General features: G+C 44.9%; 1 protein-coding gene across 1 annotated transcript; it reads left to right on the top strand.

Moving 5' to 3' along the window:
• Positions 1-85,232: 85,232 nt before the first annotated feature.
• LOC138491675 (mast cell carboxypeptidase A-like) lies at positions 85,233-250,430 on the top strand. Its single transcript, XM_069618317.1, has 11 exons — positions 85,233-85,322; positions 85,409-85,484; positions 121,073-121,197; positions 161,592-161,697; positions 161,813-161,914; positions 177,280-177,381; positions 186,156-186,266; positions 204,052-204,142; positions 222,969-223,171; positions 244,324-244,408; positions 250,137-250,430. The coding sequence occupies exons 1-11, from the start codon at positions 85,252-85,254 to the stop codon at positions 250,322-250,324; spliced, it is 1,260 nt and encodes a 419-aa protein (XP_069474418.1). The 5' UTR covers positions 85,233-85,251; the 3' UTR covers positions 250,325-250,430.
• The last annotated feature ends 37,928 nt before the right edge of the window (positions 250,431-288,358 follow it).

Raw genomic sequence — 288,358 nt, 5'->3', positions numbered from 1 at the left:
ATCTGTCTGCTCTCCCTGATATGGAGGAGGGTGTGGGTGACGTCGACATACATAAAAAAATATATACCGTGCACATCAAAGAGATAAGCAAGAGGGTTCATTAACAGGTTAACAAGCATGTCGAATAGTGGTGATCCAAGAGGCACTCCACAAGAGATTAAAATGGTGGCATACTGAAAAAGGAGCAGGGCTACTGTCTGCATCTGCCTGGTCAGAAAATATTTCAATCTGGTAAGGAACCCGGTCACTGACCCCGATGCAGGATGGTTCTCCCAAGAGAGCAAGGGGATTGACGCTGTCAAATATGGTATCAGTCGCTTTGCCGCCAGGTTTTTTTCGATGTCATTTTTTATTCAATGTCAATTTTTATGAAAGAATTTCATCGAAAAGAAACATCAAAAATTATAAGGTGATGAGTAAGATGATAAAAGGGGTAAAAAGGGGTTTGGGATAGGGATAAAATAATAGGCAAGAGGGGCTTTGCGGAAAAGATCGATGGGTTTTTTCGAAGTAATTTATTCACAAAAATTACACTGAAATAAAACCTGGTGGCAAAAGAACATAGAAACGTCAAATCCTATTGATAGGTCCTGGAGAATACTGTTGTTATCCACCACTATACTTGTGTCGTCATGAGATGCAACAAACACTGCCTCCCTGCCTTGTCCCAGGTGGGCCCAGTTGATTCCACCAGCTTTCCAGTGAAGGAAGCAGAAAGATGGGCCAACGTGTGGGATGGTAAGTAGGGCTTTCTGTCCCATCGGTGGTTGGGAGTGTCCATACAATTTTTGGTCCTCCTCTAGTTCCTCCAGTGGCTTCTGCCTTAATCTGGGGTCCATTCCTCTTTTTGATGCTATTCACTATCCTTGGGTGGACACTTAGGGTGTTTGTTATTGGTGACCTCTTTACAGGGGGCCTTGGACTCCACTACAGTGATGTGGTATCTATAAAGCGGCAACATTTTATCGCAATGCTGTTCTTAGATGGATGTTTCTACCACTACCTCCATGAAATGCTTCCTTTCACTCTTCGCACAGTCCTTACCCCCTCAGTTGCCTTTCGCGTCGACTCGATACCTGTGGTCTTGCTTCTCCCAATTAGTGGGACCAGCAATTGATCCTAGAGCTCGCTGTAAAGTGTCTGCTGGGTTTACAGCTCGTTTGTTTCCAAAATGTGCATAGTTCACATGCAGGTATGCGCATTTGCACTTTTTTCAGGCATGTCCACCAGATGCACCCGTTTTTCACAAGAATGCCCATCATTTCCTCGCATCTACACGGGTGAAAAAGTGTGTTCTTTTCACACAGCATATCTGCAATGACGCCGGGCGTGCACATTGTATGCCTGCCTACTAATGAGCCATGGCACAATGGTATCTAACACCCAAATCCAGCCCTGACACTTTCGGAAGCCACACCGTGCAAAGAGGTGCGTGACCATGCAAGTGCACCCTTGCGTCCTTGCGCATCTCTTGGCGACAACGACATCTTTGTGATTTGGTCGCTTTATCTTAGATGAGAAAGCAGGAGGCAGATACTGCTGTAGTCTGTGCTGACAAGGAAAGCTCTCCACGGAATCTGAAAGATAAGTTTTTGCCTGATTGCACAACGATGATTCTTTCGAGTTACACTTTGATACAACACATACACATTCCCACATTCCTTTCTTTGTTCCCATGTATTGAGTATTTACCAATCAAATACCGTTGACTGTAATTTTTTATTTTTTTATATTTGTTTTATTCTGCACTTAGTTAAATACAGAACTTTAGGCACATTTAAAAAAGAAAATACAAAAAGGAGCATTAATACAATAGATAGGTAATAAACCACTAGACAATACAATTCATCTAAAGAAAGAGCAAGATACAAAACCAATTTTACATCATAAATAAAAAAAAAACTATTCATATCAAGTCCAAACGACACAAATAAAAAATGTAGTTAATACTTTTAAGATTTCTTCTAGCTGACTGTAAATACTAGAACTCCTTTTCCTTGTATGGCACAACATGTGAACACTCTTTGTGGATTGGTGACAAATCATGTGCTACTCTAGGAAGAGCCCTGGGTGGTCTTTTAGCTTTTATACCGAATCAGGATAAGTATAATTCTGTTTATTCCGGTAGCATATTCAACGTGTCTGAAATAGCCAATCTTTAGGGCAAATGAGGAACGTGCAAACTGATAACCCTCCGACGGAAAATTGATTCTGGCGAATTTATATTTAAATGTAATGAGCAACAATTGACTCGAGATAAGATATCATCAAAAGTAACTGGGTTTTCGCATTCCCTTTTAGTTCCGAATATTTCCCAGCGCCTTCATGTGGGAAATTATTTGGCCGTGACAGTTGTTTACCAGTACGAGCTCTTAAGTAATCCTTGTGGTTCCCTGGTGCATTGTGGGTTTTGGAAGAACGCCTTGCTAATACCGAGGCATCCATGTTTTGTGATCAAACCATCCGAGCCTCTAGCACGGGTTCATTGTATAGGTCGCAGGAACCCAGCTGGAAATTGACCGCAACGCAGCCGGGACATCCATTTAACCCGGCTCCACTGCTGTGAGCTTTTCCTATCTCAGCACATCAGTTTAAACAAATACATCGTTCGACACTTTTAATTTAAAAAAGCTCTCCACTTGCTATTTTCTCAGCAGTGTTTTTTTTTAACACTTGAAGTTGCATTGGAAAGGCTCGCCATTATGACAATCTTCCATGACATTGGACTAAGTAAGAAATCTGTTTGATCTCAAAATTGCATTTTTCTTTTTCTTTATCGAAATACTCCTGTAAGATTCTTAGTTTGGTGAATATTTTAAGCGTGGCATATCCTTGTAAGAAACTCTCCCAAAAAATGTGCATCGGAAAACAGATGCCTGTTTCCATCCTATCGCAGCTGCACTGACTTTAAGGCTGACAGTCGGCATCACCACTGAACTGTATCCATAATCCCCACTGCACCCGTCTGCAGAGTTGTAGCTTGCCGGTCTGGAAACAACGGTGCCGGTAATGTTTTTTTTTAACACTTGAAGTTGCATTGGAAAGGCTCGCCATTATGACAATCTTCCATGACATTGGACTAAGTAAGAAATCTGTTTGATCTCAAAATTGCATTTTTCTTTTTCTTTATCGAAATACTCCTGTAAGATTCTTAGTTTGGTGAATATTTTAAGCGTGGCATATCCTTGTAAGAAACTCTCCCAAAAAATGTGCATCGGAAAACAGATGCCTGTTTCCATCCTATCGCAGCTGCACTGACTTTAAGGCTGACAGTCGGCATCACCACTGAACTGTATCCATAATCCCCACTGCACCCGTCTGCAGAGTTGTAGCTTGCCGGTCTGGAAACAACGGTGCCGGTAAGATTACCGGCACCGTTGTTTCCAGACCGGAAGGCTCTGAATGAGCCCCATAGAAAGTAAAACATTCTGGGACTCTGAATATTCAACACGCAGTTTCTCAACAAAATCACTAGAACATTACCCTCATACAAACCCCTCAGGGAAATATAAAACCTGCTAAACAGACACGATTTGGGGGTTGCGAGGAGGGCGAGTTAGTGTTAGATAAGTAAGCCATGTAGGGGATACTGGCAAGTGATTGACACGTGTGTGTTAATCAAGATCAAGGAGCCACAAAAGAGGCTTCAATCCAAAAGTAGACAAAACATAACATGTGCAGAAGCATGGTTTGGGTTGAACTAACAAGTAAAGCACTTTGTGTAGATATAGGCCGAGGCGCTAGGCAAGACAAAAGCCAGCTTACTTTATGGATAGCACCAAAAGTCAATAATGCCATTAAAGAGTTCAAGGTGGGCTAAGCAACTGATGATTGCTCTAACAAAACTGGAGATACATTTGAGATAGTTCCCCGTGAACACATGATGCTTTATAATGGAATATAGGCACTATATAAAACAGGCTCTGAGTCCCCTCCAACTATTCAGGGATGTCTCATGACTATACCAAGATGGAGTGTCTGTACATCCCTTCTCAGCTTGAGGTAAACAGGAATGGATCATAGGTAAGCAGGGGAATAAGACATGGAAAAGGCCATTCACATTTTCCCAGATCATTAACAACCCATTCACATTTTCCCAGATCATTAACAACATAAGGGGACTTTATGAAGGATACAGTTGTTATCCCATGAGAATTATGGGTACACATGCGTTTGTGAGTCATGGGAGGAGAGAGAAAAGAAACCAGCTGCACAATTTAACGTGTTCAGATGTGTAGTGCCTTATTCAAAAGCAATTTTAAATTATTTGCACATATCTTATTTATTCTGTGATTTAGGGAGCCAAAATGTTAGTATCCAGGTAGAGTCGAATGAAACAAAGGTTTAGGCTCCTGTACAACATACATAATGAGGAATTCCAGGATATGTCCAATGAAAACCAGAGTCCAGGTGGTGGAGAACAAAATAAAAGACGTTATGTAATATGGTGGTCAACAAAAGCATCATGTACACATAGCCAAGCTATTTAAACCCAACACCCTATAGCAATCATAGGATTGACCACAGTAATACATTCATATTTAATTTATTAAATATGCCCCCATAACCATTGCTTCATATTAACTCTCAAAATACATTTGGACAGTGGAAATAAATAAAATAAATTAGAGTCCAACACAACATTTAGTCCATTTGTTCGCTAGAACCATGCAGCAATCCTACTGTGTGTTATTCTAAAAGGGTTCCCAAGGTGAACAGTTGGTGTTTAGCTACAAGTATGGTCCATAGAAATTAGAGTAATCAAATACATATATCAGGGTATCATTTGGGGGTTGCCAGGGGTCGCACTTGCAACCCCTGAGGTCTCCCTTGCTAGCCCTGTGGTCTCCCTTGCCACCCCATAAACATATAATAAAAAATAAAAAACCTTTTTTTGAATTGATGTTCCTGGGCTCTGGTGAGTGGCATGTGCCTGCTTCTTTGTTTCTGGAGTGGCTGGCTTTCTTGTTCCAGCCTTTAAAAAAAAAGACGCGGTTCCACAAGTGTAACACTTTGAGCAGTGACCCTAAATAAGAAAGAATAGGAATAACAAATAATTTGGCTTTCTGGAATTTTATACAAAAATTGCTAGACCCATTAAAGGTTTATTTCAGGCACACTTCAGTTGGTGAGGCACTAATTTAATTTGTTCGTCAACACCTCAAATTCACAATGCAGACAAAACGTCCAAAAAGCATTTAGAGTAGAATAAACATTCATTTCGACCTGTGTATTTTGCTTTTCACAAGCTGCAGTTATAGCATGTTTTTTCTGCCGTTGTCGCTGTTATGATCATCACAAGACATTCCATCTCGGTGTCCACGGTCTCTTGACAAAATCCTTGTCCTTTAAAGCTTGTGAAGTAAAAATAAGGGCACCTGGCGGAGTCCTGATCTACCCAGGAGGGTACGTATATAACATATATTTATACAGTAGTGCACCCGGGACATAGGGTGGTCCAGGGCATCTTAGTTTCACACCAACCACCCAGCACTTATCCTTGGATGGTTCTGTACAGCATTACCACTGCTGCCACAGCAGCAGATAAAACGGACTACACCACATTTGGTGCTCATCCTGAAGAAGGCCAGCACCATCCAGGCAACTATTCTGCCTTCCTGGCCGAAACACACCTGTGTCGATCCCCAGTGACACAACTGCAAATACCCTTTTTCGTGTATGTCTTGTAGATTATGTTGTGTACACCCGTGTTTATGATGCCCTGGACCACCCTATGTCCCGGGTGCACTACTGTATAAATATATGTTCTTCTAACTGTTGTATACCACTGTGCCCTTGGGTGGAACTCTGTACCTCAACACAAAAGAGGTTAATACTCATTCTGTATTTCCACCAAACTCAATCACTCATGTCTGTTCCTTTTGAGCCTTTCGTGCTTATCGAAAGCTATGTAAACTAATTGAACAATAACACGTGTGGTTTTCTGAAATAACTCTTTTGTTCAGAACCGTAGCTTGCTTTTTGTAGGATCTCACAACCTGATTATTTTTGATTACTTTAAAGCTTGTGTACAGCATAGAAATGTTTGACCACAGCACATAAAGTGGCCCTTGATTTAATTTTGCCACCATTAATGCTTTGTTGTCATGTGTCTATCTTTCCTATCTCCATGGCCTGCGGTTCAGGATATTTGCATGTATGAGGTATCGAGTTCCCAGAGTATGTGATGCCGCGTGAGAGCGCTGCTTTCCTTGCCCTACTATAAATTCTTTAATACACAGTTATGGATCCTCCCAATGGTATGTATTTTGCCAACCTCTGAAGCCTGAAAAGGAGAAACATGCAGGCTTGATATGTGGTCAACTTTGCGCCAGAGCTGCAGATGAACTGACCTGCTGTTAAATCTCAGTTACCAGTTTAATGGTATCCACTACAGAGTGTAATTTGCTTTCTGACTTTGAGAACATTCATGCATGTAATTGCTCATTTTACTATGGCCGGTAAGATAGCTATAGCTGGTAAAATTTCTCAGTGGGTTTAGCGCATGCTGTTGTGATGTGTGTGTGATCTGCAGGTTGCAGGTTCAACTCAGCCTTTCATTCTTCTGAGGTTGATAAATGAGTACCAACACATTGGGGATATTGTATGTATATTTGTTCATTATAAAGCATTAAGTGTAAGTGCTATATAATAACACATCATTATCATTTGGCCTTGGACATCTGCATGCATTCACAGTAATTTGGTAATATGGGCCTATACACACTGAAAACAATGACCATGCTAAAGGTACAGTCTGCCTTGGATCTTCTTCCAGTGAAGGAAGGCCAGGACCTTCAAAGAGGGAAGCACAATCCCTTCCCTAAACATCTCCCAGGGAACAGAGGGAGATACCAAATCCAAAGGACCCACTAGCCGCTCCAGAACCGGTAGCCAGCCAGCACACAGCAGGCCCTGCTAGGCTCTGCAGCAACCTTTCTAGGTAGGAAGGTCTCTGAACCCGTAACCAAGGACAAGGCAGCTGCCTGCAACACACGCCACAGCTTTGGGCCGTCTGTCTTGAAGGATGACACAAGCCCAGTGAAGAAGCTCGGAGAAGTGCATCGACAAGCATCTACCGACGTCCACCTTGTAGGACATTTTCAAGCTAGATGAGTCCCTCGAGCTGTAATCCACTGAAACGCTGACTGTTGTAATGCTGCAGTCGCTTAAAGCCATCCAAGACATCTCGATCAGTGTTTCAGAACCACCAACCAGCATTGAGACAATGATTCCTGACCCAGGCCACCATGTAGGCCAGCCTGCAGCCCTTATGTCCAGCTGTGCTCAGCAAACTGTTTGCTGCCTGATACCCGCAGCTGTCTCCCATCTTGAACTCTGTCAAAGAAGCTGCAAAGTGCTCTGAAACAGACACAACACTGTCAAGCACCAAGAACACTTACAAGCACAAGGTACATTATGGTTCTGCCCCCCTTGTCCTTTTCCGAAGCCCAATAGAGACATTTTAATAATCATTGCTCCCATTGTGCTGAAACATGCATCCTTGAAATGTTGCAATTATTTACTATACCAACCACCCTCCTGTCATCATTCAGAGTGCATCCGTTTTCCTTCTTTGAAACTGTCTGTCCTCTGCATTCCAATACAGGTGGGTTGCATTTCGTAGTGTTGCTAGAACTGTTTGCTTTCATAATAATAAAGTAGAAATGTGTGTACAAACTTGACTGGACAGTCCCTTTTATCATTGGGTAATAATTGTATTTTCGCTTTGTTGCAACTAACGAACGATCCATGACCTTTCGAAGATAAGCCTGCCATTCTGTCCATGTTACCAAAATTGGACAAGGAGGTTTCTAATGTGCTTGTGTTTCCAATCTGTTCGGATCCCTTCTGGTGTACTAGAGGTGTGGGGCTAATTGATGGTTTAGAAACCAATGTTCATCCCGGGACCACTGGTGCCCCGGAGGCTGATTTGTCACACACTTCCTTCACTATCCCGTTCCTATAGCATGCTCTACTGTCTTTATCCCTGGTTCATGTTCCTGCATCATATGGTCTTATACCCACATGCTCTCACCCACTGTTAAAGACACTGGTCCTCTGCTCAAGAAATCAATGTTAACATGTTTAGTACGAATCTTTGTGCCAAAAATGTATTGTTTTCCATGTCGTTTTCATTAAATAAAGGAATTTAGTGTTCTTCTACAGCACCCTTCTGACAATAATGTTGGTCTCACTGCATATGGCTCTGTAAGAAAGGAGGGAAGGGTGTGCTAATCAGATAGCGGGAAGCTGATGCAGAAACCTTTGGTGTGGATAGATGCAGGTCGGATGTACCCGTTACCTGTGTTCTGATATGAAAATCTCTATGTTGTTTGTGGTTGGTACTGACCTGGCAGGTTAGCCTTATGTGCAGCTCCCAAATTGTGGAGTGCAAACATCTATTAGAAAGAGAACAGCACTACCCAAATATGTAAATCTGTTTCCATGTAAAAGGGCTTGCAATGTTTACTCCAGATTTAAGTTCAACCAGCTGCCCATACGTTTGGGCCTTAGAGCTGACGTATTGCGAGCAGACACAATATGGAGATTGTGTCGGAACTTAGATTGCCAAGAAACACTTACACAACTTATTCTTTACTGTAAAGAGACTGTAATAAGTAGGCACACACACTATAGATTCTTTGGTGACTACTGCTCTGAAAATGCAATTGAATTCTTTTGGGCCAAGCTGATGATAGAGGATAGTGTCATCTAGTTACTAAACCTTTATGCATTTTTTACTGAGGTCTTTAGTACATTGGGGGTTTCTCTTTGCATTGATATGAACCTGAGAGAAAATGGACATAAGTGATTCATTGAATTGGAATAGTGTTATTATTTGTAATGCACTTAATATGCAGCGTTGTATGTTTTAATATTTCAAAGATATGGTGTTTACATTATAAATAATAATAATAATGCTACTATATGTATTTTATTATTGTTTATGTGTAATATGGAGTGTATTAGTGTTTTAAGACTTATTGTATATGTCTTGATGTGAAAAGGTTTACATTTGTTGAAACCCAATCACATAATAAATAATACAAAAATACAAAATGGGCCGCATGGTTGTCCATAGAAGATGGATAGTGTCTGAAACCTTTAAGATTGATTTCGCACATATGGTAGTGCGAAGAGTTGTGCAATTGCTTTTTGTAAAGTAGCACAAGTTTCTGGTGCACTGTTTTTAGTCAGTTGATGTTAGTAGTTGGTTGAAAAGCCACATCTTGAGCTGTTGAACGCCAGGTGATTTTATTCCAGGTGGAGAGGTTTGGGTAGGTGGTCCACAGTTTTGTGGCTAAAACTGAAAAAAAGGATCTACCTTGCCATTTCTGTTGAAGTTGGGGACTAGTACTAGTACAGTATTGCTAGACATAAGTGTTCTGGAGGTCTGTAGTACTGAAACTTAGTTCTGAATGAGGGATGGACCCCCTCTGTTTGATGATGGATAAGCGATGCACAAGGTTTCAAAATGAACCCTTCCTTTGATGGATAGCAGTGGAGAATATGTGATATGTTCAAATCACTTCATTCTGAGAAGTAGTTTGCTGCTGCATTTTGAATTGTTCTCATTACATAATATAGGAGTCCAAGATAGAGGTTGTTTGCATAGTCTAGTTTGGGTAGTATTTGAGAAATGTGGGTAGGCGCTTGACGGTAAATGTTAAGTTAGGTAAAATGTGGCTTGGAGAAACAGATTCTGATGATGGCTCTGATTTGCAGATAAAAATGGAGGGTGTTGTTCATTGTGCTTTCAATATTCCTTATGGTGGTACATGGGAATGGGAATGGGCCAAGGGCTTGGGGTAGAGTTAGAACCTGTAGGATTACAGAGCATCTGCTATCTTTTGAAAGGGTTGAGTTTTAATCTGTCTGCTGTCATCCAGGCATCCACTTATGTAAGGTTGTTTTTAATGTCTGAGCATTTGGTGACATGTGGTTCACAAATGTGTAGATTATTTGTTTTTCATCCCTATATTTGTAGCATGATACACCAGATCAATTGATGAGGTCTTGTAGTATCATGTAGATGTTGAAAAGTAGAACTGAGAGTGTATATCCTTGGGGTACTCCACAGGTAAGTGGTTGAGACTGCGTGAGGCTACGAATTGTGGGTTCAAAGATTGTGGTTACTCGTCTACCTGTGAAAAAGGAGGTGATTCGGTGTAGAGCTATTTCTTTAATACCAAGAAGGATCTTGTGACTTATGGTGTCAAATGCAGCTGAAACATTTAGCAGGATGAGCACACTCACACTCATTGAGTTTTCATCCACAATGTTTTTAAGTATATCACAGCTGGAGCAAAGAGCCAATTGTATATAATTGAACATTATAACTACAGTGAAGGAAAATTAATAATAGGTTCACCAGCAGTAACCAATTTTGAAATCAATATTCTTATCACGTTCTGGTCATTAGAAGCTATTTGATGAGATAGATGAGTTGTGTAATATGGCGTCCACTTTGTCTTTCAGGCAACCTTACACTAGATTACTACTTTTGAACTCTTTGGGTTAAAACTGAGATGATATGAAAATTCCAAAAAATATTCCACATTCACCAATCATTTATTCTAGCAATTTAAATAAGATATGACAAACCCAAAATGTTAAAACATTAATGATACAAACATTTTATTGTTTAATTTTTATTTCATCTACATATTATATCAAATGTAATTGTATTTATCTGAATTGCAGGCCTTGAAGAGGGATGCGTGATGTACTATTATTCATCCACTATTTTGTGTAGATCTGACGGTCAAGCAACTTATCTAGATTAATTTACATTTTAACTTGAGATCTAAATGACCCCTCTACAATTTTTCTCAGAGACAAATGTATTGTTTTTCTTTCATTTCCGAGGGTAATAGATGTATTCCCAGCATCTTTTACGCAGTGCTGGAACTTTAGGTAAATACATTACATTTTTCTTTACGTGTTTAAATTTGGTGTTTTTCGAATCATGAAGACTCATTGACATGCTTGGTGCCGGCTTTATGCTTGTATGGGTGCTGACCTTATCAATATGTGGAATATTGGCTGCTACATACCGATCAACAACAGACTTCACTTTCATATTTAAGGTACCATCTGTCGCATGCTGAGTAGGTTGTGAGGTGTTGTTAATGCTGGGGGTGTGGTTGGTTCCCTAATCGATGCCCGTATCAATCCTATTCTTAGGTGTCAACCTATCGCTCAATATGGCAACTGCTTTGGAAGAGCTATTGCTCTGCACTGTTAAGCCCATTGGATTCATTATGAACATCTTTAGAGACTGAATAACTTCAATCACTCTGTCAACCTGTTTTTAAAGTAACCCTAGTTCACTTTTCAGATTCATGCACCTGTCACAATGGATGAGAAACGTGGTGTTAGAGGTGACTCCTTTTGTCAATTTTAATTGATTGATACTCTTTCCAATTACTGACTTTAATCTAGATCTATGCTTAGAAAACTGAGAGGCAATGTCTTTGCTCTTTTTAGATTTCCCCGTTATCAGTATTCTTTTTTGGTTTGCCTCCTACCTCTCAGGCAGACACCAGGCCATCCAGATGAACAAGTTGCATTCTAACCGACTTATACCAATTCTCGTGCAGAGTCTGACAAGGCTCCATCATCTCACCGATCCGACTTACCCTTTACATGGAGCCTCTGTGTAGACTCCTCAAAGACCCCGATATTGCAATCGATAAATATGTGGACGATACTCAGTTCTACATCAGAATAAAAAGCCTGAAAGACATCAGTCGTCTCTGCGATTACCTAGTTATCATCCAATACTGGATGTCAGCTGCCAACTTCAAAATTAACCAAGCCAAGACTGCATTGATACTCATTGGTCCCTCTGCTAAACAACATCTTGTCCAGCAATGGCTCAATGATATGTGCATGGAAGGATTTAATCTGCAACTCTCAGATTCAGCAAAATACTTTGGCTTCACCCTTGACAGCAGCCTGTGCTTCCAGAAACACATAGCAAGGAAGGCCCAAACAGCCTTGCTCCAAAATCGTATCCTTTGTAAAAGCAATCCTTGCATCCCACCACTGGACTTCCAGATTGTAGTGCAAGCCCTTGTGGTCTCACACATTGAGAGGGGAAATGCCCTCATGGCAGGGATCCCAGCCTCTCACTTGACTCCCCTGAAAACCGTCCACCACGCTGCAGCACATCTTATTACGGGTGTGTGGAAATGTTCCCAAGTTACTCATATTCTATGCAAACTACATTGGCATCCTCTCCAGACCAGAATACAGTTCAATACTGCACGTATCATTTACAAAGCAGCCACGAGTAGCACAGTGTACCTGGCAACAAGGCTCCACATGTCTGGTGGCATACGCTTCTTGCGCAGAAAATCGTCCAACCAATTCAATCACAACCAGTCCGCAAAGAGAGGAGCTGCATACAATCCTTCTATTGTGAATCACCCACCCTCTGGAATTCAATCCAAGTATTGACTCAGAATGCCCCCACAATTCTCCAATTTCTCAATTCTCTCAAAGCGTGGCATTTTCAACAGCACCTGGCCAAGGACAAATCCCAGTGGAAGCACATACTGATGCACAGACCTCAACTGAAAGTCCTGTGCCTCTGTTAAAAGATGCCAGCTCAAACATTGGCTACCCAAACCTTGTGCAGCGCTTTGTTGATCTTGAGCTAGGACCGTACTTTAAGTAATCAAATAAATAAATATACTTGCTCCCTCAGTGTGACTCAGATGTTATTCCATCATTAGGACGTTAATAATGTCAGAGCGATTTGTGATAATTATGTTGTCTGCTAGAAGATTGGCATCAGAATCGGACAGCACCTCCTTTCCAGTATCATCAGACACTGCCTGACACAAAGATTTGTCTTGCAGGGTGTGAACTTTAGCCTTGGAAAGAAGAAGAGACCTAGGCTGATTTTATCTTCGGCCTTCGGTGTAAGTTGCACACCCCATTGCCCACAAGGGGTTTGCTTAGAGTAGTCAAGAAGTGAATGAAATCTTTCAATAAGGTTATAAGCTCAAAAATAATTTTTCATAATTCAAGTTGATAATAGAGTTTTTATGTTTTTAATTCATATTGGTATAAATGCAGATGCGAGAAATTGTCAATGCATTTCAGACCTCTAGAGTCCTTCATCAAGTCCTGTTGCCTCGCCTAAGTTCGTCAATCATTGTTAGGGAGAATTCTCATTTCATGGCTAATTTCTCTTACCTAGTGAGTCCCTCAGCAGCTTTTCTGGATCTCTGGAGTTGTTTCTTTTCCACTTGGTAAGAGTGTGAGCTTTTCACCACTCTTACCTGTGTTTTGCTATGTGTTTTTACCTGTTTTTAAGATTGTGAGCTCTGGAGCACACCACTTCAGTAGCTCCCTTCTTGTGTGTGTCACACGGCACCTTCAGTGCAGTGACACAGGGTTGTCATTCAGACTTCCCACCGACTCCATTTCTGAGACCTACTACTGTCCCCTAGAAAAGGGTAAAGTTACCATTAACTTTACTTAGTCAAATTTAACCACAGATCCAGTACACTCCATCTTACATGGAGTGCTGGAAGGGTTAACTCTTAACTCTTTTTATCTGTGCCTCCCAGAGCATTGTTTTGCTCTTTTAACATTTAGACATGGCTGGTGGCAGTGGTATCTACCCTAAATTTCTACCGCGGTTATCTTATATAACTGTGGTAATATTGTAGGCTATTGTGTAAGCCTCAAACTTAAACCCGCTTGACCAAATCCTTTTTCGTTTGGCTCCGGTGCGGTTTATTCACCATTTCTTTTTGTTAAACTTCTTCTTGTGTTTTACTTTGCGCGGCAAAACAGGTTTGCCTTCTTTGTTCACTGTCTTTTGGCGGGCTTCTACCTAGAAGCCCTCCTCAAGGTGCCTGGGTGTCTAGGTGGGCTGAATATGAGGGAGGGGTGTAGTCACCCCCTGCACAGGGTATCCTAAGAAACCCAAGTCGCACTTTGTCATGATTGGACAAGGTGGTTGTCCGGGCTGGACAACCCCCCTGCTGGGTGATTGACAGCCAGGCTGTGTGAATGGGGGATTTTCGCATAAAAGGCAGGTCTCTTGGGCTGGAAGTCAGAGAGTCGCCACTGGAACTACAAGGAACTGACGAGAAGTGGAGGAGAGGTTGACTGCTGCAACTACCCCGTGCCGGTGAAGCCATGCTGCAGTCCTGAGCTATCTACTCTTCAACGACTAAGAGGAGATCCAGTCCGGAGTCTTCTTCCCTTGAGCCTGGTGGGGATAACCAGCTCATCTTCTTCAGTCAGAGATCATCTTCATGGTTGAAATCGCTGCACACTGCTGTAGTGGTCTGGATAGCCACCTGAAGACCCTCTCCTGTTTTAAGGAGAGCACCTTTTATTCATTGTCCCTGCTGCCGGCCTCATCCCTGTGTGGTGCCGAACCCCTCATCATCCTTCTTTGTGCTGAAGCTGCAGGAAAGCGTGGGTCTGCAGGAAACCAACAGGAATAACTGCTGTGGCACCAGCTTCGTTCTTTGAGAAAGGTACTGTGTCCTGTTGGAGGAATTTTGGGTGAAATCCCTATTTAAGGCTTGTCCTTACTTTTCCCTCCTTCTTATAACTTTTGCTTCCGAACATTGACAATATCAAAGTACTCTTGGCAACGTTGAATCTCAAACTTTCCGACTGTGTGATCCTCAACAACAGGCACCCGGTGTCACTTGACTTTGGCTCCGGCCCCTTGACTCTTGAATTCCTTTCTATGTGTGTTCTTCGATTCTGTCTGCCTAACCAACATATTGCCTGTGATTTTTGCCCCTAACTCGCTCTAGGTATCTCGGGTGCTAAGTGTATTTTTTGCCCCGGTAGAATTTCTTGCTGCGGATACGCTTTTATCTAGTAGACCAAACTGTCAAAAAGTGATCGCAATTGTATTCACGGTAACATGTTCTGTTTCGTAACACCCGTCCATTCAAACACAGGGTACTTACCTCAAATAGTACTGTAGAAAGTTAATTGGTTAGTTGTAGTATATTTTACGTGTGGTTTTTTAATTAATAGAAGTGTTGTGTTGATAACAAATGGTTTAAAAATAAATGCACTTATATTTTTTACCTGAAACCTTGAGTCAGTGTTTGCTTGAGTCACAGTAATTGTGGTCCCTTTGTGCAATCTCTGCTACTGTTCATATACTCTTGAGATAAGCCTGGCTGCTCCGCTACTGCTACCACTTAAACATAGTAGTACAGGCTTGTACCAAAGGTAAAACTTTTATTGCCAGCTGTAGTCTTAATTGTGTGTAGTGGTCCCTAAGGGCACTGCACAGGATTCTGCCTAGCAATCATCAACCCAAGTAATACCACGAAAATCATATAGGCAGTCAATGTTTTAAATATCAGCACATCAGAAAAATGACACATCATGAAGTCAGTAAGAAAAAGTTCAAATGATGGTCTATGATACGGATCATTAAAGGAAAAAAATGTACGTTATGCAGCATTATCACAAATGATTGTGCCGACAATACATTAAACAGTGTGTCATCATGTAATTCAATGGCCATGAAAAGGACGTAAACACATACAGAAACATTGAGAAACATTTAAGAGAACATAAATAAAATAAAGAAAAGGTACATGAAAATCTTAAATCGCTAGGTTATCTCTGTAATATTCATTCTCGTTACACCTTGTGACCCTTTTCATTCTCATTACACCTTCTGACCGTTTTCATTCGCATTGTAGTTCACAGCGCTAGCATACATTTTTCAATGCATGCTTCTACTGCATGCTTCTACTGCACCACGTGTCTTTAACAGCCAATACCTAGTGTTTGAGCTGCTGATATTTTAGTATCACCATGTGCTGGTAAATCAATGTCAGTTACTCTATGCGAAGGATGAAAATAATGCTTGGCATAAAAGTGACTAACCTGCTTCGTGTGGTCCTCGTGCGCAGCACTGCTTGCTCACTCTCACTTTGAAAGCATGTGTAAGATATTCTATGAGAGTGCTAAATATTACTATATCTTTAGGTCAATGCTATCTGTTCCTTGTGCATCTTACCTTAGTATCCTGTAAGGCAGCACGGCACCTATCCGCAGTGTGGTGGAAAGTAAACTATCCGATACGGCTCCTCTTAAGAGATATGTTACTACTCAGTTTCTATGGTAACCAGGGTCTGGCTTGCCTGACAAGATGGCCGCCTATATAGGACATCAACGGCCATCTTGCAAAGGGTTCCCAAAGCCACATTAGGCAATTGAGCTTGTGACTCTAGAAAATAGTGTGTGTACCAAATGTAAATTGAATGGAATTGATAGGAAGTGCTACATTGGAAGTAACTTCTGCAAAATAGGTCATGTGAAAATTTAAATTAACATACATAGTGCTAATAAAATGGTAAAGCATGGAAATTACAGTATTATTTGTATCTCATTCTTGTTGCAAATACATAATGCTAATAAAATGGTAGAGCATGGAAACAACGGTATTATTTGTATCTCATTCTTGTTGCAAATCACACGGGCCACTCACTTTAATCCTGCCTGTTCTCTGTGAGTTGTCACATAGTCCTAAATAAAAAACATAAGAGTAATAGCTTAGCTACCACTTTGCTGTTGAATGATATTCACACCCATTATTGATGACTCACTGCGTCATTGTTGTATTGTCACGATGGTGTAGGAAGGTGTTCAACTCATCACATTTTTCAAATTTTTCAGAACGGATTGATGATCCAGTCTTTGTTATGATGTCACAGAAAGCAGTTTGAGTCCCATTCTTCATTCATACCATTGGGTACCAGAGTATCTAATCAATCAATCCAATACGCTTCACGTTGTCCTCTTAGCTTCTGCATATCCTGTCTTGGATCACATTCTTCTATGACCTCTAGTATTTGAAATTTCAACTGTGCCACCCTGTGGTTTTATTCTGGGAAGTGTCTGGCAACAGCTGTTGCTGCATTCTTGTTCCTGATGTATGACTTATGTTCATTGATACGTATTCTGATCTTCCTTCCTATCTCTCCTACGTAGTAAATGGCGCACAGGCATTTAATGCAGTATATGGTATTTTCAGTGAGGCCTATAGCAAAGTGTCTTAATTTGATCTTTTCTCCTGTTCTCGAATGGGAGACTACTGCTCCTTTGATAATGTTGTTACAGCTTCCACAGTTCAAACAGGCCAAGGTGCCTTGCTGTTTTGCGCTCCTTTTGATCTTCCAGTCTCCTTTAGTGTTCACTAATACCTTCCTCAGGTTGTTGCCCCTTTGGTAAGCGAAGACTGGTTTGTCCGAAAACAACTCCTTGAAAAAAACTCAGTCTGTTGATTATTTCTGTCTGTTGTTTTCGTGAACAATGACGTTGAGAACTTCTGGTGCTGTACTTGTACCTTCACATCGAGATAGTGTATCCTGGATCACCTATCTCTGTTGTAAATGTAATTCTTCGGTCTATTGTGTTGATATATTCCCGTAATTCCTTGAGTTTCATTTTTTCTTGACCTTGATTGTGCAGTATGCTCTTGTATAGGCTACTGACATCAATGATGAACAGCATGTCTTCTTCCATCTATCCGATAGTATCCAGTATCTGTAGAAAATTTGTTTTTTTTAGAGTAATACACCACTGGATGTAATATGTCCTCCTCATCCTTTTGGGACAACACCGCCCCCAAAGCTTGATTGGACGCATCTGTTTCTTCCTGAAATGGTCTCTCTACCACTGGATGCCTCTACAGTAGGGCTTTGGTGAATGCCTTATTTAACTCTTGAAAACCTCTGCCTCCTTATCCCAAACAAACTATGCCGATTTCTTGAGCAACCGAGTTATGGGTGTTGCAATATAGGACAAGTTACTGATAAATCTTCAATAGAAATTTGCAAATCCTAAAAAGTATTATATCTCGTTTACACACTGGGGTGAAGGCAGGTCCACCACTGCTTGCACGTTTTGCTATCCATGACTATGTCAAATAGTGTTAGAATAAACCCCAAAAACTCCACCATCACGTATGAAATACACATTTCCTTAGTTTGGCACATAATTGGTATTCCTGCAACATCTGCAGCACTGCATTCACATGTCCCTCATGTTGTCCTTCAGATTCAGAGTAGATCAAAATGTCATTGATGTAAAGAATGACAAAAAATGTCATTATAATCCCCTAATACTTCCTGCATAAAATGCTGCAAGCCTGCGGGTGCATTGCACAAGCCAAATGGCATTACTAAATATTCAAAAAGTGCAAATTTTGGCCTGAGGGCTGTTTTACACTCATTCCCTGCCTTGACTCTAATTTAGTGGTAAACCCTGTGTAAATCCGAGTTGGTGTAAATTACCACTGATTTAACCTGATTGAGGAGTACAGCGTTCAGTGGTAATGAGAAACAATTTGTTATCGTAATATTGTTCAGGGCGCGATAATCAATGCAAGTTCTAAGCTTAACTTCCTTTTTAGGCACAAAAAACAGGGGAGAGGATACAGGGTATGTAGAATGTCAAATAAACTCTCTCTCCAATATGTCATCAAGATATTCGTTCAAAAGTTGTTTTTCTACCTCAGTAAGCGCATAAATCCTACTAAATGGTAACCGAGTGCCTGGTTCCAACTCATTACACAATCATGTGTTCAATGAGGAGGCAATTTCTCTTCCTTGCTCTTGTCAAATACTTCTGCATACCTTTTGTATTGTGTTGGAAGTGTTGCCTCTACCGCCCCTACCATTTGTGGTACCCGGGAACTCTCTGCCAAGAATGTGGATGGACCCATCATGCCTGAAGCCTGAGACTTACATCAGTGGGGATCAAAGAACACCTCTTGTTCTGCCCAGTTGATCACTGGATTCTGCTTAACCAACCATGGAATACCCAGATTGAGACCAAACTGAGGTGCAGCAATCAAGTCAGCAATCAAGAGTAATTTCCTCCTCATGCCCTGACAAACATACCATCCTCAATGGTTGTGTCTGTCAAGTTATTGGCCCTGAAATCAAGGGAGATTCATCAACTGATCGTACCTCCTTCGCTCTTTGTTTTTCCTGTAATGCGAGTCCCAATTTCTCTGCTATCATCATATCAATAAAGTACGAATGCAGTGGCTTATCCTACATGGTATTTGCCACTAAACTAGGTAACTTATACACATATTGGCCTGACAACCCTGTTCCAATTAGGGTTGAAGCAGTCATTTTCCTACCTCCATCTTGTTTTTGTCTGACCCCCAAACTTTCTGAGGGGTTTTGGGACAAGTTGTAATAAAATGTCACGACTGACCACAATACAAACACAGATTATTTGCCTTTCTTTTCACCTTCCCCTCTGTGGACAAAGGGCCTCTCACACTCCCAATCTGCATGGGTTCTACCTTTGAGGGTCGTTGCCCTCTGCCCTTGTCAAGGCATACAACAGGTTGTACTTCTGGCCTCTTCTTCTCCCCCTTTCATTCATTAATGCGATGATCCAGGCGTAAAGCCAGATCAATCATGGCAGTGCACGTAGTAGGCTGAGGTTCTACCTGTGCTATTGCATCCTTTAGTTCTTCTCGTAAGCCCTGGTAGAATAGCACCATCTGTTTAGCTTCAGGCCAATCAGTCTCAATTTCCAGTCAGCTAAACTGGGTTACATAAATAACCAAATCACATGCTCCCTGTGGCAGAGCCAACAGTTCCTTTTCTTGAACTAAAGATAATTCTCGCCCATCAAACAACCACCCAAATTCTTCCAAAAATACATCCCAATCGTACAACATGGGGTCATCTTTTTGCACTAATGGCCTAGCCTAAGCTGCTGCATCCCGCGTTAAATAGGAAATAACAAATGCAGTCCGCGCCTGCGTACTTTGAAAAGCTGCAGATTTACACAAAATATGCAGCTGACACTGTGTCAAGAATGTTAAATATTTCCGGGGGTCTCTGGCAAATCTCTCTGGAGGGGCTAATGGCACGTTACTTGGTTGCTGCACAATTACTGTGGGAGGTCGACCAGTTGCTCCTAATGAGGAAGCCAAACTTGCTCACTGTAAGGGGGTTCCTTATGCAACTAAACCGTGCACCTGAGCCTTCAAGGCTGTAGCCTCCTGCCTAGCATGCACTAATTCTACCTGAATCTCCTGCAAGGCCATCAATACCTCAGCTAAAGGGGGAGTTGTAATTTCCATTTGGCTTGGCTGGTGAAAAAATAACCTCTATGGGGCAGATTAGTATGTCAAAACCAGAAAAGGGGAGAGTATCGACACCCTCTCCGGAACTGCAGAAGCTGAATGGAATTGACCGCCCCACCATTGTTAGAACGCGTTCCTGGATTTTAGCAGTACAGGTAACCATGAAGGAGCCAGTGAGGTGAAGAGGGATTAGGGAGAGGCTGTGGCTAGGAAGGGAGAATGGGGAAAACGGAAAGAGGGTTAGGGTAATGAGATTGGATAGGTATGGAGAGTTTAGGAAAAAGAAACACAACTTAATACCTTGCGACATATATTCCTACTAGCTGACCTGACCTGCTCCTACCAATGAATACCTGCATAATTCTACAACACACCCGACCTCCTACACATGGAACATGGATCATAAACACACACCACTTTCAACGCTAAGTCTAAGGAGCATAAAAATGTTTGTTCTAAAGATGAACTACTTGACATTCACTCCCATCAGCAACACTTAGTGACTCCCTAGAACTATTAGTCATGTGAAACATATGGCAATGGATTTGAAGCAGAAAAAAATAAGAACATGATTGCATAATGAAACAAACAAACAGTGTTTTTACCCACATGAATTCACAGTATTCATGGCCTGTTTGCAAAACATGAAATGGGACACAAAAAAGGAACAAAACTCACACAGAGTTTCTCACACTGACCAGTGTTCCTACTGCTCTCTTGCAGTAGACATTCAGAACCTTTCCCAGATAGATTTGTGTTACCCAAAGTTGGGTTTTAAAGAGTTCACCTAACTGAGCACCCCACATGTGCATTGTAGTAATGAGCACACGTGCGTTTTGAACATTATTTCAGGCGTTCGTAGCTCCAAACATGCAACACATTACCCTGAGGAGATTCGTATTACGCAAGGTAGGGTTTTAAGGAGTTCAACTACTGAGTGCCACCATACATGTTAAGGGACACATGTGTGTTTTGATATGAACATTGTATAAATGTGGATGGTGTACTTATATTGGGTCTGGGAGCCCCGTGAGGCACCCCGGACAAAGCTGGATGGTATCAGGTATTAATATCCCCCACAAAAATATTGCCGTAAATATGGCCGTTTGGTTCGCCATAGGCGATATTTTTATTGGGGATATTATGTGGGAGCGGGGATTACGGGGGTGCCCCCCGCTCATTAAAAAATTAAGTGGGGGTTGCGGGGGTGTCCTCCGCAGGGTGCATTGTGAATTTTACCGGAAAAATATGGCGATATTTTTGTATCGCGATATTTTTGTGGCGGAATTATCACATGGAACCAGCTGGATGTAGCGTTGATCCGAACGCTGCATGCGGTAGTCACAGTGTCATGGCCCGTACTCTATTTGCCGTTCCTCTCAAGGAAACTGCATTGAGGAGTCCTTCCACTCCATGGCCACCGCGTCTGCCCATGCCGTGATCATCAATTTATTTATTTATTTATTTAATGTGCATTTGTAAGGCGCTTATACGTAAAGAAATTGTGTTTCAAAGCACCCACATGGCAAAGGGGAGGGAACATGGGAACAAAGGCAAATAGAAACTGATGAACAGGAAAGCGGCTGTCCTACTAGGCCTTGTGAGCATTCAGAATGTGCAAGTGCAATAATCAATAATCTGCACCTGGCACGGGCGGATGACGGCCTTAAGTGCACAGATGCGAGGCGGTGCATGCAACCTTCCATGCCCAGAGCCTCCTGGGAAATGTGGTCCGCAACCCCAGATTGGCACACCACCACCAGCTCCCCCCAAGCATGCCCCCACCATCTTTCTGACAGAAACAAATGGAGCTCGTACTGTAGAGATTTACATGGGGTGAGTTTGCTGTTCACTAAGCAATTAAAGCACAATTTCTTGGTGGAGTAGAAAGATGATGAAGACTGAATAGTATTTGTGAAAGTACACATTGAGGGAAATGACTATGTCATGGCCAACATTTATACCCGAACAGAAGGTCATTACAGGTTTGCCAGTCCGGGAACTACTGTACTGATAAGCTTGCCGGTACCGTAATTCCCAAACCGGCAAACTACAAGTTCTGCTTGGGAGTGCCATTACGGCCGCCAGGTCTGTCATGGCGGCCCTACTGGCACCTGTGAGAAGAACTTGACTGTAGCACCAGCACCGTTCTTAACGGTGCCGGTGCTACCATGCTCCCCATTCCCATTGAGCCCTATGGGGCTCAAATGGGAATGGGGACTGACAATTACCGGCACCCAGCAATGGGTAATTACCGGGTCCGACGGGGTCAGAATACCCCTGTAATTGCCCATTGCTGGGTGCCAGTAGTTCCACGAGTATTTCCACGAGCCGTGATCATCAATTTATTTATTTAATGTGCATTTGTAAGGCGCTTATACATCAAGAAATTGCGTTTCAAAGCGCCCACATGGCAAAGGGGAGGGAACATGGGAACAAATGCAAATAGAAACTCGTGAATAGGAAAGGGGCTGTCCTACTAGGCCTTGTGAGCATTCAGAAAGTGCAAGTGCAATAACCAATAATCTGCATCTGGCATTGGCGGAGGATGGCCTTAATTGCACAGATGCGAGGCGGTGCATGCAAGCTTCCTTGCCCATAGCCTCCTGGGAAATGTGGTCCTCAGACCCAGATTGCTACACCACCACCAGCTCACCCCAAGGATGCCCCCACCATCTTTCTGACAGAAACAAATGGAGCTCGTACTGTAGAAATTTACATGGGGTGAGTTTGCTGTTCACTAAGCAATTAAAGCACAATTTCTTGGAGGAGTATAAAGAAGATGAAGACTGAATAGTATTTGTGAAAGTACACATTGAGGGAACTGACTATGTCATGGCCAACATGTATACCCGAACAGAGGGTCATTACAAGTTTGCCGGTCCGGAAACTACGGTACTGATAAGCTTGCCAATACTGTAGTTCCCAGACCGGCAAACTCCTTGCGAGTGCCATTACGGCCGCCAGGTCTGTCCTGGCGGCCCTCCTGGCACCTGTGAGAAGAACTTGACCGTAGCATCGGCACTGTTATTAATGGTGCCAGTGCTACCGTGCTCCCCATTCCCATTGAGCCCTATGGGGCTCAATGGGAATGGGGACTGACAATTACCGGCACCCGACAATGGATAATTACCGGGTCCGACAGGGTTGGAATACCCCGGCAATTGCCCAGCACCAAACTCGTAATGAGGCCCAGAGATGAGGAGACCTTCTTTAACACCCTATTTTCGGTGATATTGGATATGTTGCAAACATCAACAATAATTGTCTTAAGTTTCTGTGATGGTTATTCAAAAGGAACTATTAGTTGCTTGCAAGACCAACAGACAGCATCCTATTTGTTAACTCATTCCCCAAGTAATCCGTCTAGCTTTCCAGATGCTCCACTTTTATCCTGTTCGGGGCACATGGTCAACCAACTCTATAGAACCACTTACCAGGACTCCTAGCACACTATCCCTGCCTCCCGCCTAATGCATTGTTTCCAAAGTACAGTCCCTAAGTGTTCCTGCCAAACAACATCATTTGACCAACTTTTTCTGTGTAAACATGGCCGATCAAATCTACTTCCGGTCTTGTCCTCCTCAGGCAACGGGCATGGACCTCCATCCCCAACCCGCCGACTGCTTACAGTGTAGGAGGGAAGCTTGAGAGGGTTTGATCCATTGGCTTCAGTTCAACAACCTTGTTTCAGTGCACTCAGTCAAGTTTGTAGTCAGTGGATTAGGCGCACATACACAGTCCAGTTCATAATAGCCAAGTGTTGCCGGGAGTCAAAAGGGGGCAAAGGGTGCCATAACCAAAAGTCTGCTGTGAGTTAAAAGAAAAATAAGAAACACAGGGATGATGAAACGGGATGTCATGATGGGTGCTTAAAATATTTCCTCTTATGACCTGCAAAGGAAAACCCTCTATCCCTTCCACTTCTATCATTGCTTTTCCTGTACCCCATTCAGTCTTTTATTTAGTTATCTATTGGCTTAGTTCTGCGTTCTTTCAGAGTCTCCCACCCCTTCTGTGCTTCTAGTACAACTATCAAAGAGGGCAGATCATTAGTTTTTTGTTTCTCGAACTTTACAGGTTGTGAGGATTGTAGGAACCGGGCCACCACTTTGAGTTTGAGGGTGACTATGCAGAATGGTGAGTTTTTAGTGTAGTTAATTAGTAGCAATACATTTCTTAACAGTCTATCTGAGCGAGACAAAATAATGTTCCGAACAATCGATCTAAGTTTGTTACATTTACTATTCCCAACAATCCATCTAAGTGCGGTGCATCTCGCACCCCCAACAATCCATCTAAGTGAGGTACATTTCCTACCCACAACAATCCATCTCAGTGCGGTACATTTCCTACCCCAACAATCCATCTAAGTGTGGTACATGTCCTAACACCAACAACCCATCTAAGTGCGGTACATTTCCTACCCCCAACAATCCATCTAAGTGCTGTAATTTACACAATGGGGCTAAATGCAATATAAGGCTAATATTTATAAGTAGACTAACTGCAAGTGGGTATAAGATATAACGTAATAAGAGTGGTGGGGTTGTACTGGAGTGTTGTAATGGCTGAACTTCCCACCCAGACCACACTTACCTTACAATGTGTGCAAAAGATGTGCAAAGTGGGCAGAAAGCATGCAACAATACCATATTAATTATCCAAGGGGTCAGAGACCACAGAAATTAAGCAGAACTGCCCCAAAATCCTGATTCACAAAACCTGGCCACTGGATTTTTTCCAAATAAAGCACTTCAACATTTGCTCCATTCTCAATGGCCACAGAGGGAGCAGAGTGCAACTGATTTTCCCAAACCAAGAAGCACAATGTGCCCCCCACTCAAAATCAACAACTAAGTGTAAATGCCTAGCACAAAGAGACAGCTGCACATTCTCAAAATGGCCAACCATGTAGACGTTATGCATCTGCATTGACTAATGAGGAGGAAAATTAAAGAAGTTCACCATATTTCAGCAGACTGATGAAGAGGGCACTGAGAGGTACAGCACCACTTTCCATGATATATCATACTGGAGATGGTGAGCCAGTGAGAGGGGGCCCTTAACATACCTATAATGCAAGCCCATGCCATATCACCACGGGTACTGTCAGCCCTGTATTTCTTTGCTAAAGTCTCCTTCTAGATCATCAGTGGCATCACAGTGGTGATATAATAATCCTCATAGTCATGGGTCCAATGCAACTCTTTAACATGATTCTTACCTCTACCAGGGTATGTAGGCATGCTCATGATACATTTAACAGGGCAGGATTACTGAGGGCATTGTACAACATAGCTGGGTAATGTGTGTTTATGTTGCCATTGATGTGGTCTTCATACCCACGTGGCCATCAAATATTTGTACAGGAATGAGAGGAAATTAGTAAATAGAACACTTTACATGTGGTTGTCAAACAAACATACTGCCAGTTTGAATGCCATCATATGAATTCAATGCATAATCCTAATCTACATCATCACAATCATAGGCATCGCTTTACAACATTCCAGAACGACATGGTAGAACTACCACCTGGGACATTTAAATGTTAAACACATACTTTCATGGGAAGTGATCCACCACACAGCTGACATTAAAAAAATATGAATTATTGTCTTATTCTTATTGTCATCTTCTCATGTGTCTTCTGCATACAAGGCAAAAAGAGAATGAACATTAAAAGAATTGTCTGAACTACTTTGCTTGTATTTTTTAGAAGAGATGCACTCATTGTTGGCACATCTGATGAGATGCACTTGTTTTTTGTGCTAAGTGATCCTCATCTCAGCATTTGCACATAAGAATGTGTGCATCTGACAGATGCGCCAGAAACATGCACGTTTCATCAGATGCACCAATAAATTCCCACTTATTTGCATCTCTTGTGCAACACTTTGCACACTCTTGAGCATTAGGAATGTTTTGGTGTTTTCTTTGTGAATTTGTCACCTCTAATTAGATGTGCAAAGGTGCATCTCATTGAGATGTGCATGCTTCTGCGAATCTGTCCCTTTAAATTATCAATGTTCCGATTTCTGAGAAGCATTTGGAGAGGGAAGGTTAAAGTCAACTAAGGGAATGAGGTGATGTTTAGTGGAAAGAGAATAAAGGACTTGCCCAAGTTCATGAAAGAGTTGTTCGGTGGGACCAGGAGGGCGATAGATGGAGATGATGTGAACTGAGTGAGACAGAGCAATGGTAGATATGCTAAATTCAAAAGAGGTAGGAGAGGATGTGGAATTGGAGATTTGTGAGGCACTGAGGCTTGAAGGGAGTAGGTGTCCGACACCTCCATCTCTGCCAGCCATATGAGGAGAGTGAATGAAGGATAGTTTGGAGTCATGTGGGACAACTAGTGTCAGATGGAGAAATCCAGGTCTCAGTGATAGCATGAAGGTCTAGGGGAGGAGAACTTGTGTGAACTGGTGTCAAAATAGTAAGTGATAAAGGACATTTTGTTGCATACAGACTGAGCATTCTAGAGTACAATGTTCAGTTGCTGCAGCAAGGAAGAGTAGAGAAGTTAGAAAAGTTGAGTCTCAGATGAAGAGAGGTGAGGTGGATAGGTTTTAGGGGAGGTATGGTTAGCCCGTCGGCTTTGTATGTTGGAAATATGAGCTGCAAGAGAAATAGAGCAGTGGAGTTTCAAGATGTGAGTTTCATGATAAGATAGGAAAGGAGGAAGTTGTAGCGTGATTGGAGAAAGCACAGAGAGAGGTGAGTAGGAAAAGCAGCAGGATCTGCAGGGGCGAATGCATTGGAGGGGAGTACTGTTGTGTGGAGAGAAACCACAGTGATTAGCAAGCTAGGAGTTCTCAAATGTGCAGTAGGGAAAGTCACAGCTGTCACATGAACGGCAATAAGCTGCTAGGTATGCTATTTGCCAATCTGGCAGTACTCAAAACTAAGGGTAGGACAAAGATGTACAATACAGGCCACCTGTCCCACCCTCATGTGAACAACATGCCTGGCCCCAGCCTGCCTCACAACTCCTTGCTCTGTATTTCAGCTTCGAAATCTTAGTTATAATTTCCATTTTATTTGTGAAAAAGAACGTAGCACAGACAATTTTTCACCCTAAAATTGTTGCTTGCTATGCTCACATTTTAATAAGGGTATTTATCATTTCATGTGGGTGAATGGAAAGCAACATGTTTTTTTGAAGTGTTTATAAAGTGTCTGCCCCCATATCTCCATTTAGTACATCATTTAACATTAGCGCACAATAACTCATAATGGTTCACTAACATTTAGACTTTAAATGACAAGGGGAGTCTCAACTCCTAAAAAATATGCTAAGGAGGGGCTTTGCATAAAAAAAGTTTTAAGACCACTGCATTCCATTGTTCTTTACTCCTGTCAGTAGAACAACATGTATATCTGTTGTAGGAACTGACACTGACTGTACACACTTATATTCACAATGAAACAAGAGTCTACCTGTCAGAGATATCCCAGTTGCCCTTCCACCTGAACAATTCATGTAAGCCACCAGTCCATCCTGGTTTTCACCTAGCTTATTAAGATGGGATGCCTTAAGGACAAGTTGATTTTATTCCTAACCATAAGTCTGAGGTTATTTCTGGGGAAGTTTTGAGATATCAAGCCATAATGCCTCTTGGTCACACTTCCTACACTTCTCAGTGCCCAGCCTAGTCCTCGTCCTACTCCATTAAGATGGCCGCAGCCATCGGTTCTGCGAACAACAGAGGCCCAGGCTCGGAATTTAGCCCGCCTCCACCCGACCCTGATTGGCCACCCGTCTGCTTTACAATATCAAGTAAAGGAGGCCGGCAGGCTTCGCTGGCCCCGATAAAAGGCCCACATGTTAGGCCTGTGAAACATCCTGTCTGTCCCTGTAATGCGACAGATGCACAGGAGTGCACTACTCACCTTTGCTGGCTACTCCAGCTAGAGGGGTGCAACAGGCTGGGAAGCCTTGCTGGGCTCCACAAGAAGGAACTACACTCCTCTGTTAAGATGGCTGCCACCGTGGCTTCTGCAAACAACAGAACCCCAGGCTTGGAATTTAGCCCACCCACACCCGACCCTTATTGGCCACCCGCCCGCTTTACAATAGGAAGTAAAGGAGGCCACCAGGCTTCACCAGCCCCCATCAAAGGCCCACATGTAAGGCCCATGAAATATCCTGTTTGGCCTTGTCCGGATCCTGGTCACATACTGCCATCCACACTAAAAATGATGAACTCTAATATCCATAAATTTCGTTTTTTCGACTCTTTGTCTCCCGATCTCTGCCCCCCATCACTCTATCCCTCCTAATTTTCTCCAAAACGACCTACCAACATGTCTGAAACCCACATTGGCTGGCTCCAAGCTATCTCCGGCTGCAGCTTCTGAAAGGCACCCACTGCTAACCCGGAATGCTCAGCTCGCAAGTCGCTTTGTCCGCACACCAGCTCTCTGTGTCATACCGCCTGTAATTGCAGACCTCAACTCCCGGATTGGCTCCAGGACTCAATCTAAAGGTAAGCGTCCCATGGCCTGTCACTCCGGTCAAAGTCATCCTGCATTGCACTCTAACGTGTGCAACAAACCACAAACCAAACCACGACTCTCACTCCCCCCACCGCCTTTCAACAACTCACTGCAATACTCCATTTCCCTCCATCCAACCCACCAAGACATGTTCATTCACCCTACACTACCTACATTGATACCCGAAACCTGTCCATGTATCCACACAAAGCCACCGGCAGGCACCTAACGCTTATACTCTTCCTTACCCTGTACCTACTACTACTTCTATGCACACCTCCACCTAACTGCCATGTCTAATTCACCATCTACTGATTGCCATGTTGCCTCACCTGATAATGCAGTTAATCCTAGTGCTCATGCACCATCTATTGATTGTCATGTTGTTTTTTGCTGATAACTCAAAAAATCCATTTGCACACACACCAACACCCAATAGCATCTCTGCCCCCAATGCCAGTACAAACACTTCCACAAATGCCATGCACAATTGTTATATTGCCATGTCTACTGATTGCATTGTCCCTGTTCCTGTTCCTAACACTGCTTCCACTACGCTGGATGGTTGCTTTCCTACTGTGCTTGATGATGACTCTGCCACTGATCCTGAGCCCAACACTGCCTCTATGCCCTGTAGCAGCACAACTGCTTCTTTGACCGTCTCCATGAACATCCCCACCAGGATAACACATAACCAACTCCACAGCTAATGACCTCAATCTAGCCCTCATTAACTCCCATTCCTGGCCTGATCATGCACTAGACATCCACAACCTCATCACCAAAAACAACCTGGATGCCCTAGCCATCACTGAAACTTGGCTAAACGCAGCGTCAAGCCCCATGTTAGCGCTTGCCCTCCCTATCGGCTACACCATCTACAGGAGTGATAGAGCCAACTGCAGAGGAGGTGGCATGGCCTTTATTGCAAAGGACCAGCACGCCATTAGACTATCACCAGCCACAATCTTAAGTAACTGCGACACTCTTACCATTAAATGAACCACCTCTACCACACATACTCCTAAAATACCACCCACCAGGCCCAGTATTATCCTTCGAAGAAGATTTACTTTTCATCCTAAGCAGTACCCTCAATCCCACCTCCAAAATGATCCTTCTGGGTGACTTAAACTTAGGCTTCAATGCCCCCAGGATCTACCAGCCACATCGCTGGCCACAGTTCTCGCCTCCCATGGGCTCTACTAATGTATCACCAATCCCACCCACAACAATAGTCGAACATTGGACTGGTTAGTAGACTTGAACTGCCACGTTACCGTTGAAAGCAACTGACTGTAACACTCACCTGGTATCCACGGGGACGTCACTCAGCCTGTTCTGACCTCTTACGACCTCGAAACCTTCCCTGGAGTCTACTTGACTGGAGACTGGGCCTGAAACACAGGATTGGTAGAGTTTAACTCCCTATTGTGTCTGTGTGCTTGAACCCCTTCTTCCCCAGGGTCCTTCCCTTTGATCCACAGCTCACCTTGTTTTCTTGGAAAGTGTGCTCTCCGTCCTGCTTTCAGCGCAGGGGCGCGTTCATTGATGCGGGCTCGTTGCTGCCTAGTTACTTCACTGGCAAGAGTCCGACAGGTAAGTATAATGAGTCTTTTGAACAGTTCTCTAACTTCATTCCTCTCCTTCCTTAGATGATGGCCGGCGACCGGGGATGGCGACGTACTGCTGAGATGAGTAGTGCTGAAGGTGAGTGAGAATGCGATGCGCGATGCAACCCTTTCGTATTTGTATTGAACTGAGTTCTTTTTCTGTGTCTTTTAGGTGCCGCGACGTTTTCAGCATGGATGCCGGTTATGAAGAAGAAATGCGGTGAATACGCGCGGTATGCAGCGCCTCTAGATGTTTCCACGCTAACCTGGAGTGTCTTTTCCCTCTTGCAGATGGATGAGAAGTTCCGGAGACAGAGTTCCCCCAGAGTGGCTGGGATTCAGGTAAGCATTTGAAGCTCGTACAGTCTTTAAAAATAAGCGAAGATTTGCTGAATGCTTACTAAAGCCTTTTTTCTGTTCTTTTCCCTTTTCCTTAGGAAGCAGCGTGCCGGGATGGGAATGACACCGCCGAAGATGCCCGCAGAACAGAAGAAGCGATGAATGATGGGCAGAAGCGCCGTAAGGTAAGGCTGTTCCTAACGGTGTTCTTGTTCTTGCAGGAGCTGAGCGCAGAAGAAAAATGCAGGCCTACTGGAGACCGATCAGAACACGGTGATTGTCACGCTGCAGGTGCAGAAAACACAAAGCATGTTTCTCAGCCTGGGCGTGGCTTAAATAGTCTCTGGGTATCCCAGGTGTCTCTGGGCTGAACCACACCCAAAAGACTAGACTGCACATGCAGTTCTGGGAACCGAAATATGTGGGGGCATCCATCCTGTCCCCATTAATGCACTACAAGTCCAATCCCCAATGGTATCCTATGTGAGTGAGTGAGTCTGGTGCCACAAGCGCCAAGTCCTACTCCAAGTGGGTCTTTGGAGGGATGGAGAGGCCCTTGAGGGCCATGTAGGTGATTGTGGCCTGGCTCCAGCCTGACACCTTGGAGGGCTGGGGAGATGAGGGGCAGGAATCATGACACTGACCCTGTCCGTGGTCTGACCACCATATCATTACCTTCTCTCTCCCCGCTGGCCCAATGCCGAACCCTTCATCAACTTTACTCAGTCTACTTCGGCCCGCAGTGCACACAAACTCACAAAGGAAACCTCATCCCAAGGGCCGGTCTTACACCAGATTGCACTGCAGGCAGGAAGCATCATTGGCGCCTCCTGCCCCCACCCCTGACCGCTTAGTAAATGGACTGGCTAATACCCCATCATTTCCCTCACCAGGTAGGCATTAGTGGACCATCTTTAGATTTTGGGCCATGGTAAGTCCGGCAAAGACTCAAAAGATGGCGTCCAGTCTACACGCCTAGAATTTGCACCACTTGAGCTTTTAACATCTTTGGCTTCTGTGTCGCCTAATGGCGTCATCATTGACTCTGATGGGAGCTCATGGCAGTGATGTCCTCACTTATACGGGCCACTGATTCCTTACCAAAACGCTGGGGCTCGGGGCATGGCCAGCACACACATACCTGCCACATGCCAACCAATCCCCACACCCAATCTCCTTTATTTTATAAACAATTTGGGCTTTTCCCTTTTACTCCCTTCAAGGGGAGCAGCTGCTCGTTGAATATTTCTTTAGGTAGATTTACCTTTCTCAATGTTTTTGAGAAATCCCCCTTGATCCAGTACATGCTGGCCCCAAACCTCCCTGACTGCCCTCATCTTTTGCCTATTTCAGCTCATTTTCCTTTCACCCCGCACCACCTTTCCATGGTTACAGCCCACGATCACCCACTCCCTTCTGCTAAAGTGAGACTGATAGGCAGAGATTTCCCCCAGGAATTGAGGGAAAACTCGGTACGGAGGTAGGGCTGGAATCATGCACCGGGCTCTCTGTGCTAAGAACCAAAAGAGGCCCTAGATTCCTTTTTTTGAAAGCGAAATTGCATCTTGATTGTGCTGCACACAGCAATGCAGCACATTCTGCATGCCTTCCGAAAAACGGCCCATGGTTCACAGACCAGCCCCACCCACTGTCCGCGGGAAATTACCAGACTTACCTGTAGGCCAGTCCGCCCCTCTTAGGGTACAGTGTGCAAGAACCCTGCCCTTGGGGACAGGGCGAGTGAGAGAGCACCCTGCACCCAAGACAGGAGTCACATAACACCCTGCACCCAAGAAAGGAGAAACAAGGGGGCACCCTGCACCCAAGACAGGAGACGAGAAGGAGCACACTGCACCCAAGATAGGACTCAGGCTGGGGCCTCAAAGGCCAGCTGAGCTGGTGCAGAGTCAGTCACACCTCTGGAACCTGAAATACCAGTGTGAAGCCAGGTGCACATCAGGCGGATGCCTGTGACTGCAGGTTGCAAGCGATTTACTGAGCTGAGCTATCGATCCTACCACATATGCCATGACTCGTCTGGTCGTGTGTTAATCAGTGCCTCTGCAAATTCGAAACTGAATCTGCGATTTGTTGATGTTTAGTACACTGCACCGGATTCCCAGGAAACACCACTGGACATTTCCACATGGCTACACAACCAGCCCGGTCCCCTGCATTTTCTTGGTGAAGGTCTGCCCTGAAGGCCAGGATCAAAGCTTGAGTGAGCAGCACTTGCAATCAACGGCCTGCACTTAAGCAATATCTGGAAACATTGAGCTGGTGGCATAACTCAGGCTTGTTATCTATGACTGACAGTTAACCGTCTCATTAGGTCTTAGCTCTGGGGTTTACTGTCAGTGGGAGGTCTATGCGCAAACCTCTCCATAAGGCAGAGGCACAGAGTGTGGTGAAAGCAAACTCGGTGGGCTCATGCGCCCACTCCTCTACAGCACTCCCTGTCTGGACAGTGTGGGAGAGGCAGTGTCTTGGCAAAGATGAGGGAGGGGGAATACAGTGGACTGTAACCCAATGAGCGTTTTGGCATTACAATGAGATAATTCTAGTGGTTGCTGAGGGGGAGGGGTTTTGTGGGTGCTGCACAGGTTTTCAGGGAAAGAACAAGAAGTGTGGGACATTTGGAAGTAATTCAGTTGTTATGCATGGGGCGTGTGTGTTGTGGAAGGGGTTTGAATATTGTGCAAGGGACGCAGAGACTGTCGGAGGTATGTCACAGGTGTTGTTGGGGATATAACAAATGAGCCCCAGACTGCCAACCAAATGAGCCCCAGGCTGCCAACCAAGGGTAGCATGGAGCCGTCAAAAAAAGCACAGTGGGGTGCCCCCTGCTGCAGCTAAAGGCGTGCTCCCCCTCTGAGAGCACAAAGGAGTTGGGGGCCCCTAGCAGTGCCTGTGGGGGCTGCAGGGCCCCCCATTATGCCAATACTGATGGGCTGCCCTGCACCACCCAAGCGAGCATGGCGAGATCCGATTCCAGGCCTGGCTGTCACAACCAAATAAAGGGAGGCTTTTTCGTTGGCTGTATCAGAAAAACATGTGCAATACTGCGTTGTTTCAGCCTACGATTTTACCGTAATGATGTACTCGACCTCTCAAATATAAGTGCACGGGCACCCTGCTGAGACTGGGAAGGGGCAGAGCAGGGCACAGGCCGCAGGAGACATGAGGGAACAGCATCCTGCACCGAGGGCAGGAGACGGAGGCAGAGACACTTACTTGCTGCTGCACACCCACTCGCTTTCCTTAATGTCGGGCCCGACACAACAACGCCAGCCCCCAATCAATCCTACTCAGTGCGCCAGCACCACCTGGGGCCCGGGGTCAGGGGGGAAAGTAATAGAGCAACAAAAGTTGCTAATTGCCATTGCCCTGTCCTGCCTGAGGGACGAGGCTGCAGCCTGCAGCAGTGTGCTAAGGTGTATTCTAGCACTGCTAGAATACACGTTTGTTTCGTTTCACAATTCGTATCATAAAATTATTAAAAATGAATGTTGCAGGCTGCTGGTGCAGCGTCCCTAGAGGCTGACTGATGTCAGGCAGCCACCTGAGCTGCCTGACACAAAGATCGGCCCTGCTCATCCCCTTCCGCAATGTCCTCAACCTGGACAACCTAGAAACCACAGACCCAGTGCTACTAGCGGGACACTACACTACCTCTCTTACTAGTGCCATCAACACTATTGCTCCCCTAACTACAAAAAAGCAAGACCTGCTGTACACATCAAGGCCTTGTACACTCAAGAGCTCTCCACTCTTAGAATTGAGGAAAGGCTTGACAAATCGAATTGGAAAAACTCTCACCCCAGTCAACCAAACAGGCCTGCTCCAGCCTCGCAAACCAATGCAAAAAGGCTATAGTACTGGCTAAGGCCTCCTCCCTCAGGACTATGATCGTTAACACCAGCTCTGACTCCAATGAACTATTCACCATACTCAATGAAATGGAAATACCAATTCCCCAAACCTCCTCGATCAACAAAAACTCTGACTGGTGCATAGAATTCTCTACTAACTAAAATTGACACATTCAAATTAAAAATCCAGGCAAAACAAGCAAACATCAAGCAACAATTCTTACTCAAACACTCACCAATGGACCACACACCAGATGTCCCACTGATCACCATACAGCAAACCACTAGCATCCTTCAAAGTCTAAAAGCCTCTAGATGCAAAGGGGATGTCTGTCCAGCTCCATTAGTTAATGTATGTGCCCTTGAACTGACCCCCTTCATTACAGCCTTCATCAATGCCTCGTTCAACACAGGCATAGTATCCCTGTGCCTCAAAGAAGCCTACGTGCTCCCCCTACTAAAAAAAACCTCACTTGACCCCACCATTGCTAACAACTACCGACCAATCACCACCGCCCCATTTCTCCTCAAAATCCTAGATAGAGCAGCCTATCTACAAATTCAGTGCCACCTAGAAACCAATCAAATACTCAGTACCCATCAATCTGGCTTCCGTCTGGGCCACGGTAAAGAGTCTGCTCTCCTGGACCTGAAGGTTCAGCTTGACGCCAACAGAGACAACCATAAATTGACCATGCTTCTACCAAGAAGCTGCCGCCTGGATCTCTTCCTTCCTCGAAGGAAGAGTGATGAAGGTCTTCTCCAACAACTCATGTGCACCCCATCCACCATCAGTTGCAGTATCCCATAGGGATCTTCCATCTCACCCATGCTCTGCAACATCTTCACAAAGCACCTCTTTGACCTCCCTGACTTGCTTGGCATAGCCTACACCAACTATGCCGATGACACGCACATTCTCCTCCCACTCACAGGCTGATACCGCAGAGACTACACTGCTCTCGTACTACCTATGCCACTATCCAAGCCTGGATGGCGACCCAGAGCCTCTGTTTCAATGACGAAAAGACTGAGCTCCTCATCGTCAGCCTGGCAGCTGCCTTGAAAACCCTTGACTCGCAATACTCCTCATTTAATATCAACGGATTGTTGATACCAGTCTCCCCCTCAGTAAAAACCTTAGGTGTCTACCTCAATGCCACTCTCTCCATGACCCGACAAGTAAATGCAATATCTTCTGCTGCGGCTTATTCAACCAAACTGCTCAATGCAGCTAGGCCCTTCCTCTCCAGGGACAACTGCCTAACTATCCCCCGGGTTGTGATTGGCTCGAGGGTCGACTACTGCAATGTCCTCTTCACAGGGACATTCACCTACAACCTAAAATGTCTCCTAACTATTCAGAACAAGGCCTTATTCGCTGCCCTCAACATTCCAGGTTCTGAACACATCTCAGCCTCCTGGATAACTGCACAGTAGCTAGTCATCAACGACCGGATTCTATTCAAGACCCTCTCTATTACCCACAAGTGCATCTCTAATACAGCCCCACTGTACCAAGTACATAACATTAACAAAGCACACTCACTAGACCCACCAGAACCCAACACCCCCACAAGCTAACCCAACTTAAGTTAAAAAAAACCAAAGCAGGAGGGTCCATTTTTCCAGTCTTGGCTGCCAAATACTGGAACTCACTTCTACCTGCCCTCAGTGCGGAAGAATCATACTGGATCTTCTGAAAACCCTCAAAACATGGTAATTCTCATAATCCTATAGTCCCCCACCGCAGCCTGCAGCCAGCAAGGTATAAGATACAGCTATTGCCCTGGCCTAATCTATGCACACGCCATGATCTAAAACTGTATTAACTTGCATGTAACTGCATCGTCTGTACCTTTGCCTATGCCTTAACCTATGACCTCCTAACTGTCTCACCACAACTGTAATGCTCAAAAAGTTATCGTCTGCACCTATGCCTTGCCCAACCTGGGCCCAGGCAACTGGTAAAAGCGCCCTGATGCCCCTGGGTTTGTGTGCGCTCTACAAATGTCAAATAAATATCCAGTGTACCAGGCATGATTCTGCTGGTGGGGGGCCAGGCGCCTTTCACCGGCCCCTTTGCTGTGAATATGCACTCTCGACGTCCACAGTTCCATCCGCTGTACTGCCAGAAGTTTCTCAAAGGGCCATACGGTTTCCGAATAATTTCCCGAGAATACTTGGCCAGCTGTTATGTTTCACATCTTCGTTGATGCTCAGGAGTTCAGTATTCAGGTTAATCGTGCACCTATTCACAAGCATTGTCCCATTGCAGCCTCTGTCCGGAGGACATGACTCTAAATATTAGTGCTAGTAGGGAATCTCTTGTGCGCTTGCTGAGAGTTCCAATGACAAGTAACTCCCTAATGTTTGCATTGGTGTTGGTGAGCTCAGCCCTATAGATAAGTCCTGCTGCTTGTTCTAAGCGTCCCAAACAACCAGCTTATGCCCCATGTTCACACCCAAAGCAGCAAGGGCAGTGTTAGCTACATCTCTGATTCCATCAGCTACTTCCCTTTTATTTCTTTATCTGCACAATTCCTCAGACTGCTTATGCAGGTGTATCGAGGCCCTTCGGTACAATATAGATTGCCCACGCTTACAGCTCAGGAAGTCTTCATTCTATTAAAGACAAGGAGGCGAGCATTATGCTATACTTTCTTTATTACTGCCACAACAGCTTTTCAAATCAAACTTTTAAAACTACAACATTTGTAATGTTTTTCTGTCCATTTTAGAAAAAGATGCAAATGTGGGTTTAAAAGTTCTGAAAACCAAGTAAGTTCTTAAAGTTCCAGTTCAAAACTATGACTCCCATGACCCTCCGGGTTTGGTAGTCCTGACCTCTCCCCCTGCACCTATCAGCATGCAGGTCAGTCCATAGGAACCCTCAACCACAGGTCCTTTCCTCTTTCTATTTCCTTTTTAAAACTTTTCTATGAACTCCAACAGTCTTATGGCCAAATAACAACGATCCTTCAACAAAACTGTAACTGTGCTTTCGAACTGCTGTAGCCTTGAATTCCATGGGCGACTGGTACGTGTGTTCGCATTAATCTCTTTGTTTCCGATCAGGCAGCTTTCTGGTCGTCTCCTACGAGAAACAGAGAATAATACATCAGGGTGGGTATCAGACAAAGTTGAACATTTAACACATGACACATTAGTTCAGCTTTTGTCAATCATCTGGGTGGGATATAATACTCGCCTCCTTGTCTTTAATAGAATGAAGACTTCCTGAGCTGTAAGCGTGGGCAATCTTTATTCTATGACAAGACAGGAGGCTCGCATTATGCTTGTTCAAAGCTCGCCACCACTCTATTTGTTATTTCAGACACAGGCTTGAAGTAAAATGTCTTAAAGGTCGACTCAGAGGACCAATCGGCTGATTTCATGATATCTTGAAGAACGCTCTAGAAGCCATCGCGCCCCTAGCAGAATGCGCGCCAAACTGGGCTAAGCCTACCCCTGCCCATTGCATCACCTCTCGCACCCATGGAGCAGTTGTCGCTGCTGCTGCTGCATGATAAGGCTTTCTACGCGCTATTAGCAATTGGGTTACTCCTCGAGGCCTTAGGTGCGCTGTCGCAGTCTCGTAGTCTTTAATACACTGAGCTACGCACAACTTTTTATTCTCGGCAACGTAAGGGTATGAAATAACTCTAGAATCAGTATTTGTTTGCTTAGCGATGGTGAAAACTATACCATCTGGGTAGAATATCTTTGTATCAATCTCCAGTGCCTTCACATCGGATACTCTTCGGCACGCTGTGAGACATAATAGCATTGCTAGTTTTCCTGATAGCTGAGAGTGAGAAAGCGGCTCGTTCTTAGGCCATGTAAGAAAAAGTGTGAAAACCTCTCTGACATCCCACAATACTGCGTATTTTGGTTCGGGGGCCTTCTTAGCTTCATTCCTCTCAGTAGTCGCAGTACTGTGGGGTGTTCGACAACAGTGGCATTCTCTACTCTGTTATGACCAGCTGATTGCTGATCTAAGCACTCCTATAGTCCTAAAGGCGTTACCTTCCTGACATTTCTCAGCTAAGAAGTTGAGTACTTGTACTACAGGGGCAGAAACGGGATCCAGACTATGCTCTGTGCACCACTGGGTCCAACTCTTCCATGCAGCGTTATAGCTCCTAACGGTGGAAGGCGCCCAGGAATGTTTGATGCAATCTGAAGCAAGCTGTGAAATGCCTGGCAACTCCCACTTTCTCCTGAAACCTTGCAGGCCATCAACCACAATGTGCCCGCTGTTATCAGCGGGTGCATCTGCCCGGATGGCCCGAGCAGAAGGTCCTGCTGATGAGGAACTGTCCTCGTAAAATCTGTAGAAAGTTCCATCGCTACTGGAAACCAGGGCTGAGATTTCCAGATGGGGACTATTATTACTAGCTCTGCTTGCTCCCTCCGAACATTCGCTAACCCTCTTGTGATCATGAGGAACGGAGGGAAGGTATAGTGGAGCGCTCCACTCCATGGTTGGAGGAACGCATCCATGCCAGCTGCACCCGCGTCCATCCTCCAGCTGAAATTTATCTGAGTTTGTGCGTTCAGTCTGGACGCAAACAGATCTATGTGTAAGGGAGCCCAGAGTTCTTGTAACTTTTCGAAAACTCATGGGTGCAGTCTGCAGTCGCTGGAATCCACCAGATATCATGAATTCCAGTCTGCTACCTCGTTGAGAGTGCCTAGTAGGTATTCTGCTGTGACTGCGATCTGATTCTGGAGGCAATAATGGCAGAAGTCTTTTGCTAGTTCTGCTAGCAATTTGGACTTTGTGCCACCTAATTTGTTGATATAACGCACTGCGGAGATATTGTCCATCTTGAGTAGCATGCAGCTTTTGACCCTGTCTTTCATAAAGGCGCGGACTGCGAATGACCCTGCTAACAACTCGAGACAGTTGATGTGGAGACGCAATTCTTGCTCTGACCATTTCCCTCCTGTCTCTATGTGATCGCACCGGGCCCCCCAGCCAGATCTGCTCGTATTTGACTCTATGATGAGGTCTGGGGAATCCCCGAAAATTGTTCGTCCATTCCAGGCCTCCATATTCTGCAGCCACCATTGTAGTTCGGTAATGGCGTCGATATCTAGGGTCACCAGTTGATGGTAGCCGAGCCCTCCTTGAAGGTGTCTGATTTTTAACCTCTGTAGTGCTCGTAGAGGAGGGGCTTTGGGAAAATCGCTTGAATAGAGGCTGCAAGTAGACCCACTACTCTGGCGAGGTTCTGCAGTGAAATTACCCTCTTTGCTATCACTAGCCTGAGTTCCTTCTTTATTGCTCTCACTTTGCGATGTGGAAGCTCGAGCGTCGCTTTGAGAGTATCTATGCTGAATCCTAGGAATTCTAGGCTCTGGACTGGTACCAATTGGGATTTGTCCAAGTTCACTAAGAATCCGAGAGACGACAGGAGCGAAAAAATCCACTGGATGCTCTTGGTGAGGGTCGTCTTGTCTGGGCCTAGCACGAGAATGTCGTCTAGGTAAATAATAATGCGAATCCCTCTCTCTCTTATGGCTGCTGCCACTGGTCTCATCAGTTTGGTAAACGCCCAGGGTGCTAACGCTAGGCCGAACGTTGGGCCCAGTTAGCAAGTACAGGAACGCCCACTGGGATCCCAGTGTCTTTTGCTTTCTCTGCTAGTACCATTATTTTGGCTAGTGGACCTGCAATATCGAGGAGCTTGTCTTGGCACCCTCGCCATGCATGGTTGACTCCTTTCCTTATGTCTTGTGGAGACTTAGTCACAAAAGTGACCATCTTGGGACCTAGATCCGGTGTATCTGCTAGTTTCCCCGGTCAGGCCTGGGACATTCTGATCTCATACGTGACTGTACATCTCGCTCTAGTGGCTTGCAAATGTGCTGTGCCATGTAAGCTGCCACTCTAGGTGACAGCACCCACTCCGAAGACTTCGGGAGCCCGATGGCCTCCGGATCAAACATGTCTGTGGTGTTATCTACCTCTTGAGGATCGACCTCCTCTTCGACATGTTGAAAGGTATCGTTCTCGCCCTCATCGTCAGGCATATATCCTTCGTCATTGTCCCCAGAATTATTCACCCCTGGGGTAGGGGGTCTGTCCTGGCATTCTTTTTTCTTTTCAGGAAGGCTATTTTCAGCCTAGCGACAGGGTCGCTTACTCCTTGGGGAGCAGTATCCCCCCTTTCTAAATTGTTCAGGTGGTTAAAGAGTTTTTGCTCTTCCAAGCTGCTTTACGCCCCTCAGATTCAACCCCTGTGGGGTGTCTATCTGATAGTCCCTCTCGGGGGGTTTCTGCCCTTCTCTTTCTGGCAAGGCGCTCTTGCTGTTCTGCTAAAATAGCCTCCAACATTTCCAACCTCTGTGCAATAGGCTGGACTCCTTGTGAGACTGCTTTTGTGAGCGAGTCTCCCAGCTCTTGTTTAAAACTTTGGGAGAGGTCTGTATCTTGATTGTAAGGCCCTTCCTCCCATTCTTCTTCTGACCACTCTGGTGAAGTGGATGGTGTCTGGCCAGGGCTTTTGCATTGAGCCATGTCTTGATGTTGGCAGTGCCAAATTCTGTATGTCAGCCAAGGGGTTTGGACAAGGTCTCAGCCTGTCTCTTGAGCTGTAAATCTGGCAAGCTATACTGTACAGGAATGTACTCTGGGAGTATTCTAAGCAGCTGTCCTCGATATAATATATGCCCCTTTTCCGTTTAAAAAAAAAAATGTAATGCAAATTCTCCAGTGCTATGAGGCTGTAGTATGTGTTCGCTTCTCGATTGCACTGTTCAATTGTGCGCGTGAGCGTTAGACTCGCAGGGGAAGCTGGGAGATTAATCCTCTTCCGCTCCCCTGGGTCCAAATGCCCGCCGGGTTCACCGGCGCTGCCTTGTAGTATGGAGGAGTGGGGCCGGCTGCCTGAGGCGAGCGCGTTCGCTCGTGGCGTCGGCCCTGCCTCTCTCCTGATAAGAAATGACGGATTTACTCACCTAAATCTCGTCACCTACACGTTTAAATATACGCATCTCCTCAGCCACACACGGCAGTGAAACTAACGCACACTAAAGTATGTATTTCAGCGTTACTTGCGCTCCTATGCGTACAATGAATAAGTATAATAGACATTAATTAAGTAAATATAGCATTAAGGTATGGCTTGGTAGGCCCAATTGGATAAGTAAATATAGCAGCTGGGTAAATGTGAGGTACTTATCTTCACTAGGCAACAAAAAAGAAAGAGGAAAGGACCTGTGGTTGAGGGTTCTTATGGACTGACCTGCATGCTGATAGGTGCAGGGGAGAGGTCAGGACTACCAAACCCCGGAGGGTCATGTGAGTCGTAGTTTTGAGCTGGAACTTTAAGAACTTACTTGGTTTTCAGAACTTTTAAACCCAAATATGCATCTTTATTTCTGAAATTGAGAGAAAAACATTACACATGTAGTTTTAAAAGTTTAATTTGAAAAGCTGTTGTGGCAGTAATAAAGAAAGTATAGCATAACACGAGCCTCCTGTCTTGTCATGGAATTGGGTAATTGTTTTGTTGCCTGAAATGCAGGAAAGGTTATAGTGAAAATCATAGTTGCTAAAGTGATGGTCAACATAATGTACTAAAACCCTAATCTATCCATCTCGCTCACTGTGTGTTCCACAGTGATTGACTATGCACCTGTGTGTCTTCCATAAGACTTGAAATGAAGTTGACACTGGATACAGGGTTGAAGTAGACGTCCTATTATCTAGCCCTGTAGTACAACTGCATAAAGCATGCACGCTGTCAGAGCACACCATTACCACCCCAGCGCTGTTTATGGAAGTCAAGGTAGTTATTAAAAAGCAATATAGTCCCATAGACTTGTGATAATCTTTCCCTAATACTACGCCCTGATTTTCTATGCTACACTGTCCCAGTACAGCCACACAATTAAATCCACTGAGTAAGGAGACTGGGCCTCATTACGAGTTTGGAGGTAGCCATGGTGCTACTAGCGCCATGTCTGCCTCCAAAATCGTGTCCGGGTCTGGGGTCTGTGAATGAGGAATTACCGGGTCATTCCAACCTTGGAGGACCCGGTAATTCCTCATTCACAAAACCATTCTCCATTCCCATTCGAATCCCCATAGGGCTTAATGGGAATGGGGATGGAGATAATAATGGGCCCGTTGATAACAGGCCCATTATTAGCCCTTTGGTCCCCTCGTGGTACCCCGAAAGGACGTCTGGTTTTACCAGATGTCTGCTCCGGGGACCGCGAGGGGACCACGTAATAGGGCGGAATGGGTTTACCGACACCGGCACCATTACCGGTGCCGGTAAACCCATTCCGCCAGCCTCGTAATGAGGCCCACTGTGTCAGTGTCTCTGCTCTCATTGGCATTTGGTACCCTTTCTCTCGCCACTACTGTTGTATTCATCACCGAGTGGTACCAATAAATTGGCTTCAGGATTTCTTTCCTTCCCAATATACATTACAAAATAGAGTAACAGTAGTATGCAAGATCTGAGATGTTGGACGGTTCGAGTATGTTTCGGGAGCTGGGATTGGTTTACTAACAGCAGTTATTTTCTTTTCTAGCGCATTTAATGTTATGGTCATTTTTGAGGAATGTGATGGAGTGTTAAAAGGACAAAAGTAGTCCTCTTCAGACAGTAAATTAGGGAGAGCATTGCATGGGTAAGGGGTAACATCCTGGGGACACATAGCTGGCCTTCGGAGGAAGCTAACCACATTTCTACACCACATTCCCAGCTACCATTGTGATCACAGGTTCCCCTTAACAAATGGACAATGCATATTCTTCTGTGCAATGGCCAAGACTCCACATCTGAGGTGGTTACCACATTGAAGAGTTTATAGTTTTGCATTAATTCAAAGGACAAAACATGAGAGGCATTACAAATCAGGAGGGAAAAACAACTTAACTGAGATGGACTAAATATAAATGGACCCACAAAGGGTGTCCCTCAACAGCAGGGTTTGAGAGCAACAGGACCTGATGGGGGCCTTTTCAGCTTGGTGCCAAAGTCGACTTCCTCTGGTGTATCCTCAACAGAACATCATTGTCTGGCTGAAGAGAGTGGCTTGCTATAAGTGGTTCGTTAATCAGGGTGGCCTGGACTTGGTTATAAACAAATCTGACGGAAAAAATGAAGGACTTCAGATGCCCCAATACATTGTTATCAGTCAAGTGCAGACTAACATGGACAGATTTTACAAGTGGAGATGAAGGGAGCCTCATGGGTCCCCATGCAGGATATCTTAAGGTCCGAGACATGTTTTCCTGCTAGGAGTGCTTAGCATACAGAATAATACAAGCGGAAGGACGTCAGCCCGCTATAACCCTGTTTCTTGGCACATCTTTTCGCGCTTATTTTGATGACTGGGGATGGTGTGGACAATATACGTTTTGTTGCACATTTAGAGATGTCAAGAGCATTTTCAGCACATTATTTTCAAATCGAAACCCTTGATCACAGGTAATAGTAACAGGTAGCCGCACCTGTGCACACAATCTCAAACTAAAATCTTAACCACTGTAACAGCATCTGCCCATCAGAAGGGCTACACCTACAACCCCCCAGAGAACACATCCAGAATCACAGGGAGATACTGCCAGTTATTGCATTGTGGAAGGAGGTGAAAGTCAATCTTGAGACCCATAGATGGGTAATAAGGGGGAGGATGTGCGCTCTAGGTCACAGCACCAGTTTCCCCATGTTTTCTGGCGCCAGATGATGCAACACCTACAATACACTTGAGTCATCTTGTGGAACTGGCGGAAAACCACACTTATTCATTGACCTAATCATCCCTCCATTTCCCATATGACCTGGGCCATGGTACAGGCTGACAAGATGTGCCAAAAATATTTTTGGTGCCACTATTTGATAATATCGCCACAGAGAATCTTCATATTATCGACAACCCCTTCTTGTCCAGGAATCCTTTTCACAGGAGTGGGCGTTTTCTTACATTTGTGACAAATATTCCAAGGTCTGAAAAGGGGAGTGATCTGAAATTAATTTAAAAGGGAGAATGCATCCATCCTCCTACTAAGATACCGCTGCCAGTTTCACTGCCCTGTCTGCAAAGTCCTTGTCGTCACCTAAAGACTGATGTGTGGTACAGTTCATTATGCCTATTCTTTCTGGAAGCATAATGGCACCTAAGAGCGGCTGCTCTTAATAGGGGACTCTTTCGATATCAAGAATCCCCTCAACTCATCTACATGCTCTATTGAGTGCTACCAGCTGCGCAACCTGCACAGAAGTGACCTGGGGTAGCCTTCCACTCGTCACCTCCTCCCAGTCTCAGATGGGTATTCCCCAGTCTCACATACACCATACCCTACAAGTTAATCCCATCTTAATCCAGGTCTGCCTCCGGGAATGGAAGATCAGTTAAGTCAGTTTGGAGTGTCAGTAAGAAATAAGAAATAGCAAAACCATTGCGGTGTTTAGAATCATGCGGTTCACCCTCCTGGGGGGTGGAAAGCAGAGATGCTTTGTTCTGCATCAGGCATCTGGTTAGGGTGACATTCGAGAAGTTAAAAAGTATCTACGACTTTGTGATCGAATCATATAACATGTGACATTGGCCCTCATTACGACCCTGGCGGAAATCGAAAAACGATGGCGGAAATGCAATACCGCCATCGAATAGCGCTCGGTGCGACTATGACCCGTCACCGTAAAGTACGATGCCATTAGCGACACCGTAGTGAACGCCAACGCTAACTGCACCAAGTACGCGCGCGCGCGCCATGCCAAACCGTAATTAGCACCATGGCGCAAGGGTATGCGAATTCCGACCCTAGCGGACATGTACTTAACGCCATCAAGCACGGCGGAAAGTACCATACCGCCATGGTGAGAAGTACGGCATCGCGAATCAACCGTAAACGGCCCCACTGAGTGCCTGTACACCGCTCCCTGGCCACATAGTACAACTCCCCGTAGGTGCAACGAAGTCACAATGCAACCAGTGAAATGTACAAGTCACCCATGCATGCCAACGAACAAAAGAATCACAAGAGGGGCCAATGGGAGCTGCAGGGCACAGATGGCACGAATACAGAAGCTATACCAATGGACATGACCTCAGTCTCCCACCAAGAAACGCACGCAAACACAGGCACCTGTGACCAGCAATATTCCGATAATCACATCATTCCACCAATCCACCTGGCTGACCGGCATCTGTTACACAAAACCTAATCCCCCGCCCCTGAGCATGACATCATTCAAACAGTCATATTGGCAGCCCTCACCCCTGACCTCACTGGGCTTCATAGGCAAACGCGCCCAGCACAGTACCACGCAACTATACTCCGAAGCTGGAACCCAATGCAGATCTCCTCACAATACATCGCTCCCCAAATAGGAATATGCCACATCACTTGCAAAGAAGAACGCTACACGGCCCATATCAGAATAGAAATTTAATGCACAACAAATTCACCAAGCCCATACAGCCATTAGGCCATGAACTCCAAAACACATTTCACCATTGTGGGCTGCATCCGCAATAAATGACCAGCTACTTCTTGTGTGACGCCCTGTTCCTTCATGGTACACAGGGGCTACATTCTCGTACGAAAAGGCAACATGGAAGCGCCTAGAACCGCAGGGCCGTCCCAATAGGGAGGCACTAGTCCAGCTGAAAGGCCGAAATGTTGCTCCGAGCCACTAGTACTGCGTAAGGGCATGTGGCCCATTGGCGATCGTCCCATAAGATCGTAATGCTGCTCCACTGATTAACACGAAGCAGCAGGTGTCGGGAGTAAAACCCATCTGCAGGAGTGGCATACAGATGGCAGTGGCAAAAGGGGAGGAGATACCTGTCAACCAAAAGAAAAGAAAAAGAATAGAATGGCCATCAGAACTACATTCGAACAACTCACTTCAATGATCACACTAAATCCACAGCCATATGCATGCTAGCCCACTCCAAAGGATCATCACCACCCCAAAACCACTTGCGACTCATAACTATCCATATCGAGGTGAAAACACCATCACAAACGAGTGTACCTGTGCATGCGTCTGTGAAAACAGAATCCATCAGATGGGATTGGTAACGTGCATGGACTCAAGTGTCTGAAGGCGCGTCGAGACAGGGAGGGCTCAACAAGGCCAGATAGACGATGGTCTCACTATGGCAGCCCTGCATCACATAGCGCAGGGGAGGCGGACAGATTCCAAGAAGCCCTGTACATGGCAAACACCGTATCAAATCATCTGTCCATGCATCCATTCATCATTCCCTCATCCCGTAATGATAACGCCTGTTTCCATACTCACATAACATGTGAGAATTCCATTGAGTCTGTGAGTTATGCAGCCTGCAAAATCCACTGTGCCCCAGCCCGTAATTCCAGTGTTGTGAAGTAACATGTATTTGGGAACGTCCGGCCTCATCATCCACTTCGCTATTGCGCATCCCAAACTATTCATATCAATCATTGCATCCTCCCCATGGCCCCTGTCCCAAGGACACTGAACAATAGAACGTTATATTTGCAGTCAGACCTGTGGGCATCTCCTCGCCGCTAGCTGAAGACCGAAAGCGCCGCCCTTCGAATTCCTCATTTGCAACATCACGTCGAAAAGGCATCTGTGGCCGCTTGAAATCACAAATTAATCCATCTAGTGCGGCTGTGTGTGAAAATGGCAACTGCCTTCACTCACAAATGGCACGCCCCGCCCGTCGTTGAACCTCGGTGCAGTGATGCATGAGGGTCCACCGTTACTCGAGTACTACGTTCCACTGACCCTTCACAAGTCTGTTCGCGACTGCAAAGAATGCATGTGAAACAATGGGACCATAGCCGAATGAACATATCAACCAATGTTACACGGCCATCGGGTACTAATACATGATTGTAATAGCAAGATGCCATTCCTCGAATTGCAGCGTTGTGTGCGGGACGTGCTCGCCCAAAGGGGAGAGCAGCTTGCACAGGTGGAATGAATCACCACAGGTGGAGGCCATACAGCCTGAAAACACATAAATTGCACACCCAGTCTCCTCCCACAACCACACCCACTCCGAAATGCTACCGGCAGGACTCGCAATGTTGGCCCTGGGGGACCTGATAGCACTGCAAGTACTCCAACTCCAAGAAGAAGACGAACACCAACTACAACCGGCCGCACGGAGGAGACGCAGGAGGAGGAGGAGGGCAAGGCAGGGCCAGCAAGGGCTGCCAGTACAGCCACTACCACCACGCAGGCAGCCCGCAATCCCACGCCTCCGAGCACATCCGTTCAACCTCACTGATGAGCAGATCCACACCCTCTACCGTTTGGACCGGGACACCATAGCCGCCATTGTGGACATGACACAGGCTGACCTTGTCAGCATGATAGATAGCCCAACCGCCATCCCACCCCTACTGAAGGTGGTGTCTGTACTCCACTTCCTGGCCACAGGCACCTACCAGCACACAGTCGGACAGTTGCATGGCATTTCTCAGCCACTGTTCTCACGGACACTATTGCAAGTGCTTGATGCCCTCCTGCAGCACGCAGACGACTACATCTCTCTACCACGCTCGGAGCAGGAAATTACCAACACAAAAGTGGGATTCCATGCACTTGTCGGCATACCGGGTTGCCTTGGTGCCATCGACTGCACCCATGTGGAATTGGTCGTCCCACATGCCATGGAGGCCCAGTACCGCAACCGAAAACAATTTCATTCTCTGAATGTACAAATGGTGTGTGACTCCAACAGGATCATTACACATTGTTGTGCCCGATTCCCTGGATCAACCCATGATTCTATGGTCTTGAGGAACTCAACAATACCACGCTACATTGAGCGACACGCAGGGAACAGATCCTGGCTACTCGGTGAGTCTCATTTCATGCATGATGATGTGGGGTATGTGATGCGGCAATGACCTGGCAGGAAGGGGGGGGGGTGCGTACGTAGCAATGGCATTCCACATAATTCGTTTATCGTCCACATACAGGTGATGCCGGATATCCACTGAAGAGATGGCTCCTCACACCAGTCCGGAACCCACGGGACCAGCATGAGGAGGACTACAACCATGCCCACTCACGTACCCGTGTAGTCATTGAACAGGCATTCGGCCTACTGAAGACCCGTTTCCGGTGCCTCAGCAGGTCTGGCGGGGCACTCCTGTACCGCCATGAGAAGGTTGCAAAGATGGTGATGGCATGTGTCATGCTACACAACATGTGCGTACGTAGAAATGTGCCCATGCCCCCTGACGCAGAACTGCAAGCACCTGAAGATGGTCATGATGAGGGTGGGGATGTGGCAGCACCTCAAGGAGTCTGCGAGGCACAGGAGGGCCGTGAAATTCGTCAGCATCTCATAGATGCATGCTTCTAGCACTCACGCCTGGTGGCTGATACATGGACACGGGACTCGTGGCACTGTGTGTGTCTGGTACATGCACAACATGGACTGTACGCCTATGATGGCCTAGTACACAAAGATCATTGTCCACACATCTCATTGGTTGATCGTGCATTGTTTATGGCATATGTGATATCATGTTGAACACCCTATCGACCCGCCACCCAAGTGAGCCCAACACACCCCCTCCACCCTCCTACCTCCCCCCCGAACACCAGTGTCCAAAGATGCTCATTGTCAGTGGGCAGTCGCTATTGCAAGCCCCCTCTGCGGGTATCAGGGGCACCCCTGCCTGTGGAGCGCAGGTTCCTCCCAGATCTACGTTGGGGGCTGCCCTGGACGGAACTTGCAACGGATGATGTCTCTGCCTGCTCACGTCCATGCATGTCCCTAAGGGTTTGTGAGAGCTCAGTGAGCACACGGCGCACTGCGGCAAGTTCGGCACATACGTCTTTGGACGTCGCATGCAGTTCCCCCCTGAGGCTCTCGGTGCTTCTCTCCATTTGGACTCTCAGGCTCTCGGTGCTACTCTCCATTTGGACTCTCAGGCTCTCGGTGCTACTCTCCATTTGGACTCTCAGGCTCTCGGTGCTACTCTCCATTTGGACTCTCAGGCTCTCGGTGCTACTCTCCATTTGTGCCCTAAGTGTCTCAGTTGATGTTTCTATGTCTGCCTTAGTGCCCCCACATCCATCGGCATGGTCCTTGAGGAGCGTGGCCAGTTGCTGCTGTTGCACGATTAACTGGTCGAGGGACTGTTGCCTGTGCTGTGTCATGGCCATTTGCGGTGGTGTCACAGAGGGGCTGTTCGCCTCATGTTGCCCTGCCACAGGGCTTGTGGGGGATGGCCAGTCGTCGTCTTGTGGGTGCCCCTGCGTGGTATCCTCATGGTGTACGGGATGGAACAGACAGGGGGATTGGGACAGGTCATGGATGGATCTGACTTCGACATCCCCGTCTTCTGTGTCGGAGCATGCTGCCATTAATGGGGTGTCACCTATGGTGCTGCTGCCACCAGAGGCAGTACCTTCTGTGGCATCCATTGGGGGGACCTGTGGTGGTGCTGTTGTGGGCATGCTGGCTGCTGGGGTGCCTGTTGATGTTCCCTCCTGTGTGCTGCCACTTGATATGTGCTGCTGCCGTGTCTTGATGCGTGCAGCTGAGGTGGAGGGTCTTTGGCCGTCGGTCTTGGCCCTCTTTGCAGGTGTGCTGGTAGGGGTGTCCTGGAGCTCGTCGTTTGGATCGGACCCTGTGGTGGAGTAAAGGAGGGCGAGCGTTATTAATGGGTCTGTGGGAATTGGAATGGCAATGTATCACATGCATTGGGGTGGTACCTGAGGGTGATTTAGGTCGGGGCCTTGGAGGTGCTTTCATTTGTGTGTGGGTTGAGGGTGCAGTTGTTTGGCAGCCTGCAGTTAGGGTGTGCCTGCTGCACGTGTAGTGGGTGTTTTTGGGGTTTTTACTTATTTATGTATTTATTGTGAGTTTTAAAGTGCGCTATCAGGCCAATGTGTGTGGACGTTCTCCTGGCCATGTGTTGCTGTTGCGCTATGTGGACACATGTGGATCACATGATTGGACATTGTGGATTTGGCATGGTTTTATTTGGGCCACCTACCTGATTCTCCGGATGTCTGCACTCCTTTCTCCATCCCTCCGACTCCCTCTATGCTCTCCATTCCAATGGTGGAGGCACAGATTTCTTCCCAGGGGGTCAACTTGATGGGTGATTCCGATCCTCCCCCGGTGGCTGTGGCAATGTTGCGGTTGGCAGAAAGTATGCTACGGACGCGTATCCGCAGGTCGTCCCACCGCTTCCTGCATTGCTGTGGGTTGCGGGGTGCGGTCCCCACCGCACTTACCCGCTGTGCCACCAGGGCCCATATGGCCTTCTTGTTCGCAAGTGCCGTCCTGGTCATTTGCGTGGAGAAGACGGCGGCGGCATTCTCCTGGAGGGTCTCTGTAAGCACGGTGAGTTCCTCACGGGAGAAGTGGACCTGCCGCTTGCGGTCGCACGCTTTCTTCGCTACTTTTCCCATTTTTCTTGGTTTCACTAGGGTGGATGACGGGTTGGGATGTGTCTCAGGGTGGTGTTTTTAGTGGTTGTGTGTATTTTGTGGTTTTATAGGTGTACGGCGTGTTGTTTCCCGTTCCGGGCCCATGTTTTTACTTCCGTTTCCGTATATTTACGGTCACCGTACTTTCCGGTTGGCGCTCACTGCGGTGTCCGCTATGATGGGTGGCGGTATTGCACCTAGGGCGCCGTACGGCGGCGGTGTGGGCCGTTTTGGGGTCATTTCCGCCATCGCGGACTTTGCACTTCCGCCATGCCGTGGTGCTCGTGCCCGATGGGTCGGAATGGGCCGCACTTTGCTCCATCGTGCAATGGCGGAAACGGTATTTACGCTGTGGCGGTCCGGTCAGTCACTTTCCGCCAGGGTCGTAATGAGGGCCATTGTGTCTTGGAACCCCTTTTGGTGCAAGAGCGGTAGTCCCTACCCTTGTGAATTCTTGATTAGGAAACCCATTGCCCCCTTCCTCACAGTAAAGATGAACACCTGGGTGACCTTTTACAGGCCTTTACTTTTTTCCCAGGAATGTTATCCGGCCACTTTTAATTACATTTGAAGTGCATACTGACATGGTAGGTATACATGGACCTAAACATTTGAACCTTATCTTCTTTGTCTGTCTCTCTTTCTGGCAACACAACTGACGAGGTGAAAAGACCAAATGATGTCCTTGCCACAGTATGAATATTAATATGTCACACTAAGGGAATTTAAATGATGAATATGCATTGAAAGTAGGGGTTGTGGTTGTGACGACGAGAATAATAGCTTTATCCAAAGATTCAAAACATGGGGAGCCATATTTACCCCATGACATTGATTTGCTCTTTCCTCTTGATTCTCTACATCCAGACTCTCTTATCATGAGATATTAGTTTTAAGGTGGGTAAAGTGAGGGTGCGCATCTTCTCTGGTTCATGTTCACTCTGGGGGGAATGATTATGGAAATGCTGTCTGTGGAACCCCTGGAATGTTAATGATTTGAAACATCTTGTTAATAGGAAGACATCCTTTTTGCATTTCAAGTAGTTAAAAGCACATGTTGGCAGAAAATAATATTGAACAAAGATGAAAATAACTATTTGGAGACCGACTGTGTTAGGATGGCATAACCTTTCTCCACAGTTCATGTGTATGGGATAGATGCATCCTGCTGCTTCTCTTTCTTACTTGGTGAACTAGTCATTGGGTATTTATATTGCACTTAATAGCCAGAGATTTCTAAGCGCGGATCCGGGAATCAAACCTTTGTTGCTTCAAGTCGTCTTGCTTCCAAGGCGAGCGTGTTCCCCCAGCGTGTTCCCCCTGAGCTAGCCCCCGGGCCAAATGATATGGGTGAGGGGTACACTCTACTACTAGAGCCGCAATGTTGCCTCTGTTGACAACCCAGAAATCTGAGGGTTGTCCCAGATGCAACCAGGCAGGCTGGAGTCTTCAATCAATCCCCAATGTGACGTTCATTGCTGCGAGAAACAGGTACAGGAGCCAAAAGAACAATCATGCTCATGAAGGGAAAAACAGAAAGGGGATAACTTTCCCCAAAATTCAAAACAAAGTTCTAAAGACAGGCTTAAAATATGTACTGCCAATCCTGGAATCCCTGCTCGTTCTTCAATTCCCTTCTCTCCATATCTCGATTCACCACATCCTTCTCAAAAGGAGGTGTATTCTCCGTCATGACATCCCAACTCTGGAACGATCACCCTTTCTTGATCCGATCCATCTTGGATCACCTTGTCTTTTGTAGAGACCCTACCATCTGGCCCTTTCTGCAGTAAAGGCCCATCCTCTGATCCTCTCATCTGGCCATCTTGGTGGTGAATATTTCTATATGGAGTAGTATTTATGCATCTTATTGTAGCCATGGTCTTGCCTTGTCGTTGTGTTGTTGTGTGCCCACTAATGAGGGTCTGCATATGAAAATATTGCATACAAAGATATCTTCTACCTTGCAAATCAACATTTCGAATTGTCTATCTTTTGCCTCTTTTAAGATAAATATGACCTATCTAGCCCCCGGTATCACATTCTGACCCCACCGCGTTTAACCCAAACTTTTACATTAACCTGAACTCCTTCATGAGTTAAGTATGACCTTTGGCTCCACACTGTTTTCACTGGGAAAGCCGCTTAAGCCTCAGGCTACCACTTTCCTCCCCTGCCATCAACCATGGGGTCAATCTCTAATCTCTCCTATCAACTGGCAAGCCAAGCTCCTGGCAAATAAAATAGATTCTTATTCAGTATGCATGTTTGTCGAAATGTGCATCTCTATATTTTAAAAGTCGTTATTTGTTCAATTCATATTTTCACTAGTAGCATAACGCAAAACTGTAGCTTGTTGCCAATTTATGAGCCTGAACTATAGCCCAGTGGCTGTCATACGATGAAGAAAATTAGCACCACTGTGTCTGATACGGCCATATCTTATCGTTGCTTTTCACACGGCTGCTTAATCTCAACTGTACAACGTTTATCTACCGTCTTCAGCCTTATGGCATGTATTTCTGGAACTGCCAATACTGTTTTTTGTAACTGTGAACTTAAGTGCTCTTGAATCTTTGCTAAATGTGAATCACAAACAGTGATTTTCGGAAAAGAAAGTTACATAACACTGAATAGTACCATGAAATGGTGGATTTTCTCTAAGAATCTTGATGTGTTGTGGTGTGAACGCAGTGCTGTGACCTTGCAGTCCAGGGTGACATCACAGATGGAATGAGTGCAGTGGGGTTCTATGGGAGGCAGTAGGGAGGCCCTTACATGTCGTGGACAAGTTTATTTATTTATTTTATTTCTATAGTGCAAAACAGAAGCACTGAGGCATAGAGGCACTCAGGGGAGTTGCTAGGTCTGGAAAAGACCCGGGGCTAAGCTGATGTCGCAACTGTTGGGACTGGGGGCTAGCTAGACTTTTGGCTGTAGCTCCTGAGATTCTATCCGGGGCTACAACCAAAAGATCAGGGGCTATAGCCCCCTTAGCCCCCCCCTAGCAACGCCCCTGGAGGCACTTAACAGAACAAACAACAATCAATAAGAAAAAAGGAGAGCATATGGATCAGGAATAGTACATCATGGAAACAGTGAGACAGGTCAGCTGAACAGCATAGCTTTCAGCCTCCATTTAACCCCAGATAGTGAAGAACTTGCTCGAAAATCAAGTGGAAGTGCATTCCAGAGTATGGATGCTGCATGTGGGAAGGACCCCCAATCCCACACAAGAGGGTTTGGCACGTGGAGTTACCAAGAGACAGGTGTTATTTGACCTCAATGTTCTGTGCGCTGGTAACCATGAATGCATTTAGCCAAGTACTCAGGCCCCTGTCCATAGAGGCAGCGATGGGTAATACAATGTACGACAATGGAACAATATACGCCTACTCACTGGGAGCCAATGTAAGGCTCTTCTCGCGGAGTAAACATGAGCAGTTCTATGCAGCCCTTCCACAATATGAACAGCATTGTTCTGAATGACATGGAGCCGGGACAGCTCCTGCTTGGTGTTGCCCATCAACAATAGTCCAATTTGGCTCAGATGATGGCATGCACAATCCTAGCACAATTGTAAGTATTCAGGAATGGTCGTAGCTGTGCCAGAAGTTTCAAATGGTATGAGGTGCCTGGAACCAGACTACTTACCTGTGCCTTCATGGCCAGATCTTGATCATGGTGACTCCCAGCATTTTAACCTTGGATAGAGTTTTGATGGAACAGCCAGCAATATTAAACAGGTAGCATTCTTGGCCTAGCTTCCGTAATTGAGGAGCAGTGCCTACCACGATAAGCTCTGTCATAGAGTCATTAAGTGCCAGCTTGTTTTCATGCATCCAAGTTTGAATCGAACTGTAGGTAATGTTCTTGACAGAGCAGTCTGCAGCATAGTCGAACGACAGAGGCACAAGGCACTGCGTGCCATTAGCATAATTTGCATAAATTATGCCAACTGCGTCCAATTAATTGAATAATGAGAGTGTAAAGAGGTTAAACATTGTTTGCGACACGCAGGAGCCCTGAGGCACGCCACATGTGACTAAGAACTCCTCTGCTGTTGACTCCTGATAGAAGATTCTGGCCCTCCTATCAGACAAAAATGAAAGGTCCCAGCCCGCCACCCCAGCCGAGAAGTGTGCTGTGCTTCAAAAGTCTGTCCACTAAAATGGAGTGATCCACAAGATCAAATGCTGCAGACAGATCCAGTAGCACTACCAAGGCTGTATTGCCCTCATTAAAGATGTTAAATATGTTAGATTTGAGGTCAAGAAGAGTTGATTCTGTACTGTAAGTACTTCGAAAACCAGATTGTTTTTGTCCCAGGATATTATGTCGAAGCAAGAATTCTTTGATTTGTAGCTGTGCTACTTTGTTTAATATCTTCAATAAATAAGGGACATTTGTAATTGGCCGATAATTTCCTGGCACGCTTGCATCTACGGTGGCTTTTTTCATTAACAGAGAAATCCAGGCTTGTTTAATTTTCGAGAGGACAGATCTTTCTCTAAACAAGGCATTTATGAATTTGGTAATTAGGGGAACAAGCTGCAGGCCATATTCCTTGATTTCTAAGGACGGGACAGACATCACCTTTGCAGGGTGGAGGTTTTAATTGCCTAAGGATGTTTGCTAGGTATTGCTCGCTGGTGGGATGAAAGTCAAATTAAGATGGTGATCTGTGGTATATGGGGGTGAGGAGGCTGCACTGGCTCCTTGTCCCGACTCTGGTTTGGAAGAGATGTCCTTTTGAATTTTCTTGAGTTTGTTTATCATAGTGTGTTGAATAGATACACACCAATTAGAGTCTTTTGGAACTTGTAGTGGAATTACACAGGGATCCTCCAGTTCTTTGAGTTGAGTTGTAGATTATAGCATTATGACCTGCGTCCCGGTAAATCAGGGACGTTGCTGGGAGGGAAATCGGGGGGTTATAGCCCTGGGTCTTTTGGTTGTAGCCCCGAATAGAAGCTCAGGGCCTACAACCAAAAGACTAGAAGGCCCTGAGTCCTGACAATCCCCACATTAGCGTAGCCCCAGATCTTTTCCGGACCTAGCAACACCACTGCGGTAAATAATCGCGCCTCTTTGTTAGCTTGATAGAATAACTTTGGTTTTGTGCTGCCTAAGCTAAGCAAAACAGTGCAACTGAGGACCCCATGTCAAGAGAATAACCTTTAGTGCTGGATCTCCATATGAACTGTAGGTGTGTGCACCATCTCCTGAAAAAAAGGGCTGCCGCTTTTATTTTGATTCGAATCTGGTGAGGAATGCGAGCAGCACACTAGATACCACAGTTCTTTGCATATAACTGTGAATACACATTGTGCTGTATGAGCTAATTTAGCACATCCCTGAGTCAGAAACCTCTGAAAGAGCAGGGAATAAAAAATAAAAACATGGTGATAAATGGATATTAAACACTACATTAAGTACCCACGAGCTGAAGATGCCTACTGCAAATGAACTTAGACCAGTGGTATTCAAACATTTTCATACCAAGCCCCCCCATGACCCCTTTGAGTACAATGTTGTTTCTGGGGCCCCCTACCTAGGGGTTGCCTGCACAGTGGACCCAAATGATGTCCAGGGCAGCCCACGGCTCTTTAAAATATCAACAGATGTTCTGATGCTTATATTTCCTATTAAACATAGTCGCCTTAATCCATTTTTATATTAAAGCAGTCATCTTAGTCCCTTTTCAAACACCCTGCCCCGCCAGACATCCTTCAGGCCACCCTAGGGGGGCAGCCCCCCAATTTGAATACCTCTGGCCTTGACTCTCGGGCTCGTTTTATGACAGAACCATTGTTTCTGTCATGATGGTCACTTTCACCATGGCCTGCTTTGCAAAGAAGAGTGCTCGTAGGTTGGGGCTCGCAGGCCCATACTTAATCCTACAAGTGCCAGAATGTAAAGAACAGTTGGGTAAAAGGCAGTTTGAATGTGAACCTCATAACATGATCATTTGTTAGATATATTTCAAATACACTATTTGGGAATTTCAATTTTTAAAGATGGGTGATTGCTCAGAAAAAAAGACTGAATTATGTTACAGTTGTTATTACTGCTTTTGGAGCAAAGTGAGGGGGAAAGTGCCTGGATGAAATCACACACCATGTTGAATGGAGAACGCCACTAGTACAAACTGTAGGCGATCATTTGGGTGATGAGCACTCTTGGAATTCATAAACTTCAGGGAGATACACGCTTTGGGGAGATTAAGTTCGCTAGCTGTACTTTCTCTAGCATAGTATATTCTGGAATAGCTCTATCTCCACCAATCTCTCTCGATTGATCTCTCCCGTGTCCCCCGCCCCACCCCCCACCCTGTGTCTCTTTCTCTCTCTCTGTATCTCTCTTAGCCTCACTCTTTAGGCCTCATTACGAGGCTGGAGGAAGCCTTGCCTGTTGATGCCATCATGTTCTACTCGCGGGGGCCGGAACGGCCACCTGGTCAGACCAGGTGGCTGCAAGGGCACCCGCGAGCAGAAGTCCTAGTATGGCGGTATGGTAGTAATGGTGCCGGTAGCGATACCGGTGCCATTGTTGCCTTACCGCAAGCCTCGTAATGAGGCCCATTGTCTTTGTCTCGTTGTCGGAGAATGAGAGCTGCAGTGTCAGGTATGCATCTGCTAGGTCTACCCCAGCCGGTGCTGACAGTTGTGGGACCAGATAAAAAAAACTGATAACGCGGTAAGAGATGTAGGTTTTTTTGTGCAAATGGAGCTAGTAAAAAAGTAAAAAAAATATTACACTTACATTGTAAACTGGCTCTGTTTTAAAAGAAATGTACAATGTTTATTTGTAATGATTACTTTCAGTACATATTGTCGTCATGAAAAGAATGCTAAATTTGTTTTACAGAGGAAATTACCCTAGATTATCATCTGACATTAAATTGGTTTCTGAGAGAAGGTAAACAGGCCTGAAGTAAAAAAAAAAAAAGGAAAATTAAAAAATCAAAATTCCTCAGCCCTTTTCACACGACATTCCATACAAATCATAATTACATATGGTTGTTATTGGTTGTTATCGAAGGGTAAATACAAGTGTGAAAACAGGAAAAAATGAAACACAAATGGTGGATAAAAGTGGTAAGCATGTGTAGCGGCAAAAAGGGGTATGGCGTGGAACCCTTATTAAGAAAAAATGTAAACGGTCACAAATAATTAAAGTCAGTAATTGTTCTTATGTTTTAGGGAGTCACTAAAGTAGGCAATTTGCACTTCTGTCATTCAACCAGATTATCATTCCATGAAGGAGAGATCATGTTGAAATCATATTGTGCTCTGTATCAATTCCCAAATGAGAAAAGGGAAGGGAACATTAAAGTGGTTCCATGTGGTCACAACGAATCAAATAATAACGAAAACCTTTTTAACTAATCATAACTAATCATAAATAACGAAGACATATTGAATTTCTTTCTCTGTTTAAATTTGGGGGGTTCACCTCCAAGCCACTGTTTCCCTAGCTTTATTAGACCACCCCAACCCCACTTCCCATTTAATTCCTTACCCTACCCCATATATACTTTTAACCAAATATTCAATATTTTTCCGTTATTTGTTATTCGTTATAAAAGTTATTTGTTATTTTCATTTCGTTGCCATCACTGTATACCCATTAAAGTGTGTAAAACATAACCCATATATACTCATTCAGCGAGCCTCCGTAGTTGGATGGGAGGATAAAATGGTTGTGACATCACTTGTTCCATTAGAGCGAGGGTGTCAGATGCTTCTTTTCTATGAGCCTTTGCATTTTAGAAGATGAGAGACTAAGATTAGTAGCTGAGTCTCACAGTAAACTGCCCCGCCCCCAATGCACGCACAGACATCTTTAGCAAAATGTTTGGCAAATTATACATAGGATAGACTGCTTTACAACTCCAAGTATGACTGAAGTTCAATTCAGTAGTGGTCTCAACTAGCTGGCAGTACACTAGACTTTCGAAGCTTTTTTCTATGGCAGAGGCTGGGTATTGTTCCTAACCTAGGCGACCAGGGTTCTCTCTGTCCTTCACTCAGATAGCAATTCTCAGATATTCGGACCTAGATCTCAGGAGTGGAGTTAGGTGGATCAAGGGCTCAGGAGATCTTGTAATGTTCATTTGCAATTATATTGGATCCTGCTAAAAAAATGAAGTATTTACAGTAAAACCACAGTGCCGGGATTGCTGAGGGACACAGAATATATCCAAGCACTGACTGGTTGTTCATTAGTGAGATGGTTCTGATACTGAGCAAGGCCACAATGGGCTTCTACAGTAAGGTATGAGGATATGTGCTTTGGCTGTCATGCCCTTTATTATACGTTTTCTCTCCCAGTCCAGTGCCTTTTGATTCCACAATGGGGATCAGTGCTCAGGAGAGGACAATGGGAAAAATCACGCTTGGACCAAATCGGAAAACAGTTACTGGGGCAGCCGCTTGCAGCCAGGATCCTTCATTTGTTTCCTGGTTCAAATTGTTAAATGTTTGTGTAGGTGCTTTGTGATCATGTGACTCCATCAGGTTTTGGCTTCAAGGTGTTAAAAACTTTCCCGTTAGATTCAGCAACTTACCAGGTTCTATGGAACTGACTCTGTGTAGGCTTCAAAGCCGCAGGTCTTGGTCAGCTGCCAGATGCTTCACTTGCTATAGATCCTGGGTTCTGCCCTTGATTGAGGCTGGTGAACAGGAGAGGTGAAAGCAGTACAAGGGGTACAAGCATTTGGTGTGAACGCATCCTGCACTGTACAAAGGCCTGCTCCCCATGGTACAAGATAGCACTTCACTTTCAGGAGGTCTCAGTAAGTCTTCTAACCTCTTTAGCAGGACTTCGGCACTATATCTGTGGGTAGTCAACACATTTCATACATCAATAAGCCATTTGAGTAGGCCTTCCACATTCTCTAGAGATTTGTCAGGGTGTTTGGGCTATAAGCCCCAATTGCTGGGCTGCGTCTATTCAAGTGCTTTTGTGTAAACCCAATCATTGGTGGTCACTATATTCAACTTGTGCAAGCTCCCTCCTAGGCAAAGGCTATGCACAATTTGGAGATGTGTGCGTTCACTCCAGGCATAGTTGCACTGGTCTTGGCTTACTGTGATGTATGGAAATCCCAGCCAAGAAATCCATGACCATATACGGGCACATCTGTATCCCACACACAAACATTTTGGGAGCAATGCTCAACTACAGAATCCTCATCTGGATTTCCAGAAGGGACGTGGACTGTAGATTCTCCATGCAGTGTAGCTATGCTGAGTTCTATGAATTTAATCAAGAGAGCTGCCACAATCCAGAGGGATCCCCCATCGGCCAGGCGTGGATATTGACCAGGGGAGTGCAGCAGTGGATTGGTGATCTCTGCCCTTCAGAAACTACTGTTTTCATGGGTGCATAATGCATAATCCTGAAGAAAAGACTTGTAAAATATTGATGTTCTGACTCACTCATACGATCAGTCATAGCTATTGCCTTTATAACATGGTCTCAGATGGGTCACCTACACATCAACGGTAGAGAGAGCATATTTAAAGAGCTGTAGGTCTCAAAGATAGCAATGGGAACGAAAGAGTGACATGCTTCTATATGTCCATTATGATAATGCAGATAACAGAATTCTTCTTCAATTTGCATTTGCCACAATTTGCATGCAGACAAAGTTGGACGAAGCACTAAAAAGGATGGTCTGTAACCAGGCCGCGATGCTTCACCTATCATTGTGATGGTAACAGTCAAGCAATCAAAATTGCTAACTACCTGTATTATTGTTAGAAATACAGGGAAACACCACTTACTTTTGGACCTGGATGTGCTTTGGTGGATATATCATCACTAACACAATATGGATATCAATATCAACTCTCTGTGTGACTGGATGTGGCACAACTAAACCACTGATGGCTTTCTGTAAGAAAAATAAGCACATAGACAAGTTTTGCAGATAACATTGTACATGCTCACACCAAGGTTAAGAGGATAGGGATTGGGTTGGTTTACAAGAACTTGTAAATACAATTATGCATGTGTTATCTCTGTGGGGAGGGGGTGTCGTGTGAGTGCATGTGTGCGTGCATTTGGGGTAGACAAGAGTATCCAGTCACATAGACAGAGGGTTCATTTAGCCACTTGTTGGTTTTGAGTATATTCATTTGCAAACGTTTGATCTTGAAATATTTTCGGGAAGCATCTGTTAAAAAAAAAACTTATATTGTTCGCATGTTCCATTTCTCAGAATGATGGATCGCCTCCTCTAGAGAGGCTTCAGGAATCAAAGGTTAAGACAAGCTCTGCCACCTATTTAGGGGGTATTGCATACCCCTCTATGTGATTTATTGTAATGCTTCAGCAAAATACATTCCATCCCTTTAATACATCCTCTGTGATGATACAATTACATATTTAAAGTGACAGTGCAAATTCAAGGTTAAAAAAGAATTCGTAACACAAAGGATAAACAAACAATTCAATTTGACATCACATACAACAATAACGCAAAAAAATGTACAGGGCATTTTCATATTCTGTAATGACAAAAATATGTGTTGAATTACTAAACTTCCCTTCACATGTAAATAATGAAAACATGATTTCTTTAATTTCCAAACACATACCTCATTACACTTCTGTTTTTATTATGTTCAATCAATACAATATTATCTAGATGCTTTCTGGGATCCCCCAAATGGTGTTTAATTCAATTCAATTCAATACTTTATTCCGGCCAGTAGTAGGTCATAAAAATAAAAAAAATACACAAAGAGACAATAAAACGCGTCGGTACGATGAAACCGTAAATACAACCATGACGAAGATAAAAACAATGCAGGTTAAACGGTGTTTGCCCCCCCCCCACCTCTCGTTGGCAACCAGTACTTACGTCATGGCAGCCAAGCTTCATTGAATCCCTTTGAAACACAAATAGTTTATTAGTTGTATTCCAAAGATAAAAACGTATTTTAGTAGATATCTGGGATGGTAGTGCTTCCCTCTTCAATGACTTCATGCATTAACATAATCTTCGAGCATTTGTGTTGGCAGTTCAGTGTGCACTGGGTCTACCGATTACTTGTTTTAGTAGCTTTCCTGGCGGAATGCCAGAGAACACTATTGCAGCCAAACACTAGAGTGGGACAGAGCAACGCTGCATATGATTTCTAATTGGCGCCATGTTTCGTATACCAACATTCAGCCATCTCTCGATGGAGGGGCAATACCAATTCTGAACCCGTCCCTTCAGGATGACGTCAGCTCCTCAAGTTTAACAAAAGCACTTTCCCAATTGGTCGGTCTTCTTCAAAGGGAAGGTATTCGTTTTCAACCTTATTTGGAATACTGGCTCATTCAGGCCAACTCCTGTCTCAAGATGGTTACAGACTCATAAAGGGGTCTCCTCTTCTAGAAGGGTTTGGCTGGTGGATAACTTACTGGAAAGCCTTCCTCCCGGTACAGCTGGCAGCTGTAGATTCTTGGTGTGCAGTTCAGTACAGAGGTGGAGAATGTGATCCTGTTGCCTCAAATGGTCCAGAAGTTCCAGGGACACCACCTGTATCTTTGCTGACAGGATGAGATACTGGTTTCCCATGACTTCAAGTTCAGGATGACTTGGCCTCTGGCATTTCTGTAGTATGGTGAGATAGGGCCGGGTTCCACAGTTTTCAGATTTCAGGGAACTAATGCCAATATCTCAAACTGCCATACATCCCCTTCACTGGTAGTTAGCGCTTATTAACCACTGGAGGGACATGGAACTGTTCCCTTCCTCTCACCTGATGGTCACAACAGATTCCAGTGCTTTTATTTGGGGGCACCTTTTGGTCACTATCCTACCCTTTTAGGTGACCCAGTGAGGACTCAGCAAGGTCTTCCAATTCGGATAAGCCATCCCAAAGGTCTTTCTTGTCTCTCTTACTTCCTTTCAGCCCTCAGCAGCCTCTGTCAGGTCGTAACACTTACTGGTACTATGGTATGTCAACAAACAGGGTGTACCAGTTTCCACTATGTGGCTCTGAGCAGATATTCAAGGTTGTGGAAGAGAACCTTTTCTCTTGATGTGCTTACCACATCCCGGTGGTGAAGGCAACTTGAGCAGGATTTTCGACTTATCTGTTAATTACTCAATCACTCAATCCTGTTTGAAAAACTCTTTCTCAGGTTTGGGGAATTTATGGACCATTTTGCCTGCAATCACAACCATCATCCCCCTTTCTGCTGTTCACCAGAGAGCATCACCCGGCCTTGGGGACTGATGATGTCTCTGTTTGTTAGCTTCTGTTGCTTTTATACACCTTTGTAGAGGAGCAGCTGCATGCCTCTGCAGGAAATCCCGCCCCCCTACGTACTATCTGTTGGAAGTCTGCGAATGTGCCATGTTTGACACCAGCAGTTGTGCAAATACTGCAGCGAGTATTCGAGAAAATGTATCCACTGAGAAAACCCTTTCGAATGCATCCCCGAAGAGACGACAATCTGAGGGAGGAACTCCCTGAAGGAATATGAAAAGAGCAAAAGAGAGTAGCTAGTGACATCACAAGAGACGAGCGTGGCACCCTGAGAATACTGACTGAAGAGAATGCATAGATCTTATTGAAACTGATGATGATGATGATAAGAATCGAGTAAACTTTCGTATGCTTAAAAGAAGATTGCATGTGAAGTGAAGTGCTGCAGAAAATCAACCGTTCAATTATTGTACAGACGCAGAAATGCAAGTAGTCCAAGTCATCATAGGAGCTGACTATATGTAGTGAATAGACTACAGGCGAAGCCAACTTTGTATGGGAGCTGGACATCGGTGTCATGAATTTAGTAAGCCCAGACCCATGGAGAGGAAAGGCTGAGAATTGTGTTGCAGAATGAATAAGCTGAGATCGTGGGAGCGCCTACCAAGGCTGACTGGCCTGGCATCAAAACTGAAGCAGCCAAGGTCGGTTATCTATTCTTGAAAGCAGTGAATGTGCGAAGGATGAATCATCCCTTAATAATGTGCAAAGAAAGAACACCAAGAGTGCCGGGTTTTATTCATTTAAGACATTCAAATGCTGCAGAATGGACCAAAATGGTGGTCTCCTGTCACGTGAGCCAAGGATGGAAATAGAGTTGAGCTTGGATTCCTAGAACAACAATAGTGAGTGCCTGTACTCTTATATTTTCCCACAGATGAGGATACTTTTCAAGGCCAAGTTCAAAAACAATCTGCATGGCAAAAGGCATGGGAGATGACAGATAATGGGCTAATTGGGTGGGGAGAAAAGTCAAGTTCACCTCCTGGCACCTGGGTATGAGCTTACATGCTGCTAATTGAACCAAATGTTTCAGACATGGCACGAGCATGCCAACCAACTGTAGAGGGCCGTATGACGAAGGGCCTTATAGTTTGAACACCAATGATAAACCATGTACTTAATAGTGTTGAAGATGACTTGTTTTAGATGTAGGCATACACTGTCCACCTGGTAGTGGGGAGACAATTACAATTATAGTCCCTAAAGAAGGTATACTTAGATGCTCCCCTTAAGCCAATCCCAACCCTTGATATGTTTGTCTCATTTGCCACGTAGTATGACATCACTTCAGATGTAATTTTAATATAAAGTCTATGTTTTATGAGAAATTCGTCGAAAGCTGAGTGAAAGTCAGTTGATGTCCACTGTTACCTCCCTGTTTCAGATAATTGGGAATAAAACAGCAAACTTTGCCATCTTCCTGATTTGGTTTGATTATTTGGACTCATAGTTATTCTGTGAACCCATCCATTGCATGCACATTACTAAAGAACCATAAGTTCACATTTTCTTCCTCCTCCTGACTAGTAAAGTTTCTCTGTGGGATCAGACAAGAGAGGGTTATGGTCATTCTTGTCATGTCAAATTGGAAGAGAAAGCCATGGTTTCAGCTTCTCCTCCAGCTCCCACTGTCATTGGAGATGGTTGTTCCACCTTCCCCATCCCCCATAAAGTTGCGGTCCTTTCCTCCCAGGTCCTGTGCAAACTTCAGCTAACTTTTGAAACTTAAAGGGAGAGATTCTCAAAGTAGGGGTCTTTTCGGGAAAGGTGAATCTGTCCCTTCAGAACCCTAGGTATACTTCCACTCTGTGGGCCTACTGCAGGCACTGGCCTTCCTTCACATAGCGGTTTTCTCAGAAAGCTCTGGTTCTCAACTCTAATCCTCTGAGGGTACTGCAGTTGCTTCAAGAGATATTCAATCTGGGCCTGTCATTATCCTCCCTTGGAGCACATCTGCATACTCTTTGCATGTTTTGGGAACCCTGGGTGAGTATTTCTCTGATATAGATTTATGCTATTCGAATTCCCAAGAGTTTTGCACTGTGTCTTCTTGGGATTGTACACTTGTGCTTAGTGCACTTTTGGGAGATCTCTGTGTAGTTATTATTATTATTATTATTATTATTATTATTATTATTATTATTATTATTATTATTATCATCATAATTGTTATTATTATTTATTATTATTTGTAAACTGCCCATATGCCTCAGAGTGCTAATTGTAAGGGGTTCTACTTGCTATCACGCCACCCTAGGTCCTCATTCTGCTGTCATTTTCTTTTGCCACAAGGGCTGGAGTGTGTAGAGCTGTTTTGTAGGTTTCCCACTGCAGGACTCTCTTTTCCTTAGGTCTGAAGCCCTCTTTGGATTTCATCTGAAGAAGAATATTGTTCTTCCCTTTTTTGAGATCCCAGATTGTTACATCGCTCCCACTTCTGCACTGGATGTTGGTCATGCAGTCAGCATCTACCTGTAAGACTCTTCTTCATTTTGACTTTCTGACTCCCTACTCGTGAACTTTGGCCCAGCCTCTGAGACTGGACAGTCATGCACCTCCACATTTAGACTGCCTGGAGACTTCGCCTTGGTGCGGTATAAATCAACATAACATAACATAACTTAGCAGATGGATTTGGATTGCCAAGTCCAGAGCCTCTCAGCCAGCCTGGATCCTGATCCTGGGGTGGCTTCTGCATGGGCATCAATGAGAGGGATACCCTTGAGTGTGTCTCCAGGGCTACCACCTGTGCATCACCTAATACTCTTAATTCCCCCAATAGTTTGGATGTGGAGGAAACGAGTGACTGCTGTAGTAAGTTCTGCATCTTTGTGAGACATGTCTACATTGAGTTTCCACTGGGTTTCATGATTGCTTGCCTAGTAGGATATTTATTGGACTGCATATCGTCCACTCTGCTTGGTATGTCCTCATATTGGGGACTGGGATATTGAGAATGGATGAAGTGTTGAAGTGGTAATTCCTTGATTATTGAGCAGGTATCCTCATTACACTCTTACGTGTGGCAGTCCTGGTGAGTAAGTGGGTTAAGGACATCTGTGCTCAGCTCTGTATTTGTACAGGCAGGAGCTGTGGGATGAGGTGAATTATTACCTCTACATAGGGCCAAGCCCTTGTTAAACCTCACTTGTAGGAGACTATGGGCACCTGCCCATAGCTGGACACCACTCATGTTGGAAACTGTGATGAGGAAGAGTACGACTCTGTGTACTGAAGGTTGCAGGAAAGTAATCAGGCATGTGAAAGTAAGACAATCAAAGTCTAAAAACTATGCAGGACAGCATATCAAACTATCACTCTCATATATTTACCAAAGCCCTAGTCATGTCCAAATGTGGGAAAATCTTGTAGTTTGACCATTTACCTATACTCTGTCAGAGCAAATACCTGTAATTAGAATCCAGACAAACCCAGATTTTATGTGCACAAGCACATAATACCAGTTAATACAACCTGCTGTATGAAAAGTAGAGAATGCCATCAATAGTAAGACATAGCAGTTGTTGGGAGTGCTCATATATTGTCCAATATTCCTCTTCATAAACATCTCCCATCTATGTATACTATCATGCCATAGGTTGGGCACACTAGGTATTTTAACATGTTCCTAATCAAACAGTAGAAAGCTTCCATATGTTCCATGGTTTGAATTTCTTTGAATTCCCAAGTCCCTGCTATGATTACCTTCCAGGTTATTAGCAAATCATTGATATTTGCCTTCAAATAACTCCCCCATTGTTTGCTGCCTTGCCTTAATTCAAAGTACCTCAATATTTTACCGGTTGTTCCTTCCTTGGCTGTTATAAGTAAGTTGAAGACAAAATGGTAACTCTCTATATGGGTTACAACCCTCATATCTTTGATGGTGGTTCATTGTCTTTCCATATTCAAAAGGTAATTCAGGATTCAAGGCTATTACTTTTTAAAGTACTTTTACTTGTTCTCTTATTTCATTGGTCAGCACTGACTTCCTTCCTTCATCTAGCTTTCGTCGCTCCTCCTCCGACGCACTCTTCTACCAACTGCTGATTCTTCTCTTCCAGACTAACATTGGCTGTCCGAATTCTTTCCTCCACTGCCTAATGGACATTTCCAATGTTGTTGCCCCAATGGTCTTTTGCCATGTTTTCTGTCAAATTACAGACTGGATGCACTAACTCTGCAGCCTTTGTTTTGGTATTATAAATGCTAACATTGTTTGCCTGTTTGACCATAGAATCTAGGCATTTTAAAATATTATTGCCCTAGTTGAATTGCTGGTGTGCAGTAGCATCTGGAGTGTTCCAAGTGCGAGATGGGTTTACCAATACATGATCTCAGGGCCAAATAACTAGACAGACTCAAATAATATGGCAAAATACAACTTCATTATCAGCTCAATAAAGTAGGGAAACCGGGTGAATAAACAGATTGTAGGTCACACACTCTCGAAGCATTTTAATTACTCAAAAGGCTTTATACCTCAATGTGCGTCAGCTATGACATCATACTATGAGGCAAACAGTAAAAACCTATCGAACAGAGGGATTGGTTAAGGGAATGTATATACCTATAGCTTATTTAAGTGTTAGTAACATCAATGGCTTTCTCTTATTAAGTAAGCACAACTTGAACTACCTCTAACTGCGTACAATACAGCTAATAGCAGCATAAGACCAGTGGATTGGCTTCTGCAACATTACATAGGCACTCGTAATTGGTTGGCATTCTCTCCCAACCTTGGACATTTGGCTCATTAGCAGCACTTAAGCAAAATGAAACCCGGTGCAGGGAACATTGTTAGACAACTTCCCACTTGGCAAATCAGCCTACCATCTCTCATCAGTTAGGTCCTAAGCCAAGGCTTCTTCTTTGTAGTTGACCTTGCTGACTGTTCTCTTCCTCTGAACTTTAAAGGGCGTGAAGGCACATTGCTATTTTCGTCAGGAGCCTTATGAATAGGTCTTGTTTCTTGGTCTTGCACCACGTGTGAGGAGACCAATTATAGTGGGTGCTATTACTCCTCTTGGCCTCTGGAGACATGGTTGCTCCGTCTTGCATAGGCTTTCTGCATCTTTGATTGTTCAATACTTGGCACTAACAAATGTTCACACCTTTGCATAATCTAAGCAAAATATGTCATGTGCATGTAGCTTATCCTCTTCGACTGCTTTTGTGCCTTTCAGTTACCTCTTGCTGCAGCATTCTTGATCCTAATCCAAGCAAATATTATTTGGTCTTGAATAGAGCTGTATTCCAGTGCTTGTCAGCTCTGCTGTCTTGGTCGCTCTCCTTCAGGCTTCTCACTTACTATTTATACAGAGTCAACATCCATTTTCTCATCATGGCTGTTTTACCCGTGCTATATTTTCTACTGCAGCAAGCTTCTATGCATCTCGTCTACCTTGAATTTCTTCATATATAAACATCTACTGCATCTCTTCTCACTTGTCTTCTTAGTGTACATGATTTCTTCTTACTCACATAAATGTTCAATTTGTTACCTCAGTTATATCTTAATTAATTAAGTATTCGTATGTCATTTCAGTGCGTCCTTGTGTCTTCTCTTTATGACGTTACTTTACATTTGTCAAATTTTACTTATAGCTCTTCAATGTTCAGCGGTGTCTGCAGACATCCTTCTACCATATCAGTTTGAGGTTGCATTCAATACCTTCTGAGCACATAATGTCTCTCATATCTTCGATGCGGTATTGGGATGATATCCGGTGTCATGCATAGTGTCTTCTTGTTCTTCCAATATGACAGAGGTGAGGGGGCAGGTGCTATAGATGGCGTGTACATCTGCCTCTCTATACTGCCATTCCTCATATTGTTTGAACTTCAAATCTAGGCAGGTTTAATACTGCTGGCCTTGTTGAATTGCTGCTATTACTAATATTGTGTTGAACTTCAAATCTAGGCATTTTTAAATACTGCTGCCCCTGTTGAAATGCTGCTATTCCTTATACTGTTTGAACTTCAAATTTAGGCATTTGTAAATATTGCTGCCTGTTTTATCTGCTGCATTTTCCCGTTTTTTAATAATTCCAAATTTGGGAGCTTTTACATTCTCCTAGGCCTGTTGCATTGTTAAAAGTAACTGCCTCATATGTCCTAATTAGCTGCTAGGCTACCTGGTGAGTTCCCTCTGTGCACTGTGCAGCGTTCCTTACTTCTCTCTCCACTGTGCATCCCCCCTCCACCATCCACATCATGTGGCTCTCCATCTCCCCTATCCATTCTAACTGCTACTCTATTTTCTATCATCCCTCTCTTTCGAGGTCTGGAAGGAAGAGGTTTAAGAAACGTGTCCTGGCCTCTTACCCAGGACTGCACATCGCAGATACCTAGGTTAATGCTTCCTCCAGGCAGACTATCACTGACATCCTCTTTATTGTCCCTTCTCCTGACCTATGGACCCCCATGTGGTCTCTGCCCTCTCGCCTTTCTCCTCCTCTCCCATTAATCGTGGAGCCATATGGGAAGTACTCTTGGCACACTTCACATCATCTAGGTGCACCATTAATGTCTACCTGAATGGCACTGTCATGGCCCAGGGCTCACAGCCCAATCTCTTCCTTCTGAATAGAAGTCTCCTGTCTCTCTATAACTTCCCTCTCTCTCCTTCCTCCCCCACCTCTGCCACTCCTATGGCCACCTTGCCCCCCCAAGAGTTGTGCCCCACCTCTGCACCCCTCCCTTGAAAACCTTTGAATGCGGCAACCAGCTTAATTTAAAGGTGCTACCCTTAACTCACGCTCTGCTGTCAAACACTCCTCTGACATCTGTCACCTCCTTTAAGACCTTGATGTCCTCTCCCTCACTGAGAGGAGGTTGAAGGCCACCTCTGTTACTGCTTTTGACACTCTTCTACCTGATGGCTACAAGATCCTCTTGAATCCCAAGCCAACCAAGCTGGGGATGGACTGGCCCTTATTGTCCCTGAGTGGGACGTTGCTATTATCATACCCACTCAATCATACTGTTCCTTTTAATGCTTTGTCTGTAGGCTTGGGATTTCTCCTTCCTTCTCCCTCACCCTCGCCACCATGTTTAGAGCCCCTGGATCCATCTCCCATTTCCTCTGAATGGGCCAACCTCTCCTCTTCTCTGCTATACACCTCCTCCAAGCGTCTCCTCACCTGAGATTTCAACATTAATCTTGATTCTCCTGATGGGCCCTACGTACTCTTCAACAACCTCGGTGACTCTCTTTCCTTCATAATTCTTCCCTCCGGTCCGACACTTTCAACCGGACACACCTTGGATGTGCTAATTTATGCAGACATCATTATCTCTAAGCCTCTTACCACACCCCCATCCTGGTCCAATCATGCTCTGCTCTCCTCCCACCTGGAGCTCTCGGACCCCCAGCTATGCCTCAGCCACCACTGCTAGCCTCCTTATGCATCATTCGACTGCATTTGACACCCCCTTCATTCCTCCTCATACACCCTCTTTTGACTGCCACACTGACTCAGCTCTTGCTAACCTTAATCTTTCCCTTTCCAATACTCTGGATATCGTTGCCCCTGTCATACAGATCCGCATGAAGCCTGCCTCCAAGTTCAATTCCTGGTATAACTCTGACCTGGCTGCTCTGGAAGGCAAGTGCAGAGTTGCTGAGCAGAAGTAGCAAGCCTCATGCACATCCTCTGACAAATCGGCCTGCCTCATGCTCCAAAGGTAATTCTTTACATTCACTCTAAGAAGAGGGCCCATGAGCACCAATAACACATCAGAACTTTTCAAAATCTGTTAGGAACTTGCCAATCCTACTGAAGTTTCCACCTCTCTTCCGCCCTCCCAGGCCCTCTGCACAGCATTAGCCTCCCATTCCACCACCAAAACTCAGGACACCCTGTCCTCTCTTCCCCCCAAACCTCCTGCCTCACATGCCTCCCTTGCCCATTCACTCGCCGTCCACTTTACTCTCTTCTTTTTCTCCCATAGCACCGGATGAAAGTCTCCTGAACTATCAAGGACAACATCTCCACCCTTGCCCCTGCTTTGGCTGATTTCTGTAATCACTCTATTGCCACAGGCTTTTTCCCCACTACCCCAGAAGCACTCCCATATGCACCCCCAACTAAAAAGCCCTCTGCCCGTTCCTGCCCAGCTAACGATCACCCTATCTCCATCACCCCTTTCCTGGGCAAACTCTTGGAGAAGTTGGTCATCCCCCAACTGATCCACCACACTGAATATGTTGGCTGTCCCCACGACCACCAATCTGGTTTCAGAGCATCCAGAGGCACAGAAACTTCTCTCCTGAACACCCGTGATGAGCTGCTCTCAAATTCTGACTTCAACTCCCCCCTCCATCTTCATCCTCCTCAATCGCTCCTCTGCTTTTGACATGGTTAATCATGCCACCCTCATAAAGCGTCTCTGTGATAAACTCGCCATCACGGACCGGGCACTGGCTTGGCTGACCTCTTTCCTATCTAACCGACCTTTCCAGGTGCAACTGGGCCCTTTCCTCTCCTCCACCTCTAACTCTACCTATGGCATCCCTCAGTGCTCGATCCTAACACTGCGGCTTTTCAACATCTACCCTGCCCCTTTGGCCCACTTGATCTCCACCTTCTCCCCTTCCAGTATTATGCTGATGACACACAGCTCTCCTTCGAGCTTCCCTCCTCTTCCACCCTTTCGTCCTCTCTCATACCTGACTGACTGCTATTCAGGCATGGTGCTCAGCCAATGATCTCTGCCTTAATGCCAGTAAGACCGAGATCCTTCTCATTGGGATTCCTGCTCCCTCTTTCCCTCCCACTCTTTGGCCGCCCTCCTTGAATCCCCCCATCCTCTTGTTAGGCAAAAAACCTTGGTATCATCTTTGACTTTTCTCTCTCCTTCTCCCCTCACATCACAGCCCTTGCCAAGAAGGCCAACTTTCAGCTCCACCTCCTCAGAGGAATTTGTCTTTTCCTCACCTTCCCCCAGAAGCTCAATGTCTCCATAGCTCTGGTCTGGACTACTGCAACAGCCTCTTCCTCAATCTGTCTCTTTCATCTCTTCGTCCCTTGAACTAATCCATAACAGGACTGCAAGACTTATCCTTCACCTCAAACCCAGGGACCGCATCTCTCCAGCCCTAATATCTCTCCACTGGCTCCCAGTGGCTGCAAGGATACAATTCATGACCTTCTGCATTATCCACAAGGCATTCTGGGACCTAGGACCCCACTACATCCAACTCTCTCTCCCTAAATACCTCCTGGCTAGAGCACTTTCGTCCTCTAGCTCCAACTTTGTGCAGATCCTTTGTTTCTTCAAGTAGAGAGTGGGGGATAGATCTCTCTCTTCAGCAGGAGCCTTCCCCTGGAACGGCCTCCGTGCCTCTCTTAGACTTGAGCCAGATCTCCTTCAGTTCCAGAAGTGGCTCAAGACCCTCCTCTTCTTTTCTTCCTTCCCTCCTACCTTCCCTTGCTAAATCACTCTCTCTCTGATGCGACTGGCGGCCTAGTCCCTTATGTGTCCCTTATGAGTCTTACAGGACACCAGGCCCCACTCGTCTACTTCAACACCTGCCCAACCTAGCACTGCCTCTCTGGGCCCCATTCATGACCAACCTGTTCGTTGGTACCTCCTTGAGTCTGCCCCACCCCCCTTCCCCACACCAGTCAGTGATCCCGTCCCCTGGCACTTGCCCTCCGGGCTCCCCACTGTACCTGCCCTCCTGGGCTCTCTGTTGCACTGGCCCCCTACGATCCCCAAAGCACTTGCATAACCCTGGGTCCTCCATCGCCTGCCTCTCCCCTTCACCTCCCCCGTCTCTGCACTTCTTATTGCTGCACTTGCACGATCCAAATGTCACAAGACCTAGTTATTGTTTTTATTCCCCTTGTTCCCCCCTTCACCTTCTGTCTTGTGGTGCCTGGAAACACATTGTGTATAGGCACAATCTAAATATGCAATAAATAAAAAATAAAATGTGCTGCTCCATTTTCAAAGAAATGCATGGAATGCCATCTCTTTCAAGTATATTCTATTATCCAGCTGAAAAGGAGTCAGTGTACCCTAGATATATCCTCATCTGTTTCAAAAATCCATCTGGTAGATCCTTACCCAATTTTAGATAAAGAAGTGCCAGTCGCAATAAATAAGTCAGTGGTACCAGACTTCTACAGTCTTTCTATTATTGTACTCTTTAGGGAATTGGGCACGCTCACTACAATCGGAGGAAGAATTATAAAATGTAATAAGAATCACTATGCTGTCTAGGCTTTTAAAAAAGTACCTAGAGATTAGTCAAGCCCACTGGTATTTTATGAATTGAGTAATTTGAGTTGATTGGAATGCAGATAAAAATACAGTATACCCAAATAATAAAGAGGATGGCAGGGCCAATGTTTTCTGTGATAATGCCACTTGATTTACATTTAGAAAATTAATGAGTTCCCTATTGTGTTGTTTATATTCCCCTATATTAAGTCAGTTTAACCGTGTAATTTGTTACTGGGGTTGCAGTCATTATATGATATGATATGATGGGTTATTTATAACGCGCTTAATACCCAGAGGTTTCTAAGCACGGACCCAGGGATAGAACCTGTGGTGCTCCGTATCGTCTTGCTTCCAAGGCGAGAACGTTGCCTACTGAGCTATCCTCCCCGAGACGAACTCTCAAGTAGTTAGGATCTTGAATCTGTTTACCATATCAAATTGTGTTTGTGATGCTAAACTGCAGAGATTCTCTAAGCTTCTAAGGAATTCTGGCCAAATAAGTGCACCTTTCTTTGCCAGCCACTGGGAATGTTTCAGAGAGGGAGAAGGTTGATGTTCTTTGCTGTCTGAGAGCTTTAGCTGTTTACTTTCGGCAGGTATTTACAACATTGATTTTCAGGGTGATTTTAGGTAAAACTGAAAACAATATCATTTTACTTCACAGTTTTGCAAACATATTTGAAAGTGCTTTCCGGTATGTGATATATTTAGTTGCAGATATATTTCACTTTGTCTGCCAGGGCCTTCACCAATTTGCTTGCATACCTTGAGCTGGTGTTGCTTGATTGAAGGGACAGTGACACATGAATTGGTTTAGCGCAGTAGATGCCACAAGCGCATGCGTTTCTTTAAAACATTAAGAGCACCCTTTGAGGGACGGGAACAGTGCTTGGGAAAGCATTCTTTGCAGCTTCTTGCTGATCACTCATGCAGAGGCATTGGTGGCAGGAGGGACGAGGAATTTGGGTTGGGTGGCTTGATTGAACATATGCTCGCACAGAACTTGGTTTCACAAAACAAAGTGGGTTCCCAAACTAAGAAATAAAGTATGGGCTTCCTACAAAAAACAAAGGTTCCACATAAAAAAAAAAAAAAAAAAAACACACACACACACACACACACACACACACACACACACACACACACACACACACACACACACACACACACACACACACACACACACACACACACACACACACACACACACACACACACACACACACACACACACACACACACACACACACACACACACACACACACACACACACACACACACACACACACACACACACACACACACACTCTCTCTCTCTCTCTCTCTCTCTCTCTCTCTCTCTCTCTCTCTCTCTCTCTCTCTCTCTCTCTCTCTCTCTCTCCTTCACTTGGTAAAACAACAAAATGCTGCTTGATCTTTCAAAGACTCTCCGACTCCTTTGGTGTGGATCAGCCCTGTCCCACCTTCCTACAGCCAAATCCAACCCACAAAGGAAACAGAAAGTTACAATCTTCTTACAGACGTCTATAGTCGCTTTCAACCTAAAAACTGCCACAAATCCTTGTGCGAGTACCAAATCATACAAGAAAATCAAGAGCTCAGCCAAATGCCCACGCAAGCTCCAAATCCTGGTAAAGGCTACCCAATCTGACCTGAATAGTTCAACCATCACGATTTGCCCGTGTGGTTCCAAGATAATCCCAATTCCAGTGATTGAACGACTGGTATTCACAGATGGGCTTTCAGGCGATTTGCCCGGCTCTTCTCCTGAGTCCTCAGACGTGACACGCTACGAATCAGAGCGTGAAAAGATAAAAAATATTCATGGAAGTGATGTTGTTCCCTGCTTGGCACCTGCAACTTAAGCTAAAGGTAGTCATTAAAAGAGTTGTGATCATCCAATTCACGCATCTTGCCTTCAAAATCTCACTCAGAGAAATATATTCAGCAGCAGCATGAGCATATTTGGTAGGTAAGATTTTCCTAAATGAGATAAATCTTCCTGACCTGTGTCTACCCCAGAACATTTTTCTGTACTTAGTGATTATTTTTCCTTGTTCCTAGGTGAGTGGGAATCTTTTCCCCCCTCTCACCATGTCTTTTACTCTTTTTATGGATGACCTTTTATGTCTCTAAATAGTGCATTTATGGACGTATAGGCCCTTTAACTTTTGGTCTGTATGTATTTTACTATGGCAGCATACGGCATCTTATGTGCAGTGTTGCTGGGTTGCCTTTGTGCTTCCCTTTTTAATTTCTCTTCATGTCTTGGGTGAACTACTTTTTCCAAGAGTAAAGTGGGATTTCCATCTCCTTTACATTGGGCCTCATTATGAGATTCACGGTAAAAACCAAACCTTACCGGCATGGAGGCAATACCGCGTCCGGGTAGCACTGACGCTGCTAACAGCGGCCGATTACGAGAATGCGTGCACGTGCATAGCGGCATGCCAGTATCGTCTGTACTGGCATGCCGTTAATGACCCTAAAGCCCCAGTTAGCGGCAGCATGCAAAGTGCTGTCACCTCCTCTGCCTTCGTCCACCCCTAAATAACGGGCACCAGCAATAACGAGCACTGGCAATAACAGGTCCGGCAATAGCGGAACCGGAAGTAACATCATCGTGCCGGAACGGGAAATGCAACGGCGGCCATCTTGAAAAACACAATCCATTGCAATCCTCCAGACACAGGACCTGGATCCACACACCACCAGCTACATCTCCAGCACAATGCATAAGGCCATCAAAAAAGGTGCATCCCTTCAGCAAAAGGTGTGCTTCTCGTAGGATGAGTTAAATATGCTGGCAGACACTCTGGCCCAGAATGGAGATGTGGTCTTCGTAGCAGAACTCAGGCGACCTGCCCAGATTAAAAAAAATAAATATGGGAGGAAGTGGCCCAAAAGGTCAGTGCGGTCGGCACCACCCCCGCACCATCAAAGACGTTTAAAAAAGGTGGGATGACCTCCGCCTCCATGTGCGCAATATTCTATCGGCCAATCCGAGCTAGGGTCTGGCCTCAGGCAGCGGGTCAAACTCCCCCATAAAGCTCACTCGATGGGAGGAAACATGTGCCAGTATGATTGGAATGGAGGACATTGAGGGAGCAGGAGACATGGAGCATTGAGTCCCGTTATTGGCAAATGGAGGTGAGTGTCCACACAAACCACTGGAATACAAAGCATGACGATGAGCCACAAATGTGACAGTGACATAAACCAGTGCATGGGCCATCTCACAACCATGGACGCATCCCTGCCTAGATGATGTCCCCAGAACTGTCACATCAACATGCATGCAGCATGCCAATGCCATACCTGAGACACACCCCACAAACAGCTAAACGGCATGTGTCACACTGCACGCAGTCCACAACACAAAGGCATGTCACACAGCATACACCACCTTACACATGTGTGAACCTGACGTATGCCTGAATAATCCCCCCATATAGCAAGCAACCTGTATGTCACAACTCCAAGACAACAAATCATCACATGCGTACAACTGCACTAATACCAATGTATGCTTGATGCATGTACAGCCATCACTGATGCCGTGCCTCTCTCGGTCCCCCACAGGCACAGATTCCGACAGTGATGCTGACGACACAGCTGCACAGGCCAGGACACCATCCAAAAAGGCCAGGGGGAGGGATGACGGCACCAGGCCACCCACATCTAAGGGCACAGGCAAGCAACAACAGCCACCCAAGGCAATGCGAACACAGGATGCCAAGGCAAAGGGGCGGCAAAGAACTGCAGCAAAACCAACAGAGGCTAAACTGAGGGAATCCACTGATCCTGAGGCAGTGGCGGATGGGCCCATGTCTGCTGCAAACAGCTCTGTATGGGCTACCACAGCGCCCAGAGTGTTGATGAAGGACAGTGCCAGGCTGAGGTATGTCTCCCTGAGGACGACAACCCGTCCATGGATGTGGTACGCACAACCAGACCTGGGCAAACACCCCAGCACACCCCACTGAGTACCCCCAATAGCCCCCCACTCAACCAGTCAGGTGGAGAGGCAATACAAGAGGCCTGGAGCCCCATAGAGGACACACCTGCATTGGGCCCCTCAGTAGGTGTCCCATCCACCTCAACAGGCATCCGGGACAGAGAGTGGCGTATGGCACAAATGGAGGGGCGGCAGCAGGACCTAACAGGGCTTGTGAAGCAGTATGTTTCTGATGGTGCCCTAACAATGCAGGAGGACTGTGAGAACACTGCGGCCATGACAGGGGCCATGGATCAAGCACCAGGTGCATTTGTGAGGAGCTGTCAGTGGTGAGGCAGGTCCTGGCCAGGATTGCCCAGGCCTTGGAGGCTCAGAGTCCTGCCTCGACAGTGGAGCATGCTGGCATGGCGTCATTGTCCAGCTTCACCCAAGCGAGCCCCCTGCGTAGGTCTTCACGCACCACACGGCGCTCTGACATGCAGCCCCCGGAGGCCGACAGAGGCCGCCAGTAGCAGGGGTAGCCTGCATGTGCAGACTAATTTAGACTCATGTTGCATACAATTGCACACCATGTGTGGGGTAGTTGTGGAGGGAGGTGGAGGGGGTGTGTGGGGGAGTTGTGGGGGAAGGGGTGTGTGGAGGAGTTGTGGGGGGAGTGGAAGGGGGAAGGGGTGTGGGGGGAGTTGAGGGGGAGCGGGTTGGGGGTGTGTGGGGGAGTTGTGGTGGGAGGTGGATGGGGAGGGGTGTGTGGGGGAGCGGGAGGACAGAGGGTGTGTGTGTGGGGGTGTGTGCGGGGTTAGAGAGGGGGTGTGTGGGTGTGTGTGGAGGGAGGGGATGGAGGAGGGGGTGCGTGGGGGTGCGTGGGGGTGTGTGGGGGAGTTGGAGGATAAATGCACTTTGTATATATCACATGTTTAATACACCTGTTGTTTACAAAAAATCACATGACGGGACATTGCTTATTGTGTATGTGTGCTTTATTGGTTAACAGTGCACAGTGCCCATGTACCCCCACACCCAGTGCCCAGAGTCCCACATCCATGGTACCCTCTACATCCACGTGTCTTAGAAATATTGACCTATCACAGACTGGCGCACAGCACGTCCCTCGTGTGCATCGCCACCTGGCTGATGTGCAACCCCTTCTTCTTCAAATCTTCATCCTCACCTGGTGGTTGCTGGTCAATGGCAGGGGGCAGAGGCACGTTCCGTCAGATGCACATGTTGTGCGGCATGGCAAATGCCATGAGGATCTTGGCCACCTTCTCAGCCCATACAGGAGTGCCCCACCCGAACTGCTGAGGCAGCAAAACCATGCCTTCAACAGGCTAAAGGTCTGCTCGATCACCACACGGGTGGGGTATGGGCCCGATTGTAGTCCTCGCTGGCATATTGGCATTCGTGTGCAACTTCCATCATTCCTATGACGTTTAGGTGTCATGTTCAGTTTGGGAAGTTTTGGGGCACAGTGTTTTGCAGTATGGGCTTTGTCCAGTCACCACCCCAATCTTACCCAGGTGGTGTGTGCATCTCCCCCCCACCCCATTACAGTGCCATGTGCCTTTCATGCAATTTACCAAGCAGCCAGGCACGTCATCCAGCATGTCGATCCATTTAGCGTGGTATCGTGGAGTTCCACAGGACCATTGAATCATGAGTTGATCCGGGATATCAGGCACAACAATGTGTGATGAACTTGCTGGAGTCACATACCATCTGCACATTGACGGAGTGGTATAGCTTACGATTGCGGTACTCCACATCCATGGCATGTGGGACCATCATTTCCACATGGGTGTAGTCGAGGGCACCGATACAATTTAGCCTGTCTGCCACTGCATGGAAGCCAATTTTAGTGTCAAAGATCTCCTGGGCAGTCAGTGGTAGGGATATGTAGTCGCTTGAGTGCTTGAGGATGGCATCCAGTACTTGGTTCAGCATGCGTGAAAAAAAGGTTGTGTCCTGGTAGGTGCCTGTGGCCAGGAAATGGAGCACAGACACTACCTTCAGTAGAGGGGGATGGCGGTGCAGATTTCAATCAGGCTGACAATGTCGTCGTGTATCATGTGCACAATGGTGGTGATGGTGTCCCGGTCCAGGTGGTACAGGGTGTGGATGTGCTCAGGAGTTAGGTTGAAAGGACTGGCTCTGATGCAAGGGATTGGAGGCTGCCTGCGTGGTACCAGTGGCTGCACTGGTGGGACTTGCTGGGCCTGTCTCACCCTCATTCTCCTCCTGCGTCTCCTCTGTAGTGCCTGTTGTAGCTGTTGCTCATGGAGTAGCAATGGAAGCATGTCCTCCAGCCCCAATATCACAACTGCAAGTGGGATCATTTTGGTGTGGGAAGGGGTCTGGTGTGTGGGTGTGTTCCTTTTGTGCTGGGCCAGACTCCATTGCCTCCACCTGTGCTGATTGTTTGCACCCGTGGCAGTTGGCAACACAGCACATTGCTATTATCGGGTGATCCGCGATGCCGGTGATGCCGGCATTGCGGTATCCATTATTACTGCCTTCGAGATGCTGGTAGGTGCATGTCCGCGTGACTTGTGATGTCCTCCTGTTAGCGGCATCCCAGTATGCCAGCCCGAAGGGCCGCGTGCCTGTGCGCATGCCGGTACGGAGGAGCATGGTCTCAGCGGCGGCACTGATACCTGGTTGTCGACTCATAATGGGCCGGAGTGGTATGCGGTGCCGGTATTCCCTTACCGGCATCGTTTTTCCATTACTGCGAATCGCGTAATGAGGCCTATCCTATATGTGAGACCAGCACACCCCACCATATGTGGAGTGCTCGGGAGATACACTGTAACCCTTTCTCACTGTCCTGGAAATAGCATACAATAGCAAGCTAATTTGAATGGATGGTGGCATTGGCAATACCTTAATTACTTTTTAGTCATGTGACTTGTAGGCTGACAAAACAGCCTCAGCAATGTACAGGAGGGTTGCCATTCGGCTAGAATGGTGGCTCCTTCTTCTATCGCCTTTTTAAGTATGCTTGTTGTTTCTTGGGTCCTACTCTGCCGTCCTAGTTGGAGGAGGTCCTGGTTGAAGTTTTGTCGTAGGCGGGAACCCTTTGTGTTTCCTGCTAAGGCTCCAGAGTGTACGTGAAAGCAGGAAGTCAGGGAGGAGTCCAAAGCTCTGCAGCCCTTTGTTTTCCAGTGTTCCTGAAAGGAACCAGTTCCTGCTGTGGAGCTAGTTGTCCTGATTGGACAGCCAGCTGCCCCTTTCCTTAAACTGCAGGGAGAGCTTTAGAAGTTGTGCTTGGGTTCCTGATAAATACTCTGATTCTGGAAGCTGCTGACAAGTCAACCACTGGAACCAAATGCAAAGAGGAAGATGAAGAAAAGACATCTGTAACTGATTCCAGTTACCGGAGAGCCTGCTGCATAACCATAGCCTGTTTTAATCCTTCCTTCCAATCGACCGGGGGGGGGTCTTCAAGACAATGACTCCTTACAAGAGGCTGGTACAACCCACTAGAATCAAGAAGATCTGCATTTTGAGCCATCTCTCAATGAGCTGCAAACTTGCTGGGCTGCAAACCACCAATACCCAGGGACCTCAAGCCAGTGTGCAGTACATGGTCTTCAAAGGTCCCATTCATGCTGAAACTTTGGTGGACTCCTGCTGGACCTCCAGAGACATGATTTAAATCCTTGACGTAACCTCATCAGAGTGGAGGACAAGACTAATGAAGAGAATCCGACCGACAATGTTCGTTCATCATTAGGTACTTGTAAAAGGGCGCCCAAATTGCTGAGCCATTAGAAGCCTTGAAGAATCCTTTTATTGTAAGTCTTTGCTGTTGACTGCTATTGCCAGTTCCCATCCAGTGTTGGTTTATTCAGTCACCAGAACAAGAATCCAAGCAGCGGGTCCTGTGCTGCTGCCTCAGGAAGACGACCATCTTCAAGCTCTTTTTCTTTGCTGAGGTACTGTGTTGGCTTGGGTAATAGTTACCTTAAGACTTGTGTCAATCCTGTTCGTCTGAGTGGGTGATTTGTGTATTTGGGAGTTCGCCCATACCCTTTGCCCAGGCCTAAAACAGGAAGCATTTAGGGAGCCTTATGTGATGTTATTGAACACTTTTCACTAACTCTGAACCTGATACCTACTTTTTTGATAAAATATTCTCTGGAACTCTGACATTCCTGCATTTGAACCCTTTCATGGCTTGCTTACTGCTGGCTCCTAGACCACCATGGTCCCTCTTCCGCTACTGAGAACACTTATGCCCTAGAATAGGGAAGGACTTTAAACGATAAGGCTTCAGTCTTGAAATTAGAACAAGTGTTGAAAGTACCTACCTGTAAATTGCTAGTGTGTAACTTTGAATCCTGAACAGAATAAGTTGCAAAGTGTCCTCAAGTTAATACTTACCTTTAAGTTGCTTGTTGCTCCTTTAAAAAATGTAGAAGTTATTTTACTAGCTTTGAATTGTGTTTCACTCTTCTAAGAAGTAATGGAGTTGGTAGTGTTTTATCATTTCTAAAGTGAATGAGTGTAAAAGCTTACTAATAGGGTCTTACTGACATTGAACAGCTGTGTGCTCTTCTAAAAGTGTATGATAGGATCTTGCTTCCCCTGATCTGCTATAGTGCATTTCTAAAATGGTCTAAAATGGTCTTTGAGCTCTTACGTGTCTTAGAGTTGAATTCAGCCTCTCTGAAAGGTATATAGGTCCTTACTTTCCTTGAACTGCTGATTGCCTTTCTTAAAAGTATGTTAGAGTTCTTACTTACCTTAGAATGGTATCCCACACCTCTAAAAGGTATCCTTGGTTAGACTGTCTGTTCCTTTATTAGCAATAGTGTAATAGTTTATACCAATATGTTATACTGACTTTAAATAGATGCTGCTCTTCTAAAACTGTAACATTTAGTTATGCATCCCCATGAATTGCTTTCAGATCTCAAATAATCTCACCAGCACCCTGGCGAGTCAATGAATAACATTGCGTGCCTCGCATACACATGTATGCCTCATCCGCAAACCAGCAACTGGCAACAAATACCTTAATGGGTCTCCTCAAACATGCCACTACAATCTGCCTTTCGGTTCACATCACGCCCCGGGGCACTTGCTAGACTAATTCCAGACACTTGCCCCTTCACAAGGGATATATGTGTGTACCTGATATGTTTCATAGCAATACAGCATACAATGGTCGCTGAGGGGCTTCATCAAAATCTTTTCTGGTATCCCACCGACTCAAGGTCGCTCACCCAACCAATGGATTACATAACGCAACAGGACCACTGCCATAATGGAATCTCCTCAATACCAATTCTATCTGATTGGTCTAATTAGATTCCTGACTGACAGATCCAACTGACTACCTACAGAAGTTGTGCTCTGCAACCACACTCACTGAGTAATACACTCTGCTTTTTAGATTTGTAAACTCAGTCTTTCATGTCCCCAGAGCTCATCATTGCACTTGGCATTGGGCCCAGATGGGTGATATATTTCACACTAACTAATCAATTATCCTCTCTTTCTTTCTTCTCGCCCCCATGTGTTCATTATAGTGTTTATACTCGATTCCATTAATTACTGATCGATTTTCAATGACTTGTTATGTTTGGATGATGCCAACAATTGTAATATCTCCCATACGATGTCCATATGCAAACTTGTATATTATGATCTTGGAGAATACTTGATACACTTTTCTTGGTTAATGGGTCTTTTTGTTCTGATCCTGGTGATCCGCCTTGATGGTCGTGCAGCTATAAACTACCTCCGTCCCCAAGTACCGCTCGAGCAGGTAAAGAATACTGCCCTTGCAATCTTTGAGGCCACAGGTGATGAGTGGCGTCGTCAATCGGATACCCGGAACACCGGAAGGACCCCTGAGTGCTGTAAGGCAAAGGTTAGGTTCAGGTATACTATGAACAATAATGGCAGTGCAAGCAAACAAGGAACAAAAATGGCACAGCTTACCCTGGGGATGATAGGACAGGTAGTAAGCCTGAACAGACAACGAGGGAAGACCGACAGCAGGCTGGGATGTACAGTACTTCCTCCAACTCACACCGATAGCCAGAGCGTGACCAGATAGCAAGTCCATCCAAGGTCCAGGTGGTGAACCCCAAATGACTCAGAAGACAAAACGTGATCGCCAGGAGCGTGGGTAGAAGTTCGCCAAAACAGAAGGGTAATCCAGAGCAATTCCAGGGCCAGAAAAAGGGTGGTCAAGAGTTCCAAGGGTCCAGAAGATGCGTCGAAACAAGAAGGGGAATCCAAGACAAGTCCAAGTAGCGGTCCGTGGTCGAGTTCCAAAGAGTTACAAGAAGAACGAGGGTAATGCCGAACAGGTCTCTGGTGGAAACAGCTGTGAAGCACTGAGTGTTTCCTCTCAGCTCTATTTGAATGAAAGGTAGATCACGTGACAGGGCACGTGACCGCACAGAGGCGTCACGTGATGGACGGACGCCATCAGTGATTGGTGTTCGTCCGATGTGGACGCCAGCGTCGGCTACAGGCGATCCCGTGACCAGTCACGTGATCGTCTGAGCGAGACGCGATCAGGTTCCCCCGTGCGTGGAAACTGGAGCCGCCGACGCCGGAGCCGTCGGGCATGTACGAGACGCCATGGCAAGCGCCAGCACGGAAATGGGCGGAAAGAGGAGGATCTGCCCCCTCGGACATCCCGCCTGCCGTGTCTTCCCCGTTGGTGTGGGTGGTGGGTATGGGAACGAATGGTGCCTGGTGAGTGACGGGAGGAGGGCAGGACCGGGGACGTGACACTTTTAAACTTTGGAAACACAGAATTCGGGTGAACAACTCTTTCACATATTATCTTCACCTTAGCCCTGATAATGACCCAGGAGGATCGAAACATGTGTCGGCTACAAGAATAAATATAGCTTGTGTAAAACCAACCAGATCCGTGTTTTGTTGTGATCACAGGCATCTTATTCTGAAATAGACACTTATCCAGCACCCATGTAGAATCGTTGTGGTACATACCTCAATAGATGTATGTCACTTCTGTGACTCACTGGTCTCCATTCTTCTCACCTCACCAGTAGCCCCTGTCCAATTGTGCATCCTGTGCACACTATTAATCTGGAGATGGCTAGATACAATGGGTCTATGTGATATTGTGCTGCATTCTGAAGGCCACACACCCAAAATACTGATTTAGTCCCCGTCACCTCCTACCATGCTGGTGTTTTTTTCAGAAATGGGGGGATTCACCCATAAACCCCCTTAACCTTCCCCGCTTTCTCACTTCCCCACCCCAGCATTCCACCCCAACCCCAGCCACAGACACACTGATTCAGACACACAAACACACTCACATTTACCCACTTCCTGCCCCCTCCCCCATCATGAACACTCCACCTCCACTCCCAGAGACAGAAATAGGGTGACACACACAAACAGAGGCTCACATATACACTCACACTCGCACTCACAATCACACACACATACACACATAAACCGAAAATACTTACCTTGGATGCTGGGAACTTCCCTCGTCCGGCTCCGCTGTATCTGTCAGACCCTGCGCGCACTCGTGTGCGTTTCGGGGCATAACTGTTTGATTTAGAAAGATTTCTATGAGCGGTCTCAGAGCGGTCTTTCTAAATCAATTTTTGTTATTGTCCCCTTTTCAAAAAAAGAAATGTTCACTCCATACCAATACAAGAGCGTGCCTTAATAGATAATATTACGGTGGCCATTGTTTTTAAGCTGTTTAAAGATGAGCTCTGTTTTTCGAAGGAATTGCTCTTGTGTCAGATAAGGGCTTAACCTCAGAGCGCTGCCTTCCTTGCAGATCAGCCCAACCCCAGGATTTCTAGTATAAATAGAGCCGATGAGTGGGGTTGCTATGTAGCAGAAGGCAGTTGCTGCTGAAAGCAGGACGATGGCGCGCCTTGTCCTCCTCTGCTTGACTTCCCTTGCTCTTGCTGCCTCTGCCACTAGACGCTTCGATGGGTAACACCGATCATGCATCGTTATATATATACATGGTTTGCATTCATCGCTAATACGAGTTACAGTATATGTTGATCTGTTTGCAGAGAGAAAGTGTTTCGTGTAAACGTGCAGACTGATAAGGACGCGGAAGTCTTAAGGAACTTGTCTAGTGTTGTAATGGTAAGCACATACTCCTTAACACACTACTACATGGCTCTCCTCGTTAACATGTTGCCACAACAGGAAGTACTTTCTGGGCAGTAACTGCACTTTTACAAATGATCCTATGATCATGTCCAATAATTATTTTGGACGGTTTTAGCTAATACGGTACTATTTTGGACATGTGTTTGTAGTTTCTGTTAACATTTTAGTTGTAACATGAATTGCTTTTTGAATTGTACAATTACTATTTCCATCATTATTATTGATCATATCATTGATATAGTGTAGATGTATTTTTTGTAAATTATACTGGGCAGGTGGAAGTTTTATAAACCAATAATTTTCTAAACCTTATAAACTTGGTAATGAAGGTGAACAATAATATTTTTATTTTACAGTTCTAATGTCCTCGCTTGATAACATAATTTTTTTTTGTTATGCGTTGTGTTCTTTTAACACAGAACGGGAAAGACAAAAAATAGCCTCCACTCCATATTGTGAATATGATTAAAGGATGGGATATATAGCATGGAGATGCGTGTAAGATAAGCAGGCCCCTTCTTTGATATATAAGGCTATTGCAAGTCACCAATGAGTTCATTTAACACAAAGGGGAACGTGGTCACAAGCTTCGGGATTACCACCAAACTCATTTACTATTACCGCCACTCTGTCCCATGCATTTACCGCAGGATTGCGAGAGGGGTGACAGCAGTGCAAGTCCCATTTTTCATGGAGAGTTCATCGGATTTACAGTGAGCAGTAATTCTACTGAAATCAATGCATTGATTTTTTTGGGAACAGAATTGGACATTTTTTTGGAAGGTGAATTCTCTACTTCATGCAAAAAAACAAGGGATGCATCAAAAGTGGCCACATTTCTGTTGCCACCAAAAGAAGTGTCATTGATGGATGGAATTAGCGCCACTTTTTTTAGAGCAGCATCGAACTTGTAACGAGGACTATTATGCTTTCTCTCTCTCTTCTTCTCAGAGCCTGCATATTAGCTATTTTGCCTGCCACTTCATTCTATTATGCTTTCTCTCTCTCTTCTTCTCAGAGCCTGCATATTAGCTCTTTTGCCTGCCACTTCATTCTATTATGCTTTCTCTCTCTCTTCTTCTCAGAGCCTGCATATTAGCTCTTTTGCCTGCCACTTCATTCTATTATGCTTTCTCTCTCTCTTCTTCTCAGAGCCTGCATATTAGCTCTTTTGCCTGCCACTTCATTCTATTATGCTTTCTCTCTCTCTTCTTCTCAGAGCCTGCATATTAGCTCTTTTGCCTGCCACTTCATTCTATTATGCTTTCTCTCTCTCTTCTTCTCAGAGCCTGCATATTAGCTCTTTTGCCTGCCACTTCATTCTATTATGCTTTCTCTCTCTCTTCTTCTCAGAGCCTGCATATTAGCTCTTTTGCCTGCCACTTCATTCTATTATGCTTTCTCTCTCTCTTCTTCTCAGAGCCTGCATATTAGCTCTTTTGCCTGCCACTTCATTCTATTATGCTTTCTCTCTCTCTTCTTCTCAGAGCCTGCATATTATCTCTTTTGCCTGCCACTTCATTCTATTATGCTTTCTCTCTCTCTTTTTCTCAGAGCCTGCATATTAGTTCTTTTGCCTGCCACTTCATTCTATTATGCTTTCTCTCTCTCTTCTTCGCACAGCCTGCATATTAGCTCTTTTGCCTGCCACTTCATTCTATTATGCTTTCTCTCTCTCTTCTTCTCAGAGCCTGCATATTAGCTCTTTTGCCTGCCACTTCATTCTATTATGCTTTCTCTCTCTCTTCTTCTCAGAGCCTGCATATTATCTCTTTTGCCTGCCACTTCATTCTATTATGCTTTCTCTCTCTCTTCTTCTCAGAGCCTGCATATTAGTTCTTTTGCCTGCCACTTCATTCTATTATGCTTTCTCTCTCTCTTCTTCGCACAGCCTGCATATTAGCTCTTTTGCCTGCCACTTCATTCTATTATGCTTTCTCTCTCTCTTCTTCTCAGAGCCTGCATATTAGCTCTTTTGCCTGCCACTTCATTCTATTATGCTTTCTCTCTCTCTTCTTCTCAGAGCCTGCATATTAGCTCTTTTGCCTGCCACTTCATTCTATTATGCTTTCTCTCTCTCTTCTTCTCAGAGCCTGCATATTAGCTCTTTTGCCTGCCACTTCATTCTATTATGCTTTCTCTCTCTCTTCTTCTCAGAGCCTGCATATTAGCTCTTTTGCCTGCCACTTCATTCTATTATGCTTTTTCTCTCTCTTCTTCTCAGAGCCTGCATATTAGCTCTTTTGCCTGCCACTTCATTCTATTATGCTTTCTCTCTCTCTTCTTCTCAGAGCCTGCATATTAGTTCTTTTGCCTGCCACTTCATTCTATTATGCTTTCTCTCTCTCTTCTTCTCAGAGCCTGCATATTAGCTCTTTTGCCTGCCACTTCATTCTATTATGCTTTCTCTCTCTCTTCTTCTCAGAGCCTGCATATTAGCTCTTTTGCCTGCCACTTCATTCTATTATGCTTTCTCTCTCTCTTCTTCTCAGAGCCTGCATATTAGCTCTTTTGCCTGCCACTTCATTCTATTATGCTTTCTCTCTCTCTTCTTCTCAGAGCCTGCATATTAGCTCTTTTGCCTGCCACTTCATTCTATTATGCTTTCTCTCTCTCTTCTTCTCAGAGCCTGCATATTAGCTCTTTTGCCTGCCACTTCATTCTATTATGCTTTCTCTCTCTCTTCTTCTCAGAGCCTGCATATTAGCTCTTTTGCCTGCCACTTCATTCTATTATGCTTTTTCTCTCTCTTCTTCTCAGAGCCTGCATATTAGCTCTTTTGCCTGCCACTTCATTCTATTATGCTTTCTCTCTCTCTTCTTCTCAGAGCCTGCATATTAGCTCTTTTGCCTGCCACTTCATTCTATTATGCTTTCTCTCTCTCTTCTTCTCAGAGCCTGCATATTAGCTCTTTTGCCTGCCACTTCATTCTATTATGCTTTCTCTCTCTCTTCTTCTCAGAGCCTGCATATTAGCTCTTTTGCCTGCCACTTCATTCTATTATGCTTTCTCTCTCTCTTCTTCTCAGAGCCTGCATATTAGCTCTTTTGCCTGCCACTTCATTCTATTATGCTTTCTCTCTCTCTTCTTCTCAGAGCCTGCATATTAGCTCTTTTGCCTGCCACTTCATTCTATTATGCTTTCTCTCTCTCTTCTTCTCAGAGCCTGCATATTAGCTCTTTTGCCTGCCACTTCATTCTATTATGCTTTCTCTCTCTCTTCTTCTCAGAGCCTGCATATTAGCTCTTTTGCCTGCCACTTCATTCTATTATGCTTTCTCTCTCTCTTCTTCTCAGAGCCTGCATATTAGCTCTTTTGCCTGCCACTTCATTCTTTTATGCTTTCTCTCTCTCCTTCTCAGAGCCTGCATATTAGCTCTTTTGCCTGCCACTTCATTCTATTATGCTTTAACTTATTCCCTTTTCCCACTTCTAGTTTCCTTTCTCTATCAAAACGTTGTGCGTCACAGACATTCGCGCTCCATTTCTGTTCCCCTCGTGTTTGCTTTCTCTACTTTAACCTGCATGTTATCTACCCCTTCATCATTTTCTTTCCTTTCATTTGTCTTTTTAGGCAAATGAAAGGAAAGAAGATGACATCTTTCACGTTCCTTTCATTTTCCTTGACCACTTTCCTCTCGCTTATTTCTACCTCTGTTCTTCTGTCCGCAGGCACCATTTCCCTAATCACTTTGGTCTCCCCCGTCTGTCTTCTGTTTGCAAAGCCCCTGCCCAGCCCCCGTAATAGCCTGCTCCTGGGCAAGCAAACAGCGCAAGGTCAAGCACTAGCGCGAACAAACGTTCCCGCCACAGCACCTCTACATGCAAGTAAATACGGACAATGAGAATCCTGTAGTATATCAATATTCTGAACATGTTCATCATGCAATAAACTCTCCTATATTCATTGTATGTGAGGGTCATCCCCCTCTTGCTGTCCCAATCCCTCCCCATAAGACTGTGTTAATGTATATGACCTTGCATATAATTTACTAGAGTAAGGCACCCAAGCCTGTATCTACCCAGTCAGCCAGACGTGGTTATGTATAGCACTTCTTGTCCAAATTCTTCTCTTGAGGCAAATTATATGCAAATACAGAGAGAGCATTCAGCTGTTTGCTGCCAGAGATCTGCTGAAAATGTTTGGGTAGTTAGTTTACCTTAGTAGGGTGCTAAGATGGCTAGTAGTGGGGTTTGACTAGTGCTTGTCAGAAGAGCTTATTGCACTGTAAACTCATTTTACTTTGCAATCACTTATGAAGATAAAGGAAGATTCATGGCTTTGAAACAGAAGTGTATTCTGAATTCCCTCAGTCTTGCTCTATCGCATCCATGGCTGAGAGTGCATTTTTCCTTGTCTAGTGACGTAGATATAAAGATCTGTAAGTACAATATGTCTGGGTAAAAGCAGCCCGGTTCTTGTGTTTTCAGAACGAGGAGTCGCGTGCCCAGGTGTGGAAAGAGGCTGAGTTCCTTTGCAAGGGCTCCCAATTCTCAAATGAGTTGCAATGTCCTTATAGCATATGGGGTTCGTTTTCCACAGGGTGTGGACTAAAATGAATGCGCAAAATGGATGGGTAAACATTGTACAGCGAATTTTTATAAACTGAGTAATTTGAAGGCAGGAACCTATTACTTTTACACTTGAACATAACCGGTTCCCCGGCGCCAAATTTCTGTCATTTGTACTGAGGGGTGCAAAAGGTGTCATTCAATCCTCTATGCTAACTTTTGACCTTCACATTTGCACTCCGCAGTGCAAAGCGAGTAAACACTGCCTGGGATGACAGACAGCGTTTACTTTTCATTGTGAGCGCCGCTTGCTATGCTTGCATGGAAAGCGGTTCTCACAATTTCAATTAAACCCTCTATTTCGGGCATATAGCCTTCTCCAAGGGCGATATGATCAATGTGATCAATGTAGGTTTTCTAAGACATAAGTGATATGCATCAACTAGAATCAATAATTCCAGTATATATATCTATATATCTATAGATATATATATATCATTGAGACAGCAAACACCCCTTCATTGTTATGGTTGAGTTTACTCTACCATAAGAAGTTCAGCGTATAACTTTGGTGCAATTTGATGAGAATGCATTAAACTATTTCGCCAAATAATATTTATTTGTAACTTTTCTGCCAATCCATCAACAGGGGCATAGTTGGAACAATCGGAAAGATGTATTCTCTCTTTCAGCTACATCACAAAATGTTGAACAGATTTGAACCAAACTTGCAGTTGAGGATAGAGTTTCTTCCAACTAAAAATCCATTTGATTTTGGTGAAAACCTATCCATATATAATCGACCAATCTGGAACAGAAGGTTTATAGGTATTTTAGCAATTGGTTCTGCAGACTCTGATCCTGGTCCACAGAGTCAGAAATTACATGTCTGTCAGGGAACCTTATTGGTTACTGCCAAGATCAAATGTTTGATTTTGGCAGCCAACTTGGGTTCGGAGATCCAAGCCTTGGGAATTTCATGACACCAGGGATGGGTAGGGCATACCCCAGAATAATGGAAAATGTCCCTTCAGTTAAAGGGTAACAAAAGGTGCCTCTGGGGTCTCTAGACCTCAGTGAAGGTCCCCATGCACCAGGGGTCATGAGTACTCATTCTCATCATATCAAACCTCTTAGAAAAATGCTCACCATCTCTATTGCTGCTAGATCCAAGTGCAGGACCTGAATAACAGGAGAGGGCAGCTGTGAGAGAGCGACCATCCACCATTTCACGCTACCAGTGTCTATGCGCCAGAACCAGGGACCTGCGCAAAGAGACAGAGGCAATGAGGAGCCTTAGTACCCTTCACAGCAAGTCAAGGAGGCCTTTGGCTATGAATGCTACTTAGATGTCATTACACCTAGTTATGCTTGGTCACTTCTTTATGATTTGAGAGGGGGACCCTGCAAGTGGCCTATTTTACGACAAACTGCAACAACACAAATCATACTGAATGTTTGGCCTGCAGGGCCCCATGCAAGACTGTCCTCCATATTGTGTAGTTCTGCCCGAGATACAGCGACTTCAGAGCCAAGTATTTAATACCAATTTTGGAAAGGTATTCAAAGAGCAACCTTCTATTTTAACTGGCCAAATACCTCTTAAGGGCGTGGCTGAGAAGGACGAGTGTGCTACGTAGCAGAGGGGAAACCTGTCCATGAGTGTATTACCAGCAGACTTGTAATGATTCTGTGTACAATTAACCTTGTGACCGAAGTGGTTTTGGTCTTTTAACTGTGTGTGATAATTATTTGGTTTTATGTTTATTTTATTATTTTATGAATATGCTTTGATGGCACTATTGGTGAGAATAAAGCTTATACAACAACAAAAGGAGAGAGAGGGAAGAGGAACCTTAGCCTGCACAGCTGTGAAAACTAGGTGCACAGCTTCCCAGCATTGGCAGTGGCAACCACAGGCCCACGGCTAACTCAGCGGCAGCTAGTGATTGTTTTTAATTGGAGGGGTGTGAATATATTTTCCACAAATATGCCAGAGTACCGAACCATAGAGAGGGAGGCTGAAACAACTATGGGTGATTCGGGTTGGTTCTTAACCCCAAGAACATTTTTTGAACAATGGGTTAAAATGTTGCATTATACAGCAAAATTTTTGTTAAAATAATTGGGTCAGTGGACAGGGGCCTTTCCCAATGTATTTTCATGATGCCTTTGACCACAAAATATGCCAGTATGAAAGCAGTTTTACGCTGGCTGTGTCCATACATTTCCATGCTGGCTGCACCAATATATGTTTCTGTTCCAATACAAGAACATAATCATATTTGTTTTGCATATAAAACCAGTAATAATACTATAAGAAAACATGTCCACGTAACTCTGCCAATATGACATTATCCACAGATAAGAACAAACTCCTGTTAGCTTTGCCATTTAAATGTCATGCCACAATAAGAAAATATGTCCAAACTGGCTGAACCAATTTCAGCCACTCTAGAAACGTAATGACATTCATCATATTTGCTTTTGCCTTGATGGCCAGTAACAAATGGCATGCTATAGTAAGAAAGTATTGCCATACTGGCTACACCAAAATGTGCTAGTCTAGCCACATAAAGATACTTATCATCCTTACTTTATCAGAGGTGCCCAGTGCAAAATGCCATGCCACAGTAAGAAATGACTAGACTGATTGCACCAAATGCCAGTCTAGCCACGTAATAACACTTATCATGCTTACTTTATTATAGATAACCATTAAAATGCCATGCCATGGTATCCACTCCCTTACCCCCACCACATTCAGTGCCAAAGCCCTGTAGCACTAACACAAGCGCACACCCACATACATTCACAACATTAATTTGCTCATTCACACACAGCATTCACTCACTGTTTCACACGCACTCTCTCACTACACGTGCACCCAAACTCATACATAATACATTAAAGTGAACCTTATCATGAACACCTGGTGTGGACACTAAGCTTCTCTGCCAGCACATCCCAAAAGCCCTCTGACTCGCAGGCAGCTTGAAGAGAAACCAGGAAGCAAACAGTACTTCCTGGCTCTTGCACATGCATGCACGTGCCAGAGCACTCCAGTGTCAACACCCCAGGCCGCCTGAATGTGCAAGGAGGTGCAATAGCACCACCAGTCAGAGGTGCAGTTCCACAGCCTGCATCCCCATTGGACCAAGCAAATTGGGAAAGCAAAACGCCCCCGGCCTTGCATAGTCCATTGGATATGCTTGCTGAGGAACAAACATTGTCAAAGGGAAGCTATGTTTCTTTTGACAGATCAAGCCAGTTCAGGCACGCTACTGCAGCTGATGCAAGCATCAGAGGAAGCACTCACTCTATCCACTGGACTGGCACAGATTCTCGATAATAGGCGACAGTACTGGCAAGTCAGGATCCGTCGCCCATTGTGTATTACCCAAAATGTCTAGAGACTGAAACCAGTGTCGCAGACCCACACCGAGACTGACTCACCTTGGGGAGCCAAGAGCAAGTTCCCCTAACATGAACATGGACATTGCACATCCTGTTCCACCATCAACTTTATGTGGCAGCTCTGCGCAAGCAAAGTGGGCATCGCTGAACTGGGTACTTACATACTTTTCTGCGTGGCACACCTCCCAGGAGAGGAAAACAGGGCCAGATTGGTTAGGGCCAGATGTCCAACCGAAAGAAAGGGTAAGGAAGCAGAACGTTGTGGTTTGTTTGGGAGAGGTCAGAAGAGGAGACAGACCAATAAACCAGCATGAGGAAGGAGGGAGAAGGAGAGTGTTGAGGTGATGATCAACTATTGGTTAGTGAGTGTAAGTGGTACTGTGAGGAATTCGGCCATCTTCAAGGAGGACGTGTGCTCGCCTGGTCTTTTTTGAAATGTTTAATTAAATGGAATGATGGTAGACCAACCAAAAGAAAATGTGTGGGGCTAATCCACATACATGTTCCTATTCTCCCACCATGACAAATGCATATTCCTGTGTACTCTGGGTGAACACAGCCTACAGGCACAGTCTGCCCTGTCATAATTATTTGGGCTGTGAAAGAAGGAGTACACTATGTCCTCCACAGGATGCCGGAGGGCCAAGGCCAGTCTGATTAACTAACAAAAGCTCCATGGATCCGCCCTGCTCTTTTGTTCAGCCCTGCAACTGGTGGCAATGATTATCATACAAATAGAATTTACTTCAAACAGGCCCACATGGGCTGCAGAGGTTAACAAAGGAGACAGGAAACCCCAAAAACCTTTCATATGGAACTGTGTTAAAATGGAGCCAGCTCCTCCCCTCAGTGTCACTGACAATGAGCTATCATGTCTGGGACTTCCTGTTTACAGTAAGCCTCCTTGGTAGTGGACCTCATTAATCAGGTAAGAGAATGTGGTTTGCAGGAGCCAGAGAGTTTGTTCTCACCGCAGCTTCAAGGGGGACCTGCCACTTTAAATAGGAACCACAGAGGGATACATTAACCAGAGAGACTCTTTGATCAACAAAAGACTGAAAGATGGCTGGACCTTCAGATGTTTTCACGCCTTTACCTTTCCTGCTGTAAAGCACTCTGCTTATGACCTCATGCATACAGGATATTGTTGGTAGGGACCCCAGAATTGGTTCATTAAGGTGGCCCTAGCCTACACCAATCACTGTGGCCCATTTGGCTTTAAAAGGGGGCTGAGCCCCTCTTTTGGCAGATCATATGAAGCCTTCATTAGAAGTAACAAATAAGAACTCAACCTTGGACCCTGGCTGAAGGTACAGTCTGCCTTAAATCTTCTGCCAGTGAAGGAAGGCCAGGATATCCAAAGAGGGATCCCTCCTCTAAACTTTTCCCAGGGAACAGATGGAGAAACAGAATTGACCCTTCTGCCACCCCAGAACCGGTACCCATCCAGCACGCATTGTGTCCTGCTAGGCTCTGCAGCAAGCTTCCTTGATAGAAAGTGCCAGAGGTCTCTGAGCCTACAACCAAGGACTAGGCAGCTGCCTGCAACACACTCCAAAGCTGTGGGCCGTCCATCTTAAAGGTCAAGACAAGCCCATTGAAGACGCTGGGACAAGTGTCTTGATAAGCATCTACAAACGTCAGCCTTAAAGGACATTTTCAAGCCAGTCAACTTCCTCGATCCACAACCGATGGCAACGCTGACCATTGTCAAGCCGCTGTCACTTAAAGACAGTGGGACATCTTGGCCGGTGCTTCAGAACCGACAGTCTGCACCGAGACATTGATTCCTCCCCCTGAGCCGCCATCAAGGCCAGCCTGCAGTCATTCATCCAGCTTCGCTCGAAGAACAGTCTTGCCGCCTGTTACCAGCACGGACTCCCATCTTGAATTCTGTCATAAAAGCCAGCAAAGTTCCCTGAAGCCGATTCAACCCTGTTGAGCACCAGGAACACCTACACCACATGGTACACTGTGGCTCTGTCCCCCTGGTCCTTCTCCGAAGGCCCCTAGAGACATTTTAGGACCCATTTCTCCCTTTGTGCTGAAGCCAAGTATTTTTAAACTGTTGTGGTTATTAACTATACCAACTACCCTCTTGTCAGTATCCAGAGTGCATCCCTTTTCCTTCTTTGAAACTGTTTGTTCTCTGCATTCCTTTACAGGGTGGGTTGTATTTCGTAGTGTTGCTAGAACTGTGTGTTGCGATATAAATAAAGTAGATATTTTTGCTACATCCATGACTGGACAGTCCCTTTTATCATTGGCTAAAAATTGTATTGTTGCCATGTTGCAACTAAGCAACAATTCACAACCTTTCAGAGATAAGACTGCTGTTCTGTCCGCGTTACCATAATTGGACTAGGAGGTTTATAATTTGCTTGTTATTCCAATCTGTTTGGATCCCTTCTGCTGTGTTAGAGGTGTGGGCTGATTGATGGTTTAGAAACAGATATTCAGGCCTGGACCACTAGCACCCCGGAAGTTGATTCATCACAGGTACTGTGTTGATCAGCGTGCATGAAAGGGTAACAAGTGTGGTTAGGAGATGAAGTGCAGAGAGTGAATGTGAAACGTTTGTGTGAGTGACAGGTGGGTGTCTGAGTAGGAAGTGGAGCAGTAGTAGTAGTGTGCAGAATGGAGTATTAGTGTCTTGGAGAAATCAGTAGTGTGGAAGAGGGTGTAGTGGTGTTGAGGTGGGAGTAGTGGTGTCATAGACAAAGTAGTAACATCAAAGGGTAAAGCTGAGGCCTAGGAGGAGCGAGAGAAGCCTGAGGGACAGAGGAGGGATACACAGGGGGTAGAACAAGTGAGAGGTGGGTGTAGTTGGAAGGAGACGGGTAGAGAGAGAAGAATATCACGTATTGAGAGGCAGAGGAATACTTAAGCATAACAAAACAGAAACCAAGTCAGTCAGAGTATCCCTTTAGATTAATAACTTCTGAATAGTGTTGGGACAGCCTAGGAAGTCCCTGAGGGAGTAATAGTAGAGAAGGCATCTTGCCTTTAGAGCTTTGCTTTCAGCATAAAACGGAACCTAGACAGTAAGGGTCCATAATATATATCTATTAACCTGAGGTTAGGGAGGCCTGAGTTAGGAATTAGGTGCTTTTCCAGGAGAGAGAGAGAGTGGGACTCCATAGGGCCTGTTGAAATCTTAATACAAACACTTGAGACTTAGAGTGCTTCTTGAGCCATCAATGAAATAATATAGCTCAGTGAGTTAAGCATTCACTCAACCTGCACATCACACAGGTTCACACCCTGGAAGACTGACCCAGCCCTTCATTCTTTCAAATTCTATACAATGAGTACCAGTAAATTGTGTGACAATAAAAGGCTATTGTTACAGTGCACAGTCATGAGAGGCTGCTGCACTACATGAACATTATACTGTTATATGTAATTTGTTCTATAATAATTGAAATATTATCACACAGATGTAGACATACTCCATGAGGTTCAGGGCTGCTCTAAACACTGTGAAGGCAGGCCCGCCTCCAGTAATTTTCATTTGTGTGTGCCAGGTTTGTGATCAGGGGGACCCAATTGACATTGTGTGTGAGCGTATGAGTACCCTAAACTAAGTGCTGGCATTTATCCAGATCTCCCAGATCCGTGATACAGAAAAAAAACATTCTTACCAGATCCGGACAAAAATACATTTGCACCACTCTATAAAAACAGTACATAGCAAAAGAGAAACAAGGAAAATAGTGTTGCAACATCAATCTACCTATCTTCCCTTGCCATCTGCTCTCCACTCTCTATTATATCCACTTCTACTTCACCTTCCATCAGCTCCCTCTGACCACCATTCCCATTTACCTCCACTGCAACCTATCCCAAAAACACCCACCATGTCTTTCTTGGCCTGGCTTGGGAGAATAAAGGGTGATGCTTCCTCCTCCTCTCCGAGGACTGAGCAGTGAGCGCCCCTGTCTTTGTTCCATCTCAGACGATGGCCACCCAACAATGCCACCCTGAACACTGTGGCTACTCAAAGCAGGCCCTGAAGGAGGTGCTTGTTGTCCCGCCATCTTCTTGTAAAAAAAAAAAAAACCTCCCCTTCAGAATACTGAAGCAAGGAATAGGGCATCTTGTTTCTTACAAAAAGACATTTCTAAGCACAGCAATTAATTTTTTTGTTGCATTTTTGAAGAAAAGCTTAATTGAGTTGGGTGCATGACGGAGCGCTAGTGTGCAGGAGAGAGCACCAGGATTGAGGGGGATTGGGATCTGGAGGCAGACAGTGTAGGTTGAGGGGTTTCCAGCTTCCTGGTATATATGCTGGTTGGGCTTGGCAGGGAGGAGAGGCCCTTGCCCCTGTACATCATTGCCTGGTACATACTGTTTACATGCTAGTTATAAAATATGTAATTGTCCATGATGGCTTTTTGTTTGATGTGTTTACTTTGATTTCCTATTGAATTTCACAATTTTGTTCAATACATGTGGCATGGTATTTTCAACGAAAGGTGTGTCTGTTCTTGGCAGGTCCTGACACATACGCTGCCCATCTATTAAACCACGAGTGAGGCTTTTTTAAAATTGCTTATACTGTGAACTGAATCACTTCTAGAGTCACCTAATATTGGCAGGTAAGGGACAGTGTGATTGAATTATTTGCCCAGGATCACACACATTTGTTAAGTTGTGAAGCCAGAATTTGAGATCGGCTTGAAATTTAGATACTTGACCACACATCCTCTAAGCTCAAGTTGGTACAAATATGTTTTGAAGTTTAGTTTTGTATTCAGTTTTATACAATTACTTTACAAAGTCACATAATAAACCAACCTGACAATGTCATCACTGTAGAAACGTGTTGATGAAAAAGAGTATGGGAGTCATTTCTATTTTGAATCCTAAATTGCACCACTCCTGTTTGCAGTTTTTTGCGAAAGGCCTCCATGCAATTGTAATTGTTTCCACCAAGTACTGGTAAAGTGAAGCATAAAACACTGGTAAATAGCACCTTTGATCTTCACTTTTCCACTATGTCCTGGAAAAGTGTAAATCCCTCCCACAATGAACAATTATAGGAGCCATCCACAATGGTTTCTTTTGGAATCTGCCTGCTTTTACCAGTATGTAAAAGTCAGGCAGATTCCATAGGAATCTATTAGCTTTGCACAAACATAAAAAACATGTTGGTTGAAAACCAATCGGATTCGGCAGGGGATCCTGTAAGAGCAGGCAAACATGTTAAGTCCGATCTGCTCTCCAACTTCGCGGGCCACATCAGACAAAATCCTGCAGTGCATAAAAAGTGGTGATAAATGATTTTAATGCCCCTTTTTCCACTCTGCTTGATTTGGAATATGACCCCCTATGATTGTAACTCTATTTTCCCCATCCTGAATGAAAGCCTACAAGCCCCAGCATAGAAATTAATGATCATTTAAAAGAAATTTGATAAGACACAAATGAAATGCATGACAAGGTCATTGTTTCACACAACTTGTTCTGCATCCCCTTAATTTCTAATCACCCAACAGTCACACATTCTCGAATTTTAAGAAAAAAATGCCACAGCAATGGTCACTGCCAGTTACCATTTCCCATCTCTGATCACTTCCCTTTGTAAATAATCTGCCACTGAGACACATTAAAAAGATAAGACCTTACTGGGAGGGCCTGTGTAGCCCTGACTGTTTTTGAGGGGAGAGAGACAGAAGATCAGGGGGACGGGGGCATGGGCATTTGTCCTTTGTCGAATTGTGAAATCCACCTCTGATTGCACTCTTTAGGACATATTTAAATACTGCTTTTTAGTTTTAAAAGATGTACACCTTTCATACTTTGTCCTGGGCAAGCAAACAAATCCTGGCCGGGCCTCCTGAAGTGCACCCTCTTAGAATGGCAATCTCTAAGAGGTTCCTGCTGCATGTTTAGAGCGAAATGCCCCCCCCGCCACACCAAACTCCCCCCCGCCCTTGGGCCCCACATTCAAGGCCTCCTTTCTAGGGGGGCCTGTGTGAAGGGGAGAGCCCTGAAACCTGTCATCAAGAATAAGATACATAAGCAGGTGATGGGTTGACATTTCAACCAAATAAGATTCTTGTCTATCCACTGGAAAAGTCGAAAGATAAACATCTACTAGAGAAACCACTTTCACTGATTGCAAACCACCTGCAGCTTAACATCCCAATATTTTTTGGTTGGTATAACAACATCCTGCTCCACAAAATTCTAGGCTGGTACCAAAAAGCATTTAGGTCCGTTTTAGATAAGCCCTTTTCAATGAGAGAATAATTATCCAACAACAAAACATTTTAGTGGGCCTGCCTAAATATTCCTGCCAGGGAGTTAACAAGGGGCCCCTCCCAAAAAGGCCAGTTTCAAACTAATGAAATCTGCTAGTTATTGAATATTCACCTAATTCTAAATACTATTCACATGAAATGTAATGCTCTTTTTATGTTCATGTTTGCACAGTCTGCGGTCTTCTGAAGGGCCTTTCACCCCACAGTGCTTCGGAGCACAATGGCAGGAGGCACTATACAAATCTTTATATATAAAGCGGAATGTATGTATGGGTGTATGTTTGTCCGGCTATACAAATCCACACCGTTGAACCCACGTCTACCAAATTGTGCATGGATTCCTCATTTGTCTGGGGCAAGATTGTAGTCTATGTTTGGATGCAAACAAATCACTCCGTAGACACCCTAATTTACTGATGCTCACCCCGATTCACTACAGTAGGTGCTAGAAGGAGGCAACATTTGGAAAAGTGTGTGAAGCAAAATGTTCGATGTTTTGGTTATTCCTCTGAAATCTATTATTACTGTATACAGTTCGAAAGTTTTTTTTAAAGCTTTTTTAAAGGGAATTAAAAAAATGTTATTTTTTTTTATCACACCACTCCAAATATGGGAAATGGCAAGGTTACAGTTTACTTGGGTTCATTCACAAGAAGAGAGCACAATCAATCAATCTTTCTTGGACACTTTCTCAAATGGGCTAAAGCCATTGAGTGACTGAAATATGCAGCACAAAAAACGAACATCACTGGGAAAAGCTCCATCTGATGCAAAGTGAAAACCAATATCAGGAGCTTCTGAACCACAACAACAAACAGTAGCACGACTTGCCGACTAAAGGACAAGAGCAACATCCTCAAGGGCACATGAGACACCAGAGCAAACTGAAGCAAGACTCGCCGACAAGAGGACACAAGCAACATCCTCCAGGGCACATTAGACACCACTCGATCAAGACACGGGCAATGCCAGGCACCCAAGCTAGTATCAAATAACATAGCATTTAAACAACTTGTTGTTGTTTAAAATAACTGATGCCATGCAGAGGGATTCCTGTTTTCCCACTTTAAACTGCATCAGTGCACAAAATAAACAAACTGCCATAAAAAGTTATCTATCAATTAAGTGTGACAGAAAGGTATTTAAGAAGAAAAAGGTCTAATAAGTTGGTCACGGCTTAATTAGGTTCTCCAGCAGTAGCTGCAATTCTGCTCTTTGCTGGTTTGAGGTCCTGTAAGATCGCAATCTCACTGTAATACGTTATTGCACTGGCAAGGCCATTTTCTATTACAGTTGAATAGTGATGTTGCAATCATCCTATACAAACAACATTATTTTCAGGCTTTGCGAAAGATATTCAGTGCTGCCATTTATTATATTGTTATATTTTAACTTGTAATCAGTGCTATAGCTAAAGGTTTGTGAGCGAAAGTGGAAATCATTCCGTATGTTTGTATGTCATTGACTTCCAAGAAATAAAAACGGAAACCAATTCTGGGTGAAAAAACATTTATTGACAGGCAGTCTCTGCTTGTGAAGAGGCCTGGTTTATGTGACATTTTTAACACTCCACCGCGTACAGTTTCCACCTTTCTAAAACTTATGCCCATGGCTCCGGCATATGTTGAGCCTTGGGAACAGTTGCGCTGTGAATGGGAGACGGATCTACAGAGTGAGGTTTCATCTGAGCATAGGGCGTTTGTGTTGATGGGTACAGAGCAAAATTGGATTTAAATTTGATGTTAATTCATCAGAAGATAGTAGGACGTTTGTACCGGACACCGGTGTTGCATATGTTGTGGAGATGTCTGAGGGTGCGTGATTACTGGACGGAAGTTTTAGATAGGCTAGATCTAATTATGGGAATATTGTTTCCTTGTTCACCACTACCGGCGGTACTGTTGTCAAAAACTGGCAGGTGTATTGTTGCTTGAATGAATAGTTGCTGGATAGATAAGTCATCATTGGTGGTGGCAGTTAAGCAAATTCTGAAAGTCTGGAAGACGTGGAAAAAACTGCAGGTAGAGGATTGGATTTTCAGACTGCAAGTTTTATCTAGTTTTGAGAAGGTGTTACTTGGTAGACTGGATAAGGCAGAAAGATATCTTGAGCTATGGACTTCATTTAATGCGTTGTACGGATAAATAGAGAGCCTGATTCTGTCAATGAGTGATTCTTTGAAGCTGAAGATTGCCGTTTCGCTGTGGTGTGTGTGTATGCCATTTTTTGATTAGGCTTTTGGGGGGATTTTCACTATGCTTATAGTTTGTTTGTTCACATATAGGATTATTTTGAAATATATGTACATACGGTTATGTTTTCTTTTAATGTTTATATATTCATGTTCTCTACTCTTGAGAATTGTTTGATGTATTTGTGAAGAATGAAATAAATGTATTAAAAAAACTAAAAAAACATATAAATCTCCTGGTTTCTGTTTTTCCAAGATGTACACCAAAATCGAAGAAAGAGTTACAATTGCATTTGTAAAAAGAATTGGAAAATCCTACAATTTACTGTTGTTTCTTGCATTTTACATTGATAGGTACATGTGTTCTTTTTATCCAGTATTCAAACCATATCTGAAAGTTAGTGTTTCCAGACAGGATAGGATTAGGCAAGTGATGTGTGCCTCAACCTGCTTGCTGTCCTTTTTACTACTTGGCCCGCGTCACTAGGAGTTCTCCTACCTCCCTGCCCCTGTCCATCAAAGCCATCTCTTCAGTGAAAATAAGGCTCAATTTCCACCTGCTCTAGTGTTCCTGATCAAACCCCCTCACACTCCTGTCAAAAATACCTGCCCAAAATACCTTGCAACGCACTGTGCTCTCAGGAGTACTTTATGTAATATTTATTTATGTAAATACGGGCCTCAGGCTTGCAATGTTAACAATGTTGTCATATGCTCTTGTCCATGGCTTATATCCCTATGATTACCCCTTCACAACCACGTATATCTCATTCAAAGGCAATTTTGCTCTTATGAAGGCAATTTAAAAAAGCACTGCCCCTGCTCTCTGTTATTGCCTCCTTTGTAAGTCATTTCTGTTTGAAATGGCATGCAGTTCTTAAATGAGGGATTGTTTTAAATAAAGACCAATACCAAAGGAAAGATTTCTGTTCACTGCTGTGTATAGAAGTATTTTTACTATGTGTATGCCAACACTAAATTGCAGACATGTTTGGAACATTTAAAGGAAGCATGTGGATATTAGGGGTTATCTAGTTTGGTGGTCGAGGTAGGAGCAGAGGAGGAAGGGTGAGGGAATTAGCTAACGTGGTAGGAAGTGGCATGGGTGAGCATGGTAGGCATGGGAGAGATAGGGTGAGTGGGGGTAGGCAGGGGTGAGCTCAGTTGGATTGGAGTGTATATAGGCAGCGGAGCAGTGGGGAAGGTGGGCTTAGGGTAGGTAGGGTGGGCCTAAGGTAGGCGGACATGGGTGAGGGGGGGGAGGTGGTAGTGTGGTCTGGGATACAGTGGGTGGGGGTGGGGTAAGTTAAAGGGGTTTGTGGGAGTAGAGAGAACATGGTATATAGGAGTGAATTATGTAGGGTAGACAGGTTGGTATAGAGGAGTGAGGTTTAGAGTGGTGGGGTAGAGTGCATTGGGGTTAGGGAGGGTAGCTGGGTGCTTTGTTGGGTGAGGTAGGGTAGAAAGATGGGGGTCTGTATTAGGGTGGGAGAAAGAGCAGAGTGAGGTTGGGTGGGTGGGAGTAAAGTGGCTTAGGCGTTGAGTTTGGTAGTAGAGATGGGTGGGTGTTGGCAGAGTCATGTGGAGTTAGGCATAGTGGGGATGAGAGTAGAGTGGGCATAGTTGTAGTCATTTATGGTAGAGTGAGGTGAAGTGGGTAGAGTGAGGTGGGTTGGTGTCAGAGGGATCCACTTGTTTTATGTAGAGTTTGTTGAGATAGTGTGGGGATACATGTATAGGTGGGGCAGGTGAGGGTAGAGTGGAGTAAGGTGGGAATAGAGTGATGGGATAGTGCAAGTTTGGGTAGAGTGAGCGCATGTAGGATGGTGGTAGCATGGGTGGGACTCGGTAAAGTTAGAGTGGGTTCGAATGAGTAGGGTAGGAGGAGACTAGTGTGAGACGTGTGTAGAATGGCTCTAAATAGAGTGGGATGGGCTAGAGTGGGGCTCAGGTGAGGGTAGAGAGGGATGGGGTCGGTGTGCAGTGCTAAAGGGTGGGGTGGAGTAGTGTTGTGAGGTTAGAGTTTGGTGTTTAGCATGGGATTGGGGCTAGAATGGGTTGGAGTTGGAGTGGAGTGTGTAGTGTTGTGAGGCTGGGTGGTGATAGAGAAGGATGGATGGTGTAGAGTGGGGTGAAGGAATGTATGGTAAAGGCAGAGTAGGTGAGATTGAATGTGTGTGGATAGATTGGGGTGGGAGTAAGGGCAGAAGTGTGGGGGTAGGGATGAACTGGGTAGTGGCAGAGTGAAGTGGGTAAAATGGGACGGGATATGGTCAAGTGGTATACAAGATACAGTGGTATGATAGGGATAGAATGGGGGTATTTAGTGTAAGGTGGGTGTGGTTAGCATGGGGTGAGGTAGGTGAGAGTCTGTGGGGTGGAAAAGTGGGTGGGGTAAAGAAATTGGGTCAGGTGTAATAGTGCTGTGGGGTACTAGGAATGGATAGATTGACAGGAACCTGTGGTAGAGTAATAGAATGAGGTAGATAAGTGGGGTATTTCTAGTAGGGAACACATTTGTTGCAGGTTAAGTAGGGTGAGGTGGGAGCAGATGAATGTACAGACCGGGCGAATGTACAGACCGGATGAGTGTATAGAGCGGATGAGCGTATAGAGTGGATGAGTGTATAGAGCGGATGAGTGTACAGAACGGATGAGTGTATAGACCGGATGAGTGTATAGACCGGATCAGTGTGTAGAGCAGATGAGTGTGTAGAGCAGATGAGTGTGTAGAGCGGATGAGTGTGTAGAGCGGATGAGTGAGTGGAGGGGATGAGTGCGTGGAGGAGATGAGTGCGTAGAGGGGATGAGTGCGTAGAGGGGGTGAGTGCGTAGAGGGGTGAATGCATAGTATGTGTGAGGGCATAAAACGGATGAGTGCCTCAAGCGAACGAGTGCCCAAAGTGAAGGGACGCGTTGCGTAGAGCGGACGAGTACGTAGAATGAACGAGCACAGATTGCATTCAGTATTGATGAGTGCGAAGAATAGATGAGTACGTAGAAGTGCTCAATGCGTAGAGCATGGGGCAGACAGGAGTCCATGCGTGGGCAGACAGGAGTTCATGTGTGGGGCAGACAAGAGTCCATGCGTAGGGCAGACAAGAGTGCATGCGTGGATCAGACATGAATGCATGCGTGGGCCAGACAAGAGTACATGCGTGGAGCAGACAAGAATGCATACATGGGGCAGACTCGAGTACCCAGGGCGGACTGGAGCGCACGGGGCGGACTGGAGCGCGCGGGGCGGGCTGAAATGCAGGAGTGTGTGGAGCAAACCGGAGTGTATGGAGCAGACTGGGGTGCATGGAGTGGATAGGAGTGCATGGAACGGACTGGAGAGCATAGAATTGCGTGACGCATATAGTATGGTTTGGAATGCAGAGAACGTTTGAAAGAGCATATAACCCATCATATCACACCACCACGCTTACTCTCAGCCTTACCTCACCACTCATCTAGAACACAGGGATACTATGACACCATTCGGTATAACTGTTCTCATACCAACATCCGCCGCTCTCTCCACATCATTCTAAGTAAACACCGATGGTTACACACCCCCCAGCCAGGCGTTCTCCTCAGGCCTAATTCAGCCACATCCGGTCTGGATAATTCCTGCCAGAAGGAACACATACTCCTGATCTCGCAGCCACCACACCTACCACTAAGAAGCAGCTATTACACGAATACCGCACAAGCTGCACACATACCCGGTGCTCACAAGCACCTTTTGACTCTCTCTACTCTCTCTACTGATCTGAACTTTCGGTTCCCAAGGGCGTTCAACCTACCAGCGCCTTCAGACCATACCAATGGTATGTACGACGCTATATAAATGCAAAATAACATAACATAACATAGAGTGAGTAGAGTCAATGGGATACAGTGAGGCAAGGTGGGGTAAGGTTGTGTAAGGTGGGGAAGAGTGGGTGGAACATGTTGTTGGAAATAAGTGGGCAGTATGGCAGAGCAGTGGGTTCTGATGGTGTGTGGGTAGAGTGGTCTGGGGAATGAGCTCAGTGGAATGGAGGTAGGATAAAGTGGGTGTGGTAGAGTAGCATGGGGTAGAGTGGGGTAGGTTAGAAACAGGGATGAGTGGGTTGCAGTGTGCAGAGTGGAATGGGTGGAGAGCTGGAGTGAGATAGAGTGGGTGTAGTAGAGTGGGGAGGCTAGAGTGATGGGAGGAGAGAGCAACGTTGTGGGTTGGAGTACATGTATGGGGTCAGGTAGAGTGGTGGGGTGGGTCACAGTAGGAAGGGTGGGATGGAGGACAGAAGGTAATGTAGAGCGGGTAGTGGATAATGACCTGGGATGCATGGTCTAGGTAAATGGGGGGGTGAGTGTTGTGGTTATGTAGAGTGTGGGGTATAGTCTAGTAGTGCAGTGGGTACCGTACGTAAGTGGTATGGAGTGGTTCTGTGATTAATCAAACTCTGGGTTAACAGTGGTCCAGGGATGAATATCGGTTTTTAAACCAGCAATCAGCCCTGCAGAATGGATCCAAACAGATTGAAATAAACAAGAGTACAACTAAAGTTATAAACTTCCTTTTCCAATTTTGGTAATGTGGACTATCTAGTCTAAAGGCCGTGGATCATTGGTTAGTTGCTACACAGAAAAATACAATTATTACTAATGATAATAGGAGTGTCCAGTCAAGTCTGTATAAAAATATTTACTTTATTATTATCACAACAGAGACTCTAGCAGCACTAAATAATATGAACCACCCTGCAAAGAAGTGCAGAGGATAGACAGTTTCAAAAAAGGAAAAGGGATGCACTCTGAATACTTACAGGGTGGTAGTCAGTATAGGTAATAACCACCACACTTTGTTAAGATTTATTGGCTTTAGCACAAAGGGGCAACTGGTCTTAAAATGCCTATATGGGCATTCTGGGAAGGACTAGAGGGACAGAAGCACAATGTACTTTCTGATGTAGGTGTTGTTGGTGTTCGACAGGGTCATGTCGGCTTCAGGGCACTTAGCAGGCTTCTGTGATAAAGTTTGAGATGGGAGTCAGCCTCAGTATCAGGCGGCCAGACGGTTTGGCGAGCAAAGCTTGACGAGTGGCTGCAGGCTGACTTAAACAGCACTCAGGGTCTGTAATAGTTGTCTGAGTGCTTTTCCGTGGTTTTGAAGCATTGGTCAACGTCTGCGAAGTCTTTAAGCGATTGCGGCTTGAGAATGGTCAGCGTTGCAGTCAGTTGCAGATTGAAGGGGCTCGACTGACTCGAAAATGTCCTTCAAGGTGAACGATGGTAGATGCTTGTCAAGACACTTCTCCCTGCTTCTTCAATGGGCTTGTGTCGTCCTTTAAGGCAGATGGCCCACAGATGTGGAATGCTTTGCAGGCAGCTGCCTAGTCCTTAGGTTCGAGTACAGGGACCTTCTTGCACTTCCTGTCCAGGGAGCCTGTTGCAGAACCTAGCAGGCACGCTGTGTGCTGGCTGGGTACCACTTCTGGAGTGTCTGGAGGGTCCTATGAATTCTTTCCCTCCCTCTTTTCACTAGGAGAAGTTTAGGGGAAGGATCTTGCTTCCCACTTTGGATATCCTGGCTTTCCTTCACTGGTGGAAGCTGTAAGGCAGACTGCACCTTTAGTGCTTGGTGTAGGCTAAGCCTACCTCAGTGAACCAATTTTGGGGTCTCTGACAGAAATCTTCTGTATGCGTGAGGTCATAAACAGAGTGCTTTGCAACAGCAAAGCTAAAGGGGTGAAAACAGAAACAAGGTGTGCCCCAGAACTAATATGGCTGGCACCTTCACTGAACAGAGAGCTCTGGGCTCACTCTCTTGTGCTAGTAAGTTCCACCCATCTTCCTGTCTGTTCTCTTCAAAGCGCCTCTCTGGTTAAAGGTCCTCCCTGTGTGGTTTCTGTTAAAGTGGAAGATCTCCCTTCGAAGATGCTGAGAAAACAAACTCTATGGCTCCTGCAAACCATATTTGCCTACCTTTTGAATGGGGTCCTCCTAGCAGGGGTGGCCTACTGCAACAGAAGACCCAGACATGAAAGTTCACTACCATAGATATTGAGATGGAGGAGCTGGCTTCTGGTTGACACAGTTACATTTGAAAGTTTGTTGTGTTTTTTTTCTCCTTTGTTATCCTCTGGAGCCAGGCCCGGTGTGGACCTGTTTGAAGTGCCACCTGTTGGTATGATCATCGCTGCCACCATTTGCAGGGCCTAACAAAAGAGCAGGGCAGTTCTATGGAGCCTTTGTCAGTTAATCAAGCTGACCATGGTCAAGGGACATTTGGTCTCCGCATTCCTGGGACCACATTGTGCACTCCTCGGCTGTCACATTCCAACTAAATATGATAGGGGCAGACTGTGCCTGTAGGTAGTGTCCAGCCCGTAGTACACAGGGCAATGCATTTGTTGTGGTGTGAGCATAGGACAATGTGTGTGGATTAGCCCCACACATTTTCCTTAGGTCAGTCTAACATCATTCTATTTAGTTACACATTTCAAAAAAGCCCATACGAGCCCATGCCTACCATGCAGATGGTTGAATTCCTCACAGATTAGGTGGGGTGGAGTAGTGTGGTGGATGTAGAGTTGGCTGGGTTAAGGTGGGATTAGGGTTGAGTGTTCTATGTGTGGGGTTAGAGTGGGAGATGTACATTGGATGAGTTTAGAGATAGTAGAATAGTGGGGGTAGTTTTGGATGTATGTGATTTCTTTGAAAATATTTCACCTACTGGAGATTTCATCAAATCCATTTCACTGAAAAACGAAATTTACTTTTTCTACTTTTTGTGTTCATTATAATGTGGGTGGAGACCCCTGCAGATACTCTACACTTCCCTCCTGATCTTATTCTCCTTCACCTTCCTCGACTTATCACCTGTCTCCAGTCACCTCCTAAAAATGCCTCTACCCCTCGTTTCTCCATGATCTTTTAACTCTCTTCATTTTGCTCCTTTCTATCTCTATCTCTCTCTTTCACACATCCAGAGATACAACAGAATTGGTACCAATCTTTCAATCCCAAAATCTTATTGTCAATGTCATCAAACATCCCAAACTATCCTCTCTGTCCTCCTGCTTCTGGTCTCTTGATCCTCCTTTATCTCCCCAAACCCCACCAGAATATCTTTCACTGCAGACTGAATCCCTGGGGTTTATATAGCTCTCCTCTTCCTGTCTAGAAACGTCCTTAAGCCTCTATTGGGACGTGTGCCAGCTATTTCCCTGGGTCAAACTCTATCTTGTCAGTTCCCAAATCCACCATCCCCTCCTCTTGTGGATTGGAATTCCTCCTGAGAGACTTTATAGGGGGCTTTTATTAGCAAACCCCCCTTTTCAGCCTTAATTTCCTTCCAGCCTGCCATGTCATCTCTGGCATTGTTTGTCTTATGTTCGTCTCCTTTATTCTGGATGTCACTCTCCACTGAGGTCTTGGGGGGCTTTCTCTGGTCTTGACCTGTGCTGGGCAGCTCCCTACTCGTTCCACCTCTGCCACCACTATTCTCACCTACTCCAGCCTTACTGTTATCCTGTAGCATGCCTGGGTACCCTGTGCTAGGTGATGGGTCTCCCATGTGCCTCCTGAATGGGGTAGGCTAGTCCATCTTCATTAGAATAGCCATTTCTTTCATTCTGGACCAGGCCAAGTTTTGTCCATTGAACCCAGTTAAATTGTGGTACTTGAATCCCTTGTTGTTAATCGTTGGGCGGTATTGTCTCTTGGGATCTCTTAGTCATTTCAGTAGTGTGAGACATGTAGTGCATGCTGGTAGCTTGAGTCTCTTGCATCAGGATGCCAGGTCGTTCTAATCACCATGCCTCAGTGGAATTCAAGGAAGCTAGGCAGAGGATTCACTTCCAACTCTCTACCACCACCTCTATGATAGAAATGGTTCTGGTAGTGTTAAGCCACCTACCCCAGCATGAAAGAGGCCCTCAGGCTCCACTCACCTTCACCACTGGAGTTTTTCCCATCCCTCTCATGCACTCTCTTGTGCCTCCTATGCTCAAAAAACCTGCTTCCGACCCCTCTATTCCAGAAAACTATTGCCTGATCTCTATTACTCCTTTCCTTGACAAACTCTTGTAGAAGTTGGCTATCTCTCAGCTCACCCTCCACACTGAATCTGTTGGTTGTCTCTATGACCATCAGTCTGGCTTTAGAGCACGGAAACTGCTCTTCTGAACTCCGATGAAGACCTGCTCTAAAATCTTGACTCCTTCTGTCCTCATTCTTCTTGACCTTTCTTCTATTTTCGATACTGTAAACCGCAACTCCTGATCTCCTGTCTCCATGATACCCTGGGTATCACAGATCAGGCCCTGGCGTGGCTTGCCTCCTTTCTGTCTGACCGCCCTTCCCAGGTGGAACTTGGGTCCTTTCTCACCTCTGTAACTTTTGCTACTTGTGGTGTCCCCCAGGGATCTAACCTATCCCCCTGGTTCTTCAATGTCTACATGGCCCCCTTGGCCCATTGGAGCTCTACCTTCACCTCTAATTGTCAGTATTATGCAGATGACATGCAGATCTCTTTCAGGCTACCCTCTGCCTCTTCCTCCTCCTCGCTCATACCTGACTGTCTGTCCGCAATTCAGTCTTGGTGTGCTGCTAATGATCTCTGCCTCAATGCCAGTAAGACAGAGATCATCCTCATCGGAACCCCGGCTCCTGCATTCCCACTTTCACTTTGGCCAGCCTCCCTTGGGCCTGTGCCCCCACCTGCTTGTGAGGCAAGAAATCTGGGGGTCATCTTCGACTCGACTCCCTCCTTCTCTTCTCACATCTCAGACATCTCTAAAAAGTTCCCCTACCAGCTGCACCTCCTCAGAGGTATTCTACCTTTTCTCACTTTCCCCCAAAGGCTCACCATCTCCGAAGCCCTGGTTCTCTCTAGGGTTGGCTACTGCAACAGCCTCTTTCTCAATCTTCCTACTTCAACTCTACAGCCTCTACAACTCATCCAGAACAGAACTGCAAGACTTATCTTTGGTCTGAAGTACAGGGACTGCATCTCTCCGGCACTGAAATCCCTCCACTGGCTCCTTGTGGCTGCAAGGATCCTTTGCATAGTCCACAGTACTTTCTGGGGCCGGGGCCCACACTATCTACAATGTTGTCTTCCTAAATACTTTCCTACTAGAGCCCTCCTCTCGTCCTCCGCCAACTCTCTGTGGGTGAGCCGGTTTTCCAAACAGAGATTTGAGCATAGATCTCTATCCTCTGCAGGTGCCTCCCTCTGGAACAACCTCTCTGCCTCTCTCCGTCTTGAGCCGGATCTCCTTAAATTCTGGAAACTCCTCAAGACCTTCCTCTTCTCTTCCTCTTTCTCTCTCCCTCTCCCTTGCTAACCTCCTTTCTCTTCTCACCTACTTCCCTCCTCCTTATCTTCCCTAAACACTGTTCAGTTCTGCTGACTGGTCACCTGGTGCACCTCCAGAGCCTCACAGGTCTCAGGCTCCCACACCCGTCTTTGCACTTGCCTCTGGGCCTCTGCACTCTGCTCAGCACCACTGCACTTCAGAATTCATTCCACAAGAAGGGCAACCTCTCTTCTCTTAACCCATGGCCCTGCTGGACTGGGCACACTTGTTCATCTCCCCCTCCCTTGCACTTCCTGTATGCGCACTTACATGACCTAAAGTACTAGGCCTAGTTCGCCAGGCCTAGTATGGTAGTTTTTTGTTCTGTATGTTTCCCCCACCATGCTTCCCCCTATCACCTCACGCTTTGTCAAGCACTTCCACTATGTGAAACGTCGTAGGCCTAGTACGGTATTTTATGGATTGTATGTTCTCCACCCCCGCTTCTCTCCTCCCTTCTTGTCCTGCCCTCGCACTAGTAGTAATGCCCTCAGGCCTAGATTGGGAGTCACTTTTTGTTAAATCATTTGGAAAATTCAAGGCCTTAGAATGTCTTCTGTATTCCCTTGTTCCCTTCCCGCCTTGAAGCGCTTTGAAGCACTTCACTTGTGTATAAGCGCGTTACAAATAAACAATTACAATTACAATATAACATACAATATACATGACCCTGTTGCAAGGGGTAGAGTGGTGGGTTGGTGTAGAGTGGTGCATTGCGGTGGGGTAGAGAGACAGAATGGGGGATAGTTTTGGGCTTAGAGTAGGCTGAGTAGGGTAGTCTGGGTGAGGTGGGGTAGAGTGTGTGCCGAAGGATGGTGGGGTGTGGTAGTGGGGTCGGGGAAGAATGAGATGGGCATAGAGTAAGGATGTTTGGGTGGGTTGGAGTATAGTCCGCTGAGTCAATGTAGTTTGGGGGTTGAGAAGGTGAGTAAAGGTGGTTGAGGGTAGAAGAGGTAAGTGGAACAAAATTACTTCTGCTTTGCTTGTGTACAATGATAAGTAGAGGCTAAACCACCAATTCAGCCACCACACCTCTACAAACCAACAGTGATCCCTTTCATAAAGATAAATCAGGTACAGCCTAGAGATATACCTTCATTGCCTTTTGTGGTGACAAGGGCCAAGGGAAGGCTACATTCTCAGAAGGGTTGTGAATGTGACCCAGCAGCAACCCAAATAGCAAAAAAACACAGTTCCAAAATAAAAGAATGTCCAATCAAAATCCTGTAAACATGTGTATATACTTCACCAAACAAATCAGTTCTACAAATAACGATTAGAAACACCATAAAAAAACAGTATTAAAAACACTGGGGCCCATCCCTGAAAAGGAAGCCAAAGACATACTGAACAAGATTGTAGATGCACTCTAGATACTTTGTTCAGGGGAAAGAAAGCAAGCAATGCCACAATGGTTCAGAAAGGCTATGTTTTTTAAGAAAAAGGTGCAATCACGGTGACTTATTAGACTCCAAGATCTCAACAGTGGACCAGGAGGACAGGGCTTCTCAAATGTACCTTATTCCAATGTTTGTTGGTTCTACAACAACAAACCAGGCTTCAAACTGTCCTGTGGTGCGGTCTGTACCAGGTTCTGGTGTGGTGAATCTTGCTGGGTCAAGTTGTGTGCTGTTTGGTTGAAGCAGGAGCTCGGTGTGGGTTGAGTGCAACATTTGGGTTGTGCATTTCGGATGGCTTACCAGGGTTGTTTTGTGTTTCATGTTAATTTGAACTTTGGTAATCACTGTTTCGGGGTCGATGAGTGACGTGATGATCCAGCGGTTCAAGTCAAGGTTTATCAGTTCCATGCAGTGACCTTGCTAATCTGATGCATGGCTGGAAGGGGCGACGGTTTGAGTTTTTCATCCCCAGCAAAACGGGTTATTTGAGCAGAACTGGCGACATCATTTTCGTGGCTCAATGCAGCACTGAGCCAATACGACTAATGCAAAATAGAGGTGGTTTGAAATTTGATCGAGTGCCAACACCAGAATCAGTGGTTGCCTCTGGTTCAGGTGTGGTGAGCATGGTTTGAAAGCAGTTCGACCGGTTCAAGAGGGGTAGAACAGGAATCTTGGTTGATCTGGTTCTCCAGTTGCTCTGAGACCCACTGCAGAGGCGCTTAGACAGGGAGAGTCATTTTAGGTTCTGCTCTTTCAGCCTAGGTTTGGTGAAGAGTGGCATGTCTGGTTCCTCGTCATGAGTTACTGTCAATCTGTTCTGGGAGTGCGTAGGGGGCAGAGCTTGCCTCTGTCTTGGGACACTTCTTCTGCACCTAAAGAGCTTTGGAATAATCAAACTCTTCCAAAAGAGGCCCAACTGAATTCTTCCTTATGTCCTTCATGGTCCCAAAGTGAATCAACAAATTCATGGGAGACTCCCTCTTTTATAGGTAAAGGGCATTAGGGGATTGGTGAAAAGCAAGCATTCTTTAAGGAGTCCAATCCCCATCCTTGAGACAAGTGTCCCTTGCCTTCTGAGGTCATACACGGTGCGCCATATTCCACAGGAAGGGGAGGTGATAGGATTGTGAAACAAACCCACAGAAATTAAGATGGAGGAACCCCTCACCCAAATGACCTGTATTTCTTTGCTGTCCTACCTCTGCCTCTTTCTCAGTCTTGTCCATGCTTCCCTTTGTCTTGGCTGGGTGCCAAGAGGGTATGTTCTTCCTTCCTAGAGAGTCAAGGGAGGTAGGCAACCTGCCCTATGTTCTCAATTATTGGACTTTAGACAGAGAATCCACACAGCCTTCCAGAGCTTACTGAGCTTACAAGGTTAATACTGGTATGCCATGAATCAGATTTGTCTTTAATAAGTATGCGAACCATCATCCACCAGACCCAGCTCATGTATTGCTTATGTTTATAGATAGAACTGCCACTAGGATGAGCGTTCATCATAATTATGTAGTTTTAGCACAAAGGTGCATATCTTCAATGCAGCTCCTGCATTGCAGTGACTGCAGTCACAGCAGCTGTCAGACTGGGCATCTGTGACCTTTGAACTTGCTCTATGCCGCTGGAGAGCATGTGCTGCAGATCAGGAGGCTTATGCAATAGAGTACATGTATCACAATGCTTTTGGCATGAGGTTGGTGAAAAGGGGTCCAAGCAGGCCACCCCTGCTCAGACAGAAATACCCACATGATTTTATTAATTAATTCAGATAAAAAAACAAGGCTTTTAGCAATCCTGCACCGTAGGGTACGGTGTGTTGGGGTAGAGTAGGGTGAGTTTGGGTGGCTGGGATTAGAGTGGGATGGAGGTAAGTATAGAGAAAGGGTGTCAGTGAAAGGTGTGTGTAAAGTGATGTGTGGGTGGGGGTAGAGACTGGTAGAGGTAGTGCAAGCTTGGTGAAGAGTTAAGTTGAGACTTCAAGGGTTAGAATGGGTGGAGTAGGGTGGGGTAGAGTAGAGTTCAGTGGAGATGGGCATTTAGTGGTGTGAGGGGGCAAAGTATAGAAAGTTGTGGTAGAGTGGGTTTGGTTAATGTGGGTGGGTATAGTGGGATGAGATGGGGTGAGTGGGTGTAGAGTGGCATGGGAGTGAGGGTAGAGTGGGTGAGGCAAGTCTAGATTAGTATGAGGAGGGGTACAGTCGGTGGTGGTACCGTTGGGTGTAGAGTGAGGCATGGGTAGCGTGGTAGAAGTACAGCAGATGGGTTGGGTGCGGTGGGATACAATATTTTGGTGAGGGGTGAGTTGATATGGGGTAGAGTATGATGGAGTTCATTGAGATGGTTGGCGGCAGAGTGGCATATGTGATGGTAGAGTGGGGTGGGTGGATGTAGAGTGAAGTGAAGTATGGTGGGGTGAGGATAGAGTGGGGTGAAGGTATGGTATTTGTATGTCTGTGAGGGGGTGGAGTTGGGTGGGAGTATGGTAGAGTGGGGTTGGGACAGGGGTAGAATGGGGTTGGGTACGACTATACTGGGGAGCAGTAGAGTAGAATGGGTTAGAGCAGAGAGCAATAGAGTATGGGTGGGCAAGAGTGTTATAGGGGTACAAAGGGTGCGGTGGGGTAGGGCAGATGGACATAGGATAGGGTCAGTTGGGGATCGATTGGGTTGTTCTGATGTTGAGTGGGTGGTGTATAGTGGGTCAGGTAAAGGAGTGGGCAGGAGTAGCATAGTCAGTGTTCGAGAGTGTTTAGGGTAGATGTAGTAGTGTGGTATCTAGTGTACAGCAGTGGGATGGGGTACTGGGGTAGAGTGATGGGGTAGACCATTGGAGTAGAGTAGTGGTTTAGGTATGTTGTGCTGGGATAAAGTGGTGGGCTAGACTAGTCGGGTGGGGTAGAGCGGTTGCGGCAAAGTGTGTGATGGAACAATGAAGTATGGTGGGGCAGAATGAGTATCTAAGTTGAGACTAAGTGGGTGCACTGGGTGTAGAGTGGGGTGGAGTGGCTGAGTTAAAATGGGTACGGTACAGTAGTGGGTTCAGATAGAGTGGTAGGGTGTGTTCTGAGTAGGTTGGGTAAGCGATGGAGACTAATGAGATAGAGGAATGTAATGGGCACTGGGGAGGTTTAGAGTAGCAGTGTTGGGTAGAGTGGTGAAGTGGGGAAGAACAGTAGCATTGGGTAGTGAGGTGGGTTGAGTAGGGTTGAGTTACATTATTGGATTAGGGTATAGAAGTGGTGTGGGAAGTGGGGTGGGGTAAAGGGGTGGGGTGGAGTTGTGGTTTGAGGTAGAGTAGTGGTGGTAGAAGAGTGAATATGTTAATTTGGGTGGAAGTGGGTAGAGCGGATGCAGTAGAATGGAGTGGAATAGGAGAGAGTGGATTATGGTTGGGTAGAGTCATTCTCATGAACTCAATGTCCTGCCAGGGTTCAACCCCCAAATATTTGGGGCAGAAAGACACCTTTGGTCTATTATCCTGCGCACCTCTGTGAGACTCCTGCTATTCTAAGATGGCCACCAGTGTTCAAAATGAAAATGGCACCAAGATGGCCACTGAATTAGCCACAATGTCCAGCACCAAGGAGCAATACAGTGTTTCCAGGACCCAGGGCTATAAAAACCCCATCCTTGGTCACGCCCGTGCCAGCCCTGCTGTGACAAGACCACACAGACCAAGAAGAATACAAACCCACCACTACATACTCAACCTGAGAAGATGGAGTAATGAGGCTCAAGCCTCGGTATCCAAAAACCACCATTGATGGATGCAACACAGCCATATCCTGAACAATAAGCTCCTGAATGCATAGTGCGCCCCAACGACAGAGCGCAACCAAGCAGGATCACTAGAGTAGCCTGCAAATATAACTCGGCAACAAGGGAACTTTGAATTAGCTTGTGAGCATAATGCAGCTATTAGAAAGCTTTAAATGCCTGTGAACGTAACGTGGCAAGCCATACAGAAATAATGAAATTACCTTCAACAGAGCCTCAAATGTTGCACCGCCATGCTGCTTCATTTTTCTGTTTAATCAAGCGTCCTGTGAGAAGAAGGAAACACAAATCAGTTAAACCTTTGAAGTTCATAATACATTCAAAGTTATTCTATTTGAGTTAAAGAGATATTAATGGACATTGGGAGGTACATTCAACACAGAGCTTCCTGCAAATTTATGAGATCGTAGCAGGTCTGGGTCTCTACCCAATGAAGGAACTGGAGAAATTACTGCATAAAGAATACAGCTGTTCTACCGGTGAAACTCTCCTTGTGAATGTAGTTACTGTCATTGGCATCTGGAATAGTGGTAGTGAAGGGGGGCTAGATATAGGTTGCAGATAGTTCTACACAGTAAAACCAACCCACTCTGTCTCCCACAGGGAATCACATGTTGGTGTCATTGCATAATCAGTATATCAAGTAGAAGCTACCCCTAGAACACCACCACAAACAACCACACTTTCTCCTTTGCTGTAAGTGTGTGCAAGTACCTCAGAGCACTGCACGTGCATGCTCTACGAAGAGGTGTGGGTATAGTCATCCCATTGCAAACAGAGTTACCGTCCGTCCCCGCAAAACACCAGGTAAGCGTTACAGAATGCAAAGCCCACGGTTTTGTCTTGCCTGGACGAGATGGAGACCTCAGAGGTAGGTCAATTGACTGCCATTCTAGGTGAGCTCAGGGCCAAGGTGCACAGGGCTTGTTCTGAAACAAATGCCCTCTGCTGGGTGACAGTGGTTAATAGAGACAAAATAGAGGAGCTGGCCAGATGTTTGACGCAAACACAAGCAGGACACGTCCCACTACCAGTCCCAGCAGTCCTTAACCTTCCTGCACCAGCCGCTATGTAAGTGGTTGCACCAATATCAGTTCCAGTAGCCCACTAGCCCCACCCGAACGCTTCTCCGGAGATCCACAGAAATATGCCATTTTTATGAATCAATGTAAATTACATTTCCTCAGTAGAGATGGGTCCTTTCCAAATCATCAAATTAAGGTTGCGTTTGTATTATCACATCTAGGGGGCCATGCAGCAAATTGCTCCATACTGCTTGTGGAAAGAGATGTCCCTATTCTCTGTGATTTCAAGGGGAGAGCTTGAGAAATGATTTGCCAGAAAAGCACAAGTACAGACCTTGGACAATGAACTACTCTCCTTACAAAGGGGGTTGCAGGACTTCTTGGCATACATTACCACCTTTAACAGGTTCATTGCGGTAACAAACTGGCCACAAGAAAAAAGGAATGTCCGTGTTCTATAGAGGACTTTGTGGAGTATTAAAGGAGGTATTGGGCCAAATAGTAAATCCAGATATCTCCTACCACTCACACTGGTTCTTTTGGATCGAGTCAGAGGAGCAGTTATATACACCAAATTATACCTGCTGGTTCCTACCATCTTGTATGTATTAAAGAAGCAGATGAATGGAAGATGGCCTTCTGCACCAAATATGGCCTCTTTGAATATCAAGTAATGCCATTCGGCTTATGCAATTCCTCAGAAGCGTTGTAGTATTTTATGAATTATGTCCTGCGTGAATTACTGGACAAATGCGCTATCGTTAACATTGATGACATCTTAGTGTGTTCAATAATACTGACAGACCATGCTACACATTTCAAGGTGGTGTTAGAACAACTCCGACAATATCGCCTTTTTGCAAAAGCTGAGAAATGCTCCTTCCACTTAACGGAAGTCGAGTGCGTAGGGTTCATTTTATCCCCACAAAACATATGCATGTACAACCGAAGGGTAGAAGCAATACTACAATGACCTTCTCCTACATCCTTGAAAACAGTTCAGAGTTTTATTGGATTAGAAAACTTCTATAGATGCTTCATTCACAAATTCTCAGTCATCGTTCAACCCATTACCTCGTTGTTACCAAGTCCACTGGACTACCGAGGCAGAACAAGCCTTGCAAAATCCGAAAAATAGATTTAAACAGCGCCAATCTTTGAACATCCTAACCCAGAAGTCCCATTCATAGTGGAAACAGAAGCATCAAACGTTGCAATGGGTGCTGTCCTATCTCAACCAGACCCAGGGTACGGGCGATTACATGCCATTGCTTTCTGGTCAAAATAATTCACACGATCAGAAAATAATTATGTAACTATGGGTAAAGAACTCATGGCAATAAAAGTGGCATTCAAGTAGTGTCGGTACTTCCTGCTAAGAGCCAAACATTAATTCAGTCTTTACTGATCACGAAAACCTTCAGTACCTAAAGTCTGTGCAGGGAAAATCAGCTCAACAGTTACTTTGGGTGCTTTTTCTTTGCCGAGTACAATTTTGTTATCTCATACAGACCAGGAGCCCAGAATGGAAAAGCGGATGCCTTGTCAAGATTAGGGTGTGAGAAAGATGAAGAAGACCAAGCTTTTGAATTCCCAGAACCCACTGCCATTATTCCACCTCAGAAAGTGGTTGGAACTCTCGATACAACCATTGAGCTTACACAATTGCAGGAAGAAGTGAAAGCTGGCTTAATTCCTGACATACTATAAGCTTGGGTTGAAGAACACGCAGAGCAGCAAAACAGAAAGGGCTCACCATACCATCTAGGACATCTGTTTATTCCAACTATGGCAGCTCATGGCGGATTAATGCAAAGTTAGCATGAAACATCGTTAGAAGACCATGTGGCATTTGTTCTCAGCAAAAGACATCGCAAAAGAAACCCCAAAGCCTATTACAACCCAGACCCTCACATTTCCGAAGTCTGTAAGAAGTCAAACTACCAACTGCACCTCCTCAGAGGTATTCTTCCTTTCCTCTCCTTCCCCCAGAAGCTCACTGTCCATAGAGCTTTGGTTCTCTCTAGGCTTGACTACTGTAACAGCCTCTATTTAAATCTGCACGCCTCCAGACTCCGTCCTCTGCAACTCATCCAGAACAGGACTGCGAGACTTGTCCTTGGCCTGAAGCCCAGGGATCGTATCTCTCCAGCACTGAAATCTCTCCATTGGCTCCCAGTGGCTGCAAGGATCAAGTTCAAGACTTTGCATTGTCCACAAGGCCTTCTGGGGCAAGGGACCAAAATATCTTCAGCTTTCTCCTCTGAAGTCTCTTCCTACTCAAGCTGTTCGCTCCTACACCTCCAACTACTTGAGGATCAGTCGCTTTTCCAAGCAACGAGTTGAGGGCAGATCTCTCTCTATGGCTGGCACCTCCCTCTGGAACAGCCTCCCTGCCTCTCTGAAACGTGAGTAGAACCATCTCCGGTTTCAGAAGCAGCTCAAGACTTTCCTCTTTGCTTCTCCCTTCTCTCCTCCTGTACCCTGCTGATCTCCTATCTGATACTGCACTGGTTACCTGGCTACCCTGTGAACCACGGGCCCAGGTCCCTGCCCTCCCAGTTGCACACCTGTACTGCCTTCTGGCAACCCTGCACTTGGGGCTGTATCTGCAACCATAGAGCCCTACCTGCACCTATCTAACACCTGTTGTCTGCACTTAACCCCTTCCCTCTCCCATGCACTTGCATGATCTCAATGTCACTTGGCCTAGTAAGATCACTGTCTTGTCCCCCCTTGTTCCCCTCCCCTGCCTCGTCGCGCCTTGAAACACTTGTGTATAGGCACGTTATTAATGTCATATCATATTGTTTTGGGAGATCCAACTCTGAAGTTCCAAGAGGAAAAACCCTTGTCTCTCAAGGGGGCTACTTTCGATACCACCCCTCACGGTTACCATGCTGCCCTTGGCTGAAGAGCAGACAATAAGAATGAGGCATAAACAGAGTGGAATATTCCAGTTAGAAGCGGAAAATAACCATCTTCCCTCCTTGCCGTCGTTCCCACTGCCCCTCATCACTGCACCTGCAGAGTGCTCCGACTCTAGCCCGTCCTTCGGCGGACAATACAATAACTATTCTCCCCAGCTCGGTCATCTGACGTAAATGTGACCTTGTCTCTGCAGCAGAAATACATGTTTGCTAGCTAAGCCCAGGAAAACATAGGCTTTCATTACTCTTTTCTTGCGGTAAATGGAAGTGAATATCCAAGATGGCTGCGCATCAGCGCCATGTTTTCTGGCTCATTTTGCTCACGCACTACACATATCATATCATATAATATCATAAGCAAGTAATAACCTATGGAAGCCTTTGTCTCCTTGGCTCCTATTTTGGAAGATTTGGGGCTTTTCTTTGAACCTAAAAGTGTCCAAAAAAAGACTTAACTGAAGCAGAAGATCATCGCCTACTGTCTGGAGACAGTTTCACAGTACCGTTCAGACGATGAAAAGTAAAGGAAATAAAATGCAAAGGCACTGCACTTCCTGTGATGTCAGATCATGTTATGTTACCTTATGTTGTGTGTATTCACATTATATACTGTACATCTAAAAATCCCCACTTTTACCAGAGAGAATTGTTTAAAACGCAAACGTGGTTGCATCATTTCAAAATACAGCAATGTTTGCTCTTGCAGCTGGATTTTTGGCGCCCGGATTCCGCTCACCACATTGTTCCCGAGATGGACGTGGATTTCCGAGTCAGCGCTGGGCAGCATGCAACGGTTCAGGATCTGCTGGAACAGAAAAACATGCAGTATAAGTAAATATGTGTTTCTTTTTTTACACGGTTTGAAGAGTAATGGATAAACGAAGATTGCTTGTCGTTAGTCAGTTACCAAAGACATACTTTAAGTTCACGTTGTAGCTCAATTTAAGTCACGATACTGCTGAAAAATTTGATATATAGTTAAGCCTGGTACAGGCTCTCTCCAGCCTTTCGCTGATATTATGTAGGTTTTAGAGAAGCCAATAATATTACCTTGTTGGATCTTTATTGCCCCCAAGTCCCTCTTCCCTGTCCGAGACCTAAGTTCTTTGAGTTGCTCCAACCTCAAAATAGGCATGTCACATTGCTTGCTCCCTGAATTTTAATTGTTGCTATATGATGGCACTGAAAGCGCTGCCTACAAGCCGAGGCTATTGCACTGCAAAGTGAATTCCGGAGTGGAATGCCGAGGGAAACGTGCCTACGGGTGTTATTTGGTTACTTACCCGCCCAATGGGCACCCATGGCAATGCTAGAACATATTGCCATTCCCAGCCTCCACCTGCCCCTCACCCGCATAAAACATATTCACCGGGATCTCTTTGAGCCTAGTTCTGTGCTTTCTGAGCAGTCTTCTGAACGGTAATGGCTCAACTGCAGTTATAACCCAGCTACACTAGCTCCAAGTGTAAATAAAAGTGCTCAACCAACTGTGCAGTCAGTTGCTTGATTTATAATCAGTATGTGCGCCCTTGCATCTTTTCCTTTTACCATTTCATCAAAGTCCTGTTCAACACGGAACATCCCCTGAGTCAGGGGAGTTGCTAGGTCTGAAAAAGACCCGGGGCTACGCTGATGTCGGAACTGTTGGGACTGGGGGCTAGCTAGTCTTTTGGCTGTAGCTCCTGAGATTCTATCCGGGGCTACAACCAAAAGATCAGGGGCTATAACCCCCTGAGCCCCCCTCTAACAACGCCCCTGCCCTGAGTTAGGTTGTGGGGCCCTCCAAAATCCTGAAAGGAAGCATAAAATAGGGAAGGGTTTATTGGGGATTGCAATGTCTACCAAATGAACAGATGTAAGAGATTGTACACACTTAGATGACTCCCTTAACCCCTCCAGTACCATATCCAAAGAATCTTATCAATCTCCCTTTTTGGTGGGCTAGGCGGGCATAAATACTGTGCCGCGGAATGGTTGTTTGTTACTAAATGACTTCTGCCCTTCAGGAGTACAAAGATGATTAATGGCCAAACTGCCTATTCAATCCTTACACTTCTACAAAACAAGAGTGATCGCAATTCTAAAGGTGAAACAAGCACTGTTAAGAGGTATACCTCCGTATGCCTTTTGTGGTAACGTGGGGGGCCGAGGGCAGGCTATACTCTCAAGACGGGAGTGAATATGAAACAGTAGCAACCCAAAATGCAACGTACACAGACAAAATAAAGGAATGCCCAATCACGGCTCTATAACAATATATATACTTTAAACGCACAATATAGAATAATAACTAAATTGAAAAATTCTACAAAAAAAAACACCCTAGCGGAAAGAACACAACATATGCAAATATAGAAAGATCCAGTAGCCTGGGTGATGACACAGAGGTGAAAGTCAATGAAAAACCACAATGCTCGTAAACTGACTTGTCTTTGCAAGCAAAGAGGATCAAAAGTGACCTATCCTGTCCAGGGCCCAGTGTTGGGCTAGGGGGTGGGGGGATAGTGGTCAATAATGCCTTCTCATTTTGCACTTGAGGGACCAGATGGTTCGATTGTGTCCAACAGTGCTTGCAAAACAGTTTGCCAATGTCAGGATCCTGGGGAATCTGGCTCTCAGGTTCCTGTGAGTCCCATTCCAGGGGTCCAGAGACAATATAGGTCCTTTTTCTCACCCTCCCAAATGTGGCAGAGGTTAGCAAACACCTGCAGGAATTCTTCATTTCCAGTGAGGTTCTGTGTACTGCTGTAGATGACAAAAAGGTTGGTCTTGCTCCAGGAGCAGGTCACCCCTTATGTGTCCTGCAGTGGTTAGCAAGCATGTCTGGGAACATCTGTCTTCACCTAATAACTGGATAACTTTGGAAAGGACTGATCTCCCAGCAGGGTCCAAATTAATTCTTTTTGATGTGTCCACAGGTGTAAAGTAAGCCTGCTCTAAGGGGTCCAATGCCTATCCTTGTGACAAGTGCCTTTTGCCGTCTTGCATCATATCCAAAGTTCTTTTTACTAAACAAAGTCAAAGAGACAGGAAGGAAGAAGTAAAGAGAGAAACAAAGGTGTGCAACCCTTTCCTACATGGTATGCACCACCTTGGTGTGAGGCTAGTCCATTTTTTAGGGTTTGCCCTCTGTTTCTTGTTTCTTAAGGTTGCCCCTGTTGGCAGGCTGTTCTGCTGAATAGAGGTGTTGCCAGACCTCGCAAAGTATTAAAGGAGAGGCACAGTCTTTTAGTCTGGACAAGTCCAGACTGTCTGGCCAGAATATACAACATCATTCCACAGCTAGCCTGGGCTCACAGCGTTGACACATCTATGATATAAATGAGATGTAGCTTCATATAGTTACATGAATTACTCCACCACACCCTAAACCAAGGTATGGCTTTAAACGTAAAGATTAAACTTCCACCTGAATAGTAATTCCTCATGACTATGTGCTTTTGGAACAGAGATGCAGATTTTAAATGCAGCTTCTGTGCTGAAGTGACCTGCCTGGCGCAGCAACTGTCAAAAGGGTACCTGTGACCTCTGAGCCTGCTCTGTGTCACTGGGGAGCGGGCACTAAAGATCAGGAGACTGATGCAGCAGGGCACATCTGTCATTATGCTTTTGGCATGACGTTTATGGAGGGTATTTGATTAGCAGATCACCCTTTCTGAGATTTAATTAACTGCAGCATTTCATTAATTAATACAAATCAGAAAAGCAAGGAATTCTACACCCTTACCACATGACAATTCCTCATAGTAGCATTAGGGGTTATGAAGATAACTGGCAAGCAATATATCCCTCATCCTTCTTCTTCATCCCAGTACTTACATATCGTAAACATACAAAGGACTACATAAATCTGACCACATCCATAACAGCCCAAAACAAGGGCCACCCACACCCAGTGATTACTTTTATTATACAGTCGAGAAAACATCAAGATGGATAGGCAGGCTGGAGAAGAGCATGGGAAAATGCCTCGTCTCCTCATCGCGTGGCCAATATGATGCCGACTGTGGTGCAGCATAAATGTGGATGGAGAAGCCCAAGTGGCCACCATGTTGATGTCTTTCAGATTGGCACCCCATTCTATTGGCCCACATTACTGCCATTCCATTTGTCGTGAGGCCCTTGAGTGCTGAGAATAATCCAGTGGGGTTGCTTCTTTTAGCCCCCTGCTGATGGAAAGGTAAAAGTCAGCCACCCAATAAGTCAGAAAAAGGTTATCTGATGACCAAAAAGGTGCAGTCCTTTTTTCTACGAAGGAATGACAATGTCCTGTGAGAAATTAATCATGCAGGCACATACTACCCAGGAAAAAGGGAGCCATCTGAAAATAGGAGACCAAGGTCGTTAGTAACTCTATTTACTCAATCCTCCTGGCAGTGGCGATTGTTTCTAGGAACACTGCCTTAAGGGTGAGTAATTTAAGGTTGGTGGTTTCCAGAGGTTAAGGACCAGCAACAGATCCCAGGGAGGCACGAGTGATCTTACACATAACCTAGGAAATGGCAAACGTTTCAACACTCTAGCCACCAGGGCCGCATTCTGCAGATTCTCAACACTGGGCTGTCTTACTGCTTTCATAGCTGCCCTCTAACCACTCAGGATAGAGCGAGCAACAGGAAAATCCACCCTGGCCAGCAGGAACTGGAAAACATTAGGTACGCCACAATCTAAAGGGAGGACCCCACTGCACCGGCTAAACACAGCTAAGTTTGCCCAGTGTCTGTTATGAGACCACCTAGTGGACTGCCAATAACCGTACTGGATAGAAGTGTGGACTACCCCTGGGCATTCCTGCAAATTTAAATCTGCCCTCTCAAGGACCATGCTGCCCAATGCCAATTTGTGCTACGCAGGCAGGTACTGGGAGGCCCTACAGGGGAGGGAACCCTCGGGAAGACAATGGGAGGATCCCTGAGTAAGATGACTAGGAGGGGTATCCATGTCCTCCTTGGCCACTGTGACATTATCAGCTTAACCCAGCATGCAGGTTCTTTGATTTTTCTACAAAACTCTAAGTATTAGGGAACTTAAGGAGAAGGGATACAGGAACTTGTTGGGCCTAGGCTTCAATCTCTCTGTTTGCTCAGTGGATGCACCCAATTTTGATAGAGAGGGATTACCACTTTTACTATTTGCTGATGATGCAGCTATAATTTCAAGAAGCTTTCATAATATTCTCAATTATTTGTGAAGAAAAGGTCCTCAACATTAACAATAATAACATGAAAATGATGCTGTGTCATAGGAGAAAATCGAAGGACAACTTCATGTATCTGGGTGTGCGGTTTAGCTGCATGGGCTTTTGGGGACATGAAATCGAAAAAAGCACGATTGTGTTAAATTGTCGGGTGGGGGTTACCCTAACCTTTTTCCAATGGTATGGGGACATGCCATACCTCCAAGCCGGGAGGTCTATAGGGCCTGGCAACTTCAGCAGTGCTATATGGAGCTATTATTTGGGGATTGTGGAAAATCAAGCCACATATCATTTAGGAAAAGGTGTTTTTTAAAAAAAAAAACCTACTTTAATCACTGAACTGCACTTAGAATCTACTTTTGTACGTGGAGCTTGGATACACAGGTATACAGTATATAGCAAAACTAAAACCAGTGATGCTATGATATGGTATGATCGTTTATTTATATAGCGCCTATACACAATGTGTTTCAAAGAGCTTCAAGGCCAGGGACGGAACAAGGGAAAATACAATGACATTCTTACAGGCCATGAACAGTAAGGATGTGTAATTAACTATCATACTCAGCCTGACGATATTTCAGATGGTACAAGAGCTAAGACATGGATAAGGACGGGAGGGGGAGAGTGGGAAGGAAATGGAAACAGACAGGCGACTACCGTACTAGGCCTGAAAACATTTCTGGTAGAGCCGGAGAAAAACAAAAGGTGAAGGAGAGGGGTGCAGAAAGGGAGGGGAGGAACAAAACAAGCGACTATCATACTGGGCCTGATGACATTTCAGATAGTGCTGGAGGGGGGGGACAAGTAAGGGGCGGGTGGAGGAGACAGGAAAGGTTGCTATAATACTAGGTCCAGGGACAATTCTGATAGAGTAAGGGAGAGGAGGAGAGAACAGAGAGTAAGCAGTCAAAAAGAGTGGAGAAGCAAGACGGGCGAGCGAATACAATTGCAGAAGTCAGTAGTAACACGTAATGTTGCAAGCCAGGATATATGATGAAGATGGGAACAGCATGATTCAGGGCCACCCTGTATACAAGATGCAAAGGAAGTCCAGCATGAGAGTTGAGAAAGGGTGACGCACCGTGAATCAATGAAGTCCATAAAAGTCAAATCCAGCATTGGCCACAAGACGGTGATGGCGAAACCAGAATGTATCAGGACAGACTCCTGCAGAAGTAGGCTGGAGGGGCGGAGGGGGCTTTGCACCCAGGCTTCACCTCAGTTGGTTGCATGTAAAAGAGCTAGGCTAGGGGTGTTACATGCTGCAAAATGCTCTGCATGGCCCTGGGGCAGACATGTCCATTCTATTTTATGCACAATAGGTTAGCACTACCTATGACATAACCCTGAGGTAACATATACAAAGGGTTTCATACCAGGAATGGGCTATGGAGGACATGCTCTCCAAAGGCTGTAGCCAATCACTGTTGGATGAATATATTCCAATGAAACACACATTTTGATTGGAACCTTACTTATCTTAACTGGACTCTTTCGCATAGATACAATTATATTTGAAGGTGCGCCTGGGTATTTTACCTGAGTTCTGACAAGGTTTTTGCTTTCTTTTTGGTCAATGGCTCTTTGTTTGAATTGTCCATTGAGTTGTTATTCTGTTTCCACTGATATGTTGTTTTGTGTTTCTGATGTCTTAGTATTATTTTTTGAGGATTTGCCTGTCTCATCCATTTACAATTTTCTATTAGAGTAGTCATTAGAGTTGTCTTGTCACATTCTTCATGTCTTGCCAAGTCACACAGTCTATTTTGCCACATTTGTGATGTTTCTGCCTCCAGGTCAAGTCTATTGTGAACTTTAGTTATGACATTTTCAAGAAAGGCCAATTTTTTGTGTGTCATGGCAAGTAGAGTTGCCTGATCTTTTACTGTGTCATTTAATGTCCCATATAATTTAGTAAATTTAGCTAGTGATATCGAAAGTGCTGTCGTGATTTTATTCTGTAATCGCATGATTGCTTCAGTGGATAGCTCTGATTTATGAGAAGTAGGTCACACATGAAGACTGAGTCGGGTTCATATTCATCCTCAGGTTGGTCATTTATACATCCCGTTGGCAATGCATTTATTTCATCCGGGTCCATGTCTTCATAACAGTTGGTACTTCGTATTGAATCCAAAGATGTGTGTCTGTTCCCACTGGTTCTTGTTTCTGTTTCTGTTTCTGTTGAGTGAATTAGTGCTAATACCCTAGTGCTAATACCATGCAACTTTGCCCTTGCACTGGTGCAAAGTTTCTGTAATCTGACCCCTGGTAGATTTTGTGCAATGTAGTCGGGGGGCGTGCTCTTCTGTGTTCTGTGTTATTCTAGTCCTGCGCATCAAGTGCTACCGTTAGGTGGTCAGTGTATGGTGTGTTAGAGTGATCGCTTTGTTCATCATGTAAATGAATGAAGTGTGATATGTTTGGAGTATCTTGTGGTGGGTTTGGAAGGTTATTCACATGAGAGTTTGTCTCAATTTCGGGGAACACAGCAGAAGTGTTCTCCTTGCCTGAATGTTTTGTATGTCACTTAAGAGGGGGCGCTGCACTCACCCCATCAACTCTGGCTGACATGTGGCTATGCATACTCAAGTCCTCGTCAAGTCAGCATGTTTTTTGTCATGTTGTCGGACCTTCTATAGACACCTGTGCATGATGTTGTCTGGATACCGGGCCTACCGAAGATCACAGAGGTCGCTTGTCGCCCCACGTCCTAATAAGAAGGCGGAGGTGTTAGGTCTCAAAGAGCCACCGGGAATACTGAGAACACTCTCCAGCACTCCAGAACGCTCCGCTAGGTAGCAGTGTTTTTAAAAGGTAGATACAGTCACTCTGCCTCCACAGCAATGGGCAGAAAAACACACTCTCCAACAAACAAAACATTGCAAGCAGGAAACACCGAAAACACTCCCCAGCACTCTGCAGCGCTCCGCTAGGGAGTAGTGTTTTTAAAAGGTTGATGCAGTCACTCTGCCTCCACAGCAATGGACAGAAAAAACAGACCCTCCAACAAACAAAAAATCTCTAGCAGGGAACACGAGAACACTCCCCAGCACTCTGCAGCACTCCGCTAGAGAGTAGTGTTTTTAAAAGGTAGATGCAGTCACTCTGCCTCCGCAGCAATGGCCAGAAAAAACAGACTCTCCAACAAACAAACAATGTTGAGCAGGGCACACTGAGAATATCTGGTTATTACTTATACTTTCATTACTGATTTATATGTCACCTTTATCAAAGTAGTCTTCTATTTCTTTAGGACCGCCAGGGGCGTTGCTAGGGGGGGTAAGGGGGCTGTAGCCCCTGATCTTTTGGTTGTAGCCCCGGATAGAATCTCAGGAGCTACAGCCAAAAGACTAGCTAGCCCCCAGTCCCAACAGTTCCGACATCAGCTTAGCCCGGGTCTTTTCCAGACCTAGCAACTCCCCTGAGGACCGCTCTATTAAATAATGCACTTGGTTGATGAAATAATATTTTCTGTCCTTTCCAAATTAAACTTGAATTTGACTGATACTATAGCACTGCAGAATCATTCTTGTGGGAATTAAGATTATTCGTGTTTAACAATCGTTATGCATTTGCAATTACTTATATGTCGAACTCTGAGGCATATCACTGAACACCTTTGCCAAAATTTAATTGTTGAATGTATGCTTTCTGTTATTTACAATAAATCTTACATTGTAGCATCATTCACGTATTGACTCGTAATCTGTGCTATGTCTTTTCTTAGCTAAAATACTGACATCCGTTCTCACTTATGGACATACTTCTGTTTGACTGAGGATTTTAACTGCAATGTCTACATGGCATATAGATACATTGCAAAGTAGTTACGAGCAAAAATCAACCAGATCGGTCAACAACATAAAAACATAGGTCGAATCCTCGGTAGGATAGCTCAGGGGCAACGCCCTCATTTTAGAAGCCAGATGATACAGAATTACACAGGTTCGGTTCCCCAGGTCTGCGCTTGGATGTTCTTAGAATTCTCTGGGTATATTAAGCGCATTATAAAGGACCAATTATAATTATAGCAACGAGGAGCCAACAACTTCATGACAGTGACCAGATAGAGGATGATTCAACCATGACACTCGTTTGTTACCTTTCCAAGCTTTAACTGTACAGTTATTGCAAAGCAAAATGTGGTATTGTACCAAAATGTCGCCCTCATTTGTGCGCCCCCGCAGTCACTGCGACTTTGGTGGTGCACAAAATGAGGGCGACATTTACTGCGCCCAAACAGAGCAGGCGTTGTGAGGGTGTACCATGCTTTACTTGGGCGCAGTAACATGAGTCCGGGGATGCGGGTGTAGTCCCTTGCTGACCATTTCCGAAGGCGGGGGACACGTAAGAAAGAAAAAAAGAAAAAAAAGAAAAGCACCCTGTCACGTCAGCTCCAACCCACGTTAGTGGGAGGAGCTCACGCTGCAGGGATCGCCGAGTGCGGGTGACACACGCAAAAGTGTGCCACCCTAAAGTTAAGTGGGGTGGGGGGTTGCCAGGGGTAATGCAGGGCGAGGGATGCAGTCACAATGATCGATATGATCACTGCGCTGAGCCGTAACTGGTGTCTGCGTTTTCTGCCGTCTCAGTTACGGGCGGCGCAGTGATCACATAAATCCCAAAATATTCTTGATTCTCCCTGTTTAAACTCAACTCAAAGCCATTATGCGAAGGACCAACTAGCCTTAGAAACGCCAGACGTTTCCCAATTCACCTCTCTTTCAGAAGAATCCCAAGACTTCACATTCTCATCAGGGATTACATACAATTCATTCAGCAGACGTATGAGAGAAACAATGTCTTCTACAGCCGAACATCCCAAATCCTTCACTAATTCACTCACCTCGGCCACGCAGTAGACTTCCCTTGACATCGAATGCCAATAACGTATTTCAAAGGGAACCCACACATACCGCTTATCACACCTTGGGCGGCATATCCGGCCAACAACAACCCCTTCCTCCCTGTCATGAACCTTGCATGGTTGAACCACTTGGCACTCAATTTTTACCTCTCGGAAAAAGAAACAATAAGCACTGCTGCCCACAATCACAATAATACCTATAGGGGTTCGAGCAGGACTGATATTGAAATTGCTGCATCAAATCTATTCCTTAGATCGAAACTTTGCACCAGTTCTCTACTTGATGCTAATGGAGCCACAGGGCTTTTTGATCACACGCTCACAAATGCTTATGCCTGTGTGGCTCTGCCGCAGTCACACAAGTACAATAGGAAAAGCGGCACATTTTGATGGTTCAGTGAGGACTTAATGAGACTCAAAATGGCGCACAAAGCAGCTGAACATAAATGGAAAAAGAAACAAAAAAAAACAAAACAAAACTATGCTACTTGCAAAATAAAAGAGTCTCCCCTGTAGCCATTAGAAGAGGTAGGTCTGAAATCAACATCAACATGCTTTCTACGGTCTCCGATCCTAGCAAAACCAATTTAAAACCATTAGTACATCCTGCAAAGCCACTTTGCCATCACATACTATTGTGGCATCACAATCTTTGTGTAACACTCTTTCAGACCATTTCTTCCTTTGCTGGGATACATTTGAAAAGGATGGGGGACTGGGTAAGGTAGGAAGGGGTACTATCAGATACCCAATTGTGCTTTAAGGTAGGATTGGGCACAGTACATTAGGGCCTACATTTATACCTCAACCTTGCAAAGTCTGATACGATTCTGAATGTGCCCGCCTATGCTACATTTATGGACTTACGTTTATCCTTTGAGTACGTTTTGAGGCAAATACTGTGGACCACCTTGCAAGAGATGTGCCCACCAGAACCAATGCTGCATATGGTGATTACCTTGCGCTTAAAGACCATAGTTTGTGCTTGCTGTAGTCCTGCTGGTGAGATTACTGATGAGATCGAGGTCGAGGGGAGTATGGAAGAGGTGTGTGCTGGCCCACTTCTTTCTTTTCAATCTTTGTATAATGTCTCTGGCGTATGCTTTAGGATCAGGTGTGGATGTGCCATGAATAGTGAGTAGGAGCATACCAGTTACGAGTGACAAAGATGTTGAGGGGCTCCTGGCAAAGACACTGAGGGGATTGCACTTAACCATAAGGAATACTCTTCCTTATAGTGGCAATGAGAATGAAGGTTAAGCCAGGGAAATGTTAATTGCTTCTTCCCTTCTAAGAAGAGTTTTCTACCAATAGTTACTGATGTTCCTAGGTTGCAAGTATTTGGCCGTTTTGAATATCTAGGTATTCATTTCAACTTTTGGCTGAGTTGGAACAATCACATTAATACACATTTGCCCAAGATAAGAGACAGGAAACAGGGGGAACACTTAGGTTTTTCCAATAAGGCATTTCTCTGTACAGCACATGTTATCGATCAACAGAGATAGGGATTTGGCCATAGGTTTATATGGGGCCTGATTTGGGGCTATACAAATGGTTCTCTGCTGCAGATTGCAGGCAACTCTTTTTTATTAATCGACTGTTGGTAGTTCCTCCTACAACATCTGTTCACCACACACAGTTTGAAACAGCATATTCATCAAAACATACTGTATTTAGAAATCATTCATTTCTTTTAAAGTCATACAATATTAAAATATTTTAGAGTAATACTAGATAAAATCCTTAAATAGTTCCATAAAATCATCAAGAAGATTCATAAAAACATAATTGAAATGTAATTAAGTGTAACCATATCGTCCCTTTAACAAGTTTTTTCACTGAATTTCATAGGTTTTTATTAGTGCAACTTAACCATAAAGTCCCTATAACAAAGTTTTTTCACTAAATTTCATAGGTTTTTTTTACCAGTGCACCCTAATTTGCTACAACTTCCTAATATCATACTCGCCCCCAATATAGCAGCATATTTCGCCAAGTTAGGAAGATTGAAGTGAATGCTGTGCCTTTCCCCACCTTCTAGCAACATTTGTAACACTTCCATCAATTTTCGTCAACTTTTTACACCTTTTTTTTGTTCGCCAATGTCCACGAACGTCTGGCGTCACTGCAGACTTTCCAGACAGTGTCATGTGCTCATGCACGCACCATAATGATGCGTTCGTGAACGGATTCGTGCTTCACAGACATTTAGAAACTGCATTCTCAACCAATCTAGGTAGTTTCAAGGTGAAAGTTTACCCTTGCACAGATCCTAGACCTGTTCTTAATCATGTTTCATCAGCAATCTAGGAGAGAGCACATGCTTGGAAGAGTATTAGCACACCTGCTATTTAACTTCAAAAATGGCACCAGCTATGGCCATCCCTCCTCCCCCGGAGCTACCACCACTAAAACCACCACCAGCTGGTGGGCCTGGACAAGGGAAAAGACACAATGATGCAGAGCAACATCAAGAGGACCAGGAAGATGAGATAGAGGAAATGGTTACCTCCAGCACCTAGAGAGAATCATGGGTGTGGCGGTTGTTTAAGACAATACTAGGCTTAGGATACCCATGTTGAATGCATTGAGTGTGGAATCATACTCAGTCACAGACAACAGGGGCAGTAATCTTTTGTTACTATGTTCATGTGCTACCACACACACTCAAACTATGCATGTGCTCTGAGAAAGGCTGCTCCTTTCTCAGGAAGTAGAAGGCTGTCTTCCTCTACCTCATCTTGCTCAACCACTACTGCCACCACACAGGTTACTCCCTTGCGGTCAAAGATCCCACCAGCTACCTTTCAAGCCATAAAAGGGGCTGTTGATCCATATCTTTCCAAGACAACAGTACTTTGTATAAACTGCAACACACCACTCTGCAGGGGGGAGAAGTTTCAATGTCCTTTCGAGGCTGTAATCAAAGAGCACAAGAAATACTGCCCCTTACCTTAGATCAAAAAACACCCTAAAAAAATGTTCCTTTTCAAGGCACCTTTCGCAGCTAAAAAATGGAACTAAAAAATTAATCTTATTGATTCCATCTGCTTTACATTTTTCAATAAAGTAGTTAGACTCAATAAGATTCTCCAACATTTCCATTAACATCTTGTACTATGCTAATGGAAGTAATTGATAATTGTATACTAGAGAAAAAGAAAAAAGGACAGAAACTATTTTGTGTCACAAATAATTTTACCTAGCATAAAATAAAGACCATGATCTATGGACCGTCATGACTATGCACGGTCTCCACAATCCCCTTTCCAGGCCAGGCATCATTAAAAGACCCTGATGGCATGTGCACACCATCGCACAGGACAGCCCTTCTACCCGTTTTACTTTTATGTTTGTAACACTCCCTCATTGCCTGCTTCCAAACAGTCACACACCCATCCACCAATAACTTCCAAAAACTCTACATGTAACCTATGTACATATTAAACTTCCACAGACCTTAACTTCCACAGACTTAACAGTGTCTGAGAAATCTTTTCTATCTGCATTTCCCTTACTTATACAAACAAATTATATACAGGGCTGCTATAAATGCACATATGCAATGTGCAGTGAGAGAAGTGCAAGAATGGGAGCGGGAGCAGGGATGGGCAGGTGCTGATGGGAGCCTGGGAGGGAAATGCCAAGTGATGCCATGGTGTGAGGCCACTGGCTAAATTCTGGGGCAGAGGAGTCCCAAGGGTGGGGTGCACAGCCGCCAGGTGGTAGGCCTGCAAGGGCAGTGCTGAACGAGGGAGGGCACTGGTGTCGACTAGGTATAGGATGTGGAACCTGTGAGGTTCATGAGGGACAAGGCCACCATTCTGGATGGCAGTGGTATAAGTTAGCAGGGAAAACACAGAGGGAAAGAGGAAGAGAAAAGCAGAGCTTTGAGAAATGTCCAGAAGTTATGGAAGTCCAGCTGAAGTCTGAGAGGAGAAGGGAGGCTGTTCCAAAGAGAGGGACAAGCCAAAGTGAGAGACCTGCCTCCCGCTCTCTGTTTGCAGAAGTGGTTGACAAGCAGTGAATTGGAGTTAGAGGCGTGGAGGGCTCTAGCAGGGGAGTATTTTGAGAGAGACATATTGATATAGCATAGTCCCAGGCCCCAGAAAGCCTTGTCGATGATACAGAGGGTATCAATTTCATCCAAAGGGGGAGGTTGAGAAAGATTCTGTTGCAGTAGTCCAGCCTAAATTACACAAGGGCACCTGGTTAGGCCCTGATTTACCCATGTGGGTATATACTTATAAACTTACACAATAATCAGGGTGGGAGATCAAACACACTTTCATTATTTATACCCCTACAGGGTGAAAAAAATCTCTAGATTTGTTCAGGGTCAGAAGGGTTTAATTAAGACCCCAAGGTTTATTAATATATGTTCGTTTGTCATAGTAAAAAAACACCCATAGATAAGGTAGAATGAGGAAAGGTAGAATGCTTGTCAGGACGTGAAGCTGAAATTCGCCTTCTTGACAAGGTCCAAGATGTAAGGAGTGAAGGGAGGGAGGAGTCAAAGATGACCCCAAGGTTTTTGTCCTCACAGGATGGTGAGGGTAGAGGAGAGCGGCCAAGGGGTAGAAGGGCAAGGGGTAGGAGGAAAATAGGGCACAGGTGTCCCAATAAGAAGGATCTCCATCTTTCAGAGATTGTTAGCTGCACACAATGCCTGAAAAATAGGGAGCAGAAAGTAGTACAGGAACCTTACAAGGAAAGATGTGTGTCATCAGCATACCACTGCAAATGAGGAGAGAAGAAGGATATCAGATGACCAAGAGGGATGAGATAGACATTGAAATCCAAGGCAATAGGATAGAACCCTGGGGGGACCCTCCAGGTAGAGAGTGAAGTGGTGGAGGAGAAACTGCCCCATTGCAGCTAGGAAGGGCGGTTAGTGAGGAAACAGGTCAGCCAGTCCAGTGCCCGATCCATGATGCTGAAGGTATCATGTAGCTGTTTAATGAGGATAGAATGGTTGATCTTGTCAAAAACGGAGGAGGGAATGAGGAGCACTATCCTCAATTGCAATATGATCATAAATACAATATACACTTAAATTATATCATTCCACCATATTACAAATATGGTATACTTCCCCTATAGTACCTATAATAACTATACACATATTCCTATAGTGTATGTGGCCAGTGGCTAGATTCTTGGGGCCACGGCCATGCCCCCAAGAATCTGGCAACTGGCCACAACCACCACAATAGAATGAAACCATATAGCAAGTATGTACAATACACCTTCAAATAGCAAGACTCACCCAGATACCCCACCATCCCCTAATCCCAATAACGTTTGTGGACAGAAAAATGAATTGCAGAAACGGCACAGCTTTTTTCACCTCTAAAAAGAGCTCTACATCAACTTTGTTCCACTCCCCCACCCTTTCCAAGCCTTCTTTCATCCACAAAATAACCCCAAATATATTTTCCTGACTTCTTTTCCTCACCACGCTACCCGCGGACAAAGGCTGTGGTTCGCCCATCCAATATGGCAACAGTTTCGAAAATTATGACATACCTCACTTTTTCTAACATGCAATCAGCATGCACCTCTCTACAAAGTTTGGCGAACGGCCCCAAAGTAATAAGCTGCCCAAAAATTATTCTTTCTATAAGTTAAGCAACTTAACCAATGACATTATTACCAATCATTATATAAACATTTCTCATAAGCAAATATCGCTATTTCTTATTTTGACAGAAATGGCAAACACACTTGAGTGGCTAGAAGAAAACTTTGACAGAGGAGAAATGAGTGAGGATGAAATCTCTAATGATAAACAATACATGTTTCAATATAAACAAATAATGTAATTTATGGAGAGCTCATTGAATTAATAATTTCTTCTTTTCTTGTAGTACATAGTTTACATGAAGAGATTACACCACAGAGTATTAATGCAGACTCCCAACAATCAGAAATACAATCCCAAAACCCAACTATAAAGAATAAAATAATTATCTTGTCTTCAAAATTGGATGAAATTAGCAATGACTTTAAAGAGCTTTTAAATTATGTTACAAATCACGTTATTAGATGTGTTGATTATCACTGTCCTACTTGTACCTGTCCCCCTTTGCCCAGCAATCACTCCAATCAAATTCACAAAACAAAAATCAAAGACGCTTTGATGAAACTTCTCTCCCTCATAGGATGACTTTATTGAAATTCCAAACTCTCCCATTTATGTTTCCCATTCTAATACCCAATCCCTTACATAAATATATTTTTTTCTACTGTAAATATCTTGTATATTATTGTGCAATACATTCTTATTTCTTCCTTTAAAACCTCAATTAATAGTCTGCAGACATCACAACTGTTCAGAGGGTTCATTTACACAATGGTGCATCTGCGGACATCGTACCCTCACATTACGCACTTTTAATTACTCTGTGGACAACTTTGCAGACATCCATGCGCATGCACCCTGCACCTCCCGCTCGATGGGGTCCATGGGCTCCCGCCGTCACAGGCTCCCCCGGACGTCATCATATGACTGCGCCCATGTAATGTGACAGTGTGGTCAATCTCAGGTGTTTCAAATTGAAAGTATACCCTTTTAGAGCTCCTACACCCATTCTTTGTTGATCTGTCAACTTTTTACAACTTTACAAGGCCCATTTTTTGGCATTGTAGTCCACGGACAGTTGCGCGGTCCACGGACAGTTCCTCTTTAGGGACCCACCCGTTACATTTGGTCTTTGTCAATCTGGCACAACGGGAGAGAGAATCTTTTGATAGCTACTTCCAGGAGACTTTCAGGAGTATATGAATGGAATCTGTCATGGCCAACCCACCTTCCAAGGGGCTATCACCATCACCACGTGGAGGGCCTGGACAGGGGAACAGGAGTGATGATGCGGAGGAGGATGAGGAGGAACAGGAACAGGAAGATGAAGATCCTACCTCCAGCACCCACATAGAGTCATGGGTGTGGCAGTTCTTTAAGACCATTAGGGGTGTACCAAAACCTCAGGCTGCCAAGGTTGAATGCATTGAGTGCAGGGTCATACTCATTCGTGAACAACCCAGGCACTACTCTTTTGGGACCACCTCCATGAGACGCCACGCTCGCTCCAACCACCCCAGTGCTCTGAGAAAGGCTTTTCCTTTCTCGACACACCGCTCTGCAGGGTGAGCAGTTTCAAAGTGCTTTTGAGGCCGCAGTCAAAGAGCACGAGAAACACTGCTACCAAACTAAAAACCGAGATTCAGTATAAACCTTTAATGAATGGATCCATGAATCGCCCACCATTTCCAGTTCCTCTTTTGGCCACAAATTAACCATAAATATGTTTTTCCAGATGTTTTGCTCATTGCACTGTCCACGGACTATGGTGACTGTCCATGGACACAACATAGCGACTGTTTCAAAAAAATCGGTCGCAGCACACGTTTCCTACCAACCACTCAGCGTGCACCTTTGATGTCCACCAACACCAAGCCACCCTCCAATTGGTCCCGAGGCGTATGCTGACACTGAATCAGTATGTGAGTCAGTGGACGAGACCCAGATATCACACATTTTTTTGTACCTACTTTTGGGCCATTTTTTACAAAATGACAAGATGGATTAACACCAAATTTGCAAAACCAAGCTTTTGGGACCAAGTTGCTGCTCCTCGTGCAAGTTTGGTTAATATCCGTTCAGCAGTTTGGGCTGTAGGAGCAATCAGATTTTGCTTTCCATTGTGTCTAAGAGGATTTAAAAAAAAAATGTCTGACCCCTTTATAACTTTGCCCCACTTGCACGTACCACACGAAACTTCACAGAATTATTCAGAGGGAACTGTATACTTTTTTGCCAAGTTTGGTGAGGAATCGCTCAGTGGAGCAAAGTTATAAGCTGTCCACAAAGTGCTCTTACTAGGAGTTTAGCAATTTAACCATATCTACTGGGCCGCTACCTTAGGGCCTGTAAAATGTATTAAAGAATTGTTGTCTATTTGTGATATGTGACTTTGATCGATTTTTTTTATCCTAATTACATGATGATGATAATTAAAAGCAACTTAGTGAAGATTCGGTTGCAGGATTAGGCTGTGGAATTCCTAAATCTTCAACATCAGCGTAGGGTTCACATATTTGACACTTTAGAAAAGAAATGACTTAATCGTACCTGAATTGATATTCACATAGCCCAGCAATTGCTAAGTCAATGGTTTAAGCGCTTAATTACACATACCAACTCCAACCATTTCTATGGTTACCAAGCAAATTAATTACTTGATTGCTCACTTTCAAAAGTGAACATGCAAATAAAGCATGTGAGGGGATATACATTGATTTTAAATATATTATCTAGGATCATAACATAAGAATTTCGAGTCTATGAGTTTGCTTTTGCTAAAAGACATACCAGAATTCATCCAGGTTTTCCCAATATATGTTTTGTATTGATTCTCCATTTTATAGAGGGACATCATAGTAAAAGTAATTACAACCGAATAAACTAGCACAGAAAACTCTTATAATAGGTGTTTCTTGATCCAAACCCTGAAAATAATGTCCGTAATCTTATTGGAATAGTGTTCATACATCTGTAGTCGAATTGTGCCTAGACATAGAAGTACATTCACCATGCCTCTGTAGAGGGTAACACTGAAAATCAGGGCTGTCAGCAAACTGCTGCTGTGGTTCCACCGGATGAGAAGTAAAACCATAGCAAGTAGCCAATGGGCATTACGATGATTTGGTGTCTGGTGTTTGCGATTCTATGTGAAATTCTTTTTTGTTAAAAGGTATATTAATGCAAATTTCGATTGACAAAAGTGGAATGTCAAATGGCAAAATGGTTTCTTTTTATTGTAAACCCAGAAAATACAAAAGATGAAACCAAATAGTTAAAAAAGTAAGTTGCTGTGTAATTATTGTTCTAACTTAAAATTGTTCTCTTAACCACTACCATGCAATACGTTGACACAATATGACATTCTTATTTTTTTTTTAAAACAGCTTGACCTTTTTACCATGAGCCAATCCCATAATACTAACTGTGGCTGATAACCATCCTCTTCCCAACATGGAACCTCAGGCTGTTTATTAGGAAATTACTGTGATGCTGGAAATGCATTGGAGGGACAGGGCCTCCCTGTCCTTGTTCTGTAGTCCTTTTTCATGTGTGTTCTGTATTGTTTTCTGCCCAGGAGTCCAGGGGGGACACCTGGGAGTGCAGGTCTTCCTATTTTTGGTTTGGGGTACAGACCCTTGGTATTCCCTTATGGCACCCATGGGAGGGGGTAAGACCCTGTGCCCATAGTGTAAGATTTTGGGCATCTGTGGGTGACCCACATAGCAGGGTGTTGGCTGGTGGCTGCCCTGTGCTGAATTGACAGGTGCCCTGAGCGTCCTCCATTTTGGGATGCCCAGGCCCTGTCATTGGAATCAGTGGATTCCTGATAGGAAACAAGATGGCCCCTGTGGCCTTTTGCTTTCTAACGCCTGTTACCTTACTTTTCCCGAAGTCCCGGGAAGCCCTGACTCTGTCTCTTCCCCCTGACTGACTGTCGGGTGGAAGTTCCATATATGGTGTTATATGATATGATATGATATGGCATTTATAACGCGCCCATACAGAAGTGTTTCGAGGTACGACGAGTCAAGGGAGGGGTAACAGAGGGAAGACAGACAACGATCTTACTAGGTCAGGAGTCATTCAGATCGAGCAAGTGCATGGGAAGGGGGAAGGGGAAAAGTGCGAGGGGGAAAGGAGAGGGGAAAGTGCAACACATGGGAGAGGGGAAAGTGCAGTACATGAGATAGAAGAATATTTAGATAAATAACGTCCGGAAGGTGGCAAGTGCAAGGTAAGAGCAGACATAAGTTCTGGTGGGGGACTGTAGGGATACAGAATACAGTCCCCAGGTGCGGGGGTTGCTAGGGAGGCAGTGCAGGTGTGCAAATGGCGGGGCCTGGGCCCAAAGTCACAGAGGGTGGCCAGATAGCCAGTGCAGTTTCAGCTAGGAATTCAGCAGGGGATAGGGGGAGAGAAAGCAGAAGCAAAGAGGAAGGTTTTGAGGTGCTTCCGGAACCGGATATGGTTCTCCTCAAGTTTCAGGGAGGCAGGAAGGCTGTTCCAGAGGGAGGCCCCTGCCGAGGAGAGAGATCTACCACCAACTCGTTCCTTGGAGAAGCGACGGACCTTGAGGTTGTTGGAGGCGGATGAGCGAAGAGCTCGAGAAGGAAGATATTTGGGAAGAGAGAGTTGAAGGTATTGCGGACCCAGGCCCCAGAAGGCCTTGTGGACAATGCAAAGTGTTTTGAACTTGCTCCTTGCAGCCACTGGGAGCCAGTGCAGAGATTTCAGTCCTGGAGAGGTACGATCCCTGGGCTTGAGGCCAAGGACACGTCTCGCAGTCCTGTTCTGGATAAGTTGCAGAGGGCGGAGAGTAGAGGCAGGCAGATTTAGATAGAGGCTGTTGCAATAGTCCAGCCTAGAGAGAACCATGGCTCTGGAGAATGTGAGCTTCTGGGTGAAGGAGAGGAAAAGAAGAATACCTCTGAGGAAGTGCAGCTGGTAGTGTGACTTCTTAGAGACATCAGAAATGTGAGGAGAGAAGGAGAGTGTGAAGTCGAAGATGACTCTGAGGTTTTTAGCCTTGCAGGTGGGAGCAGCAAGAGGTCCAAGAGATGCGGCCAGAGAGCTGCAGGCAAGGAGGGAGTGTGAGTGCCAATGAGTAAAATCTCAGTCTTACTGGCATTAAGGCATAGGTCATTAGCGGCACACCAATCCTGGATAGCAGACAGACAGTCAGAGATGAGGGAAGGAGAGGAGGAGGCCGAAAATGAGCTGAGTATCATCTGCATAGTACTGAAAGTTGGGGCATAGAGCGGCGATGCGGCCGGCAAGGAGTGCCAGATATTGGTTGAAAAGCCAGGTAGAGAGGTTAGATCCCTGGGGGACACCACAGGTAGAGAAAAAGATATCAGAGAGGAAGGACCCGAGTTGGACCTGGGAGGGTCAGTCGGAGAGGAAAGTGGTCGACCCCGCCAGAGCCTGACCAGTGATAACCAGGTTATCATGGAAACGGTTGAGCAGGATGGCATGGTTGACAGTGTCAAAGGCCGAAGAGAGATCAAGCAAGATGCGGAAACACAGGGAGTTGGAGTCGAGGTGGAAAGCAGGTCTTCACGGATGTTCAGGAGAGCAGTTTCCGTGCTTCTGGCAGCTCTGAAGCCAGACTGATGGTTATGAAGACAACCAACATATTCGGTGTGGAGATTAAGCTGGGAGATGGCCAGTTTCTCCAGATGCTTGCCCATGAAGGGAGTGATGGAGATTGGGCGATAGTTAGCCGAGCAGGAGGGGTCGGCAGAGGGTTTCTTAAGAAGAGGGTGCACAAGGGAGTGCTTCAGGGGGGATGGGAAGACTCCAGTGGCAAATGAGTGAATGCAGAAATCAACCAGGGCAGGAGCCAAGGAGTCGATATGGTCCTTGAAAGTTTTGGAGGAACAGGGTTGAACCTGTTTCGATGAGACTTTCATAGATCGGACTTGTCTAGAAACCTCGTCTGCAGAGAAGAGGGGAAAAGCAGAGAAGGAGGGGGGGTGACTGCAGAAGGGCCGGAGGAGGAGCAGGAATGGAAGGAGGGAGGTGGGAAGGAGGAGAGTGAGGACAGGATGTCCTGAGTTTTAGAAATGAAGTGAGAAGCCAGTGCCGTGCAGAGGGCCAGAGAAGGTACAGGAGAGGTAGAGACTGTGGCAGGATTGTCAAGTTCCTTACAGATTTTAAAAGAGTTCAGCCGAGTTGTTATATGCCGCAGAGATGCAGGCTTGGATAAGGGCTGTCTTCTTGGTGATGACGGAGAGCCAATAATTCCTTTGCAGCAGGCGGCAGACCAGTTTGTCAGAGGATGAACATGAAGCACGCCATTTTCTCTCAGCCACCCTGCACTTGCGTTTTAGGGTGACGACATCTGCGTCATACCAGGAGTTACACTTGGCTTTGGGCTTCATGCGGATTCTCATGACAGGGGCAAGGATATCAAGAGTATCAGATATAGAAGAGTGGAGCATGGAGAGGGCTATGTCAGGGTGAGAGTTAGCCAAAGGGGAGGGGGAGAGAAGGTGGTGGCAAAAGCCTCAACTGACACACGCTTCATGGGTCGGATGACCGAGAAGGTGGGTGGCAGTGATGGAGGTGGCTTGGCCTAAGGGGTAGGGAGGGTGAGAGGATAGGATAAAGTGATCACTCCAGGAGAGTGGAGTGGAGAGGGGGACAGAGAGGGGAGGTCAGAGGAGATAAGAACATCCAGAGTGCGCCCTGCAGAGTGAGTCGGGCCTGAGGGGAGGAATGTTGAGTGACAGAGAGTCGCAGAGGTCACAAAAGAGTCCGGAGGGAGCACAGGAGGCATCCAGGTGGATGTTGAAGTCTCCAAGAAGGAGGAGTTGAGTAGTCAAGGCCAGGAGTGAAGAGGAGAGGTCCGGCCACTCAGAGAGGAAGGAGGAGATCTGACCAGGTGGCCGATAGATAGTAGCCACAGTAAGGTAATGGCTAGGAGGGAGAGAGAGCCTGCAGACAAGGCATTCGAAAGAGGAGTAGGCCTGCGTGTGAATGACAGAGGCAGGAATCCACTCTGGGAAGATCAGAGCGAAAGCCCCTCTAGAGCGATTGTTAGAGCCTTCCCAATGACTGTATGTTGTAGGTACGCCTGTGGGGTGGGACCTCGGAATGGCCCGGTAATTCCTCACTCTGGGAACACGGTGCCGGACCCGATTTTGGCGGCAGCCATGCCGCCAATAACGGCATGACTACCACCAAAATCGTAATGAGGCCCTCTGTGTTGTGAGTGTCTGGATGGAGAAGAATGGCCTGAATGCACTGTGAGCCGATTGGCTGTCTGACTGCCTGAATGCCCTTCTGAGTGATTGGTTGCCTAAGTGTGACCCAGCAGAGTGAATGGGAGATCAACAGTATATCTGGGGGCCTCCCACTGCTAGAAATCGTTCAGAAGCTGAAGTTGAAACTGATGCTTAACTTTGAAGCCCACTATAAGAAGAAGATCCGCTGGTGCTGTCCTTCGCTAATCTGAAAGCTGCTGTGCCTTCAAGGAACTGATCCAAGAGAGGACCTGGCTAGGAGACCTCTCTCGAACTACAAGGAACCATTGTGCACCAGCTGATCTTTGTCAAAGCTCCCTGGTAGACAAACCTACGAAAGGCTGCTGACCGGAGACGAGGACCGCCGAGGAGAACGAAGAGAAGCACCAGACAGCTGTCCACCATCAACGACTGCTGTCGCCAACCAGAGCTGCAGTGCTCCCTTTGCCTAAGAACATTTTGAGCCAAGGACTCCCTTGTTCTTCAGCACCGTCGACTGCTTTCGTCCTGCCGGAGAAAGTCAAGGCCGCTGACGACCGAGGAGAATCCGCCGGTGGTTTTCCCACCACCCGAAGACCTCAGAGATGCTGACAAAGCTACTGAAGCCAGGCGTGGCACGTCCCGTTCACCAAAGCCAAACGCTGATGACCCGACGCCCTTGCTGGGCCAAAGTTCTTCATTGACTCTTTGCGGCAACGGACACTCGTCGTCGAGGTGCACTGCACGCCTCTGTTTGCAGGATGTTTTTGACCGATCATCAATGAGCACCGCAAGAACCGAAGCTGCTGCCGCAATGAAAGTGTTCACCCCTATTCCTCGTGGGATCTCCACGATCTGGGGCTCCTGCCTTAAAGAGAGCCGCTCCAGAAGGACCCATCGATTACCCAACGTCGAAATCTACTATTCCAGGTACATTGGGGTGGTAGAACTATTTAGAAAGAAATAAGACTCATATTGAACAATATATGGACTGGGCTTGTTTTGTATCTTCAATTACAGGTTTCCCAGGTAGGGGGATCCTCATACAGAACTGTGCCTAGCGGTAGGGGCCCAGTATTCTGCTAATTGCTCTAACCAACTGCTTTCCTCCTATGCCTATTGTTGTTTCTCTTTATTACTTGATTTGTGTGACAGTTAAACTAAATACAGTTGATGCACTTTAATGAAATCTCATGGTAAGTGTGGTGCCACGTAGAACAGTGTATATATTTGTCAATATAGATTAACTGAACAAAAAGTGTGTTATTATGCTTGTGTATGTAACCTTGAACCATAATTATATAAAGACTGTGTTTTCACTAATACAGTGTGTGGACATTCCTTTGTGGGTGCTTGGGGACTACACTGTACTTAAGAACCAGCATGCATCTCCTCCTGAGAGCTAGGCCTTGATTGCTCACCCACGTTTTACCAAATAGAGAATTTTGCCTGGGGTCCTCTGTGCCTCTCCTCTGTCATATAGAGAGCAGGAGTACAGATACCCCCCACCAGTCTTTACACTGGTGGCAGCAGTGGGATGCTTATGGTTTTAAGTATCAGTGTGAAACCTTGCCACTTACAAAATATCTACACTTTGTTAAATTGAGGTTTAGTTGTACAAGATAACTACATTACAAGTAATGGAGTCTATTGCAAATGGTAAATTTTCTAGGATGAGCATAGAGGCTCTCCATAGTGCTTGTGAATCCAGGGAATTAGACTTTGAGGAAAAGTCGAGGGCTGAGCTGATAGCTGCCTGGTGGACTACCAGAATGATTGTGAAGCTCTTGAAGGGGGGATGTAACCCATGAGTGTCCTACCCCTGGGGATGTTGTTGAATCTGATTCTGGGAATGCCACAATTCCTGCTGCCTCTGTTCTGAACCCCAGCACTGAAGATTGAACTTTTAAAATTTGAGCTACAATGGGAACCGTTAGCCTTTCAGTACAAAAAGTTGGAAACAGAAGCTTAACTGAAGAAGAGAAGTTGGCACAACAAGTGGCACTCAAAGATAGGGACACCGAGCACCAGAAAATTCAGCTGGAGAGAGCTAGAGTGGAGACTTCAGTGAAACCAGTTGAGAGTGTCAGGTCCCCAGCCACCAAGCTTCTGAAAGATCTGGTTGGTGTATATGCAGAGGGCTCTGATATCCTCCAATAGACTGATGTTGATAAGAAAGTGTTTGTTAAGCAGAGTGTCTCAAACTGGGTATGACTGTATTCTGAAACTGAGTGTGGGAGAAAGGGGTCAGTATAAGTGCATTAGGTCTGGCAAGACACCTACCCAATACTTTAAAAGGTTCAGGGGATTTAAGAAAAGAGAGAATGTGTCTTGGGTTGACCTGGTGAGTTTCTGCACATATGAACATGATGGGGTGGATTGGTGGATGCAAGGTGAAAACTTTTGTTGAATTGTCCCAACTTTTGTTTTTTGAGCATTTTTCTAAAGCCTGTTCACCAGAGCTGTCTCAGTGTGTTTCTGAGCAGAACATTTTAGATCCCTTTAAGCTGGCCAGGCTGGCTGACACGTGGGTTTCCCACCGCGTGTCCCCTAGGGACTCCAGTGGGAAAGACAAGGACAAAGAAAAGGGGACCTCTCAGAAGGCTGAGGAGTCCCAGAAGCAGTCACAGTCGAGTAAACCAAACCTTCCTCTCCTAAAACCCAAAAACTAGCGGAGATAAGTCCTATGTGGGTGGGAGTAAGTGTAGTAGTCCACCTGCTGCAAAGGAGGCTCCCAGTGGTTCCATTACCATACCCCACATTCTGGCACTTGTCATGACTGTGAAGCTCTGGATCACAAGAAGGGTGACCCCAAGTGTAAAGGTAAAGCACTTGGAGTCCAGGCTGTCAGCCTAACCTACCCTTACTCCATGCCTGAGGTGGAGGCCACTGTCCTCCCCTCCTCTACAGGAATCACATTCGGTGCTCCTGTAGAGATTTCCCTAGTGTCCCTTGGGGCCTGGACCAGTACGCAGAAGTACTGGCGACAATCCCACAGAACACCCGTAGGTTTTTTGAGAAGTGTCCTCTTGAATGGCCAGCCTTCTATTGGCTTCAGAGACACTGGGGTGAGCATGACAGTGGTGGACAGGACCCTGCTCAAGACAGAGGACTATGTAGGTGCTCCTCTGGGAAACACCAGGTTAGCTGGTGGGCCTCCCAAGTTATGGCCTGTAGCCTTAGTCAACATTACGATTGGAGACAAGACAGCAATGCTTCCTGTCCTGGTTCAGGACAATGTACCTGCTAACATTTTGTTAGGAAATTATTTGGTGGAAATGGGGATGATCAAGGATGGTCTACTCATGGCTGCTGCGGCAGTCACCCGATCACAGGTCACACCATGCCCCGCTGCGAGTCCGGTACCCTCGCCAACGGGGAAACCCAATGCACGACGAAGGAAGAGCAAGGAGGCCGCCTCTGCGAAAGGGACCACTTCTTTTCCTGCTGCTTCAGCAGCACCCACTGAGATTCATGCTACAGACGGACTGGATCCAGTGGTAAACCCAAACTCACCTCCTGAGGGAGAAGCGGCAGAAGACCCTCCTGTGGGAGAGGTGCTCAACCCGGAGGACCACCCTGACCTTCAATGCCTGCTGGCTGAAGGGGGACCCTGCCGGGCATACTTCTGTAAGGGTCAGAGAGAGTGCCACTCTCTCGAGGGTCTGAGGAAACATGCCTTGTCCCAGGCACAAGTAGAAGTGCATAGGACAGTCCGGATACATTGGGAGGGTGAGCTCCTTGTTAGTGAGCCCACTAAGCCTGAACCTGGTGCCCTCAAGAGGTTGGTGGTACCCCAGGTTTACAGGCCCTTCCTACTCCAGTTGGCGCATGAGGTGCCATTGGCTGGTCATCTTGGGACCAAGAGGACAAGGAAAAAGCTCTCTGCCCATTTCTACTGGCCCCGGATGGGAGTAGAAGTGGAGTCCCACTGCAAGACCTGCCCAACTTGTCAGTTGTTTGGCAAGACTGGAGGCAGTGTCATTGCCCCACTGCAGCCATTGTCAGTGGTTGGCACACCATTTGAGACGCTGGGCATCGACATTGTCGGTCCCCTTGACCCTCCCACTTCAGGTGGATATCGGTTCATCCTGGTCTTGGTTGATCATGCCACCAGGTACCCTGAGGCTATACCCCTTCAGACTGTGACTGCCAAGGTGGTTGTCAGGACTCTCCTGGGCATGTTCACCCATGTTGGATTCCCTAAGGAGGTTGTCTCTGACAGAGGATCCAACTTCATGTCGAGTTACATGAAAATCATGTGGAAAGAGTGTGGGGTAACCTACAATTTCTCCACCTCTTACCATTTCTAGACCAGTGGTCTGGTCGAGAGATTTAATAAAACTCTCATGGGCATGCTAGGCGCTTTGAAGATCCCCTAAGGAGGAAATGGGATCTCCTCCTGACATGCCTGCTGTTCGCTTACAGAGAGGTACCTCAAGAGGGTGTTAGTTTCAGCCCCTTTGAGTTACTCTTTGGCCAACCAGTGAGGGGGCCCCTTGCCTTGATCAAAGAAGGTTTGGAAGCCACCCCTCCAAGCAAGTGGGGGACTATGTGTTAGGCCTCAGACGGAGGATGACACAGATACTGGGGCAGGCGACAGCGAATCTTAAGGCCAGCCAGGAATTGAATAAGTACTGGCATGTCACAAGTCTAGTGGACCTCAGGACAGGAGATCCTTGTGATGGAGCCTACCAAGCCTAGAGCTTTGGCAGATAATTGGACTGGACCCTTCAGGATAATCTCCAAGATGGGTGAAGTCAACTATTCGGTTGACATGGCAGTCCCTGGGGTAACTCCTCAGGTCTTCAATGCTAACAGGCTCAAGCCTTTCCATAGCCGGGCGGAAGTCTCATGTCTCTTTCTGGCTTCAGAACAAGAAGAGGATGAGAGTGAGCCCCCTTCCTGACTTGCTGCATAGCAACCCTCAGGATGGCTCAGTGGAGGGAGTGCATCTCTATCCAGACCTGATGACAGAGCGGCAGAGGGCCTGCAGGGCTTTGCTCCAGCAGTATGCCTCTCTGTTCTCACTGACACCAGGCCTTACACCATGGGGTAGGCACGAAATTGACACTGGTGACAGTGGCCTGTCAAAAGCATGTGCTATCGTATGTCATGTACAGTTAAGAACCACATCCAGGCTGAGGTTGCCAAGATGTTGGATCTGAGTGTTATTGAACCCTCAACCAGTACCTGGCCCAGTCCAGTGGTCCTTATCCCCAAGGCAAGTTCCCAGGCAGGTACCAAAGACTGGCGGTTCTGTGTGGACTACAGAAGGGTCAATGCCATCACCAAAACTGATGCACACCCATTGCCCAGGGCTGATGAGCTCGTAGACGCCATAGGTGCTGCCAAATATGTGAGCACCTTTACCTTACTTCAGGCTATTGGCAAATAGCTCTGACGGAGAATGCCAAGGAAAACACTGCGTTTTCAACACCTGAGGGGCTCTACCAGTTTAGAGTCATGCCTTTTCGGTTGAAAAATGCACCTGCCACTTTCCAACGTTTAGTCAATCATGAATTCAGTGAGCTGGAGGACTTTTGTGTGGCCTACTTAGACGACATAGCCATCTACAGTTCCACTTGGGAGGAACATTTGACTTACTTGGATAAAGTGTTGCAGGCCTTGAAAAGGGCTAACCTCACTATCAAGGCCACCAAGTGCCAGATAGCTCAGGGGAAAGTCACATATCTTGGTCATGAGGTTGGAAGGGGTCAAATACAACCTCTCCCCAGTAAAGTACAGGATGTACATGACTGTGAGACTCTCGCTACTCAATCCCTGGTGAGAGTCTTTTTGGGCCTCACTGGGTATTATCTTATAACCTCATGACGGACTATGGAACCATAGCTGCCCCTCTGGCAGCTGTGACATTGCCCAAATAACCAAGGAAGGTTAATTGGACAGAAGACTGTCAGAGGGCCTTTGTTGGCTTAAAAGAAAGTCTGTGTGAGTCTGTCTAAGGCACCTGTGTTGTGTGCGCCTGATTACAGCAAACACTTTATCGTCCAGATGGATGCCTGCGACACTGGAATTGGAGCTGTCTTGTCCCAGTTAGATGACAAAGGGAGGGAACATCCGATCATCTTCATCAGTAGACAACTCAAGGGTAGAGAACTTAGGTGGGCTACTGTTGAAAAGGAATGTTTCAGTATAGTTTGGAGCCTTAGGCATTTTAGGCTCTACCTTACAGGGTCCACCTTCAAGGTCCAAACAGACCATAAGCCCCTGAAGTGGGTTATGCAGATGAAGGGTGAAAACCCAAAACTACTCAGGTGGTCCATCAGCCTGCAAGGACTAGACTTCACCATAGACCATAGACCAGGGAAGAGTCATGATAATGCAGATGGCCTTTCCAGAAGGTATGTTGACTGTCTGGATGAGAGCGTCAATCCTGTGGGAGATGATACGCCCTAGCCTCAGTCTGGGAGGGGGGGGTGACTGTGATGCTGTAAATGCATTGGCGGTACAGGGCCTCCCTGTCCTTGTTCAGTAGTCCTATTTCATGTGTATTCTGTCTTGCTTTCTGCCCAGGAGTCCATGTGGGACTCCTGGCAGTGCAGCTCTTCCTATTTTTGGTTTGGTGTACACACCCTTGGGATACCCTTATGGCACCCATGGGAGGGGGTACAACCCTTTGCCCAGAGCAGGGTATGGGCTGGTGGCATCTCCGTGCTGAATTGACAGGTGCCCTGAACGCCCTCCATTTTGGGATGACCAGGCCCTGTCATTGGAATCAGTGGATCCCTGATAGGACACAAGATGGCCCCTGTGGCCTCTTGCTTTCTATCGCCTGTTACCTTACTTTTCCCGAAGTCCCGGGAAGCCCTGACTCTGTCCCTTCCCCTGACTGGCTGTCGGGTGGAAATTCCTTATATGGTGTTGTTGTGAAGTCCAGGCCAGACTGGCTGCAGCCTTCCCAATGACTGTATGTTGTGTGTACGTCCGTGGGGTGGGACCTGGGTGAATGGAGTGTGTGACAAATACGCATTCTGTGTTATGGGTGTCTAGTATCTGGTGTTTGACACAATGACTGCGACAGCCCTGCCTGAAACCAGTGTGAATGCAGTGTGTAGTGCTGAATCGCAGAGTGCTTGTCCGAATCCACATTCTGTGTTGTGAGTGTCTGGATGGAGAAGAATGGCATGAATGCACTGTGAGCCGATTGGCTGCCTGACTGCCTGAATGCCCTTACGAGTGATTGGTTGCCTGAGTGTGACCCAGCAGAGTGAATGGGAGATCCACAGTATATCTGGGGACCTCTCACTGCAAGAAATCGTTCAGAAGCAGAAGTTGAAATGTATGCTTAACTTTGAAGCCCACCAGAAGAAGAAGAACCACTGCTGCTGTCCTTCGCTAATCTGAAAGCTCCTGTGCCTTCAAGGAACTGATCCAAGAGAGGACCTGGCTAGGAGACCTCACCCCGAGCTATGAGGGACCATCGTGCACCAGTTGATCTTTGCCAAAGCTCCCTGGTAGACAGACCTACGAAAGGCTGCCGACCGGAGACGGGGACCACTAAGGAGAACGAAGACAAGCACCGGACAGCCGTCCACCGTCGACGACTGCCGTCGCCGACCGGAGCAGCAGTGCTCCATTTGCCTAAGAACTTTTTGAGCCAAGGACTCCCTTGTTCATCACCGTCGACTGACTTCGTCCTGCTGGAGAAAGTCAAGGTCGCCGACGACCAAGGAGAATCTGCCGGTGGATTTCCTGCCACCCGAAGACCTCAGAGATGCCGACAAAGCTACTGAAGCCAACTGTGGCCACTTCCCGTTTGCCGACGCCAGATACTGATGACCCGACGCCCTTGCTGGGCCAAGGTTCTTAATTGACCCTTAGCGGCAACGAACACTCCTCGTTGAGGTGCACCGCACGCCTCCGTTTGTAGGATATTTTTGATCGATCGTCAATGAGCACCGCAAAAATCGAAGCTGCTGCTGCAACAACAGTGTTCACCCCTCTTCCTCATGGGATCTCGACGATCCGTGGTTCCTGCCTTAAAGGGAGCCACTCCAGAAGGATCTGTCGATGACCCAATGTCAAAATCTACTATTCCAGGTACATTGGGGTGGTATAACTATTTAGAAGGAAATAAGACTAATATTAAAAAATATATGGTCTGGGTTTGTTTTGTATCTTCAATTACGGGTCACCCAGGTGGGGGGATCCTCATACAGAACTCTGCCTAGCGGTAGGGGCCCAGTATTCCTCCAATTGCTCTAACCAACTGCTTTCCTCCTATGCCTATTGTTGGTTCTCTTTATTACTTGATCTGTGTGACAGTCGAACTAAGTACTGTTGATGCACTTTAATGAAATCTCATAGTACAGTACTTGTGGTACCACGTATAACTGTGTATATATTTTCCATTATAGATTAACTGAGCACAAAGTGGGTTATTGTGATTGTGTATATAACCTTGAACCTTAATTATATAAAGACTGTGTTTTCACTAATACAATGGCCCTCATTCCGGGTTTGGAGGCAGCCATGGGCTATTAGCGCCATGGCTGCCTCCAAAATCGGTCCGACTCCGGTCTGGTGAAGGGAGTAATTACCGGTCCAGTCCGAGGTCAGTGTGACCGGTAATTCCCCATTCACCAGAGCCATTCCCCATTCCCATTTGCGCCCCCATAGGGCTCAATGGGAAGGCGGCAATAACAGTACCGCAAATTGCAGTACCGTTTTTGACCCCGGTATCCCTTTGCGGGTCCCATACTTAACACCTGGTAAAACCAGGCGTTAAGGGAGGGACCCTCAAAGGGACCTCGGAATGGGGCACAGAGGGATTACCGGCACCGGTGCTTGGAGTCTACACTGTACTTAAGAACCAGCCTGCATCACCTCCTGAGAGTTAGGCCTTGATTGCTCGCCCATGTTTTACCAAATAGAGAATCCTGTCTTGTGTCCTCTGTGCCTCTCCTCTGCCATATAGGTAGCAGGAGTACAGATAGCCCCCTCAAGTCTTTACAATTACAGGATCTTGTATACTCTGCTTTTGACTTATGAGATTTCGAGTTTGAGATTGTCCCATTTCATTTTTAGCTATGATGTCGTTTTTCATTCTATATTTTTTATTTTATTTTTTTATTTTTTTATTTTGAGAAGTTATCATTGTATGAACTACAAGCAACACAGGCACATGTAATACATTACTCTAAGGTTAGTAGAAAGATGGTAGCTGCATACTAGGCCTAGCTGTGTTCCGTGCAAGGCTTTCCACAGTGAGCTCACACAAAAGATGGTTTGCATGCCTGACAATTTGCATGATCCCCTAACCCCCATTGTCCATTGCTGCTTCTTCTTCTTCTTCTTTTTCTTCTTCTTCTTCTTCTTCTTCTTCTTCTTCTTCTTCTTCTTCTTCTTCTTCTTCTTCTTCTTCTTCTTCTTCTTCTTCTTCTTCTTCTTCTATATATCAAATACAATAAAATATATGTTAAAACATACAGTGCATCATTATGAACATAAAAAAAAACAAAGACTACAGAATGATATGCAATCTATCTAATAAAGTGCATAAGTGTAAACTGTAAGAACTCATCATAGCATGGCAACTATTTATCTGCACAAGGTGTTCCACAACTCGCTAGGCTAGCCAACCTAATTGCCTCCATCCTTTATAGCCAAGCGCTATGGATACATTTGGAGACTAAATACATCACAAGTTTATCTCCTGTTGATTTACAAATAGTCAGTGCTTTGGATATTTCCATATGCTGTTGCGTCCTCGGAGTGGACACTGGACTGGCTGACCTCCTTCCTAACTCACCGTCCATCCTAGGTTATTCTGGGGACCTTCTCCTTGCCTACCTTCTTCTCCACCTGTGGGGTTCCCTAGGGCTCCAACCTCTCCCCTTGGCGCTTTAACACTTACCTTGCTCTACTGGCATGCATAATTTCTTTCTTCTCCCTCAACTTCCAGTGTTACGCAGATGACACTCAACTCTTCTTCAAACTTCCTGCTGACCCCCTTGCTTCTACCATCGTCCCAGACTGCCTATCTACTATCAAGTCCTGGTGCACTTACAATGATCTCTGCCACAATGCCAGCAAGACCTAGATCCTTCCTATTGGGACCCCAGCTCCCTCATTCCCTCGTTCTTCCCCCCACTCTGGCCATCCCCTATGGGCTCTCTCCCTTCTCCTCATATGTAGCCAAAAACCTTGAAGTCATCCTCGACTCCTCTCTCTCCTTCCTCCCTCACATTCAGGACATAGCCAAGAAGTCCAACTTTCAACTCTTCCTTCTCAAAGGAATTCTCCCTTTCCTCGCTTTCCGCCAGAAGCTCAATGTTACCAGAGCTCTGGTACTATTTAGGCGTGACTACTCTAATAGCCTACTCTTGATTCTATCCTCTTACTCTGTACGACCCTTCCAGCTAATCCAGAATTGGGCGGCAAGACTTATCCTTGGCCTTGAGCCCGAGGACTGAATCTCTTCTGCCATAAAAACTATTCACTGGCTCCCGGTTGCTGCATGGATTGAATTCAAATCCCTCTGCATTATCCACAAGGTTGTCTGGGGCCGGGGTCCACGCTATCTGTAACTTGCTATCACTAAATATTCTCCCTTAGACGTCTATGTTCCTCTGGTACCAACTCCCTGTGTGTGAAGCGTTTTGCTAAACAGAGGGCCGCAGGCCAATCTCTTGCTTCAGCAGGCTCCCTGTTGTGGAACAGCATCCCGCTTCCTTTTCGTCTTGAGCCGGTCCTCCTCAAATTCCAGAAGCTCCTTAATACTATCCTTTTCACTTCTTCCTTCTCTTCTTCCCTCCTCTGCTAACCTCACAGTCACTGTGATTGGTGACCAGGACCCTTATGTGTCCTTTAGGGCCCTGACCTCCCACACCCAATCACCTCAGCCTCTGCCTACACACAGCACTTGCCTCGGCACCAACTGGCCTGCCCCCCACTGTAGGCCTGCACACCCACTTATTGCAGCTCAATGCTACCTAGCACTTACTATACTTGCAACTTACATCTGCTGATCACCCACGAGCACGGACATTGCACCACTTAACCCCACTCCCTCCTTTCCTCTTCTCTCTTTGCACTTGAATGTTCTGACTACTCACAAGTACTAGTAGGTTCGTCTTTATTTCCCACAGTATATATTGTTTTCATCCCCATGTTCCCTCCCTGTTAACATGTGGGTTCTTTGAAACACCATTTACGTGTTGTATAAATGCCTAACAAATGCACAATAAATACATACATAAAAAAAAACATAGGTTTCAAACATTTTCAACGAAGTGCTGCATAAGCAGGGCAAAAGAAGTGAAATTGTGTGGCACTCTCCCCCATTCTCTCGCAACAAGGGCATATAGGATTCAGCACACTGTCAAAATGTTTCAAATTAGCTAAGGGGGGTGTATTGAGTCGAAATCTTATATACAATGAACAAGCAAAATGAGGAGAAACTAAATTAAGGTGCTCCTCATAACCTGGTTCACTGTAAACCTCACAGTATTCACTGTCTGAGGTTAGGCGCTCACATAGCACCGTTAATAATAATAAGGATAATATGGATGTATATAGCGCTACAAACCCTCAGGTATCTGAGCACTGCTTATTATTAACCACGGTGTGTAGTGCTCATATATCAACCTCAGAAGGGTGAACGGTTGAGTTTGGTGCTGCCAGGATTCGAACCTGCATCAACAGGCTCTGCAGGGATATCAAATGAAGCGATCTACTCCTGTGCAATCTGCCTGGCTTTGAACGGTGCAGTACAGGGATGTCATTTAGGGGTTGCCAGGGGTCTCCCTTGCTATCACTGTGGTCCCCCTTGATACCCCACAAAACATTTTTTTTTTATTTAAGCTCCTGGGCTGTGGCCAATACCATTTGGCTCTTTACTTCTGGAGTGGCTGGCTTTCTTGTTCATGCCTCCTAAAAAAAAGAAAATAAACAACAGGGGTGCCACAAGTCTAACACTTTCAGCATTGACCCTAAATAAGAAAGAACAGGAATACCAAATAATGTGTCTTTCTGGAATTCTATACAATAATTGCTAGAATCATTAAAGGTTTATATCAGGCACACTTCAGGGGGTGAGTCACTGATTTAGTCTGTTCTTAAACCCCCAACTCAGCCTTTCGTCCTTCTGAGGTCGATAAATGAGTTCCAACACCGGTTGGTTGATATTGAGTTTATATTTTTTCTATATAAAGCGCTTAAGCGTAAGTGCTATATAATAACACATCATTATCATTTGGCCATTGACGTCTGCTTGCATTCACAGTAATTTTGTAATATGGGTCTTTTACTCACTGTTCCTAACAATACATATTGCGATCCATTATTGTATGAAATGTAAATCACATTATAGTGATAACGTAACCATATTTTTCAGAGTGTACTTAGGAACAATGCTATGTGATGGCACTTCCTGTTTTGTCAAATGGTGAAAGGTTGTGTTCCATCGTTTACCGCTATATCACTTCGGGGTGGGGTCGTGTGATGTCACTTCCACTACCCCTGGCATTTTGGTGAAATAACGTCCCTGTGGTCTATGCCTCATTTAGATTACATCTTTGCTTTCAATTAATGCCATTTGGATTAAGCCATAACTGGGATAAGCCTAGTTTAGTCAACATATTCGCGATCCAGCGATGACGACCCGCACTGGAAGAACGGAGGACATGTGCTACCCATGTCATTTCTCTGTGATTTGCTGCACAGACGGTCACATCTTTGGCTCAATGGGCCTCATTACGAGTCCGGCGGTAACCGCGGGGGTAAAACCGCCTGGTTACCGCCGGACTCGTATTAACATTCCGCCTCCGTGATTCCCGGAATTACCTGGGCATTACAACCCCGGTTTTCCGGGAATCACGGAGGCGGAATGGTGTTATTCCCCATTCCCATTGAGTCCTATGGGACTCAATGGGAATGGGGATCATGGAAACACCAGCAGCATCTCATAATGCTGCCGGTGTTTCCTCGTCCGCCTGCAGGCGGGCGGTGTTAAACCCGCCAGGTCAAACCTGGCGGGAACATCACCTCCCGCCTGCAGGAGTCGGGATCAGGCGGTCCGGAAACAACGGTGGCGGCGGGTTTACCGCCACCGTTATTTCCGGACCGCCTGATTTGTAATGAGGCCCAATGTTAAGGGGAGCCATGAGGGTGGAAGCATGTGCTCAGTGCCCAATGCAGAACAACGTGATGCTCCTGCTGCCTGCCTCTCTTGACTTGCTTCCTCTAGGGGCTTGATTACATTATTTGGGGGTCCTCAGTAGCTTTAAGCTCAATGTGCTGTATCCACAAAGCAGAGGTGCAGATACAAGGCAATGTTGTGTTTTTGTTCCTTGCTCTGGAGGTTTATTAACCAAGCTCCACTCCCCCTTTCTTCCTTTCTGAAGAGTTGACTGCTGGGGCCTCTCAGTCACAGGGCTCTTGTGTACCTGTGTTGGTCCAGACACTCCACATAGTACAGTAAGATAGCTCAGTGTGTTGAGAGCTCACCGCTGTGATTTGCGTGGGATCTGCATGTCACAGGTTAGAATCCCGATTTAACAAGGGGGGTCCTGGGAGTCTCTCTGCCAGACATTAGTCCTGGTTACGAGAGACTTACCCAGAGTCTTTAGCTCACTATCTTTTCACACGTGAGACTCAGAGAGACTCCCAGGACCCCCCTTGTTAAATCTGCATATTTAAGTAACTTTGGGTCTCACCCTAAGTTACTAGGGGAATCCAGACGTGGACCCCTTGCTCACTATTCTTAGAGAGGCACAGATCCACCCTACTGATGAGGTCCAACCAGACCGAAACACGTGTCTGGGGTTTCTGTTGGTACTCTTGTTCAGAGGAGAATTGCCTCGCATTTCGGTGCTGGACTGCCCCAGGGCAGGACAAAGACTGATATGTTTGGGATATTTCTTCTCTGTGAAAAGATAGTGAGCTAAAGACTCTGGGTAAGTCTCTCGTAACCAGGACTAATGTCTGGCAGAGAGACTCCCAGGACCCCCCTTGTTAAATCTACAGGTTAGAATCCCGGCAAGGCCAAATCCGGCTTTCATCCTTCTGAGGTTGATAAAGAAGTACTAACTTCCAACTTCGGTTGGGTGATAATTATATGCAAATATGTTCTACGTGCTGCTTCTTTGGTGAAAGTGCTATATAAATACATAATCATTGAATTAAGGAGCTTTTTTTTATGAGGAATTGCCTAGGTCATTGTGGTATACAACTTGCAAATGAGTTTTTTCGGTGATGCTTCTGAATGATGCCTAAAGCTATGGTGGCCAAGGGTATCTGAAACCAAGATCAGGCCACAGGCACCAGATTATCTGGGCACTAGTTGATTACAAGCATAACATGTTCTAGAGAAGATGGATAGCAAAGCCAGGACATGCCCACATATTATTGAGCAGGCCTCTGATATTAGTGAGTCAGGAGTTTCCTGTGAGGCTCTGGACTCTCTCAAGACAGCAGATAATATTATCTTAAGTCCATGTTATAGTTCTGAAGCTACCCTATCTATCATAACAGGATGTGGGTGATGGTATGACAGGTAGGCCTACGAGACCCCAGCTTCTCGTTACCCTGTTGATGCACTTATCATAATACAGACTGGATTCTGGGAGATATTTCTTCTCAGATATCCTTGCAAACTCTAACGCATATGCACATCAAGAACGTCCCAGTGACCACAGCAGAGGAGACAGCAATTAGGGGGGGAGATGCAGGGAGGCTAGACTGCCAGGTGATGCACAAGCCTCAAGGAAAGACTTCCTGGCAGTGCTTCTTCCGCAAATTCAGGGATATGCAGGGTGTGTGCCCCTAAGGTAGGAACCTGTGTTGCCCCCCCAGAAAGTACTGAGCATTGAATCAGCTTTTCCTCTCAGCATGAGTTTAAATATCCACGTGAATTTTTAGAGGCTGCTCATTCTGCTCCATGTTGGCCAAAAGTTAGAAAGGCAAAGCAGAATAAAGGTCGGTGTTCTTCTCAGTGTTCTACCACTACATGGCAGAATATTTCGACAAAACCCATTACGTCGCATTTCTTTTAACACATTTCGCAGCAATGTAGTTGGGGGGTTGGGTTAGGGTATAAATTAAGTTGGGGTGGTGTGAGGAGCTTGCGGGGGTCTCCCCCCATTGCTTTTCAGTGAAAGTGTTAAAAAAATACATTCTATGAAATGGGCTCTGAGGGATAATTCTCAGAGAAACCACGCAGATCCCCATTCTCCAAGTACTCACAAAGCAGGACAGGACGTGTATGGCCAGGGGCGTTGCTAGGGGGGGCTAAGGGGGCTATAGCCCCTGATCTTTTGCTTGTAGCCCCGGATAGAATCTCAGGAGCTACAGCCAAAAGACTAGCTAGCCCCCAGTCCCGACAGTACCGACATCAGCTCAGCCCCGGGTCTTTTCCAGACCTAGCAACTCCCCTGTGTATGGCAATGCCTCCCCTAATACTAAAGAATGCGCCCAGGAGACAACAGGCCACTGAACTGAAATTTAAAGATATAAGTTCCTCGATAGAATTGAACGATTCAAATCTAAGAACTTACTGCCTGCACAAACCGCAGAATTTCTATAGGCACAATAATTTTCTTATCCTATGTATTCCGAAAAAGGCTGATTGCAAATCTAGCTGACACTACAGCAAAATATAAATTGGGACTACAAAAGCAAAGAAAATACTATGGGATTTAAGGAAGAGCGCAGAGTAAACATTAAAGGTTGCATGTGTTAATATTGCTGCAAAAATATATCCATACAAGAATGGCAGCTGTTTTTGCAGTGATATTAGCCCATAGAACCTGCGGGGGACACCCCTGCAACCCCCATATTTTTTTTAAAGGGAGCAGGCCCAACCCTACAACCCTTGCTCCCAATTATCCTCAATTATAATATCGCCCATGGCCATTCCCGAGGACCATATATTTGGTGATATTATTGGTCGGGATAATATTACCTGATAACACATTAAAGTGGTGAATGGCATTGGACACTCCAAATACTTTTGCAGAATGGTCGATCATGTGTGAAGAGTATTGGAGCTCATTTTGACACACGTTTCGTCAGTACCTTATTGCAGATGCTCATAAATGTCATTAGTACCCGGCGAGGGTCAACCAGAATGTAACAAACATTCTGATTGGCCCTCGCTGGGGATTACCCGAGTGGGAATCCCTTGGCCGGGATTCCTTGCCATTGTTCCCGGCAGGGGGTGGGGGGTGTGGCAGCCCCTCAACCAATGAAGAGGCTCAAAACAGGGCCAACCCCACTCGTGCCTCCACACAGCTGGGGCTGCCATCCTCCCCCACCGGGGATTCAGGTAAGTGTTTTTGTTTTTCCTCCCACCTCCCCTGCAAGCAATCCCCTCCCCACCCTCCCAACCCCACTTACCTTTCTCCTTTTTCGAGAGCAAACCCGATGGCAGCCATGGAAAGGGAAAACGGACTATGTTTTCCCTTCCCCAGCGGCCATTTTCTTTGACATTTTTATTTCTGTTCCGAAACGCCACAGATTTTCGGAACAGAAAAAATATTATCAGTACCCCAGTCTTGCGGGCCGGGGTACTAATAGCAATAAGCCTCGCGCCATGGGGGCATTAATGAGTGAGGTAATGCCTGGGGCCTTTGGGCCCCGGGGCATTACCTGACTCGGTAATGCCCCCACAGCTCGGGGCTTATTGCTTAATTACTGCCCCCTGCATTAGCATCTTTTTAGATGTGCTCCCCTCCTCCTGCCTATGTTATGCTCTTTTCCGGCAGGTCCATGTGTGCCAAGTCAGTCTTCTATCCCATGCAAGTTTCTTTTGAACTTTGCTCCTGCTGCAATCTGGTTGGTTTGTTATTGTATTGGTCCAGCTCACAGCCGACCTCACGTTAGTGTTATCCTCATGCTGCCCTTCCCACCTTGCTGTGCCTTCTCAGACAAAAAACATGAATTCCTTCTGCTTTGGCACCAGAACAAAATCATCAGGCTCACAGCATCTGAAGGCCAATGTCAAAATGGTTGACTGTACATAAAAAGACCAGGGAGTAGTGAGGTGCAGAGACACAGCTCTAGATAGCAGTGGTAAGTGACTGCCGAAACTTGATTAAAGTCCAAGGAAGTTTGCTTATTGATAGCACACCTTGAGCCTGAATATTCGCTATCTAAAGAACCAATGTGATGATTTTCAAGGGGGAGGATGTGCGGCGTCTACTAACCATTAGCACCATTCAGTGGTGTACCAGCCAATCAGGAGGCTTAGAATGCTGGCTGTACTGTATTGTACAAGCCAGCGTGTCGAGCTGCCTGGGTAGCTGGCGCCCACTTCCCTTCCCCGCTCTCCCTCCCACTTCTTCTCTCAGCACCCGCGTAGTTTCCTGCATGGGTGGTAAGAGTGGGGTTTTGAATGAAAAAATAAATTACCTTAGAAGTGCGGCCCAACGCTGTGCAGTCCTGTTGAACAGGAAGCCAATTTTCAATGTGGCGTTCAGCCCACGTTTCAAGTACTGAAACAGGGGTTAACGGCCCACAGCCCAAGTTAATGGGCCGAGCGAAGCGAGTGCCAATAACGCAGGCTCCAGGCCGTTACCCACGTTCCAGCACTTGAAACGGGGGCTTAAGGCCATTAACACCACAGGCTACCAAAGGGGAAACTGGGGTGCTAAAAAAATTGATGTTCCTTCTTTCAATGGGAGGCTGCGCATCCGGATGAACTCAGGAAAATACTTTATAAAGATGGCCTCCATGGCAGCCTGCAGGAGACAAGGGGAAGGAGCAGTTTCACCGGCGGCACTCACAGCCACTGAAATAAGATAAGTGTGGGGGAGATGTAAACCAAAAAAACGGGGATGGAGGATGGGGAAGATGGCAGCGGGGGAGCAGGCTGTCAGATGGCATGGAATGCAGGCTTTCACTGGCAGTTTAAGCCAGTGTTCGTTGCACCCACCAGGATGACGTCCAACATCAGCATAGAAAACAGACGTCCTGTTCAACAGGACTGCACAACGTTGAACCGCGCTTCTAAGGTAAGTTTCTTTTTTATTTTGAATAAACAGCATTAGCACCCGTGTAGGCAGCTACACGGGTACTAATGGCGATATGCCCTGAGGTGGCAGACCCTCCCTGTAAGTAACGGCCCGTCACTCTGGTTAAGGGACCCTCGCTGCTCCCGGACCCTTAACTTGGGTGGTAGGACATTACGTATAGGGTGGGCCCACCACCTCGGGGCATATCGCCTCAATAATGTTAAAAGGATCTGTCAAATCATTTCAATGAAAACCACATCTGTTAGTATTGCCTAGGATACTATGACAAACCTGTGCTGCTTCAAATGCACACACTAACATGATTGTGCATTAATGCTTTAAACATTCCTCTATCCAACAGGATTCTGTTTCATAACCTGCAAGAAGGGATCGAGAAACAGTTTTCCAAAAGAAGGCGTTTCCCTCTTAGCGCGCACAGCTACACCAGATACAATAATTGGAACCAGGTAGGAATGTGGATTCCATGCATTTTATCCTACACTCACAATTAGGCTTTCTCCGCTGCTGTCTCACTCTATTAAACTTTAAGTGAGTTTTAAAAATAAATTTCTTACTTTCAAGATTATTAGCTGGACTAAACGAATCGCGGAAAAGAATCCCAAACTGGTCTCCCGTGTTGAAATTGGAACTACTAGTGAAGGGGGTCCTATGTTCCTGCTAAAGGTATATTTCTTATAAGAATCAGTCACGGTTCGTGGAGCCAATCAAAAATATATACTGTTGTATCAAGTTAAAGTGGGGGGACTCATCAATAAACGCAATGGGATGTGATGTAACGTCGTCAGAAATGAGCATATCAGTGTGATATATGTACATTTAATTTAATTGGCTTTGCATAACCACCCAAATTGCATAGGAGGAATTGATTTTTCCTTTGATAAAAGCAAAACACACACAAAACCAAGAGAGGATATTTTTCGTCTAATGGTGTTTTTGAAAACGTTAAAAGGTGTGCATGTTTTAAACTCGAAGAATCAATACAAATGTTTTCCCTGGAACTTGCAATACTGAAATGGGACATTTCAACCTTAGTTGTTTGTTAGTTTTCATACGGATATATAGTTCAGTGGTGCAGTGTCCGGTCTGCAAACCTGACGACTGCAGTTCCATCCCTGAGGTTGGCTTTAATTCGTAAACTCAAAGAGGGCATTCAATGAATGTTTCTCATTTTAGCTGGGGGGGTCTCAGTCCACCCTCTGAAAAAAGTGGGTGGACTCCATCCACCCGCGTGTACCCTCCACTTGAGCCCTAATCATGCTGTAGATTTCTCTCACATGTCAGCCAAACCCCATGGTTTTATCCTTGCACCATTTATTTTTATCTGCCTGAATTCGAAGAGAACAATGATTTGCAGTCACTATGATAAAGAATTGTACCTGTATGGGAATCAACAGTGGGATTATTTCCATCAACATGCCGGAGTAAAAGAAGAAGTGGTGTTCTCCTCATGACCAAATTCTTTGGAAATATATCCTTAGTGTTACAGTAAATACTGTGTTTCTGCCACACACTTACTCTCTTAAGCATCTGAGTGCCTGCCCTTGCGATGGGTGGACGGGAGGGTTCCTCGAATTATTAGATGGTTTGTACACAGGACTTCCTCCCACCCCTCTCACAACAAACCCAGGAGATTTGGCAGGCGTAGAAAGTGATCACAATCTTAACTAAGAGCCTCCACCGTGGATGTCTCATTTTTCATCTGATTGTTGATCCCTGCTCTGGTATCATGTTTGCGCTCATAGGCTGTGCAATGGCGAGGAATACAAATTAAAGTTTCAGTCACTTCTCATAACTGCTGAATTTCCTGGGATTTGTTGCGACGAATCAAATTATCTTAAGGCTTAACTCTGTCGTAAGTAAAGTTTCTTCACTGGATTACAAGGGATTTGTAATGCTATGTCTTTGCCTGGGCCCCCTGGCCATGGCATTTGGCAGCAGTCACTCTCCATGTGGCACCAATTAGTACAAATTACTGTGTAGCATTCAGCATGGCCAATGACCCCCAGCCTGGCCCATATTCCCCCTCCTAGTAACAAATGCCCAGTGGCCAAGACCTTCAGTCATGTCCGCTGTCCATTTTTCAATCATTAGGTAAAAAGACTCGCCCACGGCCTCAGTCCCAGTGACCTTATGCCTCTCACTAATAAACAACCAGATCCCACTGTCCATTGCCATTTGCCATTTCAACTGTCAGCAATATACCAATTGGTCCAAAATACTGTCACAACTGGACTACAGCTTTGGCCCATATTCCCCAGACTAGTAAATAACCTGAACCCACTGTTCATGAGGCACCAATTAAAATAAAAGGCAATGGGCCTCATCACGAGTTGGGCAGTAACGCCGGTTCTATTAGCACCAGTGCTATTAGCCCTACTGTCAAACCCCCCAGCGCCATTTGCGCCGTATCACAGGTTTGGCGGAACGGTTAGTGCCCATTCCCCCTTGGGCCCATTCGGGAATTCCTCATTCCCCATTAGGCCCAATGGAGAAAATTTGCACTAATCCCGCCGGCGGATTTCCCGCCGTGGTAATAGCACCGAAAACCGGCTAATTTGCCACGGATTTCCCCCAGCTAAGAGCTGGGGGCAAATCCGACAAGGCCATGATCTGGCGGACCCTTAAATGCGGCGGAAATAGCACTACCGCCGCATTTCAGGGTTACCGCCAGACTTGTGATGAGGTCCAATGTGTAACCTTTCAGCCATGGCCAGTGGTCCATACCGCCTCATGTTTTCCATAAAATGCCCACTGAACATATTGTGGTCACCTCAGCCCCACCCTGTATTTCAGAAGTAATTGTTCCCGGCATATTGCGGCATTTGTCAATTACTGTGGTCGTGGGAAAATGCTTGAAAACGTAAAAGTCTTCTCATCCCCACTGCCACTCTCCATGTGACTTCTCCAACTTTCTCATGTCCACCACCCTCCCCAATGTGTAAAGCCTCCCTTCATTTATCCCCTCTTGCCTGCAGTCTTGTGTGATACCATCTTTTCCAAGTGCATCTTTCAACGTTCCTGCAGGAATGCAGTCAGTCCGTGGGATTCCGTTGGCAAAAGGATCTGCCTTACATAAACTCCCTAGCCCGCCTCAACCTCTCCACCTAGCCAGTTGGCCAATGTTCCCCCACTTTTCTTTTTTGTATTCCTGTGGAATTGCGGCAGGAATCACTAATATCAAGCACAACAAAAAATGAAAAGCCTCACGGCTGCAATTGACAAATTGGAGATTGTAAACACTTTTTTTGACTGGGGGCACTCCTTGCTTCATCAATTATTACTACTGGAAGGATTTAAACCAAACTAAAAAATTGTATATTTGCAACGATTTGTGCCCAACCTGTTTCTTATTTGGAGCAAATACGTTCCACAAAATGCATGGATGAAGACCAAAAACATTTTTTATTGCTTTCTTAATCATGTTTTAACCATTTAGCACATTTTCCCAAACATGTCTGGTCCGGAGGGTCCTTGGCCAGCCATTTTCATTCTCTGAAAAAAGTCAGCAATCTGTCCAGTGAGTTCAAAATGATTAGCAAGGAAACATTGATGCAATTTAATGTTATCCTAGCTATAGGGTGCAAGGTATTTATATATACATAAAAAGAGATATATTGTGGGACTGCACTAGTCACCCTATGCTTAAAGTGAAACCTATGATCCATTGCAAATGTGAACATTCTATGTCTAAAACCTTCTGACTAGCAGGACAGATCAGCATTAAATTGGCACAAAATCTTTATCCTCCGGCCCTCAAAACTGAAAAACTTCACTCATGTCCCCTTTACTGCTGAAAAGATATACTTGTAAAAAGGTGTGTTTTTACTTTTTGCATTGGTTTTCCGATTGGGAAAATGTGCAATTTTTGCTCACATGAACAGCCTGCACCACTGAACCGATTTCTGCCAAATCTGCTTCAAAAGTGCACAACGTGTGTGAAGGAAATACTTTATTGGTTTGGCATAAATCCTTGCAGTATTTTATTTTTAATTAGGTACAGAGCAGAGTGTTTAGTGTATTTCCCATGATTCATTGCTGGAGACAAAGATTTTCATTTCTGAAAAACCACTATATAGAAAACCTTAAACTGCAAGAGCAAAATATCAACATTATTTGATAAGAAATTCACATATAATATGTATATGAATGGGGGAAGGTAGGTTTGGTGCTAGGGAGCATGTTGTCAAGGTAAGTGAGCATTGGAGTAAATTTGAAGAAAATGTTGGGGGGGACTTCACATCTAAAGGAAACCGTGGTGTGCCATGAAAGATGCAGGGCCCTTGTCCCCCCTAGAATTATGCCCATGTAAGTGAGAAGGTTTGTGAATGTTTGGGGCCTGGGGATATTGAAGCTTTGTTTTCATTTGCAGCCATTTGACCAAAATCGAAATTTAAGGTCTTATTCCTGACCGAGCAGCAAAAGAAAAGAGTAAATACTTGGAGAATATTGAATGTATGATGTGTCATGTGCAGTAAATGCAACTTGAGAGATGAGACATAGTATCAGTGAATTTAGGAAGCAATCCCTGTTTTTTATTATAAAACAAAAATCCCGGGATAGGATCCTACATTTACTTTAAATGTTTATGAAGATGTAATTTGAGGGATGTGGTATTCTGGAAGGGGGGAGTAGGGAGAATTTCATTCATTTAATAATTTTTGGAAGGCATGAAGTGCCCAACAAAGGTATAAGTATTGCCAATGTATGATCAGCCTCCCTGATGAGTATTGCAGATACGAAAGCGTTTGGAGGAGTACAAAAGTGCAAGAAGGGAATCAACCCTGTGAACTATTGGGCAACAAATTGGGATTTAACCTTGTGAATTTCTTGGACACTTGGAGGAGCACAACAGTGCAAAAAGGGAATCAACCCATTGGTTGGGATTTAACCCTGTGATTGGTTTTGGACACTTGTTCAGGTAACATATTGGCCAGGAATTGGAGTGCGTGCCTCGCCCCTGCTGTTTTGAACATTTAACTTGTGGAAATGCGGACTCCAGAGGCTGCAGCACCAGGGTTATTTTGCCCTACACTGGAGAGCCGTAATCATGGTTTTTCCCCCTCCCCCTGCTAAGGGTATGATGTGTGTGTTGGAGCGGAGTCTTTCACTGGTCACCTGAACTGTTTAAATGGATTCACTACATTGACCATAATTCCTAGAGACTGCAATTGCATTTATATTGGTTTCACCTGATTTGAATGGCAACTCAGCCTCCCTGATGAGTATTGCAGATATGAAAGCCCTTGGAGGAGTACAAAAGTGCAAGAAGGGAATCAACCCTGTGAACTATTGGGCAACAAATTGGGATTTAACCCTGTGAATTATCTGGACACTTGGAGGAGCACAACAGTGCAAAAAGGGAATCAACCCTGTGATTGGGATCTAACCCTGTGATTGGGTTTGGATACTTGTTCAGGTAACATATTGGCCAGGAATTGGAGTGTGCGCCTCGCCCCTGCTGTTTTGAACATTTAATGGTAATGGAGTGCTGTGATGAGGAACAGTGAGTTGGTGGCAATGGGGGCAGTGAAGAAGTAAAGTGAGCTGGTGGTAGTGGGATACTGTGATGAGGAAGACTGATGTGGTGGTAGTGGGGACTGTCAAGAGGAAAGGTCAGGTGTATTGGTGGGGGGAGTGCTGTGATGAGGAAAAGTGAGTTGGTAGTAGTGGGTACTGCTATGAGGAAGACTGGCATGGTGGTAGTGGGGGACTGTGAAGAGGAAGAGTGAGTTGGTGGTATTGAGGTACTGTGACATGGAAGAGTGATGTGGTGGTAGGGAGCACTGTGATGAGAAAGAGTAAGGTGGTAGTAATGGGATACTGTGACAAGGAAGAGTGAGTTGGTGGTAGTGCGGTACTTTGATGAGGAAGACTGATGTGGTGGTAGTGGGGACTGGTAAGCGGAAGAGTCAGGTGGTAGTATTGGGGTACTGTGATGAGGGAGAGTGAGTTGGTGGTTGTATGGGACTGTGACAAGGAATAGTGAGGTGGTGGTAGTGGGGGCTGTGATGAGGAAGAGTGAGGTGGTGGTAGTGGGGTATTGTGACAAGGAAGAGTGAAGTGATGATAGTGGGGAACTCTGATGAGAGACTGACATGGTGGTAGTGGGGGACAAGGAATAGTGAGGTAGTGGAAGTGGGGGACTGTGATGTAGAAGAGTGAGGTGGTGGTAGTGGGGTATTGTGCAAGTAAGAGTGACATGCTGGTAGTGGGGGTCTGTGACCTGTAACAGTGACATGGTGGTAGTAGGGGTCTGTGATGAGGAAGAATGATGTGGTGGAAGTGGGTTACTGTGATGAAGAAGAGTGAGTTGGTGGTAGTGGGACACAGTGACGAGGAAGAGTGATGTGGTGGTAGTGGGGGACTGTTGAGGAAGGGAGAAGTGGTGTTAGTGGGATACTGTGACAAGGAAGAGTGAGTTGGTGCTAGTGGGGTACTATGATGAAGAAGAGTTAGTTGGTGGTAGAGGGGTACTGTGAAGAGGAAGAGTGATGTAGTGGTAGTTGGGACTGGTGGGGAAGAGTGATGTGGTGGTAGTATAGTACTCTGATGAAGAAGAGTGAGGTGATGGCAGTGTGTGACTGTGAATAGGGATAGTGATTTGATGGTAGTGGGATATTGTGATGAGGAAGAGTGACATGGTAGTAGTGGACCACTGTGACAAGGAAGAGTGGCATGGTAGGAATTGAGCACTGTGATGAGGAAGAGTGATGTGGTGGTAGTTGGGGTCTGTGATGAGGAAGAGGGATGTGGGAGCAAAGATAAAATTACGAATGTGTAGTGGGATGAGGAAGAGGGATGTGGAGGTGTGGTAGGATTACTAATTAGTTATTTTGACAAACAAGAGAGTGGGGAAATAATGTAGATATCTTCCTGCTGACGCCAGGAGTGAATCAAAATATTCACTGTTAAGTCACGTGAAAAGCTAGTCCAATCAACACAAATGATCAGTAAAGCAGCAATGGCTTCCTTTGGTCTTTCGTTGCACACTTTTTAAGTAATTATGCAATTATAAGCTTTTTGAACCGATTTAACACCCCAAAAACACTAAAAGCCCCCTCCTTATACCCATCTCCCACACATGTTCTCTTTTTAACACCTTTATTTGTTACGTTTTGAATTTTTTCTCAAGAGCATCACAGCTAACATAGTAAAACAGCGATCAAAGGAAGGGGAAATCAAGAGCGTAAAGCGAATATAACACAAAATAACATAATTCAGGGGGTTAAAGAAACCAGAGTGACTTTGCATGGCCATTTTAACATACCTACCAAATATTGGTACCTGTAAATGTGCATAGTTAGTGACTCTGCATCTCCTGATCCAAGTTTCCAACAGGGAAATGTTCCATAGGACTTGAGGCATATGAGGCATGTGGCCTTAGTCTCTTACACATTCAATGAATGGGAACAATGTTGTAAGATACTTGAGGTATGTGTTAGAGAGGGTTGCAGTAATATTATCCATCAAGATTATCTTCCAGATGTGTACCCACCAACTTGCAACAGTGGGCCCTTCTGGAGGTTTCTAAAATTGTGCTATGTTCTGTCGGGCAGCATTCAACCGCTGGGTGAGTGGGGATGATCTATGCCCTGCTACCGGGTAGTGGCCCTCTTCATCATTGCCTCCTAGGATGAGCAAGCATGGGACCAAGGGAAGCTTGGTCCCTTTGATTTCTCTTATTTTATCAATTATTTATTTCCAGTACAACTGGCAGACCGGGGAGTGTCACGACATATGGCTCATTTTGCCCACCCCACCAATCATAACGCTGATGAGTTTGGAAAGATGGCATGTAACTTATGCAGGGTTAGAAGCCACCAGTAACACATCTTGTACACACATTACTTCCCTGCCTGCATCTAGAACTTCATGTTTCAATCTGGATTGTGGTGCCCAACTCGGCCTCCCTGCTGGCCAAATAGGTGGGCTAGGTAGGAGGCTATTATTTCTACACCGTCAAATCATTTGTAACATTGGGAAATCTTTTTTCATGACACACCTACATACGCAAGGCTTTCAAAACCCCTGGGTGTCCTTGCATAGGCCTCCTTCACCTTCACATGTGATATCCAGTATCTCAAATGGATGTACTGAATGAAAAATGAAAAAGCCTGCGTGGGCTAAGGGTGCGTTGTTTTTGGACGCAGGACTGCAGGAGACGCGGGCCGATTGAACATAACATTTTGCACTACATCCACGCTGCATGTTCTTTAAGAAGAGAGGACCGGACCCTCAGTGGCAAAGCCAGCGCTGGCTAGGGGTGCGTTGTTGTGCGATGCAGGGCCGCAGGAGCCGCTGGCCGATCGAACATACCATGTTGTGCTATGCCCATGCTGTGTATCTTTCAAGAAGAGAGGACCAAACCATCTGCGGCAAAGGCCACATTGGCTAAGGGCGCGGTGTTGTGTGACACATGTGTTTGGCAATGAAGGGCTAGCGGCACAGATTGGGAGTACGCTGCACAGTCATCAACCATCAGATACTGAAGTGGTAGCAGCCACTACTGCTCTCTACTTAACTACTCTGCCTTTGAGCGTACTTCACCTTATTGTCTGACATAATGTTCTCTGTCCCTGCACAACCCTAGGATCTCCCCTCTAGCAGTTAGCATATGTGTGTTTTGTGTCCCTCTCTAGGTCCCTTCCTTCTGTGGTTACCGTTGTACTGTGAACTGTGTCCCATTAGGCTCTCTCCCACTCTAGGTGCCCTCAACTGTGGTTCCTTTGTTCCATGAACTGTGTCCCATTAAGCCCTCTCTCACTCTCTAGGTTCCCATCCACTGTGGTGTGCTGTGGTACTGTGAACTGGGTCCCTGTAGGCTCTCTCACCTCTCTAGGTTCCTATCCACTTTGGATATTATCGTACTGTGAACTGTGTCCCATTAGGCTCTCTCCCACTCTACAGGCCCTCTCAACCGTGGTTCTGTTGTTCTGTGAACTGTGTCCCATTAGTCTCTCTCACACTCTAGGATCCCATCCACTGTGGTTACTGTTGTACTGTGAACTGTTTTCCTATAAGCTTTCTTCCACTCTAAAGGTCTCCCCCCGCTGGAGGTACTATTGTACTGCTGTGTGTCACCTGTCTGCTCCTCCTGTTTGTGCCCTACTGTGGGACACCCCCTCTGTACATTCTGCAATGTGCAGCGTTGGGCTTTGCATCTCCCTTTCTCTCTTTCACCCCCCTCCTATTTCCCTTCATCGCACCCTCCATGAAGCTTTCCGTTTCCCCCATCTTCTATAGCTGTTACTCTCTCTCCTATCCTATCCCTCTCACTAAGTCTGCAAGGAAAAAGTTCAAGAGGGACATCCTGGTCTCCAACCCTGGCCTTCGCTGATACCAACATCAGTTCTTCCTCCAGAGAGACTCTCACTGACATCCTCTTTGTCGTTCCCTCTCCAGAACTATGGCTCCTCATATGGTCTTGGTTCTCTCTCCTATATCTTCCATTAATGGTGGCACTCAGTGGAAGGTCCTCTTGGTATCCTTCCACTCCTCCAAGACCATTATTAATGTATATCTGAATGGCACTGTCTTGGTCTAGGCCCCCCAGCCCAACCTCCTACTTTTCGATTGACGTCTCCTGCATTTTATCAACTTCCTCCCCTCTCCTACTACTCCTACTAGGACCACTCTGGCTCCTTTGCCACACCCTGCTGCCTCTGCTGCCTCTATGACACCTGCCTTCTCCTCTCTGGCTACAATGCCACCTCCGGCTACCACCTCTGCCCACTCTCTGGTCCCTCTACCACTTTCACTGGCCGTACCTTAAGCATGTACACCAACCCAGAAGTCTTTCAAATGTGGCAACCTGCTCCCCGTCGCTACTCTCAACTTTCGCTCTGCTGTCACACACTCCTCTGACATCTGCCACTTCCTCAAAGAACTTTGTCTGGATGTCCTCACTCTCACCAAGGTTCTGTCACAAGTTTTGACACTTTCCTCCCTGATGGCTACAAGATCCTCTCCGAACCCAAAAACAACCGACACGGTGGTGGAGTTGCTCTGATCTTCCAGAGTGCGTCCATGTTTCTGTTTTTCTTATGCAGACATACTCCTCCTTTGAATACCTGGTCTGCAGGCTCTCTATCTCTCCTGGTCTCTCTCTGACTGTGGTCACCATCTACATGCCACCTGGTCAGGTTGCCCTCTTCATCTCAGAGTGTGCTTACCTCTCCTCTTCTCCCCTTGCCTCTAATTCTCATCTTTTCCTCCTCAGAGACCTCAACATCCACATGGATGCTTGTAAACCTTCCTCTGAGCTCTCCCGCAACCTCTGCGACCACCTCCCTCTCTCCATTGTACCCTCTAGTCTGACAAACTCTGCCGGACAGACCATGGATGTTCTCAGATCCTCAGACATCCCCCTCTCTAACCCTCTCACCACTTCTCTCTTGGACTGACCACTTTCTGCTCTCCTCTCACCTGAAACTCTATGTTCCTCAGGGTAAGCCTACCCCCGCCCTGCCACCTATCATCTTGGCCATTCAACCCATGCAGCATGTGTCAGTGGATGCTTTTGCCTCTACTTTCTATGCTCTGCCTATGCCTGCGGCTGAATCACACTCTGGCACAGCCCTCTCTAACCTGCATCTTTCTATCTGTAACACTCTGGACGTCCTTGCCCCTGTCATGAGAATCAGTCTGAAGCCTACCTCCAAGTGCAATTCATGCTATGGCTCTGACCTCACTACCCTGATATGCAAGTGCAGGGTGGCTGAGAGGAAGTGGAGGTCTTCAGGCGCATCCTCTGACAAACTGGCCTGCCGCCTGCTCCAAAGGCAATACAGACTCTCTGTCCGGTCCAAGAAGAGAGTCCACATCCAAGCCCATGTCTCTGCGGCCTCTAACAACATGGCCAAACTCTTTAAAATCTGCAAGAGCTGGCCAATCCTTCTGCAGTCACCACCTCTCCTGTTCCCTCTCAGGTCCTCTGCACAGCTCTAGATTCTCACTTCACCACTAAAACGCAGGAAATCCTGTCCTCTCTCTTCACCCCCCTTCCTCTCTTGCCCCCCTTTGGCCGCCTCTCCCTCTCCTCCTCCTTTCTCCTCTTTCTTTCTCAAAACATCTGACAATGTTTCTAGACTTGACCGATCAATGAAAGCATCATCCAAACAGGTTCTCCCCTGCTCCTCCAGAACAATCAAGGAACAAATTGACACCATCGTTCCAGCATTGGCCGATTTCTGCAATCACTCTTTTCGCCACTGGATATTTCCCCTCTCCAAAAGCACTCTCTTTTGCACCCCCTCCTTAAAAGCCTTCTGTTGATCCTACCTGTCCATCGAACTATTGTACAATCTCTATCACTGCTTTCATGGGCAAACTCCTGGAAAAGCTGACCATCTCCCAGCTTAATCTCCACACTGAATCTGTTGGTTGTCTCCATGGCCATTAGTCTGGCTTCAGAGCAGCCAGAGGCATGAAACTGCTCTCCTGAACACCCGTGAAGATCTGCTCACTAATCTTGATTCCAGTCTGCCCTCTGTCCTCATCCTGCTTGACTTTTCCTTTGCATTTGACACAGTCAATCATGCCATCCTGATCAATCGACTCAGTGAGAACCTGGCCATCATGGATCAGGCCCTGGAGTGGTTGACCGCCTTTCTCCTGGACAGACGCTCCCAGGTCAAATTTGGATCCTTTCTCTCCACCACCTCTATCTCCACATGCGGTGTTCCCCAGGGCTCTATCCTCTCACCCTGGTTCTTCAATGTCTACTTGGCCCCTTTGGCCCACCTGATCTCTACCTTCTCCTCTAACTTTCAATGTTATGTGGATGACACTCAGCTCTCTTTCAGGTTCCCCACAGCCTCCTCTTCTCTCTCACTCATTCCTGACTGTCTATCCGCGATTCAGGATTGCTGTGCCTCCAATGATCTCTCACTTAATGCCAGCAAGAAGAAGATCCTTCTCATTGGGACCCCTGCTTCCACTTTCCCTCTCACTCTGCCGCCCTCCTTGGGCCTTCTTCCTTCTCCTTCCTCTGGGGTGAAAACCTTGGTGTCATCTTCGACTCCACTCTCTCCTTCTCATCTCACATCACAGACCTTGCCAAGAAGGCCCACTTCCAGCTGCACCTCCTCAAAGTTATTCTTCCTTTTCTCACTTTCTCCCAGAAGCTCACTATCTCCAGAGCCCTGGTTCTCTCTAGGCTAGACTATTGCAATAGCCTCTACCTTCCTCTAGTTCCCACCCTCTGCAACTAATCCAGGAGAGGATGGCAAGACTTGTCCTTGGCCTCAAGCCCAGGGATCGTATTTCTCCAACCCTGAAATCTCTCCACTGGCTCCCGGTGGCTGCAAGGATCAAGTCTAACACCATCTGCATCGTCCACAAGTCTTTCTGGGGCCAGGCCCACACTGCATCCAACTCTCTCTTTCGAAATACCTTCCTTCTTGATCCCTTCACTCAGTGTCCTCTAACTCTCTGAGGGTCAGACACTTGCTAAGGCCGACAGTGGGGCAGATCTCTCTCCTCTGCATTTGCCTCCCTCTGCAATGGCTTCCCTGTCCTCTCAAACCTGAGCTGGACCACCTTAAAATCTGGAAGCAGCTCAAGACCTTCCCTTTCTCCTCTGCTTTCTCTATCTCTCTCTCTCTCTCTCTCTCTCCCCTGCTGACATTCCTGTTTCTGCTGTGCTGACTGGTTGCTTGCTACCCTCAGAGTCTTATTGGGTACCAGGCTCCTCCCTGATCAGTTTCCCATGCACTGCCTATGGGCCTACCACGCACTTAGGGGCTGTAACTGTAACCCTTCAGCCCCCTGCCTCCGTGCACTTACCCAGAGCTGTGCTGCACTGGCTGCACTTACTCAGAGCCACTGCTGGCCGGACTGCACTTCCACCTTCTCCCTTCCCTCCTGCTCTTTGCGTTTCACACTTGCACAATCTGAGTAATACAAGACCTAGTAAGATCGCTTGTCTTGTCCTTCCTCTGTCTACCCTCCTTTGTCTTGTCGCACCTAGAAACACTTATGTAGAGGCGCGTTATAAATGACTTATCATATCATATCATATTATATCTTGTATCTAAAGTAGGTTCAACTTCCTAAAAGTGTAAGCGTTCTTTACATTGCACGAAAGTGAGAGGCTTGTCTTCACTGAATAGCTTCTCTACAGTTAGCGGTCCCTCCCTCTCCCAGCTAGCAAAAGCGTTCTTGTGAAGACCCGGGGTGAAATCCAGATTTTGAGTTATCGGAGAAAGGGGACCAGGCCAGGGTTATTATTTAGCTGCCTGCATTCCCTATGTTAACCAGCAGCATGTTGAGGTGAAGAGAATTCCCACCAGTGCTCTATACCGTACGGATAAGAGCGGTAGGTGTGATAAGGGACATGTGCACGCCTCTTGTTCTAGCTGCTTCCATTTGTTGTCTACTTGTTCCGCTGACCAGTCCAGGATGTTGTTGATCTTTTTGGCCATCAGGTACCGTTGAATGTTAGGCACCCCAGTACCCCTTATGTTGTCACCCTCATGAGAATCCTACAGGGAATTCTAGGGAGTTATTTGGCCCATATAAACTGGGAGATTGAGCTTTGTAATTGCTTGATCATTTTGGATGGGATTTGGATCAGAATTGCATGTTTATGTTCTGCTTCTCCCTGATCCACCATCTTTCCTGGGGCTTATTGCTGTTCTTTGGCTTTCATGAACGCAGCTATTTTGCAAATAACTCTCCCCTTATGCATGCATTTTGCTGCATCCCAAACTGATGCAGCCACTGTTTCACCATTGTAGTTCTCTTAAAAAAAAAAAAACACTGTTTGGTGTCATTGACGTGTAGCCTAATTGCTGCATCACGTAGGATATAGTTGTTGTAGCGCCATTGTTTGCGGGATGGCGCGAGCCAGATCCAGGACAACTGTGGTCAGACTGTAGTGTTTTCCCAATATCTATCCATCTGGTTTTTGGGATTATGGTCTATGATATCAGAACCATGTCTATTCCAGAGTACCCTCTGGTTTACAGACCCTCTGGTCTTACTGATGGAAGAGCTTTCATGTATCGATGAAAGAAAAATCGATAAGTATCTTGGCTACAGCCTGGAAGTTCCGACTGTCAGCCAGGGGGAGGCCTCACACACATTTTAAATTAATTTAGGAAGCAATCCTGTAATTTTTTTATATAAAAAAACGGATTGCTTCCTAAATTAACTTAAAATACCCATCTCTTCCTAATAAGCAATCATGGTGATTGCCACATCTCAATATATTATTGTTTTGAAGTATTTACCAATTTTTTGTTGCCACTGGAAACTAAGGGTGATCTCGGCAAAACGCTCAAAATTAAATCATTTGCACTATCCCCAAGCCCCGAACCTTCACCAATCATCTTTTATTACCCTGCCTACATGCACCCTGTCTTCAAAACGACCCCATTACCACCCCATATATACTTTTAGGGAAGTTTCCAACACCAAATCGAGAATCAAATCAAAATTTCCATATAGCAGATTTTCAGAAGTCAAAAACCTTGACACCAGCAATGCAACATCGGAGACAGAAATAACTTTTTTAGGTACGGGCACCCCGCTCTACCCCAAATTACAAAGAAACTACCAGACAGATTTACAGCAAGACAACAAAGGATTTGCTTTGAGCACTTTGCTGCAGTCTTGTTCCTTATTTGGCGCAAATCTGTCCAGCGGTTTGGGCTATGCGCATGAGTAATAATTGTAAAATGAATGGAAACGTGAAAAACAGGCCCTTTATATCTTTTGGAGAGTAACACGGATTTGCATGAAATCTTCCAGTTCTGGGGAGCCACGGCCCCAAATTAAAAATGTCAAATGTCGCTGTGATCTGTCCTACGGCTCAAAGGTTATTACCCATAGAATATTTGCATTTGCTCTGGATGATGGGTTTCCCCTTAACCATAAAGCGACTAGTGTTGCCCTATAATATACACACCGTTGCCTATTTTGGCACTACTATAGCATAACTATAGCATAACCTTTCCTCCCAGCCACAGTAGAGCTTAATGAAAAGCCAAATGAAAAATAGTTTTTCCTTGATTTGATACTTTCCATCAGCTGAACGTAAAACAACTGATGGTAGAATATGATATAAAGGTGAGGGGCACAGAGCAGGGACCATGAATCAAACGTCCTCTTTTTGGTAACCTTTTTGTGGTGTTGTTGGCTATAATGTCGTCGCTTTTAAGACCAACATTTAACTTTTCCTGTTATTAGTGATTATTGCCACACATTATGGGCAATGTTTCCTCTGTATTCTGATTGTACAATGGAAATACAATCATCATTAGCAACAACCTGATGGAGGGTACTTTTTTCCAGGTAGTTATTTTTTGCTTCTGTATTGGTCGTGTTTTCACGCAAAGCATTAATTTCCGAATACAGGGGACAGTATTCCTATAGTCCCATCCATTCCTCAATGTGTTTTTTTTTCCGAAGAGAAGGCGAACACAACTACACCTGTTGCACAGCGAGAAATGATATAACACATATAAATTAAACTCTTTCTTGTTTCATCTCATTCACATGCTGAGAGTGTTGGTTAGAAAGTGTGTTTCCAATCTTCAAGGAGGGATAACAAAACTATGTGGCCCCATTTACAAAAATAAAACCAATTATGAGTAAGTCTGAGGGACCATTGGCTTAAATCTGGAGAGGTTTATTTGATTCACAAGGAAGTTACCAGGAGTAACTCTGATTCACTTCTGACTTAATAAGTCAGGAGTAAATCAAGATTACTCACAGTAACCTCTTCGTGAATTGAATCAGCCTCGAGGATTGGGTCAATGCTAAATCAGAGCTGCTTCTGTGTGAATCAGCATCTTTGAAAACCAAAGGTTGCAACCTTGAGAACAATTGTGGTATATATCACTGATTAGCCACAGTCATCTGTAGCTGAACATCGAGAAAAAATGGATATTTGAAGAGTGTTTAGGAAAATGCAAGTGTGTATGTGACTGTTCCAGCTCCTTAAAATGTATGCACATTAGAAATATTTCACATTTTAAAAACAATGCAGCTGTCCTGTAATGTTTGTGTTTCATTGAAAAAAGGTTGGGAAACTAACTTCTGAGAAGAAAGCCATCTTTATGGACTGTGGGATACACGCCCGGGAATGGATATCCCCTGCATTCTGCCAATGGTTTCTGAAGGAGGTCAGTAATTTTTGGGGCACATGCACACAGTGAATGCAGTTTTCTACCATCTCCATATGTTAACATGTTATTGATATTGATATTAAGAAAACATCTTGCACATATTAGTAGAGCAGAGAAAAGCATTCAACTTCTCTTCCTTGCCCCTGCCCACAAGGAAGGTATGGGACAATTTATATCTCTGTGAGTTATCCATTGACAATAGTAATTAAAAAGTAAATAATAACAAAATATGCAGAGATAAAAATATGTTGACTGAATACAAATGCTGGTTGTATTTTTTTAGGGTAAAGAGGTGATGGCTGTTTGGTGGTATGGTGGATCTGCCTATTGCAAGATGCTGGGGTAAACGCAACCTAGGAGCAAGTGTCCTCCTGTTGGAGGGTTGAATACAAAGAACATGCAGTGATAATTCTGGTGGAAGGGACTTGGGTGAAAGGTGGTTGAAATATGAAAAGTTGTATGGTAAATTTTAGGACAATAAAGTACTATTTTGGTAATTTGAAATTCAAATTTTTGCAATAGATATGCTTCTAGTTGATTTAGAATTGTATTTCATTGGAATGTATATTTTAAACAATTTCTATTAAGTGCATATGCTTTTATCATAAGCCTTTACACTATTACAAACAGCCGTACAAATCATAACAATACACATCACAACCCAATAGATACAATTTCAAAATCACATCTTAACCTCATCCCTTTGTGCTCTAGGCTGGTACTGGTTGAATTCAAATTAACACGGTCTGTTTTAGCTGCTTTCAGGAGACTTTCTGTTTGTGTTTCCCGTGAACTCCCAGGACAGAGGAGGTGGGGAGGATGTTTTGGCCATCCTCTTCTATAGTCTGCCTGTGGAGGGCCCGGCAATAGGGTGAGGGCTATGAGTTACATTGTGTGTCTCATTTGGGTGATACTGCTCTCTTTGCTGATTTCCATTTTCAATAAACCTATCTACATATCTTGGCCCTGCTTGATTGCCATATACCACTGTAGCCGGGTTACACCTACTCTGGGCCCCCAATGCCTGGTAGGGTCCCTTAAGCAATTGACTTTGGGTGTTTTTAGGCCCTACCATATCATAGCGAAACCCCAACTTTGGACAACTACTAAGATACCAATGTGTAACCCCCTTCTGACCCATGCAGCGATTCCTCCTTCCACCTTTCTCCCACACTATGTATTCCCTTCATGTGTTTTCAAGCCCCACATCAAAACTAACATCCATTCCAATCCAGGTACTACCTCCCTGCTAAAATATGATTCACTCTTTACTACTATGCCCTGTCTGGGAGACTCCAGATGGGCATGATTGTCCTCACGCACCCATCAACCCTGGACCATCCAGGAGGGCCACGTAAAATGCCCCTCCATGCGAACATGTCTACAAATGCGTGCTAGGAAATCACAAGCCCCCTACACACAGAAAAACAGCTGCTCCCTGCCTTCACTGGCACCTGCTACTAACTACGCTGCCTTGAGGCGAAATTGTGGTGCCACCACCCATAGCACGTATCAAGTTGACACATACTCAATCATCCTGCAGCCAACCTGGACCAGACTGCCCACTTATCCCAGCCGACTCCTCGCCAGCACCCACCTTCCTGGAGTCCCTTCCAGCATGGTACAATATTCCACCTATGCTACCACCCACAGAGACACAACCTCTGAGAGCTTACCTCACTCCTGAGGCATCAGATTCACTTGGCAGCCCATCCTGTAATGCCCTCACCATCAGGCATACACCTAACACCTCAGAGGGAATTGAGCAGCTCTCCAATAACAGAGCCATGTCTAGTCCCAATGCTATAGACACACAACCTGACATACCTTGTTTTCAGTCAAGCAGTACCCCGACTATATGTCTCAACCCTCCTGATGACACCAATAGCACAGTGGAGAACAGCAAGCCTATCCAACAGAATCCTCACATGAAGACTAAATCTGGTAAACAATCCACCTCACCGTTGCCACCTCCCCTAAAAGCAGCATTAGTGAACGCTAGGTCTATCCTAGCCCATGTACTCGACATTCCAGACTTCATCACCAATAACAGCCTTGACATTTTAGCCATCTCTGAAACATGGCTCCATGCTGTGCTGGCCCCTCATTGTCGCTCGCCATCTCACCCAAATATGCCACCTATCGGGAAGACAGGACAGACTCCAGAAGCGGTGGGGTCGCATTCTTAGCCTCATTTACTGTCAGAAAAATATACCCCACTGCCTTCTCTACTGGGGAACTGCTGACATCTAAACTCAGCCTCCCTCATACCTCCACGATAACCATACATATAGTTTTCGTGCTACTGGTCCTCTCCTCTCATTCAAACAGGACATCTTGCACATCCTTGCCAATGTCACACCTACCTCCGAAACCCTACTTCTAGGGGATTTCAACCTGGGACGCAATGATGAGTCCGATCTTAACGTCTAGTCTCTAGCCAACTCCTGCAATGCACTAGGCTTTGGCCATTGTATCCTGATGGCCACCCATACCGTAGGGCGGACACTGGATTGGCTAGCTGACCTCAACTGTAACACAGCCGTCATATCCAATTACCCATGCCCCTGGACCAACCACAATTTCATCCTATTTAATATTCCAGTGTCTAATGACCCACCTCCAAAGGCCCCACTACTCCCGGCCACTGCCGCTAGAGGCAACAAAAATATAATCAAAACCCACATTCTGCCTCTTATGGATACACTGGTACACCCGCAGGCTCAACCTAATGACCGCGCAGCACTGATAGACCTTTATGACTTAATGTTCACTCAGGGTATCAACACTGTTGCACCACCTCCACTATGGAAAGCTAAAGCAGGCGCACTCTGCAGTGCCTGGTTTTCCCCTGAACTCAAAGCCCTCTGTCTACTAAAATGCAAGGCAGAAACACTATGGAGCAAAAACTCCACTAAGCCCAACAAAGCTTGCTTTATCTTGGCAGCAAAGGAATACACAAAAGCCATCATCTCTGCAAAGAGCTCCTCCTTTAATACTAGAATTGCTAATTCAAGCTCTAGTGCTAGAGAGCTCTTCCCTATACTATGCAAGTCCGTGTCCCCAGTGCCCACCCCTTCCACCAGCACTCAGGACAGCACCTGGTGTGTCAACTTTTAAAATGCCATGTTGCTCTAAATTGACAAACTCCAAAAATACAATTTCTAAAAGAAACACTATGGACAGCACCACTCTTATTAACCGTAATACTAGGCCCCACGCTTCAGTACAAAATGATCCCACCTTTGACTTCAAACCGGTCACTGAATTCGAAGCCAATCAGATCATTAAAGGGCTTAAACCTTCTCGAGGCCAGGGAAACATATGCCCTGCAACAGTCATCAAGGACTGCGCAGAATCATTTGCAACCTTTATGACTACCCTTATCAATACTTCCTTCTGCTCCTGCTACATGCCTAAGAGTCTTAAGGATGCATTGGTCCAACCACTTCTCAAAAAAACCTACCCTTGACCCAGACATTCCACTAACTACCGCCCCATCACCATGGTCCCCTTTATGCTTAAAATTCTGAATTGCGCAGCTTATCTACAGATCCAGACCTACCTGGAATCTAATAACCTCCTCGGTCTGCGCCCAAGGGGCTTCGAACCTCCGTTCGGAACAGAATTTTCCCTGCTAGACCTAAATAAATCAGCAGGATGAATTTAAAGACACTAGAAAAACAACCTTACTTCTCCTACTGGCCTAGTCGGCCCCTTTAGACTTGGTGGACCACCAAATCTTATGCCACCACCTGCCAACAGCAGCCCATTTCTCTCCTAGACTTATCTCATGGATTGCCTCATTCCTATCCGACAGGACCATGAGAGTGTTCTCCACTAACGCTGCAGCCTCACCAGTCCCAGTCAGGAGTGGTGTCCCGCAAGGATCACGTGTCTCCCCAACATTATACAATATATTTACCAAACCCTTATTTGACCTTCTTGATGATAAAGGAGTCTCATACACCAACTATGCAGACGACATGCAGATCCTTCTCCCCCTCACTGGCGACTACACCACCAACACTAACAATCTGCTTTCAGTCTATCACATGATACATGCTTATATGGCGTCCCACCTCTTGTGCCTCAATGACGATAAGATGGAACTCTTCCTGGTAGGTTCCCAAATGCCACTGAACAAACTTGATCCATCATACAAATCATTTACCATAGAGGTCAACACCATTCAAGTGTCCAGCAAAGTCAAAACAATGGGCATATACCTCAATGCCACCCTTTCCTTATCAAGGCAGGTCAATGCAATTGCCTAATCTGCGGCACACATATCTAAACTCATCAATTCATGCAGACCCTTGCGGTCTCCTGACAATTGCATCAACTTTGCAAGAACACTAATTGGCTTGAAACTGGATTATTGCAATGTGCTATTTGCAGGTACAACTACACAAAATATTAACAAATTGCAAATTATCCAAAACAATACCCTCAGAGTAGCACTCAATATCCCAAATCGAGAACACATTTCCGCAGCAAGAAGAAAGGTACGGGAGCCCATCACATTCTGTGCTCTAGCACCTTGAAGCATCTTTTGTGCTTGATGGAATTACAATATTGGATCTCAGACCAAATAGTCAGACAGACTCAAAGAATATGGCAAATAACTACTTTATTATCAATTGAATGAAGCAGGGTCAACTTGTAAACATTGGACTCATGCTTGCACACTCACAACCAAATTTGATTGCATGGAGGTCTTATACCCCAGTATGCGTCATCTATGACGTCATTCTATGTGCAAAAATACAAAACCTATCAAGGGAAGGGATTGGTGAAAGGAACATAACTACTTATAGAACATATAAGGATTAGTGCAAGCTGCTGTTACCCTTCTTGGCCTCTAGAGACTTGCTCGCTCTATCTCATATGAACTTTGTACACTTTTAATTGACCAATGGTTTGGCTCTCACGGATGTTTTCATCTTCTTGCATCTATGAATAATGTCCCACATTCAGATCCTATCCATGTACTTCCCTTTGTGCTCTGTGCTTATCCTTTGAAAATAGCTTTGTTAACTTGAGGCTAACCTTGACTCATCGTCGGCAAACACAACTGTTTTTATGTGTCTCCTGATTCTTACAACCTCGGCCTGTCTCTGAGGTAGCTTGATTAAATTAAATTCGAGCCTGCGTCCATTTTCCGAACACAGCCGTCCTTGCCGCGTTATATATATATTTCTTTATAGCAAGCTTCTATACGTTGGGCCTCATTAGGACCCAGGCGGTAAGGGGTTTACGGCGGCGTAAACAGCGCCGACCCTTACCGCCTGATTCCAAGGTCCCTTAGCGCCATGGAGGTTTTAACACCTGCTTTTAGCAGGTGTTAAAATCCATGGCACTAAGGGACCTTGTTGTTAATTACGCCACCGTAATTTACGGTGGCGTAATTAACGCCCTCCCCACTCCCATTATGCCCTATGGGGCAAAAATGGCAATGGGGAAGGGTAAATGGGGACTTACCGCCCCACTCACCTCGGAATGGGGCAGTAAGTCCGCCAACCACCATGGCGTAAACGTAGTTTACGCCATGGTGGTAAAGGTACGACCCAGGCGGTAACTTACCGCCTGGGTCGTAATGAGGCCTGTTGGCTTTCTACCTTGCATTACTGCGTATTTACAGTTGTTGGTCAGTGAGTTACTTTATTGTTTTTAGATCCATGATTCATTTAGCTTCAGGGAAAGTTACTCTAAGTGCTTCAGTCACATCGTTACTTGGCATTTTCATATCATTTCAACATAGTTTCATATATCTTCTTCATGGCATCACATTGCCCTTTTCAGATTTCATCTTAATGTATGTCCATGCCGTCCACAGGTCCGTTCTGACATCTTGGCAGGCGACAACTTCCATGTAGCATTCTTCCATGCGACAGCCTTCCACACTTTTCAGTGCAAGGATACATTCTGTATGGCTGTCTGAGTGCATAACGTCTCGCATACACTCAATGCGGTATAGGGGTGTCATCTATGGCTTTTCTACGACTGTTCCAATATGACAGTGGTGAGGGGGGGGGGAACTGGCAGGAAAGCATCTACCTGCTCCTCTACAATTCAAAATCTTAGCAATAAAGCACAAATGCAAAAACTTTCCAAAGCCTGGACCTCCAGACCCACATACTCCTCACACTCGCACCAACTCACCATCCCTGGCTGTAGATGTAAGAGAGCTGGAGGGTCCAGTTTCCCGGTCATAGCCTCCAAGGCCTGGAATTCCTTTGCCCTGACATTGTAATCCAAACAATTGTACTGGGTATTCTGGCAACAACTCTAAATCTCAATCTTCTCGCTGAACAGCCCTCTAGTATGACCGCCTTGATTCTGGTGATGTCTGTTCCACTTCTGTGACTGTATCTACCTGTATGTGATTCTGGTGATATCTGTTCCACTGCTCTGACTGTATCTATTACTTGGCTGTATGTGTTCTATGTCATTTCTGTCCTGTTGATGTAACCAGTGCATCAATGCCCCCAGGCTTAGTGCGCTTTATAAATGCAATAAATAAATAAAATACCTAGGACTAATGTAAGTGTCTCACTGGCTGGGATCTATAGATTAAAAGAAAGTAGCCTGAATGGTGCTTTTTTCTCTGCATGGCCACACCCTTCTGGTTCTGTGGTGTGTCGTTCTTCATTTGAGCAGTCTCTAATGGCATGCTTTTTCCTGACTTGATTTCTAACACCATAGGGGCAGATTCTTTCACTTTTTGCTGTTTTGACTCCTTAACCTTTCCTTCATGTGAAATGACCTCATACATCTTGTTTCCCTGTTAAGAATCCACTGCAAACATTTTTCTCTAGTGAATTCACGAGCTAACTGGGAGACCACTTCTTGTTGCAGGCCATAGAAACAAGTGGTCTTAAATTCTACTGAGTCTGTGTCACGGCTAGTGTTTCCAACAGGAGGTATATTTCTTAGCTGTGCCTCTTTTATCTTTAGGATTGGGATCACTGTTGGTATGTAGAAGTGTGCGGTCTGAGTAGCAAGTTTAGCCATTACTCATCCATGTACTCCTGGAGAGCATATTTCATTTTGTCCTAATTGCACACCAAGCTATACGTCTCAGATGATTTTCTCACACTCAGGAACTCTGTAGTGTTGGCAATCAAGGACTCAGAATGCATAACTTCATCCTTTTAGTCATTCTTCTCCAAATGCCTCCATCATCTACAGCCCCACAGTTTAAAACAGTGTGTAGCATTCCCTGAGGATTTCGCCCCAGCGGACTGCTCCTTAACATCCATATGCTGCCACTCATGCAGGTGCTTTGAGGTATTTGTACATGCCGCCTGCGCAGTACCAACACGTTGCGCTAGCCATGGTTCTGCAGCTATAGGAGCTAGAGCTTTCAGTGGCAGCTGTGCAGAAAGAGAATGGTCTCAGACCTAACAGTCCAAAAAGGATGTTCCTGGTTTTAGCGCACATGCTCCAACCCTCTTGCGTGGTTCTTCCTCCTTCTAAAGGCTTTCAGTGGGATATTAGCAGACTGTGAATTCATTATGATTTGAATAGGACAGCTGCAGAGACTGTGCTGACTAAATAAGCCTACTCTGTCTCGTCCGTGCTGCACAACTTCTGCTGGCTACTTCCCACTGTCAGAATTAGCTTTTAAACCTAATATCTGACCTACCTACGACAAGTCAGAAGAGCTACTACATTTTCGGACTCCAAAATCACACTATACCCTCCTAGATGCACCCATGCTATGTCACCCCCGTTTTCAACATATTGACTGCAAATTGTCTTGGAGACAATATGCAGTCAAAGGTGTCCTGAGAAAGGTACCATCTGTCCATCAGCATCAAGAACCTACCTTATAGAATTGGGATAGGAATGGTTTAACAATCTACGGTGGTGATTCACAGAGTAGCTACTATGTGAAAAACCCTTGTAGAGAACTATTTGATTCACAGAGAAGTTACTATGAGTAGCTCTACGTTACTGCAGATGGGGCTCATACCATAATATCGCCCTCATTTGTGCACCCCACAGTCACTGCGACTTTGGGTGCGCACAAATGACTGACTCCCATTACTGCACTCAAGCAGATCAGTGATTACGGGGGTGCGCCCCACTCTCCCTGGGGGCAGTAACGGGAGTCAGGAGTTGCGGGGGTGTCCCCCGCTTAACATTGTGGTAAGCGGGGGACAAGAAAGCTAAAAAAAATGAAAAAAAAAACCTGCCGCGTCAGCTCCGACCCATGCAAGAGGCAGGAACCGGCACCGCAGGTATAGCGGGGAGTCGGTGGCACAGACAAAAGTGTGCCACCGTGACTGTAAGTGAGGTGGGGGGTATATTTTAGGGGTATGCAGGGTGGGTGAGGTGGGTAAAGTGATCTGTTTGATCATTGCGCCGCGCCGTAATTGGTGTCGACGTTTTCATTGCTGCAGTTACGGGCGGCGCAGAGATCACATGGATTCCTGCAGTCACACTCTCAGCCTAATGGTGGAAAACCAGGAGTCAGACTGATACGTAGCAATTTCTTTCTGAACCGAATAGCCCTCTCAAGATATAAGTCAGAGTTACACATGTCAACTTTGTTGTGAATCAAACTCTTATGGTTTTCCCTAAGTTCATTTTCAGTGAGGCGCCTGTCCTTTGGGTTATTTTATTTAACGTAATGTTGACTGTGTACAGTAGAAGACCTCAACAGTTAGCTGAGATGTTACACATTCTACATCCTCGGCTATTAGAAGCGTGAACCACATGTCCCACATGTACTCAAACCCAATTGTTTATGATATTTTCAGGCCACCAACACCTATGGAAAGGATAAGACCATGACCAATCTTCTAAAAGAAATGACCTTCTATGTCCTTCCCGTGCTGAACGTTGATGGCTATGTTTTCACCTGGAAAAAGGTAAAATACACATCCTTTTACTTCCCTCATCCACCTATGGTTAATCTGTATTTTCTCTCTAACATGGCACTCGACTTTATTGAAAGTATTGCAGAGACCCTGACAAGATGGACCTCCAAGCCCCTTAACCAAAAATACATACAAAATCTACACGAGTAATAAGGGTTGCGTTTTATGAAGCTCTTTTGGTGGTACATTTAATGTTGAATTATTATAACCCAGACAAAATTGATATTCCTTTCATGGGAAAATATTTGTATTTATTTATTTATCAGTTTGTATCACGCTGGAGCCCGAAGGCATCAGAGCGCAGAATTAGCACCTATGAGCCAGCAGGCTGCACAGATGTGGCAGTTTTGACTTTTTTCCAAAAGAACCATGCCAGCAGCTGTATCTTGGAGAGAGGTCATAATCATCAAAGGACACCATTCCATATAATAAAGCTGCCTTTCATCGGGAAGATTCAAACCTGGGGCTGGATCAACAAATCCCAGCGCTGCTGCTGGCGCAGAGCACACATGATGCGCTGCATGCATCCTTGAGCTGTGCACCCCCTTACAAAATAAAAAGTCACTTTAGAGTGCACACACAGGTCTTGAGAGGGGTGCAACATGACTTAAATCCTTGTACACGGAAAAAAGAAGTACTGATTTGAATGGGGCCAGGACCCCCATGCGGGGTTTGAGGTTCATAACTGCACTGTCACATAGTGTGGAACCCCCTTCAAATCAGCACTCTTGAGTGTCTGCCATGCGTGATCCACCACCCAGGTGGAGCTTGCAGACCACTGCTTGATGGCACAAGAGCATATTTTGGTAGTACGAAGTAGTTATATATGGAGTCATATTCCCTCATTTGTAAGGGGCACACCCTCACCCAAATTAAGAAATGCCAACATTGAAATGAAATGCTTTCCGCAAAGCATGTATGCGAACCTGCCGGCAGGGTGTAATTTCAATTGGGAACACTGCTTACATGCACGCTTGGGTACGGCTTCATTTGAATTGTGAGCACCGCTAGGGCATGCAAGCATGGCATGCAGCGCTCACAAAAGTAAACGCTTCCTTGCATTCTTGCACGCCAGGCAGAGTTTACTCACTTTGCAGAGTGGAATGAAAAAGTGCATGACAAAAAGCAGTGTAGACACATGTAGGCCACATTTTGCCCTGCACTTATGCACTCCAGCATGTAGAAGATTTGGCATTTGGAGCCGCCTACGTGCATGTCGACATGTAATGCCTCCCCGCCGTCAAATTATAATTTTATAGAACATGACCGCCAGTGTGTCCAAGAAAACTGTGCTCTAATCACTGCTTTCCCACTCAACCACATGATCTAATTGTGGGGAAAGTAACTCACATATCTGTGTCTCAGTAACCATGACTCCCAAAATTGTGAGCATTTAGAAACTGACAGAATGGAACTAGTGGGTACTGCGTAAATAACTGTGTATTTACCTTTCAACACACATACCAAACCACAGACCACACGGTAAGAAAACATTTTTATTTCCAGAGATGAAACGTTAGGAATTGTACAGTAGAGAAACGAGTCTAAAGCAGCAAAAACACTCACGGACTCATCAGTAGACACGAGAAAGACACGATGACCGGTTGTGGTAGTCTGAATATTTTTGAAAAATGAAGCACGTTATTACGATCAGAATATATTACAAATGTAGCCCTGGAAACTGTACACCTGCAGGGGAAAAAATTGCTCATTTGATTTGGAGTTGACATCATGCCAGCTGATCACAGTGCACAGAACCAGGGGAGTTGCTAGGTCTGGAAAAGACCCGGGGCTACGCTGATGTCAGAACTGTTGGGACTGGGGGCTAGCTAGTCTTTTGGCTGTAGCTCCTGAGATTCTATCCGGGGCTACAACCAAAAGATCAGGGGCTACAGCCCCCTTAGCCCCCCCCTAGCAACGCCCCTGCACAGAACTCAGGCTTTATTTGCAGCTCCAAGCCCGCATTCCACCCTGCTGGCCAGTTCCCCCCTCCTGGGCCTCCCTGTTGCACACTGCACCAACCCGCTGCCCTCCCCAAATGCCCAGACACCTTTCCTCACCCCATCAATCCCCGAACAAACCCCGACTTCCCTCACCTTCTGCTGCACAATTTCCAAAGTTTCAAATTTTATGTTTACTGTGATTGTCATTCCTGACAATCAGAACGTCAAAACAGATCTAAAAACATCAGATAAAAAAACCAATAACAAAATGACATTTGTCAACAATATTTGATTGCACTGCAAATAATGTAAAACATTCAACAAGAAAACCAGGATTCATTTATAAAGATAAAGTACAATTATACATTTGTATGCGTATTTTGGTTAACATCAATCCCCATAAGGTTCAAGTAGATTCTACAACAAAACTGTAAAGTGTCCTTTAAGATGGAGGACCTCATTATGAATGTGCTGGTGCGATCATTTTATTTATTTATTTATTTTAATTTTTATAACGCACCACATGCCCATGGGCCTCGGAGCGCACATAAAAAGACAGTTGGGACAGACAAGGGTCAGGAGTCAGGGAATGTACAGGGCAGGGCCACACTTAACCTGGGTTGAGATTCAATAGGTACGTTTTGATGTGCTTCTTGAACAGCGCTTTAGCCAGGATTATTTGCCCGGGAAGAACGTTTCAATGTAAGGGGGCCTGGATGTCAAATGATGTCCCCCCAAAGCGTGCCAGTTTGTATCTAGGCTGTGCAAGGATGGGGTAGGCAGAGGACAGGAGTTGTCGCTCTGATGTGTGTGCCTTCACGTGATCCTTTAGGTATTTTGGGCAGGCATTGGCTGGCATTACAAAGACAGCGTATCTTGTGGGTGATCCAGTGTCGCACTGGTAGCCAGTGTAGTGTTCTCTGAGCATCAGATACGTGGGCGCATTTGGACATGCCGTAGATGGCCCGAATTGCGTCATTCTGTGCATCCTGTAGCCTGCCAGTAACCGCATACCGTATGGGACTCCATGGAATGGTGATTTACTTGCGTTTCTGCCAGCGGTAGACTGGTAAACATGTAATAAGGCCCGATTAATAAAGGAATCCAACTCAAAAGGTACAGTCTGATCCTCCCAAAAATAAAATAAAGCAGGTTGGATTTAAATCTGCATCCACGTTTTAAAACCGGTATTTATTTATTTATTTTTATTTTATTGTTTAAAGTGCGGACCTAGCATCAGAGCACTGTACAGGGTGTGGTAGCCAGTTTTTGGTCTGTCATCTTTTAACAGTAGCACAGTAGTGAGTTGCAGTTGATGCATTCATTGGGGTTAGTTCATGGTCAGGGATTATTGAAGAATCCACGTTTTGTGAATTGTGTAAAATTGGAGAATTGTGGGGGCATTCCAAGCTGCTAACAGGATTGAGGTCCAGAGGGTGGGTGTGTGACAAGAGAAGGATTGTTTGGGGGTCCCCTATTTGCGGACTAGTTGTGATTCAAGTCAGTTGGTTGATTTGATGCGCGAGGACAGTGTGCCACCAGATATGAGGTGGTTAGCCATCGGGTACACCTGTATGCTTCTTGTGACTGCTTTTTAGATCATACATGCAGTCTTTAACAATATCCCACCCTGAACAGGAAGTAAATGTAGTTTGCATAGGGGGAATGTCCAATTTCTGCGCACCCGTAGTAAGACGTGCTGCAGCGTGGTGATCTGTTTTTATGGGAGCCAAGTGAGCGGCTCAGAGCCCTGTCAGGAGGGCATTTCCCACAGCGATGTGCAAGAATACAACGGCCTGCAATATGGTTAGGAAGTTCTGCGGCGAGGTGAAGGGTTTGATTTTGCAATGGCTGAAGATTTGGTGCCTGGCCATTTGGGCTGTCTTGGCTCGGTGTTTCTGGAAGGACAGGCTGCTGTAAACGGTGAAACCTAAGGATTATGATGCATCGGAGTGTTGCTGATCAAATCCTCTGATCAAATCTCAGTGCATAACATTGAGCCATTGTTGGGTGAGTTGTTGTTTAGTGGGGGCACCGATGAGGATGATTTTGGTCCTGGATGGGGTAAGTATTACTGTGCCCAAGCAAATGCAGGCACAAGCTGGGAAAAAAAAAGAAAATGCAAAAACATTTCCAGTTCAGTTTCACAATAAGGGCAAGTATTCAACTCAATCCTAAACCCATTCCACACTCCCAATACTGCATTGAAGGTGACAAGATGCTTGATTACAAGTTTGATGGTGCAGTAAAAAAGTGGTGGCAATTCCATTACTGTTACTTTTTTTTGTCAGTCGCAGAAGTACTGTACTACACCACCGAATTCTGAGTTTGGAGGTAAATTAGAGGATTCACCTCCTGTAAAAAGCTGGCGGTAGATCCTTCCCTTTCACTCCAGAAATCAGCAGATATATAACGCAGTATTATGGCTCAGTGTAATTATGCCACGAAAAAACAAGTAGTCCTATGGACTCCAAAAATTGTAAATTTACACCGCCTTTCACCACCGGCAATCCTGTGGTAACGTCTTGGGACAGAGTGAAGGTCACGGTAAACACATGTGGTGCTAAATTGGCAGATTTACAACCGATTTAGCACCAGGCTTGCATTGAGGACCTTAATCTTAAATATATTAAATTCACACATTGATGAGAAAATCGGCAATGACTACAGGCATGAAATTAATGAATGCGCTTTGTAAGAAGATTTCTAGAGCTCTTCACTTGTTCTCCTTGCTGACAACAACTAAACTACCAAATGAGGATTCACAATCCCAATGGCTTGCATTTATTGAGTTGAGTGTTTTTAAATATAATTAAACATCTAATGTTAGTGGCTCGAGCATGTAACAGAACCTCTGTATTTATTTTCCTTGATAAACTGGCCTTTGGGTTTGCCTGAACAGCAAGCCACTGATAAACTGGTGCTTTGAGACACTGGCCTTTAAAATACCACAATTCTAATTCCATGGGCATAAAGCACAATTGCACATGCCTTAGCTTTTTAGACCTTTACCATTGTTGTGATGTGTTGGATTCTAACATGGTTTGGGAAGAGGAAAATTCCCACAATAGCTTGCGTCATCTTAGTGGCTTTCTGTCAATTATGTGCTCTTTCCTGGCCACATGGAGAAAAATGTACTCCTAGATAATCAAAGTAATCTTCTCTCTTTGGCAGGGGAGGGGGCATTCATCATAAGTACCCTGGATACACTTTGTGACGATTGATGATATGCTCAATTTCCTAGCGACATGAAACCTGCTTAACCACCCAGAAGTTTCGAGAGGGCTCTTGGCGTCCTTGTAAGGAGTTCTATGTCATCGGCCAACAAGGGTAGCTTTTCCCCACATGACATCAGGGGTTGTCTGTTCAAATGTTTTTGCAGGGCATCTGTATATACATTAAATATGATAGGCACCAGAACAAACGCCTGACGTGACCCCTTAAATGTCCCAAATAGAGCTGTACAAATACTCCTGGATTATATCTCACCACACACTTTATACCCGTATCTAACATGATTATAGTTTTAACAATCCCTCAGAAATACCTAAATCTAAAAGGATTGTCCATAGCTACCCTCTGTCTAGCAAATCAAAAGCTGTGGATAAATAGATACATGCTGGATAAAGGGACTATTATTTAACAGTTGTGTTCTTAGAGGCTAGCAACATAAAATATAGTGTCTGGTGAAATGTTTCCTAATTTTCTCTAAATGCAAGTTGTGTATCCGAAAGAATATTGGTTGGTGTAAGCCAATCCACTAATTGTTCACACAACAGGATCCCCAACAATTTTGAGGAGCGATCCAGGAATGAGATTAGTCTGTAAGATTTAGGTATCGATTTAATGCCCTTTAAAATAATTGTGCAATGTCATGTTTAAGGAATTATATTACTCTTTGCAATTGAGCATTAATAGGTCTGTACCAGAGTTATCTAAATCAGATGACATGAACCATGGTCAGGGGAACTTGTTTGACTTTTGAGCTTGTATTGCCTTAATACCATTGACATATGATGAGATATCAGGAGACTCACCAGCCAACCCAGTCATCTCCTAAACCCAACACGGGCAACCCTAGTCCTTATCATGCTTGGACAATGCTACTTAAATGGGTTCCCCATTCTAATGCTTGAACATGGGTCTCTCTTTTGTACTAGTTCCGGTTTCCTTATAGTACACATCATTTTATATTATTTCTTTTTTCTACAACCAACATACCATTCCTTGGCCACATCCTAAGAGCATTCCAAAGCTGTTTCCTCACTTCTTTACATTTTTGGTTATGCAGTCCTTTTTCTGGGTTCATCACTTCATGAGAAACCTTTTTAGTCAACATTTTTGAAAGAACCCTTATTAGATCGTTCTATGCTGCAGTCAGAGTGATTGTGTGTATATCTTCCTTAGCACAATCTAACATACACGACACGGCTTGCCTCAAACCATGATCATAAAGGGTTGGTAAATCCACATTATCCCAATGAATCCTTCTCCAACTCAATGTCAAATGTACATCTAAATACCTACATCCAGAGTTCCCTGTAGACTCTAGGTGACATACCAAACTCAAAGGATGATGGTCATCAGGGTTAGGCACCTGCATTTCCACTATCTTTTGCCTTTGTTGAACTTTGATTAAAAAAAAAGATCTATTATAGACCTACCTTGATGGCCTTCAAATGTAACTCTAAATGGATGGTTAGAAAGAATGCACCCATTTACAACTTGAGTATGATAACCCACAAGAAATACATTTAATAAAGGTCAATTTGGGCAGATTCATGACCTAAATGTAATTAAAGGCAGACCCCCCATGCTTTATCTTTTTTAACATTGATTGCACTCTGTCCTTTTCCTTTGCTTTTCTTTGTATTAAAATGCCCTCCTGTGATTAATATCACTTTTGGATTGCTCTCTAATATGTCCACTACATCATTCTCAAATATCTTCATAGGAGCTGAATTATCTTTTCTACCTGGCACAATATGAAAATATATTAGCACAGGACAGTTGCCACCCACAAGGAGGAGACTTAAAGATAAAAGGTCCTAACTAGGCTCTGAATCCTCCCGAAGGACAACCTTGGGTGCTGTCGATACATACATTTCTAAGCCTCTTGACATCCGTCCGCATGGATTAGATTTAGCCTGGTTTTCATAAAGAATATCGCTATCTAATGAGGAGATTCATTGGCCCACGTTTCCGAGAAAAAATGAATGTCACATTTATTTATAAATTCAAGCCAACTGTCATCATGCATTTTCTATCTCAATCCTGCCGCATTCCAAGAAAGGATGTGTGAAGCACCAATTAGTGACTCTTGCCTAGCGCCCAACTGTAAACTATGATCCTCAAACCCATGCAAATTCTTTACCCTCTCCCCAGATGTTACCCTATCCATAGAATCACTGGTATTAAATAAAGTTATGATGGTACCCTCCCCGGTTATGAAAAAACTAGAGGTACCCACCTATGCGCTGTCTATTACATTGATTGTTCTCAAAATTAATTGTAATTCATGTGTGCACATGTTCAATGTTGCTCGTCGTATTACATATATATGTAGTAGCTTCGAAATGCCTCATCCAAGGCTACTATGTATTTCCTTGGTTACATCTCTATAAAATTCCACTTTAATACATGCCTACACATTCTTGACTCTTAGGCTACTATCCTATATTCAGACATTAGGTGAGCTTCCTTAGGCTTTGGTATGTCCTTCTGCATGGTTTCTGGCTTCCTAAAAGGAAGCCAGAAACCATGCAGTTATCACGCCGCTCGTTCTAATTCAGGAATAAGGAATTGGAACAATGACATTATTGGGATATTCAGAAGTGTACGAAGAATGAATTTGCCTAATACAGATTAATATGATTTGTAATAAAATTAAGGAATTACAAGAAGTAAAGAAACAGGAATGTTAATTTTAACATTTAAATGAAAGAATATGCAGAAGGTAAATGCAAGCACATTCCAAAAAGCCCTGAAGAACCCCATTTACCATATGTGGATCAATGTGGGTGGGGTTATTGCAGACATCTCCTGCACTGTTCTGCTATGTGTCATAATGCTGTGAGCGCTTGCTGCCAACCCTGCTAATACCACACTCTCCATAGTCTCACTCTGATGCACAAATAGTCATAGGTTTCTTCTCATTGGGGCCTGGGCTGAGTCATACAGCCTTTAATAACTTGGGGGGATTGAGAGTGAGAAATTTCAAGAGAGATTTTGAAAAATCTGCCACATCTCATTTTGGCACAGGGCGTTGCTGCAAGTACCTCCACCGTTGCTTCTAAATTCTTCAGTGCAATCTGGTGGGTCTCGCTCAGGAGATTAATGGTGCTCCTTACGGTTCCAACCATCTGACCTGTCGCACAGGGATCCAGATCATCCAGACAATTCAGACCGCAAAGCCCACAATGGCAAAGTTGCTCTTAACCAAAGTACTGGATCCACTTAGACAACCAGAGTTTCAACTAGGATGTGAAATCATCCTGCTTGGGCTAGTTGAGACCCCTGCGAGTACTTTGCTTTCTTTTTGGCTGTTTCTTGCCCATCATATTTCCTATCATCTGGTAATACTTTCATCTTTCTTTTCTCCTATGGGATAGAAGGAAGCCACATCACTACTTTCCTTTTGACTATCACCAGACACAGCTCATAAAACATGTAATATTATTCTTTATAAATATAAGAAAACTAAAGGCTAAAATTCCAAAATGCAGAGTAGGACCAATGGCACCTCCAGGCCCCCCTCCCCAATCAAGAAATCACATCAGAGGAGGGTAGAAAATAGGGATTAGAAAATAAATATTACGGAGGTAACCTTAATTGAACCTCTTAAATAAAGTGCTGTGCACCGTGCTTGCACGCTTACATGGTACCGCTGTTTACATGGTACCGCTGCTGCTGCACTCAAGGACCAACACTCCAGATTGTCCCAATGCCTGCGTTCTCTCTGTGCCCTGACATGTCAGCGCTCTACATTTACCTCCACACTCAGGTCAAACCCCCTGCACTGCCTCACAAAAGGGAACAGGGCCCTTTCTGAACAAATGTCACATATTTGTAGGATTGATTATCCAACATGTGGTCCAACATGTGGTCTCAACACAACATATTCTGTTGGTACAATGAAAAATATCACAGAGTTTTGGGTACAATACTCTGAGCACTCTGGCTCCACACTTCAAGTCATCAATGATCCAAGCCAACCATATATATGGAAGAGGGTCTTCCCACCGAGACATGGTCTCTGTATATAATAGTCACAAATTGTGTGTATGATTGTGTGGCAAAATGGAATACACGCTCACTGCAGCCCATGTCTTCCTTCCAAATCCTGGCCTTTAGCACCCCTACGTTTGGCAGAAGGGACTAACAGCAATAATGGTACCTGTTTCAGGCCATTCTGGGTGGTAATGAAACATGCCCTGTGTTAAAACACCTTTCTTTCTTCAAGTCTTCAAGTCTACTAACTTATGTCACTTGCTGTTACCACCCAGCACAGCCATCACAATGCGGCACTATTGCTTAATTAGTGTTCAAGAGTTATTGGGGCTTAAAGATTTAATAAAGTTCAGGAAGGTTTGACCTAGCTTGACTGTACTACTACTCTATTTATGAATCAAATAACTATCAACAGATATGGTAGAAATGTGTTAGCCCATGGGTATGACCTGGTGCTTTATGTATTGCCTTGAAGTGCATACGATCAATCAAAATCCTCTGACAGTGCAAGTGTAGATCTTTTCAACCGTTCTGAACCACCAGCCGCAGAGGGTGCAATCTGCAGGGTACCAGGTTTTCTTGCCTTGCCAAAGCTCACTCAAAACTTAGATGGTTTGTCTCAAATTGTATCTAAGTGCAAACTATGTGCTTCCTAACATCTGTTCCTCCTTTTCGTTCCAGGCCAAAAATGGCCAGAAGGGGCCTTGTGTAAGTGGGTGGATGTCATTAAAGCAATGTCTTCATTACGATACACAAAATGATATGCCAGAATGCGGGGCTTCGGATACCTGTCATCCTCAGCCCAGCTCCCCATCTATACACAGATCCCCTAAGAACTCACTTGAAGAAGACGGTGACTGCAAAATGCCTCTGGGATTTATTTCTCTCCATGCCTTCTGTGGCTATTGGCTGTTGACAATCAGTGGCAATGATTGGACATCATTACCTCTGTTTCATCCAAAACTCATGGCAAGCATCCCCTCAGTATAAAATTTGGCCTGCGCGGACACAATCATGGAGACATTTCTTTTAAATTATTTGACACCTACTCTGAGTCAGGGTTGTGATGCTGAATCTACACTAAACATTATACAAAATTACAGACCCAGCTTTTATATTACTCTTTGATATCACATCATTCTAAATGTGAAATCAAATATGTATTTAATGTCTATTTGCTTTGAGTGTCTAATATCTTTTTGAATATGTTCCTCCAACTACATGATAATGATATAATTTGCACCAATACAGTTACAAAGGCATAACTGAAGGTGTCGCAGAGCCTGACCACTCTAAGACATAAGCCCCAATCACCAAGATTAGCCACCATGGAGTAGGCAGCCAGAGGCGTAGACAGAGTGGGGCCTGAGCGGGCAAGGCCCACCCAAAATATGTAAAGTCCCACTCCAAAGTGGAGTGACAGCATTTACAGATGTTAATGTCACTAATGTGGGCCCAACTACATTAGCCTCAGGCCCTACTTGTTAGACAATCCTGGTTATGCCTCTGGGCAGTACTGTGAAAGAGTTTATAACATAACCAACCACAATTGGCCACAAACCACAATTAGCATGATGAACAGACTCACTCTCCATCCTGAGCTAAAAAACCGAGCTTGGGCAACCATACTGGAGCTGGTGTGTATGAGCACATGCCAAAAAGTGCACATATTTTTGCGACATTAAACATAATACCACATGCAAGTGCCATTAAAGGCTGTGGGACCTGACTGCTGTAATGAACACATGTACATGTACACGAACACGGACATGCAGCAGTTGCATAAGGCATCACAATCACTGACCAAACTAAGGACCTCATCATGAGTTTGGCCTGAGCCCTTAAATGTGGCGCTATTGGTATTACAACTGCATTTAAGGGCTGGCCACATTACAAGTTGGGTGGAAAATGACAATTTATGGACAGTTTTGTAGCCAATATGGAATGGCGATTTACGGCCCCCATGCAACTCATGATCCGGCACAAACTGCACCCGATCAAGTTGCGGTAGCGCTATTAATGTTGGGCGGTATCCCAGTGGTATTACCAACTTGTAATGAGGCCCTAAGTCAGCAAGCCATACTCTGAAACAAATCTAGGGGGTGTCAGGGAACTGTCAACACAGCTCCCACCTAAGGAACATGGTGACCACTGTGCCTCATACATGGCAGTTAATATAATGCTTATGCATTGTTTCCTCTTGGCAAAAACCTAGAAGTACTCGGCTACTGAGAAAAATCCCCTCATTGAGTCACTTACAGTGTATTTTAATGTACAAACTAGTCTGATATGTAGAATTGAACCATTCTCAGAATGGTATACCTACTTGAAATTTCTCCAGGAGTGTAATACACAGTATCGCAGCAATTAAACTTAGCAATGCGAAAGTGAAGCTCACACTGTTTGGAGACACGATACTGTATAATACGTCCTGCACTTCCCAGGAAAGACTTTTGTGTTTCTCTGAACGTCAGTAGGTTTTCCTGTAGCAAGAGAAGAGCAATACACCTATGATAATTGTGCAAATTGTGACACACAAAATGGAGCGCAAACATAACATTAGGACAATTTGATTCGACTGCTCTAGATGTTGAAGGCTTTGTGGAACCTGAGAATGTAAGCATTACTTTCCAAATAGTCTATCCCGAAAGACGACATGAGAATATTTGACTTGTGTGTTGTGGTTGACCTCTTTGCATATCGCGCCTTCCTCTTAAGAGAATCATGCAAAGGGCTAATTGTTAAATAATAACATACTTTATATCTTGATCAAATCATAACAGTGAACAAGACATACAAGAACCAATGCCTAATAACCTGATTGGTAGTGACACCATTGTCTTTGAGAGGGCAGCCAAAAAACAAAGGATTTTCTATGTGCCGCTATTGAAACACATTTTAACCTTAGACCTTGTATATATAACAATTGACTACAAATGACCCCAATAAATGGAATGACATATTACTAATGGCCTCCAACAACTTACAAAACAAACCAATAATAACATGCTACTGCAGGTTTTTCCATTTTCCATACAAAAGAAAGAATGAGACAAAGTACTTTAGGTCAGTCTATTGGCAGGCTGTATTGCTTATAAGTTAAGTGTCTGAAAGCACAAATAGTAAATCATATATATTATATCATAAAATGCTTGACAGTTGCAATTAACCCGTTACTCTTGAGATGGATGTTTTTGAAGGCAGAAGTCGCTGTTTCAAATGACCAAATGTGACATTAATCCAGATCATTTTGTTAGTGTTCTTTTTGGCTATATTTCTGGTATCCCGTGGTATTTTTGTGGTATATTGGTAATTGTTGGTATTGTGGTGAGCCTAACTTCAGAACACTGGCTAATAAATATTTTACCACGGTCACTAACGGTAAGCAAGTACTGGACTTAGTACACTCTTACCTGCTTGCGGTATCTTATGTACAATACCACAATATGCTCTTTTGGCTGTCTTTCAAAATAACTTTATCATGTCATATCACAAAATAGTTATATTCACACACACGCATAGCGCTTCTGAAAAATTCTATTCACAATAAAACAATCACCTTATATTTTACCACATGTGGTAATGTGGACTACCGCACGCAGTAAGATGAGTCTGCCACCTGTTGGACCTCAGTCTATTTGCTAACACTATAATTTAGACACATAATGAGAACTCTGAAACTAACTTGTTCTTTTGTTTTGTGGCTTTATGAAACGTTAAAATTCACAAAAATGAACTAACAGATGCATTATACTGTGCTACGTTTTATAGTAATTTATACTTGAACATGGATAAAATGTGTTTCATTAGGGGGCTCACACACAGTATAGCTTTTCTAGTAATAAGCTTCAACTACACATTTGGTGCTTGCTGGCTAGTGCACAATTATGAATGTTTCTCACTGTTCTTGGCAGCTGTGAGCCTCTTCTCATAACAAAAGCTTGTTTCATTAATGGGGAACCCACGTAAAATATAGATTGTGAATTACTTTAAAAAAAGAAACATATTTCTATCTCACAACAGCCTGTAAAATATTTCTTTCATACATTACACGCTCCTCAATTACTGCATAATTACCTAGATCTATTGGGGTCAGTGAATTCTCAGATTGCAAGGTCAGGATAGCCCTTCACCGCTTCAGCTGGCGATTTTTCCCTTTTCCGTCTACTGGACACGACATGACAGGAGAATTCTAATCAGTCCACTCCCTTTTCGCCTGGGACGAACGAGCCAGCCTTTCTGCTCCTGAAGTCAGCCAGAGGAAAAGAGCGCCTGGAACCAGCCCTCTACCAGTCTTTCTGCTCCCAAGCCAGTGAATGACTGAATGACCCAGCCCTTTCTTTTACAAGCCTTTTTCTAAAACCTCATGTGTCATTCAAACCACCTCCCTTTTTGTCAGTCAGACAATCCAAGAATGTTGTGACTGTGTCCATCACCGCCGCCTATAAGCAGAAATAATAGCTACATCTCATTGCTGTGTTTCCCGCTGTGAAAGCTTTTTAAACAATGCAATGTCTTTAGCAGAATGGATCTCACATTGCACACTTCTGATTTGTCACATCCCCATTCAGACACAGTGCAGCTTTAAGCCTGCACATTTACTTTATTTCATTTCCAAACTACCATGCATTTCCATTAATCTGCACCAAGTTTTTATAACCGGCATAGACTGGTTTGCCCTTAATGTTAGTATGGGAATTTGTTATATGTTAAAATGGATAAGGTAAATTAGTATGTTAGTTTTATTTTCAATGCAACTCAGCCCACAACTGTGGTATCGTGGTGCAAAGTGATTATTTTCTAGCATGTGTTCTGTGCATTCCCAACATTGGCATCTCTTAGATTCAGCCTGAGTCTCACATATGAGTTACACACATGAGTTTCACACCCTTGGCCCTAGTTAGAATTCAGACCTTTGCTAAAATGTGGATGATTAAATGTATAGCTACCCTTGTTGAAATTCAGAATGGGGAACAGTATTTCCAATTACATTTCCCTACAATTTGCAGGTGAATGGCTGCAACAAACCCATTTACATTTAAGTCAACCATTTGCAAGGAGAAATGGTGGTTTCAAATCACCTAACTGTGACGTGAATTTAGATAACAGGGATCTCACAGTAAACACATATATGCACCACTTCATAAATGCCAGAAAAAGTTCCAAACTTATTTATATTTTCTCTATCAATAGTTCTCTCTCATGCTGGTGGCTACCTTTATGGATCAAAACAAAAGAGAATCACTAGGCTTTGAAGCCTTCAAACAATATATTGAATGATATGTTTGGTTATTGCTTATAATAGTAGCTTGAACCTGATTCCGACTCTGGATAAAGAGATCTTTTTATTTTCCATTGAAGTATCCAGAATGGATCTGCAATACCTGATCTCTTTATTTCTGAATATTAACATGCTTAATGTGTGAACTAGACTCCAGAAAAATGTGCACCCTTTGAACCTTGTTGTCACTTCTTGGAAGCATTCTCGTCATTTTATGATCAAGCACAAATCTCATGTAATCTTGTTTCTCCTAGAAACCCATTTATTTGGCTTTTGTTCCAACACTTTGTTAGGGAGAATTCTCATTCTATGACTAGTGAGTCCCCCAGCAGCTTTGCTGGATTTCTGGAGTTTATTTTTTCCACTTGGTAAGAGTGTGAGCCTTTTTCCCACTCTTACATGTGTTTTGCCATGTATAATTCTACAGTTTATGTGATAGTGGGCTCTGGAGTACACCACTCCATGAGCCCCACTTTTTGTGTGTGTTACACAGCACCTTCAGTGCAGTAACACAGGGTTGTCTTTGAGACTTTCCTCTGACTCCCTTTTTCTGGGGCTACTGTCCCCCAGAAACAGGTAAAGTTGCCATTTACTTTATGTAGTCATTTAAAACTACAGACCCAGTACACCCCATTTTACATGGAGTACTGGAAATGGTTAATTCCTATCTCTTTTTGTCTGTGCCTCTCTGAGCTTTGTTTTGCTCATTTAACATTTACACTTGGCTGGTGGCAGTGGTATCTACCCTAACTTTTCTACCGCGTTTATACTATGTAAACGTGGTATTGTTCTAGGCTATTATATTAGCCTCAAACTTAAACCCGCTTGACCAAATACTCTTTCTTTTTGCTCTGGTCGGGTTTATTCACCATTTCTTTTTGTTAAATTCATTCTTGTGTTTTACTTTGCGTGGCAAACCAGGTTTGCCTTCTTTGTTTACCGTCTTTTGGCGGGCTTCTCCCAAGAAGCCCTCCTCTTGGCGCCTGGGTGTCTAGGTGGGCTGAATGTGAGGGAAGGGTGAAGTCACCCCCTGCACAGGGTATCCTTGGAAACCCAAGTCACACTTTGTCATGATTGGCTAAGGTGGTTGTCCGGGCCCCTGCTGGGTGATTGACAGCCAGGCTGCGTGAATGGGGGATTTTCACATAAAAGGCAGGACTCTTGGGCTGGAAGTCAGAGTCGCCAATGGAACTGCAAGGAACCAAAGAGAAGTGGAGAAGAAGACGGCTGCTGCAACTACCGAGTCCCGGTGAAGCCCAGCTGCACTCCTGCGCTATCTACCCTTCAACGACAAGAGAAGATCCAGTCCGCAGTCTTCTTCCCTTGAGCCTGGTGGGATCAACCAGCTCATCTTCCACAGGCAGAGGATCCTCTTCTTGGTCGAAATCGTTGCACACAGCTGTAGTGGTCCGGATAACCACCTGAAGAGCCTCACCTGTTTTAAAGGAGCGCACCTTTTATTCACCATTGCTTTTGCTGCTGATGGCCTCAACCCTGGGTAGTGCAGATCGCCCCAGACGTCCTCCTTCTTGTCCCCACGACGGAAGCCACAGGAACTGTGAGTCTGCAGGAACTACCAGGAACAACTGCCATAGCACCAGCTCTTCTTCACTTTGAATAAGATACTGTGTCCAACTTCAAGGAACTGGGGTGAACCCCTTTCTCCTTACAAAAAGGCTTGTCCTTATGTTCCTTCCCTTTTATAACTTTTGCTTCCTCTTTTTGACAATATCTAAGTACTCCTGGAAATCTCGAATCGTGAACTGTACTAACCTTGTGATCCTCAGCAACAGGAACCCTGTTCCACTTGACACTGGCGCAGGCCTATTGACTTTAATTCACTTGTAGGAAAGTGTCCTCTGATTCTATCTGCCTTGACAAAAGTATTGCCTATGATTTTTATCTCCAACTCTTTAGTGTTGATTCATGTGCTAAGTGTGTTTTAACTCCAGTAACATTTCTTGCCGCGGGTACGCGTATCTTTAGTAAGACTGAAATGTCATTACTGTCAAAAAGTGGTCGCATCTGTACTCCGAGTAATGTCTTTCTTTCACAACACCGGTCTGTCAAAATCGAAGGTACTTACCTTTAATTGTACTGCACAAAGTGAATGAGTTGTGTGTAGTGTATTTTACGTGTGATTTTAATTTAATAGAAGTGAAGTGTTTTGCGAACAGATGGTCTAGAAATAAATGTACTTTTACTTTTCAACCAAAAACCTTGAATCAGTGTTTGCTTGAGTCACAGTAATTGTAGTTCTTTGTGTAATCTCTACTACTGCCCATTTGCTCTTGAGATAAGTCTGGCTGCTCCGCTACTGCTACCACTTTAACAGTGTAGTACAGGCTTGTACCAAAGGTGAACTTGTATTACCACTTGTAGTCTTAATTGTGTGTAGTGGTCCCCAAGGGCACTGCACGGGATTCTGCCTAACACACTTTAAGAAGCATTTGAATGGAAATGAACCACATTCCAATGTATTTTTGATTGACTGAATCGGACAAAATGTAAGAGAGGGACAATGCATTAACTTTCAAAGTCCAATATATTTTTTCATCAGATTGTGTTCAGAGAGAAATGAGTAACAGTTCTTTCTCAGGGAGAAAAAAAAGAGAGAATGGTGATGAAAGGTATGAATGGAATGTGGGCCTCGGTTGGCCCACTTATCTGAAGGATCATAAACCTGGCAGCAGGGAAAAATGATAGTAGTACTCACTCAAAAGAATGAATGGTTCTAGAAGTACCATTTTAAGAAAGCAAGCCTTATTCACACATACAAATTGAATATGTTCTCTATTGAAGACGGCTCCAGTAAATTAAAAAAAACAATTCATGTAATTTCAAAAACATATCGAAAGGAAAGATTTTAAAGCACGCAACTGGAGAACAGCGTGTGTTTTGCATTTGCCTCACAAAGAGTTTAACAGCATGTTTTGCAGACTCTTTGCAGCGTAACAACCATCTAGTAATTTCAATATAGCTCCTTAGGTTTACATGGTTGTATACAAAGTGGTACCTGAAGAAACAAATTTGAAGGATGACGCAAATGGCGATTGGATATATGCAGTGCTTTGCCAAAGTTTGTCTTCCTTTCATAAGTGCATTCGTGTTTCATACTCCATTGAGATTAATTTGCTCAAGACAACTCCATCTTGTTTCAAACAGATTTGTATTTTATTGTGGCGCACTTTGAATGAAGAGACGAAACTCTGCTGTAAGCAGTCACTATTTCACATTTAATCTCATCTGAAGTTTGAATGGAGCTGAGCTTAAAACCTAAATGCTAACATATGTTTTTTCTGTTTTTTAAAAAAATGTTTAGAACCGTTTATGGAGAAAAAATCGTTCAAAAAGTCCAGACAGTGAATGTTTTGGCACTGACCTCAACAGAAACTTCAATATTGCTTGGGGCAGTAAGTACTATTGAAGATACAACTAGAACAAATGCAATGAGAGCAAGAACTCCTCTCACAAATATGTATTGGACAGTCCAGTATCTAGTTAGAGGTGCACTGTCTGAATACCTTTGGTTTAAAGCTGTCAACAATATCTGAAGCGATAGGTATGCGTGGTTGATGCAATGACCCAAAATGTGTGCCAAATAATTTGGAGAGTAGGATATTAATTTGAATGAGGCCCACAAACTGCAAGCAGGAACCTCCAGAAATCTGGGACTAGTAGCTGGAGCCATAGGGAGCACTTCTCCTTCAGCATCACCCAAAGCACAATCCAGGACTCAATTTGGCCTTCCATAAATGGAGTCGTTTCACTCTTACAGCTCAGTACCACCTCACTAAGTGGGCCGGGGGGATAGCTCAGGGGCAACCTGTTTGTCTTGAAAGCAAGCCTAGGTCCTGCGCTTAGGAACGTGTCCCTGGTATTAAGTGTGTTATAAAAGAACAATTTTAATTGATGTATCTGCTTAGGGTGTGCCATAATCCCAGCCAAGGCCCAGTGCCCTGATACATGCAAAACCATAGCACCATTACCTCCGGTCCAGCCTTAGGAAAACACAAGGGCAGCACTGGACTGAAAGAGCACCCAATACACAGCAATGATACACGAAATAAGAATTTAATATCTGGCATGCTCAAGAGAATCAAGTTTCCAGGATAGTAAGATATGCCAGATAATATATTATACAGGACAATCAAATATGCTAGATAATGTTTATGATTGGCACAGTTCTCGAAAATAGTGCAACATTTCTAATCTATTTACTGGCACTTTACTACCTCGAATACTCTGTTATCTTGACTTTAAAACATCATTATCCAGAAGTGTATTATCCAGGATGTAGAAAAGTGTTTGGCAGAAGGGGACAGATTGAGAATTAGCGCCCTGACTAAAAGTAGGTTTGTTCATGGGCTGCAGATGGGAGCAAGTTGCCTACGAGAAAAGACTATGGTGAGGGGTGGTTTACTTCCTTGTCTGCGCACAAACCCACAATTCTAAGTGCTTGGTTTTTAATTCGTGTCAAGACAGCCTGACACGTGTTTCGAGGTGCAATGCTCTTCATCCGAGGCTGCAATGGTATTCAATTATACATGTTTTAACAGTAACACAATAGTAAAACCATTCCAAATTATATCCAGAATAAAACCACATGGGGCATGAAGGTGGTTTTTTGAAAACAGCATATAGCCCAACAAAATTTCAAATAATAAATTGTGCATTGTACAAAATAAACTTTCTTATTTTTTGCCCAAGATACACAAGCAATTTACGCACATACCGGAATGCAGACCAATTCTAAGTGGGGGCGGTGGCATAATGGAACCCATCTCCTTTTCTATAAATGAATGCCTAGCGCCATTAGTTAGTACTATACCTACTTTCTTATGAGATACAATGCATATACAACACCTAGGATGTTGCTAGTAACGCTTGATGTGAAAGCTCTGTACACTTCGATTAATCATGATAAAGCAATAGCAAGTCTTGATTACATCTATCGGGAACATTCCGCATCCTTTTTTGAACATGTTGAAATGGTCAAAGATATGTTGTCTTGCGCACTGTCCACTCATATTATCATAGTATTATCCAGGATGGCTTATGTTGTCTTGCGCACTGTCCACTAATATTATCATAGTATTATCCAGGATGGCTTTTAAAGACAATGGCCCTCATTAGGACCCTGGCGGAGAGGGTTTTACGCCGGCGTAGTGCATGGCGTACCTCTCCGCCAGACTACGAGTTCCCGTAGCGCCATGGATGATTTTTACGCCTGCTTTTTGCAGGCGGAGAAATCCATGGCGCTACGGGACTTGTTGTTAATTACGCCACCGTAATTTACGGTGGCGTAATTAACGCCTTCCCCACTCTCATTATACCCTATGGGGCAAGAATGGGAATGGGGAAGGGTAAAATGGGGATTGGGGACTTACCGCCCCGCCAAGGTCGGCATGGGGCGGTAAGTCCGCCAACCACCTTGGCGGAGTTGGCAGCTTAGCGCCATGGACCATGGTGCAAATTGCACCATGGTCCTCCGCCAAGGTCCTAATGAGGGCCAATTTGTTTTATTAGAATTATTAGGGTATATATTGAGCTAAGACCTAGCTTCGGGAAGCAATGGAGCTCTTTACCATCACAGGTGGTAGAACACAGTGAGGGAAGCAGAGAAAAAGGGAGTGGGGTTGTAACAGGGTAGGGCGAGGTTGGGCAATTGGCAGCAAGGCATCTGCAAGCGACTACGGGGGGAGACCGTAGGAAGCAGTTTGCAGAGTCTCTGGTAGGGTGGGGAGTGCAGGATGTGTGGACCTAGGTGTTAGGGAGAAGCCATTGATTCGCCGGCAATGAGCCGTGCCGATGAATAGAACGTTATGGCTGATGAAGTTCTTGATAACAAAGCTTTGACTGTATGATATCAGGCTGTGCCACTGTCACAGGGCAATGCCCCCCCCCCACCGTGTGAAGTCCACTAATTACAACACAATCTGCATCATTCTGTACTCCAACATTACACCAAGTTTAAACAGTTGCAGACTTATATGGGCTTACTGACACAATTATGTTCTTTTTATTTGAAAGCGATATGTTGACCCATTGGCATTCATTGAAGCCCTAAACCCATTGGCAGAGCTAGGGGTGCACGTGGAGGCGGGGTTCACTTGAGAGTCCTTTCAGATGTCAAGGTCACCCCTTTGTTACCTGCAAATAATTGAAATGGTAATGACCAGTGCCCCATTAAAGAGCGCATTACCCGCTGTGGGCCGGGCGAATCTGCCACCAATGCTGCCTGTCAACAATGCACATTTCTGAAAAGTAATGCATTGGGGTGGAAAGGTTTCTCTACTATACAACCCAAAAGATAGGTTTCCTGGAGGAAACTAAGATAAAAGCGGTTAAAATCCCCTGCTAACAATGGTATTAATTAAACATTTCACATGGGCAAATACAATTAGCTCTATAGTACAAATCTCCCAAATGCGAAAAGCACATTACACTAATGCATTTATGCACCAAGGCAAAAGACTATGGGCCTCATTACGACCCTTGCGCTCCCGGAATGAAGGGGGCTGGTACGGGACCGGCCCCCTTCATTCTGGGAGCACGTATTACGAGGTTCCCTTTGCGGGACCCGGACCAGATGTCTGGTAAAACCAGATGTCTTTTCTGGGTCCCGCGAGGGGAAGAGGGAGGTAAAAACGGGACACTTATCATGTGCCCGTTGTTACCTCCATCCCCATTCCCATTGAGCCCTCTGGGGGCTCGAACGGGAATTGGGAATGGTTCCTGCAAGGAGGACTTACCTGGTCCTCCTATGTCGGAATGAACCGGTAAGTCCCCATTGCAGGAACCCGGTAAAGGAGCCCGGTTTGGAGGCAGCCATGGAGCTAATAGCTCCATGGCTGCCTCCAAACTCGTAATGAGCCCCTATGTCTAGGGGAAAGATTGCTTTGGTGCAAAGATGCACCTAAAGCATAGATTTCTTTAAAGAAAGGAAGAGTTTGCCCTAGTGAGAATTCTACTTGCACAGGTACAACCTTGCATTCATAGCTGCCCTTACATTTAGAAAACACATGCCACGTAATCACAGGTGCTCATTTTTTGCCAGAAACCCGTTGATATTGTACTACCTCATAAATGGGGATTTGGAAATTATGTCTAGTTGGAAAAAAATGTACCCGAATGGAACCTAAGTCACCTGAATTTCAGGGGATTCAACCAGGTGTACCTGCAGACAACACATTTTAGGCGGTTAAGTCTAGTTTGCCATTGTCGGCTATAAAGGATTACACATAGTTGGAGTTTGTTTTCAGTCACAGGCAGCTTTCAGAGAGGCAGGTGTTTGTCGCTGCAGGTTGTTACTGGCTGGAGACAGGATTAGGACATTTAAGGAAGTGTTTAGAAACCGGAGTCAGAGTATTTTAATAGTATGAAGGGAAGTTGTAGTCAGGCCTCTGAGAGTTAGATTTAGGGTAGGGTTAGTTTATACAGTTTGTGATATTTTCATTCTCTTACAAACCAATCAGGTAGCACAGCAAGTTGAGTGCTCGTTCTGACATCTGTGCACAGCCTACTGACACAGGTTCAAATCCCAGCAGGACCAACTCAGCCTTTCATCCTTCTGAAGTTGATAAATTGAGTACCATGCAGATGGATAATATCGACTGTTGTTTCAGCGCTTACATGCCTGTGGGTTTGTAGCGCTATATAAAACTAGATATTAGTATTATTACGCTGTAGAACGCATTCAGTGTTTGAACTAGGTGAACAATACAAGTGCCATCCGGTGAGGCTAGGAAGAGGGAATCCCTGAGAGTGAATACAGCTTGCCTGGTGGAAAGAGACACATGCGCATCACTTTTGTTTCTGCTTTGCATCTATTGTCGTGAGAAAATTCCAGTGATTTTGGGAAAGAGGAGATTACCAGCAATTCTGTGGGCCTCATTACAACTCAGGCGTTAAGGGTTAACGCCGTCGTTAACCCTTAACGCCTGATTCCAATTTTAACGGCTGCTTTTAGCAGGCGTTAAAATCCATGGCGCTAAACCGCCTTGGTGCTAATTACGGCACCGTAATTTACGGTGCCGTAATTAGCGCCTTCCCCACTCCCATTATGCCCTATGGGGCAAAAATGGGAATGGGGAAGGGTAAATGGGAAATGGGGATTTACCGCCCCACTCACCTTGGAATGGGGCGGTAAATCCGCCATCCACCATGGTGTAAACATAGTTTACACCATGGTTGTAAAGTTGGTGTACTTACCGCCTGGGTCGTAATGACCCCTTGTGTCTTTAAAAGACTAAAAGTGCCAAGGAAAACAGAAATAGTCCCCATACTCCACTTCCCTGTGGAAAGGACGAAGAGAGGCAGAGAATCCCGAAGGAAAGCTAGTGCGAGACTCACATACGTGAGATTCATTGAGCCAGGACTACCTTCAAAATGCTCATCTCTGGAAAGGAATTAATAACTCATGGGCCATCGGCCGACTCTAGGTTAGAAGAGGAAGAGGAAGAGCAGAGAATTGCTGGGGGCAGCTTGTGTGAGGCACACACAATATTAGTTACAAACAGTAGCTGAGAATAAGGGAGGTGGTAGATAACATTCAGTGTCCATCACTTGAAGTGAGTGCATGAAACAGAGACCGTTAGGTGGCTCTTAGAAGTAGGAGGAGCACACCATTCCTGGGGGCAGCTATTTATGGAAGAAGGTCACTGAGATTTAGGAAGATACCATCTAGTCTCCATTTCTTGGAGAGAGTGAATGACATTCAAGCCATCAGGTGACTCTTTGGTGTAGGAGGAAGAGAGAAGTCCAGGTGGTAGCTTGTCCAAGACACACACTTTATTTGTTTGAGAAGGTAGTTGAGATTCAGGGATGTAGGAGACACCATGAAGTGTCCACCTCTTAAAGTGTGTGAATGACACATGGCCCATTGGGTGAATTTCGGTTAGTGGAGAAGGAGCAGGGAATCCCATGGGGCAGCTTCAACGTGGCACATGCTCACATGTAATCTGTGAAAGCAAGTAGCTCAGATTCAGAGAGGCGGAATATACCATCCCGTGTCCATCTCTTGATGCAAGTGGATGACACATATGGCATTGGGTTATTCTTAGGTTGAGAAGGAGGTGGCCCAGAGAATCCATGGGACAGCTTGTAAAAGACACACATTCATGCACATTTGTGGGTGAAGTTGCAGAGATTCAGTGAGGTGGAGAGACCATAAAGTGTCTGTCTCTTGACTTGAGTGAGTGGCACGCAAGCCAATCATCATCTACTGTGGAGAGGAGTAGGGATAGCAGAGAATTCCTGGTGACAGCTTTTGCTAGACACAAGTTCATGCAATATTTGTGGGAGAACCTAGCTGCGATCCAGGGAGGAGGGAGACACCATCGAGTGAATTACCATGTGTTGCATTGAATCAAGCCAGAGGCACAAAAGAGGGGGATGAGCTTTTCAGTTGTCATTTCACATCAGGGGCATCACTTTATGTGTTTATAGGGGATGTCTTAATTGCATTTGGTCTAATGAAGTTATCATTATTGCCATATTCCACACCCACCCACACAGGTCACTCTGGTGTCATCTTGCATCATGAAAAACATCTACTGAGACCGGCAGAGGAGATTTTACTTTGAGTTCCCACCACTATCTCACAGTCATAAGAGAGAGAGGAGTAGATATCATTTATTGAAAATCAGAGAAGACACAATATAGTTGATCAGCAGGAAAAGATTGAAATTACAGATTTCTATTTCCTGACACCCATGCACTGATAAAACAGAACACAATAATGTTGATGATGAAGATGACATGAAGCATGGCATAGATGAAGATTATAATCTATCAGTGTAAATTCAGGAATGTGCTTGGCTGCTGGAAAACAGTGATACTAAGGAGAACGAGGAGGAGAAGAATGCCATCACAGATACGGGGTCAGAAGAAGAGGCTTGGCCTACACCTGTGTACAGCGTGTTCAAGAAACAACCTTCCTACCAAACATCACAAAGTGCAATACGTTATCACGTGGCAGCTAGAGCCCCAACAATACCATGGTCACCATTGTACCCATGTTAGCCCAGCCTACATGTTGTTATCCAACAAAGACTATGGAAAGTGTGGCAGTACTTCTCACAGAGTAATCAGCAACCATATCTGGCCACTTGCATTCTGTGCAACTTGGGTCCCATAACTTTGCTGTCCCACATGATGCTACACCATATGCAGACGTGGGAAGAAGCCAACACATCTGAGGTGCATCTCTCGCAATACCATCAGACAAGAAGCATGCCACCACATTTCTACACAAATAGCCCTGAAAATACTGCTGTGTCATTTCTTGGGAAACCAAGCCCTTATCCTAATACTGAAGTGATACATAGATGTGATCCCAGTTGTGTCAGACCAGTATTGTGTTAGAGCTTGAGGGTGGAGAAAACGATCACAAGTCACATGATAGTGCCTGCTCAATGTTAACCTGGCTATAATGTTAGCAATAAACCTCTTGTTCTATTTTTCTTTTGAGAAACCTGCATTCCTAACAGCTTTTTATGAAAAGCTGATCACTGCTGAAAAATTCCCAGCCATCTTTTCATCTCTTGCAAGGCGGACCTAGAATTGTATGGGCCTCATTCCGACCCTGGCGCTCCCGTAATGAAGGGTGCCGGTACGGGACCGGCACCGTTCATTACGGGACGCCCTATTATGAGGTCCCGTTGCGGGACCCGCTCAGAACGTCTGGTCAGACCAGACATCTTTAGCGGGTCCCGCAAGGGGACCAGGGAGCTCATGACGGCCCGTTATTAACAGCCCTGTTATTAGCTCCCTCCCCATTGAGCCCTATGGGGGGCTCAAATGGGAATGGGGATGGGTTTTTTCAATGAGGAATTACTGGGTCCTCCAAGGTTGGAATGACCCGGTAATTCCTCATTGAAGGAACCCGGTACTGGAACCCGGAATGGAGGCAGCCATGCCCTTATTGAGGGCATGGCTGCCTCCATACTCGTAATGAGGCCCCATGTCTTTATTTTGGCCATTGTGAGGCATGTCTGTGTGCCACACAATCCATTTCACCATCAAAATGTGGACCAGTGGTTAGATGATAGACTCCATGGCTGTTACATAGCACTGGGTGGACTTTCCTTTCTCTGCCAAACGTAAAGGAGTCCCAGAGAAATGTAATGTGACACCAGGCAGCATTGCACATGCGCGGATTTCAGGATAGAATTCACAATGAGTTGATATCTGAGAGAAGGTGGAGGAGGTGGAGGCAAAGGGGCAAATGCCTCAGAACTTGCTGCATAAGACAATGTATACGTCTGCTGCCTTGTGAATTGGCAAGACACGGTGCAGGTCCCAAGCTTTTCCCATTTCCTTTACTTTTTTGTCACATGATTTAATCAGCAATTGTCAGCTTGTTAAAGAAATGGTCACTGTGACTTAGAGGTTGGGCTTGCATGTCAGCTGGACATACCATGACAAAAATGTACTGCGCCAATTGCAGATGCACTACAAGTTGCCACTGCACATCTCAAAGATCTCAGTGGCCTTACTTTGACGCTCTACTTTGCACATGTTGGACAGGCACACTGCATCACAGATTTTTGCAACAGAGCTTCATATGGAAAATTCCTTACACAGAGCTCATGGCGACTCGTTTCTTAAGGGTGGTGTCTTGGCAGGTGATACAGCTAAGGCACAGGTGAAGAGGGGTCTGTTTCAAACTTGGGTGGTGACCCAATGGTTGGATGGATTTAAAGATAACATTGAGTACCTGTTGGCTTCATCTATAAGTCCCTATTTCACGTTAAAAGTGTCTGGTTTTTATCCATATGTGTTGGGTGGAGGAGGTCTCGGAACAAACATCACAAAGAAGAGACACATGGCAAATGTACCAGGGTACACTGCTGCCTCACTTGTAACATCACTTGGAGAAAGAACGCAGGCAGCAGGAATAACATAAACCAACCCAAATGGTTTCAAACTACACCATGAATGTCATACTGAAGACTGACAGGATTGGCGGGTTAGCACATCATTGACACCTGCTGAATGCCTTGTGAGCAGTGTGGGTTCAACCTAAAAGGGGATATGCTGCTGGGTAACATTCTCAGTGACTCTGGCATTTTGACTATAGATCGGTCCTCATGTACAAATATGCTTGATTCATATCTGCCAGACACTTCACCTGTGGGATGGGATGATGGCCCAGGACAGTATTGGTGAAATTATCATTACATCTAGCCAGTGGCATTTGTGTGTGTTGCGATTGAATCTCTGAGCTGCCCCCTGCTCTCAAAAGTGTGCAGTCGGATATAGTTTTTAGTTTTTGGGGCTACTGTCTGTCATAGTAGGAGAGACCTCTTACTGCCGCATTTGAATAATCCACATTTATAAAAATGAATAAGTGCTTAATTGCACAGGCTCCATAAAATATCTGCCCATAGCCAATTCTCTTTAGGTGATGGTGGTGATTTGTTGCCCAATATACACGCCAGACACCGAAAGGTGCAATGGGATTGTTTCATGGTGCATGTGGTGGAGAGATGGATAGCTGTAGTAGTGACAACAGACTGAGGGGCCTTGACCAGTTGCTGACTTGCTGACAACAACATGCTTTTTCCTTTTATTGCCAGTACTGTCTTTTTGTTATGAATTGACACTTGCCAAGGGTTATCAGGCTCAAGTACACCATGCATCCGCCCCTAAACCTCTCAGGCTCATCTACAAAGCAAAGCCACCATGTAAGGGTATCAAACTCCCCACAGAGCACATCAACCCCTTAGTGTGTTCGGCCACCACCCAAATATTTCAGGCTCTCCCACAGAATGGAGACACCCCCTAATGTTCTCCCGTTCTTCTACAGAGTACAGCCCCCTAAGCCTAACAGGTTCTCCCACAGAGCACATCCACTCCCTAAAGGTCATGGACTCTCCCACATATTTCAGCCACACTCTAATGTTCAATGACTCTTCCACAGAGTGCTCTCCCTTTAATGCCTGGGGACTCTCGCTGAAAGGAATAGTCACTCCGCCTATGACTGCCTCATTGTTTCTCCCCTGTACAGACCCCTGAAGGTGGGAAGTGGAGTACTGCAGCATATTCCTCTCCATGGCATCCTCAAAAGCTGTGGAGTCCATAAAATGTGCCCAATGATGGCACAGTGCTCTACCCCTGGCCTGGGAGGTGTTGGCACCCAGGTCACTGGCGAGATCAACGGAGGACTCATTCACCCTAAGCATCACTTTTGTCCCATAGACGAATGTGGTTCCACAAGGCAGTCAACTCCAGAGAGTGGCCCCTGCCTCTCTGCAAGCCTCTCTTTTTTGCCAAGCTGTCAATGTTGCAGAAGACAACACACATATCACTCAAGGCAGTCTTCCATTGTGGTCAAATTACTGCCACACCTAGGATCATGACAACTGCTACAGTCTCAACAGGCACTCTTGCATCTGCCTTCCACTCTTTGCAATAGCAGATGCAGGGCAATGCCATTCTGCACCCTCCTCCTGCACCTCCTCACCTTAGTTCACCTTAGGAAGTTCAACTGCCTCCTGGGACAACACTACTGGAATGTCCTCCCATTTGAGGCTACTTTCTGACATGATATTCCATCAGGACCTCCTTCTTATGTGCACCATCATCCTGCTGGGTGACGCCCCACCTATAAAGCAACTCCACCAGCGTGCTTTCAGCAACAGTCCCCTCCTTCCACAAGAGGAACAAGAGGAACATACCTGTAATGCCACCAGCATCATGCCCTCCTACTCAATCACAGGCCCTTCCTCCCCTGTCTCTGTGGGGCCATCCACATCAGGCACTGAATGCCTTGATTCCAACTACTTCATGACCAAACCCTCCCGAATGGCTCTGTGTTAGGCAGAATTATATGCAGTACCCTTGGGGAACACCACACACAATTAAGACTACAAGTGACAGTACGAATTCACCTTTGGTACAAGCCTGTACTACACAATAAAGTGGCAACAGTGGCTGAGCAGCCAGACTTATCTCAAGAGTAAGTGAGTAGTATCAAATAGTTACACAAAGGACAGCAATTACTATGATTCAAACAAACACTGACTCAAGGTTTTCAAGTAAAAGAATATACATTTATTTTACTCTTCAGTTATATAACATTTCACTATTCTGAGCAGTTTAAAAATCACACTCTTAATACACCACACAATTCCCAATAAGTTCCAGACAAGTTAAGCTCACAAAATGAAGTGGGAGCAAAATGGCACTCCAGCAATTTAAAAGGGAGGGAAAGACAAAGTTAATAAAAAATGTAACCACACCAACAGGTAAGTACTCAGGGCAGTTGAGCAAGTGGAACTGCAATGATAGAATCAGATAGAAAAGGCTTAGGGCCAAAGTCACTAGGTCAAAAGTCTTTTGCTCAAGATCACACGGTTCACGGTAGTTCGTGGTAAAGTCTGTGGCATAGGTTCTGGATGAGGTTGATTGGCAGAAAAGTTAGTTCAAGGAGAAGAGAAGGACAAGCCCTCGGATTGGAGAAAGATTTCAAACACTTTCACCGCGGTTGAACGAAACAAACAACCGGATTTGCACAGTATCTTAAAACGGAGATGAAGCTGTAGCTGAGGCGGACGTTCCTGGTAGTTCCTGCAGGCTCACAGTTCCTGAAGCGACTGTCGGACTGATCAGAAGTAGGAAGACTGGAGGGTTCTGCACTACCCAGGGAAGAAACCAGCAGCAGAGCAAAGCAACAAATAAAAGGTGAGTTCCTTAAAACCCAAGCAGGGTCCGACCTTCCTGGCTATCTGGCCCACTGTAGCTCTGTACAGTGAATTCAACCAGGGGAGGGGTCCTGGCTTGCAGTTTGGGCAAACTGGTTGGTTCCACCAGCTCAAGGGAAGAAGTTTCCTGGAGGATCTTCTGTCGTCGGAGTCTGAAGATTCGGACCTGCAGCAGGGCTTCACCGGGCGGTTCAGTCCTTGTAGGGGTCCATCAGCTCCTCATTGGTTCTTTCGTTCCAGTCCTGCTTTTCATGCAGTTTTACCCCATTCATACAGCCTGGCTGTCAATCACACAGCAGGGTGGCTGTCCTGGCAAGGACAGTCACCCAGTCAATCAAACAGGAGTGCGACTTGGGTTACAAAGGGAATCCATGGCAGGGGTCCTAGGATCCCTCCCGCACATCCTGCCTACCCAGACTTTCAGGCGCCTTAAGGCGGGCTTCTGTGCAGAAGCACGCGAAAAGACGGCAAACAAAGGAACCAAACCTGGTTTGGCATGCAGAGTAAAACACGAGAAAGACATTTACAAAAAGAAATGATGAATAAACCCAGCCAGAACCGTAATGAAATATATATGGTCAAGCGGGTTTATGTTTGAGGCTGATATAATAGCCTAAAACAATACCATGTTTATTTAAAATAACCGCGGTATATAAAATAGGGTAGATAACACTGCCATCAGCCAAGTCTTGATGTAATGGGAGCGAAACAATGCTCCAAGAGACACAGACAAAAAGGATAAGAATGAACCCTTTTCAATACTCCATGTAAGAAGCAGTGTACTGGGTCTGTGGTTTAAAGTGACTAAATAAAGTTAATGGCAACTTTATCTTTTCTGGGGGACAGTAGTCAGCCCCAGAAAATGGAGTTAGTGGGAAGTCTCAAAGACAACCCTGTGTCACTGCACTGAAGGTGTTGTGTAACACATGAAAATTGATGGTATGGAGTAGGTGAGGCTCCATTGCCCAAGATCACACAAAATAGAAACACACACAGTAAAACACATGTAAGAGTGGGAAAAAAGGCTCACACTCTTACCAGGTGAAAAAATAAATCCTAGAAATCCAGCAAAGCTGCTGAGGGACTCATTAGTTAAGGGAAATTAGCCATTTATGAGAATTCTCCCTAACACTGTGCCTCTTTTTTCACTCCTTCTCCTTCTGAGTTGGCAGCCCGGTGATGCTGCACGGCTCATGACCATGAGCTTGTGCCAATAAACAGCATGAGCATCCCAGACTCCTTATCAATCATAGGGGAATTCTGCTCCTCTTGCAAGGAAAGCACATCTCCTTCTCTTCCTCCTCTTGCACCATCTACATCTCTTCCCATCACCATGAGTGTGCCATTCTCCTCCTTATTTCGGCCTGTGATTGTTATTAAAAATTATATGACAACCAGAAAGGGAACTAGAGAATGTTAACCAAAAACACCAGGAGAACCAATGAAATACCCAGAGAACCGATTGCACCCAAAGAGTAAAACAAAATAAACACTAAAGTACTCTTTATCAACTTCAAAATCACCAAACAGATCGCAAACGTTGCCCTAAAAACAGCAAACTACACAAAGAAAACATCAGTGCTCTCAAACCTTGTCAAAATGCCCAGAGCATCCTCCAGTTTTGAGCCTGCTCTGTGTTACTCCTCTCACAGCCTAACAAAACCCAAAAAGGACTTGAAAGTGAGCTGGGCTATTTAGAGATCCTCAGAATTCCCTTAGGAGATTCAAGATCTCTGATTGGTTGAACAAACTAGACAATCCAACCCCGAGATTCAACCTGAAATTTGAGGCCCCTGATCACAGCCCTGAAACAATGTGAGACTCATGGACCCACAGCCAACTTCAACTCTGGATTCAATCTCGCCGAAAAATAAATCCAGCTGTACACCTGCATGATGTTGCGGTTAGTGGCTGGAGCATGGAGTATGGAGCTAGGCAGAGCGACAGTTGGTTGGTCGGAATACCCAACAAAGGAGACTGAACCAACTGAAGGTACAACCTTCTTTAATATTCCTCTACATGCCTCTGGTCCTGGGCTCTAGCTGCCCCTACTCTTCCTCCCCTATTTCTCGTGGTGTCTCCTTCCTCCTTGCTCTTAAGGTTGTCCCTCATTTAAGGCAGACTACACGTTTCCACTCTACAACACATGATAGGATAAATCTCCTAAAAGTGATTGGAGTCTCTCGAGACACGTTTGAGGAAGTTCGTCCACCTAAATATGAGTAGAGAGAGTTCAAATCTGCAGCGCAGATACTTCTATTGAAAGAGCAGATTTCGCAGTGGGTGACGATTTTCAATATTCTCAATCACCTGCAGATTCTGAACACTTTGAGCATTTGTTACATATTTTCCCTCTGTGCTTTTGAAATTTCCGACTCTGCTTGCACTTACAAAGAGAGCAAAATATTGCAAAAACCGTGTGGCAGAAGGGCTGGAGCCACGGCAGTGCGGCACGAGCGCAGCTATGAACACAGGCTAGCAACACACCAGACTCTGACGTTCAAACATTCAGGAATTTTATATTAAAGCTAAATACATTTAGTGAGTCTGGTTTAATGTACTTTGTTTCTGATTTTTTTTGGCATAAAAAATGGGTAGGTTGATATGGTATGCTATGCTATGTTATGTTATGCTGTAAAGGGCAATGCACACTATTTCTATGGCTTCCGGGCACTGCAACTCATGTATGTTTATTAGAAACTGCCAAAGTTGGAAATGATTACTGGCTCACTTGGGAAGAACCTACTGCCTTTCTCTCAGGAGCAGTGAGAAAGACACTAGCACGTCAAAATAAACATAGAAACCACCAAAAATAATCCAACCCACTAAGAACCAGCGACTAAACCTACCACGCTCACTGCCCACATGCTCACCAACTATGCAAACACAAACAGCTCAACAATAACTATCTCCCTGTAGCTTAATACACTCAACTCTGCGTCTGTCTCACAGGTCAAACATGTGATGTCCCCCATCTAGAAGCATCATGTCTCGCGTGCACAAATCAGTAACTACGCAAAACACATAGATGCCAGTAGCTGCTGGCTCCACTGGCTCCAGCAGTTAAGCACAACTCGGTATCTTTTCCCACTCCTGCCTTAACCAAGCCCCTTCCCCATTTTCCCTTTCAATCCACGAAAGCTCCTGGCGACAGTGCAAATGGCAGTGCTGTGATATGATATGATATGATATGGCATTTATAACGCGCCTATACACAAGTGTTTCAGGGCGCGAAGCATGATAGATCCTAATAACATGACATTTCACAGACGTACCCCCAAGTGAAGGATCTCAAATCAGATGAACTCTTTGAGTGAAACACGTCTTAATAGGTCACCAGTATAACCAATCCACTGGGCTTTGTGTCGTAGAGTGCATACCACACATTATATTTTACACGTTTCTAGACAGAATTATTTCTGTGCTGAAACAGATTAGGCCAACAGCCTTTCCCTTTTGTGTTTCTTTTTTAATTGGAAGTGCGGCTTGGTGTTTGTGGAACACAAAGGGAATGAGGATATCTGAAATATAAGCGGAAACAGTGTAATTATAATATAACATATATAACTGAAAGCACTCAGACAGTTCCAAAAGGTTGATTAACATTGAGTGCCACATTTGGGCAGAACTAAGCCATGTGAGCCACACTGTGGCAGAACTAGGCACTGGGTGCATAACTGGACAGAACTGGGCACCGAGACACACAAGGGGACTGAACTAGTCATTGCGGCTAGAACTGAGCAGTGAGAGCACCTTGGCCGGGACATCATTTCACCAAAATGCCTGGGGTAGCGGAAGTGACATCTCACAACCCTTGACCTCTAATGACACCACAGGAAGTGATGTCATTTCACCCCACCCTGAAGTGATATCACAGGAAGTGATGGAACACAACCTTTTACCCCCTTGACAAAACAGGAAATGGCATCACATAGCATTGTTCCCAAGTACATTGCAAAAAATATGGTTACAATATCACTATAATGTAATATACATTTCATACAAGAATGGATCGCCATATGTATCGTTAAGAACAGTGTATATAGGTCCATATTACCAAATTACTGTGAATGCAAGCAAACGTCCATGGCCAAATGATAATGATCTGTTATTATATAGCACGTATGCTTTAGCGATTTATATAGAAAAAACATACATACAATATCACCCATCCTGTGTTGGTGCTCATTTATCGACCTCAGAAGGATGAAAGGCTGAGTTGAGGTGTTTAAGAACAGACTAAATCAGTGACTCACCCCCTGAAGAGTGCCTGAAATAAACCTTTAATGAGTCTAGCAATTATTGTATAGAATTCCAGAAAGACACATTTTTGAGTATTCCTATTCTTTCTTATTTAGGGTCACTGCTGAAAGTGTTAGACTTGTGGAACCCCAGTTCTTTTTTATTTTTTTAATTTTTTTAAGAGGCCTGAACAAGAAAGCCAAACACTCCAGAAACAAATACCCACATGGCGCTTTTTTAGAGGTAGCAAGGGAGACCACAGGGCTAGCAAGGGAGACCTCAGGGGTCACAGTTGCGACCTCTGGTGACCCCTAAATGACGTCCCTGCAACATGGTGGTGGGACCAGAGGCAGAACTTGGCATGCAGTGTGGCATATGCTACATACGGCATAACTGGACACTGCGTGCAACGTTGGGTTAGCAGTAGGGCAGAGGGGAAGTGTCTAATAGGGCCGAGGTGGCCCAACAATTTGTATATAAATGTGTTTTACAGTGGCAGTGCTAGCTTGTATTGTTGACACAAGTCTCAGAATTTTCTCTGGGCATAACCGGCATGAAATGGAGACAGTCCTGTCATAACTTGACGGCAGGGCTCATGAATTTCATTGGGTACAACCAGCATGAAAAAGCATTTTACTGTGGCAAACTGGCATATATTTCTGAGACAGGCCTAGTGATTTACTTTGGTCACTGGTACCTTAACAATGAATTGCATAATGTGCCTGTGTACTGTTGGTCACTTGGTATCGGTTGGCAGTATTTCATGTTCACTTATAGGACCAATTATAAATAACCTTGCCCAATTTTTCAGAAATCTGTGCTGCAAAATGGACTGTTTTGCACCATTATTATTTTTAAAGAAATCTCTGATCGAGAACTACCCTGCCCCCAGCTTAGTTATTTCAAGCTTGCTTGTTGCACACGCTCAGACCAATTGGGGGAAAACTCTCACACTACACCATTTTACAAATTCAGCAGCCACCACTTATTAATATTCTCCTTCTATACAGGGTTGAGTGCATATGAAAGAACACACATTCTATGAATTAAGAAGATAATTGATTACCTACACAACGTGTGTGACTATCACACACTTGGGAAATGAGCTGTTGAGGAGATCTACACAGCTCTAAAAAGCGTTTGAAATCTTCAGAAGGTGTCACTTTTTCCTTCCTGGCATTCTTCTTGATCCAGTGTTCCTTTAACTCACAGTTCCATATGCCAAACGCCTCCCTATTTTACTAATTATAGAAATATACAAAAATGTCGCCTCCAGAACTTTGACTGCTGAAAATTGCGACTTTTTGCGACCCCCTAACAACCCCATATATATGTGGGACGGGGGTATGGGATATAATACAAGAATGGGGGAGATACGGGGAGTCTCCCCCCGCATATGTATGTGGTGTAAAGGGAGTAGAAAAAAAAGTCGGCATTTTCGGCTGTCAGACTTCTCGGGGTCGCAGAAATGACATAGATCCCTAATTATTATTTAGCTACTAAGCAAGCCACATATGTTTTGATAATCTTCAGTAGTCATTATTCTCGTTTGTATTCCTAGTCTAGCAAATAATGTTATGGGATGCATGTAAATGGTTACCCCTCCAGCCCAATTAATCTGGAAGGTCTTTCCCAGATACCTAACCCAAAATCTTTTGATATTTAAGGTAGTAGAATCATTATTTGCACCCAGAGTGGAACATTGGAATACTGTTCGTCACTCATAAACAAGGGCTTGCAGGCAATAATAACCGTATGGCTATAGATCCTGACAGCTGCTAGGTTTTAAGAATGGCCTCCATGGGCCTCCTACTTAATTTCCCCTTCCCGACACATAGCTAATTGCTGCCAGCCGGCACCCTACCAAATCTCATCGACTTTGCCTGAAATTGTCACCCGCCTTCCCACTTGTCTCGAGTCACAAATGAAGTACTTTGCAGGTGCCAAGAGTCCATTGCAGAGTAGTCAGATTGGAATGAGGTTATATTTAAATATTTAACAATCCTTTTTCTGCTTCAATTATGATGCGTGAAGGAGAAGAAAGAAGGTCAAATCTTGGTATCTGGCCAAGAGGCCATTAGCTAATATTGGTAAAGCCAGCTGCAGAGGAAAATACAAATAGATATGTACCCGTAGCATTCCTTACGAGCCACCTTCTTTGCCTTAGTCGCACCAGCCAGGCGTCCAGTCACATAATAACTGGTCCAGCTTGGGCAGCAGGCTTTACACATTAGCATAAATTAAGTTATGCAAGAAATGTTTTCTTTCTCTTGTCTTCTTTTGTTGTTTTTGATAGCATCTATTATCACTGCAGCTATGATACCGATATAATATGCATTTATAACGCGCCTGTACCTAAGTGTTTCTAGGTGCGAGACCTGAACACCTGTGAAGACTTGCTCTCAAATCACGATTTTAATTCTCTGTCCGTCCTCATCTTTCTTGACCTCTCCTGTGCCTTTGATATGGTCAATCAAGCCTCCCTACTGTTTTAAGTAAGCAATAAAACCCGAGCCGGCGGGCCAGATCAGGCGGTAATGGCCTGGGACCCAAGTTACAACACCTTTTTTGCTATTAAAACCCCATGATTTTAATCCAGGGTGCTCATAGCAATCAATTTGTTTGAATGATAGGAGGTGCTGTTGCGAGGTCTCGTTCATTCAAAAATATCCTTACCTAAAATGGCTACATGGAAATGGAAGACATCTTCCATTTCCATGGTTGCCCGATACACCAACTGACGATGGTGCCACCACCAAAGGAATGAAGGTAAGTGTGTGATGGGGATGGGGAGGAAAGGGAGTGAAGACGGATGGGAGGGTGGGGGGAAGATGATGGGCGAGTGTGAGCAGCCTTCAGGTTCCTCAGAATCTGTGCTTATACCGAGAGGTGCAGCCTGCGTTCCGAGCAACCCGATTCCCTGTAACATTCGCCCCAGGAGCAAATGACAATTGTACACAATTTATCAGGACATAGTTTTGATTGACATTGCATTTTAGTTCTAAATTATAGGGCACCTAGATACCTTGAGGTTAGATTTGTGCTTCATACAATTTTCAAATGAAATAAAGTAACTGATGATCATTTGTACGCCAACAGCATATCTCGATTGGATTTGTCAACACCCAGACATTGCAAAATATTGAGGCCATTGGTGCTGTATTCTTCAATGTGAAGGGCGAACAAGGTTGTAGTCAAGCTGTATATCCTAAACGTGCTGCGTGTATTGTGCATACTCTGGTGATTCAAGTTAAAGAGTGAGAATGAAGTGAACTCTTTCCTGCAGCTCTAGGGTCTTCAAATAATCCATGCTCCGAAATGTACAGTGGTTCTGCACCAGAGTCTGAAAAGGAGACCAAGGCTGTTGCCAACTTCATTCGGAATCATATTCATTCCATCAAGGCCTACCTGAGTTTCCATTCCTACTCGGAAATGTTGCTGTTTCCTTTCAGCTATAAATATGATTTGGCGCCAAATCATGAAGAACTGGTAAGCGGACAGTAAACATAATCCCTTCTGCCAATGTTATTTATGCATCCCGAATGATGGCCAAGTTGTTTCTGAAGATCACATTTTATTATTAACTACATTGACCAGGAGGCTTTGCCTCTCAGGGAGGGTACTAATTTGCCCAACAGCGCATCAGCGTCCTCGCATCTGGAAGGCATTGCACAGCTGGTTAGTGCTGTTTTCTGCATGGGTAGTGCCGGACGTACCCCTTTCTTCCCCGTTAATGCAGTAAGTACTGGGTGGGAGGCATTACACCTTTCGACTGTTTAACTGTACTAATTGTAATTCATAGTGTCTGCTGCCTCTTGTTGGAGGGTCATCCTTTTTATGTCTCAGCTGGAGTTCACCAACTCTCTGCACTATGATATACAAACTGACTCGATTTTGCCTCCCTCACTGCTGGAAGGGGTCACTTGCTTGCTATCTCACAATGGATTTCAGCAATGCTCCCAAGAGTCCCAGAATGCTTTCTAGTAATACTGATTCGGCACACACTTCTGGTACTCAATCTGATACTAATTCTGATCAGAATGACCTAATTGTGGCAAATCTTACTCCTAATGGTTCCACATTATCCGCCCCTGATTTGCCGGCTCCTATTTTAACAGTTGTGGCTCCTGTTATCATTCCAGCACATACTGTTATGGCTGAAGATGTATGTGCGATCTGTCCACCTGCCTTATCTACCGCAGACTTCATACTTAGTTCACCTGAAGTAACCCAATGTTGCATTGCATCTGATGGCACTGGGGTCATTGTACAGCATGTTGCCATGATTAATGACTCTGTATCTCTACCTCAGACTGAATCTCTTATTAATGATCCCCTTATAGCAGCAGGAAGTCACTCTGATTTGAAGAACTCTCTTAAACTGGCTCTGCTAAACACCCAGTCGTTGGTCCAACATTCAGTAGAATTGGCATACCATATGTTAGAGGCTAACCTGGAAGTGCTAGCTTTTACTGAGCCTTGGCTTAATGCATCAGCAACACATGCTGTCCTCCTGGCTACAATATACTGAGGGCAGATCGCTCCTCCTTTAGAGGGGATAGTATTGTCCTTATCTATAGCAACTCTCTTAAAAACATTCCTCAAACTCCATAGCTATTGATAATTGTGAGTCATTAATAGTCAAGCTCGATGTTAAACACAATACGTCTGCCAGTATAATTATTCTTTACAGGCCACCAAATATATCTCAGGACATTCAAGAACAGCTTCTGGCATGTCTGGGTCATTACGACCCAGGCGGTAAGTACACCAACTTTACCACCATGGTGTAAACTACGTTTACAAACGTTTAACTACGTTTACACCATGGTGGATGGCGGATTTACCGCCCCATTCCAAGGTGAGTGGGGCGGTAAATCCCCATTTCCCATTTACCCTTCCCCATTCCCATTTTTGCCCCATAGGGCATAATGGGAGTGGGGAAGGCGCTAATTACGGCACCGTAAATTACGGTGCCGTAATTAGCACCAAGGCGGTTTAGCGCCATGGATTTTAACGCCTGCTAAAAGCAGCCGTTAAAATTGGAATCAGGCGTTAAGGGTTAACGACGGCGTTAACCCTTAACGCCTGAGTTGTAATGAGGCAATGTCAATATGAAGCCCAACTCTCACTTTCTGCTATTGAGAAATTTCAGTCTTTGGACTTATAATGATTCTGATTTACAAACTGCTTTATTGTTTAATGCTCTTGAAGCACTTGACCGCTATCAACATTATAAATTCACCACACATAAAGATGGGAACATTTTAGAGTGGGTTCTCTCTCATAAACTTGAAATCACCTCAATCTCCAGTGATCCCTGTCCGTGGTCTGATCACTTGTTAATTTCTTTCTAGTTGTTGCTTCCCATGGCACCACTTCAGGCTGATTCTAATCCCAGAACCATCAAAAGGGTTCGGAACTAGAAAAAACTTTCCCCCGTTGCTATTGCCCCCCTGGTGCTTCTTGGTCTATCTAAGCTTCGTGATATTTTGAATTCTGATGGCTTATTGGGGCAATTTCAACATGTGCTACATGGTGCTATTTACTCACTCGCTCCTCTGCGATAAAAAACGATTAAAACTGAGATCAATAAAAATACCGGATTTGATGACGATATTATGAAAACTGAGGAAAGTGAAAAGAATGTTTGAAAGAACTTGGTGCAAAAATCATCCTTGCCCAGAGTCTTGCTTACTGATAGGAAGTCTGCAAAGGAATACAGAGGCAATTTTATTAGCCAAGCAGGCGGACTATAACATGAGAATCTCTAAAGCTAAATCCAGTTCGAAAGAACTGTTTGTGATTCTCTGAGAGCTTGAGGGACTTTCAAATCGGAAGGCCAATGTTATGCCTAGCAATACTTGGTGTTAAGATTGTTAGGATGCACACTCAGGGTCACACAGAATAATGTTTACAGGTATTTATTGTAAGCTAAATACATTAAGGACCCCCAGCTGCCCGCACGCAGACTCATCTCCTTCAAGAGCCCATCAACTGCCCTCATATAGAACCTTTACAAAAGTAAACATCTACCAGATTATTTAAGCAGATTCCTCATAAACTGACACTCCATCTGACATCACTAAGACTCCTGCCAAGATTCACTAGCAATACAAACATCCCTCAAGCCACATCATAACGCATCTCATCCTTTTATATATATGGTACATTAATAAAGTCAAAACACATCAATAGAACTGAACCAATTAAATATATATATATAAAACTGAAACTGCTCTTAATCTCTGCTCCATGCACTCAAACAACACTTCTCCTGACCACAGCAACTCTACTATTGTTCTATACCTGACCACCCATGACCCGATTAGCCTCTTCAGCACAAAAACTACCCTCAAAGGTTCAGAATACAACGAATCCCCTTTCCTTTTTATCACAGCTTTTCTTATGCGCACCATGTCACCACATTTCACTTTCAGCTCCTTTCTGCCTCTCCTCACATGCTCTCTCATGACCCATTCCTCCTGCCTCCTTTTCAACAACTTTCTCACATCCTGAACTGCCACATCAGATTCTCTACACATGCCTAACCATGGCAGACTCACTACAAAATTTGGTTTCTGACCACGCATCAGTTCAAAGGGGCATAAACCCTTCTCTGCGTGCGGAGCCATTCGCAAAGCCCATATCCTTTCCTAAATGGCTACTTTCTTATCACACCCATTTTCCTGGGCCATGCATACACTTTCCATCACACATCTATTCATCCTTTCCACCATACCATTTGTCTTTGGGTGGTAAATAGCCGACTTCTTGTGCTTAACCTCACATTTCACCAAATACTCAGGAAAACATCCTCTGGTAAACTGCGTCCCGTTATCTGTTAAAATACTCTCGAGAACACCTTCCCTTGCGAAGATTTCTTGCAAGACATCAACCATACTCTCACTAGAAATCTCCCTAACGATCACAAACTCACACCACCGGGAAAACATGTCCATGATAAGTACCACATATTTACCTCTTCCATAGCCCAGGTCGACAGGATCTAATATGTCCATGGCCAGTTCTCTCCACACACCCGTGGGAATGTTCACCTCCACCATTGGTTGCATCCTCATGACCAGGTCCTTCCCTGACCTTATGCACACCTGGCAATCACTTACTCTCTTTTCAATGTCCCTTTCAAAACCTGGCCACCAATAGTCTGACCTGAGCACTCCTTTGGTTTTGGTGACACCAATATGCCCAACATGGGCCAAAACAATGACCTTGGCACGTAATCCAATCGGAACCACCGCACACTCCCATTGGAACAGCACCTCAAACCTTACAGATAGTTCATCCCTAACTTCCCAAAACGGCTTCTCTCCCTCCAATAATTCCATCCTTCTATGCACACTGACGCTAGTACATATGTCATGACACATGACAATACCTCGTCTTTCCTTCCTTCTTCTAACCATGTCTCTCTGGGAACTATACCTTCAGTATTGACAAACACCATCTCCATTTTCACCTCTTCATCCTCCCTTGTACTGGGTGCTACCCTTTGTCTAGATAAGCTATCCGCTAAAGCATTTTCCCTGCCGGATATCACTTCTATCTGAAATCGATGACAATGCATCCTGGTGGCCCATCCTGCCACCCTCCTTGATACTCTGTCTAATCCTTTGTTCTCACAAATGACCTTTAGCGGCTCATGATCAGTTCAAATTATGAAATCAGTTCCCCATACAAAATTCTTAAACCTTTCTACTGCCCAGTAGCACGCTAGCGCCTCTTTCTCCAAAACAGAGTATATCTCTTCTGCACCCATTAATGCTCGCGACCCACGTGCTATTATGTGATGTGACCCATCTGCATTAATCTTAGACAAAACTGCACCATTCCCGAATCACATGCATCAAAAGTTGTAACACTTTCCCGCCTAGTGTCATAACACCCTAAAGGCTGTGCCAAATCAATCTCCATTTTCACTCTCATGAATTCCTCCTCACATGCCTGGGTCCAAACAAACTCTGACCCTTTCTTTAACAATTTCCTCAACTCTAAAACCTTAGATGCATAATTTTCCACAAATCTCTGGTAAAATTCTGCTAATCGAAGAAAAGATCTCAATTCTACCTTGTTGGTAGGCCTCTCCACCACCTTTATTGCATCAACTAAACTTTTCTTTGGCCTGACCCCATTTCCTGATACCCCATGGCCCAAATATTCCACCTGACTCAGACCGAACAAGCACTTCTCCTCCCTCAGAGTAATATACCTTTCCTTTCAAAAATCCTCAACACATCATTGAGTGTGGTGCCATGTTCCTCAACAGATTCACCACAAATGAGCACGTTGACTTGAAAACAAAATACGCCTTTTACACCACTTGGCATTCTGTCCATGAGCTTCTGAAACACTGACAATGCCGATACTAGCTCATAGGGCATCCTCTTAAATTGAAAAACCCCTTTGTGGGTAACAAAAAGCAGTTTGTTTCCAACACTTTTCCTCAAGCTCCACTTGATGGTAGGCTGACGCCATGTCAAGTTTTGAAAACACCTTCCCACGGCCGACCCTCGCTAACATCTCCCCCATATTAGGAAGTGGATGTCGATCTATCAACACACATCTATTGAGTTTGTGCAAATCTACACATAACCGGAGCTCTCCAGAACTCTTCTTCACCACCACCACCCGGGATGTCCATTCCACATCCCAGCCCTTTTGATGATATCCATCTGCAGGAGTTTGTATATTTCCTTCTTGACACCTTCTCTTAGAGTCATGGGTACAGGTCTCAAATTCACCACCACGGGTTTACTACTCTTCCTCAAAATAAGTTGATGTTGGGCCCCTTTTATTTTCCCAAACCCCTTTTTAAATAAACATGGATATTTTTAAGCTATAGCACTACCTACATGAAGAACCTGCTCCTCCTCATTAGGGTCTAATCTTATTTTCAACTTATTCTGTTCTCTCCATCCCAATAGCGTGAGACCTTTCTTTGACATATATATTTTTTCCTCACATCGGCGACCCTTGAACTCAAATTGACCCACACAGTAACCCAACAACTCAATTTTATTTTGGTTGTATCCACCTGAGTTAATATCAGGTTTCGCTAGCAGTCTAACTTCTCCCTTCACATCTCTTTCAAACACTTCTCTTGACACCAATGTAATCTTGGACCCTGATTCAGCCATCATCATCACATCCTGACCATTCACATTAATGCATGCATAAGGATGCTCGCAATCATCGTCATCATCATCATCACCAATTATATTTATCGTGCCAACAGTTATGTTCTCAACATAAAACGACTCTTCATCTTCTGACGATCTTTAATCTGACTCCTCATTGACGTATAGTACTCTCCTCTGGTTGAACTGTCCAGTTTGGTAATTCTTGCAACAATTAGGAAAATGTCCTTTTCTCTTGCACTTTGAACACATCACTCTCCTTCCAGGACATTCCAGAAATGCTGCAAAGTGGCTTCCTCTAGCACAACGAAAACAGAGGCGGTCTTTTCTCTTCTCTCCTTCTTTCTTGTCTCCCTTCTGGATAGAACTTTTGCAGATTTTGACTCTCATCCTCCTTGACTATTTTGCTTGGGCTTATACTTTTTCTTGCCTTTGGTCTCATTCACAGCCATAATTTCGGGTTTCACATCTTTATATGTGGTGTTCTCATTCTTTGATAGTTTAGGCACAAATGTCAACAAATGCTCAACCCTGCGTCCAATTGCCAACACTTCATCCAAGCACGGCTCGTCCCTCAGCCATAGTTCCTCCCTAATCTTGTTTGAACAAAAATGAGTCATGAATTGGTCTCTTATATGTTCATCACAGGCATCATTGAACTTGCATGACAAGGCCAGGTGGCGTAATACAGTGATATAGTCTTCCACAGACTAATTTTGCTCCTGTATGCGCATACGGAAATTGAAGTGCTCTAGAATTGTGCTCGTTTTGGGGTTAAAATGTTTGTCAGGTCTCAATAGAGCACCATCCAGTTCATTTGAAGTGTCACCTGTTCCATCGTCCTGGGCTTGGGGCAGGGTTTCGAAAATTCTCTGACCCTCATATCCCAAAAAATGCATAAGCAAGGCCATCTTCCTGTCATTGGGATATGAATTGCCACAAGCTGCTTTCAGGTAATGTAGGAAGCCCTTCTTCCATTGCGACCATGCAGTCGTGGGTGTCCCTGGAGTAGCCATGAACATTGGTGGCCCGTTTATTCCAGATTTTGCCATCCTGTTTTTGTATCTCCCTTATCTTTTCTTTGTGGGTACTGAGAAGTGAATAACGTTCATTCCCTTTCTTGTACCTCCTTTATCTTCTCCTTGTGGGCACTGAGGGTGTTCACTCTTTTCTCTTAACTCTTCTCTAGAGTGTCTGGATATTGTGCATCTACTTGTAAATGAGACCGTTACTTTCTTTCTCCCTTTTTTTGATATGGGTGCTTATCAATGGGAGTGCCCCTCTCTTACATTCGGTATGGTAAATTCTCCCTGTTTGGATTCTGCCCTTCCCTTACATGCTCTTGCTACTTTCCAAATGCGTGCGCATGTTCTATAATGAGAGTGCCCCTCTCTTATGTTACACCTGGTACCTTGTACTCGTATGGATCCTCGGCGTGCCATGATATCATTTGTAAGAGAGTGCCCCTCGCTTACATTACAACTGGGGTCACCTCGTCCTCGGCGCGCATCCGCCTGGTACACAGTGACTGCTCTTGTCACCGGAGCAGGATGCGGGGTGAAACCGTAAGCTGGGCAATATGACTCACGTTGCTGGCGATCCCACGGCAGCCGCTGCTACGCAGTCAGGCGGAGCGGCATGAGCAGGCTTGCTCGTCAGATGCGTAACAAGTGGGCAATTGGGCTGCTGCAACGCCCGGGGCGGCGGAGGTGGAGCAGCCTTTGAGTCTGGTGTGGGTGGCCCACCAGACTCAAATTCTGCTAGGGGTCCCTCTGGTCCTTTTTCTTGCGCAATTGTGCCAGATCCTCATCGCCAATATAAGGATGCACACTCAGGGTCACACAGAATAATGTTTAAAGGTATTTATTGTAAGCTAAATACATTAAGGACCCCCAGCTGCCCGTACACAGCCTAATCTCCTTCAAGAGCCCATCAACTGCCCTCATATAGAACCTTTACAAAAGTAAACATCTACCAGATTATTTTAGCAGAATCCTCATAAGCTGACAATCCATCTGACATCACTAAGACTCCTGCCAAGATTCACTAGCAATACAAACATCCCTCAAACCACATCATAACACAGATATTCAAAACGAGTTCATGAACAAAATTTCTAAACATCAACAGTCAGTTCTGGCGTGGCAAATGCAGCTCGATAATCTGGTGCCTCATACATCGTTACCGTCTCTATGCCGGCTCTGCCCATAGACAAACCCAGGTTCACCTTTCATCAGGTCACTGAAGAAGAAGTACCTTCTATTCTCAACAATATGAAACAGACGCATTGCCTGGGTGATGTGTGTCCTGACTATATTCTGAAGGACTGTTTGGATTGTCTTCTCCATTCAATCACGCAGATCGCGTATGCTTCTTTCCTGGAAACCAGTGTCTCGACTTGCCTTAAAGAAGCCTGGATCACCCCCTTCTCAAAAAGGATATTCTTGACCCTGCAGTTGCAAGTAATTATAGGCCTATAACAAACATTTCCTTTTTTGATGAAGATTCTGGACAGAATTGCCTATTTGAATCTGCAGAAGCTCATTGAGGCACAAAATCTTCAGGGTATCTGTAAGTCAGGCTTCTAGGCTAAACATGGAACAGAGACTGCGTAACTCAATCTGAAATCCAATATGGTCAACATGGTCGATTGGGGCCACACTGCCTTGCTGATGTTGCTAAGTCTATCGGCAGCTTTCGACCTAGTCAATCACTCATTATTAGTGAAGAGACTGGTTGCGGTTGCCAGATGTTCAGAAAATGCAGCAAAGTGGATTAGGTCCTTTCTGGGCCTTGCTAGGTGAGAGTCACCTTGGGTAATGCCCAAGCATGTCAAACTTAATTGCAGCATCCCCCAGGGATCATGTTTGTCTGCAGCCCCTTTTAATGTATACACCAAACCTCTCTTTGACCTACTGGACAATGGTGGCATCATCTATATGAATTACGCGGCAATTCACAAATATTATTAGTACTGTTGGATGATTATGACCATGAGTTACAGGCGATCAATCAGATTTATTCCCTTGTTCAATCCTGGGTGGAGTGGAGGCTAATTCACTCGCGTTAAATGACAAAAAGAGAAAGCTACTTATTGTTGGATATGGACCTAGGTTAAGGAATATGGATACTCCTTATGGACAATTTGTTGTGATTACAGGTTGTTCTATTACTGTTGCTTGTGTAAAAACCATGGGAGTCTACTTTGACTCCCAGTTATCCTTTATGAAACATGTGGAACAGCTGCGATCATCCTGCTCCTATGTCAATAGCTTGTTGAGGCAAATTTGTCATTACCTCACTTTGGAGAATAGGGGCCTTCTAGGCATGACCTTGATTAATTCCTGGCTCAACTATTTTAATAGCCACTTGGCTGGAACTACTAAGGCTAACGTGAATAAGATGCAGGTAATCCTGAATCAAGTCGTCCGGGCCATTTATGGGCTCGGTAGACAGGATCATGTAATGGGAGCCAGATGCTTGTTGCATTGCCTCCCTCTTAAGCATAGGATTATGCATAAGGTCTTAACCCTAACTTAGAAATGTATTTGGGGCACTGACCGTTGATACCGTGCTAACCATTTGAAAATCAAGCCGCGCATGAGAACATTGCTATCTAACGACGGCACTCTGCTCTGTGAGCCCCATTTTTACCTTAGTGAGCTATGGTGGCATTAGCTTTGACTCCTGAGCTCCAAGTGCGTGGAATGATCTTCCAACCTCGCTTCGGGACACTACTTGCCCATCTCAGTTTAAAAAAATTGTGAAGACATATTCGTTTAATAAAGGATTACATTAGTTTTCATTTTCTGTGCTTGTTGTTTTTCTGTTTCCTCTCTCTCATTGTTGGACACCATTGTAATCTTATCTTTTTTTTCTCTGGGTGCTCTGGGCCTTTGGGCGAGTGGCCCAGTACAAGCATTAAAACAAATACACAAATAAATATCTCCTCCTTTTCTAAACCCCAGAAAAGGAAATATGGAGTGCCTCAGTGATCTTTCCTATCCCCTTTATTTGGAAAGAATGCAAGTAATTTGAAAGGGAGATGGGCACTTGTGGTAATGGTGCCGGTAAACCCATTCCGCCCTATTACGATGTCTCCTCGCTGGACCCGCGATGGGGGCCTGGTAAAACCAGGCGCCCTTACCGGGTCCCGCAAGGAGATCAGGGAGCTAACAACGGGCCCGTTATTAATGGGCCCGTTGTTAGTTCCTTCCCCATTCCCATTGAGCCATATGGGGGCTTGAATGGGAATGGAGATGGACCGTGTCCGGGTTCCTCGGACAAGGAATTACCGGGCCAGCCAAGGTTGGGATGGCCCGGTAAGTTCTCATTTGAGGAACCCGGGCCCGTTATGCATTAAGGAGGCAACCATGCCGCTAAATGCGGCATGGTTACCTCCAACCTCGTAATGAGGGCCATTGTCTTGCTCTGCTGGGTCACTTGTGAAGAGACCGCAAAAACAAGCTTTTCCGTCTATAATTATGCAGATTGTATTCTGAATTCTTACAGGTGGCTTGCTGCCTCAGGAACTAGGAATTTCCACCTGCCCTTGTCCTTGGCTGTGAACACCAGCTCTGCGCCTCTTTCTGCAGGAACCGTGTCTCCCCTTCCATTGATCCGAGGCCTGTGTTTACATCCTCATTCACTTTAGTCACTGTACAGGTTCTCTATATGTTTCTATAGCTTCCTAAGGTTAGTTGCAATAAAGCATATGCAAGCCATTGTCCATGTATACTTTTCTGTCTTGCTTTGGCAAAAGAAACAATAGGTTCTTGGCATGGCGTTATGTAAGTGTATCCGTCCTCTATCTACGGGATGCATAAGCATGTTTTTCATGTACAAGTAAAAGAAACTAGTATATGTCTGCATTACTTCAGTGCAGATTTGCTTCATGACTAATGCTGCTATGTCATGGTGTCTCTAGTGACCTCACCACTTGCTTGGTTTTGCTGTCAGTCGACCTGGTACATGATGAGACCCCTGTCTCCTCGAACCCACAAACTGGATATGGTTTGAATGGTTGTTTGAGAGGATATCTCTTGTCACATCATTGATATATTGGTGCATTTGATGACTGGCCAAAAAACAAATTACACCTCTCATTCTTCATGCATCATTCTGCCGGTTGACATTTGCATAGGGGACACCTGATAAGTCATGCCCCCATTTTGTGCCTTTAGACCATGTAAACTACTGCAAAGGTGTCTTATTGGTGCTGACATATGATGTAATTACTTCTGCGAGTGTGTGGTGTTTCTTGGGCCCGCAGTGACCTGCTAGGCAACTGCTGCCTGTTGTGTTTTATATATGGCATCAGCCCAGGACTTACCTTGAACAGCATTTAGCATATTTGAATTAGGTTGTATTGCCGTAATGGAAACCTCTGGTGCATTTTGACCCTGTGGTAATTTGCCACATTGGTATGGATGCCACCAACAATAGATTGTGCCACTGCAAATATCTGTAGCCCTGGCAAGGATCTTACTGCTGTCATATCTTCACTGTAACTTAGCAAGAGCGCCATATACTGGCATGGTTGTACTTACCATTTTCTTTTAGTATGTCATGCGTATGGAATCAATGTTAAATAACCCCTGGCAGTATTTAGCTCTGCCTGAATGGTTACCATTCTTTCCAACTTGAGCATATTTAAAAGCTATGATGAGAAAAAACAGGAAATCTAGAGAACGTTCTGAAGCCAGGGGCCATATTACAGAAACGTTGCACCGGTGCACGTGCAAAGTTGCCCGGTATTAGCACTACGGCAAACTTTGCCCTGGTGAACAAACACATTGAAAATGTTACTTTTTTGCACTATCACAAAACATGGTATAACCTTGGTTGTGCCAAACTGCGCTTGTCATAGTGCAATATTTTTCTAATATGTTCCTGTGTTTTTAAAAATAGTGCAAACTTTGCCCTAGTGCTAATACCATGCAACTTTGCACTTGCACTGGTGCAAAGTTTCTGTAATCTGGCCCCTCAGATTGTAACCAGGATATGTTTTGTTCATATTTGACTCTTCTTGTGACTTGCTCTGTATAAGCCACGTTTGAAAGCATTTTTTTCACGTTTTGCTACCAATTCACTTTTTTTACATGTCCCTAAAACATTGTCAGCCCGCAGCCCCCTCCAGGAACTCACAGCAGTGAGGTAAGGGAAGGAGCCCACAACTGAAATCTCCCGCATTCCTTGATCACCAGCCCATAGTCGGCAGCCTGCATGGAAAATTGCATCTGTGCTTCATAGGCTCGGAGCACCTGAATCATTTAACTGCATCAGCCTTTAGAGCATAGGATGCCGATCCACGTTGTTCATTCTCCATTACAGAACACGAGGATCACCGCCATTCTAAAATGGCCACCAGTTTCGTTTTTGCACCTCGACTCTTGTTTGATACCTTGGTAACGGCATCTTAAGCCCAGCCTGACTCCCATTGGCTAACGCTGCAGCCATATTCACCACCCATTCGCCTAAGGCCCTACCCCCAAGGCAACCCTGTCTGGAGCCTGTCTAGAGACGGTCGGGATGAGGGACGCCGATCGCCGCATTACAACCCGTGAGTAAATGAAACACTGCAACATTTTCTTGTCTATTGACCACCTCGTAAACTCAACTCCTTGCGAAAATGCTCTGACTTGTTAGCATGGTGCTATACTGGAAAAGCGTGCTAGTCAAATGCTGACTGACTTTATCTGCACCGACCAGTCTCTTCCGGACAATCTCCACTGCAAATTGATATTAACATACCAGCTCTTGCCGCCTGGGCGCCGTACTGTTTTGTAACACATGCTTGTCTGCTAGTCTCATATCGCCTAGCTCCCCCTAGTGTTTTAAGATACCCGGCGGGTCGCTGCATATTTTCGCGGTTGTTAATCTGCTGTAATTGTCTAGTTTATTACTGTCTTCCTTCCTTTGCTGACAAACTACTCATAGTCACGTGTATACCACTTGCCAAATTTTGGGTTATTGCTCACTATGTTAACTGCATTGCTGCTGATCATGTTTCCCTACTGTACAATCAATAACTGCACACCTTACACAGGAAATGCATTTGTACCATTTGGCAATGGTCTTACAAAATTGGGCTGTCCTAGGCATCATCCCATTCTTTGGCCAACGCTGTTTCTGCCCACTATACCTGCATTCCTTCGCAATCCCCAGCACTGTAGCGCCTCAACCACCGGCAAGATCAATAGCTCTCTTGAGCCAACGCCCAGTTACACCTCACTTATACCCCACGATTTCCTGATCATTCATCCAAAGGCTACCAAACCCATTGTGGGTGCACCACGCTTACACAGACTAAGAGCACAGACAAAGCCATGGATAACACATCCACTTGGCCTTACCTCTTTAGAGCCCATGACCCTTCTAGGCATCACTCAAATCAAAGACCTCTCAACTGCAGTACCTTTCTCTTCCAACCCTCTCCTATGTAGAATCAGACAACAGAGATTAAGAACTCGAACCAAACCAGTCATCACTGGCTTGTTAACTATCAATGCCAACCAGCCACTTCCTCCTAAAATGCCCCTAGGCCAAAATCGCTCACCTCCCACTCAAAACCTCCTTCAAATCGTACAGCCACATAGTACTAGGAAACCATCTCCACCAGAATTTACCAATACAATCACATGTGCACTCATTAATGCACGCTCGCTAGGAGCACATGCAATAGAGATTCATGACCACATCATTGACTACAAATTAGACCTCCTACGAATAACAGAAACCTGGCTACACCAAGCTGTGGGCCCTCTCCTCTCTGTAGCACTGTCACCCGGCTTCATTATTCATAGGACTCATAGAATTAACTCACAAGGAGACAGAGTGGCCATTAGAGGAAAAGACAATCTCCTCATTAGAACCTGCCCAGTGGAACAAATAGAGGGATATGAAATCCTCCTAACTAAAATAACAATCACCCCCAATACTACCATAAATACTATGCTAATCTATAGATCTCCTAACAAAAACTCCAACCCTGATACTGAAATCCCACTACTCCTCATGCCACTTCTTAAACCTAATACCAAATGTATCATTCTTGGTGACTTAAACTTAGGATTTAATGATCAATCAGATAACAAAGCATCTTCAATCCTTGAAGCAATCACTGACATGAAGTTCACCCAATATATCAATGTCCCCACTCCCAGTCAAGGAAGAACCCTGGACTGGGTACTCAGGGCTAATACTCTGATAACCTTTGATTCCATTCTCCCACTAAACTGGTCAGACCATCATAGTATTGTTTTCACCATAAACTGCCCGGGCAGAACTAAAGACACTACGAACAATAAAGATTGCCCATGCGGCTAGCGCAGGAAGTCTTGATTCTATTAAAGACACGGAGGCGAGCATTATGCTTATCTTCTTTAATTACTGCTAACAGTTTTTTAAATCTTTCTTTGTTTTCATGTATAACACTTTTTTTTATAACTCGTATAAACAGAGAAAAGAAAAAATGAAAACATCATCGTTTTAACATTTCAAAACTACATTTCCCATGAGGCCTCTCTGCCTGGTAGTCCCACAGCCTCTCTTTCACTGTCCAATCCGCAATCCTTCCTGCTATAAGTCCCTGTTTCCCTTGGTCCCTTCCTCTTCTTTTGCAGCGCACCGATTAACTGAACAAAGTCTAAAATCTAACTGAATTATCGTAACTCCAAACAGAAATTGTCTTTTCTATCCTCGATAGCTTTGCCGTGCTCTAAATTCGCAGGTCTGCTGCCTTCCATACACTAATCTCTGTTATTCTTTTGGTCCTCTCCTACGCAAAAAGAGAAATGCGCATGTTAGGGAAGGGGAATACAGTTCGTCACATATCATAACCAAGTCTTTACGTAAACCACTTTGAAACCATTACAGATCATAACATAACACCCATCGCTGTATTCCATAGGGTGGGATAATGCTCGCCTCCGTGTCTTTAATAGAATCAAGACTTCCTGCGCTAGCCGCATGGGCAATCTTTATTCTATGACAAGACCGGAGGCAAGTATTATGCTTGTTCAAAGCTTTCTACCACAGCAGCTGCTATATTGGATACTGGTTTGAAATAAAAAGTCTTAAAGAATGAGTCGCTCGACCAGTCTGCTGCTTTCATGATCTCTTGCAGCGGAACTCCTACTGCAAAAGCCTGTGAAGCCATTGCTCCCCTGGTAGAATGAGCCCCAAATTTAGACGTGTCTATACCTGCCAATTCCATTATTTCCTTCACCCATCTAGCTATAGTAGCTGATGTGACTGCTTTGTATGGTTTTATATGCGCTATAAGCAATTGTTTCACTCCTTGTGGCCTAACCGCTGCTGTCGCTGCTTCATAACACTTTATGCAATTTGCCACACACAATTTCTCGTTATTCGGCCAAAATGGGTATGAGATCACTTTAGAATTGGTCTTTGTACGCTGCGCTATGGTAAAGGCTATCCCTTCTGTGTAATACACCTTCCTGTCTATCTCGAGTGCTTTAACGTCTGAAACCCTTCTACAAGACACTGCCTGAAAGTTCCTTTCCTGACAGAAAGTTGTTACTAGGCCATTGCTCGAACAGATGTATGATTTTTTGGACATCCCACAGTGATGAGTACTTGGGTCCGGGAGGTTTGCTCATCTTCACACCTTTCAGCAATCGGGACACCACAGGGTGTTCCCCTATTGGTTCCCCGTCCACTAACTCGTGCCCCGCGGAGATTGCTACCTATATACCCCTACGGTCCTGAAAGCTCTACCTGCCGAAGGGAGGCTGGCTAGGAAATTCACTACTTGCACTACAGGTGCTGAAATGGGAGATATACTCCTCCTCCTGCACCATATGTCCCAGGCTTGCCTTGCGGAATTATAGCTCCTGATCGTAGATGGGGCCCATGATAGATTGATAAGTCTTGTAGCGTCTTCTGAAAGGCCTGGCAATCGCCATCTATGCCTGAAATTCTGCACGCTATCAGTGACAAGTATTGACCCTCTATCAGAGGATGATGAACTCCTGCTTGATCGGTCAGCAAGTCCGGTCTGTATGCAATCTTCTGTGGAAAATCCGTAGAAAGTTCCATCAGAACTGGAAACCAGGCTTGCGACTTCCACTCTGGCGTCACTATCACTATTTGAGCCTTGTCTCTGCGCACTTTTGCTAGTACCCTCGCCAGCATCGCGAAGGGGGGAAAAGCGTAGTGTTTCTGCAAACTCCAATGATGCATGAATGCTTCGGTGCCTTGGGCTTCCGCGTCTAGCCTCCAGCTGAAGTAGTTCGCCCGTTGAGTGATCAGTCTCGAGGCGAACAGGTCTATGTGCAGGGGACCCCATTTAGCTTCCAATCTCTCGAATATGTCCCTGTGTAGTCTCCAGTCGCTGTAATCCACTAGGTGTCGGGAGTTCCAGCCCGCCACTGAATTCAGGGCCCCTAGGAGATACTCTGCCTTCACTGTGATCTGTCTCTGTAGGCATCGTGCCAGAAATCTTTCGCTAATTCCGCTAACATCTTGGACCTGGTCCCTCCCAGTTTGTTGATATATCTTACTGCAGATATATTGTCCATCCTGAGAAGTATGCTGCAGTGCGCTTTGTCCCTGTTAAATGCTTTCACTGCGAAAGATCCCACTAGCAACTCTAGACAATTGATATGAAGTTCTAATTCTTCTTTTGACCATCTTCCTCCTGTCTCTATCTCGCCACATCGCGCCCCCCAGCCGGACCTGCTGGCGTCTGACTCTATAACCAACTCTGGTACGTCGCCGAAAATGGCATGGCCGTTCCAGGCTTCCATATTGTGGAGCCACCAGATGAGCTTGGACTTGCTTTCTTCGTCTAAGGGCACTAGTCGATGGTATCTCCAACCTTTCCTTAGGTATTTGATCTTCAGCCTCTGAAGAGCTCGATAATGTAATGGGCCGGGAAATACTGCTTGTATGGATGCTGCCAAAAGCCCTACTATCCTGGCTAGGTAACGAAGAGAGATAAGCGGCTTCTTGAGCGCTGTCCTCAGATCTTTCTTGATAGCCTTCATTTTCTGAGTTGGCAACTCCAATGTAGCTTTCTTTGTATCTATGGTGAAGCCTAAGAATTCTAGTCGCGTGGTTGGCGCTAGCTCTGATTTGTCTCTGTTCACCAGGAATCCCAGATTGGAGATCAGCTCTATTGCCCAGTGGACCTGCTTTTGTAAGCGGTCTTTGTCTTCGGCCATGAAAAGGATGTCGTCTAAGTAGACAATCATCCGACATCCTTGTTCTCGAAGTGCTGTCGCAATGTGCCTCATGAGCTTGGTGAACGCCCATGGTGCGGATGCTAGACCGAACGGCAGGCATTTGAATTGCCAGAGCTCGCTTCTCCATCTGAATCTTAGGAAGTGTCGGAAAGGCGCTGCTATGGGCACGGTGAGATATGCGTCTTTCAGGTCCAGGCGCGCTAGCCAATCTCCCTTCCTGAGCAAGTCTCCTAGTAGATGGATCCCTTCCATCTTGAAGTGTTTGTATACTAACCAGCTGTTGAGCTCCTTCAGATTGATCACTGGACGAACTTTGTCCTAGCAATGTACTAGGAAAATATTGCTCAGGAAGGAATGGGCGCTCTCGGTCGCTCTCTCTATCGCGTTTTTCTGTGCTAAAGCATGGATCTCTGCTTCTAATAAAGATTCTTCTGTTTACGTCATTTGAATTCTGTGAGGAGGCCGATTCTGCACTGGGTGATCTATGAACTCTAGCATAAAGCCTTGTACAGTCTGAAGGACCCAGGCATCTGACAATAACTCGCGCCAGTTGTGCAAATAGAGCGTTGTCCTGTCCCCCACAGGAGGATAGGTCGCTGCGCGTTCTCTCACCTGTATTGTTGCTCTGGTGTCGGTAATATCCATGTCCCTGACGTCACCGCGAGCCTCGTCCTCTGTTCGGGAAGAAGGTGTCTTATTGTCGGGTCTCCCAATATTGGGCTCTGGGGCCTTGCGCTCTTCTGTTATTGAAGCGACCGTTCGAGCGGCCTCTATATCGACCGGCCCCTGAAAAAACTCTCCCCGGAAACACCTTCCTGATGGAGGCCTGCGCCTTTTCCAGCGCCATATATGTACTGACGAACCTGTTCATCTCCTTAACGAATGTATCACCGAACAGGAGACCTTGGGCGCTTTCCCCAGCTTCATAGGACGCTAAGTCCCCAAGTTTGTTATCAATTTTCAATGGGGCTGATCTGCGTCGTTCCGAAGATATAGCGCAGTTTGCATTGCCTAGCATGCAGACTGCTCTCTGTGCCCAGTTTGCTAGGATGGATGGGTCGACTGGCTCCCCTGTATCTCTGGCCCTCTTGGCCAGGTCCATTATCTTTGCCATAGGGCCGGCTGTGTCTAGCAGCTTGTCCTGGCATGTTCTCCATGCCCTACCCATACCTTTCCTGGTGTCTTTCCCTGCCTTCGTAATGAAGGTTAGCATCTTTGCATCGAGTTCGGGTGTATCTGCAACTTTCCCAGTCAGCTCTGGCCTCGGACTCTCAGCTTTGAGTCTGAACCTAATGTCTTTTTCCATAGGCTTCCTCATTTTTTGGGTCATGTAAAGGGCTACTCTTGGAGAAGGCGTCCAGTCTGTCGATCTGGGGTGCCTTATGGTGTCCGGGTCGAACATGTCTGATATGTCCGCTTCATCCAGAAGGGCCTCCACACTGCTGACTTTAGGCTCGCCTTCACTCTTTTGCGAGACCACACTTACTTTGCTTATGCTTTGAACATCCTCCTCTGGCTGTTCTTGATCTGAGTGCTCCGAGGATGATGAATAGGCATCCCCTATATTTTTCGCCCCTGGGGTAGGGGGTACGAGGTTGGGCAGGGCTGTCTTCGTAAGGAAGGCACTTTTAAGCCTGTTGAATGCATCAGCCACCTCTAGGGATTTATCTTTCCCTGTATTTTCGCCCGGGGGAGTAGAAGAGTGTTTCCTCTTTCGGGCCACTTTGTTCCCCTTCTCACCTTTTTGCAGAGGATTTTGAGTGGAGGTTCCTTCTCCGGGATCATCAAACGTGCCAGCTTTTCTGCCCAGCATCTCTTCCAGGACTAATAGCCTGTCTTGTAGAGCCTTAACTCCTAGTGCTACGGCTTGAACTAAAGAGTCGCCTAGCACTCTCTTGAAGCTTTGGGAAAGGTCTATATCCTCCTTCATGCATTCTACTTCCTGGTCCAGTCCTCCTTCACTCCCTTCACTCCAAGCCTCATTTCCCATGCTGTATGCCATGGTAATTATATGTGCCGTACAGAGGAAAACTGTGGGTTAAAGACGTAGCTCCTCTAAAATGGCCACTGAAATTATTTATTATTATTATTATTATCTTTTTTTTTTTTTTTGTAAATCTTTTAAATCTGGGATACCTCTGCTGTGCTAGGGTGAAACGCTAAGAAAATAGCGAAATTCGCGCTCCTGGGAATGAAATAAGGGCGAAGTACTGGCCGTATGTTTTCTCCATGTGAGAAACGTTTCACTGAGGAGATTGTAAGTCGATGCGCATGCGCGCGCTCCACCTTGTCTCTAAGGTCGGTTGGGCTTACTCCGCGTATTATGCAAGCTCCATCAACATTGAACGCATCGACGTGCGGCTGGCTGCCTGAGCCCTAAAGCGAGTGTCAGATCACTCGCGGGCTCGGCAGGCGGCCGCTCTGAAATACACTATGCTACTCGCAAGGTCAGCTCATATAAAGCTCGCGCGAAAGCTATGCCGCTTGTTAGTCACACGCGCGCACATTTAAGAATAAGTAAGTCCATTCTTGGAACGTTTCAACAGATACAGATGGTATAATCAAGCACTATCCATAATAAACGTCACTTATCTGTGGCTGCAGCAAAAAAGAAGAGGAAGGGACCCAGGGAAACGGGGACTTATAGCAGGAAGGATTGCCGGATTGGACAGTGAAAGAGAGGCTGTGGGACTACCAGGCAGAGAGGCCTCATGGGAAATGTAGTTTTGACATGTTAAAACGATGATGTTTTCATTTTTTCTTTTCTCTGTTTATACGAGTTATAAAAAAAAAGTGTTATACATGAAAACAAAGAAAGATTTAAAAAGCTGTGGTTAGCAGTAATTAAAGAAGATAAGCATAATGCTCGCCTCCGGTCTTCTCATAGAATCGGGTGAACTATGTAACAAGAAACACCCGTAAACTCACTGCTGACTTTCTCTCCCCTATCATCAAGAACAATCTCCAAACTAGTGGATCTAATACCAATAACCCCATCCTACTTGCAGATATGTACCAGAACAGCCACACCACTACCATAGAAATGGTGGCCCCTATAAACACCAAAAATCGTAATACCACAGAAAATAAATGTTATTGGTTCAACGACGACCTAGTAGTCCTAAAACGCTCAAAACGGGCATTGGAACACACATATAAAAAAAAATCCCAACCTAGAAACTAAAACTGCATTCCAATCAGCTAATAGCATATATAGATCAGCTATCATCAGGGACAAAGCTAATGTTTATAATATTCTTCAGTTATACTAGACTTGGTGTAGTATGTGTGCAAGTGGGGGGTTGAGGGGGTGGGTAATTGAGAGATGGTACAGATTCAGAGGGGGGCTTTGATATGATTTATATCTCACAATGTACATAGTTGTTTTGTAAAATGCATTTATTATTTTAGGTATTTTACTATTTCAACGAGAGTATTTTAATGTTTGTAACATGATGTTCTGTAAATAAAAGTAAAAAAAAAAAGAAAATCAGACCACATCTCCTACATCAGAAGAGAGGTGCACTGGCTGTCAATCAAAGCTAGAATCACTTTTAAAGCCCTCTGTATTACACATAAATGTATCAATAATACAGCACCTAGACATCTTAACAAATCCATCACAAAAAAATTAACTAACAGATCATTAAGCTCTAATGCTGAATCTCTTCTGGCCATCCCTCGTTACAAGAGTAGCAGGGCTGGAGGAACCAGTTTCCCAGTCCAGGCTCCCACTCTTAGTAACACCCTTCCCAAGAATCTGAAAATCGAATCATCTTTCCCCATATTCAAGAAAGCACTAAAAACATGGCTATTTAACACAGTCTAACTTAGCTCGACTCCATCTCATAGTCAGCCCCCTGTTTCCGGTTCACCACTTGTAATCGGTACCACGGCCAACACCTAATGCATACTGCTTGTACTTTGATGTTTTTATCCTACTGTGATTGAAATTGCTCACTAATACTGTGTGTATCCACCTTCATGCTTGTATATTTTCTTGAACAATGATTGTAATTATTTCCTAAACTGTCTGTAACTACGCCGTGATACCTCCGGGTCTGGGCGTATAATAAATGCAATAAAATAAACAAAATAAAATTTTCAAAATAGAAAAGCCGATGAATAACCGTTTAAATACTCATTTTTTATAGTAATATGGACGTTTCTATTCTACACCCACTAGCAATGAAAAATACCCATACCTAGTGTTTGTTTTTGCATTTCCCATGGACTGTACATTTACAACACCTGTGCTGCTGTCCTTCTTTAGAATGCTGTTGCAAAGGCTGCAGTGGAAGCCTTATCGAGTGTACATGGTACGAACTATACATATGGCCCCTCAGCCAGTACTATATGTAAGTATTTTCAACATCATTATATGAGGTGCTCCTGTTTTAACCTGTCATAATGCTATTTGATAACTGCGCAGACTGTGATGGTACCATAAACAATGATGCCATAAAGGGGTCCTCTGTGATATGGGTAAAAGTCTTCCTGAGGAACCCATTGAGAAATGTTAAGGAACACCTTAAGAAAAACCTACTCAGTAGGCCCTGCATGATTTCAGAGTAGCCTTTGGGGTCCATTTTGTTTGTACTGTTTCAAAAGGGCTCCTTTCTGACTACAATTAATGCATATCTATATCATCCTTATTGTTGAATTACCTTTCAATATTTATGTTATAATTCAGCTATATATAGAATCTTTACTGTCTCAACAAATATCCTTGTGAATGTATGTGAGGAAGAACATTAAAAATGACATGACTACAAAGTGTGGAACTAATGTATGTGTTTGTTTTATTCTATAGGTTGTTAGACACTTCTACTAGACGTGTCACACATAGGTCAACAATACAGATAGCTGAGGCAGTTCAATTGCAGGAGGTCTTTACATAGTTGCTTTGATTATTGGCAAGGCTGATGTGGGCTGTGTAAGGAGATCTGCATTAGTGCATTCAAAAGGGATGTTTGTTAACAGAGAGGCAAGCATAAGTAGGATGTACATGTTGGCAGTGGGCCAATATTTACATGAATGAAATTGAAATATATGCATTCGTTTCACATAGGGGTAGGACAGGCAGCCCGGTTGGGATGGGGTATTGTGGGGGTCAAGGTTGCCCCTTCTCTTGCAAGCAGGTCAAACTTATTTCTGGTCTTACCTAGTTCCACTGATTAAATTGCTTTGAAACCATGGGAGAGAGCATTGTAGTAGTGGGCACCGGCACAGAGTTGGAGAAGTAGTGGTAGATAGTGAAGTTGTTGAAAGTGGATTGCCTAAGAGGCAGAGCAGAGAAGGATGCAATCAATAGGGAGTGTAGAGGTAGGCCTTAGAATTTAATACAATGAGTAAAACCCTTAAAAGTAAGCAATTTTGCAGTGAAATCCAGCTGTCGTGGTGGTGGTAAACTGAGGAGAGTGAGGGCATTTTTTTTTTTTTTTTAATAACACGCCCGGATCCAGGATTCAAACCTCTACTGTTCTGCGTAGTCTTGCTTCCAAGACCAGCGCGTTGCCCCTGTGCTATCCTAAGTTTACAATTCATAGATTGCATTGGTAGATGTGTGTGACAAAGGTAACAACTCTGCTAAGGTAAGTGAAAGAGTATGGGGCATTACATTTTGAATAAATGGCATTATATTATATTTAAGTTTTGACTGTGGTGGTGGGTGGGCTATATTGGCCGGTAACCGACCAGGGCCCAAGTTACAGGCCTGGGCGAAGTGAGGGCCTTAACATCAGGCACCAGTGCATGCGGGTCACAGGAGAAACTGTCCCAAAAATGGAAGACAAGTTCCAGGCGGAACCAGCTTTCTATTTCTGTGATGCGCGAGGCATGAGATTGGGGGATCTAGAAGCGCAGGCAAAGGATCAGGTAAGTGTTGGACCGATGGTCACTGCCTAGAACACCGAATATGCACAAGTGCTACTCATGCCCCGATTGCATATAGCTTTGAACAAGACATTTACATAAACCATGTAAATGAATGGTGTGTGTATTGTCTTCCGGGCTACCACAATGCCCCAGCCAATGCACCACCAGAAATCTCTCCTGCATTACCCCACTCGCATTCAGCTGCATGGTCTCTCTATCCACACACAGCCGTGTGGGTCTTCAGGATCATGCTATACATCCATCCTCTTTGATCGCCACCATCGCTCCCCAAAGGCTCCACGTGTCCACAGACTCCGGCGTCCACAAATGTCCACTTTGATCGCCAGGCATGCCAATTTGATAGCGCAACACAAAGCACTGTCTAAAAAGAAGTACAGAGCCTCTGTCCAAGGTCATGCATGTTCAACAGAACTATGAAACCCGACCTGACACCATTTCCACTCACCCCTAAGGTATCTAAGACTATCTTTTCAACCTTCTTCAATTTATCTTCCATGGTGTTGAAGTTTCGCTTATTGTTACTGTTGTTTTTAGCAGCACGCATAGAGTTAGACGTTACACTCCTTTTGTGTGAATGTGTAATATGTTTTGAAGAAAGGACAGTTTCCTAATTTTTTGACCACTTGTTGGACATTGCTGTTGCCATAGACAATTGTGCAAACATCACTATATACATTTTTTAATAAAAAGATTGAAAGATGATATGGGAAACCTCACCCATTACTATTAGTAAGACATCACGTTTTCTAAGATGAAAGAGAAGAGGGAAGAATGAGCTTATCTGGATGGAAACTCAGTAAAAGGTGCATTCATTAATAGGGATGCTAGAAGCGCCATCTTTGCATGGTAGATCCCAAGCAGGCAGATTCTGTAGGAGGCAATTCGTTTTACACCTGCATGGAAATTTCCCGCAGATGTAAATCAAAATGAACCGTAAAGAGAAAGGAGGAAACTTTACTATCTGTGCCCCTTCTCCACCTTGAAAGGTATGGCAAGTGTGTCAGCGCAGTAAAGCAGAGCGTAAATGCTGTCTTGCTTAATTGCTAGGTAAGTCGAGGGTACACTTTTTTACAGAGTCCCCCCACTCTTTTCAGAGGGCACATTGATATGTTAAATTCTGGTGACTCCACATTCATTTGGTATGTTAGTGACTCCCCCCACTTTTTTTAGGACTTGCTCCCTGCACCTATCCCTGGACAGACCTCCGCCCATAACGGCTGGATGGCAGAGATGGTGTGGGCACCATTAACTGGGTACCTTGGGGGCCCAGGACTCCAGTGATGGAAAAGGCAACTGAATATGAGGAAAAGAATGCACTTTTAGTTCGACTCCTGGCAAGGTCCAATAAGTGAGGTCCATTAACCAGTCCAAACGTCAGTCCGAGTCGAAGAAAACATTGAATACAAATTCCAAAAATAGTTCAAATATTATAGCCCTCAAAAGAGTTACAAAAATGAGTCAGAACACGCTGCATAGTAGGAAGCTTTCCCACCAGGAGCAGATGATGCCAAGGCAAATGGGCAAAGACACCCAGAAAATGTAATAGGAATACAGGTTCAAAGGCAGAAGGAAAAATCACAGATGCAACAACACCGGAAGCTCTCCAGATGAAAGAGCAGTCCGATTGAGGAGCAGCTTCCGGTTTCGTGGTTCCCAATTATCAGTGCCCTCAGATTACACACTTAGCCTGATGCTTGGACAATGTAGTCTTGGCAAGCTGCATGACATCCTGTACGCATTCAACATACGCATTATGAAACACATGAAACCATATGGAGTTTAAGTCCCAATTTAAAAAAAGTTCAAGAAGCAAAAGAGAAGCTGGAAGAAGCAGTGGCTGATCGGGCAAATTGCAAAGGTGCCATCAAGTAACGCAGAGGAGGCATGGGTGGGTTTGAAGCAACAGATGACAGGGCCATGAAGTAGGATTCAGTTAATATAGCACTGTCGAATTTCTCCATCACAACAACTACTATATTTCGTTCTCCTCAAACTATATGAGGTGTTCCCAAAAAATGTGAAATTAAATTTAGTTCCACACCATCTTTGGACCCTGGTAATTAATAGCCAATCACCACATTCTCAATGAACCATACCGTACGGGATCACTTCATTTGCAAAGAGGAAAGGGGCACCCACACTCAAGGTTCAGAAATGGTATCCCATAAGAAATAGACACGAGGCACAGCAATGCATGGTACATCAAGTTATGAGGAACAGCCAGTTACCAAAGTATGAGATCAAACATCCTAGAGCTCATGAATCTCAGGAGAAACTCAGGTTATCATAAATGTGGAGGAACCAACTTTGGCTGAGCCACGAAAGAGGTTGCCATGGATCATGAAAATGCTGAGCTCAATAAACCCAGACTTTCTGAAATGGATCTGCATCCAGCAACACTTATCCACGACACACTGTGTCGCACTATGTGCTGGTAGAAGCCCCCTGCCGTAAACAGCGTCTAGAAAGCCCTGATGCACATCACCTGTGCCCTAAAAGTGTCTCTGCACACCCCAAGCTCTAGGGGACGCCCCATAATATGGAATAGAGGAACTAGCTCAGTGCCAAACATAAATATTCAAACTCTGAGGAATTGCCTCACCCCCAACCCCTCTGTCCCCAGCACTAGGACCGTTATGGCTATGAACATCACACAGCAACATAAAGGGCCTCATTACACGGTAGGCGGTAAGGGTTTACCGGTACCGGTATTTTACCGGTACCGGTAAATCCTTACTGCCTTACTACGAGGTTGCTTTGCGGGTTGGGGAATTTAACGCCTGCTTTTTGCAGGCGTTAAAAATCCAACCCGCAAAGGGACCAGGGAGCTAATTACGGTACCGCAATTTACGGTACCGTAATTACCGCCTTCCCCATTCCCATTATGCCCTATGGGGCAAAAATGGGAATGGGGAAGGGCAATGGAGGAAGGAGGAATTACCGCCTTCCCAACCTTGGAATAGGGCGGTAATTCCCCTTTCCTCCAAGGCGGTACCGGTAAATTACCGGCATGAATCATGGCGCTAATAGCGCCATGGTTTACCGCCTACCGTGTAATGAGGCCCAAAAAGTGGCAATATAGCCTCTGGAGACAGGGAGGTGCTTGATGGGTAGTGAACATGTACCAATATACTCAACACTCAAGAAAATTAATCTTGGCCGGGATAAATGATGACACATTGCTGAAAACAAAAATGCCTCTGCTACACAAGTGTCAAATTAATCTAATGCCCGGAACTTCATTTATTGCTTAGAGTCCAGACGAGAAGCCCAGTTTGTGTAGAAAGCCTGATACAGCTTGTAAACATGTTTCTAGCTTCTGTCTGTGATATTAGTGCCAAATGTGACTGAACAAGGTAATTTTGTGACATTGTAAGTGAACAAAATAATCAGAGCGTTGTGATTTTTACACTGCATTGTGAACTTTTTGTCACTAGTTTCCCTTTGTTATTTTGAAGTAATTCTTTTAATAAAACTAACTTTCAGGCTGCTATGAAAGTCGTGTGGAACCACAGATGAAAATAAAAAGGAAAAATAAAAAAATTCACTCACACACTTTCATTTCCAATCCTCATATCTGTACTTACGCCATACTCATCCCTAGCCTGGTTAATCAACATTTTTGGGTATAACCACAATGATGACTGTATTCGTTTAATAATGTTATCCCTAGTGATGTTGTGCAACGCTTTACATACATCTTCTTGTATACCACTGGTAAATTGACACACTTTATCCCTCATTTGTGTAGCTGGATTTTTACGTTTGTGTTCTTTACTGTACTTCTAATTCCACTAATAGTCTTGGGTTACCTCTAAATCAGAGTGGGGTGGGACCGATGTGTGATCTTGGGAAACTCTTAAAAATACATTCATATCCCAGCTGGTGTTACAGTTTTAAGGGCTGCCATGTGATATTTGTTTCAACATGTCTAGTTTGAAACAGATGAAAACATATGTAGATGTTACCGTCAATGGAACGAATTTGCTGCAAAGAAAAAGTTGTAATATGGGCACTTTGAAATTCTCCCAGTAAAGTCTTGCAGCGACATTTTGCTTACCTTGCAATGTATCCTCATGGGTGTTGTTTGGAAGCTGCACTTACTTAGGTACTATATCACACAACCAAAGAACAAATGCATGTTTTTCCATTGTAGTGAGATTGTGTTCCAATGTTTATATATTTCAGATCCAACAGCTGGTTCATCTGATGACTGGGCCTATGAACAGGGCATCAAGTACTCATACACTTTTGAGCTTCGTGATACAGGCGAATATGGTTTCCTCCTCCCAGAATACCTCATAAAACCAACCTGTGAAGAGACTATGCTAGCAGTAAAATCAATCGCTAACCATGTTCTCAGCAGTGCAACATAGTCTTAGAAACGCTCTAAAGCCATTTGCGTTGAACAAATGTATGCACAGTGTATTCCCCATGCAATATATTGTAACAAGGAAACCACGAATAAACAAACAGTGGCAAGAGAAATAGGCTTTGATTTTGATTTACGTAGAGTAAAAAGCTACTTATGTTTCAACATGAAGTTGTATTGTGTCTGGGGAGGTGGACAATTCTATTTTCTTTGACTCTGATGATGTTTTGATTAAATGTGCTTCAGCAATATATTTAGCTTTTTTGCTGTCCAGTATTGTTAAATATTGTTAACTGAGTAATCACACTACACCAGAATGCCATGTGTAAATGGCTGACGTGCCAGCCAATTACCACCAGAGATGATCACGCCCAAATAAAGAACAAGCGTTGTCAGCTATACACTGGCCAGTTCACCATTTTAGTGGGAAAACACTATGTAACTTGTGTCAGACCGAGCAATTATACACCAGACAAGGCAAAAATATTGTCAGAGTTCAAGTTTTATTAAAGGGTTCCACAGGCCGGTGCTGGATTAACTCATACAGCTCTAAAAGCAGAGCTATAACTAATAAGGATTGTCTGATAAAAGAATCGGAGGGTGGTGAAAACAGAAAGTGAGGCTCCTGATGGAATCCTGCATTTCTAGTCTTTTCAACTTTGGAAAAAAACACCCTATTTGTATGAGTCTTTGTCTCTCTTCTGAGATGGCCTATGCTACAACACACATTCTTTGCAAAAGGATGGGCAACTTAAAGTTCAAACATAATCTTGTACAGTTTTTAACTTCCTATCTACCATAAGCGAGATCAAAGAAAGTTCCAATTGATGGATCAAACCAAATGTCTACGCCTACGCTTCCGAAGTTCAATCCTTTTTTCAAACACAAACACAATCATTCAGGGTAGGCTCCTGGAGCAGATACTCACAGTATAGTTGATCTTTTCTTGACTCTCTGTTTCCTGTGGCTTTCACAAGACCTCACCTTTGATCAGGACTGCCTGGTCCTTTGTGCCTTCGGATGCTTCTCATGTCTGTCCAGCTATGAAGGGTAGTTTCTCCTTGTCTTGAGCTTTTTCAGCATCGTCTTTCTCTGTCTCCATGCCGTCGAGTTTCAGACTGATCTCCTGGATCGACTTTGTGCTGACCTGGGTTGTCTCCAGTTCTCTTGGGTTCTCTTTCAGTTTCGATACTCCCTGTTGGATCTTGGGTACCATTCTACTTTCTCAATCGGCTACACGGGACCATAGCTTCATCTCATGTTTCCAGTCTGATTGTCCTTGGACCTTGTGTTGTGCATGTGTTTTCATGACTGGTCCTTCCCGGACCTCAGGTTCAGATTTTTGCTTTCTTGGCTGGCCCTTGCTGGACCTCAGGACCCATCATCGTTCCTCGTGACCCTGGGGTTCAGCACACTTAGATGGATACTTCTCCCTATCAGTATTCTTAACATGCAGCCAAAATCCTTGGAAATTCCTCCTGCCATCAATCTGGCACTGCCCTCTGGCCCTTATGGGTCAATGGTGAAAGTATATTTAATGTGTGCCTTTTAGTCCCCTTAAGCGTGGAAGCAACCATTCAAACCTCCTGTTATCTTCTTTTTCCAGGATGAGATGACTGGTACTTTTTTCACGCTTGGGTTTTGGCGAACTCTTCCAAGCCATCTCAGTCTTCCCAATCTTGTCTTCCTTCTGACTCTTGGATATGCTTTAAAAGGTGTGTCATAGGGTCTTAAAATGTCACTGAGGTTCAAAATAGGGCCACATAGGCAGAATCATTGTGAATACCTTTGTCTTCTTCTTGGGTGGCTCGAAATTGTTGAGCTGGGCTTCTTCGCTCTTTCACATTGTACTGCAGTGGTTCCTTCTGCAAGCACTTATCATCCCCAAATCCTGCTGCATTAGCTACTAGGCCATCACCCTCAAGTCCCCAAGCTACCTCGCTGAGAAGCTCAGCAATTTATGGAGGACTATGATCCACCAGTAGCCAGGACATGTGCAGATTTGTAAAGTCTGCTGATTGACTGTCTTTATATGCATCCCAAGACTATATAAATTCTTCCCTGTCAACAAGGGCCTGGGTCCAACATACCTTCAGCTATCCCTCTGCAAATAACTCCCATCTTGAGCACTCCACTCCTCTACTTCTAACTCCCTCAGGGTCAGTCGTTTCTCAAAGAAACGAGCTGGGGGTAGATCTCTGTCTTCGGCTGGGCCCTCCCTCTGGAACAGCCTCCCTGCCACTCTAAAACTTGAGGAGAACCATCTCCAGTTCCGGAAGCACCTCAAAACCTTCCTCTTTGCTTCTGCCCCTGTTGATTCTAATCTCCCTCGGCACCATGCAGCTGGCCACCCTCTGTCCTCCGGGCCCAGGTACCTGCTCATCTTGCCACCCTCACGCACTGCCTCCGGGCCACCCCCTGCACTGGGGTCTGGATCTGTACCCATACAGCCCTCCCTTTTTCTTCCTGCACTTTCAGACCTACATGGCCTGCTGCCATAAACCCAGCACTTGCCACTTGCTGGCTGCACTCCCATTGTTTGTTGCCTTTTTATTTATTATTATTTTAGTTTTTTTCCTTCTCGCTCCGCACTCTCCTTTTGTTCCCCCTTCCATGCACTTCTCCCCTTCCCCCTCAACCCTGCACTTGCATGTTCTCAATGTCTCTGGACCTAGTAAGATTGTTGTTTTTGTTCTCCCCTGTTCCCCTTCCCTTGTCGCGCTCTGAAACACTTGTGTATGAGCGCGATAGAAATAAAATATCAATAACAACATATTCCCCTCTGGCTTCTATTAAGGGTGAAGGAGAAGGTCTCCTCCTTAACACCTTGTTACACGCCAACCTGAGAGTGGGCAATCTGCCCGCCCCTCCATGTTTCCTCCACTGATTTCATGTAGATCCCCGTTGCCAAATTGCCTGCCCTCCTTCTTCCCAGTGGTTACCTCCTCCCTCCATTGTATTGATCCCTTACAATCTGCTCACCGCACTGTGTACTCACCCATATGACTTGTAACGTGACCTGTTACTTCCCAAAGATAGGTCAGTGCTCAATAAGTAGCCTGAAAACAATAATAGTAAAATGTTAACTATTCCAATCCATGTTTCTACATAACCTTGACTATTGCAAAAGCCTGTAGCTTGCTCTCCATAAATACTAAATAAATCAATTTCAATTGATCATGAACAGTGTTGTCAGACTCATTTTTGGACAATTTCTCAGGAAGGCCCTCCATTACAAAGAAAAGGAAGGTAACTGTATCCATCCACTGTTTCTAGTATGCTGTCCTAGCCTTCCCTTCCATCTTAAATTACATTAAGTTGTACATATTGAATGAACGCCACTGAGCATGTGGCACATGTAGACATCAAATAGTTAACTAGGCAGAATGAATTGGACATTTTCAGCCCCCTAATTATTATAATTATGACTATCACATATTACAATAATTATATGGTGAAGTGGTCCGACAAGTGGATAGCAGTCAGCAGTCCACAACTCTGTATCGGAAGACTTTTGAATTCGTTGCCTGCAGTGCTTGAAGCCACGGACTTCTTGTATTTGGAAGAGGAAACTATGTGGATTGCCTGACTATTGTGCTGCTGTGCCTCTGCGTCTTCAACATCAGCGGGGTCGCTGAGTTGAGTGACGAGTGCTCCACCCCTTAAAATCCCGCAGGACCGAGAAGCGGCCGCAAAATGGTCCGACAAGTGGATAGCAGTCAGCAGTTCGCAGGACCGCAGGTGAGCGCGGGGAGCATTTATCATCTATATTCGAAAAGTAATTGCTGACGTGTATTGTAGTCAACGTTAACTTGGCCTGGAACTGAGCACACGGTTTTTGAAAGCGCTTAGGATATCAGTTCTACAGCGCCCAAATAAACCGTTGTGCAGTATTGTAATCTCTGGCATTTGCAGAAGGAGCTGTAATATCCAAGACTATTTGTGAACCCGTAGACCGGAATATCTTGTGGAGACTGGGGGGTTAATGCCCTTTGATCCATATGGAGTGAATATTAACAGTGCTTGAGGGGGCTAACGCGGGTAAACGGACGGAAATTGCCAAAGTAACCTATTAATATGGGGAAAGGAACAGTAACTCAAACATCATTCGACTCATTGAGTACGGTGCAAACTGATACAACATGGATGCATCTAATATTTTAAGCCCGGAGAATACTCGATCTCGGGCGTGTTGCCCAATCAATGTAAAAGTTCCAATCGGCGCAAAAACAGATTCATTGTGCAACATCTTGAAGTCTTCCGAAATTATGTCATCAGAAAGAGCACTTACTAACAATTTGCATCTTCTACATATGCCATCAGAAATCCCAATTCAGGAGCAAGCTAAAAGTGTGCCTAAAAGTCCATTGCCGTGTCCACTCAAGAGGCCTTGGTACTTTCTTCTCTGCTGGAATGAACTGTTGCTGCTGCTGGCCAAGTAGATTTAACCAATGCTGTGAGTTTGAAAACTGACACGGTTTATACCTTTGGTAAAGCTCGGAATATCGAACCTACGGGAGAAAGATCAAGCACTAAGACCATATGGAAGTCGAGGGGCTTGACATCTATTACCTTGCAAGCAGAGCAGCATTTATTTTATTCACGAAAAAGGGCCCTGAATGCTGAAAAGACTGTTTGGACTCTGGGTCTGGCAAAGGATAACACGCTTTCCTCTTTTGAGTTGATTGTGAGGAACTCTACCAAAGGGGCAGAGAGTGTGATGGGCGCAGCGGTTGTGATCCTTCTGGGAATACCGGCTCACTAACTTGCCCACTAAATAAGATACATCTAGTTCTTTCTGCGTTACAAGAGAGCGTTGGTGTGGGGCATGCACAACTAGAGGCCAGGTTACCGACAAAGGCACCAGTGGTGTCGAGGTTCCGGGCTAATGACATAGAATTGTCAAAACAGCAATTAACTTGTGAGGAAATTAATATGCCTAGAGATCTAGGATTGGACAAAACAACTAGAGTGCCTATTCAAACAACTATTAGGCGGCCGGAAATTTCAAATAAACGCCCCGGATTATCGAGTAACAAGAGCACATGTTCACCTTCTCTGGACATAGCCATGTCGGATGAAGATTTACTATCGGACATGGCTGCTGCTCAAGAGTTATAGATGCAGGGATGATTGCAATTTGAAAGACCAATCTACATTTATTGCGATGCTCACTTCTAAGTTGCTCTTTGTTGAAGGCTTTATTACGGGATTGCAGGGCAATTTGAACAACTACTCAGAAAAAATTACTAATATTTTTCCGAGCATACTTGATCCCATAATACAGCATAAGGAAAAAAGGAGTTTGGCACTTTTGAATAAACATTCGAGGCCTTTGGTAAACGGACCTTTAAGGGGGAGTGGACCTCCTCTGCCACAAATCATTGATCTATCAGTGGCTCAAAATTGTGTAGCTCCCCTGGATACAGGAAAGACAATTAAAAGTATTACTGAGGGGTCTAACATTATGGAGAGATGTCTCTTGACATTCTCAAGAGACAAGCACAAGACCGCAACTGGAATTGGGCTCAGGGGCGATGGAAGCACAGAGTGAACAACCCCCAGTCTTAATGATAGGACAAGTGCAAGCCACCTTGGTAAAGACATTTGAAATGTTTTCCAAAGTCTCTGAAGCAACTAATCAAAATAGGAATTCGGATGAGTCTCCCCAAATCAAAAGGGTTGCTTTAAAAACTGCTATGATGAAGAAATTGAAGCATAGGAAAAAAAACAGTTTTGCATAAAGAAGGCCAAGATACTAAAACTGTGATAAGGAACCTGAGGGTAACCATTCCCCCGAAGACTAACAGCAAAGGTCTTAAGTTAAAACAAACATCACAAAGGATAACATTGGGGGCTCCTAAACTAACTGTGAAGGCAACGAAAGAGAGTGGAGAAGTTGTAGGGACTGATACCTTGTTGGGGCAAGGGTCCAGTTCCATTGTATCGTCCATGCTGAATAGTCAGAAGCAGATGGAAATAGAATCCGAGGAGATGGAGGAATCGATCAACATGTCCACTTATTCATGTGAATCAGAGGAAGATCCATCGGACGAAGAAATGTCACCTCAGAGAGAAGTTAGGCATGGACATAGGATCCAGGATCTCACACAATTGGTTGACTCACAGAATGAGAAAGCTCTCGCTGAGGAGGAAGACGAATTCGGTTCAGAGAGCGGGTCAGAAGTCAAAGGCATGTTCCAGGTCTCAGTCGAGAGTGTTGGAAGATGGGGAGTCAGGCTAAAGGGTCCTTCTCCTATTATGACCAAGAAGCCTCGTTTAGGAAACAAGTACGAGACATCTGCTCGAAATCCTAGTGTCTTTTTTGGGACCATGGACCAAAAAAGAAAGGATTTGGTTAATCCAGAATCAATTTCTAAGAAAGAGCATCCATCGGGGGACACTAAGGGGGTCACATGGAGTAAATCCCATAAGAAAGCTACCACTAAAACAGGTGAAGAAACTACAATAATGGGCCTGGAGAGGACTTTATATATATAAATGATGATCTGATCCTCAACCGAGCCAATGTTCTACGACTCTACGATAGTATTCCATCACTGTGCAACATTCGATCCAAAGATTTGCATCTTGTAGACTTCCCGGATGAGTCTAGGAAAGATAAAGTCATGATTTACTATTCCTTGGCAGAGAGTAAGCAACTCTTGTTCAGGACTGTGTAAAAAACCTCGAGCATGGGCTTTCTTCTTAAGGAATTGGGTTCTGATGAAGAGCTTCCAAGAACAACTTTGACAAATAATGATCTAAAAAGGCCTACCGTAACTCAATCTCAGTGGTCTAATAGAATCATTAAAGAACATGACAAGAATTAAAGGAATCCTGCCATACCACAAGATACAAGTCGGGAGGAAAATAGACAAACAAACTGGAGAATTGTGGTGAAAAATAATGGTCCATACAGGGGCTGGACGGATGGAATGTAAAAAGGACAAATCAACAAGAAGAAAACAGTTGTGGTTGGCTAGCATGTGCTCTAGCAGCCAGCTCATAATGCCATCCGATGAGGAAAAATGAGGAACCCAGAGGGATCACTGTTGGATGTTGGAATACAAGGGGATTTTTGCACCTCATTGGTAAATGAGACCTTACGCTTGACAACTATGAGATCATATGTCTCCAAGAGACTTCGATAAGGGATCTTCTACTTCTCGAAGGCTTCACCACACATGTAAACCTGCCAGTTAAGGATCAACGAGGGTGCCTAATGGTGGGTCTCCTTTAAGCCATGAAGATTTCTAGTGGCTTGAAGGCGGTCTATGTAAGAAACATCACACCACTAATACCGATTGCTCAATTCAGAAGCTTTTCTTGTCATAATGGCGAGGGTGGGCATCTGTTGATTTGTAACCTGTATTGGAACATCAATTGTAGGATGCAAAGACCTTCATGAAAATTGTCATGGATGAGATAGACAACACTATGGAGCCATGGCCGACAGTTTACATCATCTTCTGTGGAGACCTTAATATCCATAGTTTCGATAAAAACCTTGGATTGATTAAAAATCCAGCAACAAATACAAAGGCAATTGTCTTGAGAGGCTTACTTTGGAGGAGTGAGTTGGACCTAAGAAACATTAATATAGTCAATGGTACCATAAAGGGGGACAACCCACCAAGTTTTATCTGGCAAAGTGGTAAAAAAAAGAAACAGATCTTGGATTACTTTTTTGTATCTGAGAATATGCAAGAGAAGTTGTGTTCTTTGGAAGTAATACCAACAAATTTAAGCAACCATAATATTTTGAAGTTACGTAATAAGGGACCGATTCCAACTTATGTGTTACCCCTTAATGAAACACCAGGGGTTAACCCTGGAAGAAAGAGGCTAGGAATTACATCAGCAAATATCACAACCTTCACTGCAACGTTAGCAAACTCGTTGGTATCATCATATCTGGATTACCCAAATTGCCTGACTATATTTATGGAAAGGAGAAGCTATGGCCCAAGAAGATCATTTTCTAAGCGTCATAAATTTGAGGTGGAAGTGTTTAGTAGTAAAAAATGCTTAAATTGTTTCAGAAGAGACTATAGGAAATTATTAACAACAGCATTTGCAATTGCCCTTAAAGAAGGTAAACAGCAGTATAATAATTGGATAAAACAACATACATATATATATTCTACATCAGCAAGATGCAGAACACATGTTATGTTATGTTATTTTGCATTTATATAGTGCCTTATATACCATTGGTATGGTCTGAAGGCGCTGGTAGGTTGAACGCCCTTGGGAACCGAAGTTCGGGTCAGTAGAGAGACCAGAGAGAGTCCAAAAAGTGCGTGTGCGCACTAGGTATGTGTGCAGCTAGTTCAGAATTCAAGTGGTAGCTGCTTCTTAGCAGTAGGTGTGGTGGTTGAGAGATCAGGAGTATGTGTTCGCTCTGGCCGGCTTTATCCAGATCGAGTGTGGCTGCGTTAGGCCTGAGGAGAACGCCTGGCTGGGGGGTGCGAAACAAGCAATGTTTACTTAGAGTGATGGGGAGTGAGCGGGAGATGTTGATATGAGAACAGTTATACCGAATGGTGTCATAGTATCTCTGTGTACTAGTTGAGTGGTGGTGTAAGGGAGAGAGTAAGCGTGGGGTGTGGTATGATGTATTCCCTGCATTCCAAAGCATATTATGTATGTCACGCAATTCCGTGCGGACAGGTCCGTTCTATGCATTTTTGTTCATTTCAGGCGTTCAAGATTGTCCTACACATTCATGTCTGCTCGACATATTCACGCACTCTGGTTCACCTTGCGTGTTCTAGTCTATTCTTCATTCTTCAGTGTGCCTCACGCATGCTCTCATGTGTTCCATACGTATGTACTCCTGTCCTTCTTGCGCATGCACTCCAGTCTACCCTGCGCACATACTTCTGTCTGCCTACGCACTCATCCGCTCTGTTTACTCATCAGCTCTGTATACCCATCCGTTCAGTACACTCATTTGATCTACACACTCATCTGGTCTACATACTCATCCGGTCTACACACTGATCCGCTCAACATACTATTCATCAGCTCTATGGACTCATACTGCTCCGTTCAGCATACTCATCCGCTCTACAAATCCATCCGCTCCATGCGTTCATCCGCTCCATACCTTCATCTGCTCCGTACACTCATCCGCTCCACACACTCATCAGCACCACAATACATTAATCCGCTCCATATACACTCATTCGCTCCACATACACTCATTTGTTCCATACACACTCATCCGTTCCACATACTCCACATACACTTGTCCGCTTCACACATTCGTCCGCTCCACACATTCGTCCGCTCCGCACACTCGTCCAGTCTACATACTCGTCCAGTCCATACACTCGTCCAGTCCACACACTCGTCCAGTCCACACACTCATCCAGTCCACACACTTGTCCAGTCCACAACACTCATCAGGTCCACCCACTCATTGGCACAACATACTACTCGTCCGCTTGAGAATCCTACTCGTCTGCTCTGCATGTCCACCGTGTCCATCCATCCGTTCCACACACTCATCCGCTCTATGTATTTATCCGCTCCACACACTCATCTGTTCCTTACACTCACCCGCATCACACATTCATGCGCTTCACACACTCGTCCGCTCCACATATTCATCCGCACCAGACATTCATCTGCACCAGACATTCATCCGCTCCACACACTCATCCGCTCCACACACTTATCCGCTCTCCACACTCATCCGCTCTCCACACTCATCCGCTCTCCACACTCAGTCGCTCTCCACACTCAGCTGCTCCCTACGCTTCTGCGCTCTCCACACTCAGTCGCACTCCACACTTGCTTCCGCACTCTCCACACTCAGTCGCTCTCCACCCTCAACTGCTCTCCACGCTCCTCCGCTCTCCACGCTCCTCTGCTCTCCACGCTCCTCCGCTCACCACGCTCCTCCGCTCTCCAACACTCCTTCGCTCTCCACACTCATCCGCTCTCCTCACTCGTCTGCTCTTCATGCTCGTCCGCGCTCTACACTCGTCCGCCCTCCACACTCATCCGCTCTTCCACACTCATCCGCTCTCCACGCTCATCCGCTCTCCACACTCACCCGGTCTCTACACTCACACGGTGTCTACACTCATCCGCTCTCCACACTCATCCGCTCTCCACACTCATCCACTCTCCATACTCATCCGCTCTCCACACTCATCCGCTCTCCACACTCATCCGCCCTCCCCACTCATCCGCTCTCCACACTCATCCGCTCTCCACGCTCATCCGCTCACCACGCTCATCCGCTCACCACGCTCATCCGATCTTCACGCTCATCCGATCTTCACGCTCATCCGATCTCCATGCTCATCCGCTCTCTACGCTCATCCGCTCTCTACGCTCATCCGCTCACCACGCTCATCCGCTCTCCACGCTCATCCGCTCTCCACGCTCATCCGCTCTCCACGCTCATCCGATCCCCATGCTCATCCTCTCTACATGCTCGTTCACTCTCACACGTTCGTCTGGCGAAGCGATCATCTAGTCTATACATTCAGTATAGTCATCAGTTCTACGCCCTCCTGCGTTCTGTTCGCTTCTCTGTATTTGCGCACTCGTTAACTCTACACTTACTCATCAACTCTATACGCTCGACCGCTCTACACACCCAACCATTCTACATACTCATTGGCTTTAGTTTGTTCATCTATTTCATCCGGTCTCCATACTCATTCGATCTTTCTAGTCATCTGTTCTTCCACTTATGCACGCTTCGCCTTAGTGTATTCATCTGTTCTATACGCTTCATCCATTCTAACTATTTCATTTATGTCATTCACTATGTTCCCTCCTCATTCATTATGTCCATTTCATCGGTTCAGATCTCCCTAGTTTCTCAATGATTTATTCCTATTATCCGGTTCACTGTTTCGATCTACTTTACTCGTTTAGCTCTGTTTGTCTTTCTAGTTTACATTCGAGTTTATTTAGCTGTCATTTCTCGCCTCAGGTTGATTGATCGGTCGGTATTATTGTGATGATGCTAGTTTGGAAGCCGGTTGGTTTTAGGGGAAGAGCCAGGTTTTCAGTAGTTTGCGGAAGGACGTTAAGTCCTCAGTTAGGCGGATGTGGGGTGGGAGTGAATTCCACAGGGTTGGAGCTAGGGCTGAGAATGATGATCCACCTAACCTGACTGAGTTTTTCTTAGGAATTGCTGGGAGGCCGGCTGAGCTTGATCTTAGGGTGCGAGTGGGATGATAAGGTATTAGTTTGTCTTGAAGATATTGAGGTCCAGTTTTATGCAGTGCTCGATGGGAGAGGCATAAGGTTTTGAAAGCCACCCTACGGGCTACTGGAAGCCAGTGCAGTGTCTTAAAGGCTGGGGATACGAGGTCTCTTGGACCGAGCGCAAGTAGCATTTTGGCCGCCGCGTTTTGTGCTCTTTGGAGTTTATTCAATTGGTAGGCATGGATTCCGAGGTATAGGGGGTTTCCGTAGTCCAGTCTGGATATAACGATTGATTGGACTGCAGAGACTCTGTTGGGAAATGAGAGGTATGGAAAGATGCGCCTAAGGGTTTTAAGGTGGTAGTGGGAGGACTTTGAGACATTGTTGACTTGGCGCGAGAGTGTTAGGTCTGAGTCCAGGGTGCATCCAAGATTTTTCACTGTGTTGGAGGGTGTCGGTGAGTTGCCCATGGCGGGAGGCCAGGGTAGTGGATGCGGAAGAAGATCGGAGTTGCCGCAAACCATGATTTCTGTTTTTGAGGTGTTTAACAAGAGGTGGCTTTGGGTCATCCAGAGATCAATGTTAAGGAGGCAGGATGCCAGGTCAGGTCGGGAGCTGGGTTTCGAGTTCAGGAATTTTATGATTAGTTGAGTGTCGTCGGCGCAGTTGTAACATAGGATGTTGTGTTGACGAATTATTGGTGGGAGGGTGGTCAGGTAGAGATTGAACAGGAGGGCGGATAGACATGCTCCTTGGGGGACTCCCGTGTCGACTGGTCGAGCTTGGGAGGTAAAGTTGGAGAGTGTCGTTATTTGGTGCCTGTCTTTGAGGAAAGAGGCTATCCATTTAAGAGCGGTTCCACGAATTCCTAGGGAGTGGAGGCGGTCTAGGAGGATTGAGTGATTGATCGTGTCAAAGGCAGAGGATAGGTCGAGAAGGATTAGTGCGGCGCATCCCGCGGAGTCTGCTGTTATTTTAAGGCCGTCCCAGATCGAGGTTAGGGTGGTTTCGGTTCCGTGACGTGTTCTGAAACCTGATTGGGCGGGGTCTAGGAGATTGTTGGCTTCGACAAAGGCATTTAGTTGGGAGTAGACGGTTCGGTCAATGAGTTTGGCAAGGAACCTGGTGTTTGAGATTGGGCGGTAGTTTTTGGGCTCGAGAGGGTCGAGCGAAGGTTTTTTTATTAGAGGTTTGACGTGTACCATTTTGAATGCTTCTGGAAAGATACCAGAAGAAAGGGAGGCATTTATGATAGATCTTGCATGTTCTCCTGCGCAGGTGGAGGCAAAAATTTCTTTAAGGGTTGTGGCTGGGCAAGGGTCCAGTGATGATCCAGATGGTTTGTGGGCAGATAGAAGTTTGAGAAATTGTTCTGGTGATATTGGACTAAAGGATTCGAAAGTTGGTTGCGTAGAGGTCGCAGCTGAAGGGCTGGCCGGTACATGCGGCGGATTGTCAAGTGGCTGTAAGAGAGCCAGTTTGGTGTTTAGAGTTTGTGTCCTTTCAATAGCCGTGGTGTAAAAGTGGAGGGAGAGTGAGTCACACAGTGATTGTGACGGGGTCGGGACGGTTGTATTACAAGCTGGATTGGTGAATTCGGAGATGATTTTGTGGAGTTCTTTGCTTGGGTTTTTGCAGTTTAGGATTCGGGTGTTGTAGTGGGCTTTTTTTGCTTTCCGGATTTCGGCCTTGTACCGATACAAGTTTCGGGCCAAGGTGGTCCTGCTCACTTGGGTTTTCTCTTTCTGCCAATTGCGTTCTAGGTATTTGTAATGTCGTTTGGTGGTCTTCAACTCAGGAGTGAACCATCTGGGAAAGGGCCACGGCGGGATGATGGTTTGCACGGGGGGGTGAGTCGCGTCAGAGATGCGTTGAGCCATGAGTCAAAGGCCTCAGGTGTTAGTTGGTTGTTGGGATGGCAGGTAGGTGGTGGAGATTGGAGGAGTGCATCGGCTAGGTCTGGGGTGATTATTAGTTTTTTCCAGCACTTACGTAGGTTCGGAGGTTCAGATGCGAGTACGGGAAGGGGGCCGGGTGAGTGGATGGTGAACGAAAGAATGAAGTGATCGGACCAGATGATAGGGGTGGAGGCCTTTAAATGAATCTGGGTGTTGGAGCTAAAGATGGCATCAAGAGTGTGTCCTTTAAAATGAGTCGGGCCGTTTATGTGGGGTTGGAGATTAATTGCATCTAGACCGTCAACCAGGGCGTGTGTCATAGGGTTGGTGGGGATGTCGAGCCATATGTTGAAGTCTCCAAGAAGGGTGAAGTTGGGATGGTTTAGTTGGAGGGAGGCGATAGAGTCGCAAAGGTTGTTCGAGAAATGTCTATCGTAGCCAGGGGGCTTGTAGATTATTAGGAAGCTGTGTGAGAGCGACGGGGAGAGGGATAGTTTAACGAGGGATTCGCAGGATGGAATGGAGGGTTGGTTCTCCATGATTGAGGCGTGGAAGAGAGATTTGAAGACGAATGCTACCCCCCCTCCTCTGGACGGACGGTTCAGTGGGATGAGGCAGTAGTCAGGGGGAAAGGCTTCATTAGCGATTGGGCCCAAGTCATCAGAGAACCAGGTTTCAGTGATGAAAACTAGGTCTGGTTTGACAGAGGCGAGGAGGTCAAAGATGCAATGTCTGTTTTTAGCTACAGATCGGGCGTTAAATAGGATACAGTTCACATCTGCAGGCAGAGTGGTTTTGGTGCTGGAGCGGGATGGTGCGGTGGGGGAGAGAGTCGAGGGAGAGGGGTAAGGTTGGTGATGCTAGGGAAAAGTGGGCGAGCAGAAAAATGTGCAGGCTTCGGGCAGGGTAGGGTGGCTGCGTGTGATAGGATGATCGGGTTTGAGGTGGGGGATTTGAGGAAGGGGAGTGGGCGGTTGGGAGTTTCAGTTGCAGTCGAGGAGAAATCGAGGGAGAGGGGTTTCAGGAAGGGAGAGGCCATGGGGGAAGGAGGAGATTGTGGGAGAGAGGTGTTGGGTCGAGACAGGGGAGGCGAGGAGAGCTGAGAGGTTGAGGGGGACCAGGAACATTTCCTCTTTAGTTTCTTTGCTGCGACTGGTGTGTGAGGTAGGATAGGGGGGTCAGAGGGGAAGAGGGAAGCGGCTTCGGTTCTTGCTAGGGCTAGGCCCGCAGTTTTGAGGGAGGGGAAAGGGTGCGGTTGGGGGGGAAAGGTGGCAGGGGTATGAGGGCAAGGCAGGGGGTGGGTGATTGCAGGGTGGGGTGTGCCAGGTATGATAGCGAGGGAGCGGGTATGGGCAATGCTGCTGGGTCGGCGGTGGGGTTCAGGGGATGAGTGGTCTTAGGGTGAGTGGCTCGCCATTGTGCCCCCCCTGGCCTGGTGTTTGGAGAGGGTAATGGCAGGGATTGCGGAGGAGGGAGGGGTGATATGGGGGGGCGGGAGGGAAGGCAGATCGGAGAGTGGAGGTGGTCCACGGGAGTCGTTTCTGACAGACTCTGGTGGAGTGGGTGCTCTCATGATTGGTGCGAGCTTTGGGTTGATTTAGGAGGGTTTTCTGATTGTAGTTCTAAGATCGGTGACTCACGCTTTTAGGCACACTTCCAGGTTCAACTGGTCAATGACTATTTGGTGCTTTCTTGATACAATTGTAGACAGAGATGATATTAGTTTATTCGGTACACTTCTAAGTTCACCTGTACACAGAGAAGATATTCGGTCAGCCTCTAGATTTAATTTGCTTAGAGGGGGTTTTCGATTATTAGTTACCGTTTTAGATTCTACACAGCTATATTGTTAGTTATACTAGTAGGATTGAGTAGGGCATGTTATTGGGTGGACTTCTTTTAATTCCCTTTTATAGAGGGAGGGTATTAGGCATGAGTCTGAATCAACTTTGTATTAGATTATTAGTCGCCGTTTTAGCTTCTACATTAGCCTCTAGATTCAATTTATTTATACAGGGCGGGTATTAGGCATTAATCTAAATTCAGCTTTCCTCAGGGAGGCTATTGGTCACAACTTCTGAATGTAATTGGGGACACGTCTAAATGCAACTTTCTCAGAGGGACTACAGGGCGCAACTTGATTGAGTAGGGCACGCTAGTGGGTACACTTCTAAATGCAATTGGGTGAACTTCTAAATTCAGCTTTTCTCAGAGAGGCTATTGGTCACAGTTTCTAAATGCAATCGGGTACACTTCTAAATTCAACTTTTGTCAAAGAGGCGATTGGGTGCAACTTCTAAATGCAATTGGGTACACTTCTAAATGCAATTGGGTACACTTCTAAATTCAGCTTTCTCAAAGGCAATTGGGCGTAACTTCTAAATGCAATTGGGTACACTTCTAAATTCAGCTTTCTCAAAGGCAATTGGGTGTAACTTCTAAATGCAATTGGGTACAGTTCTAAATGCAATTGGGTACACTTCTAAATTCAACTTTCTCAAAAGAGGTTATTGGTCATAACTTCTAAATGCAATCGGGTACACTTCTAAATTCTACTTTCTCAGAGAGGCTATTGGGCGCAACTTCTAAATGCAATTGGGTACACTTCTAGATTCAGCTTTTCTCAAAGAGGCTATTGGACGCAACTTCTAAATGCAATTGGGTACACTTTTAAATTCAACTTTCTCAAAGAGGCTATTGATCACAACTTCTAAATGCAATTGGGTACACTTCTAAATTCAGCTTTCTCAAAGGCAAGTGGGCGTAACTTCTAAATGCAATTGGGTACACTTCTAAATGCAATTGGGTACACTTCTAAATTCAACTTTCTCAAAGAGGCTATTGATCACAACTTCTAAGTGCAATTGGGTACACTTCTAAATTCAGCTTTCTCAAAGGCAAGTGGGTGTAACTTCTAAATGCAATTGGGTACACTTCTAAATGCAATTGGGTACACTTCTAAATTCAACTTTCTCAAAGAGACTATTGGGAGCAACTTCAAAATGCAATTGGGTACACTTCTAAATTCAACTTTCTCAGAGAGGCTATTGGGTGCAACTTCTAAATGCAATTGGGTACACTTCTAAATGCAGCAGGGTACACTTCTAAATTCAACTTTCTCAAAGAGGCTATTGATCACAACTTCTAAATGCAATTGGGTACACTTCTAAATTCAGCTTTCTCAAAGGCAAGTGGTCGTAACTTCTAAATGCAATTGGGTACAGTTCTAAATGCAATTGGGTACACTTCTAAATTGGCGATTGGGCACAACTTCTAAATGCAATTGGGTACACTTCTAAATTCAACTTTCTCAGAGAGGCTATTGGGTGCAACTTCTAAATGCAATTGGGTACACTTCTAAATTCAACTTTCTCAAAGAGGCTATTGATCACAACTTCTAAATGCAATTGGGTACACTTCTAAAATCAGCTTTCTCAAAGGCAAGTGGGCGTAACTTCTAAATGCAATTGGGTACAGTTCTAAATGCAATTGGGTACACTTCTAAATTCAACTTTTGTCAAAGAGGCGATTGGGCACAACTTCTAAATGCAATTGGGTACACTTCTAAATGCAATTGGGTACACTTCTAAATGCAGTTGGGTACACTTCTAAATTCAGCTTTCTCAAAGGCAATTGGGCGTAACTTCTAAATGCAATTGGGTACACTTCTAAATTCAACTTTCTCAGAGAGGCTATTGGGCGCAACTTCTAAATGCAATTGGGTACACTTCTAAATGCAATTGGGTACACTACTAAATGCAATTGGGTACACTTCTAAATGCAATTCGGCGCAACTTCTAAATTCAACTTTCATAGAGAGGCTATTAGAGATTCCATCTAAGTGTGGCATATGCTAACAATCACTGGTTAACATTAGGCTGCAGGCCATTGAAAGGTAGGTTAGAGTGGCTGGAGCTTTCTGGAGTAGAGTAATTGCTCTACCCTTCACCCAAGCCAACACTTACGGTTTTGTCGGTGTCTGGTGGCTTCCTTGGCGTCCCCTGCGGATACCTGCTGACACTTCCTGGAGCCGTCTCTGTTGGAACCGCCCTTGGCCTCGGGGCCCTTAGCCGCTGGGGGCCGCCGGGCAGGGGACTGCCCTGGAAGGACCAGTGATAAAGGTCGAGGGGCCTACCAGAGGGGGGTGGGCGGGAGGGATGGGATCAGGAAGGAGTTTTAGAGGAGGGGAAGTGGGGACCGACTCACCTGCTCCTAGGATGGAAAGTAGGAGCAGGTGCAGGAAGCGGGTCGATAGACCGACGCTGCCTCGGCCGCACAACCAATCAGGGGCGGTGGGTGGGATGGGAGGCGGGAGGGAGAGGGGAACAACCAGGAAGCGGAGGCTGGGGAGCTCGGGGCTCACGGTGACCTGGGGGGCACTTTTTGGGGGTAAAATGACCAGGAAAGGGTCGCACACAGGGGACCGACTCACCTGCTCCTAGGATGGAAAGTAGGAGCAGGTGCAGGAGGCGGGTCGATAGACCGACGCTGCCTCGGCCGCACAACCAATCAGGGGCGGTGGGTGGGATGGGAGGCGGGAGGGAGAGGGGAACAACCAGGAAGTGGAGGCTGTGGAGCTCAGGGCACACGGGGGACTGGGGGCACTTTTGGGGGTAAAAATGACCAGGAAAGGGTCACACACGGGGGACCGACTCACCTGCTCCTAGGATGGAAAGTCGGAGCAGGTGCAGGAAGCGGGCCGATAGACCGACGCTGCCTCGGCCGCACACCCAATCAGGGGCGGTGGGTGGGATGGGAGGTGGGAGGGAGAGGGGAACAACCAGGAAGCGGAGGCTGGGGAGCTCGGGGCACATGGGGGCCTGGGGGCACTTTTTGGGGGTAAAAATGACAAGGAAAGGGTCGCACAGGGGGGACCGACTCACCTGCTCCTAGGATGGAAAGTAGGAGCAGGTGCAGGAAGCGGGTTGATAGACTGACGCTGCCTCGGCCGCACAACCAATCAGGGGCAGTGGGCGGGATGGGAGGTGGGAGGGAGAGGGGAACAACCAGGAAGCGGAGGCTGTGGAGCTCGGGGCACACGGGGGACTGGGGGCACTTTTGGGGGTAAAAATGACCAGGAAAGGGTCGCACACAGGGGACCGACTCACCTGCTCCTAGGATGGAAAGTAGGAGCAGGTGCAGGAAGCGGATCGATAGACCGATGCTGCCTCGGCCGCACAACCAATCAGGGGCGGTGGGCGGGATGGGAGGCGGGAGCGAGAGGGGAACAACCAGGAAGCAGAGGCTGGGTAGCTCGGGGCACACGGGGCCTCGGGGCACTTTTTGGGGGTAAAATGACCAGGAAAGGGTCACACACGGGGGACCGACTCACCTGCTCCTAGTATGGAAAGTGTTGAAGATAGTGGCTTCAAAGAACACAAGTGAAATGTGGAGAATGTGTAATGCAATGGATGCTCCACAACAGTCACTAATGGTGAATCCAGTGGGTGCGGATGTTTGGACCTCCTATTATACCTCTCTGTTCACAAAGGAAAGTTCAGAGGAGGAGGTTGAGTATCCACAAGTTCCTTTTGAGTGTTCCTTCGAGATAGACAAAGATGACATTAATTAAATCATCGAGTAATTCAAGAGCTGGGGGGCCAGACAGACTCACAAATGTAACTTTAAAGAATCACCTGGAAAAAGGGTACCTGCTTGCGAAGGACCTTTTTGATGCCATCAAGTCTACTAAGAAAATTCCTGCCTCTTGGAGAACTTCAATTGTTGTGCCTATTTTCAAGAAGGGGGATAGATTAGCCCCAGTCAACTACCAGCCTATCACCCTCCTTGATGTTATAGGGAACATTTTCCCAGCATCACTTTTGAAGCATTTGAATAAATGGTTTGTGGATTCCATGCACTACGATCAATGGCAATCTGACTTCATAAAGGGTGTAGGGACATCCCTAAACCTCTTTCTTATTAATCTGTTGAAGAACAGCGTAAAGTTAAATTCAAGGACCAACATGTTCCTGGCCTCAATAGATTTGTCACAAGCTTTTGAAACTGTGGACCGACCAACATTATGGTCCAAATTAAAAGCTTGGAAATGTACGCAGGATTTACTGGCGGCTATTAGGGCTATCCGCACAGATACCAGCTTTAAAGTCAGATTGGATAATTCAGGTACTGTAAATGCACCAATAAGAACGACTAAGGGCTTGAAACAAGGTTGCCGCCTAGCTCCTGCAACATTTAATCTATATATCTCAGATATAGGAATGTCATTTAATAATATCAGATGTTTCCCCCCTGGCTTAGGTAAAACTAAAATCAACAGGATTCTGTATGCAGAAGATCTAGTGCTCATGGATCAGACTTAGATAGGTCTGCAGCGCCAGCTGGATGCCTTGGTTACTTATTTGTCAGCAAAGAACTTGAAGATAAATGCTGCAAAATCCTGAATTTTAACCTTCGACAGGAGGTTGGGTAGAAGTTCAAGAACAAGGGGTTGGTTTATGGAACGTGTGAGGATATCAGAAGTTTCATCAATGACCTATCTGGGTATGACCATAAATAATAGCACTAATGACTCTCAGAGAGAACAACACTTAAAGAGTAAAGCAAAGAATCTTGCAGTCAAGGTCAGACGTATTAGATTTCGGCACTGCACATTTTCATTTAATCCAGTACTGGACTTTTACAAGTTAAAAGTGCTCCCTATTTTGACCTATGGGGCAGATTTTCACTAGCATGGTCGGTGTGGCCTAGGTTAGAAGGCATCTTCTGAAGGTATCTACTCGCTTTGCCTAAATCAACTCCTATACCAATAATTAGGAAAGAGCTTGGTCTAACCTCCATGTATGCAGTCACAGTATGCAAGACAATCTCATTTTACCGCAAGTGTTTACAACCACCGTCAGAAGGGGGTTTTATGCTTCTAATAACAGCCCCACAATTGGGAAAGGAACAGACACTTGTTGAATGGAGTAAGATTTTCAAAGATATTATAGAGAGTCTATGCTTGACAGTGGAAATACTTCTTGAGAACCCAGATCACGTGAAACGAAAGTTATATGACCACGATTGGGTTGAAAAGCGGAGTTGGCACAGAAGTATAAGATCTATGATAACTGTTTTTTGGATTTCAGAAGGCGTGGTACAACTCTGGGCTATTTGGAAACACTTCCCTCAGATTCTCTATGTAATCAGTGCTTAAGAGCCTGCTGGAACTTGCTTCCGACAAAAGAAAGACTGGAAGTCAGGAAGGATCCTGTAATCCGTAATTGTGACTGTAGATTGTGCAAGGGGTCCTCAGAGATTTTGTACCATTTAATTATGCAATGTCCAGTCCTAAGGGATATTAGAACACATTTTATGGGGAAATTCTTTAGGAATTTCCGGTCTCTTACCTTGAAAGAGATTTGGAACATTATGATGGAGAGGAACATAATTGCTTCACACTTGCTTTGCTTGAACTTGTGAAGATAACCTTCTTGGAACTGGATGGAAGGCCTCTGCAAGAGGATTGAGTTGTGGAAAATTCATTAACTGACATGTAATACCTTTTGTTTTTTGATTGAAGGTTTTCTTTTACTGATTTTGTGTAAAGGTGTTTAATGTGGAAGTGTAAATGGATTGGTTTAACATATAACTTCTTTTTATATTTTGTTATTTTAGCTGAATGGTTTCATGTGCAAACCGTTTCTAATACAAATAAAAAAAAAATAATAATGTATGGTAAAGTATAAAAATGCAGTTATTAAAAACACACATTAAATTCAGGTTAGCTTAATGAGTAAGTTGTTGACACAGTGCTTTATTATCAGTAGTATCAAGTGTATTGAATGGTCAGTGGCACATTTCCAAGAGTGTTAGTTCACAGTTACTCATGTTGCCCTATGAATAATTTAGAATGATGTATCAACATAGTATTAGGTTTAATAAAGCACCTCATTGCAGAATCTTTCAGGTTTATGGCCTGTCAAAAAAAGATTTATCATCACACATTTTAATGGTACTCTATAGATGAAAGGAATGAGTTGGGGCTAGCAGAATTCCAACTTGCAAAGTGCAGGCTGGCCCCATGTCATCAGACAGAACTTTGCTAACTGGGCTACCAACCCATACATCACTTTGACAGGAACATATTTCTACTTCCTGAAAGTTGTGAAGAGTTTCCTGACTTCCCCATACAGTTATGTGAGGGTAGCGGGTAGCTAGGGTTGGGGTTGTTCCTGTCTCTCCCACATGTGCCTCCCCAATGATGGTGCTGTTTCACCAAGCAGGGGCAAAATTAGAGGGGGGTCCCAAAATATTTGAAAGGCTTATCAATGGTGTTTCGTTTGATGAATCTGCATAAAGGCTAGCAAAACGAGGTTAGACCAAAGGTTGAATGCTTTTGAAAGGTTTGGTGGGATTTTGTCAAGAGGGCGCAAAATTAGAGGGGGGAGTCTCAACGTTTTGAGATGGCTCATAAGTTTGGTGCAGTTTGGCGAATCTGCACAAATGTTAGCAGAATGATTATAGACCCAATCTTGAATGTGCAACGTTTGAATGGATTTTGTCAAGTGGGGGCTAAGTTACATGACTATTTTCTGTACATTTTAACATTTTTCACAAAATAAAAACGTTTGCAGCAAACTCGTGCAAGGAGCATTGGCAAGGACCTGAAAGCATAGTTTTGCAAGTATGCCCATGTTTTATTTTTGAAAAGTGTCATAAAGTAGGTAAGAAAAATAGTGATATACCTTTGGTCACATGACCCAGAAAATGTGGCCACTGGACATGACCACGAGGGACGGGCAATGGGGTTAAAGTGGGCATGGCCACTAGGGAACAGCTATGTGGTAACATTTTAACATTTTTCAAAATAAGGATGGTTTGAATGGGGAAATAAAATCTGCTTGTGGCTACAGCCCGAAGTGCTGAATGGGACTGCAGCAAACATGCACAAAAAGCATCAGCAAAGACCTCAAAGCATAGTTTTGCAAATATGTCCTGTGTTTTATTTAAGTGTCAAAATGTAAGTACACAAAACAGTGGTATAACATTGGTGCCAGGGCAGTGTGCCTGGCCCTGAGCAAGGACAAATGTGTACTCTGATTTGCTACATGGGGCAAGCAGCATGGCCGAAACCCTAGTTTTCAATGGTAAAATAATTCCGGTTGCAGCTAAAGCCTGAAGTTCTGGCTTGGATTGGAACAAGCATGTGAGTGGAGCATCAACAAGGAGCTGAAAGCATGCTTTTGCAAATCTCTCTTGTTCTTTTTGTTTTTGTTGTGTTCTATTTTTTCCAAAGTGTCAGAATGTAAGTACAAAAATTAGTGATATAACTTTGCTATTGGGGCAGAGGGTCTGGCCTTCGGCAAGGATGGATGCCTACTCTGATTTACTTATTAAGGCATGTGGCATTGACGATGTAATTTGTTATGTCATCTTTGATTTCCTTGGTGTTAATGTTAGCAGTGCATGGTGGTGGCGCGAGTTATGGTTGCAGTAATTTTCTCAGGGAAAAGTAGGTTGACACCCTGTACCCCATCTCCTTCAACTCCTCCTGTTACCACAAAGGATACTCTTTTGGGGCAGAGGATCCCAGCGGCAGCCTCACAGGCCATACAGAATGCTGTTGACCCTTACCTTTTGAGGGTCACACTGCTGTGTTTGTAATGTGAAGCACCAATCTGTAGCGGGAGCAGTATTAGAGTGCTTTCAAGCCCGCAGTCAAGGAGCATGAGAAACACTGCCACCTACCTTGATTAAGGCTCGCCCAACATATTCATCAGTTCACCTGCCCCTTCGTTTCTGCGGTTGTTTCCCCCTCCTTACTTTCCCTCCCCCACCCTACCTTGCCTCGCCTGGGAAAAAACACAAAAAAATACAAAAACAATAAAAACAAAATAAACTGTTCCTTTAGGAGCCACCTTTCCAGTTAAAAATAGAAATGAGAAAAAAGTCACAGGCCCATTTGCAGCCTGCATAGTCTGCAGACAGTGCGGTTGTCCGCGGACACTTACAAAATTCCAGGTGTGGGGTGGGGGCCAGAAAATCATTTTGGTTCTTAATATATTTTTTTTTTGTCCTTTAAATATTTGTTTGATTATTTTGTTTTATACAATAAACTAACAAAGATTCTACAAAACATAATCATTATGTGTATAAAAAAAACTGCTTCAATGCATTAAACATTTTCCCAAAAAATCTGGTTGCCCACATCAGTCAGATGCAATCCATCCCTCTGAAAAATATTGACAATATCAAATGTAATGTCCTCATTACGAAAAGATGTCATGCCAACATTTTGCAAAAAAGCACACACAGATTTATTCACATTGCGCCTTGCTTTTTCCATTTGTGGACAAAATAAATTCAAATGCATCCACATAATTTTTTGGAGCAATCCAAGAACAAATAATTTTGTAATTTTGAAACATTTCCATCAACTTTGCAATGTCCCAGTGCAAACTGCAATGACATTCCAGTAACGTACGCCAAACTGTTCCCTCCACAATGAAGAACAATGATGTCTGCATGTTTTAAGTGAACAATAGTCTCACAAAACAGGAGCAAGCCTGCCCACTTCATACCTCGCACTCCATATCATGACATTTCAAATTCATGGAATCCAAGATTTTCACTGAATCTACAGTGCTCAATGTAGACCTTGAGCCAATGGATCCAAGAGCCCCCCAAAGTCCATACACGCTGCCTCCTCCAACACATAGCCATAGCCATTTTCAGTGCTCTCAAAACTCCTGCAAACAAAACTCCTGCTACCCTCTCTTCCTGTACACCACACCCAGTAAACATGATTGGTTAATACACACAGTCCCCTTTCCATGCCATGTATCTTTAAAAGACCCAAATGCGCATGTACCATCCACAGACTACCACTGTGTCTGCAGACATCGTGGCCACTCAAAGGGGTTGGGGGGAATTTAAACTCAATTTCAGTTATTTTATTCTTTAGTGGTGGCTCTGAAAAGAACCTTTGTTTTTTGGGGGAGTTTATTAAGAAACACCCTTTTTCCCTTTTTTAGCTTGTATGTACAGTAGTACTAAATACCCAACATTTTGCCTTACAATTTTCTTACAGGAACTTTTTTAATGCATTCCTAACACTGTAAAGAGAAATCGCATTAGCAACATCTGTAAAATGAACTCTATCATGGGGAAAAAAAATCACAACACCCGACTTTATATTGTCATTCTGAAAAGATGACGTTCTTTCAGCATATAAAAAAAGCAGATACAACTTTATTGACAAGCTGCCTCGATTCTTCCATTTCCGGACTGAAAAAGCATGGACATCTCTATGTTTGCCTCTGATTCATTTGGAAAAAAAATATCTTTGCAGCAGGAAACAGTTCCATTGGGCTTTTTAAAAAAAATCCTTCAGGGCAAGCTTCAAATCATTTCAATCACATACCCCAAACTGTCCCCTCCACAATGCACAGTTACAATATCTGAACATTTTAAGTGAGTCGTACTCTGACAGAATTAGAACAAGCTTGCGCAGTTTAAGCCACAAACTGCATGCCAAAAAATGTCCTCTTCTGTCAATCCAATGCTTCCAAATATACCATGATCTTCAGCATACCCCTTCAATGACTGAATTGAAGAATCTCCCAAAATCCACACACTTTGCTTCTTAATAGCCATAGACACATCCATCTTCAACTGCACAGAATAAACAATACACCAGCTACCGAGTCTTCTTGTAAACCACAAGCAGAACACCTCATTGGCTAATCTCCAAAGTCCCCTTTCCATGCCAGGCATCCTCAAAAGACTGGGATGTGGCATGTGCCGTCAATGGACTACCATAGTGTCTGTGGACAGATGGTCCAATTTAAGGGGGTCAGGAGGTTTACACTTAATTTAAACAATGTATTTTACAATGGTGGCTCTTAAAAGAGACGGTTTTTGTTTTTTCAGTTTTGAATTTCATTTTACTTTTCTGATTTATATTTCCCAGAACTACTTACAAATGTTTTCATACGCACTGTACATCTTTTTCACATAAACTTTCTCAGTGCATTTTGAATATTTACAAGAAACATCTGATTACCAAAATTTGTCAAATTCACTCTATCACTCCAAAAATTGTTTGCACCATCCAACTTGATATTTTCTTTTTCAAAAGATGCCATGCATACACCAGTAAAAAAGCACATGCACTTTTATTGACATGGTGCCTACCTGCTTCTATTTGGGCACACAACTCATTTGGGTATCTCCATACTTCCCTTTGTGAAAAAATAATCTGAACAACCAGAATACCTCATTGGCTAATCCCTACAGTCCTCTTTCCATACCAGACATCATTGAAAGCTCTGGATGTGGCACGTGCCACCCGTGGACTACTGTGATGTCCATGGACCCCGTAGCACAGAGCAGCCCTTCTGCCCTTTCCACATTCATGTTTGTAACACTCCCTCATTGGCTGCTTTCAAACAGTCACACATCCATCCACCAATCGCGTCCAAAAACTCTACACCTAACCCTGTCATCTCAGTTCAACACTTCAGATGTCCACTTGAACTCTTAGAGTACATATCTCCTGTTAATCACATCCATCTGCACCAGGATCTACTGTAAAACTCTCCTAGCATTTATATTTCCAGATTTAACATCTGCTATATATATATATATATATATATATATATATATATATATATATATATATATATATATATATAGAGAGAGAGAGAGAGAGAGAGAGAGAGAGAGAGAGAGAGGGAGAGAGAGAGGTTTCCAGCTACTCACCCTGTAATAAGCTTTTCAATAAGCATATTCTCTTTTTTAAACACTCTATCAAATGCCATGCATTGCAGGATTCAGCACCTGCTCCCATGAAGCATAGACAGGTTGATTCATGGAATTATTTGCGTGAAAAACGCAGATTTGCGCGACTTTCTGCCCGAAAATCCCTATACTTCACACAGGGATTTTCGGCCAGAAAGGCGTGCAAATCTGCCTTTTTCATGCAAATAATTCCATGAATCAGGCTGATGATAACTTCACTGCTTTGCATATAAACATGCTTCTTTTTAAGAGCAATTTCATGAAAGTTAATAAATGCATATGTGCATTTACAGCAGCACTGTGTGTCACTTTTTCATAAAAGAAAGGTAAAGCAGATAGAATAGATTTGTAGAGCATTTTTAAGTGACACTTAGTGTGGGCCAGTTTAATACATTGGCAGCACATGCATATATCCAAACATCACCCATTCCAATCTGTAGGTGCTTATCAATTCTTAATTTTTTTTCATTTCCATCCTGTGACTTCCAATTCCACTTCTCCGATTATAAAACTCAAGTCCCAGAATGCAAACAAAAAAACAGGACTGGACTTGAATATTCAAAACTGTGACATTTATACAGAATGAAACATTTAAAATGCTGTGCGTTTCAAAATATTTCTTTTAAAAAAAATGTTGTATTTGTTTATTTTGTTTTATTTTTTATATTATTTGCTTTAATGGATTACAATTTCTTTAAAAAGACAGAAATGTGATTCCATTTCATCCTATTTTATGGTTAAAAAGAAGAAAAACTCCACTAAATATCCTGAAAAACGTTGTTTAGAAATGTGACAACTACTATCAAGCGTGAAGTCTGGCTGCCATTCATCAAAATGGTCCACCAATCTTCTATATCCCGCGCCAAGTATTTATACATCATCTGTCCAAATTGCTTACTTCTCCCGTCTTTTAAAGCATAGCAAAATAAAAGTAGATGTTTCAGTGTTTCCACAGTTGAGTCCTTTTTACAGATGCAACAGTTATTCTGCAAAAATTTAGAACGTATTGCCAGAACTTCATGTGTGGGTAGAAGGTTTAATCGAGCACTGAGGAACCGGTCTTGATCAATTCTGTTTGGAAACCTTGACAGATAGGAGGGTACAATGGTAAAACAACCACATTTCTTGTTTATGCCAAATTTCTGGCTTCACTGGCCAGGGATTTAGTTTTCTTTGTAAGTGGTCCACCAATGGCATTTTGTTTTGGGAATCGCTAAGCCACACACCTAGGTATTTGGATGCTGAAACTTGTTCAATTGGTGTGTTGTCCAGGGACCAGTTGTATCGATTTCTCCCGCTGTTGGAGTTTCCAAAACTTAAGGTCTTAGTTTTTTTCTATATATATTTCTAGCCTGTTTATTCTTGTGTAACGTTGGAAGGTGTGTAGGCCTACTCAGGTTTAGGTTATCAAGACCATACCAAAAGCATAAAGTAAGCGTGGGAGCTGGACTCCTACGGTTGGTGGGAAACTCCTAATTGATGTCTGAGATTCCATTATCGGCCTGATAGAAGTTAAACAGGATAGGTGCCGTTGGGTAGCCCTGCTTCACTCCTTTTGTTGTTGGAATTTCCACTGATAGGATGCCTGGTTGATTCAGGAGGATTCTCATAGATGTAGCATAGATATATATAATGAACGGCAATGAGAGGCCCCATTAATGTATCTGGGCAGTTCTGTGTGGCTAGCTTTCCCCATAGCCTATGCCGGTTTACTTGGTCAAAGGCCTGGGCCAGGTCCACAAAAGCCATGAAGATTTTTGGTTTGCCTTCTCGAACACATCCTTTAAGCATGTTGAGTAAAAGTAAATTCACTGCCGTACCGTGGCAATGCTTTTAACAAAACCCGTTTGGAAGGGATTGTTACAACCTGACTTCATGCACCAGTTTTGGAATTGCTGTCGGGTTAGTGAGCCAAAGATTTTCCCAATTACGTCCAATCGGCCAATAGTTTTTAGGGTTGATAAAAGTAAAGAAATGCATATGTGCATTTATACCAGCACTGTCACTTTTTCATAAAAGAAAGGAAAAGCAAATAGAACAGATTTGTAGACCATTTTTAAGTGGCAGTTATCATGTGCCAGTGTAATATGTTGGCAATACATGCATACATCCCAACATCACCCAATTCCAATCCGTAGGTGCGTATCCAGTACTGATTTTTTCTCTGCAATCTGGGACTTGTCCTCTAACTTTTGTAATGTAAAATGTGGAACTACAAATCCCAGAACGCAAACAAGAAATCTAGGACTACATAAACACCTACATATTAGAATGCATATACTCCTAACATATTAAACTTCCACACACCAAGTGCCATTTAAAAGTGTACTACAAATCTTTTCCATCAACTTTTCTCCTCTTTTATAAAAATGTCCTCCTCTCTCCCAGTGATTTCTATTACAGACTCACTCTGCTCTCTGCCGCATGCCGCCACAAGTCGGATGCCCCCTCAACCCGAGGTAAGCAGCGTGATGTGGCGGGGTAGAGAATTCAAGTGGGTGCCCTGATTTCAGAGAAGAGAACTTATAGTAAGAAAACATTGAAGGGTGCCCACACTATACTTTATTTGCACAGTTAAGAATGCCTGAGTACACTGTATGTTGAAGGGTACCTACCCTATACTGTATTTTCCAGCAATAAGAGTGCCTATAGTTAGTAAACTGTAAGTTGAAAGGCTCCCACGGCCTACTATATTTTGCCATAAGTAAGCACATCTATAGTGATTTCACTGCATGTTGAAGGTTGTGCCGGCACTGTACTGTATTTTGTCCAAGTAAGAGTGCCACAATTACACTGTATGTTGAAGGTTGTGCCGGCTCTCTACTGCATTTTGCCATCGGTAAGAGCACCTATAGTGATTACGCTGCATTTTGAAGGGTATGCCGGCACTATACTGTATTTTGTCCAGGTAAGAGCGCCACGAGTACACTGTATGTTGAAGGGGTCCTGCAGTACACTGCACACTGCAGAGGAGGGAGTCGCGGTGAGATTGTGCTTTAGTCCATGACGCAAAGACCTGAAGTGACACTGCATTCTGGTATATGATATAGCACCCACATCGTTCTTGTGTCTTCTGAACACAGCGCCGCGTGTTCTGTCGTTGACCAATGTTGTATTTGATAGAATGCATTCGCGTATACTGGACCGTTGCAAGACATGATGTTCACCCGTAACAGTGTGGCCATGACCCCGCTGCCCCCTTGCCCCCCCCCAACACACACAGAAGATAGGGCAGGAGTGGCAGAGTCTTCGTCCTCCCATTCACAGAACAAGTAAATCACATTGCAAGTCGGCCTGTCTTACATGAAATGCATACTATGCAGAGGTGCACAAAACATCTTTTAAAACAAAGCAGAGCTTCACATCTCTAGCGAACCCCTGTATCCCAGCCATTGCATCCATGCGGTGAAGTTGGGTGGCACTGAAAACGCCCTGCTGTGTATTTCTTGTTTTAAAGCAAATAAGAACATTCCAACCTATATATATATACACATATATACATTTATATATATATATATATATATATATATATATAAAATTCTCCCATGCAAAAGGCAAAAGTGAGGTTGCAAATCATATGCAGTGCAACACTGGGGGTCGATTTCTGGAATATTTGCCCGGTACAAAGTGTATAATTGCATTGCTGAAAAGTGACTTTGTACTGCCAACACAATAAACCCTGACTCATGGAACCGTGCAAAGTCACTTTGCACTGCAAAAATTCACTTTGCGCTGCTCCATGAATCAGGTTGGAGCAGTGCAAAGTGTATTTTTGCAGTGCAAAGTGACTTTGCATGACAAAAAGACACTTTGCACAGTTCCATGAATCAGGCTTTGTGTTGGCAGTGCAAAGCCACTTTTCAGAAGTGCAAAGTCACTTTGCACTGTGCAGAAAATTCGTTGAATCGGCCCCATAGTGTTTGTTATTCTATAGAAGATAATCCAATTTAGACCTGATTGTCTGGATGAGGCACCCAAATGACATTGGGGGTCATTACGACCCTGGCGCTAAGGGGTTAACGGCGCCGCAGTCTTTTACGGCGCCGTTAACCCGTTAGCACCTAATTACGAGGTCCCTTTGCGGGACCCGACCTTAACGGTTGGTCTGGACCAGCCGTTAAAGTAGGGACCCTTAAAGGGACTCTCGAGGTAATTACGGTGCCTGTCAAGGGTTTTGACCCATGTTGAATCAATGGACTGGGTAGATGTGGGGATGAGCTGTCGCCGCATATTATTCTATCCCAGAACAAACTACATGAATAGACTGGGTAGATGTGGGGATGAGCTGTCGCCGCCCACATTCATGCCAGAATCCAGGAGAACCACGCAGCTTGCGCACACCAAAATGGTCACCTAATCTGCCACCCACCAGTGCAAAGAAAGATGGTTCTGTTCAAAATCCGTTTTTATTGATGTCAAAAAGTTGCTAAAATCATGGGCACAAGACCACTCTAAAGATACAACCTTTTGTGGGGGGTTCCACATCACCACTCTACTGTAAGGATGCCATCAAAACAATGTTAAGCAAGGATCCTATACTATCAAGCAAAAGACCACTCTATTGAAATGCATTAATTCAAGACAGATCCCAAAAATGGGTGCAGTACCAGCTTTGTCCACAAACCGGCGCTAGCGGTCTAAACTGTGACAGGAGAACTGCTACTTCAGAAGCTAATCAGCCTCCTGAGACAGCTGGAAACTTCAAAGGCCTGATGGTTAATTAAAACTCTTAACCACCTGCTGTTCCCAGAGACAATCTGATTGCATTAACAGGCCAAGAGGCTGGGAAACCTTCTCACCTCAGAGACCCACACAACAGCCCAGGAGATCACATGGACATGCTAACCAAATGCAGAGTGGCCCCCTGGCCTGCTGACCTCAGCCAACACATGAGACTCTTGCAATTGAATGGGGTATGTTGATTTTCAGTGTGGAATGTAAACAGAGCCCTGCCTGGGAGAGGAGAGACATGTGGTACTCCCAAGTTTCTGTGGGGTGGGCTCAGACACCTTTGTGGAATCATATTGCAGCAAATATATGTTTAAGTTAAATGCTTCTAAAATATTGTATTAAGCTTACATAAATGTGCAAGTTGGAGAACCTCAATCTAAGAAATGTACCCACAATTCAAGACTTGATTCAACTTTGTACCATGTTCTGAGGCAAAACCCTGCTATTAATTGAGATTACAGACACCGGGTTTATGCTAGAAAGCTAGTAAATTACTGGAATGTGTGTAGAAGGAGGGTGTACATTGGTGTAATTTTTTATACAGATTTAACATTGGTAAACCAACTAAAAACGAAATTAAGTTGCCATTTGTGAATGCAAGCCCCCAGGAAGATCAGAATTGAACAAGCATGGACCATGAGTAATCTGTAATATGTACATGTAATTTCAACAAATTGTGTATCTAGGAAATATGTATTTGGATCAGAAAACGATTTGTGTGCACATTGACAAGGGGAGTGTTTGTCTGTAAGCCATAAAGATGACACACAACCCAGCTCCCCAATCAAGGGAGAGAGGAGGACGTGGCCAATGATAGATTACGAGGGGCCGGCTCAGCTATGCCCAGGCACACACCCACTTTCTAAACACATAAAAAGAGCCACTGGAAGCCAGATAGGACTTTCTTTTTCACTTTCTGCGGAGCATTTTGACTTCAGACTTCACATCCAGAGATCCAGACTTCAAATCCATCAATCTCCAGAGACCAGAAATTAACTCCGGAATTTGTAGCAGAGAGGCCTGAATCCACAAGCTGAATCCTTTTTCAGCAGGCCTCCAAATCATTTGCAAACTATTCAACAGCCGGGCGAGCTGTTTGAATTTTTGCCAAGAACTTTTGTCAGAACCAGCGACCAGACCGCCGTGCAGTGCCGAGAACTTTTGTCAGAACCAGAGATCCAGACCGCTGTGCAGTGCCGCTAGCAGAGCTGACCCAGAAGGCAGAATTATCCAGAGAGAAGAACAGGCAGAGATCGTCCGTGGAGAGAGAACCGCCAGGAGTCCAGTTCAACCGGTTGACCCGATCCGTGACGAAGTCGCATTCCTGTCCAAATCTAGTGTGAGTACCCAGCTAGCACTGTGCCAAAACCAATCTCTTAGTTTAAAATAATCTAATCCAAACTATTTTAGCCTATTAGAACTGCCTCTTAGAATCGTGTCATTCTGTCATCTTTAAAACTGAAAACTGTCATCTGTCATTCTGAAACTGTGGTTTCATTTCTGAAAAACTACCTTTACTAAATCGGCCTTATAGTGCCTCTGTAATTGCACTTGACGCACGCGACTAAATTGCCGCAATTTGACATTTTGCTTAATTTCAGCCACGTGTAAAAAGATTTGTCCTTGCTTTCCTTTGCTGAAATTCGTTTGCAACCTGACAATCATTCATAGAGCATTGCTAAAGTGATCCTGAACTAATACAAAGTAGCTGTCACCCACCCTGAACCTCTAGAGGGAATTAAAATCATGTTAGCATATTTTTCACTTCTTTGCATACCACATCAAAGTATATTGCCTGTGTTTAAGACTCCTACCTGTTTTCCTCTAAGCTTGCTAGGGGGGAACTGAATTATATTTGATTGCATTCCTGAGAACTGTGTGCTTTCCTTCCATCTCTTTACCTTGCATAAAGGGGGGGGGGTGAATTGTCAAAGAAAAGTGATTACATTGTCTTTTGTTGAAGTCATATCAAGTTTATTTTCTGTACTGCATTTTCATTCATCATTGCATTGTCCTTGAAGCCATAAAAGCATTCTCAGCTACTTTATCCTCTCTATATCACTTTTAAGCCATCAAAAAGAGTGTACCACTGTAACATTATCCATTGTTGATCACTATCATCCTCACAAGTGTGCTATCAAATATTAATTTACTATAAAAGTGTGATAGATATATATTGTTTAATTTTCAAATAAACCTTTTAATTTGTAAAACAAACCTACTTCTTGGCTCAGTGGGGTCAGGGGGATTCTAAGAGAGGGGTGTTATATAAGGGTTGTCATCCAGAGTAAATGAACTGGACATAAAAATACATCAATAAGGGCTTCCATCAGCATCCCAGACTAGGCATTGACTTAGCTGCAGTGTTGAATTGAAGTCGCTTACAAAGTGGGGGCTCAGAGCCGGGATATTCTGGGTTAGATTTACCACTTGTGCAGCTTAATACACATATCCGGTTAGATCACCACGCTGTTTTACACTGTGATAGCACCCCTCAAAGGAACGCTCTAAGGAAACGGTCTGTTTTGCAAAATAAAATACAAACTTCTGTAAGTCAGGAAGGAACTCAAATTCCAGAATGATGACACTGGTAGACATCAAAATAGCCAGAGAGCACTTCTTACATAAGCTATTTGAGAGGTGAATGGACTGAGCAGGGCCAGGATGCGTGGTTGCAGGCAACCACACAACAGGTCACTGCAACTGGGTTAGATATCTGGAGACATCAGGGTCCCTTACATGTGGCCCTGAGTGAACTATACATGGCTCCTAAAGCTAAAGATGAACACGACAAGATGTTTAGGATAGCGGCATATTTGTATCTATATATGGGAGCCATGCAGGACAAATGTGCTGAAGGCCAAGATCTGGCAAATAGGGAACAGATCGCGTTAGAGAAGGCCTAATCTGACCTTGTCTCTTCTGAGCAGAGGATGCACAGAAGCCAGGAGTCAGAAAATGAGAGCAGACAGTATCTCATTAAAATCAAAGAGGACATGTGTATCCTGCAACAGGAAAAGTCTGACCAGGATACCAGATTTCTGGCCTGCAAAGCCACCTAGATAGGGAAAAGGTAGAGAGCATTAAACTGATCCTGAAAGACCTGGATACCCAGGCAGAGTTTGATCAGGAGCGCCAGAAAGCTGGTGCCTTTCAAAGGCAAAGGGACGACCTGGTGGCACAGATGCAGACTCTTAGTCAGGAAAGTGACACCTTAGGCCAGGAAGTCTGCCATTTAAAAAGAAAAACTGAAGAAAATCACTTGGCCCTCCGGGGGCTGGGTGACCTCCAAAAAGAGCATCAGAACTTGTTAGAGCACACCAGGCGGGTGGAAGAGGCTCTGGCAAGAAAGGAGCAGGCCAGTGGGGATGGGACTCAGGAGGTAACCCTCCTGCAGCAAATACTGGCCCAGTACTCCAGGACCAATCAGGAGGCACAGAGAGAGAAAGAGGCTCTCTGCCAGCACAATGATAAGCTCCAGCAACAGGTAGCCATGCAGGAGAGACTGATAGAGTCTAGTAAGGCCTTAACGGAGGAACTGAAAGCACAGGCTCTTGCATTTCAACAGGGAGCAGGGGCTGATAGAGATGAGGTTCGCTGGGAAAGGGAAATGCCTGAGCATAACCTCAGGAGCCCTAGTACCAGAGGCCTTCATCTCTCCCAGTCCCTGGACTCTGCCACCCCCATGTCCCCTGGCGCACATGAGCACAGGGCCAGAGGGATGGCAGATTACTATCCAGCCAAAAGTATGGGGCTCATAGGCCAGTACCACCCAGGAATGGATGGGCGGGCATCCGGTTATGGGCACCTAAGTACAGTGCAATTTAGTGGGGAACCCCAGGAGAGTAGGCCCACTAAGGGCATCCTAAAAACCTCTGCCCAGTTAGGTCAGTGGGGGGGGTACCCATCAAATCCTGGTAGCAAGGAGGGATCTGAAGACTCCTCTGAGCGTCACAGGACACAGGCGACCAGGTCCCCACATTCTGCCAGCTATTCCCAGGCTCGCAGAATCTGGGAAAACCTGGAAGATCAGACGGGCACCTCTGGGAGCAGTGATGAATGGACCAGGGTTACCCGAACCAAAAAGGCCAATAAGGTGAAAAGGGCCTTGCTTAAGGACCCCTTAAAACAGATTAAGGCAATCAGGAGTGTCATCACGCCTTATCATAAGAACGCCAAGTATTCTGTTTGGGAACACTTGGAGCTCTATGAGCAAATGATGGAGACTTGCCATTTGAAGGACAGCAGTAGCTGCATCCAGTACGTCAAATGGACATTCTCCCCTGAATACTCCAGTTTCTTTGCGGGGCTCGAGGACCAAAACCATTCAAGATGGTCCACATATAGGGCGGCCATCTTGAAACATTTTTCTGTACATAGAAATCCCCAAGAGGCTAGCAAGGCAGCCTACAATTTGCAATGTGGGGCGGATCAGGCCCCACAAGAATTCGTGCAAGAATTGAAGCGTGCCTTTGCGCAGACCACCAGAAGGGTGCGCACGGACAGCAGAGAATTCATCAACACATTTTTCCATGCTCTTCCCAAGTACATAATGACCCAGCTCGTGAGAGATTTTCACGAGAAAAGATCTTTAGACTGGGTCATTGAGCAAGCCACCCGGATCTATGAGGTGCAGAAGCCCATAGAAAATAAAAGTAATGCGCAGAAAAACCCCAAAACCAACAGCACCCTTGCTGCTGCCAAGGTGGCGGAGGTAAAGGTTGCCCCTGTTTTAGATTTGGAGATGGGGGGCCTAAAAACCTGCCTTCGCCAAATAATTCACAACCCAGAAGGCCCTCGTGCCAGTCACAGACAGGGAGTCAAGGAGGTAGTCCCACAAATGGGGTCCCTCGCTCCCGTGATTATGTAAGTCCCCGCTACAAGGGAAACCGACCCATCCTGGGTTATGTGTGGACTCCGCCAGCGCAAGGGGGGGGATCCAGCCAAGCGCCTAACCCAGGGAACTTCCGTCCTAACTTTCCCCAGGAGGGCAGAAATTCACCAAATCCTGGGCAGAATTTCTTCCCCAGGTATCCACCCAATTTCCAACCCCCAAACCATCCATCCTTCTTTCCCCAATTCCCTCAGCCCAGACAACCTAATCTGGGAGAGGGGAGGCCAAGGGTGAAGGGGTACCCAAATCTTCCCAACCCGGGGTATTACCAGAGAAGGGATAGCTACCCTTCCCAGGATCAGCCCAGGATAGAAAATAGAGCCCGTATCAGCCTGAGTAGATTTCACAATTAGAGCGCCCAGGTTCAGAACATGGCACAGGATTTGGGCCGCATGCTGAGGGCCCAACAGAACCCTCAGGTGGGCATGCCGTCACAGAATTCCCCAAACTCTGGACCTGGTGCTCCAGAACAATGACGGAGGCAGCACCCCGATAACCCACCGGTTCCCCGGGCGGAGGCACAAGGGGAAGGGGGGTGTAAAGCCTTGGAGGAAGCTTCCTTCCCAACTTGTAAACAGCCCCTGGAAAACCAGGAACCGGAAACAAAATCTCCGGCCCCTGAAAGTCTGCCTCCCAAGCAGCAGAGGGGGGGTAGGAGAAACAAAGTACCCAAACAGACCCACTTTGTGGAGGAGGTAAAGGTCTTCCAATTTGAGGGAGAGGGATCCCAAGAGGATCCTGGGAAAAGGATCTTCTCCTTCAGAGATGGGGGAACTCCTCCCAAGGAAAAATGGGTTCCAAGAGATTCCAATCCAGACTGGGTGGATGTGGGGATTGAGCTGTCGCCGCCCATCATCCTATCCCAGAACCAACAAAACCAAACTTCCCTGGGTCAAACCCATCCAGGGGACTGCCTCAAAAAAGGGGGGGGCGGCCCAGAACTGGAACAAGGGGAACCTAAAACCGAATCAACAGACTGGGTAGATGTGGGGATTGAGCTGTCGCCGCCCATCATTCTATCCCAGAACCAACAATACCAAAATCCCATGGGTCGAACCCATCCTGATGACTGCCTCCAAAAAGAGGGGGGGGCCGAGAACACGACACTATTTCCAGTTGCCAACTTTTTCTTTCAGATTCCCCAGGCTCTCCACAGAATTCTGCCCAAATCTCTTCGCTAGCAATGTCCAAAACCAGAAAATGAGCCCACCAGTTATCCAAAAATGTGCATTATCTGTGCCCCCTTGAGGAGAAGGAGGGAAGATACTATGCCCCGGTACAAGTACAGCGGCAGGGTACAATTTTGGCACTGGTGGACACTGGATCCCAAGCTACCCTTCTGTCCAAAAGGGCCTTTGATGAACTAAATGCAGGAAGGGGGAGAATTACTGCATTCCTCTCACCTCTCTTCCTGGACAACTGCAGAACTTTGACGGGAAGGAAATTCCCGTCGAGGGGACTGCAGATTTTGACATCAAAATTGGGCGACACAAGGTGAAACACCCGGTCATAGTAGTGACTCCAGAGGGCACCCCTTGTTTACTAGGGAATGACCTCCTGAGAAGGTTGTCACCCCTAATATATTGCGTAAACAAGGTCCTCTGGACCCAGACTAGCCCACCAATAAAATTAAAACAGAGTGTCAACCATGTTAGTTTAAACGGCACCTCCCACATGGTTGAACAAAAATCTGACCAAGTAGAATTTCACTTCCAGAACAACCAAATTCCAGACGTGACAGTAATAGCAGTAGGACAACAGACTGGTGATGGGGGGTCCTCCCTATTTCTGAAAATCAACCTTCTTTCCAGTTTAAGGTGGTATTCCACACTGGAAGGAAACACTCTGAAATTCTTTACCAATCCACAATCAGACACTCCCACTCCTATAGTCCAGAAAGATGTGAAATCAGCTCAAAGCCTGGCATATATTTAGCAGATTGGAGAGCAGATGTTCATCCCTGTTAAGTTAAATGATGGGAAGGACGCAGTTCTCGCTCGAGTGTGTGTGAACAACGGTAAGAGCTTCATCAGCGAAGCCATGTTCCGCCAACTCCCAAAAGAACCAGCCATTCCCACATTCAAACTAATAGACAAATGGGAAATGGACCTGGAAGCACCTAATTGCAAACATCTCCTGCCAGGCAGGTGTATGCTCAAAATCTCCATTGGCAACAAGAGCATAGTCCATAATTGTTGGGTCGTGCGAGACGTCACTGCCGCCTTTGACTTAGGCAGTGACATTCTCAATCGCTTTGCCATTAGTTTGGACCTAAAAAACTTCAAAGCTTGGTCCCGATTAGCGGATAATCCCATGGGCTTTGATGATCCAGAAAAAGCATTTAGGTCAGCTCAATTGCTACCTTATGGAGTTGAAATTCAGGTTAAAGAGGAAGTCACCATCCAAGAAAGAACCCGACAATTCTCCCTGGGAGTGAAAGTTAAAAGAGGACAACAATTGAAAAACCCTGATGCTTATATTCATCTAAATGCTTCTCTCCAACAACAAGGATTAGGGGTAAACCCAACACCATTAGTCAACATAGAACATGACTCCATTCCAATGTAGGTGGATAACAGCGACTTAC

Source organism: Ambystoma mexicanum, chromosome 10 (genome assembly GCF_040938575.1).
Source record: "Ambystoma mexicanum isolate Mex_15411 chromosome 10, UKY_AmexF1_1, whole genome shotgun sequence".
In the NCBI taxonomy this organism is placed as follows: Eukaryota; Metazoa; Chordata; class Amphibia; order Caudata; family Ambystomatidae; genus Ambystoma; species Ambystoma mexicanum.
The sequence above is the reverse complement of the archived record's forward strand: the minus strand, read 5'-3'. Positions and strand labels throughout refer to the sequence as shown.

Excerpts from the sequence above, each read along its gene's own strand:
- LOC138491675 (XM_069618317.1), top strand. The coding sequence starts at position 85,252 with ATGGCGCGCCTTGTCCTCCTCTGCTTGACTTCCCTTGCTCTTGCTGCC. Across the intron at positions 223,172-244,323 it reads CGCCAAATCATGAAGAACTG|AATGCTGTTGCAAAGGCTGC; the intron begins GTAAGCGGACAG and ends GTCCTTCTTTAG. Across the intron at positions 244,409-250,136 it reads CCCCTCAGCCAGTACTATAT|ATCCAACAGCTGGTTCATCT; the intron begins GTAAGTATTTTC and ends TATATATTTCAG.